The sequence below is a fragment of the Amyelois transitella genome, chromosome 2, assembly GCF_032362555.1.
Source record: "Amyelois transitella isolate CPQ chromosome 2, ilAmyTran1.1, whole genome shotgun sequence".
NCBI lineage: Eukaryota > Metazoa > Arthropoda > Insecta > Lepidoptera > Pyralidae > Amyelois > Amyelois transitella.
In genome coordinates, this window is record NC_083505.1 from 491,405 (window position 1) to 707,855 (window position 216,451).

Here is a 216,451-nt window from a genome sequence, read left to right on the forward strand (position 1 = left end):
TCCGTCCACACAGAAAATAATTATAATTTATAATATGTAATGAAATTGATAGCGTCTAGCGGCTTAGCAATATTTGTATAGAATTATAAATTTAAAGTTTTTCTCTGTGTTTCAATCACGTGGGAAATTCCAGAAATAAAAAGTTGTGAAAGATAATTATTGAATAACATCGAAATTGGTCTACATGTTTTTAGCTTTTTTTATAGAATAGAAAGGAGAATTATTCATATGAAAAAAAATCACTAAAAGGTTCGCCATTAAGGTTTCGAGCCTGGGGTGTGCTCGTCCGAAGAATATAAGATATAAATATTTAGACACAGTTTCTACAGTAAAATTTAATATTCATATTACAACCTATTAAAATTTAAAACAAAAATATTGCAATTCCGCCCTTTTTCCTTCAAGAATTCCAACAGTATTTTTTTCCCGTATCAGTATTGGCAAAGAAAACACATTAATTTGATTTAACTGTAGGTTAACGTTGCGTCGGCGCTGTCTGAGTGCATTTGCTTGTATCTCGAAAACTTATCACTCTTAACAGCGATGAAACGCGGAAAAATGTTACAACTTTAATGGGGTTTTGATTAATTGTTTCTACATAAATATAGTTACGTCTTTATCCCTTACGAGGCAAGCAGAGTCAACAATCTAGAAGGCCACGTTCAGCTGTATAGTTAATGATGGAATTGAATAATTGATATTGAAATAGTGACAAGTTGCTAGCACATCGGTTAAAAGTAGAATCTCAAGTTCATAAGTCTTAAGGCTTCATTGGAGTTTAAACATGACAACTTGATGAGGTATGTCTCAAATAATTAGGTCGTAATTCCAAGATTGCTACATAATTATGTCTAGAACTTTTCAAAAAAATATCAATAGGATTTATATCTAGTATTTTACAAAAAAAATATTTATAGTAACAGAAAAGTAATATTAGGTTCGATACATGATTAATTTTATGTAAGCTCTAAAGTAATTCGGCTTTACATAATTGAAACTACAAATCCTATTGGAAATAAAATTCGTTAATTTTAATCGTGTTTTTAAAGTTCATTTATTTTAATCTCGACTTAGTGATGAAATTCAAATTGCAGACCAAATGACTTTGAGATGTTGGACAAGGGAGCAACACTCGGATTATTAGGGATTTGTCTTTTCAGTGTCTAAAGTTCTTAATCTAAACTGCCTCTTATGCACACATACATACAGAGGCGGGTTTACGAGTACTGCAATGAAAGTCTTAAGAATGGGATATTTCCACTGTTCCTGTCAATTTAAAATCTTTAAAAAAGCCCATCCCTTGCTGCCCCCTTTAATGATGATATATTTACACCGCTCTACAATTGGTATTTTCTTCCCTATTCCTAGATCTTTTAATTTTACAAGCGAACCATATAAACAGATGTTATCTAATTAAAATATAAGCCTTTCAAAGAATATTTAAAAAATATTCTTACATTTGAAAGCTAAATATTTTAATATATAAATCTTAACATACCTAAATTATTATTTATAATAATAAAATAAATCTTAAAAATATCAACGTGGAAACGCACCGTGCCCAGAAGGCTGGTATGAGTAGCATTGCATTCTGTTATCAAATAGATATGAGCAATTTCAAAGGTACAATAATAAATTACAACTCATTAATGTCTGTAAATCATACATACATGACGCACTTTGCGGCGCAGCGGTAGTACGCTTGTCTGTGACACCGGAGGTCCAGGGTTCGAATCCCGGCCAGGGCATGATGAGGAAATAACTTTTTCTGATTGGCCTAAGTCTTGGATGTGTATCTATATAAGTATTTATTATAAAATATAGTATCGTTGAGTTAGTATCTCGTATCACAACTTTCGAACTTACTTCGCTAACTCAATCTGTGTAATTTGTCCCGTATATATTTATTTTTTTATAAATAAAAATAAATAGGACCTCTCAAACACTATAGTTACAGGCTAAATTACTATCGTTAAAACAGAATATTGTACTGAGTTGTTTAAAATTAATTAGTTTGCATAAAGAGATCCTTTGTCTTAGTAGACCGGACCGGTGGATTTCCATTAAACTTTTTACATTTTCATTAAACGACTTGGTGAACGAGTTCCAGCCATTCACCTACGTTTGAACAGTACTCTTGATAAAGGGGTCATTTATTGACTTTAATTACCATCTGTCTTTCTATTTGAGTCTTATCTTACTGTAGACGAACCTTTCTACATCTATACTAATATTATAAAGCTGAAGAGTTTGTTTGTATGTTTTGAACGCTCTTATTTCAGGAACTACTGGTTCGAATTGAAAAATTACGTTTGTGTTGAATAGACCATCTATCGAGAAAGGCTTTAGGCTATATAACAACACGCTGCAACTGCGAAGAAATAATGGAAAATATGAAAAAAAACGAGGGAAGTTATTCATCCTTGAGGGCTTCAATGATGCCCAAAATATATACGGGACAAATATACGGGAAATAACTATTCCTTGCGGACGAAGTCGCAGGCACTGTTACTACATACATACAATATCACGTATATACCTTGCGGGGTAGACAAAGTCATCAGTCCCGAAAAGACTGATAGGCCACTTTCAGATGTTTGGCTCAAATTGAGATTCAAATAGTGTTAGGTTGCTAGCCCATCGCCAGAAGAATCCCAAGTTTATGAGCCTATCACTTAGTCGCCTTTCATTTTTTGTTTTGGTACCACAAGGAACCACAATAAATGTTTTAAAAACTTAAATCAGTTCAACAAAAGGAATCACAAACTATGTTATTGTCTAAACGTGAAAATGAAACATTTCTCACTAAATGGCTAGGTTTCTCACCTTTCCATCCGTCTAGCGTATCCTGGTATATCTATCCTGGTTCCAGGCGAAGTCTTGGCGTAGTGGACTCGAAGTAATTACAATGCGGACTGGACGCGAAGTATGCAAATCGTGTTTTCTTGTTAGAATTGGTTTTACTATTTATTTTTACTAGCTTTTGTCTTGTTCATCCGAGGATTTTATACATTGGAGTGTGTTGAGTGAAGTTGACTTTATTGATGAAAATGCTGCAGTGCAGTTCGTTGCCGCTTCATCTGCACTGACACTGGCGTCAACAAAAAAATTATTACAATGTGATGTCCCATAATAATGAATAAAATTTTTTTAGTTTTAAATTTGAATTATTATGAGTTAACTTGGAAATATTTCACACAACAATAATATCGATAGATACAAAGAAATAATATTGATATTCGTTCTGTGCTTACACAGAATTATGAAAACATATTATTGTACAACGTACACAAATGATAACAAATATTTACACAAAGAAAATTCAAATTACGGCTTATCTGAAGTTCACGCAATTGTAATATCGTAATTAAAATATTGTTTATGTAGGATCTGCGCGTCGTTAAAGGATTATGTGCTAACTTTGTATGGAAGTCGGGCCGTTAACATTCTTTATCTTCCATCAGCAAACAAAGGCGAGAGCTTGCAAGTCATAATCATTCAATATGGCAGTTTGCGCGGCACGTATGTACATAATGGGCTGAAACTCGTTTCAAACTTCAATTCTTATCGATGGAATTAACCCATCCTTTTTGCGAGCTCTCGTGGTAGAACACAAGATGCAAGTCGTACAGAAAGTTAACTGAATTAGCTTTTTAAGGAGCCTTAATCGTGCATAACTTGAACTTACGATATTCGTATCAAAATCTGTTTAGTGGTTTCGAAGTTTCGTCAAAGATTGTCTCTTATATTTTCCTTATTTCTAAATTTATTTGTCTTTTAGAACAGGTCGAAAATTTCCAAATAAAGAATGACACATTTTTTAACAGGATTTCATCATTATTTCATTATCAAAAGAAAAAACTAAGAGAAATCTACTAAATACTGAAACTACACTATACTCAGTTTATCTAATCGTTTCATAAATACATACTCTTTAATGCACATAAAAAATACAACATAATATATAATCTATGTCTTAGCTAAGGCGATGTACAAAAAAGGCGGCCTTTAGCATCATATGCAATCTCTTACAGACAAGAACATTGCGTATGATATAAAAATCGGTTGGCTGTAAAGTCGATTTACTGACGATAGTTGAACTTGACAACGTCTTAAGAAACTACTGATGGAATGGTAGCATTTTTGAAAATAAAATTTTAATTTAATTTGTTTAATAGATTTGTATGTATATAGAGAAGGCGATATACGCTGACGAACGCGAAGGCCGATTGTGCCTCTTTGTCGCTCGTTCCGCGCTCTCGCGTGCACTTCAAGCCTTACATTGAACGCCTCAGAGCGAGGTAACGCCGCATGAGTCATGTTTTTTCGTGTGTGCATCCGGCTCAATCGAATTATAACAAGTCACGTCAATAAGGTGCGTCTTCTGTACTCTCGATTTTATGGCCAAGCGCCTGTGAGAGCAATCCTCTTAATATGCCACATAGGAACTCGCCCAAGATATATTGCACATCTAAATTGAACCGGTTCTTACCGGAATGAACTGGTTTTTACTGCTACATACTAGTTCTTACTTGGCAGGAAAGAAATTTGTAGTTTTTGTCGTAGCTCGGACTTTAGTTTACGTTCATAGGCTTTTTTAACTTCCTTCTTTCTTTGTCTTTTAAAATAACTTTTTTTACATACTTATAGTCACGTCCCTTGCGGGGTAGACAGAGCAAACTGTCCAAAAGCCTGATAGGCCACGTTCAACTATTTGGCTTGATGATAGAATTAAGATTCCAATAGTGACAGGTTACTAACCCCTTGCCTAAAAGAAAATCCCAATCTTATAGGGATGAAGTGATTCTATTCTAAAGTTATTATTCTAACATTTAACATCCTTTGTAATAAATGACAGAAATAATTAAATATATCTATATAAGCATAATATGTAACACTAGAGGCCGCCCGCGACTTCGTCCGCATGGAAACCCTATCAATCCCGCGGGAACTCTGGGATAAAAAGTAGCCTATGTGTTATTCTGGGTCTTCAGCTACCTACATACCAAATTTCATGGTAATCGGTTCAGTAGTTTTTGCGTGAAAGAGTAACAAACATCCATACATCCATACAAACTTTCGCCTTTATAATAGTAGTAGGATACACTTCGTCACTTAGCCTCAGGTGCTGTCAGTTTGAAGTTGACATAATCAACATGTATGTATTCAGGACTTTAGATACGAGTATTTGAGCACTTAAATTTGTGACTGTCGACTCTACCACGTAAAAGATAAAGACAAACAAAGTATATGTAGAATTTCAAGATTTCACCAACTCTGTGGTTACGGCCTCTGTGGCGCAGCGGTAGTGCGCTTGTCTGTGGCACCGGAGGTCCCGGGTTCGAATCCCGGCCAGGGCATGATGCGAAACGAACTTTCTCCGATTGACCTGGGTCTTGGATGTTTATCTATACATATAAGTATTTATTATAAAATATAGTATCGTTGAGTTAGTATCTCGTAACACAAGTTTCGAACTTACTTCGAGACTAACTCAATTTGTACCGTATGTTTATTTATTATTTTGTCTGATGGCGTAACTAGAAACTACCTAGTTCGTTTCCCATCATGCCCTGAACGGGATTCGAACCAGAGACCTACTGTGTCATAGTCGAGCGCACTACCGCTGCACAGAGGCCGTCTAATAAAATAAAAAAATATATTTCACCTAAAATATGAACAGCATTTACAGCTTAATTTAGCATTTTGCATTCGTTTGGCAATATAGGCTAGTGCAAGTCACCTATGGAAATAAAGATGGCGTTTGCTGCGGAGCGAATAGTGTTGGGATGCGCGGGTAAACCGTAACGGATATCCGGAAATAAAACTTTATCTCAAGCCGTAAATGTAAACGTGAGCGCTTGCGATATCGTGGCGGATACACGAAATTTGAGATAGGTTAGGATCTGTGTGAAGTTTACCACCTCTTACGCATGATAAGGATTTAAAAAAAAAAAAAAATTTTGTACGCTTCTGTTTATTTAATTTACTAGTTCATATGACTTACAGTCTTAAAAGACTGATAGGCCACGTTCAGCTGTTTGGCTTAATGATAGAATTGAGATTCAAATAGTGACAGGTTGCTAGCACATCGCCTAAAAGAAGAATCTCAAGTTTATAAGCCTATCCCTTAGACGCCTTTACGACATCTATGGGAATGAGAGGAAGTGGCCCTATTCTTTTTTTTTATTGGTGTAGAAAACCACACGGCACTTATCGGTGCCGGAAATCACTCGGCACTATTTATGTATAGGTATGTGCTATTGAGATATCATTCCTTAGATATCCGTATCCGGAATCCGTATCCGCAATTCCATATCATAACATCCCTAATATAGTGCATTCAATTTTCCAATTTAAAGGAGCGTAAAGCACACCCGGTGCCACTCCCGGAATCGAACCCAATACCCGCTTTTTCAATTTGCTCCACGATATAGGCCTTTGGCACCAAATCTAGATTGCTTTAGAATTTTATAACTCTACTAGCTGTGCTCGCGACTTCGTCCGCGTGGAATAGTTATTTTGGGCATCATTGAAGCCCTTTTGATTGCCCATTGAATAATTTTCTTCGTTTTTTTTTTACATTTTCCAATATTTCTTCGCTCCTAAAAGTTGCAGCGTGATGTTATATAGCCTAAAGCCTTCCTCGATAAATGGTCTATTCAACGCAATTTTTTAAATTCGAACTAGTAGTTCCTGAGATTAGCACGTTCAAACAAACAAACTCTTCAGCTTTATAATATTAAGAATAGAATAACATTTTACTACTTTTTATCCCGAAGTTCCCGCGGGATTGATTCCACGCGGGCGAAGTCGCGGGGGGCCTCAAGTCTAATATATTATTGTTTAAAGTCATACATACATACATACATATGATCACGTCTATATCCCTTGCGGGGTAGACAGAGCCAACAGTCTTGAAAAGACTGAATGGCCACGTTCAGCTATTTGGCTTAATGATAGAACCGAGATTCAAACAGTGACAGGTTGCTAGCCCATCGCCTAAAAAGGAATCCTAAGTTTATAAGCCTATCCCTTAGTCGCCTTTTACGACATCCATGGGAAAGAGATGGAGTGGTCCTATTCTTTTTTGTAATAGTGCCGGGAACCACACGGCAAAAGTTGTTTAAAGTCAGTTGGTTATATCTAGTACCCTAAGTCGAGAAATTGTACTGAAACCTGTTCACCTAGGGCTAGGAATCAGATATTGCTTAACTGACGTAAATCTTCCTAACATACACGAAGTAAGAAACAGCAGCACGTCTGTAGCACTTGTCGTAAATTACGACGCTAATTTTGACGACACTTGACGCCATCTAGAACGCTAAATGTCAATCGCTACTCGTTTTTTCTAAATAAGCACAATGTTTAGACATTAATTATAAGTGAACATGCTACGAAGCCGCTCTCACCTGACCTCGGCAAACTTTGCAAACTCATATTGGATCACATCACTAAAATTGGAATAATAGGTACATAATTATTTCAGTTCTGTGAATCACATCCAATTGCAAGAACGTTTAGGTATCCCCTCACCGCAGGTAAATATTCTTCAGTGAGCTTCTCTGATAAAAATCTAACAATTAAGTTAGTAGATTTATTTTTAGAAATAGCCTAAAAAATTAATAAATTCTAGTTTCATGTAAGTTTAAGTGTAAGTTAATGTAAGTCTTTTTAATCGTCGGCGGGACTTTGACATCGCGTGGTCCAAGGGCGTCATTGCTCGACCTTTAGTCAGGTCACCGATCTTGATTCTTTAATTATGAACTAGTAATTAATATTACAGTTCGCAGACTTCCAAACTTTGAACGAATTTATTTAGATACGGCTAATGGCCGGACAAGAAAAAGTAAAATAAATAACTCTCCAGAATAATGCGGATGAAATCGGGACTAAAGTCAGGAGAAAGAATATACATTGAGACCAATGAACTGATCTTCACAATTCTTTTCCTCAAATAATTGTGTAATTAGGAAAAGGACCGTGTGGTTCCCGGCACCAATACAAAAAAGAATAGGACCACTCCATCTCTTTCCCATGGATGTCGTAAAAGGTGACTTAGGGATAGGCTTACACACTTGGGATTCTTTTTTAGACGATGGGTTAGCAACCTGTCGCTATTTGAATGTCAATTCTATCATTAAGCCAAATAGCTGAACGTGGCCATTCAGTCTTTTCAAGACGGTTGGCACTGTCTACCCCGCCAGGGATATAGACGTGACCATATGTAATGTAATGTATTAGGAAAAGGACACAGTGTGCTTTAACTATAGCGGAGCCGTGAGCGAATACAAGTTTAGTATAATTATAGACAGATATACATATATTCTTGAGGTGTTACTTCTGAAATAGCCAAGTTTATACTACTACAAACACTATAATACAAATTCAGCTGAGGCAAACTCACAAACAGACGGCGTGGACTTTGCATAGTTAGCGTGTTGTTCTTAGTTAGTTTGTTTGTTTGGTGCTCGTGACTTGTGTTATCGCTTCCTGAGAGGTTCATACATAAAGACATACATACACGAAATACATTAAACCTATTCACTTTTCACGATCCCTGCAAACTATATTTTGCTTTACCACTTATATGTATGTTACACTAGCTGTGCCCGCAACTTCGTCCGCGTGGAATAGTTATTTGGGCATCATTGAAGCCCTCAAGGATAAATAATTTTCCCCGTTTTTTTTTCACATTTTTCATTATTTCTTTACTCCTTATAATTGTATCGTGATGTTATTTAGCCTAAAGCCTTTCTCGATAAATGGTCTATTCAATGCAAAAAGAATTTTTCAATTCGAACCCGTTGTTCCTGAGATTAGCGCGTTCAAACAAACAAACAAACAAACTCTTCAGCTTTATAATATTAGTATAAATGAAATACATATGCTGTATACTACACGCTCCTGAAAATAATTTTCCTATTGATTTTACGATTGGCTACCTGTCCCACACTACCTTGGGTAAGATATCCATAAAAACATAGAGTCACGTGTAAACCCCTAGCAGAGTCAACGGCCTTGAAAAGACTGATAGACCACGTTCAGCTGTATGGCTTTATGATGGAATTGAGATTCAAATAGTGACAGGTTGCTAGCCCGTCGCCTACAAGTGGAATCCCAAGTTTATAGGTCTCTCTCTTAGTCGCCTTTAATGACATTTATGGGAAAGATATGTAGTGGTTCTCTTCTAAATTTTCGAAAACCCGTGGTACTGTAAATTTCGACAGAATTGAATATCGGTTAGTTGATCAATAAGCTTAGAAAATTTGTTTACAAACTGACGTGCTTTCAGACTTCGGGACAGGTAAAACTAAATTTAAAAAAAAACGTTAATTTTTAATAATCTTGATTACAACTAGATGCTTGGACTTTCCAGTAATCCAAAGATACTCGTGATGGGAATGACCAGCTACTTCCTATAAAGGTTTACAAATCTAAGACTATTATTATTTGAAACAAAGACTACTACTATAAGTCCGCCATTGCAAGTGATTTGTTTCTTTTATAACTATGTACTATTTTCTTGTTACTGTGTAAATTTTTATACAATAATGATATAACAAACAAACTATTTTATTAAAATATGCGCTAGTGAGTACGCAGCTTTTTATACAACCGTTTGCAAAAAGGGACATAAAATATGTATTGCTTAAACACGGTTAGACAATGTTACGCGCGGGTTTTAGGGCAGAGATAGACATAGTAGCAAGGTCACTTGGAAATAGAATTTAATTTATTACACATATTATATATAAGTATACATTTATTATTGAGTAAGCCTCGAAGAAAGTTCGGAACTTGTGTTACGAGATAATAACTCAACGATACTATATTTTATACTCGTAATAAATGTATACATAGATAAACATCCAAGGCAATTAGAAAAAGTTCGTTTCTCATCATGCCCTGCCCAGGATTCGAACCGGTGTCACAGACAAGCGCACTACCGCTACGCCACAGAGGCCGTCATGTCCAAAAGAGTGAATAGATAAGATTTCAAATAAATAATTTTATCAATGCTGCCATTTACACAAGGTATCACTTCTTTTCTTCAACATTTCGGTTACTATGCAACCACAGAGCACGAGCCCACCGGCGCTGCTTTGCTCTGTTACCCGCATTAGCAACGCCTTTGGAACTGCACAAAAACTGCACTAAACTGCCACCTGGCGTGGAAACGAGATAAAACGGACTCACCTTTGGCCTGTTTCGTGAGACAAAAGTATATAGCTTCCAGAAACTTTAAATGGTTGTGTGCATTGCTCTGTGCGCACAATTGGAAAGCTCCGAATGAAGCCTTGAGCATTTTTTTTTTGTTTGTTTTTAGTTTTTCTTTGTTAATTCAATTAGATATGAATGATTTAATTAACGCCTTTTTACTACAGGATCCATGGTCAAAGGCATACCCCGAGCTCCTCTCCAGAGTGGTGAGGATGCAACCGGGACTAAAGCCAGGAGGAAGATGAATGATTTAAAAAACGCCTCTTTCTCAAAAGGGTAGGCAAAGACTCCATCTTTCCAGTGGCCGCGACTTCCGTATAATTCTTACGCTTCGTTCAAATTCATAACTGTCTTCATCCAAGCTCGTAGGTTAATGGTATAATTATGAAAACCAACTACATTTTATCTTGTGAAAAGCGTAATACAAAATAAATATGTCACCGGAAAATATGTTATCGTTTGATTAATGTTTCTTATTATTTTACGCGTGAGTTTGGTAAGTTTATCAATTTGCGAAAAGGTGAACGTAAGATAATACATTCAGTCAGAAAAGTATCGGGAATGGATTATTTATTTATGGTTCCAAATTCAAATTTTTGTTTTTTTGTTGTTGTTAGATTGGCACAACTGTTTTCCATTTTGGCGCGGAGTTTGAGTTGCATCTGTTGTTTACATTAAATACAGTGCTATTTTTAGTTATATCATATCTAGTGTGTATTGCTAATTTCATAATGGATAAAAACATCGAACAAAGAGTTTGTCTTAAATTTTGCATTGCCAATGGAATATCGTGTTCGGAGTCACTGAAAATGTTACAGAAGGCTTACGGTGAATCGACTTTATCAAAAACTCGTGCTTATGAGTGGTACAAAGCGTTCAAAAGCGGTCGAGATGTGATGGAAGATTTGCCTCGCTCTGGTAGGCCATCAACGTCTGCAACTGAAGTTAACATCGCAAAAGTGAAGGAAATAGTGACTGAAAATCCTCATTCAACTTTGAGAGAGATAGCCACCGAACTTTCTGTATCTCACGAGTCGATCCGTACCATTTTAACTAATAATTTGGGTATGAAACATGTTGCCGCTCGGCTAGTCCCAAAAGACCTGAATTTTTTTCAAAAACTCAATCGCATGAGAGTGGCTGAGGACATGCTAGAACGAGTCAATTCCGACCCAACATTCATGAAACGCATTGTTACTGGTGACGAGACGTGGGTTTACGAGTTTGACATGCAAACTAGTCAACAAGCTTCGGAGTGGCGCCTTCCAACTGAACCGAAACCGAAAAAACCACGCCAAAGTCGTTCAAAAGTCAAAGTCATGTTGACTGTTTTCTTTGACTATCGCGGTGTTGTGCACTCGGAATTCTTGCCGGAAGGTCAAACGGTAAATAAGGAATATTATTTGAGTGTTATGCGGCGTTTAAGAGAGCAAATCCGACGAAAAAGGCCAGATTTGTGGACAGAAAATTCTTGGATTTTGCACCATGATAATGCACCTTCGCACAAGGCCATCATTGTGAACGAATTTTTAACCAAACACTCAACAAATACCGTCGAGCAACCACCATATTCACCAGATATGGCTCCAGCCGACTTTTTTCTTTTTCCTAAACTCAAATTACCACTTCGTGGCACCCGTTTTCAATCGGTAGAAGACATAAAAGAGAATTCGCGGCGAGAACTGACCTCAATTCCGGAAACAGCGTTTAAAAAATGTTTTGATGATTGGATTATTCGTTGGCGTAAGTGTATCGTTCCTAAAGGAGCATATTTTGAAGGTGATAAAATAAATTTGGATGAATAACAAACAGTTTGTGTATTATTGATCTTTTCCTGCTACTTTCTTGACAGAGTAGTACAATCCATCTTTCGTTTAGAATCTTATGAGAATTTATAAATTTCATAGGAAGTTTATAAATTTTCATTTCTTGTTATTTTCCGGTAACATGTATGCCTAATGTTATAAATGCGATAGTGAGTTTAATTGTTTGTTTGTTACCTCTTCTACTGAATTAAATTTTCGTGAAATGTCACGTATATATCATTAAGAGACTGAAGAAGGACATCGGGTACCCTATATTAGAAACTGAAGATCCCGTGGGATTTGCGAAAAACTTGTATTTTTTTAAGGTGGCGCAAAATTTGTCGCCTTTTGTAGGTGGCGTTTGATTCGTTTGACTTTGTAGATGGTACTAAACGTAAAGTGGTTTGAAATATAAATATAAGACACAACTGTAAGGCCGCATGTTTTGCTTACAAAGCGGGTTTCTTTGACAACCGGCGGTAATGAACCCCTTCAATTAAATGTGGTGTGCGTGTGTAAAGATTTGTTTTTTGATAGTTTGTGTAATTGACGTTTAAATTTAACGTTTTCCCGACTGAACTACAAAGGTATATGAAAGATTTTTTTTCAAGTAACAATGGCTCATAATTGATACCTATACTAGAATAGTTAATATATGAAAGAAGCTATTGCACGGATTTTAACTCCCGTAGGAAGTTAGGTACAGAAAAAAGATGTGCTTAATACATACATAAAAATCACACTTTTTTCCCTGGAGGGGTAGGCAGAGACTAAATCTTTAAAACCACTCGCCACGATCTCTGCATACTTCTTTCGCTTCTTCCACATTCATAACTCTTAATACTATCGAAAATTGGTCCAGTGCATTTGGAGAATATTCGTTGCAAAAAAGAAAATTTATCTTTATATGGAAATGGCTGTAAAAGATTGCGCTTGTAAGAGAATGAAAAAGTAACAAATATAACTTAAAAATCTAGTCAACTTGTACCATCAAAGTATGTGTGTGTTTTTAAAATTGTCGTCATAGAAAACATGTTTTTTTTTTTCATTTTCTATTATGAATAGATGGGAAAGCAATAAAAATAACATTGAATGAAAAGTTAAACTGACCGTTTTCATTTATGAAATAAATGAATTCTGTTATGAAAACTATCTATGAATAAATCAACATCATTCCGACACACCATATCGCTCAAACTAAATTGAATATTTTAAAAAAATATGCGTTGTTTTATCTATCAGATGCTTTATAAATCACAAACTGGATTTAAAATGCTACATTGGATGGGCTGAATGATATTTTTTTTAATATTTAAAATTTGAACTAGTGTTTCGAAAAATATTGTCAATTTGAATCGTCGGAATTATTAATCTAAACTTTATATGACATTCTAAAACTGTGTTATTTCTACTGGAATATAAGTCCTACATAGGTAAGCTATCTTTTCAACCAAACTTTACAATATTTTTTTTATTTAATTTTTTTTTTTTTGTTAAACAGTACTAATTGTTGTATTTCAAACAAATGTCCAGTACTTTTATCGGTAAATCACATCTTTCACGTTACGCAATGTTACCTTTATTGCCTGAGTTTTCCACGATCGTAAGTATCTCGATAATGAATGAATTAACGAATTTCATTGTGAATAAGTGATCCTGGAGAATGGAAAGATGTAGTCTCTGTCTCCCCCTCTCCATGGAAGGCATCATATAAGTAAATATAAATAATTATACATATGTATGTGTACGTACAATTTATTAATGTCAGTAAATAAAGTTTATACAAACATACATAAAATCACGCCTTTTTCCCGGAGGGGTAAGCATAGACTACATCTTACCACTTGCCGCGATCTCTGCATACTTCTTTCGCTTCATCCACATTCATAACTATTAATAAAGGAATTAATAAAGTTTATGTTAATAAGTACATGAATAAACTTACTTTTTAAAACGATAAAACAATTATTTTTTAAAATATATGAAATACTAGCTGTGCCCGCGACTTCGGTCCGCGCGGAATAGTTATTATGGGTATCATTGAAGCCCTCAAGGATGAATAATTCTCCCCGTTTTTTTTCACATTTTCCATTATTTCTTTTCTCTTTATAGTTGCAGCGTGATGTTATATAGCCTAAAGCCTTCCTTGAGGAAGGCTTTAATGGTCTATTCATCGCAAAAAGAATTTTTCAATTCGAACCAGTAGTTCCTAAGATTATCGCTTTCAAACAAACAACCTCTTCAGCTTTATAATATTAATATAGATATAGGGGAAGTTTATTAATAGTTCATCTAACTTATTTCAATGGAAATCTCTACCAGCAGACCCGTGGGACGACTAAACTCATTCCCGATCTAAAATTAATTTTGGCTGCTCATTTTCCTAATTAAACAAGGAGGCGAAAGGGCTTTGTAAACCTTTGTTTATTTACTTATTGCGCGCACTTACAGCTTTTAGAACAACAGCGATCAGAAGAGACAACCCCTCATTTTCTCCAATCTATTTTAAACTAGCTTTAGTCCGCGTATTTGCTTCCTAAGCTTGGAATTTACTTTACATACATACATACATACAGGTCACGTCTATATCCCTTGCGGGGTAGACAGAGGCAACAGTCTTGAAAAGACTGAATGGCCACGTTCAGCTATTTGGCTTAATGATAGAATAGAGATTCAAATAGTAACAGGTTGCTAGCCCATCGCCTACAAAAGAAACCCAGTTTTTAAGCCTATCCCTTTGTCGCCTTTTACGACATCCATGGGAGAGAGATGGAGTGGTCCTATTCTTTTTTGTATTGGTGCCGGAAACCACACGGCACCACACCGACAACAAAATTTTCTACATTTAGTCATTCAATATTTTCTCCCTATCTCACAAATGGCCAAACTTTAAAGATAACCCTTCAAATAACAGTTACCCACCGCGAAAGGCTGAGGGTTATAAAAGACAAGTGGGCAACTTGGCCCATATCAATCCTACGTATGTTACGACTGTAGGGCGTAGCCATAACTTCATTTTGGTGGGAGCACATATTAGGATATATTTGGGGTGGGCAAAATGATCACATTTAGTTCTTGTACTGGCAACTTTCATCACAAATTTCTCCCCTTTGGTTAGGAATTCCAAATTCAAATTTCAATAATTAATCAAATAATAATTTCAAAAAATTATATATATATTTACACATGTATTTGTGTTTTGTTAACCGTCATTTATTTGTTTTTTTTTCTTCTCATTTTCTGTTTGCGTTACTCATTTCACAAAATGGAAAACTTGAAATATCGCGTTATTAATATCTACTAGCATCGTTAAAAAAACGGTCAAGCGCGTGTCGTGCCAGCCGCATTGTAAGACTCCGTATTTGCAAATTCCAACTATGAGTTCACACTTACAAATAACACGAGCCCTAAAAACGAGGGTTCCATCAAATTATTTCTATGAAAAAAAAATCGTCAATATATATGTTTTTAACCGCTTTAGATGCGTAGTTTGTCATTGGCACGTGCAATAGTAAGATCCTTTCTACTATTTCCGAGCGGCTTTCACAAACATCTTTATGCGTATCCTTAAACCGGCTTTCAGTACTAATGGCCTCACCATGTATTTACTGTACACTCCGCAGAATGTCACATTTATTAAAGGACAACATAAATTGTAAAAAGCGACTAAGGGAACAGATTTACCTAGTACAACAACCATTTTGTAATTAATACCTGGGTTGTGTTGCTACATCTTACCAATAATTTTATGTTTGATCATTGCTAGATTAAGTAACTTACTAATTTGTGATCATAAGCTAACCCTGGTCTCCTACTGCCTCCACGGAGAGGAGCCTGATCAAAAACTCTGAAAATGATTATGAACTTTATATACTTTCCAGCTGTCGTCCCCGGTCCCATAAAATCACGTCCATATGTTTGCGGGGTAGACAGATCCAACAATCTTGAAAAGACTGACAGGCCATGTTCAGCTGTTTCGCTTAATGATAAAATTGAGATTCAAATAGTGATTGGTTGCTATCCCGTCGCCCAAGAGAAGAATCCCAAGTTTATAAACCTATCCCTTGGTTGCCTTTTAAGACATCCATGAAAAGGGATTTTTTCTTTTTTTTATTGGTGAAGGGTGCCTTAAATTACTTCCGTGTATATATTCCTATATATATGTACATACATCCTATATACTTGTAGGCAAACAAACAAACAAACAATAATATTAGTAAGATGACATGGCGATGCATCAATTACGTGAAGCAATTGAGGTATCATACCCGTTCCGAAGTAACCAGCTTCAAATCCCCAGAGACCATGCACTATTTTCTGACTAGCCTTCATTACTTTGAATGCGAATCTATCCTAACAGTTACGGCAATATATTGAGGACACCTGCACTTAACATTAAAATTTATCAAAGCGAAAGGTACAATTTAGTTGGGCGGGCCCTTCAAATGGTCATTCTAACACTCCACTTACCAAGTAGATATAGCCGCCGACTGTACCCAGAATAGTAAAGGCGATTTTCTATTGAAAGGAATCGAGGGAATGAGCTCTGCGGTTTTGTTAGCTAAATTGAATAGTTTGTTACGCTTTTAAGATTCTCCAGAGAAACCCGAATGGGATTCTTAACTCGCTTACGATGAGATTTTTGCCAACTGCGAACTAACAAGTTCTTGTTAATTAATTTTTTCGTGCCGTAAGTAGAATAGACTTTTAGACCAATGTTTATTTTGTAATTAAAATTAAATTAGTTTTAGCTTGGTTTAGTGAATTAAGAAGAGAAAGGGAAATTTGAAAGTTTAAATTGGAATGATAAAATGTAAATATATGATAGAATAGAATAGCCTAGATTGAAAATACATCTTTTCAATGTCCGCAGATAAGGCTATGGAAAACACAACAAAAAGTCAAATATTCTGTAAATTCTGATCTGTATAAAAAGGTCAGTAAGAGACTTTCCACTATATGGACGTCAATAACGATTCGATTTATATGAACATTATACGATTAATCAGAAATTAATCATTATGACTACAAACTAGCAATATATTTATAATAAAAAAGATGATTACCAGCTATAAATAAATTTACAAATTGCAGTCTCTGCATAGCACCAACTTGCACGTGTGTGCCCATTTTGAATGGCAAATTTAGAGCTCTCCGGTCACGAGTGATGACATAATGAGTGTATTAATTATGTATTATTGTAATTCAAGAGTGGTTTCTATCGCAGCTACGGAGGAGTGCGGTGAAGTCACTTTGTCATTTTCTAAGAACTGGAAAAGCTTGTTACAATCCACCTCGCCGGGAGTATAGTAATTATAGTCAGCCATTGATAAGTCGCTGAGGTTACTTAACTCAGACGTGATCATATGTATGTATGTAAATAAATAGGCACCGTAGCAAATTCTTCTTATCTTATGAGAAAATAAATGGCATCGCTTTGTATCCCCACTGAAACAAAGTATTTCTGACATTGTGGTTTATTTATTTAGAAAAACAAAACGACCATTATTTATAGACACGTTTAACTCAACTTTACGCAAACATAGACGTTATGATACTATGGATGAAATGGTCACTACTTGAATCTCAATTCTATCATAAAGCCAAACAGCTGAACGTGATCAGTCTCTACAAGACTGTTGGCTTTGACTACCCCGCAAGGAATATAGACGTGACTATATGTAGGTATGTATTAAATTTCAAGAACATTCATAGGGAAATGTACTCACTCATAACATAACACTGATATCATTACACTGTAGTTAGTTATGAATGTGGATGAAATTAAAGAAGAATGCGGGGATCCTTGCAAGTGGAAAGATATAGTTTAGCCTACCCCTCCAGGAAAGGGAAGGGATTTGAGGCCAATACTGGGGATCAGCTTTAGCCACACAGATTTTTTCATGGCAAACGAAGTCGCGAGCATCAGCTACTAGTGGAATAAATCGAACGTACGAATCAAGATTCAAGAGCGCGCCCTTAGAAGGCGTCTTAATTGGTTCTCGAAAACTAATTGCGCGGCGCGGCGTTGCTTAATTGCTGCACCTCTTGTTGCCGATATTGGCTCTTTGGTTTTCTTCGCATACAGACGATCTGCGCTGAATATCTGAATAGGGAATGGAATTGGACATTAATAGTTAATTTATTTCTGAATATCAAAGTTATATATCTAATCTTTATATTTATATATAACACAAAGTTAACTGACTGTGATAAGGACGACTAGTCCTGATTTATAATTTTGACTAAATAAAACTCTGGGGTCGATAAAAAGATGTGTATTCGGAAAACGTTCAAAAAAAGGCGGGAATATTTCTTCTTTTTTTTTCGTTCATTATGAAAATTGCGCACAGATAAATAATTGGCGCAAATAGACTGTCTGATCCATCAGCGCGCACCCATACTGATTTACGGATCGAGCTGAAATTTGTATTCGGGCTAGTTACTATAACTCAAATTTTTTTGCCCCCAAGGGCATGAAATAGAAGATAAAAGTTTGTATGAAAAACATACGTTTTTATTATATAAAAATGCGTGTGTCAGTGTTTAGCAGCTAAAACTGAGATTCGAAATTTAGTACATTCCTTACTATTGCATATCCAAAATTCCATTGAAACGGAAATGGGATTTTTCAATTGACAAATTTCTCCCGTGCACACACATATGTGATACGAACTCCAATTTGTAAAATTTGTTGTTCGTCTCGAGTAAAAAAGTTTCTCACTTACCCACATTAAGCGATAAATCCGGGTAGGCAAACTCGGGCCATTTGCTAAATCATTTTTATGTCCCGCCCCTCACCCTTCGCCGAGCTAAACCCAAAAAGGAAGAGTTTGGCTGACGTGATACTTTTGTCATTGGCGACATCTGTACGACCTCAAGGTAACCTATTTGTACTTTTGATCTTGATTCTGAGCACAAATTTTATATGTAACGCGCGTCTTCTAGATATGATTACTTGAAGTCTAATCACTCAATGTACGATCGCGTTCATATCTGCAGTCATAGTTGTAAAATTCTTATGGGTTAAAATAGCGTGCACTGTGGTTCCACTAGATACACACACACATGCATATTTAAAAAGAATAAATATTCCATCAAATGAATACAGTCTTTAATACCAATGATTACTAAGTAAAACAGTTTATTATTCTATAACATATAACATAACAAAACAGAAAGAGACGGTAATCAACGATGGCCGAACTGGGCCCGATAATTGTCGATCGAGATATCGTCGTCTCTCATTATTTGCATAAGATTTGCCTATAGAGGGAAGCCTGCGACTGCCAGACTTATGTCATTTCAATAAAGTTTAAAGTTTGTCTGCACACGACCCTAACATAGGTAGTGGTTCCTTTGAAAGTTATTGGGTAGCAATTTTATTACTTCGTGTGTGCAAGTGAGATCTAAGATATATTAGATTAGATAATCTTGCTTGCTCACACTCGCTTGTTCTAGTTACTAGCGGATTCCGAAGTTATTCAAGGAATTTTTGTCTATTTAAAAAAAAATATTGTTACTGACAATTTTTAATGTTTCAAGGTGCCATTTGAACTAAGTAACTGACTGACTAACTAACTAACTGATATCTAAGAATTACAATACCCGTATCTTCAAACACGAAAATCAGCAAGAAATATTAAACAAGAGGGAGCAAAATAAAACATTCAATAATTAAAATTAGAAAATTTTATTGAAAAAGTTTACCTATAGTTTTGTTTACATATTGATGATTATATAAAGGTATACATACAGCATATTACACTAATTTACTTTTCATTTACTTATCTCCTGTTATTAAGGTTACAGCTTAATTATTCGTTTTCATAAAGAAAAGATATTGAAGCTGTCCTTAAAATACTATCTAAGTAGTAGCTTTAATATAAACTGGCAGAACCTTTCACACACTATATGGACTCGATGCACAGGGTAGTTGTCTTGCACAAATGATATTGTTGGCATATCATCAATCGGATAAATACACCGCACAGTTGGTAACATGGTTTCTTCCAGCACTTGCACATAATGAGCAGCTGTAGCGCGTCCTGCAATCCACACCTGTTCTCCAGGTCCAGCAGCACTCATCCAGCCCCACATATTTACAGATATGCGTCCAGACTCCATATTTGGCACAATATTTTTTTCTTCATACCGAGTTGCATTTCTTCGCCATAAGTGAAGCCTACCGTGTTGCGATGACGTAAACGAACTTTTCGTCCGTAAATATCGCTTTGTTCCAGTCAAAATCCAAATACTGCCGAGCAAATTCTAAATGTTTTTGCTTATTTATTTCGGATAAATACGGCTTTCTTGCTGGCTGTCTGTGGAATAGTCCCTCACGGTGCAAACTCGACGAACAGTAACCACTGATGTGTCGAACTGTTCCGCAAATATTCTGGTCGGTATGAAGCCATTATTTTCGTACTGTTCCACCATGGATCTCCGCTGTGTGGCGTGTCGCTGTGTTGATTAGCGGACGACGGCCGCTGCGCGGTCGACTTTTTTCACTACCCTCTTCTTGATGGCGCGTTACCCAACGTTTCACCGCTTGTTGTTTATTGTGTTATTTGTGTGAATGTGTGAGTGACAGCGGTGACTGCAAGCTATAAAGTTTTGCGAACTATGACTGCAATTATGAACGCGACCGTACATATGTTTAAATTTTTAAAATGAGGAGATTCTTAAAGCGACTTATTTTGAAGTTGAGCAGTACCTTTATATATATGGTACAAGAAATTTAGATAGGTGTCAATCCAAAGTTTTTTTTGAAAATCGAGATGAGATAGGTATATGTAGGTAGGTACCTAGGGAACGTAAAATGGTTGAGTAAGTACCTATAAAGTTATATCGCCGCCATGTTAGATCAACTTAAATGTCATATGTAAAACAAATAATTTCAATGTCACAACCATGATGTGACAATCGGCGAGAAATAAAAGGTAAATTTGTTTTTGTCGGATTTGATTTTAGAGCAACAGAAAATATCTAAATAATTATAACTGAATAGCATCATCATGTTAGTAATGGAAGATCAACAAATGATAATGAAAATCTTTATGAGAATAACATTCTTTAAACCTAAAATAGAAGTCGCCGTCACCAACAGTGGCCCGTCTACCGCCGCCATAAACCATTTCCCCGACATTACTCGTCCATTGTCCTTTTGAGACATATTATTTTTACACCTCACTGAATTGTTACTGCGGAATTTTTACGATTAATTCGAAATGACCCACTGACTTGTATGCACTGGTTAGAGACTTAAGTATAGACAGTTTACGTTCTGATTTGATAGGTAAGAGTTAGCTGTTTTTGCTCGAATCATGTTGGCTACTTGCTAAACTAGTCCAAGATCCCAGAGCCGTAAGACACAACTTATTTTCTAAAGAATGGATCTTTCGATTCTCAGTAGTCTTTCATGTACTTTTAATACCTGCATGTTTGTGAGACTTGCCCGGTGACACCTGCGCAGGTACCAGGCGAGAAAGGTAACTAAAAATCACAGTTACTTAACTTAAATTTTTATGACTGATTTTTATATATATTTTATAGACTATTACTCTGAAGTCATATCAGAGAAGTCAGACGCTTTCCATGCGCCAAAACTTTTGTCAGACGCTTTAAAGCTCTATCAAAAAAAAATTAACTTAATTTATTTTTAAATGTCTGACTTTTATATATGTTATTCAGGTAACTATTACAAAGTTGTATTAAATCAGTCAGACAGTTTGTAATGACCAAACACCCCTTAAACACAAGAATTACTCAGCCTCGAGTATGAGCGCGATAGCACAATGCGCATGCGCGTCAGAGTAAAATATCTAATATTTGAAAAGTACTTACTGTTTTCAATTTCATATTTTTGCATATCTATTCAAATACGATGAAATTTATAAGTAAAATAATAATTAATCATTTTTAAAATAATATAATATATTGCATATAAATAGGGGAAAATGAATTTTTTTGTAGCAATAGCCTTTCAAAAAGAATGATTTTTATTTTATTTAAAAAAATATATCTATTATAATAATTTCAATAAAAAAATAATTAATTATGATTAATCAATTGAATATTTATTTTATTGTCTCTTTATCATCTTCATCATCAAAATAATCATTTGAATTTTCATCATTTATTAAATCTCTATACTGCCCACTCAAGTCATCGTCCTCATCATCAGTTAGATTGTCGTTGCTGGCAGAATTTTCCGTAAAAATAAAATCATAAACAATTAAAAAATAGTATAGTAATAGTAAACTTATAACATATAAATATAAGTGAAAGGCGACTAAGGGATAGGCTTACAAACTTGGGATTCTTTTTTAGGCGATGGGCGAGCAACCTATCACTATTTGAATCTCAATTCTATCATTAAGCCAAATAGATGAACGTGGCCATTTAGTCTTTTCAAGACTGTTGGCTCTGTCTACCCCGCAAGGGATATAGACGTGACCATATGTATGTAGTCTACTTTAATTTCGACACCACCGCAACGGCATCGATGGTCCAGTGGTTAGCGCGTGAGACTGTGAAGTTGGCGGTCCGAGTTCAAGTCCCAACAATAACAAGATATATATTAATTTTTATTAAAAATGTTTTTTTTTGTGTTGTTTGAGTATTTATTAAAAAAACTGAAAATCAAAATACTACATATAATCATACGGTAAAAATATTTTATCTGTACATTTAATATTTTGACTGAAACAAATAGAGAATTTTTTTTTTACATTTTTTGTCTGTCTGTCCGTATCAGACTGTATGATTAAGATTCAACTCAAACTTTACGCGGACGACGTCGCGGGCAACAGCTAGTATGCAATATATTATATTATTTTAAAAATGATTAATTATTATTTTAATTATAAATTTCATCGTATTTGAATAGATATGCAAAAATATGAAATTGAAAACAGTAAGTACTTTTCAAATATTAGATATTTTACTCTGACGCGCATGCGCATTGTGCTATCGCGCTCATACTCGAGGCTGAGTAATTCTTGTGTTTAAGGGGTGTTTGGTCATTACAAACTGTCTGACTGATTTAATACAACTTTGTAATAGTTATCTGAATAACATATATAAAAGTCAGACATTTAAAAATAAATTAAGTTAATTTTTTTTTGATAGAGCTTTAAAGCGTCTGACAAAAGTTTTGGCGCATGGAAAGCGTCTGACTTCTCTGATATGACTTCAGAGTAATAGTCTATAAAATATATATAAAAATCAGTCATAAAAATTTAAGTTAAGTAACTGTGATTTTTAGTTACCTTTCTCGCCTGGTACCTGCGCAGGTGTCACCGGGCAAGTCTCACAAACATGCAGGTATTAAAAGTACATGAAAGACTACTGAGAATCGAAAGAGCCATTCTTTAGAAAATAAGTTGTGTCTTACGGCTCTGGGATCTTGCTCTAAACCATAAGGACATCAAACACATCACTTACGTTTTTGGGAGATCTCTTTTTGACGTGTCTTTAATGACTACATTACAATATCCGCACAGTATCGCGTAGGTCACTTTCTATGCATTAGGTCTTAAAAAGACTAGACTAGTCTTTGTTGACTGTTAGATAATGCCATAACACATCAAGCCCATCTCTATACCTAAACATAACATAAAATAAAATCACGCCTCTTTCCCGGAGGGGCAGGCAGAGACTACCTCTTTCCACTTGCCACGATCTCTGCATACTTCCTTCGCTTCATACAAATTCATAACTCTCTTCATGAAATCTCGACGGTTTCGGGTACTCTGTACCTAAATTATTCAATTAAGTTTTTAATAAAATATAAATACAGCTCCCGCAAGCACTTGTCTTAATTGTTCATATCTTTTTACGACCAATCAGATAAATCAAGCTTCTATTCCACTTATAAATTACATAAAGTTCTTCTCGAAATTTCCGAACTCCCGATCCAAGCAAATACCCGATCACATAAACACTAAACCCGTTACGTCACTTACATACATACATATACTTATGGTCACGTCTATATCCCTTGTAGGGTAAACAGAGCCAACAGCCTTGAAAACACTGATAGGCCACGCTTAGCTATTTGATTTAATGATAGAATTGAGATTCAAATATTGACAGGTTGCTAGCCCATCACAAAAAAAAAGAATCCCAAGTTTGTAAACCTATCCCTTAGTCGCCTTTCACGACATCCATGGGAAAGAGATGGAGGGGTCCTATTCTATGTTGTACTAGTGCCGGGAACCACACGGCACTTTATGTCACTTTCTATCACAAATTCTCTTAATTTTTGTCCAGTGCGCTTTTGAAAGTCTGTGGCTAGGGTTTCGTTTCAACTTTGCCAGAGTTTTTGTGGTCGATAAAACTCCGCAAAGAGATGCATCATTCGAGTTGAAAAGTGCGCTCGTAATCGTAAAAATGTTATTTTAATGCGCACGATTATGGCCTCGTGACCGCCATCATGATATAAATTGTGTTGTCTTTGTCACACGTTCGGGACTTTTCACCATATTGGGGCAATTTTCCGTCATTGACTTTAAAGTTACTGGTTAAATGCTGGATTTGAGAACGTCAGTGTATTAGTGCTACTTTGCAATGGGAGGCAAAAACCACATTGAAATGTGTGTAGGGTTATATAATTAATTGTGCTATCTTTAGAGTACAATGTTTATTTATGCAATTGTTTTAAACATAACCTAGAAAAACATACATATAAATAAAGTCAGTAACATTATTATCCGTTCTTGACTTCTGTTACTGAGTGACTGACAACGCCAAAACGGTAAAAATATTTTGTCTGTACATTTAATATTTTGACTGAAACGGATAGAGATTTTTTTTTACATTTTTTGTCTGTCTGTCTGTATCTGACTGTATGATTTAGATTCAACTCGAAATTTACGCGGATGAAGTCGCGGGCAACAGCTAGTAAGAAATAAGCCAGATAAATAATGACTTACTGAGCAAATTGTCTATTACAATAAAAAAAATTCAGGCTGTGAACGAACGTAACTAATTTATACAAGTACTTATATTAAATCACTCGGCTATTCGTTTAACGACAGCCTTGAGACAAGGTAAACAAATTCTTTTACAGCATTACTTTCGTCACATTTCATCGGGACGTTCTCAAAAGATCCAATATATCAGAATTACTCTCTCAATAAAATATGAAAAGTCGTATACGAGTAATCAGGATAATGTAGTCACAGAGGGTCTTTCTACTAGGTCGTTAAGAAAAACAAATACATACATACATACAAACGTCTCGAGATTCAAATAGTCACAAATACAAATTCAAAACTTTTATTCATTACTAGCTGTGCCCGCGACTTCGTCCGCGTGGAATAGTTATTTCGGGCATCATTGAATAGCCCTCAAGGATGAATAATTTTCCCCGTTTTTTCACATTTTCCATTATTTCTTCGCTCCTTATAGTTGCAGCGTGATGTTATATGGCCTAAAGCCTTCTTCGATAACTGGTCTATTCAACACAAAAATAATTTTTCAATTCGAACCAGTAGTTCCTGAGATAAGCGCGTTTATTAGTATAAAGGACACTTCAACATCACTTAATAATTGTCCTATCTTTTGGTTTCTCAACATTGGTTGACATCAAATAAATTAATTAAAACTAAGTTTACTGCCGCTTCCAAAGCGTTAGTGCAGAAGAAGCAGTAACAAACTGCACTGCAGCATTTTCTTCATTAACGTCAACTTCACAACTATCCAAACTTAGAATAGAAATGTGGACGAGAGAATACATACATACATACATACATAAACTCACGCCTCTTTCCCGGAGGGGTAGGCAGAGACTACCTCTTTCCACTTGCCACGATCCCTGCATACTTCCTTTGCTTCATCCACATTCATAACTCTCTTCATGCAAGCTCGGCGGTTTCGGGTACTTTTGACCTGACCCTTCACCAGGACGTCCTTAATTTGATCAAGATATGTTCGTCTAGGTCTTCCCACCCCGACCTTTCCCTCCACACTCTCCTTGTATATCTGCTTAGTCAACCTGTTTTCATTCATCCTCTCCACATGACCGAACCATCTCAACATACCCTTTTCTATTCCTGTAACTACATCTTCTTTCACATCACAACATTCCCTTATCACGCTGTTCCTTATCCGGTCACTCAATTTCACACCCAACATACTCCTTAACGCTCTCAGAGAATACATTGTTGTGATTAATTGACTTACAACTTAAAACAGGTTGCTAGCCCATCGCCTAAAACGGGAATCCCAAATATACCTATATATAGAAATAATCTATAGATTTGACGGCCTCTGTGGCGCAGCGGTAGTGCGCTTGTCTGTACCACCGGAGGTCCCGGGTTGGAATCCCGGCCAGGGCATGATAAGAAACGAACTTTCTCTGAGTGGCCCGGGTCTTGGATGTTTATCTACTCGTATAAGTATAAGTATTTATTCTAAAATATAGTATCATTGAGTTAGTATCTCGTAACACAAGTTTCAAACTTGCTTCGAGGCTAACTCAATCTGTGTAATTTGTCCCGTATATATTTATTTATTATTTGTTATAAATATAGATAGAAATAATTAATTAAAATAAAATCGTACTTATATCCCACATTGGTCGAAATTCAAACTACTTTCACTACACTCAAGATTTAGCTTAAAGTCCCGGATGAAATTAATTTAAAACGTTTCCCGTGCAAGTTCCTCGCAATATCCCGGGCAGTAAATCCACAGTTTAATTCGGGCAGCATTGTCACCAACGACATAGGTGTAGCTAGACCGCTCAAGTATCCACCGTGCTCCATCGAGAGGCAAAATGGCGGCGTTCTAATGAATGGTCTTCGTAAATGTTGAGCTTAATGACTAGCTATGCCCGCAACATCGTCCGCGTGGAACAGTTATTTTGGGCATCATTGAAGCCCTCAATGATGAATATTTTTCCCTGTTCTCCCCGCCTTTATCGATAAGTGGTCTATTAAACACAAAAATATTTTTTTAATTCGATCCATTGGTTCCTTAGATTAGCGCGTTCAAACAAACAAACAAACTTTAGCTTTTAGCTTTATAATATTAGTATAGACTGATAAATGTGCATGAAGCAACAGAATTGTGCGAATATGTTGTCTTTGCCTATTCTTTTGAGAAAAAGGAATGAATCTTTGTATAGTTAAAATGGTAAAGTGACTGAATGAACCTCTTTTCGGAACTGCCATTATTTGCTCTGATATTTTTTTTAATCTTAATTGAAGAATAAAATTGTATTGTCTTCTGTATTAGAAAAATGTTTGCTATGTGGTTCTCGGCACCCACAGAAAAAAGAATACGACCACTCCATCCCTTTCCCATGGATATCGTAAAAGGCGACTAAAGGATAGTCTTATAAACTTGGGATTCTTTGTTTTAGGCGATGGGCTAGCAACCTGTCACTATTTGAATCTTAATTCTATCTTAAAGCCAAAAAGCTGAACGTGGCCTATCAGTCTTTTCAAGACTCAGGGCTCTGTCTACCCCGCAAGGAATATGGAAGTGATTATATGTGTGAATATGTTTACCATAAGGCAGTACTTGTATTCACAATATGCTTTGTTAGATTCGACATTTACTCGCTTCTACATTTTACAGACAGTTTAAAACGTATGACGAAATAAAATATTTCACTCTATAGACTTTACAATGGATGTCATACTCAATGTGTAGTAGTCAAAATGTAGTAGTTATAATTAGATTTAAGTGATGTGACGTCAATAAGTGATACTTTTTATCCAATTTTGAAAATAAATGCTATTCTATTCTATTCTAATCTTCATACGGAAAGATCCGACGGTGTCTAGCTTGATTTATGTCTATCATTATCACAGTTTAAATTCGTCTTCATGATGTTGACAAATTTCTTGAATTTCTTAGAAGCAACTGGCGAGATTAAAATGCAGCGGACAACTCAACGACCAATATCGTAAAAGCACCACAATGAAATGTTGCAAAATAACTAATTTTTTTTTTCATCGTTGAAGAAAATTTCGCTGAGTAGTTTGTTCCGCCGTTACGTTGCACTTGCTATTTGGATGTTAAGCTTTGACAATAAAGCGTTATAAGTAATAAATTCTCTGACATCAAAAAGTGTTACATTAAATTATGTTGACAAACAAAGAATTCGGTTAAAATAATACGTAGGTATGGACATTTTATGGTAGTTATTTGCAGTTTTAGAAAAGGTCGTGAATAAATAAAAAATGTTGCAATCAGCTGTAGAGGATAATAAAATAATTTGTGCAAGTACCTGGGTGTTTAGTAAACTTATTTCGCCAGGTTTGATAAAATTGAGAACATACATTTTTAAAACATCAAAAAGAAACTGTTTTGTAATTTGTTATATTTATTTTTATGTACAATAAAGAGTTTACAAACAAACAAACAAACAACAGAAAAACAGAAAATTTACAGCCACATACATCGTCAAATGTACAACAATTAATGTTTATTAAAATAATATGATATGAAATAATTAACAGTATTTAGAGCGAAACTTTAATGAGCGCCGCAAAACAGCTCTTGTAATTACAACGGCAGTGAGTTCTCACTCTGCAATTAATTCTCATTTGCACTAATCACTAACTAACGCCCAGCTGGCGACGTCTGCGACAAAGGATTTTTCTATTTAACCCTCTTTAAGTACAAGGCTTTGAATTTTTAACACTACTAAGTAGACTTAATGGTAGGACAAGTCGCACAGATTAAGTTAAACTTAAGGAAGTTGTCTCGCTTTATAGAAGCAGTAACTAGTAACACTGGCTTAAGTTTTAGTAGCCGCCGTAGCTTGGAACGCGCGATGCAGTTTTTATCGCGAATAAAACTATCTCTGTTTAACTTTTTATTAGGACGTTAAACGGGACATCGACAGTTACCTGAATGCGTAGTTTTTCTCAAGATGGTATCCATCACCGTTACAGCATTGAATAATTATAAGTCTGTCTTAATATAGTAATTAAATTAATAAATATATACGGGACAGATTACTCAAATTGAGTTAGCCTCGAAGTAAGTTCGAAACTTGTGTTACAAGATACCAACTCAACTATACTATACTTTATAATACTTACTACTTATATACTTTATAATAAATACTTATACAAGATAAATATCCAAGACCCAGGCCAATCAGACAAAGTTCGTTTCTCATCATGCCCTTGGGATTCGAACCCGACACCTCCGATATCACAGACAAACGCACTGCCGGCCGGCTGACAAATTTCAAAACCATTAAGTATTTTAATATATAACTCCTGGCTACCAAGAACAAATTAGATGGGTTAACTTAACATCTCATTCAAACGAATAATTCCCAAAAATGAAATATGCAAACACACCATCGGACAGTAAGTACTTGACAAAGGGACACGGGGCTCCGGCGCGCGCTCCCGAGGGCCCTTGGGAGCCCTAAGTGCTTCCTGAATTATGAGGATTGCTAAAAACTTCACGACCGCCTTTACGGCCATCCTAATTGGGATTGTGTTAATTTTTATCGAGAGTTTTATACGTATTTTGATAAAAAAAAGTAGAAGACATTAGAATTTGCTAATTGCAACTCACAACATGAATTAAATAGAATTTTCTTGTAAACACATTTGGAAATGAATAAAGGCGAGTTTAGAAGAGTGTGAATAAGCACATACATATATTTATTAGCTTCGCGATATATGTAGAATGACTCATTGTTATCATAAATTATTAGTCATATTGTAGTAAGCTGTTTAGATTTTTGCAGTCCAAAATATAACTATTCATTCATCATGTAAATATTATAAGAAGTTACAATACACGTAATAAATAACATAGTTAAAATCAATAGATTTAACTCACGTAAAAAGAAAACATTTTCTTGTGAGGCAAACGGAACTTGAGAACTATCTCAGACATCGGTTGCTCTAATCTTTATGTAAATGTTCAGTAATTACATTCGTAAGCCATAATTAAACTCGACTAATAAGAATTTGTTGAAAATATCCCCCCCTCCCCTTCCCCCATTTCCATTATTGCAGACTTGCCAAAAATTAATCAGAAAATTATATCGCCTACGCCAACAAAAGAAATTGAAATTTGTTTGTACAAATCTGCGCATTAATTTCCTTATTACTGAAACATAATTTCTGATATATAAATATATTTTTTTCTCTCTCATTTCTGCTCGGCACGTAATCACTTTTAGACTTGAGCTCGGAAACACGACTTCTAATCAGCGGAAAATTTTGCTTCTTTAAAAAAAATTCATAATTATTTTACATTATAAAAATCTCAATTCCATCATTGGGTCATACAGCTGAAACTTGACCGTGGCTTTTCAATCTTTTCGTAAACGTCGGCTCTGTCTACCCCGCAAGGTATAAAGACGTGACTTTATGTAAGTATATATGAAATTTCAAGGACATTCATAGGAAAATGTACTCACTCATAACATAATATTGATATCATTAAAGTTAGTTATGAATATGGATGAGAAATGATTACCTATATGTACTTACTTACCTATACGAAACCTTTTTTACACATCAAAGTGTTAATGACTACGATTCTTCCTGCCTTTAGAACCGCGTGATTAATGGACCCCCCCCCCCCCACCGGCCGGGAAGGGTGGGGGGTTGCATGAATTTGTTTTCATTCAATTAGCTCGCCTGTTTGATTGCGCTTAATTACGTTGGCTGTGATTCGTTACGTGCGATACTTTGCGACGGGTTCACACGGGGAGATTAACTAAATACATACATACATATGGTCACGTCTATATCCCTTGCGGGGTAGACAGAGCCAACAGTCTTGAAGACTGAATGGCCACGCTCAGCTACTTGGTTTAATGATAGAATTGAGATACAAATAGTGACAGGTTGCTAGCCCATCGCCTGAAAAGAAGAATCCCAAGTTTGTAAGCCTATCGCTTAGTCGCCTTTTACGACATGAAGAGATGGAGTGGTCTTATTCTTTTTTTCATTGGTGCCGGGAACCAAATCTAAACTTACCTAAATCCTAATCCTACTAATATTATACTTAAATGCGAAATTTTGTGAGTATGTCAGGATGTCAGTATGGATGTTTGTTACTCTTTCACGCAAAAACTACTGAACGAATTACGATGAAATTTGGTATGTAGGTAGCTGAAGACCCAGAATACTATAATATAATAGAATAGAAACTAACTGCTCGTCCGTAGCCGCGGATCATTGTAATGTGATTCAAAACGTCCGAAATAAAGGTACGTTGCGTGCGCAATTAATACCTGTCTGTATTATTTATGAAAATGCTAATGTCTGGAATTCTTGGTGTCTCATCCTGAATCGATATTCAGACAAGAGTATTTTTCCTCCTGGCTTTAATACTGGATCGGCCATAGTTATACATCCAGTTGCCTAAATGTGCAGGTTTCCTCACGATGTTTTACCTCACCGTAAAAGCATATGTTAGTATTCTCGAGTTAAAGATAGAACTGAGATTGAAATAGTGACAATTTGATAGCCCGTCACCTAAAAGAAGAATACCAAGTTAATAAGCCTATTCCTTAGTCGCCTTTTACGACATCCATAGGATCCTTGGTCCTTTTCTAAAGCGCCAATAACCACACGGATAACTTCGCATTTAATTGTTCGAAAGCACCGTGTGAAGCTGCCGTTAATCCCACCTCAATTCAAGTCAACACGTAGCGAGCTTTTACCCAAAAAAAAAGGTATGCAAAAATGTTTCCATTTGGAAACAGAATTGCCAAGTAGGCACCCCGAGATTTGGACAGGGGAGAACCGGGTCAGCAAGCTAATGAAATATTTATAAATTTACATACCCACATGCATATTTTTTACACAGCGCAACGCCATCTAACTTATTGCCGCGAAATCGTAATGTGATATAGTGGCGACATCTATCCTTTGAGCTTATAACTATTTCATAAATCAATAAACAAGTTCATAGATTGAATCTACGCGTTAGCATTTTTATAAGTAACTAGCTGTGCCCGCGACTCTATCCGCCTGGAATTGTTATTTTGGGCAACATTAATACCCTCGGGTGAATAATTTTCGCCTTTTTTCATTTATATTCCATTATTTCTTCGCTGCTAATAGTTGCAGCGTGATGTAATATAGCCTTAAGCCTTCCTCGGTAAATGGTCTATTCAGCACAAAAATAATTTTTCAATTCGAACCAGTAGTTCCTGAGATTAGCGCGTTCAAACAAACTCTTCAGCTTTATAATATTAGTATAGATTTTAGTTAATTGAACTGAATGGCGCTATAAAGATAAATCAATGTCCTCCTTTTTTTAATATTATTTTAATTTAAAAAGGTTAATATTGTTCTTTGACATTAGTACCATAGTGCAGTTTCATGATGGAGCTATACATATACACATATAATCACATCTTTATGCCTTGCGTAGGAAACACATGGCTCCTTATTCCTATTTAATGAAAAGACTGGTAGGCCACGTTCAGTTGTATGGCTTAATAATGGAATTGAGATTTTAAATAGTGACAGATTGCCGTGTGGTTCCCGGCACCAATAAAAATAAAGAATAGGACCACTCCATCTCTTTCCCATGGATGTCGTAATAGGCGACTAAGGTATAGGCTTATAAACTTGGGATTCGTCTTTTAGGCGATGGGCTAGCCACCTGTCACTATTTGAATATCAATTCTATCATCAAGCCACAAAGCTGAACGTGGCCTACCAGTCTTTTCATGACTGGTGGCTCTGTCTGCCCCGCAAGGGATAAAGACGCGACTATATGTATGTAGGTATGTTCAGATTGCTAGCCCATCGCCTAAACGAATAATCCCCAACCTTACCCTTGATTGACTTTCCAAATTTCTTTCTATGCCTTCCTCACTCCTTTTTCCAAGAAAATGAAGCTTTAAAAAGATCATTAATCCAATTAAAAATATCGGATGAAACCTTAACTCACTTTACTTGGCAGTGTTACATATTACCGGTAATTTTTAGATACGAGCTAAGTAGAAATAGAATTTCTTATCTTAGTTAATATTAATAAAAAGGTAATATCATGAATGGTTTCTGATATTGCGCTTTTCATTGGCAGCTGAATGAGATAGCTCCTTTCTAAGTTGTGTAGGAAAGGAAAGCCTTAATCATATTAATAATTAATTGACTATTTGGTGCCCACGACTTTCATAATGTTTAGCTGGACTATCATTTGCGCTGCATATTTTTTTTACAGTTTCCAAAAACATTTATATCCCATATATAAAAAAATGTTTCCAAGGTCTTTTAGTGCCGTGTAGTTTCCCGGCAACAATACAAAAATAATAGGACCACTCCATCTCTTTTCCATGGATGTCGTAAAAGGCGACTAAGGGATAGGCTTACAAACTTGAATCTCAATTCTATCATTAAGCCAAATAGCTGAACGTGGCCATTCAGTCTTTTCAAGACAGTTGGCTCTGTCTGCCCGCAAGGGATGAAGACGTGACCATATGTAATGTAATGTAAGGTCTAATAGCTATATGTAGTCGAGAAGATCAATTACCTTGCGTGTTAAAAACAGACAGATTTTTAAATATTCTTAACTACTTTAATACTTTTTCTTCATCGAATAGTTGTTTTTATATTATTAAATAATCGTGTGCCGTGTGGTTCTAGCCCTTTAGAATAGAACCACTCCGTATCTTTCCCACGGCTGTCGTAAAAGGCGTTTAAGGGGTATGCCTATAAACTTGGAATTCCTCTTGTAGGCGATGGTCTAGCAACCTGTCACTATTTTTATCTTCATCATAATGATGATGATGATAGCTGAACGAAGCTTTCAGTCGTTTCGAGACTTGGCTTTGTCTGCTCCGCAGTAACTATATGTACCTATGTATTCAATAACAAATTAAATATATTAATAATGTATGGATTCATCTAATATTATACATATTTTTTTATATCTTAGTGCATAAATAATTATCTGTGCAGCAGTGCTCTTAATTAATTTCAGAGGCTGCAAGTTGATCTCTGAAGCGTCATTTTTAATTTGTTTCATTTTATCTAAATCGAGTTATAAGTTGAATACTGCTCGATTTCACGGAATTATACTGTGGAGTTACTTAGCAGACTGTGGAAAATGTTCGTAATTGAAAATACATTTAAACAGTGAGACTTGATTTTACTCTTATTTACTTAAAAAAGAAAAACAGGTAACTCTTACAAAATGACTCGTTTAAACAATTCATCTTTTAACAATACTTAAAAGTGTGAATGGGATCAGAAGGAACCTTTTGTAAACCCTAGTCAAAAGCAAATAAATATTCTATTCTATTCTATTCTATTCTAACCTATGCAATTTTTTTTGACTTAACAGTTTGGGCTGTGTGTTTATATGTCAGTCAGTCAATGTTCTCTTTTATATTTTAATCTAGAGAATGCGCGCGACTCCACCCGTGTAAACGAAAATCCCCCTTACCTTTTCCCGCGAGAATTTGGGAAATCGTTGCTAAGGGTATGCCTACCTCAGGAACTAATCTTTTTTACCACGTAGTGTAGGAGTGTGGGATATACGTTGAAAGATCAATCATGTTTGCATTTTATATAGCAAACTAGCTGTGCCCGCGACTTCGTCCGCGTGGAATAGTTATTTTGGGCATCACTGAAGCCCTCAAGGATGAATAATTTACCCTGTTTTTTCACATTTTCCATTATTTCTTCTCTCCTTATAGTTGCAGCGTGATGTTATTAGCCTAAAGCCTTCCTCGATAAATGGTCTATTCAATGCAAAATTTTCAATTCGAACCAATAGTTCCTGAGATTAGCGCAAACAAACAAACAAACTCTTCAGCTTTATAATATTAGTATAGATAGGGACGTGTTTTTTTAATAATCTTAAGCTAAAATTGCAGTTCCCGATACTTAAGAAAAGTATCACTCTGTCTCTTTCCCATGGATGGATGAAAGGCGACTAAGGAAAGCAGATTTATCTAACTGACACACTGATAGCAAAGAAAAAAGCAGCGAATAAAATTTCAGTAAAGATATTCTGCTTCGGGTTCACGCGTCACACATGAAATAAAATGCGATAACTTCTACGGCGCTGTAATAAAGTTAACTAAGTATAACTAAACGGGTATTTATTCATCCATTTTAGTATGCTATTCAAAGCCAAAGATATTATGAGTTCAAAGTATTCGACGCGCACAAAATTCGCGACCGAAAGGGAGTTAAATAAAAAAAAAAGACGCCGTTTCATCGTTAAATAATATAATGGCTATTCTTTCCGAGATAAAATAAACAGAGGCGGCGTATGCCTTATCGACTTAGCGATTATTTGTGATTCTTAAGAAGTGACTGGCAATCCGGGCCCGTGCCGGATTACCGGCTCTCCCTTATAGCCGCAGTAAGCCCGCTTCTCAATAAACTTCCTTGTCTTGCCCGACTAAAAAGTAAAGACAGAGTTTGAAAACAATTTTAAATACTTTAAGTAGGTATTAAGTAAAGTTCATTCATTCATTCATTCATATAGTCACGTCTTTATCCCTTGCGGGGTAGACAGAGCCAACAGTCTATCTATATCAATAGTGAGTAGTTTAGAGTAGGTTGCTAGCCCATCGCCTAAAAAATCCTATTCTTTTTTGTATTGGTGCCGGGAGCTATACGGCACTTTAAATAAAGTAATTATTATTATTATTTTAGGCGACAGGCTAGCCTGTCACTATTTGAATCTCAATTCTGTCATTAAGCCAAACAGCTGATCGTGGCCTATCAGTCTTTTGAAGATTGTTGGCTCTGTCTATTCTGCAATGAGATTCAAATAGTCCATTGTCCATTGAAAAAAGAATCCCAAGTATACATACAGGCCTAAGCCTTTAATCGCCTTTTATGACATTCAAGGAATAGACATAGAGTAGTCATATTCTTTTTTCAAATTTTTGTAACAGCAATTATACATTTCTTAAGTTCAGAGACTCTCATAGTAAAAAAGTTAACTAATAAATTTTAATATGGAAGCGCTCTGTCTTATGTTTTTTATAATAGGCCTCCGCCCAGACCGGTCCCGCCCATGAGTGGTATTTTATGCAACCCAATATGTCTCCTCCAATAGTTGGTAAACACCTCCACAACTTCGCTGAATTATTTATTGTCGGTTTTAGACAATTGAATTTCAATAGTCTATCATGCCTTGCCTTTGTGTATGGGTAAAAGGTTTCAGCTGTACGAGTTTTAATCTTTACTAACTGTGCCCGCGACTTCGTCCACGTGGAATAATTATTTTGGGCATCATTGAAGCCCTCAAGGATGAATAATTTTCCCCGTTTTCTTTTTTCACATTTTCCATTATTTCATCGCACTTTTAGGAGCGAAGAAATAATGGAAAATGTGAAGACTGTTAGCTCTGTCTTCCGCGTAAGGGACATAGAGGTGTTCATATGTATGTAGGAAATATTACATGATATTGGTTCATTATTTTCACTAAATCTATTTATTCGGATTTCGGCCACACGAGGCGCGTGTATCGGCGCGGAAAACGGCCGATTTCATTTCCACGTCGGCCGTGACAGCGCCACAAAGAGAGTTGTGTTTAAAAAACATTTCCTTGTTTAATTCCTCTGTGACGCCGTCAGCTGATAGCAATCCAATTACTCTTCTCTGCTTCGTGCGTTTCGTTCCTATATCAAAAAATAACAAAAAATTTATTCATTTACTGAAATGTTATGGTGAACAATAATAATTCATTGTGATTCAATTCGTTTGATTTTTCTTTTTTTTTTTTTTTACTTGATTAAATTATGTGATTCTGTACTTCAAATAAATGCTTCGTTACACAAGGTATAAAAAATATGGGCATTTTCGACAAAACTGATTTAAACACAACTGACGAAAACAATAATGGCCGACTAAAAAATTCGGAAAAAAACTCGAAGAAAGGATTTTTGCGTCATGAATCTGATGCGCAGTATTGATGTGCACAAACAATAGTTACATACATACATACCTATATATAATCACGGGTTGCTCATGAACAAAAAAAACCATACCTAATAGCTAACTTCGCTTGACAATGACAACGAACCAGGGAGAAACAGGCTAACCTATTACAATATAATATAATAATTACGACACAAAAGTCGTAATAACATCCGTAAAAACAATTCTCTCAATCCAATTTTAATGAGAACATATAAAAGCAGTGAAAACGGTCCACTTCCCGATTGCACAAGGCATTGTAAGTCTTATGAATCATTTTATTACATCAGAAGGTAATTTTTCAGCTCGTCCTTCGAAACGCATTAGAGAGGTAGCTGGAAAGTACCTCGTATAAAGAAAAGTCGATGGTTGCACAGGGAAATCGACTTAGACACCCGTTTTTGCTGTTTATTTCCTCGAAAAGTGGCCTTATTAAGGGGAGATAAGGGTGGAGATGACGGTATGGTTACCGTGGCGGATGCGCAACACATTTGGCAAGGAATTGGAGGAAGTACTCTGGAACCTTTCGTCGGATGTGTTAACGGCTCGCAAGCGGCGGCAGGTCGCGCCACAGTATAGTAATGTCCTAGAAAGTTAACTTTATTTTGCCACCAAATTGTTAATTAATCAGTTGCACGTAGACCAGAAGGTCGTGTGGTTCCCAACATTGTAGGTGACCACTCTATGTCTTTTGAAGAGTTTTGTTAAAGGCGATTTTAAGATAATCAACACTTTCAGCGTTGCACTCGCTTTAGCTATCTCAAACATAGCACACCTTATCGACTGACTACCAAGTCCCTTTAGTGACCTTAGTTCAATAAAATCATCCATAAAGTTTTCACTAAAATTAAAACTATTTTAAAACAAGTTTTTAATAGATTTTAGTTTGGAGTTTCAGTGCGGTGCTGTTCCCGGCACCAATACAAAAAAGAATAGGACCACTCCATCTCTTTCCCATGGATGTCGTTAAAGGGATAGGCTTATAAACTTGAGATACTTCTTTTAGGCGATGAGCTAGCAACCTATCACTATTTGAATCTTAATTCTATCATTGAGCCAAATAGCTGAACGTGGCCGATCAGTCTCAGGACTGTTGGTTCTGTCTACCCCACAAGGGATATAGACGTGACTATATGTATGTATGTTTCAAATAAATTCAGTAAGTAGTTTCAAGTAATGTCTGAAGTAGCTGACATTCTGTTTAAGATATTGTTGTATCAAAACACTGGATAAGGGACGACATTTATTTCTCGCACATTGAAAAATCTGCGCGGAGACCCCTCGGTCGATGTACTTTCGACAACAGATCAGGCTGTACGCAAATCCGTTGAGAATTTGCTATTATGATCCCCATAATGAAGAAGCAACTCGAAGTGATGGTAAGTGTACAATGGATTAGAGGATTGCGTTGCCAAATGATTGTTTGTAATATAAAATCTTTATTGTAAATACGAAAGAACACAATGTATTGTTGTTGTAAATTTAAAAGACAAAATATACAAAGGACTTATCCCATTTAGAGATCTCTTCCAGTCAACCATTATATGTTTACGAAGAACAAACTTATTTACATAAACGATGATTCAAAATTATTTATTTGCATAAAATAGGATGGTACCTACATGAGATTGTCGACTTAAAATCGTGTACAGGATTGTGTAAGAATGAGATGAGCCATCACGCTTGTCGTCAAAGACGGAATCCGGCTGCAAGGACCATTTGTTGGAGCCGTGCTAATTAAAATATTTGTTGATTTGCACAAGAGCTTTTATTTGAAATGAACGTTATACAGTGGTAAATATATGACAGGTAATGTTATCTCGTAATAATAGCTTTCTTCTTGTCGCCTCCAGTGTTGCCAGACAGCGGCAACATAATTCATAATGTGCGATTACATACAGTCTAAATAAAATGGTTGTGACCATGGACCATAGATTTCTACAGCTGTGGCATACAGCTGAAAGACGGACATGATGGAATTATATTGCACAATGTTTTCCATTTAGATACAGAATTATATAACGTCAGTAACGATATTATGTAGTTTTCCATTTTTAAGATAACTTAACTAAAACTCAAATATTTCCTTTTCAAAACTTAAGCATAAATCTTTTTTAAGCTGCCTGCGACAAATTCACCATAAATCCGGGGACCTGTCCATTGAAATAAGTAAATGAAACCAGACAGCTAATGCGGCGGACGTCTTTGGGAACCCAGCCAGTAATTATATCACGGACATGCGCTGTTTCACAAAGAAAATACATATATCTGAACCGTAGCCGAACATATTGGATGCCGCGACGCGATGCTATTTCTTTGAAAATATTAAAATTTTAAAAAAATACGACACAATTTTGTCTTTCTATTCTCAACTCAAGCTTTTTTATTTCACTACTGTCGTGACAAAACATATTTTATAATACGTTCCGCCATTTTGTGGCGGCGGCCATCTTGGATCGACTTGCATCAAACACGGCTAAGAGCATTCGCAAATATTTAATCACTCAAACAAAAGAGAAATAAATTTGAATGAATGTTTTGAATGATTTATTATTGAGAGCCTATGCTTAGTCATTCATATTCTTGAACAGTTTTGGGATCATACCTTACTATTCATCGCTCTTCAACCATGGTCATAGCGTAAGACTGTGTTAAAGACAAAATAATATACATACATATGTATATATGGGTAGACAGAGCCATCAGTCTTGAAAAGACTGAATGGCCGCGTTCAGCTATTTGGTTTAATGATAGAATTGAGATTCAAATAGTGACAGGTTGCTAGCCCATCGCCTATTAAAGAATCCCAAGTTTGTAAGCTTATCCCTTAGTCGCCTTTTACGACATCCATGGGAAAGAGATGGAGTGGTCCTATTCTTTTTTGTATTGGTGCCGGGAACCACACGGCAAGATAAATTTAGCCGAATTCGGCTATCCACAAACGGGGTCGCATCGCGTCGCGACGTCACACAAATGCTTAGCTTTTACGACCATTCTGGCAAAACTCCACGTGTACCCAAATGAAATGTTATTACTTTTCTATCTGTTACATACAGCTTCTTTCATACGCGGCCTGGTTCCCGAGATGTGTACATTTTTGTACAAAAAGAAAATAAAATGCTACGTTGGCACTACTCCACGTAAAATTAAATTAAAACTACGATTATTCAAGCTCCGACAAAGCTAAATAAAATAAAAGTGACAAGACGAACACTGTGCCCATCATCGATAACGACAAAACAGAAGAAGACATCCTCTTTCTCGGAGGGATAGGCAGAGACGCCAAACAATATTAGGCACATATGGAAAAGTAAGTTTATTTATTTAAGTGTTACCTTTGCACGCTTAGTCAATTGAATCAATCATCTTGAAACATACATACATACATGCACCAGTACAAAAAATAATAAGACCACTCCATCTCTTTCCCATGAATGTCGTAAAAGGCGACTAAGGCTTGTAAACTTAGGATTCTTCTTTTAGGCGATGGGCTAGCAACCTGTCACTATTTGAATCTCAATTCTATCTTAAAGCCACAAAGATCGTGGCCTATCAGTCTTTTCAAGACTGGTGGCTCTGCCTACCCTGCTAGGGATATAGACGTGATCATATATATGTATGAATTAATATGTAATACCTTCAAAATTGGTTAGCAACTATGAAAGACGTGAACAGAGAGTGCTCAAAGGTCATCAGCCACGTTATTACATCTCAATTAATTGTAGCGGTACTTATAAGACTTCCGAGCAAATATTAATTCGTAACAAGTGCCTGTTCAGATCTCGGCAGGTTTAATTAAAGGTGGTGTGCTTGTATTAAGTAACCTGCACTTTGGTGTTGGATTCAGCGAAATGTAAGAAATTACAACCTTTTATGGATGTGAGTTTCATTTGAAATTTTATTTTATTTGGAAAATATGCATTCATATAATCTTGTACTAAATCTCATTTAATTACTGTACACCATACATACATGTAGACGTGATTATATGTAGGTATGTATGTATGTATCCATTCGTCTACATAATGGTCTAAGCACGTAGCCGCAATTAATATCTAAAGAAACTATTGAGGCTCCAATTTAATTGGTTTTGGAAACCGGCCAAGCTGCCACCCGGCATTAGCTAAGCGATTCCTTTCAAATTTGTAGTTAAGACTAGATTTTGCCCTGGATATCGTTCCTGTGGGAATTCCCGAACATTTTCTCCTCATATAGCCTTGTGATCATATACATATAATCACGTCTATTAACCTTGCGGGGTAGAGCCACCAGTCTTGAAAAGACTGATAGGCCACGTTCAGCTGTTTGGCTTTATGACGGAATTGAGATTCAAATAGTGACAGGTTGCTAGCACATCGCCTAAAAGAAGAATCCCAAGTTTATAAGCCTATCCCTTAGTCGCCTTTTACGACATCCATGGGAACGAGATGGAGTGGTTCTATTCTTTTTTGTATTTGTGCCGGGAACCACACGGCACTTGTGATCATATTATATGTATTTGAACGTAGGTGATCAAATCATGTTGTCCAATCAAAAATTCATGGTGCGCAAAGGTTTAAATCCTACCTCGCATATTTGACTCTTTTCTTAGTTATGTACATGCCGTGTGGTTCCCAGTAATAATATAAAAAAGAATAGGACCATTCTATCACTTTCCCATGAATGTCGTGAAATACAACAAAGGAATAGGCTCATAAACTTGGGACTCTATTCTTTTAGGGGATGGACTAGCACTATTTGAATCTCAATATCTATCATTAAGCCTAACAGTTGAACGTGGCCAATCAGTCTTTTAAGATTGGTTGCTCTCTCTACCTCGCAAGGGATATAGACGTGATGTAATGTACCTACATAAGTTTGAGTGCCAACCAAATCTCTTACGGTAAAGGAAATCATCATGAGGACATCAGCTCATTCAGGTTACTGGTACAGCATGATCCAATATGGGGTAGGTGACCTCGAATTTTTTTTGGAGGTTAAACGAGAGATTAAAAACCTAATGGCGCACCCCAGGCTCCTTTTCAGAGAGGTGAGGATGCAACCAGGACTAACGCTGGTAGAAAGAAGGAGAGATATTGAACTTGTCTGAAACCACACGGTTGTGACGTGTATTTTGTATGAAATTAAATCAACTTTATACTAAAACTAGCTGTGCCCGCGACTTCGACCGCGTGGAATAGTTATTTTGGGTATCATTGAAGCCCTTAAGGATGAATAATTTTCCCCGTTCTTATTCACATTTTCCATTATTTCTTCGCTCCTTATAGTTGCATCGTGATGTTATATAGCCTAAAGTCTTCCTCGATAAATGGTCTATTCAACACACAAAGAATTTTTCAATTCAAACCAGTAGTTCCTGAGATTAGCGCGTTCAAACAAACAAACTCTTCAGCTTTATAATATTAGTATAGATTCTATTCTAAAGGAAATGAAGCAAGATATGAGGCTCAGCTAGTTTAAGCTGAAGAGTTACAGCACAACTTGTTGTGTTGAGTTGGCATTGTTAGACCACGGCTTTGTGTCCACTAAATTAGGGTTCAACGTCTTCGTCACAACTTTATTAAATATCATAGTTAACCAAAATGATTTCCTAGTCTTAAATTAACTTACAAATTGTCGTTGGTTAAAAGTATGCGAATCAATGGAGCATACCTGTTCCAATGACTCTAACTGCATACATACATATAATTACGTTTATATCCCTTGCGGGGTAGACAGAGCCAACAGTCTTGAAAAGACTGATAGGCTACGTTCAGCTATTTGGCTTTGATAGAATTGAGATTCAAATAGTGACAGGTTGCTAACCCTAACCTAAAAAAGAATCCCAAGTTTGTAAGCCTATCCCTTAGTCGCCTTTTACGACATCCATGGGAAAGAGATGGAGTGGTCCTATTCTTTTTTGTATTGGTGCCGGGAACCACACGGCATTTTCCCAGTACCCGTAACTCAATTCATCAATAGATGTATGGTATTTGCGACTCGTGAACTGTGGCTATTAATTAAAAGAATTAGGCACGAGAAAAATGTCTTTTGGTCAGTGTAATTATGTGGTTGCTTGCCTGATTTCCCCGGGGCCCGCCCTGCCCCGGCCCGGGGCGCTGTGTTCTCAAAATAGCGAATTTACAGAAAGATCAATTGGTTGCACAAATTTACAAAAAGATACTGATAATTTTCATGGACACCATTATGATGAAATTGTGAAAAGTCCTTTTGCTTTGACCCCGCGCTTTTGCTTTTTTTTTAATTCAAGGTCAAAAATCGCGGACATTTGATTTTAGGATTTTTCAGTAAAATGGATTAAGTGTTTTTGCGGAAAAAGAAATATACAAGGTTACACACCTAATTTATTGAGCTACTAATAAAAAAAATAAACTTATCAAAATACTCTCAAGCAATCAGTTAAAAATTTTCGAAGAAAAGGAGTTCATAGTGTTTTGTATGATGTATATGTATAACGACCTGCTAACTATGTGAATATATCAGATTTATATTTACAAATTTATTTTTCCAACTTTAATATGCATACATACATATGGTCACGTCAACGTCATGGTAGAGCCAACAGTCCCGAACAGACTGATAGAATTTAGATTCAAATAATGACAGGTTGCTAGCCCATCGCCTCAAAAAAGGATCCCAAGTTTGTAAGCCTATCCCTTAACTGCCTTTTACGACATGCAAGGGAAAGAGATGGAGTGGTCCTATTCTTTTTTATACTGGCGCCGGGAACCACACGGCACTTAATATGATTTGTTTTATTTAAATTATTCAACTCATATCTTAATTAATTACTTTGGTACATTACAAGAGTAGACAAATATACCTACATCATACGTTCGATCGATTCTTCATACTCATCTGTGCCAACTTTATTTTTGTATCAGCGCCGTCAAAACGCGATTTCCATTAGGGAAAAAGTGGCTGAATTCCCGTTTGCGACGTCGCCAGCTTTTTCATCGCCTAATTAATTGTATTATCTGCCGAATTTTGTGGCTTCGTTGCCTATTTTATCACGTTGCTACATCTGCTATTTATTTTACTCTTTGCGCTATTCAATTGCATTTTCAACCATTTATTTTCAAATATTGGGACCCAATTCACGTGCTTTATACTAAAGTTACCTTTTTTACTACGACTATTTATGAATTATCTCGAGTTTCGAATTCGGCCTCTGTAGCGCAGCAGTCAAAACGCTTGTCTGTGACACCGGAGGTCCCGAGCTCGAATCCCGGTCAGGACATGATGAGGAAAGAACTTTCTCTGATTGGTCTGGGTCTTGGATACTTATCTATATAAGTATTAATTATAAAACATAGTATTGTTGGGTTAGCATCCCGTACCACAAGTTTCGAATTTACTTCGAGGCTTACTCAATCTGTGTATATTTATTACATTTATATTTATGTTATAATACCGAGTGAGTACGTTGCCTTTTGCTCTAGTATAGTGGGTTTGTTGGTGTTTTTGTAATTAAGTTGCCTCCTACGACATCGACAAAAAGAAGGAATGGTCGTACTCTACTTATTTATTTATTTTACGGCTCGAAGAAAGGTTTCTTCATTAAAAACATTACGCTGTAATACACATTTATGCGCCATTTTTATTAAAACTTTGTTACATTTATCATGTGTTGTGGAAAGCAAAATGGCCGACAAATTTAAAAATTTTCAAACTCCCATTTGATACGAACCTTGATATGTGGAAACTTCGAGTGATTTGTAGTGTACATAAACTTCATAGGTATTACTGCTAGAAAGTTTGGTATAAGGAAGTCGAATAAAAAATGCATACTTAGATACCTATGTATTAATGCTTTATAGCTCCACGGTCATGTAATAATGAGTCTTTTCTGACTTGCGTGCGTACATTAGTTTGAATGCTAACCAATGCTCTGGGAAAACGTCGCCGTCGATAGTGTATAGTGTAACCATGATCTAATATAGGTTTTGGTTCCCCTGCAAAAGTGGCAACGGTAAAGCTGGATTAGCTTAGTATAAAAACCTGACTTACCTTCTCCGGGAATAAAAAAGTCAAAGATTAGAAATATAAAAAAAACTTTTCAATGTATATAATTGAAATAACAACAGCATGAAATTTTGATTTTATAGGAGTGTTCAATTCGAGAACTACGATATACAGTTTCACAACAAATAAAAGCACTCACACACTTTAAATTATATATACCTATTGAAAAAATAAAAGCGACCTAAAATTATCTCTTTGATGAACTATTGCGTAGTTATTTTGAATTTAAATTTTTTTCACTCAAATTCCTTAACTAAAAAAAAACAAACCATGTAACTTTTTACAACTGGCCAGTAACATATGAAAAAGAGCTTGATATAATTTAATGTATGGACGTAATACGACGACAAATAGTAGGAAATGAAGCGATTCTTTACATAAATTTCAACAAGGAGTATTTCTATATTTTGTATCTATCCGAGTTTGGACAATACAATTTGATTCTAATGCATCTTAACATGTTACTATTAAAATTAGCTGCATGCATCTCCATCTACATCTGAGATGGATTGGTGTCCACGCTAACGGCATTAAAACCGGCTGCTAATGTATTCCGGGCCCGGGAGACGGCACGGCCCGGTGATTTCCCCGAGGCGAGGCCGGTCATCCGATCGGGTTCCGAACCACGCGCTGATAAGCTGATGGGAAGGAAATTGTCTCAGACAATTCCAAATTTTCGTGTCAACTTTGTATTTTACATTATAATTTTATTACTTTCTCCTTTCTACGTAAATGGACATTAATCACTGTTGGCCAGGAATACCAACATACATTAATACACTAAATCACGCCTCATTCCCGTAGGGGTAGGCAGAGTCAACATATTTCCATTTACCACGATTCCTGCTTAAATACTTCGATCACTTTAGTTCGTCGATTTTCATGGAGACGCCTTCCAAAAACCGTGTGGTGTGCCGTGCCGTGTGGTTCCCGGCACCAGTAAAAAAAAGAATAGGACCACTCCATACCTTTCCCATGGATGTCGTAAAAGGCGACTAAAGGATAGGCTTATAAACTTGGGATTCTTCTTTTAGGCGATGGGCTAGCAACCCGTCACTATTTGAATCTCAATTCTATCATTAAGCCAAACAGCTGAACGTGGCCTAACAGTATTTTCAAGACTGTTGGCTCTGTCTACCCCGTAAGGGATAAAGACGTGATCATATGTACATATGTATGTTTGTATGTATGTACGAGGTGTGTTCAAAAAGTATCGCGAATTTTGTGTTTTTTCAAAAATTATTTATTTATTCATGAACATTTATTTTGTCCCCTTCAAAGTAATCCCCATGAGATATTATACACTTGTGCCAACGGTTTTTCCAATCTTCGAAGCACTTCAAAAAATCATTTTTTTTTATCTTGTTCAGCTCCTCCTTCGATGCTGTCTTTATCTCGTCAAGCGTAGCGTAACGTCGTCCTTTCATGGGCCTCTTCAGTTTAGGGAACAAGAAAAAGTCACAGGGGGCCAGATCTGGGCAATACGGTGGCTGCGGCATCATTAGTGTGTTGTTTTTGGCCAAAAAGTCGCGCACAAGCAACGATGTGTGAGCAGGGGCGTTATCGTGGTGCAAAATCCAATTTTTGTTCTTCCACAAATCCGGGCGTCTCATGCCCAAATCATTGATAAAAATCGAATGGCACGAGCCAATCGATATGTTTAGGTCCTCAGCAACTTCTCTAACGGTGATTCGACGATTGGCCAATACCATTTTCTCCACTTCATTAATTTTTTCGTCTGTTGTTGAAGTGCTCGGGCGTCCGGCACGCTCTTCGTCGTTCACATCTTCTCGGCCTTCTGAGAACATTTTGTACCACCGATAAACGTTGCTTCGGTCTAAGGTAGCTTCTCCGTATGCCACAGTCAACATTCGGAATGCATCCGCGCACTTAATTTCGTTTTTCACACAAAATTTGATACAGGTTCTTTGATCCATTTTTTTGAATAGGTAAAAATCGAAGACGATCCAAAACACGTGCAAGCAAAGCAGCTGTCAACAATTAAGTGAACATTCAAAATGGGCGAGCTTGTCGGCATAAGTGAGAGACATGAGTACCAACATAACGCCACAAAAAAATCGAAATTCGAATATACGTAACCCGCGAAAATTCAAAATTCGCGATACTTTTTGAACACACCTCGTATGTATGTATGATTGTATGCCTTCCAAAAACATGCCATCTCCCCAATCATTCGGCATGTAAATTGAAACGGCATGCACTATCAGGAACAGCTCAAACATCAACCGAATCCGCCGGGTAATTCCATCGCGTCCTCTTTGATGGAATCATTACCCGGACTCGAGGCAACATTAATTTCATCTCCAGTAGGGTTGCCTATTCCAGGTTTCATGGTTTAAGAAATAGGTGGTAATAAACTTGGAATTCCTCTTGTAGGTGATGGGCTGGCAACCTTGAATCTTAATTCCATCAGTGAACCAGCTGAACGTGGCCTTTCAGTCTTTTTAAGTCCATAGGTTCTGTTTACCCCGCAAGGGATATAGACGTTGCCATATGTATGATAATATTGATAATAGGTGCACTATCATGTTAAAGAAATGATTTACCTTTAGAAAACATGTCGCGAGTGAATAATGTGTGGGGTTCAAAGAATCAAAGTTTCTATTTCACCCCAAGGAGTTGGTAAATGCCTATTATGGTGGTTTGGGAAGGGGGTCCCAGGGTTAGTGCCGGACTCTACGTGCGTACCGCAAGTTCACCAGTTCGCATCGCGTTTTGTTAGAAATTCCAAGCGATGCCATTAAAATTGAGATATAGGTAGACATTTAGGTACTACGTCGTGTGATTCCATAATAGGACCACTCCATACCATTCCCATGGATGTACTAAAAGGCTACTAAGGGATAGGCTTAAAAACTTGGGATTCTATTTTTAGGCGATGGGCTAGCAACCTGTCACTATTTGAACCTTAATTCTATCATTAACCATTAAGCTAACATATGGTCACGTCTATATCCCTTGTGGGGTAGACAGAGCCAACAGTCTTAAAGAGACTGATCGGCCCCTTCAGCTATTAGGCTCCATGATAGAATTGAGATTCAAATAGTGACAGGTTGCTAGCCCATCGCCTAAAAAATAATCCCAAGTTTGTAAGCCTATCCCTTAGTCGCTTTTTACGACATCCATGGAAAAGATGGAGTGGTCCTTTCGTTTTTTTTTGTACTGGTGTCGGGAACCACACGGCACCTATAAGTTCTAGGACAATATAAAGAAAGATCATAAGAAAATATTTCTTTTGAATTACCATTTTTAAGGTTTTATTGATAGTCAGATTCATATTTCTTTGGAGGTAGCCCTAACACATGCAAACTGAGTCAGGAATTGCCAGAATTTCGGCGGGAATTAAGGTGTGTAAAAATTGGCGCGTTCGTTAGCCGACGAAGTTACCTCAAATGGAATTGTTAATTTGTGTGATCATATGGAAACCATGGACGCTGCGGAATTAATGAAGAGAGGCTTGATTTAGTTTGACATGTGTTGGCAAATTGATCTGAATATGTAAATTGAAAAATATGATTGAACTGAAGACTAATATTTTTTTTATTCATACTACTGCTTAATATAAAAAAAAATGCGAAAGTCTGACTCTCGGACTGCTGAATGGACTCCTTCCTTGACATTGTGAAAATACAAGTCATGAAATTTCTTTTTTTAATGCCCAAGGATGTAATAGGTACCCTTATAGTCAAGTCCAGTCCAGCCTCCAGCATGGTGCGACGACATTTTGTATCGCGTTAAATAGGTACTATTGCTGTCTCGTTTCACGTCATTATAAATAGCAAAACAGCGATAGTTTTTCGCGTGATAACGCTACGGGGATTGTATAATACCCTTAATACATAGCTGTTCAGTTCTCCAATACCAAAATTAAAAAGGTGAATAGACAAAGAACTGTCAATCACCTTGTGACGTCTTCTCTATAAAAACATACGCTCTCAGCCGCAGATACTCTAAATCGCGCAAGCAAAGTTTCTCCGGATTTGATCAAAATCGGCAGTTTTGTTTAGGTATTACCGATTCAACATCGTCGAAACCGTGATTCCCTTGGTACACCTAGCCTGGCAGAAGATCTTCTCTATGGTGGCGGTCGAGCCTTATCATCCTTCTAGCTGCAAACTTTTCCTTTGAAGTAAGTATATTATAAGTAAGTATATTTAAAATGAATATTGGTTGAAACTCTTTTACTTCGTTTACAAAGGTTGCAACTGGCCACTTACAAAAAAATAAAAAGAAAATTTTTGATTTCACTTGGAATTCTATTTAGTGTAAGACCGATTAGATGTTTAGTACTCGTACAAGTATTATTTTTAATTAAAGTTAAGTTCAAATCAAAATGCAGTTTCAATCCATCAAGAGTTCATATAACTATTTATCAACGAGTGCTTGAACAATATCAATTAGTAAATATACCAATGGACGTTTGAAATCAAACACTAAAAAAAATGGAGAGACAATGGTTGCGTTTTTTTTTGTGTCCGAGGTATTTCGAAAAGTGGCATAGAATACACGTTCAGGTAGATTTGGGATAATGAGTAATGATACCTGTTCAGTTCAGAACTAGCTTTGAACAAGAATAATATAAGTTTCCCGGACGTAATAAGATTACTTAGTCCACGTCATGAAGGAAACATTATGGAACCAGGTTCGAGACTTGTGTTAAGGGATACTTACTCAACCTAACTCACTCAACTGTAAGTACTATATATTTAATAAATATACGAGTAAACATCGACAACCCGATTTGAACCCGAGATCTTCACTGTCACAGGCAAAATTATACCGCGCTTGCGCCACTACCCTGTACTCTATACCTAGTCAAGACTGGTTTCTTTTATTTTATTAAAATTCTTGCGAAAACCCTTTAAAGCTAAAGCGACGACAGACTTACAGGCAGCAGCATATCAATCTACACAAATTCGACTCTATTACCGCATCATAGAGTTCAATGCAGCATAACTATATATGCGGTTGACCAATAATAACTTGATAATAGTTGGTAAAGATTTTTTTGTCTAAAATGGGACGGTTAAGTCCATTTTTATGATGCTTTCACGACTCTCTGAACCCATTCTGAAATCGGCATAGCAACTACTTATTGAAGCAAAAAGCATTCTCACATTTGTAACAAAGTGAAAGACAGGGGCTACCAACTATTTCCAGTAAAGGTCTTTCTAGGTTTCCCCTAACTAACCTAAAAACGGGACCGTATTACTAATCCTCCGCTGTCTATCTGTCACTTGGCTGTATCTCATAAACCTTGGTACAAAGTTGAAATTTTTACATATTATTTATTTTCGTTTCCGTTATAACAACAAAATACTAAAAATAATAATATGAGGGGTTCCCATACAATATTACCTAATCATTTTAACTGGTTAAAATCGAAATAGAATATTTACTTGTATATTTGTATTTTACAATAAATAATTAAATAACAATAAAATATTTATTAAAGGGGGCTTCCATACAACAAACGTAATTTTTAAGCAATTTATTGGTCGATTTTAATTAACAGGTAAAAACGTAAATAATAAATATTTAAGTAACAAACATAATGATGATCAAAAAACGAGCTTGATAACTGTCATGCAAATATGTGTGAACTTTCTTATTTATTAATGTGCAAAATAAGTTATCAATTACTACTATAAAAATTTAACATTTTATAGTAATTATTTCGAGTCCGTATCAAACCGACGGTAGCCAAGCTTGTTTAAAAAATTATAAATACAATATATTTAGTGTTTGGTTTATAACATACATACTTACATCACGTCTATATCTTGTAACAGTCTTGAAAAGACTGAAAGGCCACGTTCAGCTGTTTGGCTTAATGATAGAATTGAGATTCAAAAAGTGACAGGTTGCTAGCCCATCGCCTAAAAGAAGAGTCCCAAGTTTATAAGCCAATCCCTTAGTGTATAATATAGATTTTGTTTAATTGCCATTCATATTTACTAAGTTTATTAATTTTTAATTCATATAATATTTAACACTTCCAACCCAAGGGCCTCGTAGAAAATCAACAAGCGGTCCGCTATTTCGAGTCCCTGCAAAATAAGGAAGAACCAGAGACAAACGTTGCGAATCTTTTGTTCAGTGCGACATTTTTAAAAACAATATAGATAAGGGCATGAATGGCCAGGTAGATTTAAAATAATAAGGTTCGGTTTGGACTAAATTTCGACCTTTTTCGTTTTGCATGTCCATGCTCAAAGACGTGTTGGTTGTTAGTTACTTAAGTGTATAATATGTGATTCGCGAAATAAATTCATGTTTGTGTTGTGTGCCAACGCCGTTTTCATCTCCCGCATTCTGAAATATGGGGCAGACTTTTAGGTATGTTGCTACAGTATATTCAGAAATAAGTATTAAGATTGAATATGTTATAATATTATAAGTTGTTAATATTGTATCTTATTTAGAAATAAGTAAATATTAATTTAAAATATCTATTTTTCTACAACAAACTTAAAAGCTTAATGTACGCAGAAATAACAACGACACTTAATTTGAAATGTTATCAGTGTTGTCAATATGATCTAAAATTGTCAGACACACATAGCGCTGTGCCTTGAAGAATTGTATTTTACTTAATTTATTAAGAACTCATAACGTACCTATATAGAAACTAAATGTCCATTCACTTTTTATTTTATTACTACTACTACTTCCTAATTATTCGCTTTCCCCATAAATAGAGATGTTTATCGTTTAAAAAATCTACAGAGGCTCCTCAATATTTACGGACGTAATTTATTATCTACATATTTCATTATGAAACAGCCCTGTCCTTCGTCGTTAATGTTATACAAGTACCTACCTATGCATTGACAAAATTAATTAATAGTTATTAAACAATATATTATTTAAGTATATTGATATAATTACTTATGTAAGTATCTCTCAACTCTCCGCATTCCCAGTTGCACCCTCCACCATTGTGGTTCGGGGCCTGGGGTCCACTTTCCTACAAACTTTTATTGGTATAAAAAGAAGAAGAATGTTACGATATAGAAATCATATTTCATAAAAAATTCTGATTGATTAAAATAATTCACCGTGGAAGTTTTTTTATAGATGTTTATTTTTTTATAATGTACCTACCTACTTATTTATTTCATTGTAATATATATAGTTAAGCACATAATACTATTTATTTAAGACTAATTTTTAACTTTGGTTGCTTTATCGCTGCCATGTTTGCTTCCACCGATATAAACATGCATACAGCGAAAAATCCTACTAATATTATAAATGCGAAAGTTTTTGAGTATGTCAGTATGGTTTTTTTTTACTCTTTCACGCAAAAACTGCTGAACTGATTACGATGAAATTTGGTATTTAGGTAGCTGAAGACCCAAAATAACTTACCTACATATAGGCTACTTTTTATCCCGGAGTCCCCGCGGGATTGATTCTACGCGGACGAAGTCGCGGGCGGCCTCTAGTCGTATTATATATTATGGTTTGCCAGCTAATACTCTTCCCACTGAAAAGGCAAGGTTTCCCTTTTCTGAGTTGAGACCACAATGGTTCACTAGTGCTCTGTCCTGTCCACCCAGTATGAGTTATAAGTATACCTATGTGTGTGTATACAATTTTACCTGTCTAATTTATTCACATAGCAATAGTTTAGGTAGAGTAGGATAATATTCATTGCCATTTCTATTATAAAGCGACCACGTAATGGCGGCTAAATTCCCGCCAAATAAAAAACAAAAAGAACTGGCTCGTTAGGCGGGCACTAATCCAATATCGCCCCCTTCTAGCCCGCTGCCTTCACGAATAGACTAACTCGATATACTATACAACAGAACTTGGTATTCCCTTTTGCAACTAGCTTGCGACCCAAATCTTTCGACGGTAACATGTAGAAAACCTTATCATGGAAAATATTTGACAAATAAACACATTAGCATTAAAAAAAACTAGCTTGCAAATAGGGTTGCTCTAGGCCTTGTTTTTTTTTTTAAATTAAAAAGCAATAGATTGCATTCCGTTATTTTTTCTATGTGAAGCGAGTATTTGATTGAACTCGTTAAGAGAATCGTACATACTACTAAATTAATCAAATTGTAAGTTAGTTTACATAATTTATTTCATCAAAACTTATCCTATCATTACAGTCATAAAAATCAATGCGATAGCCAAAGCATTTCTGCGTACCGGTTTTGTTTTTTATGCTATTCATACAAAATTGTAGTGCCAATAGCACATTGAATATCGTCTACATAATTATGTAAGACAAATCTAAAAGTCTTGATCTTGAGACGAATGAAAACAATTATTGAAAAAAAAAAATTTTTTTATCAGTGTCACGTTAGGCCTTTAGCCCTCAATGTAAGTATGTTCCTACAAAAATAAGTAGGTAAAATAGCGGAACAAACGAATCAATATTATGTACCTACGTAGATTTTATTGCTCCTGGCGAAATTTGGCATTAACATTTGACCTGCATAATCTTGGGGCACTTCTACTTCTCATTGATATTTTAACTTTATCTATATACTACATTAAACTATATAGAGAGAACATCACATTATTGAAACGAATAAAATAAATATTTATCAATTCTTTCTTTTATTATATCGCAATAGGGATGTGGACTGTACTCAAATAAGTATAAAATTTTACCACGAAAAGGTAGTTTCTATAGTAAAAATAATAAAAAACACAATATTTTCCTCAATAAACAAGGGATTATTTTTTTATTTAATAAAATGTAATTAAATATTTCACCCTCAAGTCACGTGACAATGAACACCAATCAAAATGCGTGACGTCACGCGTTGCAATACAAGAATTTTCGCTGTCAAGTATTATGGTGTTTGTTGATATTTGGATCATATTATTACCGTGATTTCCGTCCGATTATCTTTTTGAATAAATTTTTAAAGGCTTTCCCATAATGGAAAGTGGATATATTAAGGCAGATAGTTCAAATTTGCCAAGAATTGATTGCTTTACGGTGGCTAATTTCTTCGCAACAAATAGTAACTTTTACTTTGCTAAATTTAGAAATGTGAAGACATCCATGTAAGTAATATACTCAAGATACATTTTTATAGTAATAGTAGGTATTTTTAAACTCGAAGAGGTAAATTATAAGGTAAAAATGAAAGAACAAAACATTGTTTACATTATTTCTAACCTAAAAATTCGAGTTTTCGTCTTTGAAAACTTGAAGAGAAAAATTATTTTAATACAAGTAAATGTAACAAATATTATCAAACTTACATCAAAATGATCCTCACAGAAATACATTTTACTTTGTGTAGATACAAGTGCCGGATCCCGACGGGCTAATTGAAGTCACTTTTTCCGCATCGTTTTTGTACGTGGAACGTGAATAAACAGTTTTTCAGGTGTTTTAATAGTTGTACTTTTACACTGCGGCACCGCACAATATTTATAAAATTTTGAATTCATATTATTATCACACAACTACGAAATAACTATTCATTACATACAACTTCAACAATATTTTATAACGCGTGACGTCACAGCGGCCGTTTGACAGGTATCCGCGTTTTGGCGCGATATTTTAAATGGAATTTTAAATAAATTATTTTAAAGGAATTACTTGAAATAAAAAAATAATAATAAATAGTTTGGGTTATATTTGGTACTTATGCATGGTTTTAAACACTTTCCCAAAAATAGTCCACATCCCTATTTTGCGTCTATAACACTAACGAAACAACGAAACTTTCGTAAAACGAGCTTACGAACAAAATGCATGTTTATTTTTATCTGTGATTACAAAAAGAAATGTCAGCTGTCACTGTCATTAGTGACAGCTCACAGCTGGCGTTGACAGTGTTTTGCTGGGTTTTGTGTTCATTTTACTTCGCTTTAGTGCAATTGCAAACAATACGTAAAAAGTGAGTGTTAAAATAAACGATGTCGTTAAGTTATTTTTCAGAGGGAGAAGCACCCCGGGATTTTCGCGTATCATCCACAGAGAGCGACGGACACTACACAAAATGCCAGCTCTGTTACACGGTGAAAAAGAACTTCTTCTGTACAGAATGTGTAAAAGCTGGTGGCTTCTCACACTCATCAATGCCATACTCCGACAGGTTTGTTTATTTTACATTAATGAACATATAAAATAAGTTTTACGACCTACTCGCTTACTATTTTATTGTTCTGTCATTACTCATCTTAATTGCGCCCAATTAATTATTTATCATTTCATCATGTAATGTAAAATAAATTATGAACCAACATATGTGAAGAGTTCACTTAATACAACAGGCTCAGTATCAAGCAATGAAATAACTATATTAATAAGTTAAATAAAAATATGATTCTTAATAACTGATCCTTTTTTAATTGTAAGAAGGCTGTGTAGAAAATGAGTGAGAATTTTTTGTAAATCTGATAAAATTATTCTTGTTTTATATTTAAGATGATGAAATACAATGTCACAGTTCAATTTTAATCTGCAATCTAATTTTTTTTTCTTTACAGATTTCATGATAAACAGGTAAAATTGCATAGGCTCAAAGCAAACAGAAAACATATACTAGACAGATGCGAGAAGCTTCTAGCTAATAAAATAAAGAAAGACACATTACTGACAGAGGCTAAGTTAGCTAGAGACAAGATAGAGTTATTGAAACTAGCCATAGAGCAGAGGCGTTGTAACATAAGTGCAAAGAAGATGGAATTAACGGAGCTGAAACAGTACAATGAAGAGTTGAGATTGAAATTGCCCAGATATCAGAAACGAGTTGCCGGATTAGGAAAGCATTCACAGGTAAATGCTCTTTATAATTGTAAATTGTACATTATTTTAATGGCAAATAATAAAGCTTATAATCATGTTCAACTTTATGTTAACATGCACACATAATCATATCTATATCCCTTGCGGGGTAGACAGAGTCAGCAGCCTTGAAAAGACTGATAAACCACATTCAGCTATTTGATAAATGATAGGTTGCTAGCCTGCCTATAAGAAAAATACCAAATTTATAAATCAATCCCTTAATCGCCTTTTAGGACACCATTCAAAAGAGATGGAGTGATTCAAGTCTTTGAAAATGAAAGTCACAACTAACGGTTTTTAACAATTTTAATAGCTTTGTAATTATTTTGACCTCAGGAACAACAGTTGGAAGTACATAATCGCATGACACGTTATACAGAACAGGCGGAATCACTGGCCGCACTCCGGAGGTCTAGGATAAGACAGCTCATAAAGTACATATTTCCAATATATATGAGCTACAACATAAGGTAAGATCAATTACTTTTTCTTATATTAATACTATTAATATTAACAAATATTTAATATATTAAAAAAAAATTAATCTTTTCTGTTGGTCGGCCTTCCCTTGATTTTTCTACTGTATTCCTTGCATAGATGTTGTAACACCCACACTATATACCTACTTATTTTTATATAAGTAAGTAAATGCTTATTGTTCACTAAAGGAGTACATTACAAATATAAAACAGTACAGTACAAAGGCCGGCTTATCCCTAAGTGGGATCTCTTCCAGCCAACCTGAAAATTAAGAAAAAAAAATACAAACCCTCCTCAAAAATTACTAAAAACTTAAACCTAATTTTTAAAAATTAAATAATAATTTTAGTGCATTTGCTCTGAATCTGCCTAAGGGTAAGCAAGGTGAGGCACGCAATCTAAAATAAGGCCTTCTTGCCTTGAAAATCCCCAAGTTGTGTGTATCAGGGGAGAGAGATGTGCAGGGTGGGAATTCCAAATAACAGCGGTTCGCATGATTAAAGATTTGGCGAATCTCAAGGTGCGAAGGGTGGAGATATCGACCATGTACGTCTGAAATCCCTGACCAAGCCACGTCGTCCGATATTTGAATTAAATTATCAATACGTTCAGGTATTTGGCTTAATGATAGAATTGAGATTCAAATACTGACAGGTTGCTAGCCCATCGCCTAAAAAAAGAATCCCAAGTTTGTAAGCCGATCCCTTAGTCGCCTTTTACGATACCCATGTGAAAGAGATGGAGTATCCAATTTGTAAATGTATAAATTATCATTAAACATAAATAGTAAAATATTGTGTTCCCGCCTTGATTACAGTGATAGTATAGAGGATTTAGAGTTTGTGGGCGACGAGTGGGGCGCGGAGCCACCGAAGCGGTCGCAGCTCCACATTGTGGCGCCCTGGCTCGATACTGACGAAGATGCAGCGGCCATCGAGGCTTTATGTAAGTACTAGAGGCCACCTGTGACCTTCGTCCGCGTGGAATCTTGCTGGAATTCCGGGATAAAAAGTAGCCTATGTGTCGTTATGGATATTCAGCTACCGTGTGGAATTTCTAAAAGTTTTCATTTGATGATTATATCATTCCATTATTATTAATTCTACAGTTCAAAAAAATTTCAAATTTTAACATACATTCATACATACATAAAATCACGCCTCTTTCCCGGAGGGGTAGGCAGAGACTACTTCTTTCCACTTGCCACGATCTCTGCATACTTCCTTCGCTTCATCCACATTCATAACTCTCTTCATGCAAGCTCGGCGGTATCGGGTACTTTTGACCTGACCCTTTACCAGCACGTCCTTAATTTGATCAAGATACGTTCGTCTAGGTCTAATTTATTTTAAAAATAGAATATATGTTTGGTGCCAGTGTCGGACACCAAAGACAAGGACGCCGCGTACCCGTGTCCGCAGCGCCACCCCGTGCACCGCGCCAGCGCCGCGCTCGGTCTCGCCGCGCAGCTCGTCATGCTCGCCGCCTGGACCATAGACATGAGGCTGCCTCAGGCTATTGCGCTACAGTGAGTTAGCTATTGTAAACTGTTGCAAAAAGCAAAGGACCTAAAACAGATCCTTGTGGAACGCCACATGGGAAAGAAACTATGGTTAAAAAATTATAGGTGTTGGAATTGGAATGCTTTTTAATTTTAGACGTGTCCATGATTCTTAGTTATTCATAAAAATATATTGAAACGAATAAACAAAAAAGTCTTGCACTGCCGATCCCAGATGAGAGAGAAAGAGGGATTAAATTTTTATGAAAAAACGAAGGTCCCAAATGAGATCCCTGTGGAACCCCGCTTTACATAACAACCCAAATCGGCAATATAAAATTCATTCTCACATATTTTAAGATAGCGTATCAAAAACGAAGCGAAATAACTACTGGCATAATGGAATACAAAATTATTATCTACAACAAATTGTGTTTAACACAATCAAATGCATGTGTATATTCAAATTTGTGTATTCCGTGTATACTACATGGCTAATATGATGTTACAAATTACGATTTTCCGAACTTAACTCGTTTGAGGTCATACGGTGAGGAAAAGAAATAGCTTCATGTGACTCTAAAAATGTGGTCAAAATGGTACCCTGGCTCCTCTCCAGAGGTGAAGATGCACGTTTGAAATCACATGAAATCACATTCATACTCTATAGATAACGTTAGTCCTTGGTCTGAGATATTACGCCTTAAAACATGGTGGATGCCGATCACCAGACCGTTAAAAATAAATAACATCTCTCTTCTCGCCAAAAAAAAATTGTTCAAGAAGCTCGACTCAATATTTGTCACGGTTCTAAACTCAAGCCTATTCAGTTCCTACTAGTGTTAGCGCTTATAGCCCTGCTGTCGTGTTACAGCGAATATTTAAACTGGCGCGTATCGGAGGGCGGCGCGGGGTGGCGCGTGCGCCGGCTGAGCAGCGCGTGCGCCATGCTCTGTGCCGTGAGCTCTGTGCCGCCCGCGCGCGCCTGCCCGCTCGCCGCGCTGCACGAGCTCGCCGTGGCGGCCGCCACTGACGACCCCGCGCTGGGAAGGTGACTATATACACACACGCTACACACATGACGCCGAGTGTCTGCGCGGCGCGCGCGCATGCTCTGTGCCGCCCGCGCGCGCCTCTCTAGAGTAAAAACCAAGATAAAAGTCGATCAGCTTTAGATTGTGATGACTGCCAAAAAAATATGACTTCTCGGAGAAAGTACGTCAAATAAATTGTCCTTGCACAATACACATTTGAACTGGTATTATTCTAATCAGTGGTCTTAAGTTCTGTCTGGTTACTATCACTCGCTGTTTTATCTATACTTAATTATTTAAATTTTTTTATTCTGTTGAACTAGGTGTCTAATTACAACCTTTAAAATCACGATAACTGACTGATAGAGAATGCCAAACGCTATTAAGTCCGTCTTTTGTACATTTTTGTTTTTTGTGCAATAAAGTTTAAATAAATAACTATAATTTTTCACTCACATAGAAGAATTACACCAGTTAATAATAATCAAAAAATGAGGTGAACCGTGCAGTAACAGACCGATGATCTATACGCCGCAGGGTGGAGGCGTGGCCCAGCGCGGCGGTGCGCGCGGCGGGCGCGGCGTGGGGCGCGCGGCTGGGCGCGCCGCCCGCCGACGACGACACCGAGCCCGAGCACCTCAGCTGGCCCGAGGCCATGCAGGTGGGTCTTACACTAACAGCTCTTCCCCATAGCTCGCCCGCGTCGGTTTGGCGCCTTATATAAAAAGCATAGAATTTAACGCCATCTACGAGTAAAAAAGCGACGGAATCAACGCAACCTACAAAAGACAGTTACAGTTTTTTCGCAGATCAAGCAAGCAATGAATTGAAAAATTGGAGAGTGATAACGGATTTAGTGACTTGATGTTGTCTCAAAAAGTACAAGAATAAATAAATATATACGGGACAAATTACACTGATTGAGTTGCCTCGAAATAAGTTCGAGACTTTTGGTACGAGATTTATTTTATAATGAATACTTATAAAGATAAACATCCAAGACCCAGGCCAATCAGAAAAAGTTTTTTTCTCATCATGCCCTGGCCAGGATTCGAACCCGGGACCTCCGGTGTCACAGACACGCGTACTACCGCTGCGCCAGAGGCCGCCATGAATGGACAATATATAGCATCCCAAGCTAATACTCGGCCATTATTGAGACGAGGTCTGACTTTATACTCGTAAAACGATACACTGACAAAAATAAACTCATGAAGAAGTTTGGTTGCCACAACGACTTAAAAAAGTTTTGAAGATCGATTCAAATTTAAAACTAAAATAAATCTTTTTAAATATTTAAAAGAAAAGAATATGACGTAGTGTGGTTTGAAAAAAAGTGAAGCATTGTAATGGCGGCATTGTACGCATGTATGAGTGACAGAAAAACTTGTCATTTCGTGAGATTATCTATGACGCATCTGTGACGTAATGTCACATTATTAGTGAGAGTGTGTGTATGTGAAGCGTGTACATATATACTTATACAGTAGACCAGCATAATATTGGCGCTTTATTTTGCCGTAAAGTAAAACTCCGTCCGCTTTTCTTCTACGTCTGTGAGAAAGCCTATACTACTTTTTCAACATGTTGTCCAAATTGATCTTATCATCTTTAATTCAAATTTGGCTGCATTTTCGCCTGTGACGTTTCATAGCCCACGGTCCGTGTAATTTATGTATTAATAACCTTTGAATTCGTAGTAAGTACTTACATAATTCACTGTCATGTTACGACCGCTGCCTTTATACCTTTTGTCGACATTTCCTTATATCATTTAATAATTCGCCCGTAATAATATGCCTTAAGTGGCGTCCACGGATAGCTGAAGTGTATTCTGAAGAAGGTGTAGCGCTAGCGATGATTCGGCTCGACCGCCATAAAGGGAAGATCGTCCACCAGGCTTGGTGTTATGCCTGGGGAACCGCGCGACAGACGATGTTGAGTCGGAGGTTGTATTTATGCTCCAATCCGTGAAATCTTTGATTGCGCGATTTAGCCTACGCGCTGTGATAGGCTTGGCGGCATAATGACGTTTGAGATGCCGCCATAGACCCTATACTGTGATTGGTTGAGCGCGTACCAAATGTGACATCAACTGTGCAATATTTTAAACTTAAAACTTTTTGCTTCAAACTATCTAAAAAAAATAAATTTATGGTTGCAAATCCTAGATTATCAGCAATACGCTTTTACAAATTATTACTGTTTAACAGTAATATCTTTGATCAAAAAAATTTAATGTAAACAAAATCTGCCCTCTCGCATAACAAAACATTCCCACTTCACTCCACATTATGTAAAGGCGTCACAACATTAAATGTAAGTCTAATATGATATTACTGAGCACCTTTTTATTTCAACCCTTAAGTTTTTAACCCTGCCACACTTTTTCTATGCTTCTGTCTTCCTTTTTTTTCTCTCTCTGTCTGTAATTTTTACGCATTTTTACTTAATTTCTTGCAAAAGCATTTAAATTTTGAAACCAAACATGTAGTCTTCAGGACATTAAGTGCACCAGTACGTAAGTGCTTGATCAGCACTATTTTATCTTAATTGCCTTCTATGCTTTTTACTAATACTATTAAAATTTATAAATACTACAGGTATTAAACGCGCACGGAATGTACCTTTATTTTATCTCGGACGTTTTCCATGGTCTCTTAGTTAGTTAGTTAGTGACCACCGATCATTGTAACATGAATCGAAAAGACCGAGATAAAATAAAGGTACGTTACGTGCGCGTTTATTGCCTGTAATATTTAATAATAGATAATAAAACGCCGAAGTTTAAAATCGATTTTGCCTTTTTCTGTAATAAAAGCTTTTTTAATGCTAAGAAAATTAATAAATAATAATGCTTTTTTGTCATGGTCACCTAATCTTATTACGTATCCGTCTTCACTGCTATTTTATAACTCTTTAAAACTTTAATTTCTATCTTCATTTCATTTATTTCTATCCTATAACATGAAAATCTTTTAACAAACTAACATCGTACTACAAATACATTTCCAGGTTCCCGAAGTTATCCAATATGTCGGCATGCCTCGAGCCGAAGACGCGGCAAGTTGTTATTTGACGTAGGCAAAACATGAAGGTTTGATAAAATACACTTCAAAAGCATGAAAATAGAATTGTAATAACACAAATATATTTATGAAATGCCGGTAGACTGACATAAAAACCTTGTGATAAAGTTTTAATCAAAATAATAATATATAATAATAAAAAGGCGTCGGGACGTGACGACCCCATCGCCCCCTGGATCACCTTCCCAGTGCAGTCAGTCTCCGCAGGGCAGCTTGTGGCGAGCTGTTGGGGAGTAGCGACCCCACGGACCTGAGTGCTCCCAGGGGAGGCCCCTGTTCCTCGCCTCCGATCGTCCTTCGCCAAGGTCGGAGTGGAAACCGATGAGGGATAGGACCCCTACCTCTGGCTTGCCTTAACCGGCCGGTCACCACCTACCACATAATAGTCACGTATTCATGATTATGGCAGGTGTCCGAACTTCTCCAGCAATAGCCCAGTTCAAATCCATCCAAACGTCAACTCCATAACCCATCATCCTTTTCCTTATTTTTTAATAGGTCCACCTCCTGCCGAGACCTGTTCATGGACATATCGTGTATTGATAACGGGCCGGGAACGGGTTTTGGCGGGAGAACAGCATAACATCATCTTCTCCAAAGGGCCTCTATGTGTTGGATTTATATCCCCACGCAAGCCTCTCAAAAATCCGGGGTGTATAGACCCGTGAAATCCAAGAGGCGAAATATAATAATAAAATAATAGTCCATATGTTTTTAATCAAATAAATATACGGCGAAATTACCGATTGAGCTAGTCCCAAACTTTGCAGCTTGTGGTCTTTATTCTAGAGTTGACTGCTATCTACAAACCTTCCCATAAAAAATTTGCATTTAAGCATGATAGTTTCAAGTGAAGCGCTTCTGACGATGATTGTCTAAACAGAAACAGCATTAGATAAGATGATGGACTTGGTAACTGTGAATCGTCGAAGATTTCTTGTGGTTTTCACTTATAACCTGGGCGATTTCTAAAATCTATATATTATGTTCTATATATAATAAACTGAAGCATGATTAAGGTGGTGGTCAATGGTATATGTATCTATTTTACATACATAAATACATAAAATCACGCCTCTTTCCCGGAGGGGTAGGCAGAGACTACCTCTTTCCACTTGCCACGATCTCTGCATACTTCCTTCGCTTCATCCACATTCATAACTCTCTTCATGCAAGCTCGGCGGTTTCGGGTACTTTCCACCTGACCCTTTACCAGGACATCCTTAACTTGATCAAGACTTCCCACTCCGACCTTTCCCTCCACACTCTCCTTGTATCTATTTTTGTGGTGATTATATATATATGTTGTTATTGCTTGCTATACCATGTTTCCGAGATTCCGATCCGTGGACGTCGTAAGTCTTAAACAACAAAAAACCTAGGTTTGGTTTTGGTGTAACGTTTGGGTTGAGGTCAGACCTCGTTAAATGACCTTTGGTTTGGTAGCGGACACCGGGCTCTGAAACATCACATGCTAAGTCCGGACCATCCAGGAACATGCTGAGATGATGAAGATGATTTTAAATCGTATTTTTATGTGAAGCATGGAAGAATGAATCAACCGTATAATAATGCTCACCTGAGCAAGCTTAACACGGGAAAATGACCTTGGAAATTTTAACGAAAATAAAGTTCTATCTCTTTTTAATTGGTCTAATTTAAAAGAGAGAGATTAAGTTCATCCAAGGTCCTTTTTTTTCATTCTAATAGTTTTTCCAAATTGATAAAATTTTGCCGTGTAGTTCCCGGCACCAATAAAAAAAGAATAGGACCACTCCATCTCGTTCCCATGGATGTCGTAAAAGGCGACTAAGGGATAGGCTTACAAACTTGGGATTCTTTTTTAGGCGATGGGCTAGCAACCTGTCACTATTTGAATCTCAATTCCATCATAAAGCCAAACAGCTGAACGTGGCCAATCAGTCTTTTCAAGACTGTTGGCCCTGTCTACCCCGCAAGAGATATAAACGTGAACATATGTATGTATGTCGAATAATCCTCACCTGAGCAAGCTGACTTTGCAGCTTGCTCAGGTGATTCCAGATTATTCGAATTTTAACGAAAATAAAGTTCTGTCTCTTTTTAATTGGTCTAATTTAAAAGAGATAGATTAAGTCCATCCAAGGTCTTTTTTTTCATTGAAATAGTTTTTCCAATTTTTTTAAATTTCTACGAATAAAAATGTTATATTTCAATTTTGAATTTAGAATGTTTTGTTTATCCAATCAGCTGGAGGAGGTGAGCGGCACGCCGCCGCCGCCCGCGCCGTCGCTCGTGACGTCGGCCGCCGCCTCGCTGGCCTCCATGTGGCGCGGGTGGACCAAATGACTGCCCGGGGTATAAGTTGAAACAAAATGGCGACCTCGCACGTGCTACAGCCAACCACGAAAGTACATACAATGTGGAAGCCAAAGTCGAAACTAAATAGTTAGATGGAAATTGACCTTGAATGACCTTTCTGAGTTTCATACCTTTTTTAATTGATAAATCGTTCAATTTTCTTCTGTCTTTTTCTAAACACGCACATTAGAATGAGAGGGGAGAAAAATGTAATTTTTGACCGTGCCTTCATAAATTTTAATATAACGTGGCTTCCAGATAGTATGTGCCCTCCGTTTTATTTACATCTTTAAACGTGCGATTAAGTCAACTTATGTACCTGTCTTTATGTAACTTGTTTACTGTGCCACGACCCACTAGAATAAGAAAGATTATGGAATGTAAAAATTAGTTAATTGTCATAGAATTCTATATTTTGTCTCATACACACGTGAAAACATTTACCGTAACGTGAAACGGTTTGTGAAAATGATTATGTTTAGGTACATATTTTTTATTAAAAATGTTTAGTTGTGATTTAGTAGCCAATTTGCAAGGGAATAAAAAACAAATGTGGATAAGCGATACCTGATTATAATTGCCGTGTGGTTCCCGGCACCAATAAAAAAAGAATAGGACCACTCCATCTCATTTCCCATGGATGTCGTAAGAGGCGACTAAGGGATAGGCTTATAAGCTTGGGATTCATATTTTAGGCGATGGGCTAGCAACCTGTCACTATTTGAATCTCAATTCTATTCATAAAGCCAAACAGCTGAACGTAGTCTACCAGTCTCTTCAAGGCTGTTGGCTCTGTCTACCCCGCAAGGGATATAGACGTGACTTTATGAATGAATAAATAAATTATTATAATTCAGTCTAGAAAAATTGTTAAACCTCGCCATGTTACGTAAAAATATATATGCGATATAGAAAGTTACTGAAACAATGTGGGGGTAAAACGTCATTGCAAATCTATTATTTTTCTGGTCAGCGATATATTGTACGGACAGTCACCTACAAAATTGCATTGCATTGCACATTTTTCAAAAGTAGTTTCATAAGGACTTTTGTAGATGACTGTACGTACGCCAACCCCAAAGCTAACTGAAGTCATGAAAAATAAAAATACTGACTATCTAAATAGAATTGTAATGCTGATTTAATACAAAACAAAATTACTCCAAAAACGTAACCTAAAAACATAAAATCAAGATAACATCATGAAAGTTTTATTTTATTTTTCTAGTCTTGAGGCTTATCTTAATAAATATGTCCTAACTAATAATTGTAAAGCGGCTATTGCTTCTGAAAAGATTGTGTGTATGCATAATTTTATAATTTGATTGATTTAAAATAAATTTTAATTTTATAAGCAGTTGTTTAATTAAAACCACCAAGTCAGTTAACAAAACAGTTTATTTAAATAACTATAAATTAGATTAATTAAATAAAGACTAGCCAATTAAAATACTGTTAATAAATGCATAGAAATTCGCACGTAAAATGTTTAAGAAAATTTACTAGTTACTTTTTTTTAATTTTAAAACAAAATGCCATCTTCGTGGCGTATTTGGATCAGACCAGGTGATCTATGAGAGACAGCATTTTGCTCCTAAAAGGCCTTAGGTTCCAATACAACCAAAAATATGATGGCTTATTGTGTTGTTTTATTACAAAAATAATATTTAGTGTTTACAATTGCTCGAGTACGTTTTAATTTCCATTATATACTTTATGTTAAAATGAAAAATAACTAAAATTAACAAATTTAATGAAAATATTATACTTAACCAGCTGAAATAAATTGTTTACATCTTTTCATACCCAATATCTAAGTCTACTCAGAGCAATTCACGTATAGTCCAGACGACGTCACTAAGTGCGATTCTCAATAGAGAACGTGACGTCACCGCAAGCGGTCGTGAACTGAGAATGTTACCTACGTCACCTCCTACGGTCTTCAACTGACTTGTTGACGACAAGTGCATGCAGTCTTCAATAACGCGACTACAACACGTGCGGTCGTAATCTTACACCCAGACGTCAGCGAAGAAGTTTCAGACCAAGACATTGACGTCAAATCGTGCAGTCTTCAGAAGAATGTGATGTCACAACTATCGGTCTAATCGCAAAGTAACGTCACTGCAAGCCTTCGTGAAGTCAGATCGTGACGTCACCGCGAGCATTCTCGAACTGAGAACTGAGATCGTGACGTCACTGAAGCGGTTTTGAACCGGAATAGTGTCACCGCGTGTGTGACGCGGACCGGAGCCGCCCCCAGCGCCGCTGCCTCCTCGTCAGGGCGTCGTGTAGTTGGGAGATGCGGGCTTCCAGCTCGCTGGTGGGGGAGACCGGGCGGCGGAACTGTTGGCAAAAATGATGACGATATAGACATACAATCACGCCTCTTTCCCAGAGGGGTAATGAATACGCTTCAGAATCCACTTTATGTCAATAAATATCACCTCATTTTTTTAACCCCCTTTCTAAACGTGGGTCAGCATCACAGATTTTTCAAGTACTTTGACAAGCAATATATAGGTAGGTACTAATTGTACTGTTATAATTCAGTCATAGGTCGTAATCCAGCTAGGTACTTATTTCACCTGGGTTGATTATAAATTGACCCAGGTCATAGAGGACCCCGGATTCCTTCCACTTAAAAAAATACTAATGAGGAAATCTCAATCTATTCCGCTGAAAAAGTTTAATAATACTTACCGGGTCAGAAATTACAGATATATATCTAACGTCGTCGGCGTGTCTGCTCGTGGCGGGGTGGTCAGAGTCCGGTCTGTCCGCGTGGGTGTCCGCAGACACGTCCGCTCGTGTCGGCAGCTGAACGGTCGCATTTCTATGGCATGGACTCGAGGATAGCTGGAAAAAGGTTGTTACACACATACATATTTATATCACGTCTTTATCTATATCAAATTGAGGACGTCCTGGTAAAGGGTCAGGTCAAAAGTACCCGAAACCGCCGAGCTTGCATGAAGAGAGTTATGAATGTGGATGAAGCGAAGGAAGTATGCAGAGATCGTGGCAAGTGGAAAGAGGTAGTCTCTGCCTACCCCCCGGGAAAGAGGCGTGATTTTATGTATGTACGTATCACGTCTTTATCTTTCACGATCTCGGTAAGACTCATGGGCCACGTTCAGCTAAATTACATTAAGATATTGTTATTATATTAGACAACGTTTGGTGTATTGAAGGTATCGCCCAAATATCTCCTGAGTCGTGATAAACATTGTCGTTCCTTACCCCGTCATGAGCAGACTTCCTCCTGCCCATCCTCAGCGGCGGCGCAGGAGCCGACGAACCGCTCGCCGTCTCTGTCGCACTCTCCCTTCTCGCTCCCTCACACAGCCGCGAACAACTCGCCAGGCGTATAGCGGGCAGACCTAAAGAGGTCTGACTTGGTCGCGGACGGGGAATGTGGTTGGAACAACAAGCAGATACTGTTCTGTCGATAGGCTTGTTGTTGAGACGTTGTCGGAGGGATGCTATTGTCTCCTCTTGATCTTTGATCTTTTGTTCTTGTTCCCTGAAAAATGTAGTTTGAAAACTTTAGCCCGATTATATTAAAATACGCTCTCAAAATTACGAAACAAGAAAATAGTCTCCGCTGAAATTTTTATCTACAAACTATTAAAAATTTACATACATACATACATATAATCACCCCTATATCCCTAGCGGGGTAGACAGAGCCAATAGTCTAAAATAGATTGATAGGCCTCGTTCAGCAGGCTTAATGATAGAATTGAGATTCAATTAATGGCAGGTTGCTAGCCTGTCGCCTAAAAGAAGAATCCTAAGTTTATAAGCCCTTAGTCGTTAGTAAAGTAAACAACTTACACGTATAACATTTTGACATATTTTTATACGTCACATTGTTCGAGATATGATTAAAGGATAATCATACTGTACACACGTACACATATTTCATGACAAAATATTAATATAAACCTGCGTATGTTTCTGGTGGAGGACGCCCACCGCCGCACAGAGTCGAGCACGAGCCGCGCGTCCTCACAGAGCGCGGCACCGCGCGCCCTCGCATGCTCCAGCTGGCACTGCAACTCTTCTGCGCACTGCGCTTTTGCTCTGTGTATCAAGAAATAAGTATTTGAATATGTAAAAGAAACAGTTGACTAACATTTCTACCTACCCGCATTTGAAAACAATTAAAAAATCTAATATATTTAAACGAGCAATTCTTGTATATATATAATCAGGATCTCTGCTAGACCGAGCAAAGCTCGGTCAACCGGGTACTAAACATTAAACATTATTTTATAGCCTAGTCGTAATTTTAAAGAATTATAACCAGAACAAATTAAGTTTCCTTCAGTTTCTTCACGGTTTCACTGAGCCAGGTCCTGTCCGATCTCCACAACATATTACTATATATTATATTCATATTATTATAGGCTGTTTTAACAGTGTTAACCAGCGATGGCATACCTACGCACGTAAGTGTCATGTTAATGTTGATGCATGTATTTATTTATTCACTTTACTGAAACTTGTAAAAGGAAGGTAATGTTCTATGAAGTAAAACTGCACTTATTCTTAACAATCACTGCACTTATATTATATTTGGACTCATTGACATTTAATGTGTTATATACATTACAAAATATGGACTTAAACATTAGTACTGAGCTGTATTTAAAAAACGTAGTTCCCGCGTCATTCTCTTTCTTTTTGTTTAATATATTTTTTATAGGTGGCCAGTTGTAACCTATTTCAATCTATTGCTTATTCAAAAAGGTTGCGTTATTGTATTTTCAAACATGTCACCTGTATTTTTAAAAAAGCGTAATAAGCCAAAGGTCACAAGTGTACTGCCGAAAATCTGCGATTCGTCAGAAATGGCGCTGTAACTAGGGTTGCCAGGTCGCTAAACCTAATAGCCGGACAGACTAGCCAGTTTGGCCGGACACCCTATATTATCGGTAGTGGACTCTCGCCGCCTGCGCTCGGCGGCGCGGCGGCGGCTCTCGCTGTGTTCGCGAAATGTAAAAAGCCTAACAAAAGTCGGACAGGACGGACATCGTTTATTTTGGCCGAACATGCGATCAAAAAGCCTAACTAAGTCCGGCTTTATCCGGACGCCTGGCACGCTAGCTGTAACTATAGCCTAATTGCAAGAAGTAAGAGGAACTCAGTACGTATCTTGATCAAATTAAGGACGTCCTGGTAAAGGGTCAGGTCAAAAGTACCCGAAACCGCCGAGCTTGCATGAAGAGAGTTATGAATGAGGATGAAGCGAAGGAAATATGCAGAGATCGTGGCAAGTGGAAAGAGGTAGTCTCTGCCTACCCCTCCGGGAAAGAGGCGTGATTTTATGTATGTATGTATGTAAGAGGAACTCACTGGTATGAGCGGTCGACGTCGCGGCAAAGGTCGCGCGCGCGCCGCAGCTGGTCGCGCAGTGCGCGCGCGCCGCGCTCGCCGGCCACCAGCTGCGCGCTCCACTGGGACACTTGCGCGCGCAGGGAGGACACTTCTGAGCGGATTGTGGCGTTCTGGACAACGACGATAGACCTCTTCTTTATCGTATTACTGACTAATGTACGGTTAATATAACGTGTCTTATAATACGGCGTGCACTGAGCAGATGCCGGATGCCAGATGTTGACATAATTTTTATAAGCTCAGCCCCAATTTTTTTTTTCTTGTGTAAATAAAAAAATATCTACTTAAATATAACATTTTTCAGTTGTTTAATTATAAAATTTGACATTTAACCTCCACTTTATTTTTCCGTGAGTATCACAATGCATAGATCACAAGGGGCGGCAAAAATTGGAACAAGCTACTGGCGGCAAATGTGTTGATCTGGCCCTGGTCAAGTTATCATTACCTCCTCGGCGAGGTCTTGAGCGCGCTGCTGCAGCTGCTCCTTTAGCTGCCGCACCATGCTCTGCTCCTCTTCGTAGAGACGTTGCACTGTCGCCAACTCAGCGCTCTTGTCGGTCACCAAAACTGCAATTTTAGGTATAAAAATAAGAAAAAAATGCTTATATATTTACTTACGGGGTAGACAGAGCCAACAGACGATTCGACGATTGTAAAACCACGTTCAGCTGACGGTTTAATGGAGGAATTGAGATTCAAATAATGAGAAATTGCTAGCACGTCGCCTATCAGAATAATACTATGTATTCCCTTTATCGACGAAAAGAGAAGCAGGTGGCTCACACTTAGTCAGATTTTTTTATTTGTTGTCTGTTTATTTAAGAGCGACTGAAATAATGCACCAACGTAAAGCAAACTACTAAATAAACCCATTTCGTATTGCCCGATACTCGTATTTGGTACTTACTAAAGAATCTGTCTTCCCGATACATATAACTCGGGGATTTTCAAGGCCAAATTGAATAGGCATTATTTGAGCTTGCATGCACCATCTTACTTCCACCTGCTAGATTGAGGACAAACGCACTCATATCCATTTAAGGAAAAAAAGCTACAATGACGCATAGGCACTGGTCATAGAAAAAAATTTACCCCAATCACTAGGCATCAGTTTAAAAAGAAACCTTGGAAAATAAGGTGGGATAAGCAGTCTAAGCCAAAAAGTCCTCCTGCAACTTTAATATTTTCTTACCTTCCACCTGCTGCAGCTGCCTGTTCAGTTCCTCACACTCTTCGGCCTGTTTTTTGGAACTCTTTTGCAGCAGCTCCAGTTGTTCGCGGATTGTAAACAGCTGGAAATGGTAAATTATTAAAATACATCGGCTTACCAGTGGTGATGGAATATGTATTATTACCGTCAGAACCTTTAACAATACCAGGTGGATTTTTAAATACCTACTAGCCCAAGCAAAAAAAAATCTGAATAGAAATTTTATAAGTATTCGTAAAAATTGTGTGATCAGCTGATGAGTAGTTACGTAAAATCGAAACTGGAAAATTTGTGAAACTTTATCGATGTTTTTGTAACTAATTAATAAAAAAATGGCTTGTGTTTATAAATCTATCTACTATATGTTTATAATATGACTCGTCGTATTTTAGTAACTTGCCTCTTTTTCCTTGGCCTCCATTTCCTCAATTTGTTTTTGTTCAGAATTCTTCATCTCCGCCAGCTCAGACTCCTTCTCTGAAAGTGCTTGTTCTAACTGAGCTATTTGTATCTGAAAATGTTCATAATATATATATGTTACAGCTTATTCCAGATCAAGCAAAAGTAGCTAACAAGAAATAAAAAAAAAATCTTATTTTCATTAAGACACAGTTTTCTCGATGGAGTAGGTACAAATGATTCGAAAACTTTTTTGTAGAATTCTTAGCTTAGCTTGAAATAGACAGCAAAATAGCCTCTGTTTTCGTCAATAAAGATAAACGAGACAGTAATTCTGTTGCTAATCGCCTTATTATTTTTAATTTCCTTCCACCCTAAGGTTGACTGGAAGAGATTGCTGTAGCGATAAGTCCGCTTTTGTACCTCATTGACTACTTGTGTTTTTTTACTGTTTTTCTTTTTCTTATGGTGCAATAAAGAGTTTATCTATCTATCTATCTAATGCGTATAGCAATGTATTTAGGTTTGGTAACTACTTTACCATTAGTTGAGCAGAATACTTTCTCAACAATAAAATGAAAGACCTATAGTAACCCATAAGCTTTCTATTTAATACTTTTGTTGGCAACTTTACCTCATGACCCTTCTCATCTGAATCTTCTTGTTGCCGTTGTTCCACGTTCATCTTCTCAGCTAGTTCAGCCTCTCTCTTTGACAGTGCATCTTGCAGCCTCGCTATTTGTAACTAAAATAAATAATATCTTAGGTCTTCTGAATAAACCCACAAGTACTCACATCAGATCTATCGACACTGAAAGGATTTTAACCCAATAAATAATACTCCCGTTAACGAAAAACGTTTCCTTGTGACTGAAACGAATATTGAACTACATACAACAATTATAATTGTATAGATTTTTTTAACAGATTTATTTTTATTAGCTAATTATTTTATGCAGTATACAGGGATTGCGGTAAGATTCTTCTCTCTATTTATGTCTCTGCCTACCGGGAAAGAGGTGAGATTTAACGTATGTATTCCATGATTATTAGAAATTTTCAAGATGCCTAAGCAGATAATGATTTCTGAAGCCCACCTGCATATTGTCGTTGGTTTCCTTCAGTCTTATATTCTCTACCAGCAGACCACAGGTACATTCGGACTGAAAAAATAATAAAAAACTGTAGTTATTCTTGTCATTACAATAATATTATGACTTATTAGGTAAACAGTTTAAAAGTACAAAAAGCTTGCAGAAAGCTCATATTAAGTAGCTAGCGACCCGCCCCGGCTTCGCACGGGTGCAAAATTATAAATGTTATTATACATAAAAACCTTCCTCTTGAATCACTCTACCTGTTACAAAAAACCGCGTCAAAATCCGTTGCGTAATTTTAAAGATTTAAGCATACAGACAAACAGACTAAAATAGCGACTTTGTTTTATACTATGTAGTGAAGAACACAAATTTTCACCACCACGGTGTGAAAATGAGAGGTATTAGTAGTTAAGGAGCAAATTGGCAGAGAAAATTCTGTTATAGGTACCATTTTATGATAACTAGGCAGATCACAGATTTATACACACCTTGATATAAACTAACTTCTTAAATAAAAGCGCAAACCAAACAGAAAAAAAAGGAAAACAAGATATTAATGAAATACTACAATATTCATTTTATTACAATCCAAATCTTACTCTAGACTTGTATGTACTTCATTTAAAAATAGAATAGACAGAATGAAAAAAGAAAAACAAATATATGAAAAGTGGGCGTAAGTAAAAAGCGCACACACATATAACTACAAACACACACGCACGCACACAAACGCACAGTGAGCATATCTCTGAGTTGTAGCAACTGCGCAGAGATCTCGCGCAGGTCGTCCGCGGCGTCACCCTGGCTAGGCGACGAGTCCCTCTCCCACATACCCTGGACAATGAAAAGAAACAGCTGTATTCAGTTCTTTATTCCTTTTTTTATTTTAGTAAACATATGTTCACAAAAACGAGTAGTCTATAAAAACAGCTTTTTTTTCTTGGCGTTAAAACAGCTACTTGGGGTTAAAGTATGATGTTAAAGGTTGACGATGTCAGTTTTACACAAATTTTGTTGAGATTAAGTTCCCATGACTGTGTCTCATGTGTAAACATTGACCAATCACACCACTCCACTTCAAGGCGAAAGTATCTGATTGGCAAATTCTTGAGCGTATCTCCGCTTCTTAAGATTTTAATATTACGTATGTATATTCGTAATAGTACTTATCGTATTTTAAATCTTGTGTAAAGGTATATTATATTGTCTTTTTATCAAGCCATGCACTTCCTAACATTACTAACTATTAGTATGAACACACCAAGCTATTATTTTCTAAGTAATACCGAGTCGTTGTTTGAGCTATTCAGAAAGTTCGAGATCTCAATCTTGAGGTTATCCACCTCCATCGCTATATCCTGAAAATAAAGCATACATTAAATATTCCTCGCTAATGACACAAGAATGTAAGATTTTTTTTAACTCCGTTCTTCTATACATGTAATAGTGTTAACTACATCACCTGACATCTCTCCAATGACCATTTCTGCGTATGCACCAAATGTTGTAGTTTCTGAATCTGTGTGTCTTTCTGTTTGTCCATCTGTCTCACGTCCAGGATGTCTGATCTGAGCATTTCTATAAGCTGTTCTTGTTTAGCCGCCTGGAAGATTACAAGTGATAACAATACTTACTTTTTGTGGACAGTTGGGTTAAAATCAAAATAAATCTACGAATTATCTACGTATGGATATTCTATATTGAAAAAACATTCCAAAAATAATATGTTTTCCAGTAGGTATAGTTTAATTTTGTGGCTGTCACAATTAGGTCGTCCAAATAGAAATTAATTTATCGCCACACAGTTCCAAGACCTGTAAATGTAAATTAAACTGCCAAAATTAACTCCACTCTCAAACAAAAAGAATCGACAATTGAACCACAAAATACTCTCTAAAAAAATCGAAGTTTGAAACCCTATAATAAACCGACCAACTAATCCAACACTCGAAATAGCCCAATAAAACTTACAAAAGGGTAGAAAAACTTGAACGACAAATCGTCCATTCAGTTTATAAATAAAGCACTCACCTCGTAGAAGCATTCCCTATAGAGTTCCTGTATTACCGACAGATTGCCCTCCAAGGTGCTCACTACCCGCCTCTGCTCCTAAAATAACCCATTCATCTTTACCGACCGGAGGAAAGTTGATTTGTAACGGTTTACTGCATGCGGTATTTTAAAAATGTTACTGTTATTAGTTCTTATTGGATTAACGCATAGGTATTGTCTTTTAAAGGATCCTTGGTCAAGGGGTTACCCCGGGCTGTTCTACATAGTGGAGTAGTGGTAGTACATAGTGGAGGAGGATTTCTCCTTTTTAAAGTTTATTTTGTGTTTAATGATAGTTATTATTGTGTTAGCTTTCTTATCATTTTCATCAATTTGTGAAGCGTTAGTCATACTGGTGATATTTTTTTTAACTTCACTTAAAGCACCAAGTTGCAGTTTATATGTAGAACAACTACTTTAATTGTGTCCGCTCCACTAACAAGAGAGGTACACATTTGTATTAAAAGAAATAAAATGCGTAGTTTTACGTATATAAATCGCCTTTTCTTTTTTTCTATGTGAAGTAGCATCATTATTCTGATAATTTTTTATGTACATTGATCTTCTTATGGTGCTGGCTTAATGGTAAATATGTAGCTACGGTGTATTTTTTTAATCTATTTTTATATTAATAATGTGCCGTGTGGTTCCCTGTGCCTAAGTATACAAAAAAGAATAGGACTTCATCTCTTTCCCATGGATGTCGTAAAAGGCTAAGGGATGGACTTATAAACTTGGGATTTTTCTTTTATTCAATAATCTCTATTCTATCATTAAACCAAACAACTGAACGTGGCCTATAAGTCTTTTCAAAACTGTTGGCTCTGTCTACCGCGCAAGGTATATAGACTTGATTATATGTATGTATGTATTTTATATCAATAAAATATTGATATTCAATCAACTTGTTATGACTACAAAGATGTATCCGAAACATTATGTTAATCTTCTAAATTTAAAATAACATTAAGAGACTGCCACAAACGAGCCGAAACTTTTTGTAGCCGCGCCGGATATCCGCCTCGCATCCCACACTTGCCACCATGTATTTTTACGCGCGCTAGTAACCAATTAGTAGATGCACATCATCTTACCAAAGTTAATTAATCGCCGGTTAGGATATTATTTTACCGTTAGTTAAGATATTCATAATTGTTCTTGACATTATATTAATTATTTCAATAGTTAAAAGACATGCAGTATAATAATTTTTCCTTGTGAATGATTTACAGGAAATATTTAACATAAAACAAATTTACAACAATTAACAAATAGTAAAACAAAATGCTAGAATTACATAATATGTTTAAAAACTGTAAAAGGTTAAATAAGAATTCATCCATTCATATCCCCTATCGTACGTATCCCTTGCAGGGAAGACACACTCAAATGATAGACTTATTGATAGTGTTGATATTCAAATAGTGACAGGTTGCTAGACCATCACTTAAACGAAAAATCCCAAAAATAAAAAGTTTTTCTTTTTACTAAGAGAAATAATTAACATAATATTTTTTTTTACCGACTAGGTAAAATAAAAAAACATATTTTGACAATCACATCATAATGATAGACCATTTTGTGTTGATAAAAGTAAATAATTAATGAAAAACTAACCTCCATAGAAGCTGTTACAGACACACAGCTTTTCAAAGTGTTACCACCATCCGTTGTTCGAAGCAAACTCATCTGAAATAGACATTGTATGGCATAAAATTACGTCTATATGCCTTGCGGGGTAGTGCCTAGTATATGCCTTGTGCCTTTGTATGGTGAGTTGCAAATAAATATCACTTGATCAGTAGTACTACCTAGTTCTAGCTAAATATTGTTGTCATAGCCTTTGTATAAAAACAGTAGGAAAGGAAAACTTCACTAAGTGTCCACGCTCAAGTTAAACTAAGGATATTCAAATAAAACATCTTGTTAATTAAAGTACCTGTCCGTTAAGAAACAAATATAGAAATTTCCAGCATGTTAAAAAATATGTAACTTTAATTATTGGTTCAATTTTAATGCTTAATACCTGCAGTCCTACTGAAACATCTGTGATATTTTTTGTGACATTTGAAAGGAAACTACTAGCGAATCAGGAAACGTTCCAATTTTTGTGGCGCAGTCGTTAGGGTGTCGCAACACATTCCCGTTTCTACGTCTCTTAGAACGATTTCGATGCATTCACAGGCAAAACTAACAACAATATTTAGTGACAAACTATAGAGAATCGTAAATTCACTTCTTACTTTAAGAGAAAATTATAAGAACAAGTGAAAACTTTGACTAACCTTTAAGAGTGACAAATATGTTTACCTAATGAATATTAATGTAACTAACTTATTGATTAAAGCAGACCTTTGAATAGATTTCATTAAAATTTTGCATAAAGTTCGGATGTAACTACTTAGAAACTCACATACGAAGTACTTAAACATCCAATACGAGTTTTTGAAATAACCAATAACAATCAACACAATATGTTGATTGGCAGTAAGTACCTACGGTTTTTTCAAAAACTCGTATTGGATGTATGTATAAAAAACTGTGCCGTGTAGTTCCCGGCACCAATACAAAAAAGAATAGGACCACTCCATCTCTTTCCCATGGATGTCGTAAAAGGCGACTAAGGGATAGGCTTACAAACTTGGGATTCTTTTTTAGGCGATGGGCTAGCAACCTGTCACTATTTGAATCTCAATTCTATTATTAAGCCAAATAGCTGAACGTGGCCATTCAGTCTTTTCAAGACTGGTGGCTCTGTCTACCCCGCAAGGGATATAGACGTGACCATATGTATGTATAAAAAACTTACCTCATCTGTCTTATCCTGCAGCTTTTGCCGAAGGTCCGCGGCGGTGGCCGTGAGCGCCGCTATCCTGGACTCAGCCAAACTCAAGCTGTCCGCTTGCACCCGAATCATTTCTTCTTTGTTTTCTAACTGTCAAAAAATACAAAAGACATATTTTTATGTATGATTATGGGAACGTTCGTTTTCGTAAATTAACCATTAATAATGCATTGTAAGATATGCGTAATAAGCAAACATGTGTTAGACACCCTTCCTCGGGTGTCAGACAGCGTCTCTCTGGTGATTGAGGCTGTCTATGTGGAGACAGACACCGTCTGTCTGGTGTCAGAAACCGCCTCATAGGTGTCAGACACGTCCAAGATGTCAGTCACCTTCTCCAAGATGTCAGTCACCGTCTCTCATGTATTAGACACCTGTCTTTTTTGTGTCAGACACCGGCTCTCAGGTGTCAGACATCCCCAGTCTGGTGATAGCGACCGTTTCTCTGTCTTTTTTGTGTCAGACACCAGCCCTCGGGTGTCAGATACCGTCTCTATGGTGTCAGACACATGTCTTTTTTGTGTCAGATAACGTCTCTTAGGTGTCAGACACCGTCTCTTAGGTGTCAGACACCGTCTCTTAGGTGTCAGACAACTGTATTTTTGGTGTAAGACATCATCTCTGAGGTGACAGAGACCCTTTTCTGGTGTCAGACACCATCTCTTAGATGTCAGACACCGTCTCTAAGGTGTCAGACACCAGCTCTCGGGTGTCAGACACCGTCTGTCTTGTGATAGACAACGTCTCTTAGGTGTCAGACACCGTCTCTAAGGTGTCAGACACCGTCTCTAAAGTGTCAGACACCTGTCTCTCGTGTTAGAGACCGTCTCTCAGGTGTCAGACACCCTCTCTGTGGTGTCAGACACCGTCTGTCTTGTGAAAGAGAACGTCTCTCAGGTGTCAGACACCGTCTCGAAGATGTCAGACACCTGTCTCTCTTGTGTTAGAGACCCTCTCTGTGGTGTCAGACACCCTCTCTGTGGTGTCAGACATCGTCTCTGTGGTGTCAGACACCGTCTCGAAGATGTCAGACACCAGTCTCTCTTGTGTTAGAGACCCTCACTGTGGTGTCAGACAACCTCTCTGTGGTGTCAGACACCGTCTCTGTAGTGTCAGACACCGTCTCTCAGGTAACAGACGCCATCTCTCTGGTGTCAGACACCCTCTATGTGGTGTCAGACATCGTCTGTCATGTGATAGAGACCGTCTCTTAAGTCTCAGACACCTGTCTTTTTTGTGTCAGACGCCATCTCTCTGGTGTCAGACACCGGTTGTCTTGTGATAGAGACCGTCTCTCAGGTGTCAGACGCCGTCTGTCTGGCGTCAGACACCCTCTCTGTGGTGTCAGACACCGGCTGCCTTGTGATAGAGAATGTCCCTTATTCGTCAGACACCTGTCTTTTTATGTCAGACGCCATCTCTCTGGTGTCAGACACCCATGCTGTGGTGTCAGACACCGTCTGTCATGTGATAGAGACCGTCTCTTATGTGTCGGACACCTGTCTTTTTTGTGTCAGACACCCTCTCTGTGGTGTCAGACACCTTCTGTCTTGTGATAGAGACCGTCTCTTAGGTGTCAGACACCTGTCTTTTTTGTGTCAGACGCCGTCTCTCTGGTGTCAGACACCCTCTCTGTGGTGTCAGACACCGGCTGTCTTGTGATAGAGACCGTCTCTCAGGTGTCAGACGCCGTCTCTCTGGTGTCAGACACCATCTCTGTGGTGTCAGACACCGGCTGTCTTGTGATAGAGAATTTCTCTTATTCGTCAGACACCTGTCTTTTTTGTGTCAGACGCCATCTCTCTGCTGTCAGACACCCTTTCTGTGGTGTCAGACACCTTCTGTCTTTTTTGCGTCAGAAGCCATCTCTCTGGTGTCAGACATCCTCTCTGTGGTGTCAGACACCGGTTGTCTTGTGATAGAGAATGTCTCTTATTCGTCAGACACCTGTCTTTTTGTGTCAGACGCCGTCTCTGTGGTGTCAGACACCGGTTGTCTTGTGATAGAGACCGTCTCTCAGGTGTCATACGCCGTCTCCCTGGTGTCAGACACCCTTTCTGTGGTGTCAGACATCGGCTGTCGTGTGATAGAGAATGTCTCTTATTCGTCAGACAACTGTCTTTTCTGTGTCAGACACCGGTTGTCTTGTGATAGAGACCGTCTCTCAGGTGTCAGACGCCGTCTCTCTGGTGTCAGACACCCTCTCTGTGGTGTCAGACACCGGCTGTCTTGTGATAGAGAATGTCTCTTATTCGTCAGACAGCTGTCTTTTTTGTGTCAGACGCCATCTCTCTGGTGTCAGACACCCTCTCTGTGGTGTCAGACACCGTCTGTCATGTGATAGAGACCGTCTCTTATGTGTCAGACACCTGTCTTTTTTGTGTCAGACGTCATCTCTGTGGTGTCAGACACCGGCTGTCTTGTGATAGAGACCGTCTCTTATGTGTCGGACACCTGTCTTTTTTGTGTCAGACACCCTCTCTGTGGTGTCAGACACCTTCTGTCTTGTGATAGAGACCGTCTCTTAGGTGTCAGACACCTGTCTTTTTTGTGTCAGACGCCGTCTCTCTGGTGTCAGACACCCTCTCTGTGGTGTCAGACACCGTCTCTGTGGTGTCAGACACCGGCTGTCTTGTGATAGAGAATGTCTCTTATTCGTCAGACACCTGTCTTTTTGTGTCAGATGCCATCTCTCAGGTAACAGACGCCATCTCTCTGGTGTCAGACACCGGCTGTCTTGTGATAGAGAATGTCTCTTATTCGTCAGACACCTGTCTTTTTGTGTCAGACGCCGTCTCTGTGGTGTCAGACACCGGTTGTCTTGTGATAGAGACCGTCTCTCAGGTGTCATACGCCGTCTCCCTGGTGTCAGACACCCTTTCTGTGGTGTCAGACACCGGCTGTCGTGTGATAGAGAATGTCTCTTATTCGTCAGACAACTGTCTTTTCTGTGTCAGACACCGGTTGTCTTGTGATAGAGACCGTCTCTCAGGTGTCAGACGCCGTCTCTCTGGTGTCAGACACCCTCTCTGTGGTGTCAGACACCGGCTGTCTTGTGATAGAGAATGTCTCTTATTCGTCAGACAGCTGTCTTTTTTGTGTCAGACGCCATCTCTCTGGTGTCAGACACCCTCTCTGTGGTGTCAGACACCGTCTGTCATGTGATAGAGACCGTCTCTTATGTGTCAGACACCTGTCTTTTTTGTGTCAGACGTCATCTCTGTGGTGTCAGACACCGGCTGTCTTGTGATAGAGACCGTCTCTTATGTGTCGGACACCTGTCTTTTTTGTGTCAGACACCCTCTCTGTGGTGTCAGACACCTTCTGTCTTGTGATAGAGACCGTCTCTTAGGTGTCAGACACCTGTCTTTTTTGTGTCAGAAGCCGTCTCTCTGGTGTCAGACACCCTCTCTGTGGTGTCAGACACCCTCTCTGTGGTGTCAGACACCGGCTGTCTTGTGATAGAGAATGTCTCTTATTCGTCAGACAGCTGTCTTTTTTGTGTCAGACGCCATCTCTCTGGTGTCAGACACCCTCTCTGTGGTGTCAGACACCGTCTGTCATGTGATAGAGACCGTCTCTTATTCGTCAGACACCTGTCTTTTTGTGTCAGATGCCATCTCTCTGGTGTCAGACACCCTCTCTGTGGTGTCAGACACCGTTTGTCTTATGATAGAGACCGTCTCTCAGGTAACAGACGCCATCTCTCTGGTGTCAGACACCGGCTGTCTTGTGATAGAGACCGTCTCTCGGGTGTCAGACGCCATCTCTCTGGTGTCAGACACCCTTTCTGTGGTGTCAGACACCGGCTGTCTTGTGATAGAGAATGTCTCTTATTCGTCAGACACCTGTCTTTTTGTGTCAGATGCCATCTCTCTGGTGTCAGACACCCTCTCTGTGGTGTCAGACACCGTTTGTCTTATGATAGAGACCGTCTCTCAGGTAACAGACGCCATCTCTCTGGTGTCAGACACCGGCTGTCTTGTGATAGAGACCGTCTATCAGGTGTCAGACGCCGTCTCTCTGGTGTCAGACATCCTCTCTGTGGTGTCAGACACCGGTGGTCTTGTGATAGAGAATGTCTCTTATTCGTCAGACACCTGTCTTTTTGTGTCAGACGCCGTCTCTCTGGTGTCAGACATCGTCTGTCATGTGATAGACAGTCTCTCAGGTGTCATACGCCGTCTCCCTGGTGTCAGACACCCTTTCTGTGGTGTCAGACACCGGCTGTCTTGTGATAGAGACCGTCTCTCAGGTGTCAGACGCCGTCTCTCTGGTGTCAGACACCCTCTCTGTGGTGTCAGACACCGGATGTCTTGTGATAGAGAATGTCTCTTATTCGTCAGACAACTGTCTTTTTTGTGTCAGACGCCATCTCTCTGGTGTCAGACACCCTCTCTGTGGTGTCAGACACCGGCTGTCTTGTGATAGAGAATGTCTCTTATTCGTCAGACACCTGTCTTTTTTGTGTCAGACGTCATCTCTGTGGTGTCAGACACCGGCTGTCTTGTGATAGAGACCGTCTCTCAGGTGTCAGACGCCGTCTCTCTGGTGTCAGACACACTCTCTGTGGTGTCAGACACCGGCTGTCTTGTGATAGAGAATGTCTCTTATTCGTCAGACAACTGTCTTTTTTGTGTCAGACGCCATCTCTCTGGTGTCAGACACCGGTTGTCTTGTGATAGAGACCGTCTCTCAGGTGTCAGACGCCGTCTCTCTGGTGTCAGACACCGTCTCTCTATGGTGTCAGACACCGTCTGTCTTGTAATAGAGACCGTCTCTTAGGTGTCAGACACCTGTCTTTTTTGTGTCAGACGCCATATCTCTGGTGTCAGACACCGGCTGTCTTGTGATAGAGAATGTCTGTTATTCGTCAGACACCTGTCTTTTTTGTGTCAGACGCCATCTCTTTGGTGTCAGACACCCTCTCTGTGGTGTCAGACACCGTCTGTCATGTGATAGAGACCGTCTCTTGTGTGTCAGACACCTTTCTTTTTTGTGTCAGACACCCTCTCTGTGGTGTCAGACACCGTCTGTCATGTGATAGAGACCGTCTCTTGTGTGTCAGACACCTTTCTTTTTTGTGTCAGACGCCATCTCTGTGGTGTCAGACACCGGTTGTCTTGTGATAGAGACCGTCTCTCAGGTGTCATACGCCGTCTCCCTGGTGTCAGACATCCTTTCTGTGGTGTCAGACACCGGCTGTCTTGTGATAGAAAATGTCTCTTATTCGTCAGACAACTGTCTTTTCTGTGTCAGACACCGGTTGTCTTGTGATAGAGACCGTCTCTCAGGTGTCAGACACCTGTCTTTTTTGTGTCAGACGCCATCTCTGTGGTGTCAGACACCGGCTGTCTTGTGATAGAGATCGTCTCTTATGTGTCAGACACCTGTCTTTTTTGTGTCAGACGCCATCTCTCTGGTGTCAGACATCCTCTCTGTGGTGTCAGACACCGTCTGTCATGTGATAGAGACCGTCTCTTATGTGTCAGACACCTGTCTTTTTTGTGTCAGACGCCATCTCTGTGGTATCAGACACCGGCTGTCTTGTGATAGAGATCGTCTCTCAGGTGTCAGACGCCGTCTCTCTGGTGTCAGACACCGGTTGTCTTGTGATAGAGACCGTCTCTTAGGTGTCAGACACCTGTCTTTTTTGTGTCAGACGCCATATCTCTGGTGTCAGACACCGTCTGTCTTGTAATAGAGACCGTCTCTTAGGTGTCAGACACCTGTCTTTTTTGTGTCAGACGCCATATCTCTGGTGTCAGACACCGGCTGTTTTGTGATAGAGAATGTCTGTTATTCGTCAGACACCTGTCTTTTTTGTGTCAGACGCCATCTCTTTGGTGTCAGACACCCTCTCTGTGGTGTCAGACACCGTCTGTCATGTGATAGAGACCGTCTCTTGTGTGTCAGACACCTTTCTTTTTTGTGTCAGACACCCTCTCTGTGGTGTCAGACACCGTCTGTCATGTGATAGAGACCGTCTCTTGTGTGTCAGACACCTTTCTTTTTTGTGTCAGACGCCATCTCTGTGGTGTCAGACACCGGTTGTCTTGTGATAGAGACCGTCTCTCAGGTGTCATACGCCGTCTCCCTGGTGTCAGACATCCTTTCTGTGGTGTCAGACACCGGCTGTCTTGTGATAGAAAATGTCTCTTATTCGTCAGACAACTGTCTTTTCTGTGTCAGACACCGGTTGTCTTGTGATAGAGACCGTCTCTCAGGTGTCAGACACCTGTCTTTTTTGTGTCAGACGCCATCTCTGTGGTGTCAGACACCGGCTGTCTTGTGATAGAGATCGTCTCTTATGTGTCAGACACCTGTCTTTTTTGTGTCAGACGCCATCTCTCTGGTGTCAGACATCCTCTCTGTGGTGTCAGACACCGTCTGTCATGTGATAGAGACCGTCTCTTATGTGTCAGACACCTGTCTTTTTTGTGTCAGACGCCATCTCTGTGGTATCAGACACCGGCTGTCTTGTGATAGAGATCGTCTCTCAGGTGTCAGACACCTGTCTTTTTTGTGTCAGACGCCGTCTCTGTGGTGTCAGACACCGGTTGTCTTGTAATAGAGACCGTCTCTCAGGTGTCAGACGCCGTCTCTCTGGTGTCAGACACCGGTTGTCTTGTGATAGAGACCGTCTCTCAGGTGTCAGACGCCGTCTCTCTGGTGTCAGACACCCTCTCTGAGGTGTCAGACACCGGCTGTCTTGTGATAGAGAATGTCTCTTATTCGTCAGACAACGGTCTTTTTTGTGTCAGACGCCATCTCTCTGGTGTCAGACACCGGCTGTCTTGTGATAGAGACCGTCTCTCAGGTGTCAGACGCCGTCTCTCTGGTGTCAGACACCCTCTCTGTGGTGTCAGACACCGGATGTCTTGTGATAGAGAATGTCTCTTATTCGTCAGACACCTGTCTTTTTTGTGTCAGACGCCATCTCTCTGGTGTCAGACATCCTCTCTGTGGTGTCTGACACCGTCTGTCATGTGATAGAGACCGTCTCTTATGTGTCAGACACCTGTCTTTTTTGTGTCAGACGCCATCTCTGTGGTATCAGACACCGGCTGTCTTGTGATAGAGATCGTCTCTCAGGTGTCAGACACCGTCTCTCTGGTGACAGACACCCTCTCTGAGGTGTCAGACACCGGCTGTCTTGTGATAGAGAATGTCTCTTATTCGTCAGACAACTGTCTTTTTTGTGTCAGATACCAGCTCACGGGTGTCAGACACCGTCTGTCTGGTAATAGAGACCGTCTCTCAGGTGTCAGATGCCCTCTTTCTGGTGTCAGACACCGTCTTTTCGATTTCAGACACCGTCTCTAAGGTGTCAGACGCCTTGTCTCTGGTGTCAGACACCCCCTCTGTGGTGTCAGACACCGTCCTTCTTGTGATAGAGACCGTCTCTTATGAATCAGACATCTGTCTTTTTTGTGTCAGACGTCATCTCTCTGGTGTCAGACACCGGTTGTCTTGTGATCGAGACCGTCTCTCAGGTGTCAGACGTCGTCTCGCTGGTGTCAGACACCCTCTCTGTGGTGTCAGACACCGGCTGTCTTGTGATAGAGACCGTCTCTCAGGTGTCAGATGCCCTCTTTCTGGTGTCAGACACCGTCTTTTCGATTTCAGACACCGTCTCTAAGGTGTCAGACGCCTTGTCTCTGGTGTCAGACACCCCCTCTGTGGTGTCAGACACCTATCTTTTTTGTGTCAGACGCCATCTCTCTGGTGTCAGACACCCTCTCTGTGGTGTCAGACACCTTCTGTCTTGTGATAGAGACCGTCTCTTAGGTGTCAGACACCTGTCTTTTTTGTGTCAGACGCCATCTCTCTGGTGTCAGACACCCTCTCTGTGGTGTCAGACATCGTCTGTTATGTGATAGAGACCGTCTCTTATGTGTCAGACACCTGTCTTTTTTGTGTCAGACGCCATCTCTGTGGTTCCAGAAACCGACTGTCTTGTGATAGAGGCCGTCTCTCAGGTATCAGACGCCGTCTCTCTGGTGTCAGACATCGTCTGTCATGTGATAGAGACCGTCTGTTATGTGTCAGACACCTGTCTTTTTTGTGTCAGACGCCATCTCTGTGGTGTCAGAAACCGGCTGTCTTGTGATAGAGGCCGTCTCTCAGGTATCAGACGCCGTCTCTCTGGTGTCAGACACCTTCTCTGTGGTGTCAGACACCGGCTGTCTTGTGATAGAGAATGTCTCTTATTCGTCAGACACCTGTCTTTTTTGTGTCAGACGCGTTCTCTCTGGTGTCAGACACCCTCTCTGTGGTGTCAGACACCGTCTGTCATGTGATAGAGACCGTCTCTTATGTGTCAGACACCTGTCTTTTTTGTGTCAGACGTCATCTCTGTGGTGTCAGACACCGGCTGTCTTGTGATAGAGACCGTCTCTCAGGTGTCAGACGCCGTCTCTCTGGTGTCAGACACACTCTCTGTGGTGTCAGACAGCGGCTGTCTTGTGATAGAGAATGTCTCTTATTCGTCAGACAACTGTCTTTTTTGTGTCAGACGCCATCTCTGTGGTGTCAGACACCGGCTGTCTTGTGATAGTGATCGTCTCTTATGTGTCAGACACCTGTCTTTTTTGTGTCAGACGCCATCTCTCTGGTGTCAGACATCCTCTCTGTGGTGTCAGACACCGTCTGTCATGTGATAGAGACCGTCTCTTATGTGTCAGACACCTGTCTTTTTTGTGTCAGACGCCATCTCTGTGGTATCAGACACCGGCTGTCTTGTGATAGAGATCGTCTCTCAGGTGTCAGACACCTGTCTTTTTTGTGTCAGACGCCGTCTCTGTGGTGTCAGACACCGGTTGTCTTGTAATAGAGACCGTCTCTCAGGTGTCAGACGCCGTCTCTCTGGTGTCAGACACCGGTTGTCTTGTGATAGAGACCGTCTCTCAGGTGTCAGACGCCGTCTCTCTGGTGTCAGACACCGGTTGTCTTGTGATAGAGACCGTCTCTCAGGTGTCAGACGCCGTCTCTCTGGTGTCAGACACCCTCTCTGAGGTGTCAGACACCGGCTGTCTTGTGATAGAGAATGTCTCTTATTCGTCAGACAACTGTCTTTTTTGTGTCAGATACCAGCTCACGGGTGTCAGACACCGTCTGTCTGGTAATAGAGACCGTCTCTCAGGTGTCAGATGCCCTCTTTCTGGTGTCAGACACCGTCTTTTCGATTTCAGACACCGTCTCTAAGGTGTCAGACGCCTTGTCTCTGGTGTCAGACACCCCCTCTGTGGTGTCAGACACCGTCCTTCTTGTGATAGAGTCCGTCTCTTATGAATCAGACATCTGTCTTTTTTGTGTCAGACGCGTTCTCTCTGGTGTCAGACACCCTCTCTGTGGTGTCAGACACCGGCTGTCTTGTGATAGAGACCGTCTCTTATGTGTCAGACACCTGTCTTTTTTGTGTCAGACGCCATCTCTCTGGTGTCAGACATCCTCTCTGTGGTGTCAGACACCGTCTGTCATGTGATAGAGACCGTCTCTTATGTGTCAGACACCTGTCTTTTTTGTGTCAGACGCCATCTCTGTGGTATCAGACACCGGCTGTCTTGTGATAGAGATCGTCTCTCAGGTGTCAGACACCTGTCTTTTTTGTGTCAGACGCCGTCTCTGTGGTGTCAGACACCGGTTGTCTTGTGATAGAGACCGTCTCTCAGGTGTCATACGCCGTCTCCCTGGTGTCAGACACCCTTTCTGTGGTGTCAGACACCGGCTGTCGTGTGATAGAGAATGTCTCTTATTCGTCAGACAACTGTCTTTTCTGTGTCAGACACCGGTTGTCTTGTGATAGAGACCGTCTCTCAGGTGTCATTGGATTGACAAAGCCGCGGAAAAAAACTAGCGAAATAATTAAATTAATCTTATTCGAGTATCTCTTACAATTTGCAGTGTGGCCATCAGTTTGTCATGGTAATGCAGAGCCCGCGTCACCGCGCTGCACTGCCCGCTGTCCTGCCCGCTCTCCGCTCCGCTGCCCGCTACGCTAGACGCGCCGTGGCTATCCTATAACAACATTAACAGTGAAATTTACACTTTCATTTTAATTTTTAGAGCGGTAATATGTGTAATTGTTAATCTGTATTTATACTGAAACGAACATGAACATTTTTCACCTTTCAAAAGAGAGTGATGATTGTGGAGGAAGCAAGAGAGGTCTGTAAGGATCGTAGCAATTGGAACGCGTCTCTGCCTACCCCAATAGGAAACAGGCGTGATGTTATGTATGTTAAAGGTGCTGGTGGATTAGACTGTGTATGTACCACGGGCGAAGCCATGGTCGGTCCTTAGTGAAATATATTAATGTTCTAATCTTTTCGAAAACGACCTGATTATAGGTATGCAGGAATCTGGTAAGTTGAGTCTTACGGTGCGATCAATATTGTGAGGAAACCTGCACATTCAAGCAACTGGATGTGTAACCATACTGGATCTAATACGGGTTTAGTCTCCTCTCCAGAGACCACTACTACTCTACAGTAGGATGTAACCAAGATTGCGGCCTGAAGAACAAGGAGATATTTCATTGGGAAGACTTATGCCTTTGTCAAATACAAAAAGTCATAACTTACTTTAGTAAAATCGCTGTTATCCGAATCTCCACACATTATAAGTCCGTTAAACATCATCGTCTTTAGAATTCACCAAAACTCGCATAGATCATTTAATCAGCATTTCGAAATTCGAAAAAAGCATTCTCGAAACGCACGACCAACATTTAAAAAAAAACTTAAACAAACAGTCAAATATTAAGAACAATATTTATTACCCAAAAAAAAAAATTGCAAAATTATTTTTTAAAAATAATCGAAACACAAACAACTAAGTACAGTCACCGTCATAAAGCTACGCTACTATTTACTACGCTCACTCCATTCACTAGTTATCACTGGACAAACAACAATATACACGTGTTTACGCCGGCTTCCCTCGCACAATAAACAGAGAGTGCTGCGTGACGTGTTTGCGACTGCAACGGAGACTGCACGCTATTTTCGGTGACGTGCATAAATTAAAAATGATATAGATGGTGCGCGGCAGGTGATCATTCATATAAACACGTCTATAGACAGAGCGTCTACCCCGCAAGGGATATAGACGTGTAAGGGATATAGAATATAGACGTGACCCCGATAGCAGGCTTGAAAGACTAATAGGCCACGTTCAGCTGTTAGGCTTAATGATAGAATTGAGATTCAAATAGTGACAGGTTGGTAGCCCATCGCCTAAAAGAAGGCAGGTGATCTAACATAAGACTAGTATTTATAAAGTCTGAGAGACGCATCATCAGAGACTACATCCTTCAACTAGTCATGATCCTTGCTTGCTTATTTCGCCTCATCCACACTCCTCATGCAAGCTCGGCGATTTTGGGGCACTCTTGTTTTGATCTGCTTGAAAATTTGCTTTAGTGATTAGGTATAGCTTTAAAAACAATAATGAACCTTTATATGTCTTTGTAATCATATAAATTAACCAAATCTGTGTGTTTGTTTGTTTGTAAACTCTTTATTGCAAATCAAAAGAAATATACAACAGTCATAGGATTTAGAAGAATGAGTACAATGGCGGACTTATCCCAATCGGGATTTCTTCCAGTCAACCAAATTTCATTTCATTTAATCGTCGTTTCATTGTCAATTTCTCTATTTTCTTTTTTAGTTTATTTTGGCACAAACAGTCATTACAACATTTTTACAATAAGAATTACATATTAAATAGACAAATGGCGCCGAAAAATTTAACAAAAAACATATAAATTATGCTAGTGTGTTGACAACATAACAATTAACAAAATAGGTTAACGTAATACATAACATAAATAGTTTACACATATAGATAAATTAAAGCAGCATGTTTCTCCAACCAACAAACCTAAACCAACAACGTCAACAATGGCACAAACTTCACAAGATGACATAAAAATCCCCATCACAAGCCATGCATATTTCTGTTTTCACGTTGTTTTGTGTCTTTTGTAAATACTCTGTTTGGAAGTGGCGGAAGCGGGCGCGGCCCAGTTTGACTTATTCTTAAATTCAATGCATTGATGTGGCACGGCGGTTTTATGCGAGGCAATTTTCAGGTCGGTTTAACCGTGAAGTTTTATGTCTTAATTTTACGCACGACTGTTGTAGAGGAACATCTTGTACCTATCTATACTAATATTATAACGCTGAAGAGTTTGTTTGTTTGAACGCGCTTATCTCAGGAAGGAATCTCTTATATAGATAAACATCCAAAACCCAGGCCAATCAGAAAAAGTTCTTTTCTCATCATGCCCTGGCCGGGATTCGAACCCGGGACCTCCGGTGTCACAGACGAGCTACTACCGCTGCGCCAAATAGGCCGTCAATTCATATTTAAATAGGTTGCAAGCCCATCGCCCAAGAGTCCCAAGTTCATAAGCCTATCCCTTAGTCGCCTTTACGACATCCATTTTAAAGAGATGGAGTGGTCCTATTCTTTTTTTGATTATTAGATACATACATACAAAAAAAATAAAATCACGCCTCTTTCCCTGAGGGGTATAGGCAGAGACTACCTCTTTCCACTTGCCACGATACATACAATACAACAAATTAGATAACACGTGGAAATAACCCCATCCAGTGTTGGTTCATTAGCGACTATAATCAGCGTGTCGCGGCGTCACTTCCGGCGTACCGTTTCGACACAACACACCTCGCATTCACACCCTGGTACACTCGTGTTGATAAACAAATAACAAGAAAAAAATAACTAAGGCGCCACACTGTTTCTAAATACAGGGTGACATTTAAAACAACTGCATCCTTTTAAACATAGACTATGCTTCTGAGCCGTTTGAGCCTATTTTTATTTAAATTAAACGTCATCATTTTCACATTTTAAAAACCCTCAAAAACTACGTCACACGCATACAAATACATACCCTTGTGGTGTCGTGTGGTTCCCGGTTGTGTAGATGTAGACAGAGCCAGCAGTCTTAAAAAGACTGATAGGCCACGTTCAGCTGTTTGGCTAAATGATAGAATTGAGATTCGAATATTGACAGGTTGCTAGCCTGTCGCCTAAAAGAAGAATCCCAAGTTTGTAAGCCTATCCCTTAGTCGCCTTTTACGACATCCATGGGAAAGAAATGGGGTGGTCCTATTCTTTTTTCTAATGGTGCCGGGAACCACACGGCACCATCCTCCAGGCTTTAAAGTCTGGTGGCGTTTTACCACGATCCATGTACCTATTAGTACACCCCCCCATAGACCACACAAAGAACCATCTTGTCTTTTAAATTAGACAATGTGCATTCGTCCACGATTCAGATTTAAGAGATCTATATTTGTAATTTGACGTCCGGCGAAAATGCTGCATAGTAATTTGTTCCGCCGCTTCTTCTACATTGCGCTTTGGAAGAGGTAGTAGATATAATTAGATATTATGTTATGTGACCTTGTATTTAATTTTGAAAATAAATCTATTCTGTTTCTTCATACCAAAGTACCATATCGTGAACCATAATTATATTTACGTGGAATACCTACATTACCTCTCACCTAGATTTCTTGTATTAGGTAGGTATATATTTCAACATAAATGGCGTGTGGTTCCCGGCACCAGTACAAAAAAGAATAGGACCACTCCATCTCTTTCCTATAGATGTCGTAAAAGGCGACTAAGGGATTTGCTTACAAACTTGGGATTCTTTTTTTAGGCGATGGGCTAGCAACCTGTCTCTATTTGAATCTCAATTCTATCATTAAACCAAATAGCTGAGCGTGGCCTATCAGTCTTTTCGAGACTGTTGGCTCCGTCTACCCCACAAGGGATATAGACGTGACCATATGTATGTATGTATGTTTCTACATAAGCTTTTTCAGCACAAACTATTTTTGTGCTCCACTGTACAACATCTCACCGGCAGTAAATTTCGCTACATTGTAACCGCAGAGTGTGCTTTGATGTCGTCGGCCGACACAAATCAAACTTTGTTCCAGTTTGATGTGTATCTGACAAATAATAACCGTACTTTATTATACTCGTATATAAAATGAAGCACGGTTATTTGAAGATTGATAATTCTATACCCAGTGATAGTGGGAAGACCTAGACGAACGTATCTTGATCAAATTAAGGACGTCCTGGTAAAGGGTCAGGTCAAAAGTACCCGAAACCGCCGAGCTTGTGTGAAGAGAGTTATGAATGTGGATGAAGCGAAGGAAGTATGCAGACATCGTGGCAAGTGGAAAGAGGTAGTCTCTGCCTACCCCTCCGGGAAAGAGGCGTGATTTTATGTATGTATGTATACTTAATTCTAAATCTCTTTGCGTCTTCTAATTGGAAATTAAAGAGTTGATTTACAACATTGAAAATATTTTTGATCATAACTTTTCAGTAATCTTTAAGCATTTAGATACTCACCTTTGGGTTTCCGATTTTGACCGCTGTCGGCTCTGTTTTAACCCTGAAACAAAATAATATCACTTGCTATATTTTACTTATTCGTACTATAAATTAACTAGCTGTGCCCGCGACATCGCCCGCATGGAATAGTTATTTTCATCATTGGTGGAATAGTTATTTTGGGCATCATTGAATAATGTTCCTCGTGTTTTTCTTTATCACATTTTCAATTATTTCTTCGCTCCTAATAGTTGCAGCGTGATGTTATATAGCCTAAAGCCTTCCTCGATAAATGGTTTATTCAACGCAAAAATAATTTTTCAATTCGAACCAGTAGTTCCTGAGATTAACGCGTCCAAACAAACGAACAAACAAACTCTTCAGCTTTATAATATTAGTAGGATAGATGAATATGGAAAGGCCTCATGTAAAGCTGAAAATGGCCTATCAATCATTTCAACAGATATAGATAAGGGTGTAATAATATCAGACGTTAGCCTCACCTGCTATCTGGATTTCCACCACCGTCTTTGGGTCTGGAACTGCTGCTGATCTGCGCTCCCCGTAATCTTGGACAAGAAGTCTTCACGCAATGCTGCAAGGCGGCTGAAGACGCGTCCGGGACCAAAATTGGGGCTGACGTCGACTAGATATAAAATAACTTGTATTTATCAATCATACATCACGTCTACAACATTTGCGGGGTGGACAGAGCCTACAGTCTCGGAAAGACTGAAGGCCACGTTCAGCTGTAGGTATGCAAATAGTGACAGGTGGAATACCCATCGCCTACAAGAGTAATGTATGTATGTATATATACAAACATATACATATGTATGCTGGTATAAAAGTACTTACCTACCGATACCGGCAAGGGTATCATTAGAAACAAACTTTTTCTGATTGGCCTGGTCTTGGATATTTACCTTTTTAAGTATTTACGAGAAAATATAGTATCCTTGATTTAGTATCTCGATCTGTGTTATTTGTCCTATATGTTTATTTATTATAATAAATACCCACATTAAGTTCCTGCGATCTTCTTATTATCAGTTGGCTGGAGAGATCCCACTTAGGGATAAGCCCGCCTTCAGTGAAGCATTTACTTACTTAAGTTTTCTGTCAGACCCAATGGTTGACTGGTACTAAGCAAATGCTCCTAGCATTAAGTCCGCCAATTGTGCTATACATTTATATTTTTTTCAATTAAGTTTAAAGTGCCGTGTGGTTCCCGGCACCAATTCAAGAAAGAATAGGACCACTCCATCTCTTTCCCATGGATGTCGTAAAAGGCGACTGAGGGATAGGCTTACAAACTTGGGATTCTTTTTAGACGATGGGCTAGCAACCTGTCACTATTTGAATCTCAATTCTATCACTAAGCCAAATAGCTGAACGTGGCCATTCGGTCTTTTCAAAACTGTTGACTCTGTCTACCCCGCAAGGGATATAGACGTGACCATATGTATGTATGTAAGTTTAAATAAATAAATATTAGAACTCACATGCTCAATAATAGCAACGTCCATGGAATGCAAGCTTCCACCGTCCGGAGACAGGGCGGCGCTACTAAGCTCAGGCTTTGACGTCATCGATGGACTCCTCTAGAAAGAAACATCGAATAAAGTAAGTATATTTTGTGTGCCGTGTGGTTCCCGGCACCAATAAAAAAAAAGAATAGGACCACTCCATCTCGTTCCCATGGATGTCGTAAAAGGCGACTAAGGGATAGGCTTATAAACTTTTTGAATCTCAATTCCATCATAAAGCCAAACAGCTGAACGTGGCCTATTGGTCTTTTCGGGACTGTTTGCTCTGTCTACCCCACAGGGGATGTAGACGTGATTATATGTATGTATTTATATTATGTGTGACAAGCGTGGTACGCCCACAAATAATACCTATTTGTATAAAGCTACGAAAAATTTCCACATTAAGCCAAGAGGATTATTTAATATATATTTAACCCTGCGAATATCATTGAAGAATAGAATTGTTCATTATTGACGCACTAAATCAAACATTGGTCCAAATACGATTAATAATAATAGAGCAGGAACTTACTTTGACAGCCGATGGGTTCAGTTTCAAAAAATCACACTTCCTTATAAAGTCGGTATGAAAATTTCAATATCGCAAAGTTTCTTACGAGTCCATTACAAATCCCTAAACACAATCTTCTTTTTTATTTTAAACAATGTAATAAATGCATGTTCATGATTTAGATAATATGTCTTTGTTGTTTCCAGAAATTTGTTTTTGTTTTATTTTTCTGAACATTAATAATAATCATAATCTTTATTTGCTAATAAAACATGGTATTACAAGATGGTACAAAAAGATATAGGATACAAACATGTTTTGCTTGTAGTAAATAGCATGGAAATACATATAACATACTATTTGTCTCGGTAATCACTATGATTAATAAAAGTTTTTGTCAACCTGCTATTTATTATATAATTGATTATTAAATGGTACCACATTATATTGCAGGGACATATATATTCTCTTATGGAAAACTAAGACTACGCAACTTATTATGATTACTTAAAGTAACAAAATTAACTTACAATAAAAAAATCTTTTAGTCAAAACATTTAATACAAACTAAATTATTTAATTATCAACGCCAACATTCCTAGCCGTACATCTCAGTCTTGTGCCAAAGACTCCTGAGAAGCGAACCTGGACTGGCGGTCTTCCGAGCGCGCGCGCGGCGGCGTGCAGGCGGGGGCGGGCGTGCGCGCGCGCCGCGGCTGTGCGCGCACGCACGACACCGTCACGGACTCGTAGCCGCGCACGCGCGCGTGGTCGCCGCTCACCAACTCTCTGTGGCTCGGCGGCTTCTCTGTCACTTCTCTCAGCTGCAACAAAGATTGTTAAACGTCTTTGTAAAAGCCACCAAACACAGGGGAACCCGAGACGGAATGAAACTCATTGCCTCCTGAGATACCTACGTGACGCTAAATCATTGTCTAAATTAAAAAAAAAATAATTAAAAATGATTATTTCTATAAACCTTGCTAATTTGGTATACATATATTATATATATTTTATGTAAGTTTATTATTGGGTATTTATATATGTATTTTATAATATTTTTAGTCTTAGATGGACTAGAACATTCTGTCTAATTTTAAAATAAAAGATTTTGAGACATTCTTTATAAAGTCTCAATTGAAAACAAAAGAAGATTTTAGACTCTTATAATAGGAGTCTAAATTTATATTTTTTTATATAAGATACCGTTGTCCCACGATCGTTGCAATACTAAAATATACATACATACATGCATATGGTCACGTCTATATCCCTTGCGGGGTAGACAGAGCCAACAGTCTTGAAAAGACTTAATGGCCACGTTCAACTATTAAGCTTAATTATAGAATTGAGATTCAAATAGTGACTAAAATATACAAGAAAAACTAAGAGCAAGCATAACGACGTCCACTGTACCTTGGCCTTCGCCTGCTTCAGTTGCCTCCGCATTTCCCTGATGATGTCGTCCTTGAACAGCGCCCTGGTGCTCGCCGCCCTGCATTGCTCCTCCAGCGCCGCGCACACCTGCCGCATGGACTTCAATTCTTCAGATAACGCCACGTTCGCCACCTTTAGAGACTGCAGAAGATATATGAGTAGCCTTCTCTAAATATCTATCCTACTTGTGGCGACATCTCTACGCCACTCGTCACAACATCAAATCACACAACAACTGTCAGTCATCGCGTAGAAATTGACGCGCTCAGCCAATAGCAGCAAAGAACCCAAATCGCGATTTCAGAGATTTCACGGATTGGAGCTATAATATATACAACCTCCGACACAACATCGTTGGAGCCGCGGTTCCCCAGGCATAACACCTAGCCTGGCGGAAGATCCTCCCTTTGGTGGCGGTCGAGCCGAATCATCGCTCCCGCTACACTACTGACTATTTCACAAATCAATCAGTTGTCGTGTGGTTCCCAGTAGTACTCAAGAATAGGCAATGCTTGCTTAGCTGTTAAGCTTAATGATACTATTGAGATTCAAATAGTGACAAGTTGCCTATCCATTGCCTAAATAAGAGTTTCAAGATTATAAGCCTATCCCTTAGTCGCCTTTTACGACGTCCATGGGAAAGAGATGGAGTGGTCCAATTCCTTTTTTCTATTGGTGCCTGGAACCACACGGCATACTGTTTACACACATACATCTAGTGCAACTTTTAATATGATCCAAAAGAGTAAGGTAAGTTCCTCTGCAAATATTGCAGAGGTCAGACAGATCGTCATGTAAAAATCTGACAACCAATCTACGATCAAGGTCAAAAGCCGCATCCTGGGCTCCTCTCCAATAAAGTTATGCTGTAAGCGGTAAAAAAGCGAATCAGTCAATCGTTTTTGCATAAATTTATTCAATCTACCTTTTCCCCATGCAGAAAGGTTTATTTAGTGTTCTATAAAAGTAATTAACACACCTTAAGACTAGCCTCTGTCTGCTGCAGCCGCTCTTCATGTCTCCGCTGCTCGTCCCGCAGCACCACGTTATAATCCTTCACGGGCTCCCAATCCCGGCACTGCAACAACCAGAGGCTCATGCCTTCATAGTAATAAAATAAAGAAGCCTTTGCCGTACCAAAATTAAAAAAAAAATACGTACAATGCAATTTAAGCCATCAACGTCAGTAAAAAATGGCGGCTGATCAAACCAAGAAAATGATTTTTTCAAAAAAAATTTGAATTTTGAATACGTGAATTGAGCGTTCGAATGGTTCACTGAGTGAACCATTCGAACGCGAAGTTTTTCGAAGTGAACTTCACTCGGCATTCGAATGAATTGGTCTTGTAATTTTTCAGAAAATTGCCAAATTACTACTCAACCTTCACATCGTATTTGGACCAATGTCATTTGTAATTGAATTACTAAACCAATAAATTACCTAGGAATAAAATGAGGAGGTGAAATAGAATGTAAAATGAAACCAGAATGCTTATTAAATTGAAACATATAATATATTATTATCAAAAAAAAAGTTTATAAAACAACACTAATATAAAACTCGCAACCCGTTTCTTCGTGGACTCATTTCTTGACAGAAAATGTGCATGGTTTTAGTCTGTTTGGATAACGTTTTGGTTTCACGTCGCCTTGCTCCAACTTTTCTCGCCTGAAAAAAAAAATCAGTCATTTGGTACTTCAAATTGATTTGATATAGCAGTTAAATACAAAATAATGTAGCGGCAGGGACATACTGTATATAACCCACAATTAAGGCAGTAGAACACAGATGTATGGCAGAAGTCGGCTTTTATAAACCGACTTCTGCCATACATTTAAAGGATTCTATTCTAGCGTTTTCCACCAAAAAAGAAAGTGTGCCCAAACTATCCGACGTATTCCCACATCTTCCATCTTTGTCCCACATCTTTTTTATTCTAACTCTTAATATCTAAAGAAAGTACAAACTTATCAAATAAGAAACAAATGATCGTGCAATAGGCGTAGCAAAACTTAGGAAACTAAAAGTACTTAGGAATTTGGAATAAACAAAGATATGGAAACAATTAACCTTATTTATAGGCAATTTGCTTGACAAATAAATAACAGACACTCACCAATCCAACGATCCGAATATATCAGACTCTGTGATCTCGTAGAAGTGTATCCCGTTGAGGGTGCAGTAGTCGAACTCTCTGAGCCTGCGCAGCACCTCCACCAGCCCGCGAATGTCCGAGTCCTTGCGCTCGAGGCGCCGGCGCAGCGACGCCGTCTCCGCGCGCAGCTCGCACAACATCTGGAGGTATATCGATCTTAAGAGGTATTGCTTGTTATAGATCGAAATAAATATTAAACTCTGAAGATGCAAACCTAACCTCAAAAACGAGTGACTAAATTGACTCGAAAGATCACGAGCAAATGACCTGATAGCAGAAACCGGTATTAAAAAAACCTAGGAATTTAGGTAAAGTTTTCTTCCTTGTTCAAAATAAGACGACCTAATATAAAATTTATCTCAAGAAATTGAAGATTTGGAACTAAATTATGAAGATATACAAAAGATAGATATTGTGCGAGTTGCGTAAACGGAACAGTCTACTTTTAAATTTTCGCAAACAAAAATTAATTGAAACGATTTGTAATTAAATGTATCTTAATCTTTTAAATTTTCAGATCTATAGTTCTAAACTCAAAAAACTGTATACTCGGGCAAACGTTTGACCTTTTTTGAACGGTTTGACGACTTAAGTTTTACTTTGGACGTTCAGCCGACAAATCTTGAAACCATTCGTCGACAAAAGACAGTGGACCAATCATGAAAAGGCGAAAAGTTATGCCATCGAACCGTCCGTAGACCAAACGAATTGTCGCAGAACAGTTTCAGATACTTTACCAAGCGGAGTTTTACCAATAACTAGTAAAAATTTTTTTTATAAATTCACAAAGTTCTTCCACTTCCCCGATTTTATATGCATACCTAATTTCTGAACGAACGAATGATAATTTATTTGCAGTAAAAGTGAAAGAGCACGTGCTCCGCACAAGTAACTAAAAAAATAAATAAACAAATCGTCTTATAAAACTATTTCTATATATCGTACCTAATCAATCACGCGTATTTCTCTTACAGTAAACTATACTTTTATTGAAAATTTGTCTCCCGAGAGAGACTAATATGCGTCACAGCTGAAGATGTACCTCGAGGTGCCTCCTTCGCTCGACCATCAGCTTGGCCGTGGCCTCGGCCTCCAAGTCTTCCACGGCTCGCACCAGCAGGGCGTTCTGCCCCACCAAGTCGCCGACCCACGAGCGAAGCAGTTCCACTTGCTTCTGTGTCAAAACATCTTATGTAACTGTCATTTCTTATGAGACATTAATGATACTAGCGAAGAAACATACAATTGGTAATGCTAGATACATACATACATATACATACATACATACATAAACTCACGCCTCTTTCCCGGAGGGGTAGGCAGAGACTACCTCTTTCCACTTGCCACGATCCCTGCATACTTCCTTTGCTTCATCCACATTCATAACTCTCTTCATGCAAGCTCGGCGGTTTCGGGCACTTTTGACCTGACCCTTCACCAGGACGTCCTTAATTTGATCAAGATATGTTCGTCTAGGTCTTCCCACCCCGACCTTTCCCTCCACACTCTCCTTGTATATCTGCTTAGTCAACCTGTTTTCATTCATCCTCTCCACATGACCGAACCATCTCAACATACCCTTTTCTATTCCTGTAACTACATCTTCTTTCACATCACAACATTCCCTTATCACGCTGTTCCTTATCCGGTCACTCAATTTCACACCCAACATACTCCTTAACGCTCTCATTTCCACTGCATTTATTTTGCTTTCGTGCTTCTTTTGCCATACCCAACTTTCACTCCCATACATTAATGTCGGGACCAACACGCCCCTGTGCACAGCCAGTCGAGCCTTTTTGGATAGTTTCTGACTGCTCATAAAGGCATGCAAAGCTCCATTCACCATGTTCCCCGCGTTCACTCTCCTTTCAATATCACTATCACACTTGCCATCTGATGTAAACTTTGATCCTAGATATACAAACTCTTTCACTTGCTCAACTTTTTCTCCTCCAATCAAAATATTACATGCTGTCATTTCTTTCTCCATTTCAAAAACCAGTGTTTTAGTTTTACTTACGTTCACTTTCATTCCTTTCTCTTTTAAAGCTTCATGCATACAGTTTACCATCTCCTGTAACTCCTCCGCTGATGACGCCAGTATAACCTGATCGTCGGCATAGAGCAGACATTTGACGAGTAATTCATTCATCCTTAATCCACTTTCAGACTCTTTCAAATCTGTCAAACAACTATCCATAAATAGGCTGAACAGCCACGGTGACGCAACACATCCCTGCCTAACACCTTTCTCAATCTTAAACCACTCAGTGTGCGCTCCGTTTATCCTGACACAAGCACTCGAATCCTCATATAAGGATTTCAGTGCTCGTATCAAGAGACTGCTCACCCCATGCATAGAAAGTGCTGACCACAATTCATTCCTCTCAACTCTGTCATAGGCCTTTTCCAAATCCACGAATGTGCAATAGACTTTTTGACTCTTGGCCAAAAACTTTTCGGCTATGCACCGCAAAGAAAAGACCTGATCAGTACATCCCATTCCCTTTCGAAATCCCGCTTGAGCATCCCATATTTTGTCATCAGTATACATACATATAATCACGTCTATGTCCCTTGCGGGGTAGACAGAGCCAACAGTACTGAGCGGACTGATAGGTCACGTTCAGCTTTGGCTTTAAGATAGAATTGAGATTCGAAGTGACAGGTTGCTAGCTCATCGCCTAAAAAAGAATCTCAAGTTTGTAAGCCTATCCCTTAGTCGCCTTTTACGACATCCGTGGGAAAGAGATGGAGTGGTCCTATTCTTTTTGTATTGGTGCCGGGAACCACACGGCACCATTACAAACTGTGACAAAACATCTTATTTTACTGTCATTTCTTCTGAGACATTTATGATGCTTTTTTTTTAAAGCTAACTTATTAGCGAAGAAACATACAATTCTAATGCTTAACTACTGAAAAGTTACAGTTGTAATAGGTTGGCAAAGGTCAGAGGAGAGTTATACTCGTATAGCTTACTTGGCCCCACATCGCCCCATTGTCATTTACACTCAACACATTTACAAATTTGCTTTCCATACGTTTCTATATCTCAACTAGGAGACAGCGCTTTGGTCTGGGCACCAGGCTTAGCAGATGCAGGGACAGAAAGTACTAGAATGGCGACCACATGCCGGCAAACGCAACATAAAACTACCCGCTATGCCAAAGCAACCTTAGAAACCACTGAATGTGTTAAACTGTCACGAGTACATAGGCCCAATACAAACCGGTTTAATTTTAAATCTTTGACCTATACTGAAGGGATCTACATACAGCTATGATAATACATACATACATACATACAATCACGTCTATATCCCTTGCGGGGTAGACAGTTCAGCTATTTGGCTTTAAGATAGAATTGAGATTCAAATAGTGACAGGTTGCTAGCCCATCGCCTAAAAAAGAATCTCAAGTATGTAAGCCCATCCCTTAGTCGCCTTTTACGACATCCGTGGGAAAGAGATGGAGTGGTCCCATTCTTTTTTGTATTGGTGCCGGGAACCACACGGCACATGATAATCATGAACTAAAACACAATACCTGCAGTTTGTCGCAGCCCCCGCGCCTCTCCAGCAACGCCATCATCTCCTCGTACTGCCTCTGCACGTCTGTGAGCACGCTCAGGTCGGAACCCGCTTTGCAGACACAAGGGTCCCTCTCCGCTTCACACTCCACCACATTCGCATCCATTTGGCGCTCAGAGTAGAATTAATACTGGGTAGAATTACTATTTCATTGCAATGTTGAAATTGGAAATTTTACGCTTATTTTGTTAGTGTCTTCTGTTTGACACGCTTTGGTGATGAACTGTCAATGGTGATTCCAGTTTTTTTTTTAAATAACTTAACCGCAAAAAGGTTATTTATCTGCTATAAAAAAAAACTTTAAAATAGCTGAAGCGATATACCTATGGCTGAAGATGAACATAGTAAGATTTTTTTTTTACTTCATTGTACGACACATTATGATCAGCGGCTGTATGTAGTTTCGGTATGTATTTAAACTTATTTTCCCAATTGAAAATGAGGACTTTATTACATTTTATATGGTTACATGAGCCGATTCATGGGAAGATTATATATAGATTCATGGGAAGATTATATATAGATTCATGGGAAGATTATATATAGATTTATGGGAAGATTATAGATAGATTAAGAATTCCGAGCACACGTTATTTTCGAAAAACTGAAACACCGAAAAATATTTCATTACGACAAAATAACTATGGTTCAAAAAAAATTAGGTTCCTGGTTCATTAAATAATTATTTGCAGGGACGACACAATTTATTTAATTTTAGCTTACAATTCTTTTTTATTATTAAAAGTCTGTCATTTTCTCATACATATGGTGACCGTTCTCTCTCTCAGATTTAGTCAATTAAGGGTCGACTTAATAATTAAAATAAAAAAACTAAATTAGCTATACAACGTTTATTGATCAACAAATTATAATCATAACTCAGGAAGTCAACACTATCACTACAATTTCACAGTCGCATGAGATTTTTGTCACAAGCACTGACTTCAGTCAGAAATAACAAAATTAATATTTCAGATTCCAAGTTCGCTTTAAATTAAGTAATAATATTTATTATAATACAATTAACAAGTAATACGGGTCGTGTAGCACAGGAATTATATGTTATTAAAAAGAAGTAATTCTTAACTACATTTATACAGTGTGGTAGATTTATACAGAGTGGAACAATACACTTTATGTTGCGCGCCATCTATTTTAATCAATGAATAACATTAAAAAGCACCTTGATGTGCTGTTTTGGCAATAGTTCTTGTTATTTTAAATATTATTCAATGATTTCGATAAAGTACGAATATACTATTTTTACAATATAGATATATCTCACTCCAAACAATTACATTTATTAGGTACACATTACTATGCACTTAGTATAGCTTTTATTTCTATGGTGAAATACCGCCATAACCCCTTAGCAGTCCCACTAAGTGAAGTTTGTCCAGTTAGCCAGCCGTACAATTCTACTTATGTGGTCAATAACACATTAGTAGAATTTCAAGGTAAAGTAAATGCGAAGACTTGTATTTTGGATCTTAAGACATTTACTTTTATGATACAAAATATAACTATTGATACAAGAGTGTCACGAAACATTTGCTAAAATAATTTTAACCAATTCTTACTGAGAAATACATATTTTCACTTGAACTTAGCATTTACTTCCAATTTAAAAGAAACTGTTTAACAAACGAGTACAACATAATCACTTATATAAGTTAAACCGATTTACATGCGCAGACGTCTAAGTTTAAGCGCGAAAATATTTAAGCCAATCACAGCGCTGCATTAAAACCCGCGAACTGAACTGTCTGCTAACGTGCGAGATAGCACATTTTGTTTTTGTATTTTAAGTTCAATATACTTGCAATAAAGTCGTTATTATTTTGAGTTATTCGTTCGTCGTCGAATATAGCCGTGATGACTTATAAACGTGGTAGTACATTATAAAGTAACCACACTTTAATCTCTACTGATATATATATATATATTAAGTTTATATTAAGTTTATAGACAGACAGACGACAATAACAATTAGTTTTATACTTGTAGCGATAGGTAGCGGTTTATTTCATAAGCTCCTTCCTTTTAACATCCATCACCTCATAAAACACCTCGTATAATTTACAACACCACAATCCTGTATACCTAAGCATTAGATACCTATATAAGTAAATGCAATGGAAAATGTCAATTTTATTTTTATCTCATATAAAGAAATTGAAATTTGCATGGTTTCCTGGTGTGGAAGGGAGAGATTACATCTCTCCACTCGCCACGATACCAGTACATTAAAAGGAAGTAAATGAGAAATAAATATATAGTTATAATAAACACTTATATATATAACCAGGACTAAAGCCAGGAGGAAGAAGACTTATATAGATAAGTTCTCATTTGAATACAAATCAAATAAAAATACAAAAAGTTAGTAAACCTTAGACAATTATCTTTAAGACATTGCTTACAAACACACTCCATAGGTACATTTAGCTAATAACAATAATATGAACACTACGAGTTAATACCTGCTTTGGTAATATTTTAGAACTATGAATTAGATTCATTAGTTCGTACTTATAATAATCTAGCTGTGCCCGCGACTTCGTCCGCGTGGAATAGTTATTTTGGACATCATTGAAGCCCTCAAGGTTGAATAATTTTCCCCGATTTTTTTCACATTCTCCATTATTTCTTGGCTTCTAATAGTTGCAGCGTGATATTATATAGCCTTAAGGCTTCCTCGATAGGTCTATTCAATACAAAAAGAATTGTTCAATTCGAACCAGCAGTTCCTGAGATTAGCGCGTTCAAACAAATGAACAAACAAACAAACCCTTTAACTTTATTATATTAGTATAGATTGCGCTACTACTTACATTTACGAAATTTCACTATAGTTGAGACCCCGAAATTAGGAACACTAGTTTATATACTTAAAACAAAATCAATAGAAAAAATACATATATACACACAATACTTGGTATGATTCATTGATTCTTAGACACATCGTTATGCTTTTAGCATCGAGTCCGTTTATATACACTTAGTCCGCTATAGAATTGTATTTCTTACAATTGAAATAAATCTACATAGTTCTTTTATTACGCACGCTCATTTCTTGTACATATATATTTTTAAACACTTGACACAATCTGTATTTTATATTCTATGAGCGTAAAAAGTTAATGCATACAGCATTAAGTTAAACTTTTGTTTTAAGGCTAAAAAATAGGTTTAAATAAATAAAATAAATTAGTCAAACTAGTGTTCGTAATTCTGGACTATTCCTGTCTCACATTCCTCACGATCTCGGCTCAAGCTAGTTGACTATTCCCAGTGGTCGCTCTGAAAACATATAATCAAATATATCATACAAACATACATACATATAGTCACATATATATCCTTGGCAGGGTAGACAAAGCCAATACTCATGAAAAAACTAATAGGACACATTCGGCTTGATGAAAGAATTGGAATCCAAATAGTGACATGTTGCTAGCCCATCGCCTTACTGCAAAATCGCAATTTAAAAGCCTGGTCCTTAGTCGCCTGTTACGACATCCATGGGAAAGAGATGGAGTGGTCCTATGCTTTTTTCTATACATGCCGAGAACCATACGGCAAATCAAATAATTTACTTATAAGTTACTTTCTAAACGTTGATTGGTAGAGAATGCTATAAGCATTAAATTCACCTGTTTAATTTTTAATGTGCCGTGTAATTTTTCGACACATCAGAATAGAACCACTCCATATATTTCCCATGGATTGGAATCATAAATTCATTCAAATTACAATGTCTATGGCAGCGGAAAATAACAAAAACCGCTAGTTCATTAATTTTCAAGGAAGTTTATAAAGTTCTAGAGGCCGCCCGCGACTTCGTCCGCGCGGAATCATTCCCGTGGGGACTCCGGGATAAAAATATGTAGCCTATATGTTTTTCTGGGTTTTCAGCTACCTACATACCAAAATTCATCGTAGTCGGTTCAGTAGTTTTTACGTGAAAAAGTAACAAACATCCATACTGACATCCTGACATACTCACAAACTTTCGCATTAATAAAATTATTAGGATTTAGGAGGTTCATAAATTTCTTAGGAAGTTTATGAACTTTCATAAGATTCTAAACGAGTGATGAATTTTATAATTTTATGTCCACATACATACATACATATAATCACGTCTATATCCCTTGCGAGGTAGACAAAGCCAACAACCTTAAAAAGACTGATAGGCCACGTTCAGCTGACCGGCTTAATGATAGAATTGAGATTCAAATAGTGACAGGTTGTTAGCCCATCGCCTAAAAGAAGAATCCCAAGTTAATAAGTCTATCCTTTAGTCGCCTTTTACGACATCAATGGGAACGAGATGGAGCGGTCCCATTCCTTTTTTTATTTATTGGTGAAACCGGGAACCACACGGCATTTTTGCGTTCACATTTTTGCTATTCTGTTTTTTATTGGTACACCACACGGCACTTTTGCGTCCACATTTTCAAATTTGCCGCTGTAGTTTTTGTCCCAATGACAGATAAGTACATACTATATAACAATTCATATATGCACTTACCTCGACGATAGAGTCTCCCGACTCCTCCCCCCCCCCCAACCCCCACCTCCCCCCTGCCGGCCGGAAGCGGTTCAGTGCAGCTGCTTGAGCTGCTCGTACGTGAGGAAGAAGATGACGTTCCACGGGCCCATGCGCAGCCACGTCGGCACGAAGCCCTTGTACAGCGCCAGGAAGCCCTCGTTGCGGACCGTCTGCGTAAGCGCATAAAAATATATTAATAAATTCATTCATTCATTATAATCACGTCTGTATCCCTTGCGGGGTAGACGGAGCCAACAGTCTTGAAAGACTAAATGACCACTTTCAGCTATTTGGCTTAATGATAGAATTGAGATTCAAATAGTGACAGGTTGCTAGCACATCGCCTAAAAGAAGTAAACCAAGTTTATAAGTCTATCCCTTAGTCGCTTTTGACTACATCCATGGGAGAAGTGATGGAGGGGTCCTATTATTTTTTCTATTCGTGCCGAGAACCACACGGAAATATTATATTAATAAATGCTGAAGATATATGCTTCATCATCATCTTTATGGCTTAGTCATATACCTAAACCAATTGACTGACGCTTTCAAGTAACACTTAGCAAAACATAATTATATACATATAATCACGTTTATATCCCTTACGGGGTAGACACGGCCAGCAGTCCTGAAAAGACTGACGGGCCACGTTCAGCTGTTAGGCTTACTGATAGAAATGAGAATCAAATATGTAGGACTCTTATCTATACTACAAGCTTCTAGAAATTTAACTACAGTATAAAATCTTATAGCGACAATGTTTATGAGACATACCTGTAGAAAACAGTCTACGGTTCCTCTGTATATCCTCTCGTTAGGTCTGTGCACGTGGTCCTTCACCTTTCTTTGGTTCATTAGCCGAGTCTGAAACGGACACCATCAAATATAAGAAAATTCCTCTTTTCAGAAAATCCTAATGTACCGTTACGGTCGCGATGTGAGAAACATAAATATGGTGTAATGAATATGACGCAGCTCGTGACATTGACTATTGCTAGAAGAATGCGAAGTAATTCTCTCTTGCGTTACAGCGTAATCCTGGCTTTCTCAGGAGTTTATTTGAAAGATTTGAAGTTTTTGGTCGTCAAGAGTGAGGAGGAAGTGCCACTTGCAATCTTGTTGTACGAGAAACCCCTTGTTTCAATATGAGAAATCTCTTATTTCAATATGAGAAACCTCATTACGATATGAGAAACATGAGAAACGTATCATACCATTATGAAAAACCTGTAATTTTGATATGAGAAACTTCCAATGTCGTGGCTATATTATGTTATAAAGGACGAGGACTCATTCGGATGTCGTCCAAAGGCGTACTAGCCACGGCGCTGTCTTAATTCGCGAGCAAGCTAGACGCGAAGTGATCGCTTGGGTAAAGCATAATAACACAAAGATTAAGGACGTCTGGGTAAAGGGTCAGGTCAAAAGTACCCGAGACCGCCGAGCTTGCATGAATAGAATTATGAATGTGGATGAAGCGAAGGCAGTATGCAGAGATCGTGGCAAGCGGAAAGAGGTAGTCTCTGCCTACGCCTCCGAGAAAGAGGCGTGATTTTATGTATGTATGTACATATGTAACACAAAGAACGGCCTAGCCACGGCGCTGCCTTAATTCTCAAGCAAGCTAGTTGCGAAGTGATTGGTTGGTGTTTCCAAGAGTGGCCGTCTCACTCGGGTATACCATAACACAAAGCACTGACTCGGACGACGTCCAGCAGCGTACTAGCCACGGCGCTGCCTTTATACGCGAGCAAGCTAAACTCGAAGTGATCGGTTGGTCCCACACGGGCAGTTCCTAGGGTATACCACAACACAAAGCACTAACCCGGACGACGTCGAGCGGCGTGCTAGCCACGGCGCTGCTTTAATTCGCGAGCAAGCTAAACACGAAGTGATCGGTTGGTCCCACACGGGCAGTTCCTAGGGTATACCACAACACAAAGAACTGACCCGGACGACGTCGAGCGGCGTGCTGGCCACGGCGCTGCCGAGGCTGGCCAGCAGGCTGGACGCCAGGTGGTTGGCGGGCGAGTCGGCCAGCGCGGGCGCCAGGCGCCGCTTGCAGGCGTCGTAGGCGGGCAGCTCGGCGGCCGCGATCACGGCGGCGCGCTGCGACGTGGGCGCCACGCCGCGCCACAGCCCGCGCGCGCCCTCCACGCGGTACATGTCGATGAAACAACGCACCAGGTTGCGTTTCTCATTGCCCATCTTTAAGTAAAAAAGTTATTTCATTTATAATACTTGCCGCGTGGTTCCCGGCACCAATACAAAAAAGAATGGGACCACTCTATCTCTTTCCCATGGATGTAGTAAAAGGCGACTAAGGGATAGACTTACATACTTGGGATTCTTTTTTAGGCGATGGGCTAGCAACCTGTCACTATTTGAATCTCAATTCTATCTTAAAGCCAAATAACTGAACGTGGCCTATCAGTCTTTACAAGACTGTTGGCTCTGTCTACCCCGCAAGGGATATAGACGTGATGATATGTATGTATATGTATGTATAATACTTACGTGAAAGATTAATGAGCGTTGATATGTTCTGTTTAAACTACTGTAAGTACATATATTTGGATGTTCAAAAAGGTTCTCTGATGGTCGTTTGTCCAACGAACAGTTCTACGACAAACTTTTACTAATCGAGAGATTAGCCTTCAAGACTTTTTATCTATTCAAGATGCGTGGACAGAAACATAGTAGTATATGCTGACAAATGAGTCATAGACCCAACTGATTTGCGAGTTTTAAACTCCCTTTGGCTAAACCAAACCAAAGCTCATTTATAATCCAAATATTCTTTGCTAGTTAATGCCTACGATATTATATCTCATTCAGGTCATTCACCTGATGTTTGCCTCAATTGAACCTTTAACTCTCTGGGCTCCCCCAGGATACGATCGTAACATCTGAAGCCAAGAAATTAACAGCAAATCATTTCTTCATCATACCTGCATCCGAACTTTGAGCACATCAGTAGGATTTGCGATAGCGCTGGACAGACCGCCGGACAACGCCGCGCAGAAGGTGTTCGTGAGCAAATGCTCCTTGGCGCCGCCGTCAGCGCGGTACTTGCCCAGGATGTCCTTCAGCGAGTAGTAGGTGCCGAACTTTATGGTCCCGTATGTGGCTTGTCGGAGTACCGCCGGCCAGATTCTGGAAAGATGGATACAAATTTATGCTCGTTTCTTCCAATGATAGGTAGTTAGATATTTTCTTTGGGTTAAAGAAATTATATTGTACGGCCTCTGTGGTTTGTTTGTGGCACTGGAGGTCCCGCGTTCGGATCCCGGCCAGGGCATGGTGAGAAACGAACTTTCCCTGATTGGCCTGGGTTTTGGACGTTTATCTATATAAGTACTTATTATAAAATATAGTATCATTGAGTATCACGTAAAGTCTCGAACTTTGAGACTAACTCAATCTGTGTAATTCGTCCCGTATATATTTTATATATTAGTTACAATAAAAGTTGAAAAAAAAAAAAATATTGTTTGCTTTTGAAATTTTTCTTATTTAATCCTATCACCAGTGTCGGCTTAAGACAGGTTAACAATAGTGTGAAATCGTTTCTATAGTGCCCCCTCACAAGTACCAGTTGTACATTTACGATTTATTGGAGCAGGAGTTAAAAATGATAACAGAATCGAGAAATGCACTCTTCACTCAGACAAAATACCTACAATGTGATTATTTAAGAAAACAAATCTAAAAACAATACCTACTACACACACATGACTGATAAAACAAAAGATAAGAATCGTACATCCAATTCTGTATGAAATCTATGACATACTGACAGACCACAAAGAGGGCATTATATATAGATAATAAGAGGTGGTCGACCTTCATTGCCTTGCTAAAACATTTCGGACTATTGAACCTAGCCAATAGTCGGATACTTTAAGATAACCAGACCTTTTATTGATGCCGAAAAAATAAAATCCTGAGGTTAGGATAACAGATTATCAGTCTTCAGGATCATTTGGCGATGACATGCTGGGCTGACAACGCTTTGTCAGTCCAAACAGTCCAACATCTTATAGTAGGATTCAAAAGAGGCAAATGACCACACTATTGCAGTTTTATTTTTGGGTAAATTGTAGTTTGTTCCGCCGCTTCTTCTACACATGCGCTTTGAAAGCGGTAGTAGTTATAATTAGATTTAAGTTATGTGACGTCAATAAGTGATACCTTGTATCCAATTTTGAAAATAAATCTATTCTATTCTATTCTATTCTATTCTAAGTGTAAAACAGCGTGCCGTATGGTTACCGGTACCAATACAAAAAGAATGGGACATACCACATCTTTCCCATGGATGTCGTAAAAGGCGACTAAGGGATAGGCTTTACAAACTTAGGAATCTTTTTTTTAGGCGGTGGGCTAACAACCTGTCACTATTTGAATCTCAATTCTATCATTGGGCCGAGTAGCTGAGCGTGGCCTATCAGTCATTTCAGGACTATTGGCTGTCTACCCAAGTGATAAGGGTAAAACAGCGAAAAACGACATTATATCAAAATTAACTGGTGAACGAAATATAAGGTCAACCGCGTGTTCTACATTGGCATTGAGGTTATACAATATAACTTATACTGTAAATCATAATGGCATTCACTAATCAATACCAAAGAATTATCGTGCGGTATACGGAGACATCACTACCATCCGTGTAAAAATATGAGACAAAAGTGCGGTACATTACGCAATACTTATAACTTTTACATACATACATACATGGTCATGTCTATATCCCTAGTGGGGTAGACAGAGCCAACAGTCTTGAATAGACTGATAGGCTATACGATAACGATATAATTGAAATGCAAATAGTGACAGGTTGCTAGCCTAAAATAGAATCCCAAGTTTGTAAGCATACTATCCTTTAGTCGCCTTTTACGACATTTATAGGAAAGAGATTGGGGTGGTCCAATTCTTTTTTGTACTGTTGCCGGGAACCACACGACATATAATGGAAATTCAGCATTATTTGAGCATGAGTGTACCACATTGTCTTCCTTCCTATTAAGATAAGAGCTTCATTTGCTCAATTTTAATTAAATAAATAGTATACCTTTCAGTCATGACTACGAGAATTTGATAATTTTGAAGTCAAACTAAACACTAAAACCATAAGAATTAAGTCCTTATTAGTTTATTGAGTAATCGTATTTGTTTTCGCGAGAAACCCCCGAGGTCGAAAGATCAGGTGCCTCTGTTACGCCACACATGACTGTCTATACACTGAAATTACATTTTGTACTGTCTTTGCTTATAACTCCTGATAACAAAGAGCAGTTTTATGGTTTTGAAGTTTCTATACTATAAACATGCCTATGTCCTAAACCTCTAATCTATACTAATATAATAAAGCTGAAAAGTTTGTTTGTTTGAACGCGCTAATCTCAGGTACTATTGGTTCGAATCGAAAAATTATTTTTGCGTTGAATTTTTCGATTCGAACCAGTAGTTCGTGAGATAAGCGCGTTCAAACAAACAATAAACTCTTCAGCTTTATAATATCAGTGTAGACAAAATTTATCGAGGAAAGCTTTAGGCTATATATAACATCACGTTGCAACTAGTTATTCATCCTTGAGGGCTTCAATAATGCCCAAAATAACTATTCCACGCGGACGAAGTCGCGGGCTCAGCTAGTTAGATTATGTTGGATAATCAATAACAAGTACTTAGATTGGCAGGAGGTATATCATCAGTTCAGAGCACTTAGATTTTTATTTGAATTCGGAATTCATACATTTTTCCTACTTATCAGTAACTTATTAAAACGCTTGTTTGCCGAATAAACACCTTCGTCTTTGTATCGCTTATCAATTTCGCCATTTCTATTCAATGTTATGTAACATTAAAGTCATATTTAACCATAAAACGATAACGAGGCCAGATAACCCAATGAGATGGGAAGCGTCACTCATTGCGAGGGTTGCCGCCTCTCTCCTTCCCTAGAAGGACATAATATATTTTTATTGCCATTAATTTACATAAACAACGAATACACAAAACATTTTTCCCGCTATAACTACATAAAATTTGCTAAATAAATCTGACTAAACGAAGTAAATAAATATTTTCGACTTGTCATAAAACTGCGTATTATTTTACTTCCTAATAGGCGTCTTTTTTTCCTTTTTTTTTCTTCAATGACAGACTTACAAAATATGGCATCCCTACTCGTCGCTCGTTGCCCAAACAACCACGCGGACATCTCGTGATGGTAATTCGGTTAATACCGGTTCATCACCACAATCTGGACTGCATTAACGCCATAACATACTCCGCGTGGCTTGCCAAAACGCCATTCGAATTTATCCACCTCAGTATATTATGTGGATAGGTGAATCTGGGAAATTCGGGATGTTAAATTCTTTTTTTTATACATACATATATATAATCATGTCTACATCATGTCTATATCCCTTGCGGGGTAGATAGATCCAACCTCCTTGAAAAGACTGAAATGCCACGTTCAGCTGTATGGCTTAATGATGGAATTAAGATTCAAGTAGTTACAGGTTGCTAGCCCGTCGCCTACAAAAAGAATCCCGAGGTTATTAGCCTATTCCTTAGTCGCCTTATTCGACATTCTGTGTGCCGGGAACCACACGGCTTTATATTATATCCAAGTGATTATATTAAGCTTTATATTATACCTAGTAAGTAAAGTTGATGTTAGCAGGTTGGAGGAAGAAGTCGCGGGCATCACCCAGAATTTCATAAGAAAAATAATCGGAAACAAGTGACAATAACGACGTCTTTTTTTAGTCCTAAGTTATCAGGTGGGTACCCTTGGAACAGATTTTTTTTCAAAATTGGATACAAGGTGTCACTTATTGACGTCACATCATTTAAATCTAATTATAACTAACTACTACCGCTTCCAAAGCGGATTCGTTATCATATTATTGCAAAAATGCTAATTTTATTTAACTCTTGGTGTTAATTTAGTTTTCTAAACAATAAAGAGTTACGGCCTCTGTGGCGCAGCGGTAGTACGCTTGTCTGTGACATGGGCGGTCCCGGGTTCGAATCCCGGTCAGGGCATGATGAGAAAAGAACTTTTTCTGATTGGCCTGGGTCTTGAATGTTTATCTATTATAAAATATAGTATCGTTGAATTAGTATCTCGTAATACAAGTCTCGAACTTACTTCGAGGCTAACTCAATCAGTGTAATTTGTCCCGTATATATATATTTATTTAATTATTCGTCTGCACCTCGCCCCGGCTTACTTCGCACATGACTTTTCTATCGAAGACCACAGCGATAAATACACAATATCTGATACATATGTAGCATCCTTTCCTATACGTAATTATTGTTCGCACCTTAAAATAATAATATTCAGTACTAAATGTGCCCTGTGACTTCGTCCACGTGAAATAGTTATTTTTGACATCATTGTAGCCCTCAAGGATGAATAATTTTCCCCGTTTTTTTTTTCAGATTTTCCATTATTTCTTTGCCCCTTTTAGTTGCAGCGTGATGTTATATAGCCTTAAAGCCTTCCTCGATAAATGGTCTATTCAACGCAAAAAGAATTTTTCAGATTAGTTAAACAAACAAAAAAACAAACTGTTCAGCTTTATAATATACTAGCGACCCGCCCGCGCGGGTGCAAAATTCGGAAAAAATGTATAATGTATTATACAATAAATAATACTTAGTACATTATTTTTATAAATCCTGTAAGGTTAAGCCTGCGTACGCAATGTAAGCGGCAAGAAATGTAAGAATTTACGACACCACATTAGAAACCCTGAAAATAACAGTATTTCTCCATTATTTAATAGATAATGATGATTATTATACATAAAAACCTTTCTCTTGAATCACTCTACCTGTTACAAAAAACCGCATCAAAATCCGTTGCGTAATTTTAAAGATTTAAGCATACAGACAAACAGACTAAAATAGCGACTTTGTTTTATACTATGTAGTGATTTGTTATATAGTTTTCAAACGAGACAGAAACGTGTACGTAGTCACGCGGGGGTCCCCACTAGGCGAGGAGAGCAACGTTTGATAATACTCGACCTATTATCTTTGCGGCACTGATAACAAACAATAGATTGATAACGATATTATAATGAAAGATTCCATCCAAACAAGGTTTTGTTTTTTATGATCCAGAGTTTACTCAAAAAGACTTTTGTAGGGATAGGCTTACAAACATGGGATTCTTTTTTAGGCGATGGGGTAGCAACCTGTCACTTTTTTAATCTCAATTCTATCGTTAAGCCAAATAGCTGAACGTGGACATTCGTCTTTTCAAGACTGTTGGCACTGTCTACCCCGCAAGGGATATAGACGTGACCATATGTATGTATGTATGTAGACTTATGTATTTGGTCCAAAGAACAATGGACAAAATGAAACATACATACATACACAAATCACGTCTCTTTCCCGGAGGGGTAGGTAGAGACTAAATCTTTCCACTAGCCACTACACTTCATACTTCTTTCGCTTTATCCACTCTCTTCATGAAAGCTCGTCGATTTCGGGTACAATTGACCTGACCTTTTACCAGAACAGCCTTTTGATCATTGGCAAAAGGATATAACAAAGTAATTGCACGATATCAGAAACATTACTCAAACGACATAGCGTGTATGCAAACGCGAAATGCGCATGAAAGTACAGATGCGTAATAAGGCTTTAGAATCCCGTGGAATACAGAAATCTTCATTTCAAGATAGAAGAAGATAATTTTTTCAGGGCATAGTCAAGCAGGCAAACTAATCGACCGTAAACCTTCTCCCGGCATGAAGTTTAGTCACTTTTCTTCAGTGACTTAATAGCATGATTTTTTATTTGGATAGCTATAATAAAATTAAGTGCAAGACGTAATTAAATAAGAAATTGCCATGTGGTTTCCGCCACTGTAGAATAGAACCACTCCTTTTCCCCATGGATATCGTAAAAGGCGACTAAGGGATAAGCTTTTTAACTTTGAATTCCTCTTGTAGGCGATGAGCTAGCAACCTCTCACTATTTGAATCTCAATTCCGTAAAAAAGCAATCAGCTGTCATGGCCTTTCAGTCTTTTCAAGGCTGTTGGCTCTGTCTTCCCCGCAAGGAATATAGACATGACTACATGTATGCAATTATGTTTATTTGAAAAAGCAATCGACTTGAAAAATACAAATTACGACGACAGAGCGAAGAGATAATAAAAATAATATGATTCTTTGTTTATATTAAATTACATCAATTCCTAGTGTTCATATATATATGTAGGTACTTTCAACGCGCGAGTCAACAGACATTTGTGAAAAACAACAATATTTACGACATCAAAACAATGGCGTATTTTGCTGCGTATGAGTTGCGTAGATACGTAAATAGAAGGACATGGACAGCGCCCTCGGACGCAGAGCCAAACTTACGCATCTATACTAATATTATAAAGCTGAAGAGTTTGTTTGTTTGTTTGAACGCGCTAATCTCAGGAACTACTAATTCATTAAAAAAATATTTTTGCGTTGAATAGACCATTTATCGAGATAGGCTTTAAGACTATATAACATCACGCTGCAACTTCAAGGAGCAAATAAATAATGGAAAATGTGAAAAAAAACAGGGAAAATTATTCATCCTTGAGGGCTTCAATGATGCCCAAAATAACTATTCCAACCGGACGAAGTCGCGGGCACAGCAAGTCATTAATATTTTTGGATGAACTTAGTTTATTTAATTACTAGATTTCGTACGCCAAATCTCCATTAAAGTTGAACTTATTTATTCACCCATTTTGAAAACTGTGGGCTCTTTCCACCGCATAATAGATAAAGACGTGATTATATGTATATGTAAGTATGTGTGTTTAATAGTCAATTATTTAATAGTAGCAACAAGATTGTTACATAAGTTTAGTATGGCAAATATTTTATGATAATTTGTATTATCTGAGCAATTAAAATCATGTGAGTAGCATTATGAAATAACCTAATGGTATGAAATATTCTATTAACTATTTTTGAGAATATTTTTGTGGATATTTTGCTTGGAAACAGATATTTAATAAATTGTATTATATTAAGTTTAAGAATAAAACAACTACTGGTTTGAAATGGAAAATTCATTTTGCATTGAATAGAACATTTATCGAGGAAGGCTATATAACATCACACTGCAACTATAAGGAACAAAGAAATAATGGAAAATGTTAAAAAAACAGGGAGAATTATTCATCCTTGAAGGCTTCAATGATGCCTATAATAACTATTTCATGCGCACAAAGTCGCAGGCACAGCTAGTATGAAATAAACAGGTACCATGTTTACATGAAGTGATTTTAGAGTTGTAGGGACACAGATAAAGAGTTATTTTTTTAGTTACATATATGTAGTATCACACGAACTCACCCACAGTACAAAGCTTTGATTCCTTCCTGCTGTGAAGTCTTCACAAAACAATCCACCATGCCAGTGTAGCGCAGGGTCACATGGCGAGGGTCAATCTTCTGACCTTGGATTTGGAGACGAGTCTTAGTTGTGTCTATAGGGAACGTGCCTGCAAAGACGTTCACAGCAGTTGTACAATCAGGGGCCAACCCAGTCGATATAAACCAATGTCATTGCTTAGATCTGCTTCAAAGTGTACATACAGTTCTTGTTTTTTTTTTTTTTAATAGATCAATTTAAGCCATGGCAGAAGGATGGACTGACATGAAGAGTAATATTTTATCAACTTATGTATTAGAACATTATAAATATTTACAATAATAATAAATAAGCACCTATTAACAGATAAATATAAATTGTGCAATACTAGGTTTAAACAATTCTAATTAGATTTAAAATTATAATGTGATACTAAGTAGGTACCTTTATGTATAAGTTTGTATGTCTACTAATACATAAAAATGTTTGCAACACCCGAAAGGGTAAATATGAAGATCTGTTATACATTATATTTAAGACCTTGTTGTACTCATATTATGCAAATAAAAGTTTGAATTTGAATTTGAACCTATAGAATTAAATCAAGAGAAATTTGTATAGTAGCGCTGCTAAATATCTCATTAATTTATTCCAGGATTACGTTGCGTGTAGCATGGAGAGTAGTTTAATATACTTATTTAAGGCCTTAAAATAGTAGAGGTATACATTTTATAGGTTAGAAATTGCACCGAAATTGAAATATAGGAAGAAATTGTCTTACCAAATTCTGCAACTATTGACGCTAAGCCGCCGTAAATAAACGGTCTCCAATCTCTATCTCCCATTACATATGCACGGTTAGAACTTTAAAATTTATAAAATTACGTTTTTCAATGTTGGAATCAACCAATGGAAGAAAAATGATCTAAAGGCTATCCAAATACTAACACTGTAAAAAATTACGAATACTTTACACCGACAGTTGTTAATTTAATAGAGTTAGTTAAAATCAAAAAAAAACATTTATAACGATCGTACGTAATTTCTCAATAATCCCAAAAAAACACACCGCTCCAGACAGCTGCTGGAGATATCACTGATTTTTTTTATAGTTAATTTTTTTATGCTCCTTGTAATGTGATTAGGAATGGATACTAGCGCATTTGCCTACCTATTTTGTATGCTCAGTGCTATTTGCCTATGCCTATACTAGTCGGTCGTTCAATAACTAAAATGTCAGTGTCATAATGTGAAATTAACAATTTATCAACAAGACAATTTTCTTCATTTTGTTTTTTTTATCACATTTTTGAGAATTACTTGGTTGCTGATTTTCGGATTATCTCTATATACTAAAAGATAACAAGTTTTCCTTTTATAAATAAAGGACACCAAAACTGCCAAAGCCAAAACTTGTTCAATTACGAAGTGGAAGAAAGCATGTGAAAATTGCATAGGTACCCATAAAAATTGTGTTAGTACCAAGTGTAACAGTGTGAAGAGTAAAAGGTAGGTACCTTACATATTTTTGCAATATTAATAATTTTACATCGATTAAAAAAAAACAGTTATGTTTAAGTTAATGTGTTATTAAATCTACGGATTATCTGTAATTAAATCTAATAAAATCAAAATAATATGCTCTAGAAAGGTGTGGTTACAATTGCCCTTACAGGGTAGACAGAGCCAAAAGTCTCTAAAAGACTAATAGGCCACATTCAGCTGTTTGGCTTAATGATATAATTGAGATTCAAATAGTAACAGGTTGCTAACCTTTCGTTAAAGCCTTTCCCTTGGTCGCCTTTTACGACATCCACGGGAAAGAGATGGAGTGATCCTGTTTCTTTCTATTTGTGCCAAGAACCACACGGCACATTATTAATAAGTTCCACAAATAAACTTAAGTAACATAAAAGTTTATTGGTTCTCTCTGAAAAAAGGAAAAATACATTACAACTATAATTTTAAAAATATTGTTTATTTTCTTATTATTTCAGAAGTGTAGATAAACATGTACGACAACTATGGAAATAACCAGGCGCAGGCACCTCCCCAGCCTACTCAGAAGGTGCTCCGTTTCGACAAAAACTATATCAAGACACTGCCTGGAATACTCAAGATAGTCGAATTGGTAAGATCAGAATAGTTTACCTAATTTAACAATATTGCTTTTAATTATCTGTCTGCAGTATTTTTTACACAACAAAATGTGATCCTTTGAGCTGCCGAACTCGCGATCCTATTTACACCCGCATCTGTCATGAGTGAGAAAGGAGTATTACCAAACTTATAGTAATACATTTTTTAAAAAAAGAATGTGTCCGGTAGGGCGAGGGCTGATCAGAGCTTAAGCAGTTGAGGCCAGTGCACTGATCAGTGCTTTAAGCAGCTGAGAAGTTAAACTTTGTTGTGGTCATTTTGGATTGATGTATCACTTAACTCAGATATTCAGTAGTTGCAATGATAAGTGGTGAGAAATTTACAAGCAATTGAGAGTAATAAACTGATGACTAAAAGATTACTGATGACTAATAGATAACTGATGACTCATAGGTTGATACCGTTAGTGGGACTGTTACATAATGCTATTAGCTTTTAATCTGCCTATTGTACAATACAGATTATATTTTGTGCCGTGTGGTTCCCGACATGGATGGATGGATGTCGTAAAAGGTGACTAAGGGATAGGCTTACAAACTTGGGATTCTCTTTTAGGCGATGGGCTAGCAACCTGTCACTATTAGAATCTCAATTCTATCATTAAGCCAAATAGCTGAACATGGCCATTCAGATCTACCCCACAAGGGATATAGACGTGACCATATGTATGTATGTAGATTATACGCAAGGGATATTCACGTGACTATTTGTATGTATTAATGTGAGATCAACTGATGATCTAGTGAAGTATGCATGAAAATTTTTAATGCAGGTTGACTCCAACAGAGCTAGGTGGAAATCATAACGTGAGACCTGTGTTCAGCTGCGGACATCCTATGACTGATATGTTAATGATATTATGGATATCATCAAGAAAAAATGTTAAAAAATATAACATTCAGATATATGTTTGAAGGGAAAAAATCCCTCATAAGGATAAGTCTGCTGTGCAGTAGTTTTTTTGTCGTACATACTATGTTTTCTGTAATTCTACACATTCATTCATATAGTCACATCTATATCCCTTGCGGGATTGATAGAGCCAGCATTTATATTAAATAGATTTAGCTGTATGGCTTCATGATATCTGTCATTCTGTTATGTACATTAAAGTAATTACAAACAAACAAACTTCTAGCAGTTCATCATCATTATTCTAGTGTACATATATCTAAGTTGCATTCTCCCTGGAAAGAAACCCATTCTTCCACAATTTTAAGAATGTAGAGATAAAGAAATACATACATAAAATCACGCCTCTTTCCCGGAGGGGTAGGCAGAGACTCCCTCTTTCCACTTGCCATGATCTCTGCATACTTCCTTCGCTTCATCCACATTCATAACTCTCTTCGTGCAAGCTCGGCGGTTTCGGGTACTTTTGACCTGACCCTTTACCAGGACGTCCTTAAGTAATGAAATAACAGTGAAAATTTTATATGTTTACAAAGATTCTTTATCCCGTTCCAGCTATGCAATTTCATCGGCTTCATCTGCATAAAGGTGTCATGGAGCATGTGGGTGTCAGCCATCTTCTTCAACATCCTGTACTGGGTGGGGAACATCATCACGTGCTTCCTGTTCGTCATGTACATGTTCCACTTTGTGGAGAAGTATGACAAGTGGCCGTGGCTGAAGCTGGAGTTCTTCTTCTGCTGCGCCATGGCCCTCGCTTATATCTGCTTCTCGATTTTTGCTGCCACTATCGGTGAAGGTGTTGGATATGCTGTTGGGGTATGTAGTTTTCCTACTAGTTTTAAAGATTTCTTGCCATTTGCTGACTAAGAATTAAGTATTACTCTTTATGAAAAAATATTGGTCAGGAGTTGGCTTAATTTTTTTTATTAGAACTGCTCAGAAGTTATGATGAATCTTTGTGACTGTTGTAAAAGGAGAATTTACTTTGGGTTGTTTTTGTAAGAATGCAATAAAATAATAAACATGTTTAGGAGGCAGCAAACAGCAAAATCATTGTCAAAACTTTAGCAGCTAGTATCAATTATAGTTTCTTTAGTACCCTGAAGAAAATAACGCTAAAAGATGAGTGCTATTCATTTTTCATTTAGGTAAAACTGAACTTTTTAATTTATTTGTTTTTTTTCTTTTTCAGTTTTTCGGCCTGTGCGCAATCATAGCATACAGCATTGACGGCTACTTGAAATACAAAGGCTGGCGGCGGGGCCTGCCACCGCAGTGAGTGCCCTGACCTATAATGTTTTCTTGTTGACCAAATGTGTTTTTTTTTATGTATGTAAGTTAAAGAATTTTATCACATAAGGTATATTGCGTAAAGATCTACTTTGGTTTTAAAAACCAAAAAAATGTTGATAATGTATTTATCAATTTAATAATCAATCATGATTATAGAATACATGATAATTTATGAACGAGCAGGTTGATAACTGATAAGTGCCTTACATAATGTTTACTTGTGTTGGGGGGTGTGAGATAAATCGCGTCACATATTGAAAAGCACTTTTGATACTTATTCCAAATAATACAAAAATGGGCGGTTAAAACTTTACCTATTTATCCAACCAAATCAAGAACTGTGGGATGTGTGTGTGTTTGTGTGTCGGCGCGAATTAAAACGACGTGTCACGAGCGCAGCCGAGCGTACGGTCTCCACACATTCGGAGAATTTATTTTATGATCTAGTTATTATTATGGCGATTTTATTAAGTTAAGCTTGTTCATCATTTACTATGTCCTTAAATATGTAACGCGATTTACCAAACACCCTGTAGACAACGATTGATAAGTCTATTTTAGAAACTTTATATAAATGCAATTATGTATATTTTTGAAAGAAAATTTTAACCATTTGACTAAGAATCCATTAGCTCCAATAAGGCCCCTATATGTGGCAAAAGTTTAAAATTGTTTCTTATAGAAAATAGTTTTAAGCTTTTATTCCAAAGTCAACGGCTTCATAGGTTTAACATCTATATGTACCCAAATTATATGAGTAGTTTAAGTTTTAATATAATGGGTGAGACTTTTACCCATATTGGGGTGGCAAAACACAGACACAGATACAGAGGCACCCTAATTGAGGAGGTCATAACACTGAAATCGACTAAAATTGGAGATACTTTTTTGATCAACGGGAGTCATGTCGCTATGTTTTAACTAAAGACTTCTCGAGATAAATCATAGTAATATTTTTCTTAAACGCTCAAGACTAATTTTACTTAATAAGAAAAATATGTTATTCATGAGATGGGTCCATTTTCGCATTTTATTCATAATAACTATTTTATAGACAGAGTTAGTGCTTGGATTTGGATAAAGCATTGAAAGGGTTAAATTTGTGATTATTTCTTTAAATGCCACCATTACTGAGTGACCTTTTTTGATAGATAAGTCTCTTATTAGTTACTTTTAATTTAACTAACAGTTTGATAACGTTTATAGTGAAAAATATCGCTAGGTTAGATCTTGTAAAAGGTTAGGTTCGCTGCATATAATTTAAGTTTTGTATAATTTACGTTAACTAAGTACCTAACCCAAAGAAGAGACATTGATCCCCGTAACGAAATAGGATCCAATTAAATATTTCCTTAGTGCCTAACTATATTCTTACATTTCTACATATAACCTATATCATATTTTTTTCCAAAACATTTTGTATAAAAAATCTGTAATAAATTTTTGTAATTAACAAACGTTTATCTTTTCCACTGTTAAAATCGAATAATCATCCTATCAGTCCGCTATTTATTTATTGTTCGTATTGGATCGGACTTATAGAAATAAGCTAAGATAAAGCTAGATAATAAGTTTCTATTTTTACTATAAAATATTATATAATATGTTTGTGACCATTTTATATACAGCCCATTGTTCTATACTTATACAAAATATAACATTTTATAATTGTGTTCAATAAAAGACGGAAGACGATTTATGCATTTTATTTGACACATAAATAAATAAAATTTGACGTGTACGAAAATATAAATATGTGATACATATACAATAAGAAAATACTATCTTCAGTAACAGTTATACAATGTGCACACTATACAAAGTGCACTTTACATGTCCTTTTAATAAAGAAAAATGTGGTCGATTGATCAAAATTATATATTCGCAAATAATTTTATTTCTGTCTGAACCGTAAGGGACATAGACGTGATTATATGTATATATGTAGGACCCATTCGAATACATGACCAATCTTTTTCTGCTATTCCGTTGGCACGATTATGAGCAGGCATACATTACAAGAATGAGCAGCGTAATATTTCGAGCAATATTATATCAGTATCAAGTTAAGACTAACCTGTATGCTTAAGGTGCATACAACGTACTACAGTACTACCACATTTATAAGTCGAATTTGACAAACCTATCGCCGATTCAAACCGAATGTAACCTCAAAGAAACAACGACCTTATTACATGAACAATAAATGTTAAATCCAAAAACACAATTTCTTCTGCTATCTCACTCATAATAGCGGATAGTTCATTGGGCGCGCTTCGAGAGGCTCAAATGTTTCTGCGCCATACAAAAATCAGACTTCTGCGCAGGTAAATAGGTGTTAATTTAAAAAAAAAAACGGTAGTACTGTTTTAGCTCATTCATGGAAGTCGTTAACAACTGACAAACAACATAACATGATTATTATATTTGACAAAATACACAATATGTCGGTGCTAATTTTAATAAGGCTAGTCACATAAAACCTCACTTGAGATTTTTCCACATTATATATGTATACCAATATCGCAATACATATAAGATAAATATATAATTCTGATTTAAAAAACTAATACATCTAAAATATTTAAAAATCTTATTAATAAATAAACAATGTAGGTTTAAAAAATATCCTAACATTGTGATCATAATAAATTACATATATCACAAAAGATTAAAACTTACATAAGTACACAACGAGGTAACAAGAAAAAAACAATTGATAATAATAAGTGCCCAATAATAATGCCAATTAAGGACATTGACCTATGGCCCATATCGCATTCCTTACAATATACCTACCTAATGGTTGGTACTGACTGCAGCCTCGGTAGCATGGCACGGGCAACCCCATTTTTTTGGCGCGAAAAACTATCGCCGTTTCACTATTTATTATGACGTGAAGCGGGACATCGATAGTAAAGCGCGTGCTATGCTACTTACACGTATAGGTATATGTCACATTTAGCGTCATTGATTTGGATATAGCCGACATATAAGATGTGATACGCTGTCTAAGTAAAAGGATTAACCACATTGATTGTAGGTACAGTGGGTGGTAGAAGTCCACTTTCGTAAAATTTATAGGCTAAATAGAGATGAGACGTTAACAGCGTATGACCGATAAACGGTTGCGGTAGACCGCCTTAATTTGAGGTCCTAGGTCCTAGTACCCTTTAATATAAATCCACTGTTCACACAGGTCAATGGCCTCAGGCATAATCTGGCTATTAGTACAAATATTACACCTAAACATAATGAACAATATTTTTTTATTTCTCTAACATATAGGTGGGTTATTTAAAACTAACAACAAAAATACTGACATACAAGTAATTCCTTTTTTTAAGGGTTTCCATAATCAATAAAGAACCCTTGTATTTAAATTAATAAATCACTTGTGCTGTTTCGTATTTTTCTAAATAATATTGTTTTAAATAGGTAGTAGGTACAGTCAACCGCATATCAAGTTACCCGGATAGAAACAGATGACGCGGTGATTTAGGCGAATTTCCAGTAAATTTGATGTACCGTTGACTACAGGAGAGCATTGTATCGATACCCCAATGACATGACTAAACTATGCTATTTATAACAAATACACTTCATCGGCAATGACCTTGATCGGCCTTGACCATCGGGTGATGACGTCAAACAAAGGAAGAGGTAATGAGAATGTCTGCAGTTCGTTTTTATTTTTTACAATAATAAAATATCTAGCGGCAAAGCTATAATCTCATTTGATGTGCGATATTTGACTTTCAGCTTCATATGTATATCTTTTTCAAAATATCTTCTAAAGGACAGCAGGTTATTGTCAGACATAAAAAACATATTCAAGCACCACAACAATATATATACATATATTATAATAATTATTAGAAATATTCAATGATTATTCAATTCAATTCTCTCATCAAGCCCAACAGCTGAGCTATACTGAACCGATTACGACGAAATTTGGTATTTAGGTAGCTGAAGACCCAGAAAAACATATAGGCATATACTTTTTATCCCGGAGTTCCCGCGTGGTTGATTCCACGCGGACGAACTCGCGGGCGGCCTCTAGTTAATGAATAAAACAATAGTATGCACTACGCTACCACAAACCACAGATAAACAAATCACGTCGGCCTAAATTCCTATCGGCGACAACCTTGAGTTTAACATGAAGCATATAGCATACATGCACAATATGATATTATCTTTATTGTATCTACTGGTGCCGTGTGGTTCCCGGCACCAGTACAAAAAAGAATAGGACCACTCCATCTATTTCCCATGGATGTCGTAAAAGGCGACTAAGGGGTAGGCTTACAATCTTGGATTCTTTCTTAGGCGATGGGCTAGCAACCTGACACTATTTGAATTTTAATTCTATCATTAAGCCAAATGTGATGATGTGACCGGGACTAGCGCTAGGAGGAAGAAGTATATTTTCCTTATTGATCCTAACCTAAAAAAAATATATATCTACATTTCTCGATGTACTAAAATTACCGCTTCAAATGTACCAGCAACTCACATAATATGTAGATTGCATCATTAAAAAATTACTATTATTAAACACAAATCGAAACGAATTTTTACGAAGCCTTAGGAACAGTCTTATGTCATCAACAGTTCTATGTAAATGTTTGAGAAATATATACATATACAATGCCTTTATACGTCTAATGACTTTGTCACGAGGTCGCACCAACGTTTGTAATATACAAGAATTTTATGCAATATACATGTATTACAAATATATTTCATTTGTAACATTCATATAAATATGTAAGTTATATATGTATATTCAATTTTGGTTTAAACAAATGTTAAACTTTAGTTCACTTTTATAATCATAGATGGCGTTATCCAATATTGGAACGCGATAAGGTTTTGATATCTGGACAAGCATATAGAGTAACTTGAGATTTGAGGTTCTTCCAAGCTGCCGTGCTCGATATACAAATTTGTCTACAATATAACTAACGTATTTTTACATACATACATACATAAAATCACGCCTCTTTCCCGGAGGGGTAGGCAGAGACCACATCTTTCCACTTGCCACCGATCTCTGCGCATACTTCCTTCGCTTCATCCAAATTCATAACTCTCTTCATGCAAGCTCGGCGGTTTCGGGTACTCTTGACCTAACCCTTTGCCAGGACGTCCTTAATTTGATCAAGATACGTTCGTCTAGGTAATTCGTCTAACATATTTATATTATACACAATAGACGTATGCGCAGTTGATACCACTCAACTTTTTAAATCCAATATTTAACCTTAATCCCTCAAATTGCAGTTTTGTTAAGGGCCTTTTCATACCAATTTTTTTTAATTGTAACATTATTATTTCAATCATTGTCTTCCTAGATTTTGGCATAAAACAAACAATTAGATACTAAATTTGAGCAACATCTTGGTATTGCCTTCGAAATTAAACGTTAACACAAGTGATTAGGTACGCATACTTACAATAAAAGCTAAGCCCTTTTTAATTTTTAAAAATTAAACCGAGCTTCTTAATTCTCGACTATTTTATATACAACTATGTATAGGGTAAGTCCGGGGTAGATGGCCATAGGGGAGAGATGGCCTATGGAAATATTTCAGGGACTCGTTGACTAGATTTCATTGTTAATTGTTTATTTCGCCGCGCGTCGTCCGTGACAGCAACAGTACGGCAAAAGATTTGGCGAAAAAAAAGAAAAAGTAAGTAAATCCTTTGTTTTTTCTTTCGACTACTGTGAATATTATTTTGATGTCAATTGTTTTATACAACTGTGGTGTCAGTTTCTGAAAATAATGGTGATATTTGTATTTGTTGCAAAGTATACAAACAATGCTAAGTTATTACCTCAAAATTATTTGTTTCGTGTCATGAATTCTTTTAGTTTTAGTTGTGGCCATCTTGCACGGAAAAGAAGGAGAGATGGCCAATTGTAATCGGTGTATGATAGCCATATGGCCATCATATACCGACTGCAATTAGCACTATTGCCATGGTACAGAAATGATGTTTATCAACTGGATATCCTCTCAACCCAGAAGCGGTGTCAGATTACGCATTTATTCAAGAATCTAGTGACTCAACGAATACTTCTGCTACACGAGAGCTTTCCCAATGTGCATCTGCTGTGGACAATGAAAAGGAACCTGCACCAGGGTGTTCTCATGAATCAAGAAGTAAAACATACCATAGCCCTGTAATCAGTTCTAAAAGATCAAAAATCTCCGTAAGAACTGCCAAGACTAGACGTCTTGGCAGTTCTTACGGAGATCTTTCACATCCGAGCACTCCGAAAGAGGTTTCATCCAGTAAAGATCCAGATTACACCATTACCACACCATTACCACATATTCCACAAAAATTTATTAAGTGCGTAAACGAGCAAAGCAAATTGGAACACTATTGAAATCGGAAGAACACATCAAAACTAGAAAAAATGCTGCAGAAAAAAGGCAAAAAAAAGGAAAACGTAAAAAAATGTGTTTAAATAAAGAAGGAAAAGGAAGAGACAAGAAAAGTTACTATTCAATGTGTAAAAAGAAAAGCCATTCGAATATTATCTGATAATAGTGACGATATTCCATTAAAAATGTTGTCAGATAAGAATAAAAACAGAAAGTTAGACAAAAAAGGCAACTGCCATGGATGTGGTGAGAACTACTACGAAACACTTCTCATCGAAGACTGGCTTCAATGTACAGTGTACCAGTTTTGGGTTCACGAACACTGTACTGCATTTGAAACCGCCACAACTGAAGTGCTCCAGATGTAGCGAAGAGAAAAGAAGACTTAAAAGTAAAAATGAGACCAAAAAGTAATTATAAGCCTAGGGTTAAGTTATGGCCATCTTACCTCTAATGCCTTGGCCATCACACCCGGACACCTCGGGAGAGATGGCCACTTGTGATTTTAAAAAAACTTTAATTAGTAAGGTGTTCTCATTAGAAGTTGTTACTTTTATGTTTGTAATATCAAAGTTGATTGTTTAAAGTTTAATAAAAAATAAATATAATTATAAAAATATAAGTATTTGATTTCTAGTAGAGCTAAGAAAAAACTATGGCCAACTACCCCGGACTTACCCTAATAAGTCCGTGAACTTATAAAGGTTCACACTTTGGCTTACGTTAAAAAATATCTTCAGACTTTTTTCCACTATCGATGCTAAGGCATCGCCGGCGGAGTGACCATGTGGACCTTGAAAAAGAAGAATTCATTCATTCATTCATATAATCACGTTTATCTCACTTGCGGGGTAGACAGAGCCAGCAGCCTTTCAGCTTTTATCTTTTAGTCGTTTGGTTACCGGCACGATAATTAAAAACGAATAGGACCACTCCATCTCTTTCCCATGGATGTCGTAAAAGGCGACGAAGGGATAGGCTCACAAACTCGAGATTCTTCTTTTAGGCGATGGGCTAGCAACCTGTCATTATTTTTAATCTCAATTCTATCATTAAGCCGAATAGCTGAAACGTGACCGTTCAGTCTTTTCAAGACTTTTGGCTCTGTCTACCCCGCAAGGGATATAGACGTGACCATATGTGTATGTAATTCACAATATGGTACCTGTTTGGAGACAGTCCGGTGCCCCTGAGCCAGCTGGCCGTCGCGAAGCGCACGCGCTTTCAAGAAAGCGTCTATTCCGTATAGCACCATCGTTAGGTACGCGAAGAACTGCAAACAAAAGGAAAATAAATAAATAATATTATAACTATCGTATAGTAAGTATGTTTATCATATATTATTATTATCACCCACACAAAGGTTCTCCGCTTAACCCAATGGTAGACTTAGATAATGCTATTGGCATCAAGTCCGCCTATTGTACTTTACAAATTGTAATTGTTACAATAAAGAATAAATAAATAAACTATTGACGGCCTCTGTGGCGCAGCGGTAGTACCTACGCTTGTCTGTGACACCGGAGGTCCCGGATTCGAATCCCGGCCAGGGCATGATGAGAAAAGAACTCTTTCTGATTGGCCTGGGTCTTGGGATGTTTATCTACTTACGTACATAAGTATTTATTACTAGCTTCGCGGATGTCGGTCTTCGCGTGGATGGTTTATTTCTCCATTTTGAATAACTGTGACAATGACATCTTATAAATATCTATTGGACCCAAATACGGGTAACGAAACCTTTGTTCGCGGTTCCACAGAACAACGTCTATGGATAAAACTGAAAAATTAAGATTTATTCTTTTTCTACGTATTTTTCGCGGTCAGGCGGTCACGCGTATTAGAAAGAACGCTGGTTCGCCGTATTAAATGTTTCTCTGCAAATTGCTTATAACGACTATATCTCAAAACTTATTCGTCTGATTTATATACTGTAAATGGCAATTTTAGTCTACATGAAAAGCCGAAAGTAATAAACATATTTATTTGGATAAGGATTAATACTGAATTAAAGAAAATTGGTTTCAAAATAACTTATGTTTATAATTAAAAAAAATAATCTTAAAAAATGAACAGAAATGTTGTTATTGTAAGTAAACCTTAAGAGATAGATATATGCTCTCGCGGACTTTTTTGTGGCAAAAAATGAGTACTTCACATCTTTAGTACATTGTTTTACTATATCTTTGTTGGTTTGCGCAGCGTTCGCGTGGAAAGCTCGCAGATGGCCGACTCATTCAACTTTCACCTGCATTGTTGACGTTTCCCGTAGGAAATCCGGGATAAAATGTAGCCTATAGCCTTCCTCGATAAATAGACTATCTAACAGTGAAAGAATTATTCAAATCGGTTCAGTAGTTTCTGAGATTAGCGCGTTTAAACAAACAAACAAACAAAACAAACTCTTCAGCTTTATAATATTAGTATTAGTATAGATAAAATATAGTATCGTTGAGTTAGTATCTTGTAACACAAGTCTCGAACTTACTTCGAGGCTAACACAATATGTGTAATTTAGGTACATACCTACATACATATAATCACGTCTCTATTCCTTGCGGGGTAGACAGTGCCTACAGTCTTGTAAAGACTGATAGGCCACGTTCAGCTATTTGGCTTTAAGATAGGATTGAGATTGAAATAGTGACAGGTTGCTAGCCCATCATCGCCTAAAAGAAGAAACCCAAGTTTATAAGCCTACACCTACCTATCTGTAATTTGTCTTGTATATATTTATTTATTTCTATTTATTTCTCACTATTCCTTATTGCCGGAAACCACACGGCATATAAGTATAGTACAGTGTGAGTGACGTCAATCAGAACCCATCTGAATCAGAACAATTTGCAGTAATCAGACGTTCATCAGAGCTTGCAAATTGTGGACTAATGGGTAGTGTTAACTGATGTAATTGTTCCGGTGAGTTGGCGCCCTGGTAGCAACCTGACGGACAGACAAGGTAACCCATCCATCTATACTAATATCATAAAGCTGAAGAATTTGTTTGTTTGTTTGAACGCGCTAATCTCAGGAACTACTGGTTCGAATTGAAAAATTCTTTGTGTTGAATAGACCATTTATCGAGGAAGGCTTCAGGCTATATAACATCACGTTGCAACTATTAGGAGCGAAGAAATAATGGAAAATGTGATTTAAAAAAAAACGGGAAAATTATTCACCCGTGAGGGCTACAATGATGGACAAAATAACTATTTCACGCGGACGGAGTCACGGGCACACCAAGTGTTACGTAAACGTAAACGAAAAAATACATTTTTCTTTTAGTGCCGAGAACCACACGGCATCAATATAAATTGAAAAAAAAAATAAGACCACTCCATCTCTTACCCGTGGATGTCGTTAAAAGGTGACTTAGTAAGAAGCTAATAAAGTTGGCTTTCTCCTTTTAGGCGATTGGCTAGCAACTTATCACATTTTAATTCTAAATTATATCATTAAGCCAAACAGCTGAACGAGGCCTGTTGGTTCTCTCAAGACTGTCGGCCCTGGCTGGCTACCCCGCAGGGGCTAAGGACGTGATTATATGTAATATGTATGAAACAATACACAGATTAGGCTAAGCATATTACGATTCTAAACTCTCCTAAACTGGCCTATAAGAAAATTTCGACAACCTACATATTTTTTCGTCATCCGAGCAATTCATCTCTTCATCTTTAAAGTGCCGTGTTGGTTTTGTCTACCTTGCAAATGATAAAGACGTGATTATATGTATGTATAATTAAGCGATTAATCGACAGATAAATAGAAGTCCTTTCTGTCGCCAAATGGTTTGAAGATCTATGAAAAGTGCGGTGGACCGCTAAACGCACGTACATGTAAAATTATGTCCTTGTAAGATGATGATGTATGGCATCATCTTACAAGGACATAATGCACTACTCTTCTCCTTCCACCCGGCTTTAGTCCCGGTTGCATCCTCACGTATCTTAATCAAATTAAGGAAGTCCTAACAAAAGGGTCAGGTCAAGAGTAGGTACCTGAAACCGCCGAGCTTGCATGAAGAGAGTTATGAATGTGGATGAAGCGAAAGAAGTATGCAGAGATCGTGGCAAGTGGAAGGATGTAGTCTCTTGCTTACCCCTTCGGGAAAGAGGCGTGATTTTATGTATTTTATGTATGTATGCATCCTCACCACTCTGGAGAGGAGCCTGGGGTGCACCTTTGACCCTGGATTGGAGAGAGAGCTATACCATGGGGATTAAATAGCGTATTAGTCACTTTCTTTGTGAAACTAAAGTAATCACATACCTTACCTGTAGTTTGAAACATGCGATAACAAATAGATGCGTCATTATTAGCATAAAGAAACTAGATTTACTATTGATACTAATACGTTTTAGTCGGCTCACGTACGCCATAGTAATTTGAATGCGTCACATTTATTGAAATCTATACTACCTAATATTACAAAGCTGAAGAGTTTGTTTGTTTGTTTGAACGCGCTAATCTCAGCAACTATGGAAAAAATATTTTTGCGTTGAATAAGACCATTTATCGAGAAAGGCTTTAAGGCTATATATCATCACGCTGCAAGTATAAGGAGCAAAGAAATAATGGAAAATGTGAAAAAAAAAAACGGGGAAAATTATTCATCCTTGAGGGCTTCAATGATGCCCGAAATAATTAATCCACGCGGACGAAGTCGCGGACACAGCTAGTATTATACAGCTTTATAGCTAATGATGTTTGCTATAGAAATAACTTCGTACATGTTAATATTAAACGCAGTAACATTATCACAGGTGGCTTCTAACGTGTGTTTATAATGACGTTGAGTCATCCCACAAGGGCGCTGCAAGTAACATTGCTTTTGATTGACTGACGGTTCTTTAACGACTTTATGACGTAATTGGTTAATATCGCCAGACTGCTGATCCGCAGGTCTTGAATTCAATTCGGATCCCAAGAAAATTTATTTTAATACATGCATTCATACATTTAATCATGTTTATATCGCTCGTGGGGTAGACAGAGTTTTTAAGACTGTTGGTCCTAAAAAGACTGATCTGTGACATGTTCAGCTTTTTGGCTTAATGATAATATTGACATTCAAATAGTGACAGGTTGCTAGATTATCGCTTACAAGAAGAATCCCAAGTTTATTAACCTTTCCCCTAGTCCTGTTTAACAACATCCATGGGAAAGATATGGAGTTGTCCCATTGTTAAATGCAAGGAACCACATGACACCATGACAATATAGTTAAGGGGAGACAATGGTATCTCCTTCTTCTTCTTCAGCCCATATTCATCCACTGCTGGATGTAGGCCTCTAGTAATGCACGCAATTCTCCACAGTTTTGTGCTTTTCTCATCCACCTCCTTCCAGCAATCTTGACCAGATCGTCCGTCCATCTAATAGGTGGTTTACCCACATTTCGGCGACCAGTTCTGGGTACTAGACAATGGTATGCTAAAATAATAATATCAACATTAATAGCACTCACCCCAGCTGCTGAATAAGCCGCTGATCCAAAAGCAACGGCCACCGTTGCAGCTATAAGGTACAGGAACACGAACACTATGTACGTGATCATCTCAATCTTCAGCCACTTGATGTTGTGGTACTTCTCTACCGCGTGGTACAAGTAGAGAATCAGCATGGTGCCCGTGAACAGGAACGCACAGAACACCACTATGCAGAAGTAGACACCACGACCGTTAGAACTGAACGCGGAGGAGACAATGCAGATGAAACTGATTATGTTGAATGCCTGTTGATAAAAGAAAATGTGATATCATTTTTTATACCTTTATGGTTTAGGTCAAAAATTGATTGATGGTTAACTTTCTTATAATAAAATTTAATCTAATTAAAATAAACTAAACCTGGACTTTTGAAACTATCAAATTTAATTTAATGTGTTGAGTGATATTTCTATAAATTTCTTTATTTTAAACATTAATTTGCAGCATTAAAGATGTGCAAACACAGAGACAAATTAATTGATAATCAAATAACAGTTTTGAGCTCAACTTCTAAGACTAATTATATTTTTATCATAGAAAAAAAAAATTACAAGTAACTTCCATACTTACAATCACTACAGCTTTGATGATACCAGAGGGAGTGGTCAGATAGGACAGGTCAAGTCGTGTCTCCGTAATGAAGACTGTGTTGGACGAGCCCATCGTCTGCGCGGGCGGCGGTGGCAGTTGGTTTGGAAATGCCATTTTGCTGTTGAATAAAAGTTTCATACATAAAAAGTTAACAACATAAAAAGTAAAAAATATAGATAGAAGTGTTTCACATAATGTAGGCCACATTGTGTGAAACCCTTCTACGAAGATTTTAGAAATATATAAAAATTTATCTTAATGTATTCTGCATGTTCAGTTGTTGAGGTGAAATGTAGTAAAACAATACCACTTACCAGTCTGCAAAGTAGCTTTATTTTTTATTATTATCTTTGGAATCAGTTTAAAAACATCACATCAGTGTGTACGCCACGATCACGCCTCAACGTTGAAATCGTACTGAATAGAATTAAAAACAATAATGACTCATTTTCGTTTGTTTACACCTGCTTGAAGGAGTTAAGTAGTTGAAGCGCTATGCTTTGCTTTGAAACCCCAAAGTGGTTTCAAATTAAATTAATTATTACAGCGTCTCATATTACATGGTCACACAATTTCAATTATATTTTACTATAATCTATGATTTTAATTTTATCATTTTAATTTCCTCTGTGACAAACCAAGAACTTCGGACAAATAGATAGGGACGAACGAACTTGAGACGGGCGGACAAGTGTCAGTGTCATAATTTGTCAATTTCAATAACAGATTTGGATCTAGTGTTGAGCGTTGCGTATAAATAATCGACTATCGATTTTCTACAACACATGATTAAATCTACAATGTCTTGTTCTTTAAAACTTTCATACCGTACACACTACACATTATTATTAACTTGTCTTCTCTTTTACTAAGAATACCTACTTGTTGTGATTGTTTTATTGTGTTTGTACATTTTACCAAATGATGGGGTTACTCAATGCGCAGATTTTCTCATTTGTGTTACCTGTGTTTTTTTCTTTATCTTTATGGTGCATAATAGCAGAGGAAACTATATTTTATGAAAACAAATAAAAGACCTAATCGACTCTTTCGACAGACTACTAATGATGTGTTTCATACTCCCATCACTTTAGCTGTCACTGTCTGTCAGTTGTCACTTGATAGTTTTGCTCCGTGCGCTGCATATTAGTTTCGTCATAATTCTAAGCATTACTTAATATTGGCGATTTGTTCAATTTATTGACTTCTCTCACGGTATTGTAAGACTTACTAAATCAATTACGTGAAGCATATTATAACTTTACATAGGTAAGCTACTTTTCCAAGTGAATATTATTATCTTTAAAATTCGTGTTTATTTCTGTTGTGCTGAATAAATTGCTATTTTAGGTGATGACGGCGCGGCAATGGATATCTAAAATGAACTATTCGCGTCCTGGAGCCGTATGTTTCGTAAAAGTTATAGTATGATTGGTAGAAAATAGTTTGAGAAGTAATATTAGTGTAGGACCGTATGATTGCCCCATTCATATCTTTATCGTGAGAAAGTTGCATGTGTTTTCTCATATATGTGTTTAATTTGTTATTCCCGAGGACAGGAGCGCTTTCTATAATAACTTAGGAACGATGTAGTATTTAGATTTGTTGGTGGTTATAAGCCAAGGTATTTATTTGATGTTACTGCCTCAAGTTATTAGCTTTTAAGTTTTATCTACATCAATAAGTACTTATTAGAAGCTATTAGTTGTATCATAATATCAAAGATCATAAAAATATATAGTTTAGTTTTAGTTACAAAATTAATTATTTATTCCTATTTTTAATTATTCATACTATTAAAAAAATAAACAGGTCGGTTAACTTTTTAAAGCTTACTTTAAATACTGAAACAATAATAGCTTATATTAAAAAAACAGATGTTTTAAAATTATAGAGGTGTTGTAAACATCAAAAATGTTAATCGGGCAAAGTTATTAGTCATGAATATTTCTAGTTATCATCATATTAATTTTCACTGATTAGCCGGTATCAGTGACATTCAGCTTAGTTATCAGTGAGTTATGGTTTTAATGCATGCTATGTTTTAATGTAGTTTGTAGTATTTTCATCTTAGTATATCTCTGGTTTTTTTTTTATAAAAGTTTCCATAAATATTACCTCAATCTGCCTGATAGTAAGCAAAATATGGCCTAAAATGGTGCATTCAAGCTTAAAAAAGTGCCTATTCACTCTTGCTTTGAAAATCTCTTAGTTGTACAGAGATGTGAGAAGGATTTTCCAAATAAATTCTCCGGTTTCCTTTACTCATTGTATACCTTTCATATTTTGTTGTTATTCTATAGTTAGCCCAAAGTAAGCATTTTCCCTATGTTTGCATCATACATACATACATAAAATCACGCCTTTTTCCCGGAGGGATGGGCAGGGACTAGTTAGCAAGATTTTGTTGTTTATTAGTATTGTAAAGTAGTGTCATGATTTAACTTTTGATATCAGTCTTTTACAGCCTTGTCATAATATCATTTATCCTTGCTTATGTTGATTGTACAATCTTGCAAGTTATTTTTGACCAATCCATATAGAAAAAAGTAAAGTAAAAAAGCTGTTTATTTTTTTTTTCAACACTAAAAATAATGAGCATTTTTTACTTAACTTTTTACTCCATAGTTCAAATGACGTGAAATTTTGTATACGTAGACCTATAGTTGTTGTAACAAAGCAATGTCATGAGGTCAAAGTAAATCAATAAGCTGGCCAACAAGTTTTTTTGCTAGTAAGGCTACTTTCAGTTGGATTATGTAGTGAAGATTAAAGATTTACATAGTATATATATATAAATATTTATCTATACTAATATTATAAAGCTGAAGAGTTTGTTTTGTTTGTTTGTTTGTTTAAACGCGCTAATCTCAGAAACTACTGAACCGATTTGAATAATTCTTTAACTGTTAGATAGTCTATTTATCGAGGAAGGCTATAGGCTACATTTTATCCCGGATTTCCTACGGGAAACGTCAACAATGCAGGTGAAAGTTGAATGAGTCGGCCATCTGCGAGCTTTCCGCGCGAACGCTGCGCAAACCAACAAAGATATAGTAAAACAATGTACTAAAGATGTGAAGTACTCATTTTTTGCCACAAAAACGTCCGCGAGAGCATATATCTATCTCTTAAGGTTTACTTACAATAACCACTTTTATGTTAATTTTTTAAGACCATTTTATAACCAATTTTCTTTAATTCAGTATTAATCCTTATCCAAATAAATATGTTTATTACTTTCGGCTTTTCATGTAGACTAAAATTGCCATTTACAGTATATAAATCAGACGAATAGGTTTTGAGATATAGTCGTTATAAGCAATTTGCAGCGAAACATTTAATACGGCGAACCAGCGTTCTTTCTAATACGCGTGACCTCCGCAGCAGCTATAATTGATAAAGCCGAGGAGGATGTTTGCAAAAATAAATATGATGCCCAAAATAACTATTCCACGCGGACGAAGTCGCGGGCACAGCTAGTATAGTATATATAAGGGCCCTCTATGTGAAAAAATTATTACACAGTACATATTATGGTAATTGAAAAACATGTTTTATTAATTGAAAAAATTAACATACTTACATAAAATCACGTCTATAATCCCTTACGGGGTAGACAAAGCCTAAGTCTTCAAAAGACTAAGGGGTCATGTTCAGCTGAATTGCTTCATGATGGAATTGAGATTCAAATAGTGACAGGTTGACAGCCCATCACCTACAAATGGAATCTCAAGTGTATCCCTTTATCACTATTTCTTTCTCTTCATTCATGCATTATTATACGATTGCAGTCAAAATGGCGGAAGTGGGATTCCCCGGACAGCACACCACCACCACCACGGTGACGTCCAGCACCACCGTCCAGACCAACCTGAGGTTTGACCCGCTGTACGTGAGGACCATACCTGGGATACTAAAAGTTGTGCAAGTTGTAAGTATTTTAATAATAAAAAAAAAGTCACTAGCCTAAGGGCTAGGCTTATGAACTTGGGATTCTTATTATAGGCGATGGGCTAGCAACCTATCACTATTTGAATCTCAATTCTATCGTTAGGCCCAACAGCTGAACGTGGCCTATAAGTGTTTTCAAGACTGTTGGATCTGTCTGCCCCGCGAGCGATATAGACGTGATTATATGTAGGCATGTAAACTATCGCTGTCCGTTTCACGCCATAACAAGAACCGAAACAGCGATAGTTTATCGCGCGATAAAAACGACAACGCGCGTGTCAGGCTAGGGGGGCAGAATTGCCTAATTTTGTAACTTGCTCTTAATAAATACATACATAAATATAATCATGTCTATATCCCCTGCGAGGTAGACCACGTTCAGCTTTTTGACTTACTGATAGAATTGAGATTCATATAAAGTGACAGGTTCCAAGCCCGTCTTTATAATAATCATAAATAATCTTTGGTGCCGGGAACCACACGGCACTTTAATTAATTAAGAAAGAGCTGCTTACTGGGCTGTTCCTTTGATACATTGCAGAATACTTATTACTTTCTTCAAGGGGTAGACAGAGGTCATGATTTTCCGCAATGTTCCTCAACTCATAGATCGCTCTGTTCTTCAATTTTATTAATCTACACACCTCTTTACCAGTGGCCTGGATCACGCCTTATATGATTCACGTTATGACTACCAGATAGCGATCAAAACAGATGACCAAATATGCCTTTCGTAACATTATTTTTTATATAATATAACCAAAATATCTTTCTTATCAGACAAGTAGGTGATTCAACACTGAAAATGTGCTATACAAATTAAAAGCAACAAATGATTAGGCGATTAGCGTATTGCAAGTCACTAGTGTTATATAGTCTAAAATCAACAAAAAATCTATAATAATATTATATAGCTGAAGAGTTGGATTGTTTGAACGCGCTAATCTCAGGAACTACTGGTTCGAATTGAATAGACAGAATACGTTAAATAGACCATTTATCGAGGAAGGCTTTAGGCTATATAACATCACGCTGCAACTATTAGGAGCAAATAAATAATGGAAAATGTAAAAAAAAAACAGGGTAAATTTTTCATCCTTGAGGGCTTCAATGATGCCTAAATTAACTATTCCACGCGGACGAGGTCGCGGGCACAGCTAGTTATAAATAATACAGGTTTTATTCGCGCATGTAACGTACCTTTATTTTATCTCGGACGTTTCGAATCATGTTACAATGATCCGTGGTCACCGAGTGACAGATGACGGTGACCACGGACGGCTGAAATAAAGGTAAGGCACGCACGCGTTTAGTAAGTAAATACATACATACGGTCACGTCTATATCCCTGGCGGGGTAGACAGAGCCAACAGTCTTGAAAATACTGAATGGCCACGTTCAGCTATTTGGCTTAACGATAGAATTGATAGTAAGTAAATACCCGTATTATTTATAAACGCCGTGTGGGTCCCGCCACCAATAAAAAAAGGACCACTCCATCTCGTTCCCATGGATGTCGTAATCGTCGTGCCAAGGCGACAAGGATAAGCTTATAAACTTGAGATTCTTCTTTAAGGCGATGAGCTAGCAACCTCAATTCTATCAAAAAGCCAAACAGCTGTTGGCTCTGTCTTCCCCGCAAGAGATATAGACGTGATTATATATATGTATGTATGTAGGTATTTGTAAATAGTAAAATGTAACACCAAAGTTATAATCAGTTACCATCTTACATCTAATTTTTGTCGTAAAAAGAAGTTTTATGTTGTTTTCAAAGCGGACATTTACATAAGCAGCATAAAGTTATTATTAAGCCGTCAACAGACTCGAAGTGCAAATAAAACTTATGAAACGAAGCGATGCTATATATAGAGCCATACATATTTGCGTAGAAAGCGCCTGCCCTCTTATTGTTTACAAACTAAGCGAGAGTTACCGCTTGCTTTCTCGGTATGTGTTCCAGTTACATGCGATGTTATGGCTATCGCACGTGCTGGCGATCGATAATAAAGTGTTATCTGCAGATTAATTATCTTTCGTATCGTTATTTGCGCTTTTTTGATATTTTTGTTTACGACTTTAAACCACATCACAGATCTAATAATAGTGCGGAACTCGTTAAGTTTCAATTAAATTAATGATTCGGTTTCTTGAACATTTATATAAATGTACATGAAAAAAAATTAAGTTATTGAAATTGGAACGATAGTAGAATTGTGATGCATTCTTGCTACAAATAATTTATTCCATTCTATCATTAATCTAAAAATGGCCTCCAAATATGTGCCTAATGTTATTCCAGTTGAGCAGCCTGATCGGCTTCCTCTGCATCCAATGCTCCCGGTACAGCCACCTGTCGAAAGGTTCCTACTTCATCTGGATCTCCATGTTCGCGTTCTGGTTCACCGGCATCTTGTTGTTCCTGTACCTGTTCCACATGGTGGAGAAGTTCTACAAGATCCCCTGGCTGAAGATAGAGTTTGTGTTCTGCGCGTTATGGACCTTGCTGTACTTGATAGCAGCTTCTTTGGCTACCACGGTGTATAACGGAGGATATTCTGCTGGCGCGGTAAGTCATACTACATAGGTACATACATAAAATCACGCCTTTTTCCCGGAGGGGTACGCAGGGACTACATCTTTCCACTTGCCACGATCTCTGCATACTTCTTTCGCTTCATCCACATTAATAACTCTCTTTATGCAAGCTCGGTGGTTTAGGGTACTCTTAACCTGACCTTATGCCAGGACGTCCTTAATTTCATCAAGATACGTTCGTCTAGGCCTTCTCATTCCGACCTTTCCCTCCACACTCTCCTTATATATTTATTTAGTCTACCTGCTTTACATACATAGGTACCCTTTTCTATTGCTGTAACAACATCTTCTTTCTCATCACAATGTTCCCTTACCACGCTGTTTCTTATCCGGTCACTCAATTGCACATCGATTGTACTCCTTAACGCTCTCATTTCCACCGCATATAACACTTTGATATATGTATAAGTTATTACTATGCTACATAATATGATACCTTATTCTAAATTTAAATGCGAAAGTTGTTTAAAAGCGGTCTGCCTTTTACGATTTCACGAGTACACTAATGGACCTATTTTTAGGAAGCCAGAAGGTTGAAGGTTAGAAAATTAATTATAATAATAATACAAAGGCGTCGGGACGTGACGACCCCATCGCCCTCTGTGGAAGGGTTTCCTTCCCAGTGCAGGCAGTCTCCGCGGGGCGGCTTGTGGCGAAGCCGTTGGTGAGTGGCGACACCACGGACCCTACCTCCTGGGGAACATACAGACATGCGCCATACACACACATACACACAGTGACACTTTCCCCGCCTCTGGCTTGCCTTGGCCGGCCGGCCAGAGTGGAGTCGCAAGAGCAGATCCTATGCTCCAGGATGGAAGTGTATTGCACGTAATGGCGTAATAGCGGGGAAACCAGCACGGGGTCATGCCTCGTGCTCGTGAAACCGGGGCCGCACCTCTCGGCATCCTATAGCTGCTTTTAACGTGTTGCGCCCTGGCCGCCGCATGGTGGCTTATTTAGGGTGCCCACAGGCTGCTGTATAGCCAATGAGCAGCGAGTCACCATCTGCCTAATCAAAATTATGTGAGAGATTTTCGAGGCAGATGTCCGTATCTCACTCCATAGCCCAGAAATCCAATCCATTAGCATCCCATCCGCATGACCCAAATTAAGTAAATCCCTTCCTGGCAATAGTTTGGCAGCTATGGAGGGCTGTCCGTTGGTGCATCCCAATGGTTCATCAAGGGACAGATCTCCACAGCTGCAGCCATCTCACTTTAGAACAAAAGGTACCAAAGGGCCTCTTCATGTTGGCTTCGGCCCCATGAACGCCTCCCAAATGACCGGGTCCCTATGGGCCCGTGCACATTTTACATGTACCAACATAATAATACTTATAATATAATAATAATACCGGGAAAGAGGCGTGATTTTATGTATGTATGTATGTACTCCTTTAGTGAACATTAAAGCATTTACTCACTTATTTCTTCAGTTCTTCGGCTTCGTAGCGACGTTGGCGTACGCTATCGACGCGTTCCTGAAGTACCGCGGCGTGCGCGCAGGCGGCCTGGCGCAGGGCTCGCGCGTGGTGTCCAAGCAGACCACCACGGTGGAGTCCCCGCCGCCCCGCGAGGGCTACTAACGTGAACTAGTGCTTCTCGATATCAGTTCTTGTGTCTTGTGGTGTTCAGTTTAAATTTGAAGAGTTCCATTGTCTGAATAAAACAGGAGTACAATGTGGCTGTCAACATCAATTCTTGTGTTTTATAATGGTTTTCATAAAGTGTAGTACTACGGAGTCAGTCAAGTGAGAAGTGTTTAAGAACTTTGTTTCTTGTGTTTAAAAGGATAAAGTTTAATGACAAGTGTTAATTTTAACTACTTACTTACCTTTAATATGTTTTTTTACTCCGAAATAGATTATGCACTATTATAAGATAATTATATTACGAAAAAACTTTTTATCCAGATCGACAAATTCGTCAAATTATTCATCTTGTTTTATGTGAATTGATGAATTAAGTGTGTCCTCTCCTGTTATTATATTTAAAACCTAAAATAACATGACATAATGAGGTAATTTTATGTAATTTTAAGAAATTAGTTATGTATGAAATATCTACTTAATCAGAGTCACAAATAGTTTAATGGAGATGTTCTACACCTAATATAAAACACGAAAAATATTAAAATTCATGTAGTCGTTTAGACTTCACTTGCCTTGCACCTAGTCATGCAAGAAAAGTATCTTAACTTGCACTATTGTTACGGCTCAAATAATAGATATATTGGCAAGTAATAACATAAAGAAAAAAAAAGTTTCTAGGCTTTAATTGAAATTTGACAATTGAATTTTTGACAGTTCCTCAACCAATGGAAAAGAGCCGAATTATTTGCTATATTTTAATTGGTTTATTAAGATTTGCCGCCATTTTTGCATCACAAGAAATATACAATTGATGATTTAGGATTTGGATCGATTTTAATGAGATATTTATCTATTTAATGTTTTTGTTTTTAAAGTTTATATGGTTTTAGTTTGAACAAAATGTACCTTAAAATGTTATGTAAGTACTTACCATAAATTGCTAACCTTTTATAAATAATCTTTTCTTTTTTTCTCTAATACGAATTCAGTCTAGAATATAGTTTTTATTAATATGGTTATAACACGAAGGCCAGATAACATTTTTTTGATGATATAAATTTATCTCCAGTCTTTGAAATTACTTTATATATATCTTGAATAAAATGCTAACTTTAGCGCGTAACGAATTTATGAAAATCTAAATGAGATTGGTCAATTAGATAAGGCGTAAAGAGGAAACAAACAAACACATACATATTTACATTTATAATATATGAATGGAAAATGATGCCGTAAGGCGTTCATTTCATTTGTTTTTTGTTCACTTCCTTTTAAAAAACTGAAAAAGGTACTATATACTTCTGCATGGAATTACCAAAGATTCTACCAAGTAGGTATGAGAATGCATATAATATATATTTTGATTATAATTTTAGTCCGGTATATTTTTAACAACTCGTGAGATCAATGTTTGGTGTTCTGTATGAGGTCTGTACTGATAAAGTTTACATATTTGAAGGGAAAATGAAAGTTTCAATTTAATTGAAATTACAAAAAAATAGTTTAAGATTTGCGTTGAATAATCAACTAATACTTGTACTTTAAAATTACTTTCATCATTCAAGATAATTTTAATTATATGTATAAAAAAAATAAGATTGTATAATTTTAGTGATGTGACATTTATTCACGTTTTACACAAGATTAAAATTGATTAATTTTATAACATAAGACTAAATATAAAAATTACAAAACTATTTATACATCTTGTGTACCTATGAATGAATTTTTTTATATAACTGTGCATACAGATTACATAACATTAAATAAACATACACAGATTATAAAACATGTTATGTATTAAGTTATTTAACAGGTGATTATTGTTACAGTTCAGTATTGTTATATGTTGCAAAGTTGATGTGTTATACAACATTGTTACATAATCTGTATGCACCTTAACATCAATACTCTAAAAATAATTATGACTATTTATTTCACAGTCATCACATCATAGACAAAGCTGTGAAAAAACTAAATCGCAAATCATACAGAAAGGACATGAAACGTAAACCCCTTTGCGAAAGGTATGACATCAACCTATTAAATTATAGATTTTTTTTATTTATTTCTTGAAAGCTTATTATTAAAATTTTAATAATTATAATATTCTGTAATCAAAATTTACAATGTGGATAAAGTAAACTTAGTGGCAAGTGGATAGATGTGACCTCTGCCTATCCGTTCGGGAAGTGGGCGTGATTTTATGTTTATATATATCAAAGTATTAAATGTATAAAGTGAACTGACACAAAACCACAGTGAGTAACACATTTACATGTATATTATGTTCTTTTTGTGTGATTTTCTATTAAGGTTAAATTATTTTTTAAATAATTTCTTAAAACAACTGCAAACATTCAATTACGCACATAATATATTTTAAAATTAACTTAACACTTTTTATAAGTATTTTTTAATCAAGTTAAATAATTGACATTCTAATGAAAATAAGTGTTTTGCAATTTGTAACGAGGTTACGTTTGAAGTGTGCTATTAATCATATTCAAAGAATGATCGTTATTTTATGTATTAATGATTGTAATTTGTCACAAGTTTATATAGTGAAAGGAAGACATATTTAGTCTATCTGGGGGCACGGTAGTGCACCCGCCAAGACGAGCCAAGCAAAGCTAAAAACTACCTAACTTTTTTCGAAACGTTTCGTGTTTTCGTCTAGTCTCTATCTTTATTATCGTAGCGTATGCTCGGAAAGCGATTGCGATTTATATTTAATCCGTTCAATCGAAACGAATCTAAAATGGCGGCATGTACTTGCAGTGACAGATCGTAGGGTTAGCAAAACAATTCGTTTGTTTGGTTAAAAATATTTTTCATAAAAAAACATAAAGAACTTATTTCTACGCATTGAATATATTATTAGTTATATAGGTTGACCGCCTATTGTACCTTTGAGGCTTAAGTAAAATAAAAACAAATATATTTACATAAAAACAATATAAGGCGATGAAGAAACAGTAGTAGAGAAAGTATTTGAGAAAATCTGTCGTGAGGTCATTTCACCATAATTTTTTTGCCTGCAGTACCGCCATTTTGGATTTGTTTATGAAAAGGGCTGTAACATTATAAATAAATAAAAACATAAATATGCAATTTATTTTTACTCAATATTTTTCTCTGTCAACTATTTCTTTTATTTTTCCAGCATTTATATTACATTCTTTAGCTTTTAATGATTAACGAAGAAGTAAAATTGTACCTTAACAAATAACACAAACTTACCCCCATCGAAAGAGTGCCTTTAGAAGTTATTGTTGCTATCACATGATGTTGAATATTTTTCCACTGTCTAGTTTAAATATATAATATAGTATATTAACGCTAAAGTTGACTGAAAGGGATGGCATTAGCGATAAGTCCGCCTTTGTACCATCTCTGTCTCTTTTGTGCTGTTTTGTGTGTTATACTCTTATGTTGCAATAAAGAGTTTATCTATCTAAATAATAGGTTATGTTCAAGCTAGCTATGTTTTTTCAGTATTTTATTAATGCCGTAATGTATTTTAAAATAAAACTTGTTAGACATATAATTTGTTTTATTCACCTTCATAATATATTATATAATATAATTTATTAAACATTTCGTATTACAATAATAATAAAATTAAATGCAAATTGACGGATTCCGCTTATAGTTTCAATCTTTTGATGTCTTCTATTTTGAAGTCAATTCTGAAAAAAAAAAAAAAAAATTAAAAAGAAAATATCGTAAGCGCAGCATGAAAAAATCACTAACATTAAACGTGATGAATGATGACGATTGACAGATGTGCTGATTGATGATTATCTGTTTGAGTTAGGCCGAGCTAAACCCCAGCTATTTTTCAGATAGGTATTCAACATATCACAGACAACTAATAAAAAATAATTACGAAGACAGGTCACTAGGGTGTACATACATACATAATACATATCATAGTCACGTCTATAGCCATTGCGGGGTATACAAGAGTCAATATTCTTGTAAAGACTGAAAGGCCATAAGCAGCTGCATGGTTTAATGATGAAATTGTGAATCAAATGGTGACAGGTCGCTAGCCCATCGCTTACAAGAAGAATCCCAAGTTAATTAGCCTTATTTTCTTATTTACTTTCACACACTAGTTTCTTTTACGACATCCATGGGAAGATATGGAGTGGCTCTATTCTAAACTGCCGGGAACCATACGTCAGTATCCTCACTTAGACGAGCCCCAGGAAATTCCTCTGAGCAGGACCAGAACAAAATGATGCGCCAGGGCGACGACCACCGAAGTATATGTTGACAGCTGTCATTGGTAGGATTTCTAACATTGTAGTGGCAACATCGCTATGTACTATTTCATATATTGTCTATGACTCTCATCTGTTGCGAGATATATGTAGGATTGACGATCCCACGTCTTTTTGTTTTTTATGCCTTGTATTCATTAAAGTGTAAATAAATTGCTGAAGACAATAAACAAAAGTGCCCGGTGTCGTGTGGTTTCAAATTATAACGTTTCCATAAAAATGTAGACAATGTGCATTCGTCCACGATTTAGACTTAAAAGATCTATATTTGTTAATTGACGTCCGGTGAGAATGCTGCAGTATAGCTTGTTCCGCCGCTTCTTCTAAACACGCGCTTTGGAAGCGGTAGTAGTTATAATTAGATTTAAGTGATGTGACGTCAATAAGTGATACCTAGTATCCAATTTTGAAAATAAATCTATTCTATTCTAGTGTCACCTGTGCCGTGTGGTTCCCGGCACCATAACGAAAAAAAATAGGACCACTATATCTCTTTCCCACGGATGTCGTAAAAGGCGATTAAGGGGTAGGCTCATAAACTTGGGATTCCTCTTTTAGGCGATGGGCTAGCAACCTGTCACTATTTGAATCTCAATTCTATCAAAAAGCCAAACAGCTGAAAGTGGCCTTTCAGTCTCTTCAAGACTGTTGGCTCTGTCCACCCCGTAAGGGATATAGACGTGACCATATGTATGTATGCTCTTCCAGCAGAGCCATGAGCGGATGATTTTAGAGCGGTTATAACGATCAGTATCACCTCCTGGCGAGCACGTCCCTGACGAGCTGCGGGCCCAGCTTGTGCGGCACGTCCGCCGCGTGCGCAGCGCTGTCCAGCGCCAGCAGCGCGCCCAGCGCCGCCAGCCGAGCGCAGCGCTCGCGGGCCGCCGCCGCGCCGCCGCCGCACCACGCCGCGAGGCGACGAGCTCGGCGCTCCACCAGGAATCCGCCCATCTATATATAATAAAAACTAGAGGCCGCCCGCGACTTCGTCCGCATGGAAACCCTATCAATCCCGCGGGAACTCTGGGATAAAAAGTAGCCTATGTGTTATTCTGGGTCTTCAGCTACCTACATACCAAATTTCATGGTAATCGGTTCAGTAGTTTTTGCGTGAAAGAGTAACAAACATCCATACATCCATACAAACTTTCGCCTTTATAATAGTAGTAGGATAGGATAGGGGACAACTCATGTTTAACACATTCACTGCCACTGTTGTTCGTTAAATCGTTTTAAGTTGATTCACGAAGTTAGCATTAAATGAAGAAGACGTCACTCTATTAGGTCATAATGGTTTAGAGAAATCATACTAAAAAATATTATCAAATCAAAAATATATTTATTTTTCTCTTTGACAGTACGTTCACAATTCATTTCTTGACTCATGACGGAACCTATAAGTTTTTTAAACGAAGACATTACTTTTCATACAACATACATTCATACATACATTGACGAGCCATCAGTCTCATCATCTGCCTCGCGGCTCCTCCTGTACCTCATGCTGTCTCACTCACCCTGGTGTAGTGGTGGAGCAGCACCCTGGCCTCGGCCCGGGCGGCCACATCGCTGACGAGCGCGGACAGCAGGCGCTCCGCAGAGCTCGCAGACAAGGCCTGCCTCGCGGCTTCGCTCAGCGTCTCCAGAGCTTGTGGCAATGCGCCCGCGTCGCAATCATCTTCCGCTTCATCTGTATTCACATATTGAAAAAAATATTTCAAAAGATTTGTCTCTCTGTTACGCTTTTACGACTAAACCGCTGAACTGATTTTCTGATAAATTAATAAATACATACGGGACAAATTACACAGATTGAGTTACCCTCGAAGTAAGTTCAAGACTTGTGTTACGAGATACTAACTCAACGATACTAATTTTATAACAAATACTTATATAGATAAACATCCAAGTCCCAGGCCAATCAGAAAAAGTTCTTTTCTCATCATGCCCTGGCCGGGATTCGAACCCGATACCTCCGATGTCACGGACAAGTATACTACCGCTGCGCTACAGAGGCCGTCACATAGATAAAATAAATAAGCTATATTTACCACCATCGCGGCCCGGGTCGGCGAGGTACTCGGCCCACGCCACGACCTTGTGCTTGAGAGCGGCCGCCAGCGCCGCCAGCGACAACTCGTGCGCAGCCACGAACGCCGCTGCGGCGGAACCCAGGCCTGTACCCATTTATATTTATTTATTTTATTTTATACATTGGATTATATGATCAACTGAAAATATTACAATGATTAGATTATAAAATAAACATTTAAAAGCCAATTTCAGGTCTTCTCTAATAAAAACATTATAAAATAAGAACCCCTCAGACCCTCACTTCTCCCTTCTCCCCCTCTGACCCCTCACATCTCCCTTCAACCCCCCTGACCCCTCACATCTCCCTTCACCCCCTCTGACCCCTCACTTTTCCCTTCAACCTCTCTAACCCCTCACATCTCCCTCCAACCCTTCTGATCTCTGTCTACCCAGTAAAGGATAAAAAAAGTATAATTATGTAGACAAACATACCCGCGGCACACGACTGCAGCTTGTCGAGTTCCCGCCGCGAGCGACACAGCGGCGCGGCCTCGGCGACCGCTTCGGCCGCGAGCCGCTCCGCCCACTCGCCGCCCGCTTCCGCTTCGTTCATGTGCGCCTGCGCACGGTATAGATAAATCACATTGAATTGGTAAAAAAAAGTGGCGATAAAAATGAGAACTTTACCGCACCCTGTATGTACCCGAAATTCTAAAACAAGACAGACTTATCGATCGGTGATCAACCAATAGCAGTGAAGAGTCTAAATCGCGCAAGTAAAGATTTCACGGATTGGAGCATAAATAGAATTTCCGGTTCAACGTCGTTTCGACGTCGTCTGTCGTGCGGTTCCTTAGGCGTCACACCAGCCTACAGGAAGATCTTTCCTTTGTGGCGGTCGAGCCGAAACATTGCTCCCGCTACGAGTAGTTTCAAGTCCTCTCTTCACCGACAAGGGTTAGCTCTTAAATTTAATTAGGAAAGTTTTCAAACTTAATGAATTAACACCAAAAACAAGAATGAAGTCATCACGCCTATTACAAAGTCGCTAGAGAAGAATAGCTCACCAAGAACAGACTCCTTTGCGCCTCCACATCCCTGTTGAGCCGGCTGTTGAGCGCGAGCGCGGGCGCCGCATCCGCCGGGCCGCGCGCGGGCGGCGCGGGCAGCGGCAGCGCGTCGGGCGGCGCGGCGCGCACGCAGCGGCGCAGCGCCGCGCACGCGCGCTCCAGCAGCGCGCCCGCCTCGTTCAGCACCGCGCACGCGCCGTCCACGCTGCCCGTGGAGATGCTGCGTCTACGGCAAACGGATTGCTTTCAAATATATTTTTTGAAACTTTAATTGAGGTTGGGATTAGCGAGATCAGCATGATTTTATATGCAATTTGGTTTGGTTCTTGTCGTGTGGTTTCCGGCACTAGGCCCATTCCGTATCTTCGCCTTATGGATTTAGATCTGGTAGAAGCACCGAGGACGCTGTAGCTGCTTTCACAAAATTAGTCGTATCCCAAATTGATGCAGGTAAAAAATGTATCTCTGTTTTTCTTGATCTTAAAAACGCATTTGACACTGTCTCGGTTCCCGCACTTATTCAAAAGCTCGAGCACATAGGCATTCGGGGTACGCCCCTAAAATTATTCTCAGACTACCTCGGTGATCGTAGACAGAGAGTTAAGTTGGGAGAATTCGTGAGTGGAGATGAGCCTATTACCCACGGAGTACCGCAAGGTAGTGTGCTTGGTCCAACACTGTTCCTGATATATGTATATAAACAGTCTCTGCGAGTTAAACATAGAAGGAGGTCAAGTGTTTTCCTATGCGGATGACACGGCGCTTACTTTTTATGGTGACACTTGGAAAGAAGTATACCATATTGCTGAACAGGGACTTAAAAGTGCACAAGATTGGTTGAGATCGAATTTGCTTACACTAAATAAAAATAAAACTAATTTCATCAGTTTCTCTATTCGAAACTCAACTCAACCTCCTCCGGAACTTTCTCTAAAATTACATACGTGTCAAAGGGATCGGGAACAGTGTGACTGTTACACTATTAATAAAGTTAGTTCTGTAAAATACCTTGGTGTAAATATTGATCAAAATTTTAACTGGTATTCTCATATTGAACTTATAATATCTAGAATAAGAAAGCTCACATGGATTTTCAAAAATCTTAGGTATGTTGCAAACGTTAAACTAGTCCGTAATATATATGTTGCACTGGTTCAATCTGTCATTGTCTATTGTATCCCTATCTGGGGTTGTGCTGCAAAATCCAAATTAATCGAATTAGAGCGTGCTCAGCGATCCTTACTTAAAATTATGCATTTCAAACCTTACCGATATCCAACTGACATGCTCTATGCAGACACTAATCTACTTACAATTAGACAGCTATATATACTACACTCAGTATTAAGACAACATAAGACATTAGACTATGACAATACCATACTGAACAAAGAAGAATAAATATTATATTTCATCATGAACCAGCAAGGACTGCATTTGCATCTAATCAAAATTTCAGATTGTCCTCTTACTTATATAAACAGCTAAATAATAAGCTAGATATATATAATAAAACTTACTATGATTGTAAACGCACATTGATATCTTGGTTGCAGAAACTTACTTATGAAGAAACTGAAGCACTTTTAACACGAATAACTTAATACTGTATTGAAATAAATTACATATTGTAGAATTGTTTAAGCACAGATTAATACATAAATTATATCATAATAATTAAATTAATAATAATACCAAATGTTATTTTTAATAAAATATAATATTGTATATTTACAACTATGTTTAAATATAGCGATATATGTATGTTAGGAATCATAATAATAATATTAAGTGAGTGGCGAGTCACCACCTGCCACATAATAGTCACGTATTCATGATTATGGCAGGTGTCCGAACTTCTTCAGCAATAGCCCAGTTTAAATCCATCCAAACGTCAACTCCATAACCCATCATCCTTTTCCTTATTTTGTAATAGCTCCACCTCCTGCCGAGACTTGTTCATGGACATATTGTCTATTGATATGGCCGGGAACGGGTTTTGGCAGGAGAACAACATAACATCAACTTCTCCAAAGGGCCTCTACGTGTTGGATTTATATCCCCACGCAAGCCTCTCAAAAATCCGGGGTGTATAGACCCGTGAAATCCAAGCGGAGAAACATAATTATTAATTAAATATCTAAACTTTGCATGTAATGCCATTATATTTAAAGAGCGGATCTCACCTAACACAGGTTTTTGTAAACTTAAATGGTGAGACCCTGCTACCCACTTGTACTGCACTTGTTAAAAGGAATAAATGAATTTTGAATGGATGCCGTAAAAGGCAACTGAGAGCTTATAAACTTGGTATTCCCATTCTAGACGATGAACTAGCAACCTGTCACTACACAATTCCATCATAAAACCGTACAGCTAAAAGGAACCTACATAATCTCTCCACCCCGCAAGGAATATACAGGGTGACATTTAAAACAACTGCATCCTTTTAAACATAGACTATACCCATGCTTCTGAGCCGTTTGAGCCTATTTTTACTACGCTTTTATTAGCTTGGGTTGTATGTATGTATGTATGTATGTATGTAACGGAATCTTTGAGCTTAATTTTCACTGATTTCTAAACGTCTGATCAACTTGAAACTTTGCACACGTATCAAGGACCGATGACAATGCAATATTTTGATAAGAGTTTCTCATTATCCTTATTAAAACTGCCAGGATTAATAAATTCATTTTTAGATCCTTCGTATGAGAGTAAGAGAGACAGAGATAGCACCAGTGCCAGTAATCTCCATACAAGAAACCAAGAAGTTCTGACGTATAAGGAGTCCAAAAAGAGATGTAATATATTTCCATATAATGTTACTATTAACCTGAGGCTTTTTTATTTCATCGCATCGCTCCATTTAGAATTACCATTAGAAACAATAGTAGAATTAGTAGAATATTTTAAAACAATAAAAAATATATAAGTAATAAAACAAAAGTAATAAATGAAAATTGAACACAAATTTACAACAATACAAGAATAAAGTTACTACTTACAGAACTTTGCGATATTTAATACGTATTTAAGATATTAATGCGATTATGTAACTTTTGCATATTTATAATAGCAACACTGTAATACTCGCTTGGAAAATGAGTGACAGTTTGTTTATTTATGTAAAATAAGTTTTGCAGTAAGTTTTGAATTCGATTCTAACACCTGTAAACTTTCTTTCTGTTTTTTTTACCGGTGCCTGTGTATTTACCTATTTGCACTTTGTTTTGTGCTGATAACTTGTCGTTATTTGGAGTTTGGAATCTTCCGTTGAGTCGAGCTTTGTTCTTCCGGATATTCGTGTGATTTTATCATCTGAGATTGGACTCTGACTGTGTTCACTGTGTTGTGCAGATATTTTGAGATAGGACTCCTGTAAAAAGTACCTGATTATTTGAGATAGGAGTCCCAAGTTTGTGTTTGTTTTTGTGAAAGACAGATTTTACTACAAAAGTGCCACGATGTCTTCAGATAAACATTGTTGCGTTCCTGGTTGTAAAGGCAGTGGAGGTATGTTTGAAATATTTTTGTTCCTGTATCAATCTGCCTCTTAATCTTGTGGTTTGATTCCTGGCAAGGCCACAATCGAAAATTGTTATGTTTGCTGGATAGTCAAAAATATTATTAACAGTGATTTATCACTATAAAATTCTTTTCAACTGGGTTTAACAATCATCATACATACATGCATACATATAATCACGTCTATATCCCTTGCGGGGTAGACAGAGCCAACAGTCTTGTAAAGACTGATAGGCCACCTTCAGCTATTGGGCTTTAAGATAGAATTGAGATTCAAATAGTGACAGGTTGCTAGCCCATCGCCTAAAAAAGAATCATGATGATGAGAATATTATGAGATTTAATCCAATCAGGCCACATATAACTTTAAGAAAGTTAGTTGTGAAAACCTCCGGCGATGGGCGCATGGTTGCGAAAGTCATTTCTAGTAAGATAGTTATACAGCGTAGTAGAAGTAGTAGGAAGTTAACACTTCTACCAAAAAATAATTGTATAAAAAAACTAAAAAACTAGGCGTTTTATTGCTAATCAAACTAAAAAATAGAAAATAAATAATAGTTTAAAAAAAACTAAAAAACTACGCTTTATTGCTAATCAAACTAAAAAATAGAAAATAAAATTTAAAGACAAAGGAATTATAAAACAGTAGTAGCAAGTCGAACAATCGGTTATAGTCAATTACCTCCGATTAAAATTATAACAAAATTAAATTTATAAACAAAACAATTTAAATCAGAGTAAAAAGCGTGGGGTGCATTTTACTTCATTTTCATAACTCTCTTGTCATAAATATATGCTAATAGAATGATTTTAATATTTACTACATCAGGCACCCCACGCTTTTTACTCAGATTTCAATTGTTTTGTTTATAAATTTAATTTTGTTATAATTTTAATCGGAGGTAATTGACTATAACCGATTGTTCGACTTGCTACTACTGTTTTATAATTCCTTTGTCTTTAAATTTTATTTTCTATTTTTTAGTTTGATTAGCAATAAAGCGTAGTTTTTTAGTTTTTTTTAAACTATTATTTATTATTTAAACGTCATCATTTTCACATTTAAAAAACCCTCAAATACTACGTCACACGCTTTATTAAAGACCAATACTACAAAAAGAAATTAAAACTAAACATGTAAATAAATGTCTGAAAAATAAATTATTTTTCTAGTATCAAGATCAAGTAAAGTATAGTTGTCGAAATCGCTCAGCTGAATGAATTGTGTCGTTTACCTTTGAATCTTACGCGTCGCTTTTCCGCCGGCCGGAGTGATATTACGTATTTAGGATCGTGGATTTTGATACTTTAATTTTTTTTTCGTACTTTCTAAAATATGAACCGATATTTTTCTTTTAACGTTTTTTAGTATCCTTTAGATGAGTACACTTATCAGTTAAATTTATGCAGTTGAATTAAAAGTCACCATGTAGACGTCATCATTTAAATAAATAAATAAGACAATCAAGCCAACCATCCCAAAGTTCTTACCTGATGACCTTCCTGGCGATGAAGAACACGTCGTCCACGAGGCTCGAGGTCACAGCGCCCGCACTCGGCGCGGCCAGCTTCAGCGCTTTGTTCACGCTCTCCTCTAAGAAGAATCTAGAACAAGTATTATATAGCGTTTCGATAGAACATCCGAGTAAAATCTATACTAATATTATAAAGCTGAAGAGTTTGTTTGTTTGTTTGAACGCGCTAATCTTAGGAACTACTGGTTCGAATTGAAATTCGAGTAAAATCTATACTAATATTATAAAGCTGAAGAGTTTGTTTGTTTGTTTGAACGCGCTAATCTCAGAACTACTGGTTCGAATTGAAAAATTGTTTTTGCGTTGAATAGACCATTTATCGAGGAAGGCTTTAGGCTATATAAAATCACGCTGCAACTATTAGGAGCAAAGAAATAATGGAAATGTGAAAAATATCGGGGAAAATTATTCATCCTTGAGGGCTTCAATGATGCCCAAAATAACTATTCTACGCGGACGAAGTCGCGGGCACAGCTACATACATACATAATTACATACATATAATCACGTCTTCATCCCTAGACAGAGCCAACAGTCTTGAAAATTCTGATGGGCCACGTTCAGCTATTTGAATTACTGATAGAATTGAGATTAATATAAAGTGACAGATACTTAATTTTATTGTGGCGACATCTCTTAGCCAAACGTCACAACAGCCAATCACACAACAAATGTCAATCATCGCGAAGAAATTGACGCGCTCAACCAATAGCAGCGAAGAATCTACATCGCGCAAGCAAAGATTTCATGGATTGGAGAATAAATACAACCTCCGACTCAACATCGTCTGTCGCGCGGTTCCCCAGGCATCACACCAGCCTGGCGGAAGATCTTCTCTTTTATTATTAAAAAAGCGATTGAAAGAAGTATATTATAATTTACATAATTTCATTTGAGAAATAAAAGGATTCCATTGAATTGAATTCAATTAATATCCTTTATTTGATTTTTACACTTTAAACAAATTACCTTCTTCTCTCACATTTGGCGATGTTCTACACCTAGATATTGACTGACTGACCAGTTACCTCTCTAAAGCTAAGTACTGCCCCAGCAGGTCTTGCGCAGTCCTCGTCAGCTCGCACTTGGCGATCGTCTTCTCAATTTGTTCTGAAGCCGCCTTCTGATTCGCTTCATCCAGGGTTGACGCATCGGCCTAGATTACAATTTTAAACATTTGTAAATTATTATTTTTTAATTTAATAAAAAAGAACTAAGTATATTTACATATAAATCTACAAATAAGCCTAAATATAAAACTAACACTTATTTACAAAAATGCACATCCCGGCAGATCAAAGACAAGTGCCCAGAAGGCTGGCAGCAAAAGATAAGCATTGCCACGTTGAATGGCAATGCTTATCTTTTGAGCGAGCTAAAAACCAGCCTTCTGGTCACGAGTAACCTCGACAATTTCCGGGCGACGACGTCGTAAATTATTTATAACTAAAAATACCATGTAAAACAAAACCAACTGTGTGGCAAATACCATCAAAATAGGTCCCAGTAGCTTAAAGTCTTCTTCTTTCTTCGAAGTATGAATTGAACTCGACCACAGATTACGCCCATAGATAAAACCAGTCATCATTAATAAATAAATAAAAAAAACTCTTTACATAGGTAACACAGTTGTAGATTGGTGCTTCCTTTTAAGCTTTACGCCTGTGCCAGGAGTCATCATTAAATACTCACCTCCACTTTCCTGGTGAGGAAGTCGAAATACAGCCTAATTCTGTTGAGACACAGCGCCAGTTCGAGGAGAACAGGTTCAGCCGCCAGGGCGTTCCGCTTGGAGCCCGCGGGGCTGAGCACGTCCGCGCGGGCGCTCCGGAGGGCGGCGCTCACTCGGGAGGCTCCGGCGCACACCTGGAACATATACGTTACACCTAACCTTTTGCTATACATTTAAAAAGGGATTAAGACATTTTAAGACTAAGGAGCCCTTTTTTTTTTTGGTTATCGAAGGGGAAATCCCTTTTACGGACAACCCCCTGGGTCTTCACCCGGGAGAGTGTGGGACTCCTGGCAGCTAGTATACCAGCCTACCCACTAAAACCCCTCCGTTCGCCCTTAGACTAAGGAGCCCTTCAACCGTGCCGTGTGATGTCCGACACGTTAGAATAGAATTCCTGTTGATGTCGTAAAAAGCGAAAAGGTATATAGGCTTGTAAAATGGGTTAGCAACCTGTCACTATTTTAATCTCAATACTATCATAAAGAAGCCATACAGCTGAACGAGACCTAGCAGTCTTTTCAAGACTATCAGCTTTGTCTACCCCTCAAGGGATATAGACGTGACTATATGTATGTATGTATGTGGAACTCACCACAGGCTGTATGATCACAATGGCAGCATTGAGGAGGCCCGGGGTACCAGTGGCCAGTTTCCTCACTCGTTCCACGGCGGCTCCACCTATCTCCAGGACTCGAGTCAATGCTTCAGCGTACACGGCTGGTCCGGTGTTGGAGACCACGCTGGCGCGACGAATGTTGGCCTCAACCTACAAATTTTATAAAAGTTTATCGATAATATATTGTATTATATAAGCTGATACTAGCGGCATCGCCCGCATTCGATACTTGTGACAGCGCCATTTATTGATGAGCAGATCATAATTATGCCAGCGCCATCTATTGATCAGCAGAACAAAATTATGCCAGCGCCATCTATCGATGAGCAGACCAAAATTATGTCAGCGCCATCTATTGATCAGCAGACCAAAGTTATGCCAGCGCCATCTATCGATGAGCAGACCAAAGTTATGCCAGCGCCATCTATTGATCAGCAGACCAAAGTTATGCCAGCGCCATCTATCGATGAGCAAACCAAAGTTATGCCGGCGCCATCTATTGATCAGCAGACCAAAGTTATGCCGGCGCCATCTATTGATCAGCAGACCAAAGTTATGCCGGCGCCATCTATTGATGAGCAGACCAAAGTTATGCCAGCGCCATCTATTGATCAGCAGACCAAAGTTATGCCAGCGCCATCTATCGATGAGCAAACCAAAATTATGCCAGCGCCATCTATCGATGAGCAGACCAAAGTTATGCCAGCGCCATCTATCGATGAGCAGACCAAAGTTATGCCAGCGCCATCTATCGATGAGCAAACCAAAATTATGCCAGCGCCATCTATCGACGAACAGACCAAAATCAAGCCAACGCCATCTATTGGCGAGTATTATGGCACAAAAGCGGTAAGAATTAAGTATTGCAGCGTGACATTTCAATGTGAAGTTCTAACTTTAGCATAATCTTAATAACATAATAAAATCAATATGTGACAACTACCTGACGAGCCAAGTATTTGGCCAAGAGATTGACTCCCTCCTCCGCTCGTCCGATTTGCGGGAACAACTTGAACAGACGCTCAATAGCGGCGTCGTCTTCCTTCTTTGACGCCTCTTGGAACCTAAAAAAAATATTTTTCTACATACATACCATTACGCCAGTTTCCCATTGGGGTAGGCAGAGACTATGGATTCCACTATGGAATTATTTACATAGGTATTTAATTAAAGAGATCGATTGATGCGGTGCCTTTATAAATATTTGTATTTTATGGACTAAGACTAAGGGATAGACTTATAAACTGGGATTCCTCTTTTAGGCGGTGTGCTAGCAACCTATATGTGACGTCTATAAGTCTAGTGATACATTGTATCCAATTTTGAAAATAAATCCGTTCCTCTTCCTTTATTGAGAAAATTGTTCCTAGACTGTTTAGTGCAAAGGGGGAAGATTCTCAGACGCAACGGGCCTCACCATCAAGAGGTAACAAATAGAATAGATTTATTATCAAAATTGTACACAAGGTATCACTTATTGACGTCACATCACTTAAATCTAACTACAACTACTACCGCTTCCAAAGCGCATGTGTATAAGAAGTGGCGGAACAAACTACACTGCAGCATCTCCACCGGACGTCAATTTACAAATATAGATCTTTTAAATCTAAATCGTGGACGAATGCACATTTTCTACATAAAAAAAAAACATGACTGAATGTAGAACTAGAGATACATTGTATCCAATTTTGAAAATAAATCCCTTCCTCTTCCATGATTGAGACAATTTTTCCTAGACTGTTTAGCGCAAAGGGGGAAGATTCTCGGACGCAACGGTACTCACCTTCACTCATACTCGTATAACGTTACCTGGTGACGAGATGTTCCCTGAGCGTGTCGGCCGCCTTCGCCATGGCGCGGCGCGGGTCGGGCGCGGAGGGCGCGCCGCGGGCGCGGGCCGCGTGCAGCGAGCGCGGGTCCATGCTCAGGAAGCGGGACACGTGCGCCGCTCCTGCGACATTCAACGTACATATACTGACAAACATTTATTCTCAACAATAAATTTAAATTTTCATTGTCGAAATTTATTCTTCACATTTGTAAAGTAGAAATCTTTTTGCACGGAACATATTAGTTTAGCTATAGTGTATTGCATTATACTATAATATAGGTATTAATACTATATATCATGAATACATATAATCACATCTATATCCCTTGCAGGGTAGACAGAAACAACAGTCTTGAAAAGACTGATAGGCCGCATTCAGCTGTTCACATGTACCAATACAGGTACATAATGGTTTACTGAGAAACTATGGGCACCGTACTGTTAATACCATATCATAACCCAGGAATTCAGGTCATCAGCTAGTGTTGGTTTACTAACATACCTGTCTCATAATCATGGGCTTTGATAGCAGCTTCCACCCCCGCGCTGCACAGCTGGAGGTCTATCAGATCGTGCACCCGCCGCTGACACTCAGCCACACGGCACTGAAATTTAACATGGGTACATAAAAAATAATATCAGACAATAGTAAACTCTCAATACTTAATTCTGTCTGTATTTAATTTTTATTTAATGACATAATTACTTAAATAAAATAAAAATAAAATACTCAATTCTATTTCTGTAATGATTTTATTTTTATTTTATTAAAGAAAATACAATATGAATTAGTCTTTGTGCAGAAATTAATCTATAAGAAATTTAAAAGCAAAGTTTTTTTCTCTACAAATCATGACATACATTTAAAATAAACAAAAAAATAATAGTTTAAAAAAAACTAAAAAACTACGCTTTATTGCTAATCAAACTAAAAAATAGAAAATAAAAATTAATGACAAAGGAATTATAAAACAGTAGTAGTAAGTCGAACAATCAGTTATAGTCAATTACCTCTGATTAAAATTATAACAAAATTAAATTTATAAACAAAACAATTTAAATCAGAGTAAAAAGCGTGGGGTGCATTTAACTTCATTTTCATAACTCTCTTGTCATAAATATATGCTAATAGAATGATTTTAATATTTACTACATCAGGCACCCCACGCTTTTTACTCAGATTTAAATTGTTTTGTTTATAAATTTAATTTTGTTATAATTTTAATCAGAGGTAATTGACTATAACTGATTGTTCGACTTACTACTACTGTTTTATAATTCCTTTGTCATTAATTTTTATTTTCTATTTTTTAGTTCGATTAGCAATAAAACGCGTAGTTTTTTAGTTTTTTTATACAATTATTTTTTGGAAGTTAACACTTCTAGTATAACTATCTTACTAGAAAAGACTTTCGCAACCATGCGCCCATCGCCGGAGGTTTTCACAACTAACTTTCTTAAAGTTATATGTGGCCTGATTGGATTAAATCTCATAATATTCTCATAATGATGATTCTTTTTTAGGCGATGGGCTTGCAACCTGTCACTATTTGAATCTCAATTCTATCTTAAAGCCAAATAGTTGAACGTGGCCTATCAGTCTTTACAAGACTGTTGGCTCTGTTTACCCCGCAAGGGATATAGACGTGATTATATGCATGTATGATGATTGTTAAACCCAGTTGAAAAGAATTTTATAGTGATAAATCACTGTTAATAATATTTTTGACTATCCAGCAAACATAATAATTTTCGATTGTGGCCTTGCCAGGAATCAAACCACAAGATTAAGAGGCAGATTGATACAGGAACAAAAATATTTCAAACATACCTCCACTGCCTTTACAACCAGGAACGCAACAATGTTTATCGGAAGACATCGTGGCACTTTCGTTGTAAAACTGTCTTTCACAAAAACAAACACAAACTTGGGACTCCTATCTCAAATAATCAGGTACTTTTTACAGGAGTCCTATCTCAAAATATCTGCACAACACAGTGAACACAGTCAGAGTCCAATCTCAGATGATAAAATCATACGAATATCCGGAAGAACAAAGCTCGACTCAACGGAAGATTCTAAACTACAAATAACGACAAGTTATCAGCACAAAACAAAGTGCAAATAGGTAAATACACAGGCACCGGTATAAAAAAACAGAAAGAAAGTTTACAGGTTTTCTAATCGAATTCGAAACTTACTGCAAAACTTATTTGACATAAATAAATGTCACTCATTTCTTAAATGAGTATTACAGTGTTGCTATTATAAATAGGCAAAAGATACCTAATGTAAATTCAAGAATTGCATTAATATGTTAAATACGTATTAAATATCACAAAGATCTGTAGGTAGTAACTTTATTCTTGTATTGTTGTAAATTTAGTTGTTCAATTTTCATTTATTACTTTTGTTTTATTATTTATATATTTTTTATTGTTTTAAAATATTCTACTAATTCTACTATTGTTTCTAATGGTAATTCTAAATGGAGCGATGCGATGAAATAAAAAAGTCTCAGGTTAATAGTAACATTATATGGAAATATATTACATCTCTTTTTGGACTCCTTATACATCAGAACTTCTTGGTTTCTTGTATAGAGATTACTGGCAATGGTGCTATCTCTGTCTCTCTTACTCTCATACGAAGGATCTAAAAATGAATTTATTAATCCTGGCAGTTTTAATAAGGATAATGAGAAACTCTTATCAAAATATTGCATTGTCATCGGTCCTTGATACGTGTGCAAAGTTTCAAGTTGATCAGACGTTTAGAAATCAGTCAAAATTAAGCTCAAAGATTCCGTTACATACATACATACATACATACAACCCAAGCTAATAAAAGCGTAGTAAAAAAAAAGATACAGTTTATGGAATTCTATTCAAAGAAGAGGTTAGACTGTCTCTCACATCTTACCTAACTTCAATGGTAATATAGTTATTCATATATAAAAAGATTTCAGATAATTCCCACAGGTCCACAACCCTAGTTAGAAAATTACGAAGCTCTCACCCTGGCCAGATCAAGTTGCCGCACTTTAGCGCTGACATCCCTCGCGAGCACTGCAGTTTTGTCCACCATGTCTGCGGCCACTTGGGCGTCAGCCTTCACTTCTCCGAGCTTCGTGTACGCCTGACTGGCGGTCCGCAGCCTCCCCTCCAGGGAACAGGCACGGGACAATACGTCCGAAAGCGCTTCATCCACTTCTGCCTGTTAGTGTTACAAAATCTATGTATATTTGATCCAAGAAGTATGTTTAATATTTATGTAACAGTCTGTCTGACATTGTGGAGGTTCTGAATTGTTTTAAAGAATAAAATTTAAATAAAAGATGTAGTCAAGTGATGAAAATGTGATCCAGTTGATAACCGAATACAAACCTCTTCTTTTTCAATTTCTGTTATGGCTTTTTGTAGACCCTCTTCTGTGGAAACATCATATTTCTCTAAAAGCAAAGTAAGAGACATTTTTTAATTAAGCTCTTAAATAAAATTTTACAAACGATTATTTTTCTTTTTATTAAATTGGTTTTAATTTGTTTGGTTTCTTGTTCCAACACAACATAACGAAAACAACAGTCAGCTGTGCTGTCACAAAATTGACGTTGACAATGACAAGCGTCAAAATCATAAATTCATATAAATATTTCGGACGATGAAATCGAAATTTCGCCCACTGAATGCCGTTTCAGTTTTATTAAGTTGCTGTATCTAAAGAATTTGTAACTTTATTTTAAAATGTTTATGTAATGTAATATCAAATAAAGTGCAAAGCAAGCAAGTGGAAAGAGGTAGTCTCTGCCTACCCCTCCGGGAAAGAGGCGAGATTTTATGTATGTATGTAATGTAATATCAAATAAAATGTAGGAAAACAATTTTTCTGACCTAAATAAAATTGTTTTCCTACTTTTTCATCCCCGAGCCCGACGTAAAGTCGGTAGATACCTCGAAAAAGACAAAGAATTAGTTTCAGCAATTGACACGGTTCCAATTTTTGACATTTTGTTTGGCCTAAAATTGCATTCAGAACATTAACTTAAAAAAAACTTTGTATCCGGAAATTATGAAGATTGTAATTAATTCATGTCAACCAAATTTAATACTACAGAAAAAACATGTTTTAAATAGTAAAATCGATAATTTAAAAACTTTTTGTGTATCTATAATTCATCCCAAATTATTTTTATTAGTTGTGCAGGTTTAATCAAAATTATACGGTTATGGGTTTGAACGGATCATTTACTTTTTAGACTGACAAACAAACTGATTCTGTTTTAGTACAACAGTAAAATAAACATAAAAACCTGTGTTATTAAATCAATGTGCCGTTAATTACTGAACGTTTTCCCGGGTGTGGTATTCTAGTGTAGGCTCTTCGGAGAAAGGGGTTTTGCTGTGCAGTTGTTGGAATTTTCAAAGGTTCGCCCGAGGGCCGAGTATTGACATTTGCATAACTTGATGTTGGGTATGCAAGCCTAGATTTTGCAATGTCTGGGCGATGAAGAGGAGCTGAAATGTTTCTTTGTTGCAGATTGACTCCGTGTGGGGTTGGGCTTCGCCCCCTCTGCGTTTGCAGTTGGGCAACACGCGCGGACCCAAGAGGTATGTAATGTAGTTATTACGAAAACAATCACTCAGTTATATTCACATAACATCGTAAGTGTTAAACCAGCTCAATTTCGTCAGTTCATTCCTGTTTTTGGGTTTCATCATTATGACAAAGATCACCTGATGTTTGTTTAACATTGACGATTTGTTAAGTTTGTTGTATCAGCCTAAAAGATACTATTATCTTGAAGCTAGAATATATGTTTGTAGGTGTCTCAAATAATAGGCCTACACACAGACTTTCCAAAGTGAGTACTACTCTATTTCTTATTTATATTTAGTGTTGTAAAGCTGTTTAGCTTATAAAGTCAAATATTGTTGAAACATTCAATATTGCTCCTCATATCTCACTGACAACATGATTGAACCTATCCATTTATCCAATTGATTTTGAGTTTATTTGTTAATTTTGCTGTTTAGATCTAAAGCATACTAGCTGAATGGTTGTTAATTTAATATATAATATCAACCCTGGTGATTTCAGGCTAAGATTTGATAACTTTATTTAACCGTACATAATAACGGCAAATATGTTTTCCCAGTAATATATTTTGATTTAATTAATACATGTATCTAATTCGCCCCTGATGTGCTAATGAACTTTTAAGGTGCTGTTATCATTAAATGTAAATGAATATTGAAGGTTTATTTGTTTAGACTTTTCATATTGCAATGCAAACAAATATTCCACTCTATGTACAAGTAAATCTTTAAAGTAAGATGTTACAGGAAGTTTGTGTGAAAATTGTAATGCCAAATACCATTACAATAATCCCAGGACTAGAATAGGACGACTCCATCTCTTTCTCATTGATGTTCCAAAAAGTCAGACATGGCCCGTTTAAGAATTTAATTGGAATTAATACCAGAAAGAAGATTACAGGAAGTTAGTGTAAAAATTATTAAACTTGTGTTTGTCCTAGTGCACTTCTCTCTTTGAACCACAATTCGAAAGTGAATAAGTCAGGTAGTCACTAAGTGCAACTTCTGTATGACCCCCACGGCCCTGTTACCCCAAATGTACACCATTTCAAAAATAAATATGTCAGGACAGTCACAATTCAAGGTTACTATGTGTTACAGAATTTGTATTGTGGTATACTTAATTTGAATAGGTATTTGAGACAAGGTGGGGCCACGAGGCGCACTTAATTAATTTATTTATAAACTCATTAGAATTATTCCAAATGGCTCAGAGGTTCAAAGTCATTGCTCAGTGTAATAAGTTGGAATAGTTTTGTGTTGATGTGAATGTGTGTACACATTTTTGTGATTGTTTTGATGTTCCTTTTGTAAAGTATGAGGATGAAATTGTACAGGTATATTGTATCTATAATTATACAATTCATTTAGCAGGTTTAGTTCATGTCCAATAATATCCAATATATTTTTTTAAAGATTTTTGAAATAAATTTTTTATAAATATTCATTTCCATGTACCCAATAATAAATATTAGAATTTTAAGTTAACTGTAAATTTCTATTTGCAATTTTTTTTCGTTTAGTCAGTAAGGCAGAGCCAGCAGTCCTGAAAGGACTGATAGGTCAAGTTCAGCTGTTAGGATATCTAAATGATAGAATTGAGATTCAAATATTGACAGGTTGCTAGCCCATCGCCTAAAAGAAGTATCCCAAGTTTATAAGCCTATCCCTTAGTCAACTTTTACGCCATCCATGGGAAAGAGATGGAGTGGTCCTATTCTTTTCTGAACTATATTAGTGCCGGGAACGACACGGTACTCGCAAATACCATTTGGGCATTTCTGTCATGAAGCCATATGTGAGATAGTGATTCACTTCTGTTCTGAATAGGGGCAGCCTCTTTCTTGAAGATGCACCCCAAGCTATTCAAGATGGGGAAGTCAAGTCTTCTATCACATGTTTCTTTCGTATTTGTCTCCCATGACAGAAGAGGGCTTTTATGCCATATCTGGCTCATGTTTGTCTTCCAGAATAGACGACTTGGTCCTCATCTTCTCTTGTTCATATCTCACGAGTCCTCAGTCTGCAGAAAGCTGGTTATATTACCATGAGTGTACCGTCTGTTTGCATACAGGATGGGGGAGGGCGGGTCCCCGGGCGGCGGCGCGCGGCTGTCGCACACGTCGGAGAAGCACCCGCGCGCCATCCTCGGGGAGCTCTCAGCGCTGCGCCGCCACCGGGAGCTCTGCGATGTGGTGCTCAACGTCCACAACAGGAAGCTGTTCGCTCATCGGTCAGTGCTTGTTTTTTTTACAAAAGGAATTGTGAGCGCCAACATTAGGAAGTATGCTAGTAAGGAATGGTAGATGGTGGAAGACATACATACGATGACGTCATTATCACTTTGACAGAGATTTTAAGAAAATGAATTTGAACATAGCTGTCAGTTGAAGCGCAGCGGAACGCATTTGGTCAAACCCCATTTTCGTGTGAGTTTGGGAAAGTTTCTTGAAATTATGCACACACAGAAGATATGTTTTATCATTGAAAAAAAAAAAACGATACTTTAATTTGTAATTAAATACTTCACTTTGAAGTGCAATAGACAAGCACCCTTTCTTATGGGATTTGCAATAAGGAGTATGCAGTTATTATGAAAATAGAGTTTTGTAAACCTTGACTACTATTAACATTAATTACAAACAAAATTTTTCATTTTTGTACTTTCCAATTCCAGGGTCATTCTCTCAGCATGCAGTCCATACTTCCGAGCGATGTTCACGGGAGAGCTGGCTGAGTCCAGGGCGACTGAGGTGACCATTCGGGACGTGGATGAACAAGCCATGGAACAACTGGTGGAATTCTGTTACACAGCTCACATCGTCGTTGAAGAGAGCAATGTGCAGGTAAATAATCTGTTCTTGCTACATTAGTTTGAGTGCTATCCTATGCTCTTGGTGTGAGGGAAAACATCGTGAGGAAACCGGCATATTCAATCAACTGAATTATGATCCAATAAGAGTTAGATTCTCTTGTAATGGTTGTAGAGGTGAGATGGGGTTTGCTTTGTGTAAAAATCTAACTTACCCTATCTTGAGTCATGGTCAAAATGGCGGGAATAACTCCAGTAAGAACGTTTGGTAATATAGAAAAAAAAAAGAATTAGAAAAGAGATAATTTTTAAAATTCATTGTTTAAAGACAACCTTTATTGGCCTAGTCTTACAATTGTAAAGAGAGCGCTAAAGACGAGGATTTAAAAGCGGATAGCGAGGTACTTAACATCGTGAGCGCTGAAGTAGACCAAAGGAGACAGTCTGCGCAGGGGAGACCGCAGATTTACAACGTCACCTCTGTGCCTTGTGTTTCCCCCTTCCATCAGTGTGCCCCGTGCGCAGGCGCTGCTGCCGGCCGCGTGCCTGCTGCAGCTGCAGGAGATCCAGGACGTGTGCTGCGAGTTCCTCAAGCGGCAACTGGACTGCTCCAACTGCCTCGGCATCAGGGCCTTCGCCGACACGCACTCCTGTCGGGAACTCCTCAGGATAGCCGACAAATTCACACAGCAAAACTTCCCCGAAGTGAGTGGAACAATCACCTGAGGGGTTGGTGCAAGTTTTAAATCAAAAATTCTAAAATCAAATTTGTATCGGATTGTATTAGTGCCATCATGTTGTCACTAGATGGCGCTGATTAAATCACAGACAAATTCGCGTTTACCTGCAAGATTTTTTTTGTTTTAGTGTGTTTGCACTAACCCCTCTGTTATCTTTATGACTAGGCTATTTAAAAAAGTAAAAAAAAAACTAATTTTATCGATTTTTGGTGATTAGCACTTAGTCTCCACACACTTGACGTTTAGCGAGCGTCGTTGTCTGCATTGTGTCGTTCGTAGCGGTAATGTGCATCTTTAAATGCAAAAGGTTGCTTGTAAAACAAATCGGACAAGCGTATTGATTCAAGTAGCTCTTAAACCTAATTTTGCTTACGATCTGGGATGATTTTTCAATATAAAAATATATATCTTTGACACTTGCTTGTTTGTTAAACGGCCTCTGTGACGCAGCTGTAGTACGCTTGTCTGTGACTGTGGAGGGCCCGGGTTCGAATCCCGGCCAGGGCATAATGTGAAAAGAACTTTTCTGATTGGCCTGGGTCTTGGATGTTTAACTATATAAGTATTTATTATAAAATATAGTATCGTTGAGTTAGTATCTCGTAACACAAGTCTCGAACTTACTTCGAGGCTAACTCAACTCTGTCTAAAATGTCCCTTATTATATTTATCTATACTAATATTATAAAGCTGAAGAGTTTGTTTGTTTGTTTGTTTGAATGCGCTAATATCAGGAACTACTGGTTCGAATTGAAAATTATTTTTTGTGTTGAATAGACCATTTATCGAGGATTTAGGCTATATAATATCACGCTGCAACTATAAGGAGCGAAAAATAATGGAAAATGTGAAAAAAATAACGGGGTAAATTATTCATCCTTGAGGGCTTCAATGATGCCCAAAATAACTATTCCACGCGGACGGACGAAGTCGCGGGCACAGCTAGTTTATTTACATTTATTAACATGTTTAACCACCGCCCCTTTGCAGGTGATGGAGAGCGAGGAGTTCCTGCTGCTGCCCGCGGCGCAGCTCATCGACATCGTGTCCTCGGACGAGCTCAACGTGCGCTCCGAGGAGCAGACCTTCCAGGCGGTCATGTCCTGGGTCAAGTACAACGTGGCCGAGAGGCGGCAGCATCTCGCACAGGTACAACTGATAAATACTTAAACCTTCTGCTTCCTCCTGGCTTTAGTCCCGGTTGCATCCTCATGTGCCGTGTGGTTCCCGGCACCAATAAAAAAAAAAAAGAATAGGACTACTCCATCTCGTTCCCATGGATGTCGTAAAAGGCGACTAAGAGATAGGCTTATAAACTTGGGATTCTTCTTTTAGGCGATGGGCTAGCAACCCGTCACTATTTGAATCTCAATTCTATCATTAAGCCAAACAGCTGAACGTGGCCTATCAGTCTTTTCAAGACTGTTGGCTCTGTCTACCCCGTAAGGGATGGAGACGTGATCGTATGTATGTATGTATGCATCCTCACCACTTTGGTGAGGAGTCCGGGGTATGCCTTTGACCGTGGATCCTGGATTGGGTGAGTTAGTTGTTTACACATAGAGACTACCATCTGATCAAATATTATGGTTATCTCCCTTCCCTACTATCCTCTCTTGTCTGACTTGACGCGCTAGTACTAGGTTGGCTGAAATTAAACTCCTGTGCATCTCTTAGATTGAATGTAATATATAACACATGCAATGTCTACAGTCCTCCCTATCATCGTATTAGCCGCATTTTCATGGTAAAATGATGGAGTCGTCCTATTCTTCCTTTTTGTTGGTTATAAATACATACATACATGTAATCACGTTTATATCCCTTGCGAGATTGATAGAGACAACCGACTTCAAAAGGCTGATAGGCCGCATTGAACTATTTAGCTTAATGCTAGAATTGACATTTAAATAGTGACTGACTGCTTGCTAGCCCGTCGCCTCACTTGCGAGGTAGACAGAGACAACAAACTTGAAATAACTGATAGGCCACATTGAGCTATTAAGCTTAATGCTAGAATTGACATTGAAATAGTGACAGGTCGCTAGCCCTATCCCTTTATTGGGTGCCCCCAGGTGCTGCAGCACGTGCGCCTGCCGCTGCTGAGCCCCAAGTTCCTGGTGGGCACGGTGTCGGCGGAGCTGCTGGTGCGCGCGGACGACGCGTGCCGCGACCTGCTGGACGAGGCCAAGAACTACCTGCTGCTGCCGCAGGAGCGCCCGCTCATGCAGGGGCCGCGCACGCGCCCGCGCAAGCCCACCCGCAGAGGTATGCTACTCTACTGACGGTCGGCACGGATTGGCTGATGGCGAGTGACGTCATGAAGGCGCAAAATTAGTTCCCCGGGCATCACACCAGCCTGCAGGAAGATCTTCCCTTTACCTGAATTATTACTAGCCTAAATCCAACTACCAGTGTACACTTTCTTATATTGTTCTGATTATTGTTGACACCGCACGTCGCGGGTTCAAATCTCGCCCAGGGTATGATGAGAAACTAAGTTATTCTGATCTGCCTGGGTCAAACATTCGAAATGTTTGACTTGGTATCTTGTGACACACGTCTCGAACCTACTTTGAGATGAACTCAATCTGTGTAATCTTTGTTCCATATAAATTGTCATTTTTTTTAAACTTCAGTGCTTTTTACAGTTCGTCTTTCAAATAAGGTTATTTCCCCCTCCACAGGCGAGGTGCTATTCGCAGTGGGCGGCTGGTGTTCCGGCGACGCCATCGCGTCCGTGGAGCGCTTCGACCCGCAGACGTCGGAGTGGAAGATGGTGGCGCCCATGTCCAAGCGGCGGTGCGGCGTCGGGGTGGCGGTGCTGCACGACCTGCTGTACGCCGTGGGGGGGCACGACGGCCAGAGCTACCTCAACAGCATCGAGAGATACGACCCCCAGACCAACCAGGTGACTCTCCGGGGATAGCCAGAGCTCTCAATGAAGATGGTGGCGCCCATGTCCAAGCGGCGGTGCGGCGTCGGGGTGGCGGTGCTGCACGACCTGCTGTACGCCGTGGGGGGGCACGACGGCCAGAGCTACCTCAACAGCATCGAGAGATACGACCCCCAGACCAACCAGGTGACTCTCCGGGGATAGCCAGAGCTCTCAATGAAGATGGTGGCGCCCATGTCCAAGCGGCGGTGCGGCGTCGGGGTGGCGGTGCTGCACGACCTGCTGTACGCCGTGGGGGGGCACGACGGCCAGAGCTACCTCAACAGCATCGAGAGATACGACCCCCAGACCAACCAGGTGACTCTCCGGGGATAGCCAGAGCTCTCAATGAAGATGGTGGCGCCCATGTCCAAGCGGCGGTGCGGCGTCGGGGTGGCGGTGCTGCACGACCTGCTGTACGCCGTGGGGGGGCACGACGGCCAGAGCTACCTCAACAGCATCGAGAGATACGACCCCCAGACCAACCAGGTGACTCTCCGGGGATAGCCAGAGCTCTCAATGAAGATGGTGGCGCCCATGTCCAAGCGGCGGTGCGGCGTCGGGGTGGCGGTGCTGCACGACCTGCTGTACGCCGTGGGGGGGCACGACGGCCAGAGCTACCTCAACAGCATCGAGAGATACGACCCCCAGACCAACCAGGTGACTCTCCGGGGATAGCCAGAGCTCTCAATGAAGATGGTGGCGCCCATGTCCAAGCGGCGGTGCGGCGTCGGGGTGGCGGTGCTGCACGACCTGCTGTACGCCGTGGGGGGGCACGACGGCCAGAGCTACCTCAACAGCATCGAGAGATACGACCCCCAGACCAACCAGGTGACTCTCCGGGGATAGCCAGAGCTCTCAATGAAGATGGTGGCGCCCATGTCCAAGCGGCGGTGCGGCGTCGGGGTGGCGGTGCTGCACGACCTGCTGTACGCCGTGGGGGGGCACGACGGCCAGAGCTACCTCAACAGCATCGAGAGATACGACCCCCAGACCAACCAGGTGACTCTCCGGGGATAGCCAGAGCTCTCAATGAAGATGGTGGCGCCCATGTCCAAGCGGCGGTGCGGCGTCGGGGTGGCGGTGCTGCACGACCTGCTGTACGCCGTGGGGGGGCACGACGGCCAGAGCTACCTCAACAGCATCGAGAGATACGACCCCCAGACCAACCAGGTGACTCTCCGGGGATAGCCAGAGCTCTCAATGAAGATGGTGGCGCCCATGTCCAAGCGGCGGTGCGGCGTCGGGGTGGCGGTGCTGCACGACCTGCTGTACGCCGTGGGGGGGCACGACGGCCAGAGCTACCTCAACAGCATCGAGAGATACGACCCCCAGACCAACCAGGTGACTCTCCGGGGATAGCCAGAGCTCTCAATGAAGATAATGTAGACAATGTGCATTCGTCCACGATTTAGATTTAAGAGATCCATATTTGTAAATTGACGTCCGGTCAAAATGCGGCAGTGTAGTTTGTTCCGCCCCTTCTTCTACACATGCGCTTTGGAAGCGGTAATAGTTATATGTTATTAGATTTAAGTGATGTGACGTCAATAAGTGATACCTTGTATCCAATTTTGAAAATAAATTTATTCTATTCTATTCTCAATGAAGATCTGTCAGACATCTGAGAGACGATTTGGTAAAAATGTGGTGGTGTTACACGATATGATTTTCAAAACCACTTGGTTTTTCAACAGGGATAAGCAGAGCTATCAGATGCCTGTAGTTTATTACAACATGTAGTTTGACTATTTTGTCCTTAACAATATATATATATTTATGGATGTCGTAAAAGGCGACTAAGGAATAGGCTTACAAACTTGGGATTCTTTTTTGGGCGATGGGCTAGCAACCTGTCACTATTTGAATCTCAATTCTATCATTAAGCCACATAGCTGAATGTGGCCATTCAGTCTTTTCAAAACTGTTGGCTCTGTCTACCCCGCAAGGCATAGACGTGACCATATGTATGTATGTAATATACGTAATACCTCTCTCCCTTTGGCAGTGGTGCGGCGCGGTGGCGCCGACGTCTTCATGCCGCACGTCCGTCGGCGTTGCCGTGCTGGACGGAGCCTTGTACGCGGTGGGCGGGCAAGATGGCGTGCAGTGCCTCAACCACGTGGAGCGGTACGACCCCAAGGAGAACCGCTGGACCAAGGTCAGGGTCACGTGTTTGCAAGTTTCCAGTTGCACTCTTCTTCGTTCTCACCTTTCTCTCTCTCTAAAGAACCCTGGCTGTATCTTTGACCATGAACCTGGATTGTTTAACAAAGTCATGTTTTCACATGAAACGAAACAAAATAGGACCACTCCATATCTTTCCTGTACATACATACATACATATAATCACGTCTATATCCCTTGCGGGGTAGACAGAGCCAACAGTCCTGAGCGGACTGATAGGCCACGTTCAGCTATTTGGCTTTAAGATAGAATTGAGATTCGAATAGTGACAAGTTGCTAGCCTATCGCCTAAAAAAAGAATCTCAAGTTTGTAAGCCTATCCCTTAGTCGCCTTTTACGACATCCATGGGAAAGAGATGGAGTGGTCCTATTCTTTTTTGTATTGGTGCCGGGAACCACACGGCACTCTTTCCTATGGATGTCGTAAAAGGCTATTTAGGGGCGCTTATAAACTTGGGATTCTTCTTGTAAGCGAGAGGTTAGCAACCTGTCACTACTAGAATCTCAATTCCATCATAATGCCAAACAGTTAAACGTGGCCTATCAGTCTCTTTAATACTGTTGGCGCTGTCTACCCCGCAAGGGACATAGACGTGACTGAATGTATGTATGAAAACGACTTTCATCTGGCCTCTGCAAACTTCACAGAACCAAACTTTATTATGATCATGGTTACATTTGTAGGTCCATTTATGTGCCTCACGGTAAAAGTATCGGTTATCACCCAAACTAATGTGTTGCAGGTGGCAGCCATGACGACGCGGCGGCTGGGCGTGGCCGTGGCCGTGCTGGGCGGCCAGCTGTACGCCGTGGGGGGCTCCGACGGCCAGGCGCCGCTCAACACGGTGGAGCGCTACGACCCGCGCAGCAACAAGTGGGCGCCCGTAGCGCCCATGTCCACGCGCCGCAAACACTTGGGCTGCGCGGTCTACGACGGGCAGATCTACGCCGTGGGCGGCAGGGACGATTGCACGGAGCTGTCTTCTGCGGAGAGGTGGGGTGTCGTAGCCGATGTGAGAACGTCGTAGCAGCCAATACCGTATCCGACGAGAGGGTCGTAGCAGCTACGACCGTCGTAGCAGCCAATACCGTAGTCGACAAGAGTGTCGTAGCACCTAATGTATTGACGCTTATAGTATAATGTAGAAGCTAAAATTTTAACGTAGTCGCTAAAATCCTAGTAGAAACACGTGGGCGCCCGTAGCTTCCATTTCTGCGAGGCGCAAACACTTGGGCTGCGCGGTCTACGACGGACAGATCTACGCCGTGGGCGGCAGGGACGATTGCACGGAGCTGTCTTCTGCGGAAAGGTGAGACGTCGTAGCCGATGTGAGAACGTCGTAGCAGCCAATACCGTATCCGACAAGAGGGTCGTAGCAGCTACGACCGTCGTAGCAGCCAATACCGTAGTCGACAAGAGTGTCGTAGCACCTAATGTATTGACGCTTATAGTATAATGTAGAAGCTAAAATTTTAGACGTAGTCGCAAAATCCTAGTAGAAACACTTGGGCTGCGCGGTCTACGACGGACAGATCTACGCCGTGGGCGGCAGGGACGATTGCACGGAGCTGTCTTCTGCGGAGAGGTGGGGTGTCGTAGCCGATGTGAGAACGTCGTAGCGCACACTGAGAACGTGTAGCAGCTACGATCGTAGCAGCCAATACCGTAGCCGACGAGTGTCATATAGGAAGTATCGTAGTCCCGAATGTGGTCCAATAAAATGTGATAAAAATGTTGTAGCTCCAACTAATTATATTATAGTCGCATTGTAATTGTAACCGATAAGAAAGTCGTAGTGTAATACGAGGACTAATAAAGTGTACATACTTGCGTCTTTATTATTGAGGCAGTAAAATTAGTACGAGTAGTATTTTTGTAAAAAAAAAAAATATTTCCTCATGACAGATTTTTTTTTTCATATTCTTAATTAACTACTGTTTCTTCATCGCCTAATATTGTTTTTATGAAAATATGTTTTATTTGCAGAAATTTATTATGTTTTTGATTAAAAAATATTTTAACTAAACAAACACTTTTTTTCTGACCCTACGATCTGTCACTTCAAATGGATGACGCCATTTTAGATTAGTTGCTTTATTAAAAGGGATGACAGTAGTCGTAATACACGCTAACAATAAAGAGAAAAGATTTTTATTTTTGTATATTAATAACGTGTAAACTCAAAAACCACACGACTGATTTTCACGAAATTTGATACAGATATAAAAAAAAACTTCCGACACTGATCAAGTTTATGTTTTTCCTTCAATTTCCCGCGCAAAATCTAGTGTATATATATATATATATATATATATATATATATATATATATATATATATATATATATATATAATGTATTTGTCCCCCAGATACGAGCCGAGCACGGACTCGTGGTCGCCGGTGGTGGCGATGACGTCGCGGCGGTCGGGCGTGGGGCTCGCCGTGGTCAACGGGCAGCTCTACGCCGTGGGCGGCTTCGACGGCACCGCCTATTTGAAGTCCATTGAGGTAACTATGGTTGCGTCTAAGAAATGGCAGTCCGGCTTAGGCTCCTTCCTGACTTGGCGGTGCGGTATCGGTATGCGGTAATTTATATTTTACCGCGACTTTACTAATGTCGCTCAGATCTTCTCACTAGGCGGTATACTGTCGGTATGCTTTCGGTATAAAACAGTAGGATCTTGGCGGAATCGTTCTTTCCGCCGCCATTTTGTTTACCAAATACACGCGGTGTGCGCTCGGCATGCAGGCTTTTACTGGCTGTCCGACCCGCGACGCGATATGCCGCAAGCTTATCAGGACGCGTGCATTCAAATATAGGCGCTCGGTAAGCTTTCGGTACCGATGCGGTATACCGAAACGAAACCGCACCGCCAAGTCAGGAAGAGGCCTTAGTGTGTAGTAGTCGAGGATTTCAGTTTAATGCTTGTTCTAAATTTAAATTCAAATTTAAAATTTTTTTGTCATTACTCGCCGTGTACTGTCTGGCTTTGTATGTACCTAGTCGACGATTTTGGTTTAATGCTTGAGTTTTCTCAAAATTCAAATTCTAATTCAAAATTCAAATTTTTAGTCATTATTATGGGACTCTTCATATCACTTAATAATTGTCATATCATTTTGGTTGACGTCAAATAAATTACCTACTAAGTTTACTGCTGCTTCCAAAGCGTCAGTGCAGAAGACGCGGTAACAAACTGCACTGCAGCATTTTCTTCAACAACGTCAACTTGACAACTGAGAGCAGTGTAGCCCGATCTTCGCTGACGGTACACATAATGTCATCCTAATCTGAAGACATCCCTTATTTTGAAAATGAAATATACTTAACGCTAGTAGGTATTATATACTGTGTGTCCTGTTGTCATCGGCAGGTGTTCGACCCGGAATCGAACCAGTGGCGGCTGTGCGGCGCCATGAACTACCGGCGGCTGGGCGGCGGCGTGGGCGTCATGCGGGCGCCCGACCACGACCACCACTACATCTGGTCGGTGACACAAACCACTACTCGTATTATAAACCAGCCGTGCCCGCGACTCCGTCCGCGTGGAATGGTCATTTTGGGCATCATTGCTATCTTAAGCCCTCATGGGTGGAATAATTTTCCTAGTTTCATTCACAGTGCCGTGTGGTTCCCGGCACCAATGGAAAAAAGAATAGGACCACTCCATCTCTTTCCCATGGATGTTGTAAAAGGCGACTGAGGGATGGGCTTACAAACTTGGGATTCTTTTTTTTAGGCCTCGGGCTAGCAACCTGTCACTATTTGAATCTCAGTTCCATCAAAAAACCAAACAGCTGAACGTGGCCTTTCAGCCTTTTCAAGTCTGTTGGCTCTGTCTTCCCCGCAAGGGATATAGACGTGACCATATGTATGTAATATTATAAACGCGTCACTATTTGAATCTTAATTCCATCATGAAGCCACACAGCTGAATGTGGCCTTTCAGTCTTTTCAAGACTGCTCTGTCTACCCCGCTAGGGATAAAGACGTGACTATATGTATGTATGTTTGGTGTCAGTTCTTTCAGTAATTAAATTTTAAAGCTGTTTTAATAATTAAGCTTGCATGAAGAGAGTTATGAATGAGGATGAAGTGAAGGAAGTATGCAGAGATCGTGGCAAGTGGAAAGAGGTAGTCTCTGCCTACCCCTCCGGGTAAGAGGCGTGATTTTATGTGTGTATGTTTAATAATAAAATAAAATAATTGTTACAGGAACCGCAAAGATTCGGTGGTCTGACTGCACGCCTCCCTGTACATTTCCCCCTCCACTCTCTCAAGATAAGTCGTTACTCATTTTATTTTATTGTTAATAAATATATAATTGACTATTTATAAATAAATGAAATACAAATTTTAGGATATAATATGTTAAGTGTTTTATTTCTGATAGAATAAGCGTGGTGGGTTAGTATTGTAAAGGACTTAATATATTACGCCTTATTCCTTACATAAAGGCCATAAGCTGGGTTTATCATACAATATGCACATATATATAAAAGCATTCAATTCAATATGCACGGAAAAGAGTTTTATGCCAATAGGGAGAGTAGAAATATCTAAGAAGTTAATGTCTGAACGAGAATATTTTAAGGACGAATAAATATGAGATGGACTAGTATAGACTGCAGTGTAGTGTGTTCCGCCGCTTCTTCTACACATGCGCTTTGGAAGCGGTAGTAGTTATAATTAGATTTAAGTGATGTGACGTCAATAAGTGATACCTTGTATCAATTTTGAAAATAAATCTATTCTATTCTAGTATGTATGTATGTTATCGAATGATGGTTTCTTAAGCTGGTGGAGGTGACGTAGCTTTATCAACAGCTTGCGCCTCGTCACTTTCCCCATTTTCCTCCCCGTCTCCATTTGTTTCTTCTTCGTCTTCTGCGACGCTGTCCGCTTCGCCGTTCGCCTCTGCTTCGCTCGCTTCGGCGGGAGGAGCTTCGGTCGTAGACTCCACTGTGTCTTCTTTTGCGCGCTTCTGCGAAATGAAAAGATTTTTTTTATTACGTTAGCGTTTCGTTTTTACAACTGCCTTGTATATTTTTGGTGCATATGTTTCTGTCTTGAAACTTGTAGAGGAAGAAGTGAATATTCTTCTCAAACCAAACAGCTATATGGATACTCTTTACGGACATAACTAGGGTTTGTCAACGGGATTTTTTTTTGCTGACCTTTCAATCAGTCTTGAAGACTATAAGCAGATTTGTTGTAGTTGAAATGTAGGTTTATCAACTAAAGTAATATTTCTTAGTTAATGTGATGACAAAGCGGGTCCCCCGCCAGCAGTTTGGCGGAATGTCTCCTGGTTTATTCTACCTTCCTCCTTCTTCTTCGATCTGTGCTTGACCTCAAGCTCGCTGTTACTTGACAAGAAGAACCTTATACATTCTTCCTCCCCTACTATTTTGTTCTGGGTTGTAGCCCTCTTCAGCAAAGATCTTTGCTACTTTCTACAGCAGGCAGTTTGCTGGCGTGGCCATGGGCGCCACTAATTCAGTCCTGTCCTGAGGCCAACTGGCGCCGCGTCAGTGTTAACATTCGACAGCCTCGTGTTAGCAGTGCGGCGGACTGCTGGATCAGCTGGAATGTTCTACTCACCTTCTTCTTCTTTTTCCCCTTCGGCCTGTGCTTGACCTCAGGCACGCTATAGCCTGGCGGGAAGAACTTCTTGCACTCCTCCTCTCCCGCGACCGCGTCCGTGCTGACGTACAGCGGCCCCAGCGCCAGCAGCTCGGCGGGGGCGCCGGGCGGCGGGATGTCTTCGGGGGCTGCTAGGGCCGGCTCGCACACGCCCACTGCTATCATCACTACCATCGTCTCGCAGCTGGAAGATACACAGTTTTGGTGAAAAAACATGTAGGTCTTTTATCGTGTTTATAATTGCTTCAAGGCCAAAGGATAAGTTAAATTTTAAATTCTTCTCCAAACTGTTCAAGCTAAAATCTTCTTGGCCATTCGGAAGAAGCTTAGAACGAATCATGCACCAATGTGCCGGAAACCACACGACGAACAGCTTCGACTGGCAGAAAACCGTAAAAACTTTGACAACTCCTAAACAAAACATCCTCGACATATCAACTGGAATTTCCAAGCCATCGATATGAAATGCAATCGGAAATATGCTTTCATAAAAAAGAAGCTCATAAAAGCCGAGACGTGTCTCTAGTAATAAACAAAACAGAACTCACTAGTCCTTATCCGGTCTTTCCTCGTACTTCACAATGTTCTTCGCCAGCAGCTTAGGCTCTTCAATATTCGTGTCAGCAAAGAAGCCGTATCTTAGGATCCTCTTCTGGACGTGCGGGGCTTCAGCGGCCTCCAGCACAGAGCGGCGCTGCCAGGCCCCGAACATCATGGCGATGTGAGGTGGCTCGAAGGTAGGAGGGGGTTCTACCACTGCACCCACCATCTGAAAGGTTTTAATGAGAATTTGGTGGTAGGTTCTTTGTGTATATGAAGTTAACATTCCATTTCATCATCTGTGACTTACCTAAATACTTAAAATCGTTATGCAGAGATCTTTCTCTGGTTTTCATTTCCGGATATATAAATATATACGGGGCAAATGACACTGATTGAGTTAGCCTCGAAGTAAGTTCGAGACTTGTGTTACGAGATACTAACTCAACGATACTATATTTTATAATAAATACTTATATAGATAAACATCCAAGACGCAGGACAATCAGAAAAAGTTCTTTTCTCATCATGCCCTGGCCGGGATTCGAACCCGGGACCTCCGATGTCACAGACAAGTGTACTACCGCTGCGCCACAGAGGGATGACTGGGATCACCAGAGATAATGAAGGTTACACATACTCTGGGGAACGATCGTGACAGTTTTAACTTGACGAGACAAAGACTATCAGACTACAAAGTAGACCACGACAATACGCGTATTGAAAAAGAGTAGATCTAATGCAGCAGCCCTTGGACGACGAAAGGAAGAAATTAATTAGACCACGAATTAATTGATTCAATCCTCCACGCAAATCAGGTTACAAGAAAGTTGCCTGAAAGTAGTTATGGTAACCTATCTTCGTTGTCGCAAATACCAAGTAGACCAAAAAGGCAGTAAAAATACCACACTCACCTTGGGAAATAATAGATCTAACGCAGCAGCCCTCTGATGCCGGTCTGCCGGCACGAAGAGACCAGGGATGTTGTCAGCGCGCAAGTCATCCGCTGGGAACTTCTTGCCGGTCTTCTCCTCGTCTGTCAGCCCGTCACCATATAGAGCTCGCCGTGTTAGTTCTGAAAGTGTTGTTTTATTTGTGTGTCTACCTTCTAAGGTCAGTCCTCTTTGGGAATAAATAACCGTGATCATAGTGTTTGTTGGTGGTAGGGCGTAAAGCATGGGTCATTAGTAACCAGCTAGGCAGGTGTAAGAGCAGTAACCTCTTAACCTAGTAAACCTGCACCAAAAATGCCAAGATTGACGTAGATAAGAGTAATATGGCAGAATTGATACGACCAGATCGACATTAAGGATGTATTTAGATCGGTTAATTGGTAAAGAAAGCCTGGACTTAAAGTGTGCCATTTTTATTTATATAATGAAACTAGCGACCCGCCCCGGACCTCGCACGGGTGCAAAATTCGGAAAAAATTATACATAAAAACCTTCCTCTTGAATCACTCTACCTGTTACAAAAAACCGCATCAAAATCCGTTGCGTAATTTTAAAGATTTAAGCATACAGACAAACAGACTAAAATAGCGACTTTGTTTTATACTATGTAGTGATACCTATCACGCAACCCTCTTTTTCTGGTGCTCTCTTCAACAGCAGAATGAGGGCTGGTCTCTCGGCCAGTGTAGCCACCACATGCTCTTCTCCAAACTCGGGGTCTTCTAGCGCTAATCTCTTGGCGCCGTCCTTGCCTAACACCCAGGGGCACTTGTCTGCCACTATTACTCCTGAAAAGAAAAAGGTGGTGATAGAAGAAGCAGACAGCAGAAGCAGAAGAATTGCATGTACCAAGGAAGGCCTATTAAAGACTACTATAGGTACTTTGGTGATATGTACAAATAGATTACAGAAAGCTCCAGTTATGTATATTGGATCCATAGACCGGATAGATAGTAAGGTGATAAGAGTTGGTTATGATTATAAATTGGGAGTTTCAGTTCCGTCTGCCGTTCAATGATTGCTTACCGTGTTGCTCAAGCACTTCAGCGACCTTCCGCAAGTTCTTCTGCGCATGCGGCGTCATGAGCGCGGGGCAGATGTCGCTGAAGTAGGCCTCCAGGCGCTTGGCGCGGGCCTCCCGCCGGGCGAGGTGGTTCGCCGCGACAGCCTCCGCCTCCCGAGCCCGCCTCTCCTGGAATAACTTCTCTTGGGCTGTTGCTACCTCCTGGAAATCGGACAAATATGCTGGAATGAAATCATCGCGTGGCTTTGTTGCAGAAAAAAGACATACCTGTTCAAGTTTTCTTTAGAAATACAAGTGTACTTGATTTGCTGCATCAAAACAGCACCTCAAACAGAAGAATCCTTTCATGTCTTCAAACTCGTATTTCTAAGGATGATTCTACATTATTACTCTTACATACGATCCTATGCCTCACACAACATCAGTTGAACGATGTTCTCTTTTCTTCTTCTTCTCGTTTCTCCAATAGAAATGTCCATTTTCACTCGGACAGGTTTCATGTCCTACGAAAGAATACCTGTTCAGGTGTCGTGAGCTCGTGAGGCAGTCTCTTCGGCCGCTCCTTCTCCCCCTTCTTGACCAGCTCCTCATTCCGCAGCTCCTGCTCGATGGTGCGCGTGAGACGAGGCGCGTCTGCTCCGAACACCACATTTAGGAGCTGTCCACCCTGTTTAATATTTCATGTTAGATATTTAGCAAGGCCATTTTGATTTTCATATGTAGGTACTTCTTTATTCAGAGAACGAATAAAAGTAAGCTAACTAGGAAAATATACAAAGGAAGAGTGATTGGGACAGGTGGAGTGGGAAGGTCTAGAAAAAAGCACTTTGGTCAAATCGGAGACGTTCTGGAAAAAGAACAGATCAAGATTACCCTAACCGACGAGCTTTCGTGAAGAGAGTTATGAAAGTGGATGAAGCGAAAGAAGTATGCAGTGATCGTGGTAAGTGGAAAGATCGTAGTCTCTGTGTACCCCTTTCAGGAAAGAGGCGTGATTTATGTATGTGTGTATATATACGACTAAATTGCATTAAATTGATATTGCATTTTTTGCTTGAAAGTTAAATAAAAGATAGGAATAAATGCATTCTATATATTTTAGTGGTTGTTTGGCTTTTTGACTTATGATAATTACCTTTTTGTAATGATGAAGCTTTTTTACAAGAATATGGCCTTACATTTCCTATGGTCCACCTTCTAACGTGGAAATATAGTTCGCAGTGTCGCAGTTACAAAGTACTGTTTTCATCCTACTAATATTATAAATGCGAAAGTTTGTGAGTATGTCAATATAGATATTTGTTACTCTTTAACGCAAAAAATACTGAACCGATTACGATGAAATTTGGTATGTAGGTAGCTGAAGACCCAGAATAACATATAGGCTACTTTTTATCCCGGAGTTCCCGCGGGATTGATTCCACGCGGACGAAGGCGCGGGCGGCCTCTAGTATCATATATATATTAAAAAAAAAATTGTGCATTGTGCAGTTCATATTCGTGAGCTTTATCGCTCAAATTTGAATAGTAACAAGTTGGCATTGATAGTATCAAAGTAGTCACTGTCTTTTGTATCTACGTTTTTATTTTTCTGCACCACGACCGTGTGAGTTTGGTCGATATCGTGGACCCTCGTGCCATTCCCGACACGATCTATCCAATTCTCACATATACGTACGTATGACCTCCTGCTTAAACGTGGGTAGGTATATGTAAGAAGTATTACAACGCGATTTCAGCCATTTGTTAGTAATTTTAAGGTGTGTTTTTGTGTGACTGAAGTGGGTAATTTTTGGTGGGATCGATTTACATACATATAGTCACGCCTATAACTCATGCGGGGTGGACAGAGCCAACAGTCTTGAAAAGAGTGATAGGCCACACGGCTATTTACATATTTGTGACTAAGGGCGTGAACAGGTATAAAAATATATATCTTTATAAAAATTGAGATATTGTAAGTCTTTAATGTGAGCAAATCTTTGATCAAATATTTTAGCAAATATAGGTAGCTTGGGCATCATATCAAACGCTTCTGCCACCACAAAATCTTTTGACTCTTACTAACCCCTAGCCAAATAGCTGAACGTGGCCATTCAATCTTTTCAAGACTGTTTGCTCTGTCTGCCCCGCAAGGGATATAGACGTGACCATATGTATGTATGTACTAACCCCTTAAAAAGCAGCACATTAGACATTTTTTGAATGCAACTACACGTGGGTACTAGTAGGTACATTAAGTATAAGGTTTAGGTTCCTTTTGAAAATAATTAAATTTATTATTCATGATAGCTACCGCCAAGAACATCCAGGTGGGCTCACTTCGCTTTCTAAACCTCTTGAGGCAATCGATAGAGTCGGATTTCGCCTGAAAAATAAACATTACTCAATAAAACATTCTTGTTTGTTTCACTGTGAAAAGAAAGTTTTCCTGATGTGAAGAACTAAGGTATGTTTATCTGCATTTTCTGCATTAAAACGGTCTCGAGGTAACGAAATTGTCTAGACTCGTAATAAGAGTAGGTATACCTCAAGGAATTCTTCAATAACAATTTAGATTTAAGGGTATTAGTAGGTATTTAAAGTCTTAAAAGTGCCGTGTGGTTCCCAGTCAGTCAGTGGCCATTCAGTCTTTTCAAGACTATTGGCTCTGTCTACCCCGCAAGGGATATAGACGTGACCATATGTATGTATGTAAAATCTTAAACTAATCCTTAAGCTTCAATAACTCCAAATTTTCCGAAAACATGGGATCAGTAAGACACCACCAGCGCGCTCTTTGTCTAAAAGTCTAGTCTACATTGCGAGTCCTGATTCCATGGTATTATGATAGATGCTACTTACCACAGCCAGATGTAAGTTGTCTCCACCCAGCTCCACTTTTATCTTCTTCAGATTACCCACCATCCCGATGCACGGGCCACACCACTCGGAGTACACGTCTATAACTAAAATATACATAATTTTCTAGAAAAAGCTCCACTTTTGACTTCTATTGCTATGAAACTGTTTCTGTTATCAAATCATGTAGAATTGATGACGGGTATGGTAAACCAAAACCAACATTATTAACATTATGACATCTATGGGAAAGAGATGGATTGGTCCAGTTCTAATGTGTCGGGAACCACACGGCACTAAATAAAATTAAAAATAAAGCCAAAATAATCTGTAAATAATAAAGTCATCGGAGTAATTAAAATTTGGTTATATTAACATACACACAATTTTGTCGTACGTCTTAAATTCGTCTATATCCTTTGCGGGGCAGACAGAACCAACAGTCTTTTCAAAACTAAAGGCCACGTTCAGCTGTATGACTTATCGATGAGACGCAAACAGTGACAGGTTGCTAGCCCATCCCCTACAAGAGGAATCCCAAGTTTATAAGCCTACCACTTAGTCGCCTTTTACGCCATCAACAAGAAAGATATAGTTTTATTTATTTACTCTTTATTGAAACAATTACAATTTGTAAAGTACAACAGGCGGACTTAATGCTAATAGCAAGCGGAAAACCTTTGTGTGGGTGATAATGTATAATAAACATACTTACTATACCATATATACTATAAACATACATACATAAAATCACGTCTATATCCCTTGCGGGGTAGACAGAGCCATCAGTCTTGAAAAGACTGCTAGGCCACGTTCAGCTACATAAACATACATACATATGTATATATATAGATATATATATTATTTATCCCAAAAATAATCACTTACCCAACAGTCCATCTTTGCCCACAAACTTGTTCCAATCATCATCATTGTTCAGTTCAGTTTGCAGTTGGACCTGCGCCGCTTTCTTGCCTGCCCCGGCGGCGGCGGCCGCAGCGGAGGCGTGAGCGTATGCCAGCGTCAGCGTCATGAGTGCGAATGACGCGAGGTGACATGGTGATGTGTAGGGGGTGTGTTATGGGTTAGGAGTGGGGGGTAAGGGCTTGTTGTGTTTTAATAATTTGCGTATGCCAGCGTTAGGTGCACGAATATTACTAGTTACTACATTCATTCATGTTTTTTAATGTAGACAATGTCCATGATTTAGATTTATGAGATCTATATTTGTATATTGACGTCCGATGAAAATGCTGCAGTGAAGTTTGTTCCGCCGCTTCTTCTACACATGCGCTTTGGAAGCGGTAGTTGTTATAATTAGATTTAAGTGATGTGACGTCAATAAGTGATACCTTGTATCCAATTTTGTAAATAAATCTATTGTATTCTAATGAATGTGGATGAAGCGAAGGAAATATGCAGAGATCGTGGCAAGTGGAAAGAGGTAGTCTCTGCCTACCCCTCCGGGAAAGAGGCGTGATTTTATGTATGTATGTATTCTAATAATGTGAGTTGACATGGTGTGGTGGGGGTGTTTTGGGTTAGGAGTGGGGGTAATTGTGCTAATGGCGACTGCGTGAGCATACGCCAGGTTTAGGTGCGTGGATGACGCGAGGTGATAGGTGGAGGTAACGGATGTGCAGTGAGGGGTAAGTACCTACTTGTAGATTTTACAACAAAAGATTGTTGCAAAAAAATGCATACATTAGGTACCTAGTTATCATGTGTTTGTAGTAAGTATTTATAATTTGGATCTACTTACCTATTTGCTTTATGTTAAGGTTGCAAAAAAAAATTTCAAGAAGAATAAGGTATGTATCCGATATTGAACATATTGTTATTAACAATAGTTGGGCAGCATTGTATTACTTAAAAAAATTCGTGTAAATAATTAAAGCCACTATGAATTCATTCAGTTCGACTGAATTAATTGAAATACTTAATCTCAATAGATGAACTATCAACTATAACAAATGTAATGAGCTTCGTCAATTAATCAGTGCAAAGAAATTACCCCATATTTTTTAATTTCGTGCAGCAACTGAATGCACGACATCTCGGGAAACTATTTTAGCAAGTTTCCGCTACTCGCTGCAAGATGGCGCTCACAATTTTATTTTATGTCAGTTTCGCTTCTACGCTCCGAACAAAGATGGCGCTAGGTGAAAAGTCATCGTGCCGCTGATGCTATGCCCGCATAAATATACTACTTTTAATTATCAATTCAATAGTGTCTATAGAGGGCCGAAATTCCGAAATTATGTCCTTTTAAAATAGCTCTTCAAGAAACTACTTCTAGCCTTTTTGTCTTTACCATAAAAAAAAAACCAGGCAGGTACTTATTTTACTCCAAAAAAAAAGCTATACAATTCTCGGCGCGAAATTTAAGCGGATTTACTATACAGCTACACGGAATCCCACTTAATTAAAATTTCACTGTTCATTTAATATTCGCAAGTATTTCGTATCTTGCGCAATTAGGGGCGATGTAGGTCGGCCTCCTATTGTACCTGGCGCAAGGAAACATTTTCAGTGTTGCTAGGATAAGTTATTATATTTTTATGTAACCTTTTGTGATGCAGTACCTTTAAATACATGGTTTTTGTAACAGTGGCAAAAAACATCTTTCCCAGTATTGCTAGAATAAGTTATGACATTTTTATGTGTTACATTTTGTACCTACTACAATTCTTGAACGCACTGGTAAAACATGGTTTTGTAACTTTCGCCAGATAACATCTTTCCTTGTGTAAAGGTAGGAAAGTACATTTTTGACCATTGCTACTCGAAATAGCGGTTGTACTCGTTAATAGGTTAACATAAATGATTTTTCTAACAGGCCCCGTAGCATTACACGCGCGAAGCCGTTCTTAGCGCGCAAAATACATATCGCTGCCCCGTTTCATGTACATACAAACATATATATGGTCACGTCTATATCCATTGTGGGGTAGACAGAGCCAACAGTCTTGAAAAGACTGATAGGCCACGCTCAGCTATTTGGCTTAATGATAGGATTGAGATTCAAATAGTGACAGGTTGCTATTGCTAGCCCATCGCCTAAAAAAAAGAATCTCAAGTTTGTAAGCCTATCCCTTAGTCGCCTTTTACGATATCCATAGGAAAGAGATGAAGTGGTCCCAATCCTTTCTGTACCCTTTTCATGTCATAGTAAAAAGTGAAACAGCGCTAGTATTTCGCCCGTGCCATTCTGCGGACTAGTGCATGAAAATATGAAACATTATCACAAAAAATTATGAGTGAAATTATAAAAGTTTGTCATTATTCTATCATTTTTTAATCATTTCTTATATCTCCAATCTGCGACGTTTTACCTTAATGCCACAATATAGTTTCTCATGTTACAAAGATAAGTTTTACCTTCATTTTAATATGTGTATAGTGTAAGTTGGAACTCAATTGTCAGAATCTGTAATAACTAATAAGTCAGTACAAATATGCACAAATTGTTTTTTTAGCGGTGGTTAATTCTGAACGTTGATAGATAATATAGAACTCTTTATTGCACCACAAGAGTAAAACATACAAAACAACATAACACAGATAGAGATGGTACAAAGGCGGACTTATCGCTAATGCAATCTCTTCCAGTCAACCTTTGGGTGGAAGGAAACCAAACAGGAGAGTGGCATTGGCGCAGAGCAAGATGAATATACCTATCAGTCATTTTTTCTTGAAATATATACGGCACAAATAAATATTATACGTAATTTGTTTGTCCCGAGAGTGAGGATGCAACCGGGACTAAAGCCAGGAGGAAGAAATAAATATATACGTAAGTGAGAATACCAATATAAGCTTATATGTTTTCAATTAGTTCTACATTCATTCATGTTTTTTAATGTAGACAATGTGCATTGGTCCACGATTTATATTTAAGAGATCTATATTTGTAAATTGACGTCCGATGAAAATGCTACAGTGTAGTTTGTTCCGCCGCTTCTTCTACACATGCGCTTTGGAGGCGGTAGTAGTTATAATTAGATTTAAGTGATGTGATGTCAATAAGTGATACCTTGTATCTAATTTTGAAAATAAATCTATTCTATTCTATTTGAGCACCTCTATGTATACGTTCCAGAGAGGTTCCTTTAAACTTTTCTCAGAGGTTCCTGTTAAACTGTTTTGATACCACCCAAATTCCCACCAGAATTTAAACCAGGGGGAAACACGTGTAACTCTATATTTAAGAAAGTTATCTTGGTCGTCTCTGTATAAGTTCGCTTACTCGCTTATTTTTGTAATGTTTGCGCAAACCTCCTGTCCCGACACGTCTCCCCCCGACACTGATGGATTATATTTGATGGTGTTGAGCTAAAGTTATCGCTTATAAGTTGGGGACACGTCACATATCGACTCAGCTGGTTACGTACGTATTAAGAAATGTGGATTTTTATTTGTGAAAAGAAGTCTTACTTTTTTTAAAAACTTACTTAGGCAAAGAAAATTATCTCTTGTGACAATATTTTTAACTTATGAAAGGTATAAAAGAGCTAAGTTAATTCGTGTGATGTTATCTCTATTTTTATGTGCTCGCTAATTTGTATTTTCAAAGCTATTATGATGAATGCACAATATTATAAGTATTCAATAATCTATAGAGAATTTAATGTTAAATCTTTTTCCTCCTGGCTTTAGAATGGCTGCATCCTCACTACTATAATAAATAAATAAATACTCTGGAGTGGAGCCCGGGGTATGCCTTTGACCATGGATCCTAGATTGGGTGGTAGAATTTAATGTTGAATGGAGGAACTTAATATTTACAAGAGAATACTGACTGACTGATTGATCGCATCAAAACATAAGCCAAGCTGTTATGTCTAGAGATTTAAATTGGCGTGTAGGGGGCACCAAAAGAAATACGTTCGTGTTCTATTTTGAAAATTAATCTATTACTATTACATTGGACAATTAATTTTAAATAACAAGTTACCGAATGAATTTAAAATGTCCATAACACAAATATATCTACTGAAACACAGTAAGTATCTAATTCCGCGAGGCATTAATGTCAACGCAAAATGTTCCGCATGCGACCAATTTCGAGTTACGCAAACAAAAACCCGACACTGACATAGAGTAGATTATCTAGAAAGCCTGCTATTTTTATTGCACACTAATTCATACATACATTTCGTCACGTAAATCCCTTGCGGCGTAGACAGAGCCAACAGTCTAGAAAAAATTGAAAGGCCCTGTTCATTTCATCAATTCCATCTTAAGTCGAAAACTATCGACTTAAGATGGAATTGATGAAATGAACTTAAGTACGGCCAAAAATATTTTAGACAGAGGCTGAATACTCGTATGAATGGGAATAGTGATTCTTTTTTCCAATGAAATCCATGCATGGAAAGCCAAGAATTATGGTAGACACAAGGCAATGAAATAGTAGTCAAAATTATTATTTTTATTTGGACTAATGTAAATTACTTAGCAAGTTATATTTTTTTATTAATATTATGTATATATATACACACACAATAGGTATATTAACACTAAGTAAAACAATAAAATATATTCCAATTTTGTGTTACTCATCGAGGAATTAATATGGTCGCAGAACCTTTTTATGAAGCTTTGGCTCTGGTTTATATCTACTTCTTATAAAAACTATTTAAACACGCAACGTAATGTAAACATTGTTACAATTATGGCATCTAAAGAAAATTATACATACCTACATACGTTAACGTCTACATTCCTTGCGGGGTAGACAGGGACAGCAGTACTACTACCGCTTCCAAAGCACATGTGTAGAAGAAGCGGCGGAACACACTACACTGCAGCATTTTCACCGGGCTTCAATTCACAAATTATATAGATCACTTAAATCTAAATCGTGGACGACTGCACATTGTCTACATTAAAAAATTTTAAGACTCTTCAAGGAATAAAAGGTAATTATATGTATGTATGTACATACATACATACATATAATCACGTCTTTATCCCTTGCGGAGTAGACGGAGACAAAAGTGAAAAGACTGATTGGCCACGTTCAGCTGTTTGGCTTAATAATAGATGTATGTATATACATATGTATGTGCTTAAGTATTATTTGTTAGTTCACCGGAATACACGCTCATATTACAGGACAATAAATTACTTTCGACATAACAATGAATAATACATAGCCTGGTTGGAATTGCGTGCCTATTTTGCCTACATATAAAATTATGTGCGTTACATTTTGTTACCATTATGCTGTTATGTCGTATCAATGTTATATAAGCATAATTGTTTACGTAAATCAATTATTTGTAGGGATCGTAGCAATTAGTTGAAAGAATTCTCTGCCTACCCGTCCGGGAAAGATGCGTGATTTTATTTTATTTGCAAATTTCAGTGTAAAAAATATATATAAAGATAGATTTCCCTTTTTACAGATATATGTAAATAGAAACAATTCTAATCCATTTAAAGGTAACTATAAGAATCTTAATTTATTGAGATGTTTTGATTGTCAAAAGAGTCATTATACCTTGCAAAGGCGGAATTTGAACCTGCACTTAACGCTTTTTTATTCAGCCACCTTAACCGTTCGACCGCCGACGCACCTAATTAACGTCAGTACAACAATAAATCATTGTAAACTCCGACGCAGTTTATTGATGAAATCAATCAATGCCGGCCGCAGGATGGAGACCGCTAGGACATGGGCCGCTGACGGCCTCAACCCGATACCGTGAGATGAGAATTTAATAGAGTAACTAGAATAGAAGAGAATATATATAAATAAATTAATATATACGGAATATATTACACAGATCGAGTTAGCCTCGAAGTAAGTTCGAGACTTGTGTTACGAGATACTAACTCAACGATACTATATTTTATAATAAATACTTATATAGATAAACATCCAAGAAAAGGCCAATCAGAAAAAGTTCTTTTCTCATCATGTCCTGGCCGGGATTCGAAACCCGGAATAGATTAATTTCTTCAAAATTGGATACAAGGTATCACTTATTGACGTCACATCACTCAAATCTAATTACAACTACTACCGCTTCCGAAGCGCATGTGTACAAGAAGCGGCGGAACAAACTACACTGCAGCATTTTCATCGGACGTCAATTTACAAATATAGATCTTTTAATTCTAAATCATGGACGAATGCACATTGTCTACATTAAAAAAACATGAATGAATGAATACATACATATAATCACTTCACACGTAGGCAGAGCTAACAGTTTTGAAAAGACTGATATGCCACGTTCAACTGTTTGGCTTAACGATAGAATTGAGATTCAAATAGTGACAGGTTGCTAGCCCATCGCCTTAAAGAAGAATCCCAACTTTATAAGCCTATCCTTTAGTCTTTTTTTAGACATCAATTGGAAAGAGAATTTAGCGGGGCACCTTAGCGATTCGGCCACCTACATTCGGTTACTTTGCCGAGTCTATTCGGTTACAAGCTCGCTGGACCCAACTCACCCCAAATGTGGAATGTATGTAGTTCCCTATACACTTTGCCGTAAAGGTATTGTGGTATGTCCGTGAAAATTTGTCCAAACTTCCACTTTGTATTCAAAGACAAGTTTGTTTGATGCAAATTTTTGAATATCGTTTGATCTATTTTTGTTTTGTAGTGAATTTCGCGGGTTTTCTGTATGTTGGAATGTTTAGGGTTTGCCGCAAACGTTTAAAGGTATTACTAACGTTTTAAGTTTGTTATGGGTGAGTCAAGTTTTTTTACTGTACGACTTCAGACTTCGTGAACAAATCGCTCTTCTCAACATACATACATACATATAATCACGTCTATATCCCTTGCGGGGTAGACAGAGCCAACAGTCTTGAAAAGACTGATATGCCACGTTCAGGTGTTTGGCTAAATGATAGAATTGAGATTAAAATAGTGGCAGGTTGCCAGCCTATTGCCGAAAAGAATAATCCCAAGTTTATAAGCCTATTTTACAAAATCCATAGGAAACGAAATGGAGTGGTCTTATTACTTTTTTTTTTATTGGTGCCGGAAGCCACACGTCACTTTTCAAAGTACTACATAATCCTACTGTAGCTATGAACCGTTTTTCCTGAGAACCATCAATTTTCTGAGTTACGTAAAAACAAGTTTGATTACCAACCGATACTCTTACAGCGAGAAGAACTCTATAAATTAATATAGAGGTGGAGGAGAGAACCCTCTTTAAGGTTTGACCTCTTTGACCCTCAAAGAGGTCAGACCTCTGAGCGTCGGTAGTCGAATGCGTGATGCGCAGAAAAGCACAGGTTCAAATCCCGCCTCTGCCATTACCAATGACTATTTCCGAAGTTATGTACATTAGTTTGAATACTAACCGATGCTCTTACGGCGAGGGAAAAACATCGTGAGAAAACCTGCATATTCAGGTAAATGGATGAACAATGATCGATTCAACATGATAATGGGTTTAGTTTCCCCTGCAAAGGTTGCGGACGTCTGATGGGAGTTTTCTTCCTAGTGGCTTTAGTCCCTGTTGCATCTTCACCACTCTGGAGAGGAGCCCGGGGTATGCCTTTGACCATGGATCCTCGATTAGGTGAGAATGTCTGATGGGAGTCGCGTCGTGTAAAAACCTGACTCACCCAATCCAGGATCCATGGTCACGGGTAAACCCCGGGCTTCTCTGCAGATTGATGAGGATGCAACAGGGACTAAAGCCAGGAGGAAGAAAAAAAAGGTCAGGTCTGAATCGTTTCATGTAAAACCCAGACCCACTCCAGGATCTTAGTGACAAGCAGAGCCCAGGTTCCCTAGAAAAATACGCAACCGGGACTAACGCCGTAAAATGCGATTATGATTTAGAATAGAATAGATTTATTTTCAAAATTGGATACAAGGTATCACTTATTGACGTCACATCACTTAAATCTAATTATAACTACTACTATTTATTAAATTTTCACTGTGTAAATATTATTTTGTCTATTTAATACAGAACTCCAGAGAGAAAGTTATAAATTCGTACGTACATGTCGGTTTTTTTTTTTTAATAAAGCGTCTAACTTAAACATGCCTTTGATATTTAAAAACGTTTCACCGGACGGCTGCCGTCCGGTACCGTGTGCGGGATATACAATATTTTTTTTATTTATACCACAAAATAAAAAGTTTGTAGAAGTGGCCACGCTAATTTGAATTGTTTCTATTATTAAAAAAAAGGAATTAAGAATTGAAGGGAGGTTTTCGAAATAGAGGTACGGATTAAAAATTTAAGTTTCTCTGGGTAAAGGCTTCCGCGCATCAGTGAGAGACTTGTGGGGAACATACTTACATATAATCTCGTCTACATGCCTTGCGGGGTAGACAGACAGAGCCAACAGCCTTGAAAGGACTGAAAGACCACGGTCAGCTGTATGGCTTTATAATGAAATTGAGATAGGTCGATAGCCCATCGCCTTAAAGTAGAATTCAAAGTTTTTTCAGCCTTCCCTTAATTGCCTTCTACAATTGGCACAGGATGAGTAACAGTTGGCACACCAGCATGGTTACATATTTCATGGTCCGAATGTGTTTTTACTTAGGTACGTTGTTTTGCTCATTACAGTCCAATTCATTCATATAATCACGCCTATATACCTTGCGGGGTAGACAGAGCCAGCAGCCTCGAAAGACTTACAGGCCACGTTCAGCTTCATGGCTTAGTGATGGAATTGAAATTCAAATAGTTATTAGTTAGTCATTACAGTCCCGGTCACACCAAAATCTAGAACCAATTTTTTTTTTATATTTTATCCGAGGCCCGCTCTATACCTTATTTAGTCTGCGTGTAGGGTGCCCGCGTTCAGCTTGCATATTTAAGCGCCGCATTAGCGATGCCGCCTGCGCCCTGCGAGTCTGTTTATCCGTCCGTTCCGCCGAAACTCCATTAATTCGGGGAGATTCTGACAAATGTTGCTTGTAAACGTTTTTATTGCTACAGAGGTGTAAATGTTTAAGGGTTCATTATAAATATTTTACTGACTTGTTAATAATTTATTTTATTTATTTATGTAGTTTCATTACATAATCAATCGAACGGCGGATTTCAAACCGGATTTCTAAAAGTTTGGTCTAGGTGATACAGATGTTATCTGATTTTTTATAATTGTATAGTACCAGCTGGGGTAGACTGAGCTTTGAAAGGGCACAATTATTAATAATATGATTATAATAACTCGATGGTCATATAATACGCAAATAAACAAATAAAATAAAAACCAATGAAGTAATCAAAGTTTAATCAAAATCTACTACTGTACATATAAGAGTTACTAAGTGCTACGAAAAGCTACGAGGGCCTAAATCGTCGTAGCTTCGACTACATTCGTAGACCGTCTACGACATCTGAGGAAAAAATGAGATAATTTTAATCTCCTTGTTTATTTGGGAAATGTCCATTCAACTCTCGCATATTCTAAAGATGTAGGTATAAAATGCAGCCGAATGCGGCCTTTCAGTCTTTTCAAGACTGTTGGTTCTGTCGACCCCGCAAAGGATAAAAACCTGATTATATATATGTATGATTATGAAACCAAATCCTGCTGATAAAAATATTGGGAAATTTTCTGACATTATCTAAATTTTATCACTGACCATATCTCGGTTTAATTAAACGTGATTCATGAATAACCAGAAGTATTTTTTTTGGCATTTTGGCAACTTTATCAATTTTGGTGTAATAGGTACTTGAAAAATGGAAAAGAAAAAATATATATGTCATGTAAATTTTATAACATGTTGTGCAAATTTTATTATATACATATAGTGCCAAAATACGTGCTAGAATATCGGCACTAAACTACAGTGAACGCGGCACTAACGGGCTAGCTTCATTGCCATTCGCTGCGCGCCTCCAATTTTATCTTCATCGACACTTTATCTCACTTTGTTTTCAGCCAACTACATTTATAATGTCCGCTTTTTGTGGCAAAAAATAGTTCCGTCGCCTTTTTTTAATATGAAACCGGGAATATTCCAAATTTTGAAAAAAAGAATTATTTTGTCATAATGCCAGTATTTTCCCAATTGAATTTAATAAAAAAAAAATTACAAATTACATTTCAATCAAAGACAATAAAATTTTAATCCGAAAAAACAATTCCATTTTCAAAATTCCTCCGCTAACGCGGTTAGAACCAAACGTGTCCAGATTTTACCAGTTGTAACCGGTTTTTCAATAACGTTTTGGTTATTCGAGCCGCCTTGACACGGCCCGGGCCGTGGGCAGAGCCCTACTGGTGCTGTGGCGGAGTCCCGGGCACAATTAGGCGTAACGTACACGCGATGCAAGCCTTGCGACGGTACCGCCGATTACGGAGCTAGTTTATGGCTAATTTTAATTCGGGACATGCAAAACATTATTCCATTGATTAAATTTGTTCGCGGAGGCTTAAAGTTTACTAAGGTATTTTGTATTAGACTTGCATGTTTGAACGCAAAGAGAAACAAATTTTAAATAATAGTACGTGGTTTTCTAGAAATAATATGGATAATAATATGGAGAAATGATATGCCGTGTGGTTCCCGGCACCAACAGAAAAAAGTAAAGGATCACTCCATCTTTTTCCCATGGATGTAGTAAAAGGCGACTAAGGGGTAGGCTTATAAACTTGGGATTCTTCTTTTAGGCGATGGGCTAGCAACCTGTCACTATTTGAATCTCAATTTTATCTTAAAGCCAAATAGCTGAACGTGGCCGATCAGTCTTTGCAAAACTGTTGGCTCTGTCTACCCCGCAAGGGATTTAGACGTGATTATATGTATATATGTAGAAATTATATAAAAATACTTGTTGGAAAACTAATAAATGTGAATATAACAACCGCAAAGTCACATAAGTTCTGATATTAACAATATTTCTTTCGGATACTTTTTTATAATTTAAAAGCTAGATAAAAATTTATGCAATTTTAAGTTACGGGACCTCTGAACACTTTTATACAAACTATATCTGACATCTGAAACTATTTGATAACCTGTCACTGTTTCTGAATCTCATTTGTACCAAATTGAGCGTGGCTGTTCGTGTCTTTAGATCTTGACTCTGTTTGCAACCTAAGGGATAAAGACGTGATACGTATGTGATGTGTCTTCTTATATCCTAAACCATCCAATATGTATGTCAAGCAGTTATTGATTGGCACAATAGTTCATCAGTACTGCTGCATCTAAACGGAGTAATTTGCCTCATGTCGCGCTGATTAATGATGCTGGTGGGATGCGGGGATCGGGGGAGGTGGCTAGGGTTGTCTCAACGGGATTCTGAATAAAATTATCAAATCTCTCCTTTTGCGTTGAAAATGCTGCAGTGCAGTTTGTTACCGCTTCTTCTGCACTGACGCTTTGGAAGCGGCAGTAGACTCAGTTTTGAGTAATATATTTGACGTCAACCAATGTTGTGTAACCAAAAGATATGACAATTATTAGGTGATAACCCATAGATAACAATAAATAAAAGTTTTGAATTTTAATTTAAAAACTTAGTTTTGTCTCGTTTGGGGTCGGTTCTCTTCGTCAATCTACTCCGTACACTTTGAATAAATAGATACCTACTGCGGACAAACTCCTGCGCATTTGGCATCTGTGCTAAGTGTTTTTTTTTATAAATCAATTAATTTTTATAATCGAGTTTTTTTTTTCAATTTCGATCATCTTTAGTTGATCGATGATGTTGATCACAGATATTCACGTTGAAATAATTTTGAAGTAAACATTGTTGCAAAAATAAAATGTGTCTGTTTAAATTCTAGGCCGATTATGTGTTCCCGGCACCACTAGAAAAAAGAGTAGGACCACTCCATCTCTTTCTTTTACTTGAAGCACTTTTACTTGAAGAAATTCTCACGACGAGAAATTACGGGCAAGAGTAAATAGTTTAGCTCTACTATCATGCACTAGGATGTAGAATAAATAATAGTTTAAAAAAACTAAAAATCTACGCTTTTATTGCTAATCAAACTAAAAAATAGAAAATAAAAATTAATGACAAAGGAATTATAAAACAGTAGTAGCAAGTCGAACAATCAGTTATAGTCAATTACCGCCGATTAAAATTATAACAAAATTAAATTTATAAACAATACAATTTAAATCGGAGTAAAAAGCGTGGGGTGCATTTTACTTCATTTTCATAACTCTCTTGTCATAAATATATGCTAATAGAATGTTTTTAATATTTACGACATCAAGCACCCCACGCTTTTTACTCCGATTTAAATTGTATTGTTTATAAATTTAATTTTGTTATAATTTTAATCGGAGGTAATTGACTATAACTGATTGTTCGACTTGCTACTACTGTTTTATAATTCCTTTGTCATTAATTTTTATTTTCTATTTTTTAGTTTGATTAGCAATAAAAGCGTAGATTTTTAGTTTTTTTAAACTATTATTTATTTTCTATTTTTTAGTTCGATTAGCAATAAAAGAGTGGTTTTTTTATACGATTATTTTTTGGAAGTTAACATTTCTAGTATAACTTTCTTACTAGAAAAGACCTTCGCAACCATCTAAGACAAAGAGATAACAACATAATATACTGACATAATTAACGTGCAACAGACTTTTTCCAATATAGATCATTGTATGAAGGTCGAGCCTTGTTTTTCTGAATGAAAATTATTTACGTTTTAGTCAGTGATTTATGGTTCGATATATTTTATTATATTTAATTCCTTCTTTATCGACTGTAAGTCCAAAGCTAGGCCAGGACTGACCTTGACACAAAATCAATCAGAATAGATATAACAGAGAGAAAAGAAACCGAGGGATATATTAACACAATCAAAACGAGATGCAAAGTTCCAGTTTGGTTTTTTTTCAATTCATTTTTGTTAATTTCATTTATGTAGATTATAATCTACTCGATATTTGATGATTAAAATTATTTTGATCACGATAAATTCCCTCTTTACTTCCGAAAGTTTTGTTTCGTAAAATAATTTCAAAGTTTATGTTCTGATTAATTTATTGTAATAATAATTAATGAAAAGCGTTAATAAATCGAGGTTGTCATCAAACATCTCATATAAATGTCAAATAGAGTAAATCTACGTGTATGAGGCTTATTAGTATTCACGCAAGTTCGAAAGAGTAAGTCGTAAACTCCAGAAATCGCTAGCGTGCTAGCTCTGTCTCTCTTACTCTCCTACGCCTTCGTAGGAGAGTAAGAGAGACAGAGCTATCTAAAAATGAATTTATTAATCCTGGCAGTTTTAATAAGGATAATGAGAAACTCTTATCAAAATATTGCATTGTCATCGGTCCTTGATACGTGTGCAAAGTTCCAAGTTGATCAGACGTTTAGAAACCAGTGAAAATTAAGCTCAAAGATTCCGTTACATACATAGATACAACTCAAGCTAATAAAAGCGTAGTAAAAAGAGAGAGGGATATAATAATTAATTTACGAACTGAACGAGTGGCAACCCTAAATGTAAAACAGCCGGTAATCCCTGTAGGTGACATGGAGAGGGTCAGGCCCTGTGCCCGGACCCCAAGGAGATGGGGCCGCTCATTTTTCAACTAAACGCTGTATGGTAAACAACATTATACGCTCCATCTCATGTTAATTTAAATTTTGATATTTAACATGTGCCGTGTGGTTCCCGGCACCAATAAAAAAAGAATGGGACCACTCCATCTCGTTCCCATGGATATTGTAAAATGCGACTAAGGGATAGGCTTATAAACTTGGGATTCTTCTTTTAGGCGACGGGCTAGCAACCTGTCACTATTTGAATCTCAATTCTATCATTAAGCCAAATAGCTCAATGTGGCCTATCAGTCTTTTCAAGACTGTTGGCTCTGTCTACCCCGCAAGGGATATAGACGTGATTTTATGTATGTATGATATGAAACCGACGAGCTTATTAGAAGGGAGTTATGAATGTGAATGAAGCGAAAGAAGTGTGCGGGGATCGTGGCATGTGGAAAGATGTGGTCTCTGTCTACCACTCTGCGAAGGACGCGTGATTTGATACATTCTTGGAGGATAGGCAGAAACTACATCTCGTCACTTTCCACGATCCATGCAAATTTCTTTTGCTTCATGTACAGTCATCAATCTCTTCATGCAATCTTGATATAGGATAGTGAAAACGATATTTTTTTAAAATAAATCTTTTATTTACACCTTTGAGGGGCAAGTACAGTCGATAGAGAATTTATACATTAAAAAACAATTTTAAAATTAATTTCATTTACAACTGTATTTATACAATTTGTAACTCTTTTCTTCTCAATACAGAAGATGGTAATAATCATCAACATTCTTTGCTTAATGATATAGAATATGCGGTATTACTATTGTTAATTGCATTTTCAACAGATATGTATATTCTGCGCTAAGATAGTACGTAACGAACTAACTCCCCAAACTTCATAAAAACAGGTACATACAATTTGTTTTATTATAATCTATGCATTTTCTCGATAAATTAATAATTCTATATGTTGTTCTGTAGCAAAACAAGCGATATAAATAAAGCTTTAGAACCAATAAAGCCTTTTACCAACGACAAACTAAATATATGGTGCCAATTTATTAATAAAACCTTGCTTTAGTTAAAAAAAAAGTTGGTTCTGCACTTCTATACCTATGCACCCCACACTCTTCAATATATACATACATATGGTCACGTCTATATCCCTTGCGGGGTAGACAGAGCCAATAGTCTCGAAAAGACTGAATGGCCACGTTCAGCTTTTTGGCTTAATACTCGTCAATCTCTAGTGTAAACTCAGCCTTATTCTTTCCCGAAACTTCGAGAACTCCGCCACATCATTAGGCCGTTTGGAATGACTTGCAGGAAGCCAGGAGCCAGGACCGGGAGCCATTTAAAAACACATTAATTAACGTCACATACACGAAAATGTCGTAAGAACACCCACATCGTATTTAAATTAGGCAAAACTACATTTTTGAGGTCTAGGTTTTGTAAGAAGTTGTGGTGTTTGCTTGAAATTGTTAATTCTTGGGTTATATTCCTGTTAATTGGGGGACCCCGGGCTTCGATACAATTCTGTGGAGGGTGCAACCGGGAACACGCAGAGATGAGAGTGATTTTTGACGGCCTCTGTGGCGCAGCGGTAGTACGCTTGTCTGTGACATCGGAGTTCGAATCCCGGCCAGGGCATGATGAGAAAAGAACTTTTTCCGATTGGCCTGAACAGAACTGAAATTTCAATATGTATTGTTTTAATATTAATTTATTGTATGTACAGTCAACTGCCGAAAAACTTTATGCACTTTCTTTGTTTGTTTATATGAAAAGGGGTTATTCCTCAATTACTTTAATCGAATCGCGCCGTGTGGTTCCCGGCACCAATAGCAAAAAAGAATAGGACCACTCCATCTCTTTCCCATGGATGTCGTAAAAGGCGACTAAGGCGTAGGCTTATAAACTTGAGATTCTTCTTTAAGGCGATGGGCTAGCAACCTGTCACTATTTGAATCTCAATTCTATCATTAAGCCAAATAGCTGACGTGGCCTATCAGTCTTTTCAAGACTGTTGGCTTTGTCTATCCCGCAAGAGATATAGACGTGATTATATGTATGTACTTTAATCGATCAAGAACCACTTAAAACTAAACCTCTCTAACACAACCTAAGCATCCCTTTAGGGATTAATATAAATATATATTTTACATTATACTTCGCTATTTCATCGAATGCCCATATTAAACAATCTGATGTATAAATAGGTAAAATGTGATTAAATACAAATTCCTTAAAAGAAATACAACTTATAAACTAGTCTTAAAGAATCTATCAACATTTTAAAGTATTAAGTAACTTTATAAAGATAACATTTCAGATTCCCACGAGAGAGCATCCCGGAACAAAAGCTAGTCATTAATAACATGATACAATTAATAATAAGACTAGTTAGTGAGATAGTAAGTCAGCATCGTAGTCCATGAGTTCCCGCTATCTGCGCACTGAAACAAACACACAAATAAATTAGTTCAATGTGTCTCGAACCTCTCACTTCTTATCTGACTTACGTAACCTGCTATTTTATCTTTGCAATTATGTGTATATTTTATAACAATGTATATAAATACATCGACGCCCTGTGTGGCGCAGCGGTAGTGCGCTTGTCTGTGTCACCGGAGGTCCCGGGTTCGAATCCCGGCCAAGGCATGATGAGAAACGAACTTTCTCTGATTGGTCTGGGTCTTGGATGTTTATCTATATACGTATTTATTATAAAATATAGTATCGTTGAGTTAGTATCTCGTAACACAAGTTTCAAACTTACTTCGAGGCCAACTCAATCTGTGTAATTTGTCCCGTATATATTTATATTTATGTAGTCACGTCTATAACCCTCACGGGGTAGACAGAGCCAGTGGTCTTGAAAAGATTGAAAGGCCATGTTCTGTTGTACAGGCTAAATGATGGTAGGTATTTAGATTCAAATAGTGGCAGGTTGATAGCCCATCGTTTACAAGAAGAATCTCAAGTTTTTAAAGCCTTTCTTTTGGTCGCTTTTTACGACATCCATTGGAAAGTTATGTTACAATGTATTTTACACTTTCAGACAACGTTATGTTAACAAGATCAGGTCAAATTCCTATGTTATTAAAATAAATTCATCATATTCTGGTGAATCTAAGTTCCTGGACTGTGGGCATAAGCTGATAAGTCCTTTCTAAGGATGCAACGGCGACTGACGGATGTCAGTATGGATGTTTTTTACACTTTCACGCAAAAACTACTGAACCGATTAGCTGAAGACCCAGAATAACATACATATTAAAGGCTACTTTTAGCCCGGAGTTTCCGCGGGATTGATTATAAGCGGACGAAGTCGCGGGCGGCCTCTAGTTAAAAAAAAAAAAAAGAATTAGATACATATAGAAAAGATGCATGGCGGCCGCGCCACTTAACTAAATCGACAAGAGTTAGCTCTAAAATTTAAAAAGAACAAAAAGATACTAATTATCTAGTCGCTTATCACTTCCACAAGGCGATATTGTCTCCAAAGATGCTAGCGCTTATAAATCCGTGCTACAATATTACAGCAATATATTATCAATAGTAGTCAATTTAGAAGGATGTAGTCTCTGCCTTCCCTCCGGGAAAGAGGCGTGATTTTATGTATGTATGTATGTACATAATCAATATAATAATAATACAGCAATAGTAAGTTCATTTACCTCAGAGGTAATGACAAACAAACAAGGTTCAGTGCAAACGGGCAAAGACGAACATACACGAGAAACTATCTAACGGAAGTCGGCGAAGGCTGCCGGCGCACAACACGCGAGCTAGGTTACAATGCGTATTGTTATCATTTGTACATACATACATACATATATACATACATACATACATAAAATCACGCCTCTTTCCCGAAGGGGTAGGCAGAGACTACTTTCCACTTGCCACGATCTCTGCATACTTCCTTCGCTTCATCCACATTCATAACTCTCTTCATACAAGCTCGGCGGTTTCGGGTACTTTTGACCTACATACATATAATCACGTCTAAATCCGTTGCGGGGTAGACAGAGCTAACAGTCTTAAAAAGACTGATAGGTCACGTTCAGCTGTTTGGCTCAGTGATAGAATTGAGATTTAAACAGTGACAGGTTGCCAGCCTGTCGCCTAAAAGAGGAATCCCAAGTTTATAAGCCTGACCCTTAGTCGCCTTTTACGTCATCCACGGGGGACGTGCCGGGACAGCTGGTATAATATAGTATAACATATCGATTTTAAGATTAGAATTACAAAAAGGTCACTTTATGTTTTTCAACTAGCGTAATTTCTTCGCGAGCGATCTTTCTTTTTTAACAAATATAGCATACCTATCTTTTTTACAGAGATGAAACTTAATGCTTTTTTTTTGTAGAAAAATCTATAAATCAACAGTTAAAACCCAGGCTGCTGAATCTAATTAACGCTACTAATGTCTATAAAATAATTTGATCTAAATGTTTGATCATAGACCATCGGGTAATGAACCTGTGACTCGTTAGCGGCACGCGGTCGGATTCCGGCGGTGAGCGGCAACATACAGACTAATTGCTATCACTCGCTTCATTAGAGAATTTACCTGTAAAATTATGATCGGATATTTGCATCAAAACTGAATAATATTAAGATACTAGAGGCCGCCCGCGACTTCGTCCGCATGGAAACCCTATCAATCCCGCGGGAACTCCGGGATAAAAAGTAGCCTATATGTTATTCTGGGTCTTCAGCTACTAACATACCAAATTTCATTGTAAATCCAGTAGTTTTTGCGTGAAAGAGTAACAAACATCCATACTGACATACAAACTTTCGCATTTATAATAGTACATAGTAGGATCTGTTGATTTACCGTAAGAGTTATGCAGCTAAACATGTCCTTTTACATACATACATAAAAGGACGCCCTTTTCCCGGAGGGGTAGGCAGAGACTACATCTTTCCACTTGCCACAATCTCTGAATACTTCTTACGCTTAATCCTGATTCATAACTTTTTCCACGCAAGCTCGGCTATTTCGGTAACCTATATTTAAAGTACTACATTGTGGATAGAATTAAATATATGTCTAGTTAATTGTGCTGTTCTGTAAATGTGCGTGTTAGTGCCTTGTGGTTCCCGGCACCAATAAAAAAAAGAATAGGAACACTTCATCCTTTCCCATGGATGTCTTTCATTAAGGCAAGGAGCTAAGCGTGGCCTTCCAGTCTTTTGATGACTGTTGGCTCTGCCTACCCCGCAGGGGATATGGACGTGAAGATGTTAATTATTTATGTTCTGCAAACGGATCCCTATGTATTATCCCTTTTTTAACTTTGAGACGAATGCCTCGTTATCAAACAGCCGCGAGAGGGCGCCAACTGTACTCGAAACAATTTTCCCAGCTCTTGCTAAGGGTTACATTGGTCGAGTGGAATTGACAGTATTATTTTTATACTTATGATCACTAGTGTAGTGAGTCTCGGTCTTACACCCCGTTTTTGAGAAATTTCCCCGGGACGTGACTCCAACAAATGGAAAATCAGAAGACACCGTGGCCAAATATAGGCGCTGCTGATGAGAGAAATGAAGACTTATTGGAGAAATTAATGTTTGTTTATTTCAGTCGAATCCAGATACCGAAAAAAAGGAAGTTTTGGCAGACAGTTTGTTTATTTGTTTGGACGCGCTAATCTCAGGAACTAGGTACTGGTTCAAATTGTAAAGTTCTTTTTGCGTTGAATAGACCATTTATCGAGGGTGCCTTAAGGCTATACATCATCACGCTGCAACTAAAAGAAATAAAAAAGTAAAAAAAAAACGGGGAAAATTATTCATCTTTGAGGGCTTCAATGATGCCCAAAATTACTTTTCCACGCGGACAAAGTTGCGGGCACAGCTAGTGTAAGTTTACTATTTGTAAATGTATTGCCCTTCCAATTGGCTTTTGATCCAAGTTCTTCAATACAAGATTTTGTTTCTCTTTTATCCTATTGTTCAATGTAAGGAATCGTTTTTCCTTTCTAGACTTGTCAAAATCAGTCGACCAATGTAAACAAAACTCAGACTCAAGAAAATTAAGTGCGGCCTCTACGATAAATAGGTTTCGTTACTCTTTCAGATTTATTGCGATCTATAAAAGTTTCGCAGCTCCTGTGTGGAGGGCCAGTGGATTTTCTTGGTTTATCAGTTTGTGGGAAAAATGGGGGAAAATCAACCATTTTCTACGGTTATGCGAGCAGGAATGACATACATACATACATACATACATATGGTCACGTCTATATCCCTTGCGGGGTAGACAGAGCCAACAGTCATGAAAGACTGAATGGCCACGTTCAGCTATTTGGCTTAATGATAGAATTGAGTTTCAACTAGTGACAGGTTGCTGGCCCATCGCCTAAAAAAGAATCCGAAGTTTGTAAGCCTATCCCTTAGTCGCCTTTTACGACATCCATGGGAAAGAGATGGAGTGGTCCTATTCTTTTTTGTATTGCTGCCGGGAACCACACGGCATAGCAGGAATGATGTAAAAATAAATAGTACCTGAGATCAAATAACGTAGTTGCGGCTCGGGTCCCGTCTTCCAATAGCGAAGGGCCATCTCCTGGTGCGTAACACAGACTTAACATCCCCTTTGAGAAGGGCTACAACGTCGTCTAGATAGCGCAGCGCGCGCGACTCGTCGGTCAGCGCACGCGCAGCCGCCGCGCAGCGACAGGCGCGCGCTGATTGTGCCTGGAAATATATTTATATTTATTTGACACTTGCTTATAATTTCATGATCACACCTTTGAATAATTGAAAGTGTTGAAAGTATAGGTACATATAATTTTTTTGGGAAAGAGAGTGGTCCTATACATATCGTAAAAGGCAAATAAGGGATAGGTTTATAAACTTGTCAGTATTTAAATTTCAATTCTATCATTTATCCAAAAAGCTGAACGTGGTCTCTCAGTATTTTCAAAACTGTTGGCTATGTCTACCCCGCATGGGATATAGACGTGATTATATGTAAGTATAATCTTTTTGAAATTATGGGCGATTGAAGTGGATACATTTTTTTTATAAAGTCGTCATTTATTAACAGGACTCCGTCTTGTTCCTATTTTTATTAGAGCATTCTGTGATAAAAAGGTTCTATATATTCTTGATAGGTTATCTCTAAAAAAACACGTAAACCACCCTTCATAATATTTATTATCTGAGGCTAGATAAGTTCCTACGGTTGGTGGGTAATTTTTCATTATTCTCCGAAAAATAATCACTACATAGTATAAAACAAAGTCGCTATTTTAGTCTGTTTGTCTGTATGCTTAAATCTTTAAAATTACGCAACGAATTTTGATGCGGTTTTTTGTAACAGGTAGAGTGATTCAAGAGGAAGGTTTTTATGTATAATAACATTTATAATTTTGCATCCGTGCGAAGCCGGGGCGGGTCGCTAGTAAAAAATATATACATTACTAGCTAACCCGGAAAACGTTGTATTGTATTTTGTGGGTATGAAAAATGGATGTTGGCCGATTGTCAGATCTACTCATTATGCTCACAAAATTTCATGAGAATCGGTCTAGCCGTTTCGGAAGAGAACGGGAAAATTTCATGAGAATCGGTCAAGCCGTTTCGGAGGAGTACGGGAACGAACATTGTGACACGAGAATTTTATACGAGTATATAAAGATACATGACTGTTTATGCCCGTGTGGTTACCGGCACTTTTATATATGACCACAACATATGTTAATAATTACCATTCCTTGATCCTGGACATAGGACCTTTAGGAAGGACGTAACCGGGAGGGACGTGCCGTGTGGTTCCCGGCATCAAGAGAAAAAATAATAGGTTCACTCCATCTCTTTCCCACGGATGTCGAAAAAGGCGACTAAGGAATAGGCTTATAAACTTGAGATTATTTGAATGTCACTATTTGAATCTCAATTCTATCTTTAAGCCAAACAGCCGAATGTGGCCTATCGGTCTTTTCAAGCCTGTTGGCTCTGTCTACCCCGGGAATATAGACGTGATTATATGTATGTATGTAACCGGGAGAGATAACAGTAGGATTTCTATATTCACTGTCGCATAAATATGAAATGTAGTGACGAAAAACATAGCGTGTGCAAAACCAGACCGCGTCTCGTCAACGTGTAGCAACTCAGCCGTGAACGACACAGAGTTTAATTGAATTAGACTTGCAATCAGATGCGAATTAAAGTATTAGTAACAAATTTATGAGATCAATAATTATTCATACTACACAGATTTAAGAGATCTATATTTGTATATTGACGTCCGATGAAAATGCTGCAGTGCAGTTTGTTCCGCCGCTTCTTCTACACATGCGCTTTGGAAGCGGTAGTTGTTATAATTAGATTTAAGTGATGTGACGTCAATAAGTGATACCTTGTATCCAATTTTGAAAATAAATCTATTCTATTCTATTCTACTGACTTTGTTATCTATGTTTAAAAAGAACATACATACATATATATATATATATATATATATAGTCACGTCTATATCTCTTGCGGGGCAGACAGAGCCAACAGTCTTGAAAATACTGAAAGGCCACGTTCGGTTGCTTGGCTCAATGATAGATTAAAAAAAGTAACCTTACAAACATAATTTTTACACGAAACGACTCCCATCTGACCTCCGCAACGTTTACAGGTAAACCTAACCCGTATTGGATCCGTGGTGAAACGAAATATTATGTCTATGTTAAATTAGTTATCATTGTGTCCACATATTGCTGTAAGCCGTGCAAAAACTGATAGGGAAGACCGCAGTGAAAGTGCAGTTAATTATACAACGATGGTTGATATTTTACGCTACAAAAACGAACTAGTTTTGAAACCGGTTGTTGTAATTAGATTTCTGTATTGATTAATTAATATGTTGCAATATTTAGGTATTGGTATTTATTTTGAAATATTATATCGAAAAGGACTTAATTGTTTTATTGTTCACTTGTATTTTTACACGTGTGCAAAACGTGTTCTTGGTGAGTTTCTAAGATAAACATAACATATAATCACGTCTATGTTCCCTGCAGGGCAGACAGAGTCAACAGTCATCAAAAGACTGAAAGGCCACGCTCAGCTGCCTGGCATAAAGATAGAATTGACCTGTTTCTAGATTTACCTGTATATCCTATTATTACATGTTATTTCGTTACTAGCACATAATGTACATATTATGTATATTAAATTAATATACATGTTACTCTTTAATATACATATTATGTATATTAAAGAGTAACATTACAAATAATAAAGAAAGATATATTATATCTTTCTTTATTATTTGTACCTACACTCATATTTGTTAGAAAAAGGATAATTAATGAGAACAGGACTTGCTGATAAATGTGACACATAAATAGCCCGGTCAACAACATATTGATAAGGTTGCATTGATAAACGAGTGATTTTAACAAATTCACGCATACTATCAAATAAATAAACGATTGATGATAATTTGCGAAACTAATTCCCGTACTCATATACATTATAAACTTTGTCAAAGAAATTACGCTTTCAAACAAGTTGGTTATTAACATTAAATTTCTTGTTCCATTTAATTGTCTACTAAATCAATCCGGACAATACCTTTAATAGAGGTAAAGTTGAAATTAAAGTAACTAAAGACCCTGAGACCTGATGGAAGCAATAAAACAGATATCACTTATGTGAAAAGTTGTGCAGAACTGCAAATTAAAAGCCTCTAGAAAATAACTATAACTAAGTGAAGCAAAGCAAGTGTAATAGCGTGCGTTTGGGTTTCCGAGCAACGGTACCAACGCTCAAGGGTCGCGGCGGGCCACGCGCCGAGCCAGCACCTGGATGTCCTCCTGGATGCCCGCCAGCTCCTCGTGGAGGTCCCTGGACTCCGCCAGCAGGGCGTCCAAGCGCCGCGAAGCTGCAGTCAGACCACTCTCTTGCCAATCTTCGTCCTCTTCCACAGACAACGCCAATTTGCCCATCCGCTCCCGCTCGAACGCCTCCCTTAACCCTCCCCCTTTTTTTCTGAACTCCCGAAGTAATTCCCTCCTTATATTCCTCCCCGATCTCTCGTCCTCCTCTGCTTCTCTCAGTTCCTCAGCTAAAGATCTTTCGGTACTAGAGTTTTGATTCACTACACTAACTTTCACTTCCTCGGCGTTTTTCACGTCTTCCTCATCACTATGCCGGTCCGATTCACTATGCACTTGTGGTTCTGGCGTCGGATTCATTGAGAGATTCTGGGGACTAGGAGAGAGTAGAGCTCTTTGGAGAAACCGCCGGGTGTCTTCGTCCAGAGGTCTGGTGAGACCTCTGCGAGGCGCCGGCTTGATGATAGCTTCGAGGGCATCTCGCCCCGGGTCCTCGGGCCTTAGGAGTTCTAAGATTTTCGCGCGTGGAGGTGATATCGTGGTGCAGATGTCGAACCTTGACACGAGTTTCCCTTTTTGGGGAGACGTGTGCACGTCTCCTGTGGGAGTGTAGGCTCGTAGGTTTTCGTTGAGGAGTCTATAGTTCTGTATCTTGACGTTGCCTTCCGGGGGGAGGGGTCCGGAGCAGTGTTCTGGTTCCGGCTCGACGATCTCGATGAAGTGCGTGCGCGGCGTGGTCTGCGCACACGCGTTCATGGCGCGCGCGATCGGCACTCGCACTGGAAAGCGGCCGGCAATCAGCGCCGGCGCAGACGGCTGATAATAATTGCAACTAGAGAACGGCCGTGACTTCGCGCACGTAGTAACCGCTTTTCAGTATTTCATGAATGGGATTAGTAACAAGAGAACCGCGTTTTTTCCCCAAAAAGTCGTTCGTAAAACAGGTTATTAACTATCTTCTTCACTTTTAATGCACTTAACTTACACACACAATGGATTAAAAAATACAATTTTTTCAGAAGCAAAACAATACTGAATTCTACCTCTCCCGGCTGTTCATCAGTCAGTGCTTAGTCTAACTTTTCATTTAACACAGTAATAACAATCCCGTATCGCCCTTTCTCGTCTGCTCGCGACTATACGAGGACTGACACTAATTTAATTTGAGCCCTATTTGTGGCGCGGAAATCACTGCACCACATTACAAAGTCACTATAAATAGCTTCAATTGATTACCTTGTTATGTGGATCTTTAACTAATGGTAGGACATTATAGCGTTGTTGAAAGTCTTTGACTAATGCTAGCATTAATTAAGTAGATTGTTTTGATCAATTTTTAAATGTTTGTACGTTTTGGCTATTTCTTTTGATATATACATATATTTTTGTTTGTGGTTCCCGGAACCATTACAAAAAAGAATAAGACAACTCCATCCCTTTCCCATGGATTTTGTAAAAGGCGACTATTGGATAGGCTTACAAACTAGGAATTCTTTTTTAGGGCGATCGGCTAGCAACCTGTCACTATTTGAATCTCAATTCTATCATTAAGCCAAATAACTGAACGTGGCCTGTCAGTCTTATTAAGACTGTTTGCTCTGTCTACCCCACAAGAGATAAAGACGCGACCGTATGTTGATAAAATAAGTCTTTTATATTCCCACTTGCTTGTCCACATTCATCATATTTTTATGTAATTTAGTCGGTTTAGCTGAATTGTAATTGTAAATAACATTTGGTTATTTAACCTACAAATATTCCCAGTACAATACACAGGAATGCAATTAGTAATGGCAGTTAATCTGGTGCTAATTAGGCACGTGTAGCGGTCGTGAGGCATTCGATTATGGTCTAATGGTCATAAATGATATATGTAGTTGTAAGCATAGTATGTGCCGTGTGGTTACCGGCACCAGTACAAAAAAGAACAGGACCACTCCATCTCGTTCCCATGGATGTCGTAAAAGGCGACTTAGGGATAAGCTTACGAACTTGGGATTCTTTTTTTAGGCGATGGGCCACAATTCTAACATTAAGCCAAATAGCTAAGCGTGGCCTATCAGTCTTTTCAAGACTATTGGCTCTGTCTACCCCACAAGGGATATAGACGTGACCATATGTATGTATAGTATGATATAACCTCGTAGAGCAGTCTTTCCCAAAGTGGGCGATAACGCCCCCTTGTAGGCGCTGCAGGTCTCAAGGGGGGCGGTAAGAGACCCAGAAAGGAAATGGGGGCGTTGTGTAGAGGCATTATATACATATATAGGTCACAATAATTAATTAAACTAATTTGAAGTTAAAGTGGTTTTTAAATATGTAGGTGAAAAAATGGGGGCGCTAAAAAAATATTTATTCTCAAAGTGGGCAGTAGACAAAATAAGTTTGGGACTCTCTGTCGTAGAGCGTCGGTGGTCAGTGTCAGGTTAAAATTCGTGATGCGCAGAAAGGCACAGGTTCGAATCTTACTTCGGCCTATGTATCTATGACTATTTAAAAAGTTATGTACATTAGTTTGAATGATAACCGATGCTCTTGCGGCGAGGGAAAACGTCGTGAGGAAACCTGCACATTCAGGTAACTGGATGTGTAATCATGGATACGATATGGGTTAGGTTTACCTGCAAAGGTTGCGAAGATCAAATGAGAGTTGCTTCGTGTAAAAACTTGATTCACCCAATCTAGGATCCATGGTCAAAAGCATACCCCGGGCTCCTCCCCGGAGAGGTGAGGATGCAACCAGGTCTACAGCCAGGAGGAAGATCCGTGTATACTGCTATTATGGGCCGTGTGGTTCCCGGTACATTACAATAGGACCACTTCATCTCTTTCGCATATATGTCGTAAAAGGCGACTAAGAGTAGCCTATTTATCTAGTGCAACCCGACTTAACTTTTTGAGTGATTTCAATCCAGTAAATTCTCGTATTTATCTTGAAGACCCATAATAGGATCTAACCTAAGCAAAAAATTATATACACTTCTCTTCCATTGAATTGAATACCTTCATCTGTGTAGGAAGTATAGTTACAAAGTTTATTCCTACAGAAGATAGAAGGAGAAAAGAAGAGAGAAAGAATTAGCATAACATTACTATATTATAAAATTAAGAATATTTGACATTTTTTTTTGATAACGGTTATTCAAACATTGTTCAATGAATTGAAATTCTAAAATTTCTTTAACTTATGTACAAGAAGGTTGCCTGCAATCTGGATCTTAGAATAAGCGAGTAAAGTCCAAAGTATATTTGCTAACAAGATTCAATCACCACAGACATCACACACTAGACAGTAACACATACAAACTTATCATGAGAAGTCCAATTCACGATTAGCCCATGGAGCAATTAAACAAAACATTCACCATTATCAGCCGCTACCTGCAAATTATCGCTGATAACGCGATAACGCACGTGGAATTGTGATACGCCGAAATAGATGGTAATTTCGTCAATTTGGTAATATCAGCGGTGGTCTGGGGTACCCGGTGGAAACCTCATATTCTCTGGCGGGCGGTATTCGAGACCTCTGCTGATCCTGAAGTTAACACATTTTTATCTTCGGATAAAAAATTTTTGCGGCTATCTTGATTGATTTGGGTATTAATCTATTGATGAATTAGTTGTGTGATTCACTTTTGTGCAGTAAGATTTGTGTTTTGTCTTTGTTGCGTTTTGTAGGACTCCGCAATCAACTTTGGTATTATTAAGATGATAAGGACATATATTGTACTAGTGGTCACCCGCGACTTCTTCCGCATGAAAACCCTATCAATCCCCCGGGAACTCTGGGATAAAAAGTAGCGTGTTATTCTGGGTCTTTAGCTACCCACATACCAAATTTCATCGTAATCGGTTCAGTAGTTTTTGCGTGAAAGAGTAACTAACATTCATACTATCATCCTGACATACTTACTTACAAACTTTCGCATTTATAATATTAGTAGGATATGTCTTTCCAATTGTTTCTTTCATTCATTCATTCATTACCATTCGTAAGTGCCGAAAACCACATGGTACTTTAGAATACCACTCCATATCTTTCCAAAGGATGTCGTAAAAGGCGCTTGCGCTTAATACACTTGGGACTTTTCTTATAAGCGATGGGTTAGCAACCTGTCACTATTGAATCTCAATGTCCGCTTGTTTTATTTAACCTTCGCAAGTGTTACTGATCGGGAATACAAAGTGCCATTGTGTAACAGTGTTACTCAGTGGGAAAACGATAGTTGCAACGTGTACCACTGCTACACAACGGGAATTTTTTTCCCATTGAGTAACAGTGTTACAGATCGAGGTGTTACTGAATGGGAACAAACCGATTCAAATAGTGACAGGTTGCTAGCCCATCGCCTAAAAAAAGAATCCCAACTTTGTAAGCCTATCCGTCAGTCGCCTTTTACGACATCCATGGGAAAGAGATGGAGTGGTCCTATTCTTTTTTGTATTGGTGCCGGGAACCACACGGCACAAATTTCGAATCTCGTACCTACGTGTAACTTGTCAAAAAGATACCTTTACGCGATAAGTGTACTCAAGTCGAGTGGTCCTCCTTTGGAGTGCGCGGGAGTGTCGCCCGGGTGCTTGCGGGGTGCGGAAGGGGGTGGGGGAGGGCGTTGGGTGGATAGGGAAGCCTTCTGGCGTCAACTTGAGGAGTCGGCGGCGGTCGGCAAACCTCATTATTTGCTGGTTCGAGACTGACACCGACTTTAGGGAGAAAAGTTTCCCTTATCTGTTAGCGTCGGTAATTTCTGTTAATGTTTTGAGTATTCTTTTTGATTTTTAGACGTGTTTTGTTTTAGAGCCTATAATATCTGGTGTTGTGCAGGCGAACTAATTCATTGATTTTGTTTTATTCTAGTTAACTAATTGATTTACAGATAATAAAAATGTTCAAGGATTTTTTCTTCTTACCCGTTCTTCGAAATTTGAAATTTATAGCATGTAGGTTCCGTATGTAGTTTAAAATTTTAATAACAGATGATTTCTCAGAATTTGTATGGAAACTGAAAATTAACAGAATTTTTAATTCCACTTGCAGAGCTCTGAGCGAATTCTCGTAAGGTAGGCACAGGGTTGCTGTATACATAACCCACCTTAATCTTCATCATATACCACTCTATGTCTGGTTAGTTAAGTATAAATCTGTCATTTTCTGTATCTATATTATATACAGATATATGTTATATTGTTATTTCGACGATAAACTTTTAACCCATCGATATAAGCCGATGCTTTACATACGTACATACATATAATCACATACATTTGTACTTTTTTCTTGTTACTGTGTAAATTTCTATGCAATAAAGATATTACAAACAAACAAACATACATATATATATGTGGGTTGTGAACGTTTTTTTATTTAAGTTATTCGTTATTTTTAGTTATTGCTAGCACTGGCAACTTTATTTTAGAAGGAAAAATGACGTGAGATGTCAAAGGGTGTCAATAAGAAATGGAAGTTTGTAAGAGGTATTAGTCTATTATAAAAACCGAAATAAGATATTTGTTTTACTTAATCTAACTGAGTAATCCCACAACTTTTTTGGGGGCTCGTCCGGGATCGTGCTCAATATTGGATTGAAGTGAAAAAAACACGACTGAAGACGAAAAATCAAGACGACTATTTAAGAAGGCAAGTCATCGACGGACATATTACAGACTGTTTTACCGACTGTTACTATCCGACGGTTCATGCTTAACCGCTCCGTGACGTCATTTCTGAATGCAGTTTTACCGACGCTGATGGAAAAAATATTGCCAGATACATGAATAACGTTATTTGTATTCGTTATTTATTAACGTTATGATAAGCTGATACAACGATTTATGATATTCAGAAATAACGTTAGCCCGATTTTATTATGAAGAACTAAAGACTTTAATTAATTTTCACATTGAAGACGAATATTATTGATGAGTGCAAAGAAAATATCTTATTGTACGGCACAAAGACGACTTTCATTTAAGACGAATAAGATTGCAACTAAGATGCCGCCGAAGAAAAATACCCAAGACTCAGATGTAGAAGACGTTGAAGATGTTGAGGTACAGATATCATTCAGAGACTTGGAAAAGTCTATGAATACTTTCACTGGAGATGATACTTACCCGGTTAACGAATTTATTGAAGAATTTGAAGATGTTGCTGATTTGATGAAATGGACTAACGTCGAAAAATTAATTTACGCGAAAAGGCTTTTAGGAGGTACAGCTAAATTATTTCTACGTTCAATGGGAAGAATTAAAGATTACTCTGGGTTGAAAAAAGCATTAAAAGAAGAATTTGGTCCGAAATTAAACAGCGCTACGATTCATAAAAGACTGAGCACCCGCAAGATGAAGAATGATGAAACGTATCAACAGTATTTTTTGACAATGAAAGAAATCGCTCTGCATGGTAAAGTTGAAGATGTTGCTTTAATGGAATACGTAATTGATGGTATTAGAGACACAGAATCTAATAAAGCTATACTCTATGGTGCTTCAGACCTTAAGGAATTTCGGAAAAAGTTGGATATTTACAGCGAGTTTAGAAAGAAGATGTCTTCACGTTCCAATTATGTTTCTCCTTCAACATCAGTCCAGTCTGGATCTAGAAAGAAAAATGACGCCGCACCACTTAAGAAACGATGTTATAATTGTGGAGATTTAAACCACCAATCATCAGCGTGTACCAAAGGCATTAAATGCTTCAGATGTAACGAGTTTGGACACAAAGGACCCGACTGTCCGAACCAAGTAAAAAAGACGTTAAATATTTTGAAGAATGACAAGATCGAAGCTCCTTTTAAGCTAGTCAAGATTAATTCTACCCCGATGATATCACTTGTTGACACCGGAAGTGATGTTAACCTCATAACTGAAACTGGATTTGAAGATATAAAACGAAAGATTACTGACTATAAAGATATGAAGATTTGTTTAACTGGTATAGCTGAAAAAGAAATGTTTACAGAAGGAATATTTACTGCAAAAGTTGAAATTGATGATGGATTCTCGGATATGACTTTCTACGTTGTGAAAGATAATGCCATTCCCGTAAGATTGATTATTGGCAACCCGATCCTGAAAGAGTTTGAAGTTAAATTCACTAAAGATGGAATCGAAATGGAAAAGATCATGCATCTAACCCTACTAATAGAAAAGAATGACAATACTGAAGAATTTACTATGGAAGACTCACAATACACAGCTGAAATAAAGAAGATGATAAAAGACTATAATCCTAAAGAAGATACTAAGAAAAGTAATGTAACATTAAAAATAATACTTACCGATGAAACGCCGATATACCAAAGTCCACGTCGCCTGTCACCTCTGGAAACAGATATAGTTCGTAAACAGATTAATGAGTGGCTGGATAAAGAGATAATAAGACCTAGTAAATCAGATTTTGCATGCGCAATAGTTTTAGCTAATAAAAAAGATGGAACCAAAAGAATTTGTATGGACTACAGAGGAATTAACAAGAAGATAATAAGAGAAAGATTTCCTTTGCCGCTGATTGATGATCAGATTGATAAATTAAAAGAAGCTATTATATTTACGTCTCTTGATTTAAAAAATGGATTTAATCACGTGGATGTTGATGTAGATAGTCGGAAGTACACTTCTTTTGTGACACCGCAAGGCCAGTTCGAGTTTATCAAAATGCCGTTCGGTCTATGCACAGCGCCATCCGTTTTTCAAAGATATATCAACGATGTTTTTCACGATTACATAACTGATGGTACTGTACTATCTTATCTTGATGATTTAATCATTCCCGCAAAGACAGAAGAAGAATCACTGGCTAAAACAAAGAAAATATTTAAAAGAGCGGAAGAATTTGGTCTGATATTCAATTGGAAAAAATGTCATTTTATGAAGAAGGAAATAGAATATTTAGGATACATAATTTGTAACAATGAAGTAAGACCATCCAAAGAGAAAATAAAAGCTGTTGCAAATTTCGAAAAGCCCACTAATATCAAAGCCGTTCAATCGTTTCTTGGTTTAACTGGATATTTCAGAAAGTTTGTTCAGAATTATTCTCTAATTGCGAAACCTATGACAGATCTGTTAAAGAAAGGAGTTGTTTTTAATTTTGACGAAATATGTGAACAAGCCTTTATAAGATTAAAGAATTCACTTACCAATTCACCGGTTCTCCGAATTTATAATCCTGCTTTATATACAGAAGTACACACCGATGCAAGTGCAGATGGTTACGGAGCTGTTTTATTACAAAAAAATCCGATTGATGATCAGTTACACCCAGTGCACTTTATGAGTAAAAAGACTACTCCAGCTGAGAAGAAGTATCATAGTTATTATTTAGAAATTTTGGCTATTGTTGAAGCAATAAAGAAATTTAGAGTATACTTACAAGGGATACACTTCAAAATTGTAACCGATTGTTCTGCATTAACGATGACACTACAAAAGAAAGACTTACCTCCACGAGTTGCACGATGGGCCTTATTGCTCGAAGAATACGACTATGAGATAGAACACCGATCTGGATCACGAATGAAACACGCAGATGCGCTGAGCAGATATCCTGTCTGTTTAGTTCTTTCAGAAACTACAGCTCGGATAAAGAAAGCACAAAACGAAGACGAACATGTAAGATTGATTAAGAAGATTTTAGAGACAGAAGATTACAAAGATTATGTTGTTCAGAATGAAATATTGTATAAGTGGAAAGACGGAAATAAAATAATTGTTATACCTAAAAAGATGCAATGGGAGATCATTAGGAAGAATCACGAGAAAGGTCATTTCGGAATAGTAAAGACTGAGGAACTTATAGAGAGAGAATATTATATAGAGAATTTAAGAGAAAAGATTAAGAAAATTGTTGATAATTGCGTTGAGTGCATAATTGTATCTCATAAAAAGGGCAAAAAAGAAGGTTTGCTTAATCCGATTGATAAGGGTAGTGTTCCATTGTCGACCTATCACATAGATCACTTAGGACCGCTTACATCAACAAATAAAAATTACAAGTACATACTTACAGTAGTTGACGCGTTTACCAAATTTACTTGGATTTACCCTGTGAAGACTTTAACATCAGAAGAGACTATTAACAAACTGACTTTACAACAACAAGTTTTTGGATCACCCGAACGTATAATAACGGACCGAAACGCTGCATTCACTTCAAATGATTTTAAAGATTATTGTAAGAATGAGAACATTACACATTATTTAATTACGACTGGTCAGCCAAGAGGAAACGGACAAGTAGAGAGGGTACATCAGATAATTATAAACGTACTTGCTAAACTAAGCGCCGATGATCCTACGAAATGGTACCGTCGTGTATCAAATGTACAGCGTTGTTTGAACGGAACTTATCAACGTAGCATTGGAATGACGCCGTTTGAATTGATGTTCGGAGTAAAGATGAGAGATAAAGATGATGGAATATTAAAATTAATTGAAGAAGAAATTATTCAAGAAGTAAACGACAAGAGGCAAGAATTAAGGGAGAAAGCTAAAGAGTCTATAAGAAAAATACAAGAAGAGAATGTGAAGTACTACAATCGGAAGAGAAAAGAGGCTTTTTCTTATGATATTGGAGATTTAGTAGCGATCAAGAAGACACAGTTCTCACAAGGGAGTAAACTGTACCCTAAGTTTCTAGGACCCTACGAAGTCACCGAAAAGAAACGTAACGACAGATACGTACTAAAGAAAATAGGAACAGCGGAAGGCCCTATTAAGACGACTAGTTCTGCAGATAACATGAAGCCTTGGGTCTCCTCGGAAGATAGTATTTCATCTGGGACAGATGAATAGTCAGGACAGCCGTGTGGGTTGTGAACGTTTTTTTATTTAAGTTATTCGTTATTTTTAGTTATTGCTAGCACTGGCAACTTTATTTTAGAAGGAAAAATGACGTGAGATGTCAAAGGGTGTCAATAAGAAATGGAAGTTTGTAAGAGGTATTAGTCTATTATAAAAACCGAAATAAGATATTTGTTTTACTTAATCTAACTGAGTAATCCCACATATATATATCTTTTGTGGGGAAGACAGAGCCAACAGTCTAGAAAAATCTGATAGGCCACTTTGAGCTGTTAAGCTTAATGATAGTATTGAGATCAAATAGTGACAGGTTGCTAGCCCTTCGCCTCGCAAGAAGAATCCCAAGTTTATAAGCCTATCCTTGAGTCGCCTTTTACGACATCCATGGGAACGAGATGATGTGGTCCTATTCTTTCTAATATCGGTGCCGGGAACCTCAGGGCACATTGGCTTTACCCTCTCAATGTCTGAAATAAGATATTCAAAAACTTATTCCAATAATACTCGTGTTTGACATGGGCGCGTATTTGGAGTGGTAGTAATCGTAGTTTCATTCACTCTCTCAGTGAACGAATGAGT

General features: G+C 38.1%; 10 protein-coding genes across 11 annotated transcripts; 4 read left to right on the forward strand and 6 right to left on the reverse strand.

Annotated features, from left to right (window-relative positions):
• Positions 1-54,790: 54,790 nt before the first annotated feature.
• Positions 54,791-65,541, forward strand: LOC106134126 (beclin 1-associated autophagy-related key regulator). The gene is made up of 8 exons (XM_060946856.1): positions 54,791-55,059; positions 55,454-55,742; positions 56,091-56,224; positions 57,052-57,179; positions 57,612-57,762; positions 58,610-58,786; positions 59,307-59,430; positions 64,088-65,541. Exons 1-8 carry the CDS (start codon positions 54,881-54,883, stop codon positions 64,184-64,186), a joined length of 1,281 nt encoding a protein of 426 aa, XP_060802839.1. The 5' UTR covers positions 54,791-54,880; the 3' UTR covers positions 64,187-65,541.
• Positions 65,542-67,348: 1,807 nt separating this feature from the next.
• On the reverse strand, positions 67,349-101,032 carry LOC106141975 (uncharacterized). Its single transcript, XM_060947563.1, has 25 exons — positions 100,796-101,032; positions 98,286-98,417; positions 97,205-97,383; positions 96,732-96,756; positions 96,067-96,165; positions 95,067-95,228; positions 94,274-94,474; positions 93,113-93,211; positions 92,111-92,253; positions 91,626-91,668; positions 87,111-87,233; positions 77,178-77,303; positions 75,986-76,057; positions 74,348-74,425; positions 73,779-73,919; positions 73,603-73,674; positions 73,052-73,150; positions 72,314-72,379; positions 71,851-71,961; positions 71,218-71,328; positions 70,800-70,899; positions 70,053-70,174; positions 69,563-69,714; positions 68,150-68,287; positions 67,349-67,724 (listed from the first exon to the last, which is right to left on the reverse strand). The coding sequence occupies exons 1-25, from the start codon at positions 100,943-100,945 to the stop codon at positions 67,349-67,351; spliced, it is 3,120 nt and encodes a 1,039-aa protein (XP_060803546.1). The 5' UTR covers positions 100,946-101,032.
• A 627-nt stretch (positions 101,033-101,659) lies between these two features.
• Positions 101,660-116,882, reverse strand: LOC106141146 (mitochondrial uncoupling protein Bmcp). Its single transcript, XM_060954778.1, has 7 exons — positions 116,588-116,882; positions 115,789-115,936; positions 108,349-108,553; positions 107,348-107,605; positions 106,172-106,261; positions 105,377-105,567; positions 101,660-104,142 (listed from the first exon to the last, which is right to left on the reverse strand). The coding sequence occupies exons 1-6, from the start codon at positions 116,649-116,651 to the stop codon at positions 105,448-105,450; spliced, it is 885 nt and encodes a 294-aa protein (XP_060810761.1). The 5' UTR covers positions 116,652-116,882; the 3' UTR covers positions 101,660-104,142; positions 105,377-105,447.
• Positions 116,883-117,081: 199 nt separating this feature from the next.
• Positions 117,082-121,828, forward strand: LOC106141147 (uncharacterized). The gene is made up of 4 exons (XM_013342802.2): positions 117,082-117,315; positions 117,804-117,937; positions 119,434-119,697; positions 120,074-121,828. The coding sequence occupies exons 2-4, from the start codon at positions 117,818-117,820 to the stop codon at positions 120,158-120,160; spliced, it is 471 nt and encodes a 156-aa protein (XP_013198256.2). The 5' UTR covers positions 117,082-117,315; positions 117,804-117,817; the 3' UTR covers positions 120,161-121,828.
• Positions 121,829-121,864: 36 nt separating this feature from the next.
• On the reverse strand, positions 121,865-133,315 carry LOC106140452 (CKLF-like MARVEL transmembrane domain-containing protein 4). Its single transcript, XM_060954790.1, has 6 exons — positions 132,976-133,315; positions 132,641-132,779; positions 132,049-132,315; positions 127,744-127,851; positions 127,259-127,371; positions 121,865-125,719 (listed from the first exon to the last, which is right to left on the reverse strand). Exons 2-5 carry the CDS (start codon positions 132,773-132,775, stop codon positions 127,339-127,341), a joined length of 543 nt encoding a protein of 180 aa, XP_060810773.1. The 5' UTR covers positions 132,776-132,779; positions 132,976-133,315; the 3' UTR covers positions 121,865-125,719; positions 127,259-127,338.
• A 462-nt stretch (positions 133,316-133,777) lies between these two features.
• Positions 133,778-143,626, forward strand: LOC106140449 (CKLF-like MARVEL transmembrane domain-containing protein 4). The gene is made up of 4 exons (XM_060954965.1): positions 133,778-133,930; positions 136,456-136,595; positions 138,918-139,184; positions 140,652-143,626. Exons 2-4 carry the CDS (start codon positions 136,461-136,463, stop codon positions 140,799-140,801), a joined length of 552 nt encoding a protein of 183 aa, XP_060810948.1. The 5' UTR covers positions 133,778-133,930; positions 136,456-136,460; the 3' UTR covers positions 140,802-143,626.
• A 466-nt stretch (positions 143,627-144,092) lies between these two features.
• LOC106136874 (conserved oligomeric Golgi complex subunit 4) lies at positions 144,093-161,042 on the reverse strand. The gene is made up of 15 exons (XM_060954961.1): positions 160,839-161,042; positions 160,471-160,668; positions 157,954-158,056; positions 157,430-157,571; positions 156,561-156,681; positions 155,594-155,767; positions 154,959-155,132; positions 154,295-154,422; positions 153,223-153,336; positions 148,201-148,429; positions 147,626-147,752; positions 147,151-147,276; positions 146,617-146,789; positions 145,857-146,050; positions 144,093-144,499 (listed from the first exon to the last, which is right to left on the reverse strand). Exons 1-15 carry the CDS (start codon positions 160,923-160,925, stop codon positions 144,457-144,459), a joined length of 2,133 nt encoding a protein of 710 aa, XP_060810944.1. The 5' UTR covers positions 160,926-161,042; the 3' UTR covers positions 144,093-144,456.
• A 637-nt stretch (positions 161,043-161,679) lies between these two features.
• LOC106136879 (kelch-like protein diablo) lies at positions 161,680-175,092 on the forward strand. Its single transcript, XM_060946032.1, has 13 exons — positions 161,680-161,876; positions 161,989-162,059; positions 164,122-164,280; positions 164,725-164,893; positions 165,385-165,564; positions 166,590-166,748; positions 167,675-167,867; positions 168,287-168,510; positions 170,543-170,695; positions 171,465-171,715; positions 173,092-173,230; positions 174,097-174,209; positions 174,939-175,092. The coding sequence occupies exons 3-13, from the start codon at positions 164,123-164,125 to the stop codon at positions 174,961-174,963; spliced, it is 1,764 nt and encodes a 587-aa protein (XP_060802015.1). The 5' UTR covers positions 161,680-161,876; positions 161,989-162,059; position 164,122; the 3' UTR covers positions 174,964-175,092.
• Positions 175,093-175,298: 206 nt separating this feature from the next.
• Positions 175,299-181,808, reverse strand: LOC106136828 (thioredoxin domain-containing protein 3 homolog). The gene is made up of 9 exons (XM_013337486.2): positions 181,731-181,808; positions 181,183-181,254; positions 179,404-179,553; positions 178,889-179,087; positions 178,480-178,650; positions 177,824-177,984; positions 176,918-177,138; positions 176,328-176,553; positions 175,299-175,707 (listed from the first exon to the last, which is right to left on the reverse strand). The coding sequence occupies exons 1-9, from the start codon at positions 181,791-181,793 to the stop codon at positions 175,516-175,518; spliced, it is 1,455 nt and encodes a 484-aa protein (XP_013192940.2). The 5' UTR covers positions 181,794-181,808; the 3' UTR covers positions 175,299-175,515.
• Positions 181,809-196,860: 15,052 nt separating this feature from the next.
• LOC106136840 (uncharacterized) lies at positions 196,861-206,886 on the reverse strand. 2 transcript variants are annotated; one of them, XM_013337499.2, is made up of 3 exons: positions 206,033-206,886; positions 202,734-202,925; positions 196,861-198,667 (listed from the first exon to the last, which is right to left on the reverse strand). In XM_013337499.2, the coding sequence occupies exons 1-2, from the start codon at positions 206,819-206,821 to the stop codon at positions 202,740-202,742; spliced, it is 975 nt and encodes a 324-aa protein (XP_013192953.1). In that variant the 5' UTR covers positions 206,822-206,886; the 3' UTR covers positions 196,861-198,667; positions 202,734-202,739. The 2 variants fall into 2 exon arrangements, with proteins under 2 accessions (XP_013192953.1, XP_013192954.1); XM_013337500.2 differs by lacking the exon at positions 196,861-198,667 and having other exon boundaries at positions 202,785-202,925; positions 205,995-206,886.
• Between the last annotated feature and the right edge of the window lie 9,565 nt (positions 206,887-216,451).

Excerpts from the sequence above, each read along its gene's own strand:
- LOC106136879 (XM_060946032.1), top strand. The coding sequence starts at position 164,123 with ATGGGGGAGGGCGGGTCCCCGGGCGGCGGCGCGCGGCTGTCGCACACG. Across the intron at positions 165,565-166,589 it reads CACAGCAAAACTTCCCCGAA|GTGATGGAGAGCGAGGAGTT; the intron begins GTGAGTGGAACA and ends GCCCCTTTGCAG. Across the intron at positions 174,210-174,938 it reads CACGACCACCACTACATCTG|GAACCGCAAAGATTCGGTGG; the intron begins GTCGGTGACACA and ends TAATTGTTACAG.
- LOC106141146 (XM_060954778.1), bottom strand. The coding sequence starts at position 116,651 with ATGGGAGATAGAGATTGGAGACCGTTTATTTACGGCGGCTTAGCGTCA. Across the intron at positions 115,937-116,587 it reads GTCAATAGTTGCAGAATTTG|GCACGTTCCCTATAGACACA; the intron begins GTAAGACAATTT and ends ACGTCTTTGCAG. Across the intron at positions 108,554-115,788 it reads ATCAAAGCTTTGTACTGTGG|AATCTGGCCGGCGGTACTCC; the intron begins GTGAGTTCGTGT and ends CCATCTTTCCAG.
- LOC106136874 (XM_060954961.1), bottom strand. The coding sequence starts at position 160,925 with ATGTCTCTTACTTTGCTTTTAGAGAAATATGATGTTTCCACAGAAGAG. Across the intron at positions 153,337-154,294 it reads CAGTACTTAGCTTTAGAGAG|ATTCTTCTTAGAGGAGAGCG; the intron begins GTAACTGGTCAG and ends TACTTGTTCTAG. Across the intron at positions 147,753-148,200 it reads CGCAAAGGAGTCTGTTCTTG|GCGCACATGAACGAAGCGGA; the intron begins GTGAGCTATTCT and ends TACCGTGCGCAG.
- LOC106140452 (XM_060954790.1), bottom strand. The coding sequence starts at position 132,775 with ATGGCATTTCCAAACCAACTGCCACCGCCGCCCGCGCAGACGATGGGC. Across the intron at positions 127,852-132,048 it reads CGGCTTATTCAGCAGCTGGG|TTCTTCGCGTACCTAACGAT; the intron begins GTGAGTGCTATT and ends TTTTGTTTGCAG. Across the intron at positions 127,372-127,743 it reads ACCGGACTGTCTCCAAACAG|GTCCACATGGTCACTCCGCC; the intron begins GTACCATATTGT and ends TTCTTTTTCAAG.
- LOC106141975 (XM_060947563.1), bottom strand. The coding sequence starts at position 100,945 with ATGGATGCGAATGTGGTGGAGTGTGAAGCGGAGAGGGACCCTTGTGTC. Across the intron at positions 96,757-97,204 it reads ATATTCGGATCGTTGGATTG|GCGAGAAAAGTTGGAGCAAG; the intron begins GTGAGTGTCTGT and ends TTTTTTTTTCAG. Across the intron at positions 92,254-93,112 it reads ACGTTGCTATTATTGAGCAT|TCGACGTCAGCCCCAATTTT; the intron begins GTGAGTTCTAAT and ends TTTTATATCTAG.
- LOC106136828 (XM_013337486.2), bottom strand. The coding sequence starts at position 181,793 with ATGGTGGGTAATCTGAAGAAGATAAAAGTGGAGCTGGGTGGAGACAAC. Across the intron at positions 176,554-176,917 it reads GAAAGACCGGATAAGGACTA|CTGCGAGACGATGGTAGTGA; the intron begins GTGAGTTCTGTT and ends TGTATCTTCCAG. Across the intron at positions 175,708-176,327 it reads AGGGGAAAAAGAAGAAGAAG|AAGCGCGCAAAAGAAGACAC; the intron begins GTGAGTAGAACA and ends TTCATTTCGCAG.
- LOC106136840 (XM_013337499.2), bottom strand. The coding sequence starts at position 206,821 with ATGAACGCGTGTGCGCAGACCACGCCGCGCACGCACTTCATCGAGATC. Across the intron at positions 202,926-206,032 it reads GCATCCAGGAGGACATCCAG|GCACAATCAGCGCGCGCCTG; the intron begins GTGCTGGCTCGG and ends ATATATTTCCAG.
- LOC106140449 (XM_060954965.1), top strand. The coding sequence starts at position 136,461 with ATGGCGGAAGTGGGATTCCCCGGACAGCACACCACCACCACCACGGTG. Across the intron at positions 136,596-138,917 it reads TACTAAAAGTTGTGCAAGTT|TTGAGCAGCCTGATCGGCTT; the intron begins GTAAGTATTTTA and ends ATGTTATTCCAG. Across the intron at positions 139,185-140,651 it reads GAGGATATTCTGCTGGCGCG|TTCTTCGGCTTCGTAGCGAC; the intron begins GTAAGTCATACT and ends TTATTTCTTCAG.
- LOC106134126 (XM_060946856.1), top strand. The coding sequence starts at position 54,881 with ATGTCGTTAAGTTATTTTTCAGAGGGAGAAGCACCCCGGGATTTTCGC. Across the intron at positions 56,225-57,051 it reads TATATGAGCTACAACATAAG|TGATAGTATAGAGGATTTAG; the intron begins GTAAGATCAATT and ends CCTTGATTACAG. Across the intron at positions 57,180-57,611 it reads AGCGGCCATCGAGGCTTTAT|TGTCGGACACCAAAGACAAG; the intron begins GTAAGTACTAGA and ends GTTTGGTGCCAG.
- LOC106141147 (XM_013342802.2), top strand. The coding sequence starts at position 117,818 with ATGTACGACAACTATGGAAATAACCAGGCGCAGGCACCTCCCCAGCCT. Across the intron at positions 117,938-119,433 it reads TACTCAAGATAGTCGAATTG|CTATGCAATTTCATCGGCTT; the intron begins GTAAGATCAGAA and ends ATCCCGTTCCAG. Across the intron at positions 119,698-120,073 it reads GTGTTGGATATGCTGTTGGG|TTTTTCGGCCTGTGCGCAAT; the intron begins GTATGTAGTTTT and ends TTTCTTTTTCAG.